The sequence below is a fragment of the Cygnus atratus genome, chromosome 8 (genome assembly GCF_013377495.2).
Source record: "Cygnus atratus isolate AKBS03 ecotype Queensland, Australia chromosome 8, CAtr_DNAZoo_HiC_assembly, whole genome shotgun sequence".
Lineage (NCBI taxonomy): Eukaryota > Metazoa > Chordata > Aves > Anseriformes > Anatidae > Cygnus > Cygnus atratus.
The window spans coordinates 4,347,475-4,635,832 of NC_066369.1; the positions used below are offsets into that span (position 1 = coordinate 4,347,475).

Consider the following 288,358-nt stretch of genomic DNA (forward strand, 5'->3'; position numbering starts at 1 on the left):
GCTACCATGACTAAACGTTCATGCACAATGGTGCATGCAGCCTGCTTCTGCAAGACCACCATAGCTAGGAAAGGTTTTCGGATTGCAGCTGTGGGGACAAATCAAGCGCATGAGTAAACAGGATAGTCTCAGTACAAAAATCTCATAACAACACAAGTTAAAATGAATTAAGCAATTAAAACACATGACTGAAAATAACATATAATAGATAAACAAAACTAAACCACTATGGAAAGCTTTGTTTCAGATAGAAAGGTTGTTATCGAAGTGTTAAAGCCAACACAGCCTTTGGGCCTTCTCAGTACTGCTGTGATTTCATTTTGCAGGCCTAGATCTGAAAAACAAAGCAGCTAGGTACACACCTCAGATACACTGCGTTTATGCTTGGCACACTGGAGAACAGAGGCAGTTTGTGCTAGGCTCCCTCATCCCAGAGCTGGCATATGAATGGACCAGTCCCAGGCACGCTACTGTGCAGTCACAGGGATCATACCTCATGCCAACCCTTAAGGAATCACTGAGAACATTATCTCCAGTGCTCTCTTGTTTTCCAGATGGTCTGGTCTTTCCCTAAGGCAACTGTAAAGGCACCCTCTGGTTCATGAAGGATGGACCTACATAGGTATCACTGCTGGGCGCGGACTTTCCCTGTTGTGGCTATCCACTGGAACAGTCTGAAGATCACTTGATAGATAGGACTTGCTAGAGTATGACAGGGCTTTTATGGTGCCATATACATGGCCCATTCCATTTGCCAGGATAGTCTTTGCAAGGTTCACAGTCCCAAAAACCCAGTGCCTCAAGCTAGAATACCTCATCAAGGTAAAGCACCTTTTCATGTATGAAAGATTTTAAAGAGCATACTTTAATAATAAATTTTAATTGAGTCAAATGCTCTGATTATTTGTGCTTTAATTATTATGCCTCTCCTCTCTTACTCTCCTGAATTGTGGCTATTTTATTTGCAATAAGGACTCTTTTGATGAAGCTGAATTAAAGCCTGGGATACTTAATTTTGCACAGAATGAAATATTTAGTGTGTTAGTTCGTATTCCGATGTGCTAGACCAGAAGTTCTCACATGTAACAAAAAGAAGACTCAGTCAATCAGCAAGAACCAACCAGGTCCAACACTGGCTGCAATGATCTATGATTTTGCTGGCATCTCTTTTACTGAGGAGAATCCTAGTAAATCTTAGGTTTCTTGGTGAAATCACTTTGCAATGTACCTTTGGGATAGGAGCTTCATCTGCTTCATGAGATGTATTTCTAAAGCACTTGTAGCTAAAACGTGGATGTTTTTGTGGGAGTTTTAAAGCCTACACAAAGAAAATGATTTGCTTGTGGGTTCTCTTGACAGTTAGTCCTGGGCCCTGGAAATGATTTTTTTTTTTGATTTTTTTTTTTTAAGTGGTGGGTCATCTCAGTTATCTCTGATGGAACTTGTTGTACCATTTGCAGCACTGCCTCTGAATACATTTTCTGTGTTTCCTTATTTCTCCTTTCCTAAAAGAACCCACTGTAGGAAAGCAGAAAAAATAAAATTTAGCTTGAAGAAACCTTTAATAAAATGAAGGAACACTATGGCAGAAGCAGCAGGTCATTCTGTAAGATTCATTTACTAATTTTTAATGTATGTCACAGCAGGATAGCATGAGTCTAATTTGATTTGAAAGCAGTGTGATTCTCCTGTAATAAAAGGCATATTTGCCAGGGCAGCTACAGGAAAAATTATTCCTACTGGGTCTTAGATTTAGGGGACAGCAGAATGAAAGAATGAATACACACAGTTCTAATAAATACCCTTCTATATGACTGGAATGCCACGCAACTTCAAATCACAGCTCCAAAAAAACCAGGATTAAGTTTAAGTTGTCTCCTACCAACAACCTCATATTGATAGAATACCTGGGGGGAAGCTTTAAGGGAGATTAGCAAAATAATCTTTTCATGCTTTCATGCATTTCTCCACTTAAATGGCCATTGGTAGCAACAAAAATGCCTGCAAAACTGACAGCAAAAGCAGATATCAATAGAATTCAGAATCTGAGTGTTTCCTGGAGTCAGCTTAAATTGTCTATTAATAGAGAGCTATCTCACACACACTTCCATCTTTCACAATATTTCAGTGAAAAAGTATGATCTATATTATATCAATATTTTTAATGAAGTCTCACCAACAAAGAAAACATCATATTAATTTTACCTGTTTTTTTTTTTTTGTCTTGTGAAAAATGATCTGATGGTTAGCATTAAAGTTCTTCATTTATTGCTTGTTTAATACCTTTTCGAAACATGCAAAGGAATTGTGCAAGCACTGTCTAAATCTTGTGAAGAACATAAAGGCTTTCTCACTACACTTAAAAAGCTGAACTTTCCTTCAGCCCCACCTGCAATGACAGATCAAGGAGATTTTTGTTGTTAAAAAAGACTGCCTCCAGATACATTTCCTTCTCTAACGGACAACGTATGGATAAGAGTTGAGCAGAACTGCTACGGTTAAGTATGCAAACAGAAATATTCAACCTGGCAACCCTGCTGAACAGAAATATGCATTTTGTTTAAAAGACACCATACACAAGTAGCTTCAAATGAAAAACACTGGCTTGACTTTTGTTTTTTTCTCTATTTTGTTATTCCTTCAGAATAATACAGGAATAACTCCATTTTCCTACCTGATCTTCCACCATTTTATTTCTGGTTTAGGATCCTACTTAGGGCACAAAGTCTCATGAATAAAGCAGATGATATTTGAGGTAGCCATAGGCAATATGGTTACCTCAAAACAAACAAACAAACAAACAAACAAAAACATATTTTTTATAATCCTTGCTATAAAATTAGCCACAGAGCAAAGAAGGCGAAACACTGCATCACCTAGGATGAGATGCAGCACCACTCTGGATGGACCTGAGTCTTTGTGGGAAGTAATATAAAAAGACCTTGGGGACCCTGAGAGTGTGCCAACAGTCCTGATGTGCTCTGGTGTACTGAGGCTTCATCAGGTGAAACTGAGGGAAGAAAATCTTGTCTCATTTCCTTCCTGTACAGGAGATTTTAATTCTAGGCTAAAGGGCTGCACCACAGAGTTTCTACTGCCAATGAGAAGAAAATACTACTTTGCCAGTTAAGTGTAAGTCTTGAGATGCCCACAAGAATACATTTTCCAAGTAAAAAATGATCGCTTGTTGGAAGTTTGTGCATTACTTTTGCACAGGTCCACTTCACTGTGTAAGATGCAACACAGTGGGAAAGCAGGCCAATTTCCTCTCTTTTTCAAATCAAAAGAGAGAGAGAAAAAAGAGCAGTAATAGCAGACCAGGGACCTGACTATGATCTAACTCTAATTCTGTATCCTGAGGTAAGTTACTTCACTGCAGCATACTTTCATTCAGGTCAATATACGAATGGAATCAGGCCAAATGGATTTGCATCAGTATAAGCCTTTGCAATTGCTATGAAAAACAGTCCCTGAGTTTCAAAGCAGTTAAACTCACACTTCATCATAGAGTTTGAGAAGGGAGGAAGATCCTGTCTCCTATGCCCTATATGATACAGGTAAATCAATTTGCAACTGTTTTTTCCCTCCATGATGGAGACTTGTACTTACTGAAAAAAGACCCTGATGAGCAACACCACCCATTTACAGATAAGGGAAATGAGGAATGTAGGTTCTGAGACCCAGATCCCCCAGAGTTATTCATATATATAATCGCCTAAATAAAAGTCTAGGCCTACGTTCAGAATGACACGAGACACTGGTGATGGCACTAGAAATTGCAGTCAGAGCACTGTGCTTTAACCCGACAGGCAGCTAAGCACCACACAGCTGTTTGCTCACGCCTCCCCCTCAAATGCAATGGGGGGAGAGAATCGGAAAAAAAAAAGGTAGAACTTGTGAGTTGAGATGATGACAGTTTAATAGGACAGAAAAAAAGATGGATTATTATTATTTGTTATTATTATTATATCATATAACGTATATATATTATCATATCTCACCATCTATATTATTATATCTCTGTAAGCACTACCCTGCAACTACTAAAACGTCAGTGTGCTATCAGCATTATTTTTCTCCTAAATCCAAAATACAGCACATACCAGCCTCTATGAAGGAAATTAATTATATCCCAGCTGAAACCATGACACAGATCTAGAAAGGTCCATGCAGTTTGCTTCTCACCTACAAGACAGTTTTTCATTTCCCCTGCATTTTCAATGATGACAGAAATTTTCTAGATAAGTATCGTGAAGATGTAAACTACCTTCTAAAAATATATGTAGCTGAAAAAATCCTACAAACACAAGTCTGTAAATTTCAGAATAACTAGTATTTTAGAACACAGGAGAGGATCAAGAGACTGATAGGAACATATTACAGTCAGAACCACACCAAAGGCACAAAATTGCTATGCTGAACTTCAGCACTGAAGATAATGAGACAATATTTCAATCCCACATACCAAGTGTGATTTTTCAATTATCTGCAAATAGAAAGTTGTACAGAAGCTTCCACAAAAAAAAAAAATATTCAGAGAAAAGTTTGATCTTATTTGCCTCTTATTTCAAAAATGTCCACTTGATGTGTTTCTATGAACATTTTGTAAAGAATAGATCTGTATAGAACACTTTGTTTTTGAAACGTATAAATTTAAGCAAAGAATCCTAATTTTTACAATTTGTACTAAGTCGTATTACTTATTTCTGCTACCATTTTCCTCCTAACATTACATAGTGATAAGAGATATTATCTAGTTTAAGCTTTCCACTGATTTAGCAATTTTACTGCTACAGTAGTTATTCACAATTAAAGTTGCATACCCTGGGAAATCGTGTTCTTTATATACAAAAAAAATGCTTTATCAAAGCATTTGCTGTACATAAGGTTCAAGGGACATCTTTGCCACCTAAGAAACACAGAATAGATTAGCGAGGAGATTCAGAAAGTTAAGAAAATGTAGGTGAAAATGTAGTACAGCATTAAAATGAGAGTCTTCAGACTCACACAGAAGATTAAGAGATTATCATAGAATCATAACGGTTGGAAAAGACCTCCAGGATGATCTGGTCCAAACATCCCCCTACCACCACCAACACCCACTAAACCATGCCCCTAAGCACCATGTCCAATCTTTCCTTCCCCGGGGACAGTGACTCCACCACCTCCCTGAACAAGACAGATTACTTCTATCTTGCAAGTGTTGGAAATGAAGGACCCAGGTAACCCAGACATCACTAACACTATTTAACTTTCTGACATATAACTATTCTAAATTTAAGTTATTAAGGGATTCTTCTATTAAAAGCCTTATTGTAACCAGTGTAATACTTGTTTTGACATTTTCTCTGCACACCTTATTAATATTGCCCTTCATGTTTCCCATTTTCTTAACAACACTTTCAGTAACATTAAATACCTAGAAGTTCAGCTAAACAGTTTGCTTAAACAATTTGTTGAATGAAGTAACAAACCAATAAGCACAACTCTGTAAAGCTACAGCTAAACAGACAGAAGACCACTTGTAAGTTTCTGTGTGTTGGTAAGGAAATATCCTGAAAAAGAATGTTTTTATCTATTTACTTCATGCCTTTCAAGGAAATAGTGTATCTACATCAACAGCAAAATGCTTTTATCAGCACACTTTACATCCACTATGTGTGCATTGGTAGCACAGCTGTATCAGTATGAACCTGTAGCGTAGACAACATTTACAGCCTAGTAACAGAGTTCAAATGCAGGCTGTAGCATCCATGTTATCTATCTCTTCCAGAATGTTAGCTAAAACCTCTTCAAAGCCAGGGAGTAAGGAAAGGGTAACAAAGAAACTGGGAAATAAATAAAGCCTTTAAAAGTGATTTTTGCATTTTGAAGATTTCAGAGACAGTTGACGACTTTAAAATAGAACAAAAACATGAAGTCACTGCACACATTGCATACAAGCTACAGAGCATCATCCAGTGTGGTACTGAGTGCCTTCAGCTGCAGAAGGAGGTGAGAGAGTGCAATACTGAGCAAGTGATATTTAATAGCTTGTTGGATTTGGGCTTTAAAAATTGACTCCCAGTTTTGGCTTGTCAAAGTAGATGATCTAGTTGTTTTTATTAAGCAAGGAAGTAGTTGTATAGAAGGCTTGAGGGTCAGTGAGATAACTTGCTTCTGCAAATTACATAAAGATGGGATGTGACCCTGAAAGCATCTGTAATTCAATTTCTGAGTAGTTTCACTAACAAGTATAGCAACATCTTCTCCATCTTTCCACTTTTCAAGGACTAGTAAAGCTTAAACATTTACTCTGAACTTCCAGGTCACCTAATTCAATTCTCATAAGAGAAGCATGAAGAGCAGCTAGGTATCATAAAGATGCCAATCACTAAAGTTGACTTGCATGTAAATGCTTCTTTTTTTTTTTTTTTTTCCCAGTATAAGGTAATAGGATTTGATTATCATAATGAGATTTACAAGGAATTGTTCCTGTCATAACATGGGGTGGAAAAGCTGTGAAGTCTTTTTAACCTAATTTTTCATCGTGCAGGTTCATATAATGCAATAGTCAAAACTAATTTTCTTGCAAAATGGAAGAGAAAGAAGACTCTACTTTGTTATATCTCACCCATTAAGGTAACAGGCATTCTAGAAATAGCTAGCACATTATTTCTTCCTACGTTAGTGTGAGAAATGGAAAGACTGAATGCATGCCACTGAGTATGTGCATATGCATCTGTTTTCCACTGAATACATGCCTGGTGGCTCATATTAAAAATGCTAAGATGCATAGTCAGAAAATGACCTTTTTTTTTTTTTTTCTTCTTCTTCAATAAGAAGAATCAATGAGTTCACCGAAGTTGCTTTATACTCATACGGACAAAATTGACCCTTATGCAAGTCTTCTTAATTCTGAAGTTCCCCCGGTAGGGAGAAACTAAATGCTAGTGATTTCCACTGATTTAAATTTCACTTAATTGGTCTGAAGGACAAAATCACAGTACTGCCTTCATACCTCACTATCTCTTCAAGTGCACCCTGAAAGTAACTTCAAAATACTTTTAATAGGCTGAGTTATGTGTTCTGCAGGACAATAATCTTCATCGATCAAAACTGGAAGAAAATACGGAATTATACCCTGCCATTGAAACTGTCTTGCTTCCAACTGCCAAAATACATACAGGGGGTTATCTCAAATGCCTCACTTAAAATGGCAGAGCATGACAATAGAGGCAGATCTGAAAGATCCAAGAAGAGACTGGAACAAGGAACCTACATTGAAAATGGAAACAGTACATAAAATCTAACACATGATAATATGCTCTGTGCCTACAATGCTGCTGAACTGAAAAGTGAAAATGAACTTTAAAAGATGCTCAGTGCAATTTAACTTGGAAACAACAAGCCATGGATAACTATTGTGAAGGACTCAGACAGAAAGGGCATGAGCTCTTTGGCAACTGAAGATGGAATAAGTGATTTTTGCTGCTCCCTGGACATCTAAAAGCAGGTGAATATCCACTAAGACACTTTGATTGTGAGCTTCATTAAGGAAATGGTATGCTGTTTGTTCAGACAGTCTTTCCATTAAAGGCACAAATAACTTATTCATTATATACCCAGTTGTTTTATTTCATAGCTATCACATGCCTGAATTCTTGTACATACATCTTATCAGTGAGCCAAAGAAAATCAGATTTTAACACTAGTGTTCAATGGTGTTTCATTGGAATCTTAAATAATAGGTATCCTTAACATCCTCAAAATATCATTTCCCATTAGCAGCAGGAAGTAGTGGTTCTGGAGTTATACCAAAGATCTGTCCCAGAGACATTTTCAGACAGGTAGCAAAATATTTGCTTTTTTAAATCCTTTCCAAGAAGTAGCAGAAAGTCAAGTACCATCAGGACTGTGGAGAACAACAGTGTGCTCTCACTGAAAATTTGTCAGGAATAAAATTATTTTCTTTTGATCTCTAGAACAAAATTTTAGGAACTTTTAGAATGTAGAAAGATGTATTTCCTAATTTTGACATTTTACATAAGCTCTTCAGCTACCATTACAATTTCTAGGAGTTAAAAATCCAAGTCTATTTTTCCCAGTAGCTAATCTAAGCTAACTGAATATCTTTTATTCAACTTTATTCAGAGAGGAACAGCTGAAATATTTATGTGGAAAAAATTAATGTATTAAAATATGATGTTTGTATAAATTCTTCTATAAAGTACTATAAAATGTCTCCGTTTCCTAGTCATATGGGTACCTGGTCTTTCCATTCATCTTAAGGATGAAAAAACTAAAATCTTTTCTCTTCTTCGTAGCGTCCATAACCCCCTTCATTGCAGTGAAACTTGTGCTCAATTAGTGTTGTGTCATAAACATTTATTACTAGATACAGTACGTTGTGGAAGATATTAGAGGGATTACTCTATGCCCTAAGCAGTATGTCTGGTAATACATATTACTGAATTTGCAAAATAAAACTATAGTTAGTATTCCTCAATGGAAATGATCACATATTCTTCACTGAAAGACTTTTCTTTTTTTGTGTGTGTAAGAAAGTTACTCACCTGAAACTGGCATCCCTTCAGGGCAGCAGCAGCATATTGTCACAGGTGATGCTACAGAAGTGCTAACTGCAGCAGCAGAAATGCTTCCTAGCCTGAGAGGCTCTTGCTCATTGCACTAATACAGATTCCTCAACAGCACAACTGAAACTAGAACTCTAAGCAAAAGGGAACTACAGGTGGTTCCCAACTCAAAAAAGAGTTGGATGCAGGATAAAAAATTTACCAAATTATTATTTTGATCTGGATGCTAGATTTCAGGTTTAATGTGTTTAAACGAAAAATGAAAGATTTTTTTTTTTAAATAAAAATATAATGACACAGTTCTTCCAGAATAGGAACCAAAATAATGCTAGGCAATACCAGCCTGACCTAATGCCCAAGGGCTGTGACAACGCATGAGGAGAAGCACTGATAACCCTCTCTGGTAAACATACATCTAACCCTGACGAAGTACCTTTAATAAGGAATTCACCCCCATGCTGAGGAAGACATTGCTTTCCAGATCTTAGTAAATTTATGTCCATTTGTTATCATATTTTTCAATACAGAGTTTAATACACCTAGAAAGCACTGACATGTGGCCAGACAGCATTTATTCTTTCACCATAAGGCACAGAACAATCTATATATACTGGGGGCAAGGTTGCAAGTTACTTTGGTAAAGGGTCTTTTGCCAAAAACAGTAGCTGCAGTTAATCAGAAAATATTAATAAACATGGCCTAACTTGACTAAATGACGACTGAAAATGTAGGCAATTTAATTCATAATACTAGTGTGGAGAATTTCCCCTTTTGTGCCATAACCCAGTGTATAAGATGTCTGTGCACTACAGGTTTTCTAGTGTACTAGGATTTCAGAAACCCCTTTGCCCCATTATGTAAAATTCAAAAAATTCACTAGATTTAAGTAAAAAAAAGAAAAGGCATGTCTGAGCCTCTTGGCAAGACAGTCAAAAATGGTTAAAAAAATAATCTGAAGAAAACCTAGAAGTTCATTAGAAGATTTATTCTTCCTTTCATATACAGATGACCCCCTAAATCTGTACTTCTTCCCTGTCTTACCTTGCAAAGTGATGTTAAGTGTTACAACAATTAAATCTGTATTCACCACCAGCAATACTGTAAAAAATTACTAGGGAAAAAAAAAAAAAGAAGAGAAAAGAGAAAAGGGAAAAGGGAAGAGGGAAAAGGGAAAAGAGAAAAGAGAGAAAAGAGACAGCATTGTGAACTTGGGTAGATCACTTATATGCTTTTATCAACTGTGGTGTTACTGTGATCCATCTTTCCAGCCTCCTAATTTATAAGTGCCATAACTTACTACCAAATATAAATCACCTCCACATTTCCTAGATCTGTTCTGTATTTCCTCTCTCTGTCTTGTAGTCACACATAAATATCTCCATATTCATAATAAGAGAGAGACAGTACTATTGCTACAGTTTTCAGTGTCTTTTTTCAAATAGGTTTCAAGTATCTCACACATAATGTTATCTGCTGAACTCAATAAAAGATGACTATACTAATATAAAATTGTCTTGGATAAGGTTTCAAAATCTGAATTTAAACACAAACCAACAAACAAGCACTATTCCACAATACACAGCTTCAGTGTATCAGGAGTAATTTCTCTTTTAATGGAGGATACTCAGAATCAAAAAGAACTTTTCTGTATTAAATACCTGTTTTATTTGAAAGGGTTGCATTTGTTCTGTGATTAGTATTGAATTGCAGAGCAGGAAAAAATAAAGAACAAAGGTAGATACATTTTCAGAAGCCATGACAGCTTTAATAGAAACTTCTCAAAATTGCCCACACACATCCTGGTCCTAACAACTGGGGCAGCAAGAGGTCTTGAGTTAAATTTCCCTTTAATGTAGCCTTGTAATACAGCTTCTTTCATTCAGTCCTGACTAGCTCCTGAATCACGTGTTCCTGAAAGGCCACAGGGGAAATGAAAGGAGGACAAAGGGGTCATTCCTCTCCTCCTTCCCAAACAGATAGTGGCAGGACCTTCTTAGGTGACAGAAATACCAGACACACAGATAATGCTGGGATGTTACACAAGTTAAGCAGAATGAGAAAAAAAAAAAAAAATCTGCTCTCCCTTTTAGCTAGAGTCATCTCAAGAGCTTCTTGTAACAAGAGAAGACACAACATTTTCAGATGGAAATGTGATTTTCAAGTTGACAGTGCAACTCTAATTAGATGGGAGTCCAAGGAAAGAACATATCACAGGGAAATAAATAGGCTATAAAAGAAGAAAACCACCAATGTGTATAACCATGGAAATTAAGGGAGAGAACAGGAAAGAGCAAAGGCCATATGAGACATCTATTACAAAACATCAAGGTCAACACTACAAGTGGAGGCACAGAGAGGTAAATTGATAGAGATTACAGAAATGATCAAGGAAGCAAAGATCAAACATGAAGGAAATTGGCATTCTTACTCATGTGCATTCTGCCCTGACCACAAAAATGGAATTTTTTGTGTGTTAAAAATATTGTATCTGAAAAAAATTACATTGAAATATATCATAGCATATAGTGAATGAATCAAAACTAAAATGAAGGCAGCTACAGAAAGCAATTTAAAAATATTTTAAATAAAGTTACAAACTCTGCTTCTTTTTTAAAAGCTAAGTCCTAGATTTGCATTAAGAAAATCATTTTAGAAACACCTAACCGTGAGCAAGCAATTCTCCAAGTACAACTCCATATCTGAATATTTCTGTCATCTTTGCACAAAAGCAAATTTCTGGAAAAAATATTTTGGAGCCATGCATCATGATGCAGCTGGAGTGAGAGATTCCGTGGCTGCCAGTGGGCACCTGGACACCCCATGCGGACAGGCTCGGGGACAGCCCAACAGGCAAACCAGCATTTACTGGCAGAGCTGCATTGCATGGTATTATCCCACAATAGCTTCTGACAAGATGCTCAGTGTAACTCTGTTATAGTTTTCTTTCATAATGGTAATGTTTCCATTACTTATCACAGTCACCCCTCCTCCCCCCGCCCCCATGCTACTTTTGTTTTGTTCTGATTGTTTAACTAACTTTTTTGTTGCATCTTATTTTCTGTTCATTTGACTTAACTAAGCCCAATGCAAGGAGCCTCCAGTCAGATCATGAATAAAGGACGTGTACAAAGGACATTTACTATTCTGAACAGCTTGTCCTTTGTGTCTCAGATAGGCAGGCATGTTTGTACACCATGTTCAATATATGTAACATTAACCTTCCACTTACTTAACTCAGCCATTATAACAACAGTTTAGTAGTAATAACACTAATTGTATAAATAAACACAGATACACAGATACACACATGCACACTTGAATAAGATATTTTTTGACTCACTGTTTGAATGATGTCTATGAATTTTTAGCATTTTTTTTTCCTCAATTTAAGACCTCTCTGTCTTTTTCTTTCTCTTTTCAGACTTCCAGCTTCTCCTTTTGGGTTTCAAATTGCAGTCACAGTTTTCCGGTTATTGTATTTAACCCTACGATTTAACAAGAGTTCCTCTTTGAGATAAAAATGGAACACACTAAAACTGATGACAAGTTCTGAGTCAGCCCATCTTTTTTTCCCCCTCTATCCTAAGGAGACAGTTTCATAAGAATAGCCACATCCCTATTTCTATGATTATAACAATCATTTTCTAAGGAGAATAATATTATCATATCTACAATTCACCATTTGTTGGAAACTTAAAATAAAGAAAAGGAAGTAAAAGTAATTAAAGAACATCTATTTTTAAGTCCAGACAAGTAAAAAGTCTATTCTTACAAGATTTCTATACTCAAGCTTCAGTTGCACTTGAATCCACATGTTAGATTCTGTAAGGTTTTAGAAACAGTGCTTCTGCCTATACCTGTGTGGTCAGGTAGGAAACACAAAGCCCACTGATTTGCAGGGAGGACCACTGCGTGCTCTGACCTCTAGGATTAATGACTAAAAGAGCAGAACAATTGTTACCTGCCTTGTCCACAAACATCAAAACTTAATTTGTTCACCAGTTCCACAAAAAGCTTCATAATTGTCAATTGCAGGCTTGAGGCACTAATTCTCTTTTTTGAGTAGAAACAACATCATGCCAGTTTCTTTAGTCCTCCCTACTCCCTACTCCCTACTGGCTACTCCCTTGTTGGAGTGCTGGTTGGAGGCATCCCTCCCTGAGCTGCCTGCCCGTGCGAGGGGTACCTCTCTCTGCCTCAGAGCCTGGCCAAGTTACAAGTCACCCAAACACTAGGCACTACAACAAGCAGCTTAAAACTTCGGTGGAACTAGCCCAAAGGTTGTCTTTCATCTCTCATTGTCTTTCGATGTATTTTTAATAACATCGTAATGCTTTTAATGTATTTATATTATTCTTACAGTTACACTGAGAATATTCCATTCACTGCCAGGCACCCGAAGACACTGCCAAACACAGCAGAAAAGGGAACCAGTGTGCTTGACTTTTGAGGAATATTTAGAAGAATAATACGTATTCACAGGAGATTAACTAAGCAGAAACTAAGTGGGACCATGACAACACCCTACAAATACTTGAAGGGAATAAACACTGCATTAGGAAAAGAACTATTTATTATGAATAGTATAGTAATGTGAACATTAAAATAATATCTGGACACTGAGTTCTATTAGCTTGTGGAGTCAGCTCCTGTATAAACAGTAAAGCATCAACAATAAAGCATAATTTTAGGAAGGTAGTCTGAGTGATTTTAACAGATAAACACTCAGACATTAAATAATTTTTGAGGTTTTGAATCAAGTGTCTTTGTGTCTTTTCCAAGACTAAGTTTATATTGGTCGAAGAAAAATATTTTCCATCATTTTTTTTTTCTTTTTCTATTTAAATGTGAAGAACCATATGGCCATTTTGAAATATGCTGGCCAATACTTTCTCATGCAATAAAAATGCTGTTCAGCTACAGCAAACAGTACATTACTTTTAGTGCCCTTGAACCTGTCTCACTTCACCAGGATGCATTCAGACAATGCCAGAATGGAGTGCAAGTATGGAGGCCTTTGCACAGAAGGGTCAGTGAACAGTAATAACAGAATAAGCCTTTCAAATTTGCTTGCAAAAATATTTTTTCTTACTGGCTTTGAAGGAGAACAGTGTCTGTTTTCTACACTACAGTGTCAGACATTCATACAAAATAAATCTACGCCCATTCCTACAGGGTAGCCAGAAGAGTGCAGTAAATCAGCACATCTCTTGCCTGGTGTGGTTAGGGCCTTTCCAGAGCAGCGTGCTCTGTGGAATATTCTTCCCAGCAGCATATCCCATGGCTGCTGTGAGATGGAGAACCGTGAGATCAACGCGAAACGGAGGACTAAGGAGAATCTCCATCCTTTACTGGATGCGAGGGGAAACCTAGTTACTAGGGATGAGGAAAAGGCTGAGGTGCTTAATGCCGCCTTTGCCTCAGTCTTTAGTGGCAATACCGGTTGTTCTCTGGATACCCAGTGCCCTGAGATGGCGGAAGGGGATGGGGAGCAGGATGTGGCCTTCGCTATTCATGAGGAAATGGTTGGCGACCTGCTAAGGAGCTTGGATGTGCGCAAGTCGATGGGGCCGGATGGGATGCACCCGAGGGTACTGAGAGAACTGGCGGAGGAGCTGGCCAAGCCGCTTTCCATCATTTATCGGCAGTCCTGGCTATCGGGGGAGGTCCCAGTTGACTGGCGGCTAGCCAATGTGACGCCCATCTATAAGAAGGGCCGGAGGGTAGACCCGGGGAACTATAGGCCTGTCAGTTTGACCTCAGTGCCAGGAAAGCTCATGGAGCAGATTATCTTGAGGGTCATCACGTGGCACTTGAAGGGCAACCAGGCGATCAGGCCCAGTCAGCATGGGTTTATGAAAGGCAGGTCCTGCTTGACTAACCTGATCTCCTTCTATGACAAAGTGACGCGCTTGGTGGATGAGGGAAGGGCTGTGGATGTGGTTTACCTTGACCTCAGTAAGGCTTTTGACACCGTTCCCCACAACATTCTCCTCAAGAAACTGGCTGCTCGGGGCTTGGACTGGCGTACGCTTCGCTGGGTTAGAAACTGGCTGGATAGCCGGGCCCAGAGAGTTGTGGTGAATGGAGTCAAATCTGGTTGGAGGCTGGTCACAAGTGGTGTCCCCCAGGGCTCGGTACTGGGGCCGGTCCTCTTTAATATCTTTATCGATGATCTGGATGAGGGCGTCCAGTGCACCCTCAGTAAGTTTGCAGATGACACCAAGCTAAGTGCGTGTGTCGATCTGCTCGAGGGCAGGAAGGCTCTGCAGGAGGATCTGGATAGGCTGGACCGATGGGCTGAGGCCAACTGTATGAAGTTCAACAAGGCCAAGTGCTGGGTCCTGCACCTGGGGCGCAACAACCCCAAGCAGAGCTACAGGCTGGGAGATGAGTGGTTGGAAAGCTGCCTGGCAGAGAAGGACCTGGGAGTATTGGTTGATAGTCGGCTGAACATGAGCCAGCAGTGTGCTCAGGTGGCCAAGAAGGCCAACAGCATCCTGGCCTGTATAAGAAGCAGTGTGGCCAGCAGGTCTAGGGAAGTGATTGTCCCCCTGTACTCGGCTCTGGTGAGGCCGCACCTCGAGTACTGTGTTCAGTTTTGGGCCCCTCGCTACAGGAAGGACATGGACGTGCTCGAGCGAGTCCAGAGAAGGGCGACCAAGCTGATGAGGGGTCTGGAGAACAAGTCTTACAAGGAGCGGCTGAGGGAGCTGGGCTTGTTCAGCCTGGAGAAGAGGAGGCTCAGGGGCGACCTTATCGCACTCTACAGTTACCTTAAAGGAGGCTGTAGTGAGGTGGGGGTTGGTCTATTCTCCCACGTGCCTGGTGACAGGACGAGGGGGAATGGGCGAAAGTTGCGACGGGAGGTTTAGGTTGGATGTTAGGAAGTACTTCTTTACCGAAAGGGTTATTAAGCATTGGAACGGGCTGCCCAGGGAGGTGGTGGAGTCACCATCCCTGGAGGTCTTTAAAAGACGTTTAGATGTAGAGCTTAGCGATATGGTTTAGTGGAGTACTTAGTGTTAGGTCGGAGGTTGGACTCGACGATCTTGAGGTCTCTTCCAACCTAGAAATCTGTGTCTGTGTGTCTGTGTCTGAGATAATCTACTCCTAACAAACTTTCCCATCCTCATGTTAAGGTTTGGTCCAGATCTATGATTAACATAATCTTTTGAGGGTATATTTACTATTATTTTTATGGTTTAGCCAGCTATTTTGAAATAGATGAGATAGCCAAAGTTATAAATGAGGTTGACAGAGCCACAAAACATCAAGGACCAAAATACGTTGCCAGTTAGAACTTTCACAAATCCTTTAAATCTGTGTTTACCAGCTTAGTTTTCCATACATTCTCTTCCTTATCTCCTGGAGTAACTAAAGAGCAAATTGTCTTTTTTTTCAAACCTAAAATTTCATGAATATTTTTTATTCATGAAATAAATTTGATATATACAAACCAAGTTTACATAACAATAAACTGAGTGTGGAAAAGATGCATATTCAGCATGCCCTTATATCAAATCACATTGTTTTATATGCAGCAAATGTTCTGATTTTATTGTGTTTAATATCTTAGTGTATCCAGCATGCTTAAGGGCTCTATAGCACAAAAAGAAAGTCCCTGTTGCAAAGAAACTGTCTTTTATTTGCAGGCATATTTGTATAAATACTGCAAATAAAAAGCGAATGTTACTTATTTTAAAGTTGTGTCTCAACATGCTTTTATTTTTTATTTTTTTAAATTAAAAAACAATTAAACTTGCTTCTTATATTTTCAGTATGGACCATGTGGCAATGACTGTATAAAATAACTGCAATTCAGCTTAAATTTATGTAAGATTTTTGGCTTGTTAATAGAATGCATATTTTGATTTTGTAAAATCTTAGAAAAAAGAATTATTATTCATCCTCTTTCTAATATTTTCTAATTGCTATAACTATTCTATGTAAATAAGACACATGAAAAAGCATGTTCTTTACAAGTATATAATCCTTTTCACTGTAAACAGAAAGCATAACAGTAACTGCAGTAACTACAGTACTTTATGGTGAACCTCACTTGTTTTTCCACTGAACCCCTTTTTAATGAATCCTGAAATGACAATGTCTGCCATATGAACTGAAAATACTCCACAGATCAAAAGCATAGAAAGTATTCCTTTTGCCTTATTATATCCTCTTAGTACAGCTTCAGGGTTGCAAATACGTCACAGATTGCCTTATCCAATGCAACAGATTTTACCTTCTGCTTTCCTTAAGGTATTTTATATTTTTTCCTTATTTTAACTCTGTTGTCTTTAGAAAGGATTTAAGAGTCTAACATTATCTTCCATTCCCTTTAATTAACATGTCAAATTATAAGTGAGGGTACCTCCTTAATCAGAAAATGTAGTACCTTCTAAATTTTGCTACTTGCTGCAAAGTTGCTCTATTTATAATAACGACCTGAGCTATTGACATAGTACAAAACATTTCCCACAGCCATAAATAGGGTCACTTCAACAAATTTCACACATGTGGAACTGCAATGAGTTCAATGATATTGTTCCAAGTTTACATGAGCATACAGGAAAGAAAACCAATGTCCAACAACACCACTTTCTAAAGCAATAGTAGAACAACTGTTGCTAACAGAAGTAGTTAAGCTGTTGGGGCGGGAGACCCAAAATGAGCAATTTTAAAAACAATTTGGGGGATTATTTTAGTAAATGTACAAAATTCACCTGCCTGGTGCTCAAATAAAAGTCCTGGCAGGAAATGGAAGCCTTGTCTTCAACCTACATCCAGTTGTATAATTCTCCTGTTAACTCTTGGTTAACATTATGGTGTCTTAGAAGATTAATACCAGCCCTTTACGATGTTCCCATGCTTTTTGTTTTACAGATGAGCCATTTGTCTTGTCCTTCTGCTTTTCTTTTCTCTTCATTTCTCTCATCTCCCTGCAATTTCTCTCACCATCTTGATCCTCTCTTCTTTATCAGATTCTGCCCACTAATCTTTCTCTCTCCTCTTTCATCCCTCCTTCCTCTTCCTTCCCTCAGCCTCCCCTTACTTCTTTATTCCATTTTCCCCTCCTTTGTTTTTCTGTCCGTGTCCAGTTATCACCAGTGTAATGAGGAGCTTTACATCCAGAGGCCACCCGTTGGGCATCCATAGCATTGCAATGGGAACGCAGGTGTTTGCAGGAACTGATGGAAGGGGAATACGAGCAATGACTGTCTTTAATATTAAAGCAAAATTACTGACTTTGTTTGTTTGTTTGTTTGTTTCCTCTTCTAGAACAGAAACACTGTCAATTATGAATACGAGAAGGGGTTCAGGACATCAGAGAAGATGGAGCAGGAGAAACAAAATCCATTTCAGAACTGAGTTGGAAGGAAAGGAAGGAAACAAATGTTGTGCCCTAATGAATGTGGCAAGCTATAAAAAATAAATACCGAACACAGACATGAGTCACTCCCTGAGCAGTAGCAAAGGGCCATATATTTTTTCACCATTTCATGGCTGAAAAGAATGCCATAATGACTGGACAGGATCTTCACTGAAACTAATAGCAAAGCCATTATAATGATTTCAGGATACCTAATACTTTGCATTCATTTCTTAAGTGCATGTAAGTCCTTTTTGGTCAGGAGTCACATACGGAGGACACAACCCATAAACTAAGTTTGTAAAAATGACTAATTGTGTAATTTTATGCATACAAAATAAAAGGAAATATTTCAACTGTCATCCGTTCCAACAGGGAAAAATGTGGAGCAAAAAGCTATTGAGAGGGAGAACAATTTATACAGAAACAAAGATAACATGTTTTTGCAGATTGGGACTCCCCATTATACACTTTCTGCGATTTTAGTTTGTTTCTTTAAGCAGTTTCATGGACTGTTACAAAACGTTGCTACTAATGCTGTCATGAAATGAGATGTCTCTTGTGCTTATATTGTTTGTGTGTGTGTTATTTTAAGCAGGCATTCATGAAGTAACTTGCATTAAATTACCCAAACATAATATTTTGCAAACAGCCAATGAAAATTATGATGAGTGTTCCTAATTAGCCGATCATCAAGCTATAATCATTTCAGGATAAATTAAGCTATGGATATTATAGAAAAGTAATGAAGTGTTACTGCCAGGGATTTTCTGTTGCTGGTTGCCTTTTTTTTTTTTTTTAATGTGGTGCAGTCAGACGAGAAGGGCAGAAGAGATTCGGTTTGCCCTTAACCTCTGCTCACTTATAAATACAAATATCCCAAAGCTCAGAACAAAAATTCTGGTTTAAACTGAACATTTCAGTTCTAAATAGGTTTCCCAGTAGTGAAGAATCATTTGTCTTTGTCAGCTTTGACCCCACTTGTCTTCATCAGGTTACTTTTTGAAAAAAGATTTCTATGATTACTTTCAACAAAAAAATGATGTACTGATTTAAATGGCCCTGAATGGCATTCTCAGAAGTTACACTGCTGTCCTGAAAAAAGACTAATGAAGCAAGACCATCTCCCCTTCCATGACACTTCAGTGACTGACAACATATTATTAAAATTCATATGATACTCTGTGATACAATTAAACTTAAGGTAGATTAATAGCCCTAACGGGGAAAAAAAAAAAAAAAAGATTCATAATTATCTATCCAAATACTGCCTCCTTGCATGCATAACTTAAATATATATATATATGTGTATACTGCAACAACCACTAGCCAATACAAAAGGAACTAAAAATGCAAAAATTAGAATGTATTGAAATCTTCACTATATTGGAGATCTTTAAATCTATTGTAAAAGGAGCAGTGCTCAAAAGCATAATAAAATGTGGATATTCTAATAATCCTTCTTGTGTATTGATACCTGGGGCAACCTAAGAAGACCTTGCTTATATGGATTCTACTTGTCTATGTTCTGCTTATACATGAACCGTGGCAATTTCAGTTTGTTTCACAGACGTCCCTCAAAGCCTTGCTTAAGATTTTAGCTCTAGAGTAATTATGCTTTATAACACATTTGGGCCCTCAAGTTTGAATGAGGTTGGTATGACAGATTAGTGCATGCTGGACTCATTTCACAAATGCATTGGACTTTTTCCACTCTGGCATAATGTGTAGAAAATTTCCAGTGAGGATCAGTTCAGAATTTTAAGAGACTGCAATTAATCTTTTGTCACTCTTTTCTTAAATGCGGATCTAACATATCTACCTTCCATCCTAATTACAAGACTGGCTTTAACAGTCTAATTTGTCATGTAAAACAGCTGTTTCTGGATCTTCTGTTACACCAAAGTAAAGAAACTGAGGTGGGTATGCATTTTGAGCCAGGAAATATTGACTTATAATAAATTGCAATCTAAGTGTGTTTTTTTTTTAATTATTTTATTTTAAATTTATTTTAATAGTATTTTATTATTTTATTTTAATATGGGTCTAAAGAGATGAAGCCAGAGTAGAAGAGTCATTGTAAAAGTTCTTTTACATACTACCCTTCCTGCCTCCTCTCTCTGGCTTTCTGAATACCGATGAATCTGCAGAGCCATATTACAATGACAGTGTCATATATGAAACTCAGCTTTACTTTGCTGTTCTCTTAGCTGCAGGTTCAAGTTTCTTCTGGCTAGTTTGAACAGATAACTTTGTTGCAATGTTAAATTTGTCCTATTAATTTACCTACTAATTTAAAAAGGTCTTGTAAGAAAGCTAAATAGAAACAGACCACTGATCATTTTAAAATATATATATAACATGTAGGATTACAGCAATAGTAAGAGACACATCATATATCAGAACTTTCACCAACTAACCCTCATTAAAATCCCTCTGAGAAACATGAATATTATCACCATTTCAGGCAGCAGTAAATCATCACCGAGTCCTTTTGGAACTCCACTGGACACATAATGATGGGAAGCAGGAGCATGAGAAGAGGAGCTGGGCCAGAAGCTGGACAGCATCCCTGCCTGAGTTTTGTAGAAGTCAGAGGGAAATGCTACAGGACACACCTTAAAGACTATGAGAATTCTGGTAGCTCAGCATACTTTGTTTTAGCTCTGACCAGCAACCAGGGAGAGCACGTCCATATCTAAATTTCACTCTAAGCTCCATTAGAAATAAACAAACAAACAAAAAACCCAAACAAATAAAATGCCTTCTTCAATGCTTGCTCTGCTTGTTAAAAGTAAACTGCCTATGGATGCACAGAACACTCAGCGATCCAGCATGTAAGCATCATTTTTTCTCAGGGGCAAGTTATCACAGATAACGTGTTTTCAGAAACCCAGTCTGAGCTATCTTGGACATTGTTTTGAGAAATATGAGGCAGCTGCAGCCTCTACTACTTCAAATAAAACTGTGACACTCAATGGCTCTAAAAATTCAGCTCCTCAGAGTTTCAAATAGGACAGCTAGAAAAAGAGGTTCCTAGCATTGTGTTACAATTCAGTGGTATGACTTTTTTAGTTTTTTATTTTTTTTTCCTTTTGGCTTCTATTGAGCTTTAATTATGATAAAATATTTAATATAAAAATCAGTAATTTCTACCTATAGATAAGAGTTTTAAATAAAATATGAAATGCTGAAATTAAATGAACTGTATGCACATAGACTAGTTTGTCATTTTTAAATGTTTTATTCATTTTACCATCAGTAGTCCCACTGCGTAGAAATCAAGTTTTTCAGCTGATATACTGATATGTTCTGTTGCCTACTGCACACCTCATCTGAAAACTGGAAAAATCCAACTAAGAATTAGCAATGGTCCAACCTCTATCAGCTTAACGCTGATAACTATCCAAAAGTATAAATCCTTATCCAAACCGACTAAATGTATCGGAAGCCTTAACACAGAAAACTCTACTCTTTGAAAGGCAGGACTTTTTTTTTTTTTTTTTTTTTTTTTTTAGCAGACTGATTTTCCTTACTGTCCTAGTTTGGTTTCAGTGAATGAGTCAAATGGTCCATCCTGGGCCCCAGACCTGGTTTAGTCATGTACAAACAGTGCAAAATACTTGAACACTGTAACATCAGAACAAAAGTGCTTTCTGGACATTTTATGCACATCTAATATGTCACAGATGCAAGGCAGAAAAGAGCTTCACTTCAAAAACAACTTCTTCATAGTGATTATACTGATGGAGAAGGATCTATTTTTTTATTTTTTTTCCATAGAAGGGTTTCCATAGGAGAAAAATAATTGATCTGAATTACTGTATTTGCAAAAACTTGGATGCTTAAGTCAACTGCATGTTTGAAATATTTTCTGCTCTTACAGGAGATTAAATTGATGTAATTTTTAATTAATTAATTACATTATTTATTGACAAAACAGCCTCCACATAAGGCATTTTCTGGAGAGATTCAACAATCTTAGTAGACAACAGATTTATCAAATCTTCAGGAATAATTCTGCTGGACTCTCTGAAAAATTTTCCTGTACTTGTGCAGCCTCTCAGATTATTTAATAACAATGACACTTCATTTAGCCCAGGTTAAGGTGCTAAAATTGAGATGCTCTAGTACTTAATATTAAGGTAGACAAGATCACAAAGATCACCCAAAATGACTTGGATCAGATCCTAATCTTATTAAATTAGCCAAAACTTGCATTTTATGACAACTTCACATTTTACACCAACTGCAAGGGGCAGAGGATGCATGACCTAGTACTATATTGACTGATGAAAAGTTAACAAATCAAATGTTTGTGTCATGTTGCTGAGACGCTGTATAAGGTAGTAGAAATCCTGAAACCACATGTACCGCATCACTGTCTATTACTGCATGTTAAATATAATTTCCTAGTTTGAGCTCTGGTGTTGAAATCGCACTACAAGGAATATTTTTACAGAAAGGAAGCAATCTTATGATTTAGTAAAACCCTTGCTGATCTATTTTTCTCTTTACATACTGAATTAACTATTTTCATTGCCCTAACAAAAATCAGCAAGAAAAAATATTGTTAGATTTTCTTAAATTAATCTCTGACAATTTCAGGAAGATTGGGTAGGAAATGGTGAACAGTGACAGTTTTAAAATGCCTGTAATCCATTCCTTCCTCTTCCCAAAGTTCAGCTGGACTTCTATTCGTTTAGTTACTTTTTATTCCAAAAGGTAGCCATTTATTTGAGATTTAATCTCCCATCTAACATGTAAAATCCTGAGCTGGTGCTGGCCACATATCATCCTGCCCTCCTGTTCCACTGCTTTCACACACAACTGATTGGGACTCCACAGCCTCTGACTCCACCTCACACACCATGAGCACTGAAGAGTTAACAAAATCAATAGGACTGAGTTAACCACTGTCATACTGGAAAAAGACTCCATGTTTCCACACTTGGCTTTATTTATTGGGTATTTTTCTTGGATAATATTTATATCCACTGCAACTGGCAGAGCTCAAACCTGTCAGAGCCTTGACTACACCTCAGACCTCTCCATGCAAGAAATCAATATAACGGATTCATGAAAAGCATTGTTCATCAAACCTAGCCCTCACACACATACAACACCACAACTGACAAAATAACTTTGTTGTCTTATCCATTAGCTAACTGCCTCTTGCGTTATTTGCCAGCACCCACCATTTTCATATGTTTTGACCTGTAACAAGATATTCTGAAGGGATCCATTTGAATGTCTTAGCTATAAAATCATTTTGTGCTATGAATATATAGCTTAATTCTGGCAAAGGACAAGGCTATAAACAATAGCTTCAACTATTTTTAGTGAACAATACAACATAAGTAAAAATTAAAATCTGATGAAAAGAAACAGTAGCATGCATGCACAAAGGTAATAAAAACCTAAAATAATTTCACATTCAGTTAGTTATATCAGTCTTTGACCATTAAAATGTTAACATGACGATAATCAATCTTAAATCAATTATTGTGCAATTGCTGAGTCAATAGGAGTATAGTTAAATATTGATAAGCACCTAAAAGCTCTATCAGGACATATTGACAACTTGAGAGATGAATGCAGGCCTGTGCAAAAGGAAAGCTTGACTTGCATTGCTTTGATGGAAAGCAGGACAAGGTTGAGTTTACATTCTTATTACCACTGTTAGACATGCCGATCGATACAGGCTGCCTCTGCCCTGTCAGCATGGAGCAGTGAAGACACGTAGGTGTTATTTCCACTCTTTTCATCTGTACAACTGTGTGGAGATGGCCAGCTAATACCCTGTGCAGCAAATGGCAAAGGACTTAAAAATCCAAAGATTTAAAAATAAATTAAATAAATAAAAATTATAAAATGATGGCAGGGAAAAATACTTATGGCCAGATGGGATACTGCTGTTTCTACTTAGCATTCTCCAGTGGTTGCAAAGGTAGTCACAGTAGCCTGCAGCCACACTCACTGGAGTGGCTACGCTTATAAATTATGAATTAAGAGTCCTTTTATTTTGATAGATGTGAGCAAAATAGCTCCAAGGTTTTACACCATCTCCACAATTACATAGAATCAAGCCACATTTTAATTATACCCAGCTTGGTTTTGTGATGATGCTTATCAAAGGAGTCACCAGTTTTGTTCCATGAAAGTGGAACAGTCACCCCTCTGCTGTTCTTCAACTTACAAAACTTAGTCTCTACAATACTGAGGTATTTGTGTTCCAGTTCACTTAATGAAGTCATTATGTTGAAGCAAATATCCTTTATTATTTCTTCTGTACCTACATACAGATGAATAATTGTTGTCTAGATACTAGTATTCTTTGAATGAAACATACGCAATTTTATCTGTAGCCAGCAGCAAAGTACACAGCCACAGACAACCAAACTATTTGTTGTTGGATTTGGGTCAGATAAGATACATTATTATAGTAAGCTCCAGGTAGCACTAGCTGTTAAGGTTATGTCAGGAATGTCATTGTAACTTCCAGTTTCTTTCATGCAGATAACTTTCTGAAACATTCTCACTCTCTGGTGATATTTTCCTACTTTGTGTCAGCCCACAGGCAAATTGTTTTTAGCAAGCTTCAGCCAAAACCATTCAGCCATTTCACCTAACAGGAAGATTAAGTTTCACCTTGTCATAACACCCCTAGTAAATATGAAGGCCCAGTTCTGTTCCTGCAGCACCTGCTGAATGGATCTTTCATGGCTGGCACTCACCGACACACACACACCGCAGGAGGACCGTCTTCCTCTGCCTGCAGCGGACAATGAAGTGCCCTCAAGGAGTCAGTCGTAGGCACAGAACTTGAAGAGCTGGTGAGTCACTTTGCAGAGCTCGGTTCAGGCGTTTCTGACAAGAAACCTCCTGTGACTCTGGTAGTATCTCCTTAATATTTTAAATATTTTAAACTGTGCTTCTGGAAACTTGCCCTGGAGTCCTGACCTGCCCTGTGGATCTTGCCAGCTGAGGAAGGGCCTTCCTAAATCCGGGTCCCTAGCAGCGCCCAGCCCTCACCAGGGCACCACGACTGCCCAAGACCAACTGCATTTCTGGGGCTCCAACTTCCCTTTTGCCTCGGAAGCCTCAGATGCTCCCACCCATTCACCTCAGAGGCATGCAACAGCACCGCTCATGGCTTTCCTTGGTGACATGTAACACCACCACCTAACAGCAGATAGAAGGATGAACAGCCCTCCTTGACCACAGCTCTTCAGCTCACTGAGGCTTACACAACCTTTGAGAAGATGTGCAACGAAGGAAAAAACTTAACTGAGAACACACTGCTGTGGAAAATGAAATCCAAAAGTATGCTGCTCACTGTTTAGCAAAATATGTCTTAATTTATAACCTGTTTATCTTGTTGAACTTGCTTCTGATGGGGGGGGGGGGGGGGGGGGAATAAATAAATAAATAAAAGCCCTTTTTTACAGTTCTATTTCCATCTTGTTTTTTTTTTTTTTTTTTTTTTTTTTTTGTTTTTTTTTTTTTTTTGTGGAAGCCTCAACAATGAGAAAGCCCAATTTTGTTTGGAAGGTTGGCATTTCTGGGACGGGAACAACAGACATCCTCAGTAGGAGGGAGTGACGAGCAGGCTGAGGCCAACAGGTAGCACACCATTTTAAAGATAGGGGAATTGCTTTTTGAGGCTCTTAGATTCATATGGCTACTTTGTTGCAACGCAAACTGAGAAGTGGCTACCTAATTTCAAGAATACAAATTGTAGATTGATGCAGACAGCGTGCTACAAATCTGACAGGCAGAGCAAGCAAACACTCATGACTGAGGAGTATCATTTTGGTTTATCTGTACAGAATGGTGAAAGACATACATATGCACAACTAAGACTCCCATATCTTATTTAGATTCAGGATACAAATGGGATTATTTTCTATCTGGGATAGGTTCTCTGTCTGCAACTGCTGCCACTAATGAAAAAGTCACTGTAATGGGGAAGAATGTTACAATTTCTAATGCACAGAATTTTTTTTTAAATGTCAAGGACTTTTTATAACTCCATTTAAAAACCTCAACCTGTGTTAGGATACAAATTCTTAGAAACTATGTTTGGACATCAGCATGTTATATGATAGTTTATTATGTTGTAAGAACCATTTAAGAGAGACACTCAAATAATAAATTATAAATTAATGTCTCTGCTAATGAAATCTCCAGTTTAAAGGAAGACAAACAAACAAACAAGCAATGAAAAGCTCTTTAGTAGATGAAACAGATAGGAAATCAATAGGCCCCAACGTTCCCACTTTTCATTCTATAACAACAAAGTTCGGGTGTCCAAGAAAGTAAAACCTAACCGTGCTGTCCTTACCTAGACAATCCAGTAATTAGTAAGTAAAGACATATTGTGTCTTTAAAATCAGGTTGAATTCAGCCTCTCACAGGGATAACGGTTATATTTACAGATCAAAAGAAAGGTTTAAGTGACCTTAAGTGTGAAGATCACAAATCATAAAGCCTGAGGGCAAGACATGGGGCAGGGGTGTCCTCTTCCCCACTGCAGTCTTTGTACTCTGGGCCTGATGGTGGCACATGGGATACAAGGGGATGAAACACCCATACTCAGTCAGGTCTCTTCCATGTCTGTAATTTTCCAGCTGACTTCTTACAACTGGAGCCAGAGTGCGAGCCCACACTGCATCAGAGTGGGGATGACAGGTTCAGGCTCAAGTCTCCAGCTGATGTGAGATTCCCAAAAGTAGGTGTCAATGTCACCCACCATAGCACATTTTTTCTTTTGAAGACCATGGGAAGATTATGATATCTCTGATGCATACCTTTTCAAAATGTAGGGATTAAACTGAAACATCAGCTGATGCTGCTTTATGTCTATCTAAACAGGGAGAATACCTGAGAAATTTTAATAGTGACAGATAACACATTAGAAACTCATAATATTGAAGCACCTGTGAAACAAAGTCTGACATCAAAATAACTTCCACTCCCAGCCTCTCATAAAATCAATTTGACAAAGAATTTTCAATGTTGGTTTCAAACAAAAAGTGTGAAGCACCCCACAGCCATATACTTTGACTAGGAAGGTTATGGATGCACATCTCAAAGGTAGTTGATACTTTCAAAAATCAAAAACAACAACAAACTACAGTACAGAGCTTCCGGCATTGTTTAAACAGCAAACTGATTAACTACCAGTAAAGCACTGTTTATTTCAGCCAGCATACTTAATGTGCATTTAAATAGAATATATCATAAATAGAATATATATTATATTTTATTATATATTTATATATTTTATTATATATTCTATAAATAGAATATATAATAAAAAAAATGACAACCAAAAAGGACATATGAAACTTCTAAGTTCAAAAATTCCTAACCACTGAGTAGATCACCTTCAAATCTGACTTTGTCTCTCACTCCTCATTACCATAAGCTTCACATATTGAACAAGAAAGTGTTTTTTTTAATGTAAGTTTTAATACATTTTTACTATTAAAATATGCCATATGTAATGTGGGATATGCAGCTTAGCCACATTACATTTAGAACAGCCTAACCTTCTAAAATATTCTGATTTTTGAGTGCTTGATATTACAGTGCTAGCACTGCATTAATGTAGCATTTTGAAGCCCATACTGTTTGTATTTATTATTAAATTTCTAGAAGCGGGTCTGTACTCCTTTAGAAGTGTGAAGAAGTATTCTATATATACCCCAATACTCCTGCTAGGCCTTTGCTTTTCAAAGACTGACTGCAAAACCAAAAGAGGCGTGATGCTTCTTTACAAGCCTGACAGGGAGTCTGTTCAATATTTATGACCTTCAGATGTAAAAATGCTCTTCATCAGCTCCTGTTTTGCATTCTATTCAGCTAAAGTCACACCACAGGTCAGCTAAAAAAGACTATCACTTGTGCTAGATAAATGAGCAGCTATCAGTATATAGGAAGGACTAAGTACCACAGCAGTCTAGGTGGATAAGGTATAGGATTTGATTTTACAGGAACAAAGTCTTTTGAAAATTACTAATATGAAGCGATTTCACTTATTTCGTTTTTCTTTGTTTGTACTGACAGTTCTTTGCACAAAATATCTACTATAGTACAGAAGAGACAATGTATTTCAGCTGTGTAATTTTTGATGACAATAATAGTTGTGAGTTTTAGTGTTGCATTCAAGACTACATCTTGGTCCATGCATCAGACACTTATGCTTCCTTTTGCTGGTGACCCTACTTCAGTAGGCCTCTGCATACATACCTCCAAAATTTGTGCATAACACTTTTTAGATGAAAACACCAAACCTGCTGTTGTCCCAGCTGCCCTGCTGCAGGATGGGAAGCATGGCACAGCTGGGGTAGACACTGGTAACAAAGGCCTGTGGACATGTTACCTTTTCGCAGGCATGGTGCTAAACCTCATGGGATCCACTTTCTGTTGGAGCAATCTTTAATGTACTACACTGGTCTGAATCCCTAGCAGGCAAAATCATAGAAAGGTCCACTCCTCAAGCAACCCAAGGTTTATGAAGATGACTTCTGGCTATTTTCCTTAATAGCACACTAATTATGTAGAAAGTGTTAACAAAGTTTTCTGCTGTTAATCAAGTAACACTTTAAGAAGCCTTTGCAAAATGGAATTTTTTGCCTGCCTATTTTGTTTGAAATTACCTTTGCAATCTGCCCAGAAAATTAATACACAAAAGATTGGCATCACTGGGTCAGCTTTCCAGTGGTATGAAAGCTGCCCAATGCTATTCCAGCTGCAAAGAGGCAGCGTAGAGTGGCTGAACACTTTAAAGCAGCTCTGGCAGAAGTGCAGAATCAGTCTCATGTTTTTTCAGCAACATTCTTAATTATATGAATGTCCAGACAAAGAAGTATAAAAAACAAAATGTGGAAATACTTTCCAGTCCATAAGAAGGCAGGAGATACTGGTCTCCACAGATTCTGCTCAGCAAGTTTGAAAAGGTGATCCTTCTATTTTCAGTTAAAGGGAACTATTTCCCACAGAGTTAGGAGATAAATTACTGTATGCATTAATTATAGAGTATGCTGCGGCCTCTCAAGAAATACATCCTTAAATATTGGGTCTGAGTGCTGGGTCTAAGTGGATGCTACCATCTTTTTTTTTTTTGCCACATATATATTATCTAATAGCACTCCTAAGGATTTCAGATCCATTCCTGAGTCTTCTCAAATCACAGGTCAAGTGAGTGGAATGATTTTACAGTTTAAGAGCCAGCCATAGGGAAATCAATGCAGCCCTTTTTCAGCACGGAACATTTGTCATAACTTTTTGCTAACAGTGAACAGCTCCAGTGTACATGTGCAGCTTCATACAGATAAAAAGAGAGGACAGCAGAGCTCAAAATGCAGTACTGTGCTAGGAAAGATTTTAAATGTCCCAGGAAAACCCTGGCTTAGCAAATCTCTCTGTTAATTGAAAATGAAAATTCAGATTATTACCTCATCATCACTCTAGTTATTTTTTTTAACAAGATAAATCTGCACCAGGTCTCAGCAGAAAATGAAGTATCTGTCATCTTTTTATTCATCACACATTTTTTCACAAGGCATATTCAATCATTTATTTCAAGCCTTAATCATTTAAGGCTATAAAATTGATTCAAAATAGAGGTCAGTGTACAGGTATATTCTGACTTCTCCCATGGAATGCTAATACATTTAGCTGTACAGAATTTTCCATGGTAGATTTTGACTTGACTTTGAGCAAAGGCTAAACACAGCATTCCTGACCAAGCTAATGCTAGGCATCCACAGGTAAATCACAGCCCCAATGTATAGCTGAGGTTTAAGCTCAGAAGCTTAAAGAAAAGTTCGCTTCAGGAGGTTTATTTAGTACCAGCCAGCATAAATAGCAGTTGTTGTTTAAAATCTGCCATGGCAGTATCAGCTTTGTAGACTGAAAAAGCCCTAAGCAAAAAAAAGGTTTCTAAAGGAGCCTCTGTTTATTTTCTTTAATAGCATGCTAATTATGCTGAAAATTGGTATGCTGAATGTCTTGGTGCACTCTATATTTCTCTCTCTAAAAAGCATTGTATTTCTTTCACTTCACACACACACATACACACAGTCAGCAGTACCTCAGACATGGCTGAGATACCCTGATCACAGAACCGGAGTGAAATCTCAGTGAGCGAATTATGGATGAACCTGCAAACTGGTCAACAGCTTTTCTGCATCCTGGTAGTCAGTGCTGCTGAACTTCAGCTTGGTGCTACTGCCCCAAGTTTTACCACTTGCTAGCACGAGAAAAGGAACTCTCAAAATGCCTGTTACTTTCCAATCATACAGGCATCTGGGCTATAGTACAATGATGACAAAAAGGGAAACATCTGGGGATGACAGACGAACACATCTACCTTAGTTTGTTTTGTTAGGAACTGTTGACTTGTTAGATTGCTTCTGATAAGCTTGGGGTAGTAATAAAACATATCTCATCTATGGTTAACCACCCTGCACCCGTTAAACTAGTTTGCTTGCATGTTAGACTAGGCAAATCCCATTTGGTATCATGCTAGCTCTTTCCCACGTATATATATACGTATATATATAATATTATTTCCCATATAATATATATATATATTGATATGCAAGTCAGGTGACTCTACAGTACATTAGCTCCTTCATTTAAATATAGATGTTAGAATTGCTTGTCCCTGCTTTGTCTCTTTTGTCCCTCAAGACTGCTTCAGCTAGTACCTTGGGAGTTCCACAACAAGTTTTCTTTTCTTTCTTGACCTTGATACCCGTGATTTCCCTTAAATTATCCTGTGACCTGTTCTTTCCTTACCTTGGAATATCCTCATAATCCTTTTTTGTTAGTTTTAATACTACTAAACATCTAGCTACACTAAAGCATTTTGGAAGTCAGCAGCAAAAGTGCATTAAACATTCAATATTTTCCATATCATCCATTATTTGCTGCCTCTTAAGTAACAGATATATATTTCCCCGAGTCTTTCCCCTGCTTCTAGTGAAATTATTCTCTTTGATTCATGGTCAATATATTACAGCTGAGAACATTTAGACAACAGCAATCCTGAAAGAACTGTACTTTCATCTTTGAAACTTTGCTTGATTAGCAAGCACTAGATAAGATTACCTAACATACTTTTACTTTAAGAGCAGACTAAAAAATGTAGACTAAACTGTAGAAGTCCGAATGGCTGAAGCTAAGATACCAGACCCCAGGACTACTCTCAAATCTTGTAAACAAGCAGTCATGTCCATGGAGTTGTGCGCAGTTGTGTAAACAATGATTTTACTTCAGTTTATCCTCTTACTACTCTAGGTTTTGGCTTTTCCCTGGGGACATCAGTTTGCTGTAACTGGACTTTGTATAGTAGTAAGCATGTTTTCAGTGTCATTATTCATTTTCCAGCACTGTATTGCTGTTCCCCTCTTCCTTTAGCAATGACCCATAACATTAGACAAACAAAGAAAATTTTACGTATGACAGTGACAAAAAGACTTTTCATCAAACCAGGCAACAGTAGTCAGAACAAGGACATGTATGCTATTGATGAAGGCCTTGACAAAAAGCGTAGAACCAGATTGTTTGCACTGACTTTTACCTGCTTACATTTTCAAGCTTTAGCATGGCAGTTATGTATGATATGTATACTAATGCATGGTCTTTGAGAAATAAAAGTGGTCAACAACACAACTGTATTTCCTTAAGTAAGCATGCTTGGTTATGATTTTTCCTCATACGCTTATTTTTGAAAGGTAATTTCTACCTGCTTTTACTACCTTTACACAAAGAAAATGAATGACATCATGAATGACTCTGATTTTCAATGCAGACAGAAATCACCTGCATCATTTTTAGTAGGTAACAACAGCAGCTGATAGAGAGAGGTGTTTTTGAAGCATATGCTTACACCTGGTTTATGTATTTTAATGTAGCAGTACTGGCCTGGGGAGAAGGAGAAAAGAAATTCAAACATACATACAGTAGAGATTGTTCAGAATTCTTCTTGTATACATATATGTACACACATGAGGAAAGATATATAGATATCTGCAATTAGCCATCATTGCTTTCATATTCAGTAGTACAGATACGTTAGCGATTATCCTAGGACAAATGGAAAGAGACTTTGGCTCCAGATTGCTAAAACACACAGAAAGGAAAAGAAAAAAAATGGCTATGCTTATTGCTTTTTTTAAAAAGTAACCTAACGGGATAGAAACCAGGAATTACAGTACTATGCTTGACTTACCTTTTTTAGTCTAACTAGTTTGTAATAAACATTTAGGCAAGACAGAAACAGTTCCCTTTGCCTCTCAGTTCACTTTGAACTCACTAGACTAGCTGTACACCACCACGCTAACACGAAAAGAGACGTCATCTGGTGCAAGTACACAGAGCACACACTTGTCAGTGTTTATGATTACAGAAGTTAAGTTGCTTTCAAGTCACATTCAAAAATGTTGAAAGTGTGCATCTTTTGATAGTCTGCCATTACTGTATAGATATATAACCAGTATGGCTACAGCACATCATAAAATTTTATTTCCTGTAGATTTGTCTGCCACAGAACATTCACTTGCTGTCAAAAAGGTAAAAAATATGCTAACAGCCCTGGGTTTCCTCTACACACACTGAAATTGCTGAAACCATCCCCATGGCTACTGTTTTTCCCTTCTTGCAAAATTTGATGTACACTGCTTTTGAGGTGTGGGGAAAAATCTATCTTTGGAACTGGATTATTTTCATATTGGTATCTGGGGAACAGCAACTTCTGGAGGTATGATTTAATTTGGGCTCCTCAGTGACACTCAGGCAAGAGCCCGCCACATGGCACTTCACGTCCTGATTTTATTGCAAAAAATCTTCACAGGAGTGACGTTTCTGCAGTTTGTTAGATCTGTGGATTGTTCCAGCAGATAGGAATGCAGAGTGGGACCACCGCCAGCTCAGTTGTTTCACTGCTGCCAAATGTACAGGTGCTAAAAAGTCTCTCTGGTGCTATCTCACATAGCAAGTGTTTTCCCTTCTGTGCCATTGTTGCAGGGCTCTTGGTACAACACCAGAACTCTGCAAAGAAGTGGGTGAGCAGCAGCTTCAGCTGCCAAGAGGTAAAGTTAGAGCCTGATCCTGTGCCACCAGTGCTTGTTTCAACAGGGAAAAAGCAGTTCCTGATGCCTGCAGGAGCTTCGATGAAGTTCCCCAGTATCATCAAGTTAGCTAAAGGCTTTTTATGGCCATTGTTAATAACAGACTCCCTCCTACATTTGGGTTTTCTCTCCTAACGTGAAAAAGCACAGGTATGATCCCATATCACCGTGGACAAGCTCAAGTCTGTTGATTTACTGCTTTTACTCTGACTGCGCCCTGGAGAAGATAAAACAACTCATTTTGCCCTCACCTTCAGGTGGCCAAACTCAGGCTTGTGGCTGGGCATGACCCCTGCACTCAGCACACGTTTAGCCAGCCTGTCAGCCTGGGGTAGGCTGGGGGCTTTCCAGCACCCAGGGCAGAGCCGCTCTTGCCTGACTCCAGGTGCTGTCAGGAGCCTGAGGAAATTCTTCCTAATGTTCACCAGCTCCACTGGGCACACACAAACCCAGACCCGAACCAACTGCTGAGTGCCAGGCTGAGTGGATGTGGCCCTGGGAGCTGCTGAGACCTCGTGCCCAGAAGGCCATGTCAGCCAAGTCACTTCAGTTTGACAATGTTCCCTTTTTCTGTCAATGTTTCACAGGCCCCAAACTCCTTTTCTTACATATTCCAGATAAATATAAATGTTCATTTTTAATATCTTGATTTCTAGGTATATTAAAAAGAAAAACAAACACACACACAAAATTCAACAGAGAAAGTTACTGTAGGATACATCCAGCCATATGCTGCCCACTTATAAGCTATCAGAAGGGTGACAGTGACATAACCTTGTCACCCTAAGAATGGAAGATGCCCACAGCTTTCCAAAGCATGGTCCTGAGGCTAAACGTTCTGACAGGAGAAGTCTCATCTGGAGCTCTATTTTAATCCACAAGTAAAAGACAGCAATTAATGGAGTTATCTGCATAAAGAAGAAACATTTTTAAATACTTACCGCTGTGTAAGTACAGCTGTAGTACAACAGACTCAGCACAGGTTTAGGAGAGTAGAGACATGGTGCTGTTCTGACCCATGCCATTGCCTTGCTGCGGGCTCCTGGGTGAGGCATCGCCCACTGGTGGTTTGTTTCCTCTCCCTCTCGCACTCCCAACCAAGCTGCAGTCTGTGTGGGGCACGATATACCTTCGGTACGATGTTGCACAATACCTAGGATGACTCCCCCCATAGGATCTCTAAGTGCATCTGTAAAAAATGCCTAAAATATCTTTCTCCCCCTCATCCTCTCTGGTATTTTTTCCCCATAGGAAAAGCATTTGCTCCATGTGAAGACACTAAGCTTGGTAAACATGCCTGTCTCTCAGAGCACCACTTCGGGACCTCTGCTCTCACCCACCTGCCTCGGCAGATTGCTGAACCTTTAACAGCAACAGCTTTCTTCCACTCTGTGTGGCATAAAATTCTTGGGAGAAGACCACCTCACAACATTTAGTGCCTGCCAGTGGGGGCCAAAATCTCAATGCTAAATTCTCGTTCTATCCCATACCACACAGTAAATGAGGCCTGACAGGAAAAGGTTTTGCTTCTCTAGATGTTGTCACACATACAGAGGAAATCCCCAGTTCCAAAAAGCCTGAACAGACTAAGATCTCAAAATACTTCCTAACTGAAAAATCAGGAATAACTGCTTGGAAAATTTATATGGATTTTGTTGATTGTTTCAAAATAGTGCTTAATATTCAGCATTTAAAATGTTAATAGTGCCATTAGTTTATATTTTTCAATGAAAGGTACTCTAAAATTAAACCTCTTCATACAGTTTCATTTAGAAAATAACAGAATTATATATATATATAAATGATTAAAAATAACTTCTTATAACAATTCCAAGTAGACTGTTATCTGAAGAAAAAGGATGAGTTTTAGTGAATTGGCAGCTTCTGGCATTTTTTTTTTTCTGACATATTCCAAAACAATTATAATCCAGTAATAGCAATAACAATTCTGAACTCCATTTGTGTGTCTTTGCTTTCTCCCACATCTGTGAATGCTCCCAAGATTATAGAAAGAACAGAAAGCCAATTTTCAGCATTTGAAAAAAAATGCGTGTTGTGGAGATAACAGTGCATTCTCGTGCGTACGCATACAAATACCCCCCCGCCACACACACTGTCTGAACACACAGGAACACAGTTGATTAAAAAAAATCATCCAACCAATAATTTTTAAATGAAAAATGAAGAGTCTGAAATACACATTACCACAAGACTTCCATTGGAAGAGTTTTCCCCAGTATGAATTAAAATGTTCATATCTCAGTCTTGTTAGTGCTTGGAACAACTCGATTCTACCTCAAAGCTTGTTGCATTTCCCACTAAACAACTATAAATACTAAGTGCTAATGGGGGCTGAGGGCCTGAGTCAGGCTCACTTTGGCAAAAATGTGAAAATCGAGTTATTTCACTTTTTTCTGAAGAGCCCAGGCATGTTTCCCCACAGAAGCTGGCAATGGCTTTCCAAGGAGCTCTCAATGCCTGCAGGCTTCAAACTGGAGCAGAGCTTGGGGCATAGCAGCTCTCTTTGGATTACTATTTCAGCAAAAAGCTGAGCTTTGCATCAGAATAATGTTGGTACAAACACAGCAGTGATTTGAGCCTTGTGTGTTATTTGTTGCATTATTTTATTTACAATAGCTTTAGATGTCTTCTATCAATACAGCACAATATTCACATTCAGTTTGGTGTTCTCCTCATTTTAAGTACAATAGTATGTACCTAATTCCTGCTATAACGTCTGGTTTAAACTCAGGCCTTGCAAAGCTGCATTTGAGCTGAAACCAATCTCTGTATCTGGGGGTTTGCTGCTAGTCAAAATATTTCTATTTTTACTGTCATTGTATCTTTTTACAAATTCCCAAGTACACACAGAATAAATACCTCTAACTCCCTGTAGAGGTTTTGAGTACAATAGACATTTATGACAAGTAAATTGCTGAGGAAACATTTACAATGCATATAATTTTCATGTTAAATCAGACCTTCAAAATAGATTTTTTTTTCTTTAAGAGTTTCACAATTTTTACAGCAAAAGCTTGAGGAAAGAGTGTTTCCCTTCTGAGAAATAAAGCAATAAGGTAATTGCAGGGCTGCAGTGAACCATTTGGCAAAAGCTGCTCACCATCATTGAGATTATCCCTATGGTAGATATTACTTTTTCTCATAAACCTTAAAGCAGCCATTAGATGAATAATAAGGAATAAGCCTGGAAAAATACCTGTATTTTGCCATGAAGCCAAAAGAATATTGGTATGTTACTGCTTTATTCTCAGGAGCTAATGGAAAGACAGAATAAGAGATTAACTGAAAAAGAAAATGATCAGATCATGTTCAGTGTGAATACATGATGAGTCTTAACCTGAACAGCAAAGAAGAACGGCAGACACTTTTAGGGAATCAATCTATTGCATTTTTTAATAATGTGATATCCTCTCATTTTTCTAGCTGGCAAGTTATGAGTCCAAAGAAAAGAAAAATTCAAAGATAGGAATAGCAGAATCATCTAACTGCATTGGTACTTCTCAAGTATTTCCCCCTGAGTTTTCATTTGATGCAAGACCAGATGGCTAGAAATCTGGATGACCATGGGCAACAGCGAGCAGGCAGAAGTACTGTCTAAATTATACAATAATGGGAGCTGCATTTCATGAACTAGGAAATTAAAAATAAACAAACAGTTATTAGCACTGGAAAGTGTGGATTTCACACTTTCCAGCAGCGTGTAACATGTGCTGCTAGCTCCAGGAATTTGTGAGATCATACTATATAAAGTAACTGGTTGCTCTTTCCAGGCCAAAGCAGGGCAGCGAAATTTATGAGCAGACAAGCCAGAAATGCTGTCAGCACCTGTTTTTAGCCACTCTGCTGTAATATGATAATCATAAATATTAAGATATGTATCAAATACAGATGCAAAATATTTAAGATGCCTATTCTACAGAGTTCAAATGTTTCACTGACATGTGTGTTGACACACCTGAAGGCTGGAGGTAGAGCTACAGAGACCATGAATATTTATGAACACCTGCTTTTTATTATGAGAAGTAAATCCCATCACATCTTTAATTTGGATTTGCAACCCCAGTGACATTTCTAAATATGACATTGAACACACTTTCCTAAGAAATCTTTTTATAAAATAAGACTTCTGAAATATTAATCAATATATAGCCACCCCAGCTAAGAAAGTAAGTATAGATCTAAAGCAGTCTTTAGTGTAATAAACTCATAACTGAATTTAGCTTTCTATGTGAAGTAGCAGCTCTGGTGTCACAAAGATTGAATGTTAACTCTGATCTTCACTGTAGGTTATGTGGCAAAATGGACTGACTTTTCAAAGCCTTTGAGCTGCAAGCAGTTCCATGAAACAGTTTACTCAATGCTGTGTGTTACTGAAGGCTCACCGATGAAAACACCAAAAGATTTCTCCTTCCCCATGTTCAATAGCCTGATCATAAACCACATTTCATAAATCACATTTCTGACATGCCAATGCAAGGAAATTTTTGGCTGGTTCAGACTGTAATTTGTGCAGTGCTGTAGGATTTCTTTGAATTACTTTGTGTGCATTTGAACCAACATATTTTAATCTCAGGATTTCATACAGCAGTTATGCCGGCTCTGTGACTGTTGCGAGCTCTCCACCAATTTTATAAATCCAGTAAATTATAGTCACATTTTGGGTTTCAGTCTAGGCTTGAAGACATATTATATGAAATGGGAATATGTTGTAAAGCAGGACATGGATTTACATGACACCTGGTATTAATCACAGATTATGGCAAGTATGGGCTACTGTGAGCTACAGTTACATTTCAGAGAGCTCTCAACAGTAGCTTTGTTAGTTAGCAATGTTTTGCACTTATTTCTTAAAATAACGTGCAAAAAAACAGTAGAAGGAAATAACTAGTGGGATTTCTAGTGGAACTGTAGAACACCAGCCTAGCCTGTGACTGCATTCACAACCTCATTAACCATTTCAAGTAGTCACATTGACAAGAAAATTGTATGCTTTTGCACTGAGTACATAATAGCAGACATGAGCAAAGGTGCCTCTGCACATCTTGTCTTATGTGAAAAAGAAATTACTGTTGAAGTTTGGGAAGCTATTTTCAAATAAAAATGAAATTCTGCTGCTGAGGAGTCCTGTAACGACTACGTTTGCATGGATAAATGACAATGTTTATACACTGTATTAATATGTAGAGCTTGACTCCCGTGGATCATCATAATAATGTGATGTTACTCTTCCTGAAGATGCCAGAAAACAGTATTTTCAAGAAAGTCAGAACAGCTAACATTCACTACCAGTCTAATCCAGAATTAATGTGCCATAACTGCGTATAATATACAGAAGAAAAGCAACAGAATATCATTATAATGCAACAAAAGCTAATTTATAGAGTCTGTACCTATATAAGTGCTAGGATACTGGCAAGGTTTAGATCCTTTTGAATTCAAGGTTGTTTAAAAGCATAAAGGCTTTTCTGACACACTATTATTTTATGCACCTGCATTGCTTATGTAATGTAGCAGTATGTTTGCAGTGTCACATTATGAGCAGCCTCATCACCTGCAGCTAAGAAACTTTTTCAGTTTGAAACTAATCCTGCTCAAGAGAAGAAACAGTGAGAACACTTTCTCGAACAGCTGCCCATCTCTTGGGCAGCAGAGGGCTGCTTCGAAGCACCATTTGCCCCTTGACCTACAAAGCTCCTTGCCCTGTTGACAGTTCAGCAAGCTTGAGAAGGGACTGTCCAGGTGGGGATCAGAATTGCTGTTGGATAACCTCTCTGCGCAGCACCCTGCCTGAGGGCAATAGCCCTGGGAAGGCGTGCTAATCGTGCCCATATTCCTGCTCTGCATCCAAGATATTCCCAAGGGCAAATCTAGCTCAAATTGCAGATAAAGTGTTTTCATTACATAATGGCTTTGCCATACCAGATAAAGATGTATCTTCAGCAAATATCCTACAAAGTCCGTCCCTGATAAACAGCCTGGCTCCTTGCTCATGTCTGGCATTTCCTTCTGGATCCTCAGTACTTGATGGTTTCAGAATCTATGCCTCTTTCTCTCATTGCAAATCACCAACACATGTGAAAAGGAAACAATAAAAAAGGAAATTACATAAAGTAAGCCTTTCAGACATGACTGCAAACTTCTGGATACTTTTTCTGTTATTTAGCTTCTCCTGAAGGTACGCAGTCTCCTACTTTCTGATTTACCATCGGCAAGTGGAACAAATAGAGCTCTAACAGCAAAGAGAGACAACTTTGAGTCCTCACTTCAAATTATACAAAATACTCTCTGATTTTGGTTCATAAAGACATTAATAGGAAGCTTGCATTGATTTCAAAGAGAATAAACTACAGTTAAGAATGAGGTTAAATTAGTAGCTTTGGCAGACAAAATCATTTTATCTAGGACCCACAAAAAGTGAAGAGAGTATACAAATACTCTGATACAAATATCCAGAAATGGAAAACGGTATAGGACTCAGACATGGACAAAAATGACACTTGATTCCTTCAAAAAACAGCAAGTAATGGTTCTGTGTATTTTCTTCAGAAAAATCATCAGTTATCTCTCAATTTGTCTGGAGATTTTAAACTGTAAACACAGAGGTTTCTGCCTATGTGTTGACTCAGATGACTCAGATTTCCTCCAGGATTTTCTGCAAGGGACAGACTCTCCCTAACAGTCTCTGCTTAGGTTAGCAAGAGACCATTGCATCAGTGAGAAAGGTGAAAAGGCTGTAGAGTGTGTACTTTGAGACTTTTAGAAAAAAATACCGAAAAATAGTAACAACAGTCATAAAATGAATGCAGACTAACCCATTATTTCTGTATATTATACGTCTTAATATATTCAAAGTAGATATCCAAGCCATATTGTTTGCACTCATCAGGTTAAAAAAAAAAAAAGTAGGATTTTTATCCTTTTTTAGATGGGATTTGTCTAACATTTCTGGATAAGCTCTGGGACAAACAGAAAGCAGAACTGTCATATTCTGATTACCATTCTTCCTTACATGCTTGGGGAGGGCGAAGACCACTATTTCCCATGACTACTGCAAAATTCTTAATGTACTTGAGATTTTAGAGCATATAAACAAGAATTAAAAATTCTATCTTTCTTAAAACACTGAACCTTTCTTTTATTAGTGCTTATTCCACAGATGGGCATGGTTTATTTTTGTGTTCTGAATTCTAGCTTGGTTTTCACAGTACAAAATTACAAATTCAGATCTGAATTTATAAATCTGCTTTGTTTTATCATCCCACTCCACTTTCAAAAATGGGAAAGCCCTTTCTTAAAATCCATATGCATGTTTTTTTTTACTTTCAGACAATCCTTTCTTTTTCTTTCCCTCCTTTTATTACAGTTCTTAAACCAGAAAATGTCCAAGTAATTAAACCTTTGCCAAAGATTGTCTCTGCTATCCATCTTCCAATTAAGTGCAAACTCATGTTTCAGGTGAGTACCCTTTTACAGTGTAACTCCCGTTACACACAGGGTCACTTATTCAGTGGAAAGTTGCTACAGGAGAATTGAGCTGGGTAGCCACAACACTTTTTTTCTCTCAGAAACCTGAGCAGCTCTCTCTGGTTATTATGATCTTCTTTGCTTGCCTGCTGCTTCCTAATCTTTCAGTCCCTGTGCTTGGACTCACTTACAATAAACCATTTTAATTAAAGCTCTCTATCTCAGTATTAGGTCAAAAAGAAAGATTCAAGAGGTGATGAAAGTTGGCTAAAAATACATTCATTTCATTATATTACTGGAATATGTGCTGTGAATCTATGCTAAATCCAGCTTTTACATGGCAACACTTAACTTGTCAATCCAAATCTCTTTTACACTGTAGTTAATTTTTTTTTGTAAAGAACAGCTTCTCCTGGTCCTACTTTGTATATTTATTTGTTTACTGTTATGCACTGAAGTATTGAAAAAATTAGTTTTTCAGAGAAAATAGTTCTGAATTCTTTAGAATATTTATCTCCTGTCTATTTGAAAGGTGTAATTCTGTAACTGTAACTTCCAGTTGTAACTTCAGATCTGATTCACTTCACATTAGCTTCACGTAATAGACTTATTTTAACTGTTCTGAGCAAAATTTTGAACACCAGGTATGCAACAAGACTCCACTACTTTAAATAATGGTCAGATACACAAAAACTGGGAGGAAAAATATCTGTCTTGTGTTAGGCCATCATGAGTATTAGAAAGCTTTACTACCTTATATCATTAGCAAATATCTGTGACAACTCTTCATAAAGGCGAGAAAGCCAATACTTTGTAATGTTTCAAGTAGACAATGACCTCTCAACCTATGTAGGCAAAGCAGTGACCATAATGCAGTTAGAAATAATCCAAGAATAATGTGGTTAGATTACAAAAAAAATGTTATTGGGGAGTGGAGTAGCTGGCAGTAGCATATCCAGCTGTAATCTCTGCATGAAGATGGCATCACTTTGCAGCCCAGTTGTCAAGGGCAGATGTTCTGATAAGCACATTTCAATTAATCAACATGATCTTCCAGTGAGCCCAAGCAAGAAAGCTTTTCTGGCTTATTTTTTTTAGTACAAAGAAGCATACTTCTGCACTAACAAGTATCGCCGAATTATTGTTATCTAGCTAGGAAAGGATTTGCTGTTAATAATCTGTGGAGAATGCTGAGGTGACTTGAAATAATGCAAGTCCTTTCAAATAAACACATTTCCAAAAGAAAAAAAAAAACTACTGACAGAAAAGACCTTGGATAGATTTTTTTTTTCTTAGATGGGGAAAGAAATAAATATTTTAATGAAGAAAAATATATATTAAAAGGCTTTGCAAGAGTGCGCAAAATGCATTTGAATAATCTGCAAAGGCTATTAATTGGACTGAAAAAAGTCTATTTCTAGATTTCCTCAGTGTCATGATAATTTGTAGCCAGGACGTAAACTAAAGGAAAGTACAGATGAATAAAGTCAGGAAATATGAAGCATGATGCTATACAGACAGATCGAGTGTGGTACCCACACTCTTTTTTGCAGCTCTGGCACAGAAGATGACGTACAAGGCTCTGAACATGTCAGGAAGAACAGTTCTCTTTCTAGATGAAAGCGATAAAATTTAGCTTTGCACAAAACCAGTAAGTCTTCCTGCTGAATCTCACTGATTCTCTACTTTGACCAGTGTTTTAGACAACACTGACTTTAAGAGCTACAAACTAGAAATTCTACAATTAAAAAAAACATACAACAACAAAAAAGTAATCTTTTTTTTTTTTTTTTTTTTTCCTGCCACCTCTCCTTAATGGGCACAGAAGGGCCCACTAATGTCCTTGCTTTTTCAGCCCAACTAGCACAGTCTGAGTAAACCCAGCCAGGAAGCAAACAAACAAACAAACAAAACCATTTCATTTAAGCGAAGAGTTACAATCTGAGCTCTATTCTTGTGTCAAACATCACATACCAAATATTCACAGCAATTTCTTGCTATCAAATGATAAATCATTAAATCCCTAAAGGCAGAAAAACAGTATACTAATGTCCAAGACTTTATTAATCAATTTACTTAAGGGGACACAGTACAGAGATAATCTGTATACCAGCTAAATCTGGAAATCTGTGCCAAACTCATAGGCATCTGGTACTGAAACACAAAGGATGAAAGATTGTTGCAGTTTTAGTTTGCTTACTACTGGTGTTCTTCCATTTGCTACAGAAATACAGAAACATCTCTTTGGGAAACTTCTTGTATCCACAGGAGAACTCATACACACACGACCTTGTAACATATCCAGACTGACTTCCACAGTTCAAAATTTTCAGTAGTTTTGAGTGAACATTTGGATGCTGAGTGTCTGTGAGCAAACGACCATTTCTTTTCAGGATACTTCATCAACATGAACAAATCTTTACTGGACTAAGTAACACATCTGAACCCAAAATTAATCTTCCTGAATGGCTCTTTATAGCAAGGTACAGGGATTAGACTTCCAAGGTTGCTGAGTACCATAGCTCCAGGTAAAGTCAGCACAAATTCTGGGTGCTCAATATAATTCTGAGAGGTAAAAAAAAAAAAAAAAAGCTCCGATTCAGCTACTTCGAATGGAAGGGACTGGTAGTTCAATCACTACGCTTACAGAAGGGGAACTGGTTTATGATCTGCACCATCCCTGCTGCCTTCACTGGGACTGCAACATTATGAATTATTCTGCTAGTGCATAGTTTTTATTGCATACCTAGTCCTGGCAGTGATCAGTATCGAGGTGATAATAATATAAAGGCTTTAAGTAAAGGCTTAAATCGTGAGTTTCAACTGAATCTGAATGGGATATGTTTAAAAGATTTTCACCTACAATAATCCTTTCATGGTGAAATTATGAGAGCAAAAGAGGTGATGAGACAAGATGGAAAGAAGCAGATGTTGAAAAGATGAACAGTCAATACTAAAGCAATCTTCCAGGATAAAACAGCTGATGGATACAGCCCATAGCTTGACAATGACGGCTTGGCTAACAGCACTGCTCTGTGAGAAAACCAGCTGATCTCTTTTCTTTATGACATTATTTACAGACCCTCTCAAGCTTTATTTCTTACTTTGAAGGAATTCTTGACAGAACACAATCAAAAGCTTATTTCTGACAAAGCTTCCATGAGAGTTTGTGCCTAGGCATACCAGGAGGCGCCTCCGCCTATTTATCTGCATGTTAGCCAACAGAATACTTTTCAAAACCTGGCTTTGTGTTACCAGTTGTCGGTACAGATTGAGTTTTGGAGAAAAAAACTACTGGGAGAGAGCAGGCAGACATTCAGAAAGCCAGCTTTTTTTTTTTTTTTCCTCCCATGATCTGGTTTCTTTGCACTGCCTGAACACTGTAAAGCAAACTGTCCACAACAGTCAGACAGAGGATTGTCCTAATGTGTGAAAGTACTGTACTCTACAAAGCTGTTAGATCTCTCTCCTACATGAGCAATGCTTCTTCTTTCTGCAGCAAAGGAAAAAAAAAAGGCAAAAAAACTTTTGGCACAGCAGCCAGATATGAGGCCTGCTTTGATACTAGAAAGTATACATGGCAGCAACACCACTGTGATCTTTGCAGCTCTGACTTTGTAATCTCTGCTCTTGTATTCTGCTTGGAAAAACAACGCTTTTTCAGACTGAGTCCATTTTGGCTGCATTGGAACAATAGTCTTAACCTCAATATGAATAGCACTGCTGCTTCAGAGTTTTTAGACATTCTTCTTCATCCCCAGAGCAGGACATGTTAGCTGTCATCTGCAATACTGTGCTCTTATTTCACTTAAACGTTTCCAAGAGCTGAATTTGTGACTTATGTAACTGTGATTGCTAAATCAGTGAAGTATTTCTTAACCTTCAGCTGATTCCCTCATGTTTATTTTAATAATGCTATTGTTTATCATTTAATCCCTATTCTTAATAAGGTGGAGTCTTCTCTTAGTCCTTTGGTAGGTCATTTTGTCTCTTAACATATTGGTAGTACTGAGATTTCATGTCCAACTTAATGACAAAGAATATTATGTTGTACCGTACTGCAGCATTACGGACTAGCAGGACGCCTTCTGATGTGTGAAGGATCAAATGCTTACTTTAAAAGGAGCTGGAGATGGCCATCTGCAGTCATAGATATTTCCATATGCTTAGGATACACATGTGTCCTGTGTTGCAGAGAATCAGGTGTTATTGTCTTTCTACCACTTGGCATTACAAAAAATGTATGTTTCTGTGAATGATGACTGACTACAACAATTCTGGCATTGACAGAAAATGCTGCTATTGTAAGATATGCAAAATACAGCTTCCAGCAGAGACCAGCACAGCATGGTTCTTAAAAGCCTGGCCAGAAAGACTCTCCAGTTTTTCAACAGAACCTCTCTTTACTGAGCACTGTGGTTTCAGCACAACTGCACAAACCCAGACTTTAATAAGTCACAAAGACAATACCAATTTGAAGATACTTCAACAGCTACATTTTCTTTCTTTGTTGTTGTGGTAGACCCACTGGGATCACTGAGAGCATTCAGAGTCTGAACTTTCACACATTCTGCACAAACACCAAAAAAGTATAAAACACAATCTGCCTTTTACAAATAGATCATAGCCACAAGATTGATACTGATAGTTGAATAAATTTCTCCAGTGCATGACTACAGGCAATCCTATAGAAATAGCATCTTCCTTGTTTTCAATGGTTCAAATAAGCACACTGCACATGGGAAATTGATCAATGATGCAGCCTGGTTTTGCTTCACTGAATTTAATAAGTTAAAATTGTAAAATTAATTCCTAAAAAACACCCTTTGTGTTTTGTAACCTCAATGTTCAATCACTTGCCAGATGATCATTGCCCATCTCCAGAAAACATCTCTGAGCCATTCATGTCTTGAACTTGATGACATGTTGAAGATGCCTGACCTCAGCAGAGGGATATTTCAGATAGCACTGTGTGTTAGTTTATTGAGTGAAAGAAGCAGATGAGAATCAATGATAAAAATGTCTCTGATAGCAAATGGACAAGAATCTGATCTGCTTCCCATTGAATTTAATGTCCTTTTTCAGTGATTTTAAATGGACAGCAACTTACACACACCAAAACCCCTGACAGTAAAAAGCAGGAGAGCCATCACATTTACCATTCACCAATGGCACACAGCTATACTCCTCTCAGAAAAACCACTGTGATTAATAAAATATACTGAGTGGAAAGATACTTTCCAATTTTCCTGGTCACCAACCAGCAGCGTTTAAAAAATACATATTTAAAACAATGATGTTTGGTATCATGCTCTACCAGCCCATCCCTTTTACACTTTTCTTTCATTGCTGGCATTAATTTAGGGTTGTATTTTCAGCTTCAAGTAATCCATTTGTGTGCATGCTCAACATCAGCCAGTCACCATTTTTTCTTTAATCTTTTACTGTTTGCATCTTGAATGATTTGGATGACTGGGTAGTTAATCCATATTTTTACTTCATGTATATCAGCTCTTCCTGCTTTAAAAATAGCTTTTTACACTACGTTAAAATGTGATACATTATTCTGATAAACCATTATGTTCTCAGCAATTCAGCTTTACAGAAATACTTTTGTCTTCCTTAATATCTTTGATATTGTAATTCCATTTCTGAGAAGCATAAGTGCATATAAAGATACCCTACTTTTTCAGCATAACATGCAGGGAATACATCTTTAATATCTCAACTAAGTCTCACAAGTTGCCTGCAAAATTCTCCATGTATCTCAGAGAGACATTCCCCTTCCTATCAGAATACAACATACTCACCCCTCAGATAAGACTGTTCTTTTGAAGCAGAAATGCCTCTTTTACATTTGACTTCTCTTTCTTTCAGGTTTACATGCCCCTTGGAGGCAAGCTAGCAAATTACACAGGAAAATTTATGTGATAAGTCAGTCATTTCTTATGCAAATATTATGTTCTGCTTCAGGGTGTATCTGTAAGCTGCATCGGATATTTACCTCAGTTTTTGAAAGTATTTCTTCTCCTAGAGCAAAATGCTGTGTCTCGTAGAAAGGAAATTATAGTGAAGTTTGTGATGAAACAATCTGCAGGCATTTTAAAAGGCATTATTGCTATAATTGGTGAAGAATACTCAATAAGATTTTGCTGCCTAGCAGTTGTCTACCTATTTACAATTCCTATTGGGTCACTGAAAATTACAAGGATGAAAGAAACCAAAGAAGTTTGCTGCTCAGATTACATTACTTCTACCTGGTGGCAATATATTTGTTTAACCCTTTCTGACTCTGTTCACATTTACTTTCCCATCAACAGTCTCTGGTCTTCATGGTGTGAAGCAGTAGGAATTAATTCACTATCTCCTATCACTATTTCTTACTACTGCTTTTATATTTCATCCAATTAGCAATTGGCATATTTCCTTGACTACATGTGACAACTTGAGAAACATATTCAAAATGACCTGATTATTTTAATTGATTGAATATACTCATAATTAATGCTGAGATGTCAATATTAGCTCTTACAAAATTAAAGTGGCCTGATTCTGAGTTCCTAAAGTTAAATGTTCTGACCCAATTTCAGATATACTGTGCTAAATCTGCCCCACAGAGCATTAAAAAGGTCTTGAGAGCACTGTTCTAAAGGGTGCAAAAGCAAGCCCTAGCTATATGGCTTTCTTCTTGGAAAAGTAACACATCTGAATTAAGTGGGGGATACAGAAGAAACTTTTTTAGATGTTTAAGTTCCATTATGCAGCTGTTCTGATGCAGCCATTACCATGACTGAAAATTCCAGGGATTTTTGGCTTCAAGGCAAAAATTCAAGGTTACTCTAACAGGTTTCTCTGTATTTGATAATACCTATTTTCTGCTAAGGACAAATTAGTTTAGAAATTCTTCTGCCTTGCACTGCAATTATTTTTTTCATCAGTTAGAGCAACTACCAATTTACCACACTTTGTGACCTGCATTAGCTTGGTTTAGAAGCCAATCTAACTGTAATAAGCCTTTCTGAGCAGGAAGAGCCTCAGCGTTCACTATTCAGGAGATGGAGAGAGACGATACCATCAACATTCCTTATCAGATATAAATGCACACTGTTCTGACTCAATTCGCTGAGAGCTATGAATGGATTAGTTCCCCATAACATTTCATCTGAAAATTCTGTAAAACAACTAATGTATCATCTCCATGAAAAAATATATATTCATTTTAGTTTCTAGTTTTCATCTGTTTTCATTATTGGTATTTCATTAAGTATGTCATATTTGACAATAACTGCACATAAATATATATATGACAGTGATGATGCCAATACTGTACATCTGAAGATAACACAAAAGCAAAGAAATGGTGAGCTACATACATAACTGCATTTGCAAAAGATAACCATTACTAACAGTTTCTTACAGAAGTCAAGAAATTAGAAATATTTATTAAGAAATAAAGGTTACCCCCCTCTTTCTGAGTAATATTGTTTACTGCATTATCTAATATAAAAATTAAATTTGACATTCCATGAAATGTTTTAGATGTACTGTCAGATTGCAAGCTAGAGTTCCCCCCCCCCTAAGGTTCATCAGTAAAATACCATGAATTTCATGGTTAAAACACTGAGAAGCCAAATGATGTATTTCTGTATCTACAGCAGTATTATTAGATTTTTACTAAAAAAATAAATTACAATTCTGCCTTTGTGAAAACTAGACAACACTTATTTGTCTGGAGATTGACTTTGGGATAAATATCCCTGGGAACCAAGAACTTAACACTTCTGCTACAAGTGCAAAACACACTAGCACAAATACAGATCTCACATGTAAAAAATAACAACAGAGAACCATACCAAAAGAAAATACTTCACTGCAAGTCTAAGAAGATTAAAAAAAAAAAAACACACAAAAAAACCAAACAAACACAAACTGTGATAGATTTGGTTACTTCATATACTAATGGGCGATACCCAGATCCTGAGGTAATAAACTCATTACAAAAATTCATACTGAACAGAATAGTCTAATTCACATGCGAAGCACTGTGCCCAAAGTGTGGTGTTCCCTGGAGGGATATAATGTAGTGGTGATGTGAGTAACTGAATAAAAGAAGAAAAAACATTTAAACTAATCATCCAGAAGTCAGAAAAACTGACACTTCACACTGGAAGAAGCTACAGACAAGGTGGTAGAAAAGACGCATTTTGGACAGCTGAAAGTATCAAAGAAGTTCAGTCTGAACCAGAATATCCCAGGGGAGTCAAGATATGTCATGAGGTATATTAAGATATATGTGAAGTATATCAAGGAATTGAGCAGTAAGGAAGAAATATCCTACATTTTCTTCAGATTATGAAAACAAGAGCACAATTTTGGAGATTGTGGATAGAACCTTATTTTTTTCCCAGGAGAGGGCCACTTCAGTTGTTGTTCACTTTTTTACGGGTCTATACGTGTCAAGAAAAATACACTCAAAGGTTAAAAGCATAGAAGATATGTTTTACAACCTACGCAATGTTTGGTAGGAAAGGTCCTGACAATGGTAGCTGCACTCAGATGCAAGGAGGCTCACCTAGCTGATGAGGTGATATGAGAAAGGCCTGTCACTGCATGGACACCTTGGTATTGAGGACCTAGTGTGTTTGCCTTGGCCATACCAGCTAAAGGTACGGACTGTACCTTCAAACGGCTGCAAAACCACAAGGTGAAAAGAGCAGCTGAGCAAAACCGTACCCTTTCGCCAGAATGTTAATAAAGAGCCATTATTCCAGGCTAGCCACATTTCTCCTGAGAAAATTAGCATACCAATACTTATCACATATATGAGAAATGCATACAAAAGCAGCATAGGTTATAATTAGTTTAGCTTTTGAAATAAAAAAGCCATAAATTAAAACATGGGAGCATTTTGACTGTTTTCCTCTATACTGTACCTACCTGTGTTTCTGTTTTCAACTGTGACAAAGAGCTATATTCAAACATCTCCTTTGAATGTGGGAAATACTGCAGGTTAGGGGAATGGGTCAAGGTGCCTATTTCCAGATCAGTCTTACCACCAAAAGACACTCATGTAGTTTTTTCATATACAGGCTACTACACAGGCTTCTATAAAAGATCCAGATCTTTAATTGAAAGAACAGTGCAGAAATAAAAGAACAAGAGTCATAAATTAAAGGCATAAAATAAACCTTCTTAATTTCAAGTATTTGAAAATTACAATGAGCTCAGATCCAGTTCTTATGGAATTGCTCATGCTAACACATTAAAGAAAATTATTGTGTAGCTAGTATCCTAGGTAAAAGCGATCTCACAGCCACACAAGCCTGACAATACAAAAGCTGCTGCATAAATTTGCATCTACCTGATTTCAGGATGGACCTTTTTGCTCTAAATGTGTTTCTATTTGGAAGCATAGTACCTGGAAGATTCAAAAAAAATTTTTTTTTGACTGATGAGACCAAGATGTACTCCTGTCAGAAACTCTCCTGTACACACCCAAGCAATAGCATCTACAAATAGCAGTTAATACATTTTTGGAAGGTTGAAGATTGAAAAGATGTCAACACATGCAAGAGTTCTCTCAACATTTACTTATATTTATTATAAGTCCCCCTAAAGTTCTCAACATGCACGGGCTGAAAGAAAAAGAACTAGCTAAAGTACCTTAAATAAATTTCTACAGGACATCTCACAGTTGTCTTGTTTTTGTAAGTGTCAAAGAAGTTATTCATTTGTGAGTAAAATGAAATATGCAGACATGGTCATATATCATTAGAAAGCAGCAAAAAACTGGTAGAGTTATATGACAAATAAAAAAAAAATACACAAACAATTCAAAGTGAAAAGGGGCCAATTTTCTTGAAAAAGAATTGTTATTTCATAAATCTAACACAGTAAACCATTCCTCTATCAAAGGGTTAATATCAATATTAATTTCAACACATTTACTAATATTCAAATATTTATATCTTCTTTGCTCCTAAGACTATATTTGCAATCAGATTTGACTGAAGAATATACAGAGTGGTGAGTCTATAAAGGACATTTCATTTCAGGTAAAGAACAAGTTAACATCAGGTGTTTCCAAGACATAATATCTTCAGTTACATTTGGATGGGTTTCATTTAAGTGGTTTATAAAAGAACCACCTCTTATCTGCTGAAAATTAAACTAACAGACAATGTTAATTTTTACAGAACTGAAGATTATAAAGAAATGAAGCACTTGGGGAAAACCATACAGAAGAAAGATACCTAATGGCTTCCTCAGGGAAAGTCTATTATTTTTGAATATATATATATATATAATTTTTTTTTTCAGCTCCTTCAAGCCACAGATACAGTGATACAAGCCTTTTACACAGCTGGAATTTCAGCATTAGACCATTAGAACTGATGAGATATTTTAACTACTGATCTGAAGACAACCCTTTTGGGCTTATACATAAAATTTTCACATCTTAGGATTCTTCCTAAACATGACAGACAGATAGTAATGAGAATTATCTGTTTTCATGTTAACTGATTTAGTCAAATAAATTAATGATGCCATAACATGCAAACAGTGAATCATCTGGAGAGATCCCTTTCTTAATTGTCTGTATAACAGTGAACAAAATGGAGCTTAACTTTTTACTAGCAAATGTTGGCATTCATTCTATTAATGATTCTATATGCATTTTAGGTTATTTACAACTGTGTGACAGCATAGATAAGGGAAAACACTTTTTTTTTTTTTAATTTAACTTTTTCATAGAATACTTTTTGAATTCTAAACTGTAACCACAGGCAGCTGCACAAGTTGCTACTGTTTTTGAAGCTAAAACTGTTTTCCTTACTTTTATCACAGGGAGGAATCTCCTGACTATCCAGAGCATTATCTTCAAATACCATCTTTCTGATATCTTTCAGGAATGGAGCATAAACTACTTCATAGCAATGATGAGACGAATGCTTAAAAGTGGGTGCTTAAGGCACCCAAACAAGAGGGAGAGCAATTGCTACTGATATTCAGAAAAAGATATGTACACAGATGACTAATGTTTCTTTCTATATGAATAGTTCCAGATTCTCACCATTATTTACAGATCCCTCTATTGCTAGAGCAGCAATATACCACAACTGACCCCCTTCTCCCTCCTCCTACCTGCTCTGTGCCTCACTGCCAGAACTGACAGCTCAATCAATCCACATCACTGGATGGCTCAGTCTTCATGTTTTACTCTTTACTTTTTCTTCTAATATCACACAAAGAAAGCGGGAAGTACGGTGATTTCACTTTTTTGTAACGTGGAAGCAAGTCCAGCAAAACCTAGCTTGAGACTGGAAATTTACCTTACAGCAGGCTATGCAGTGCAATTATGCTGTCTTTCAGGCACAGCACACTTAACTGAGGCTCACACACATTGAACTAGCCTAGCCTAAAGCTATAAAGCATTCATACACCGTTAAGTCTTTTTGGTTCTATCTATCAAAAACTTTTGATATCACTGAATTTCAATCAGTTCAGGGTAAGAATTGCTATTTGCAAAGCTACTGGTGATTGCTTTTCTTCATCACCACTGTATCTGAAATAATCATTTATAAAATAAAGCGAGAAAAAAAAAACATTTTCTTTCATAAATATATGAGGGTTACAAAAAACTGGTTTCCTCAAGGAGAAAAAAAAACACTGAAGGTTACAGCTCTGAAGGTTGTTTTACACTGCCTCTTCTTTTCAAATGTGATAATGTCCTTTTATAAGCACCCCAGTAAGAGTTTACAACCTTCTCCCAGGGATTGTAAATCCACTGCTTTTCTCCTCTAAATTTCTAACAGATACCATTGTTTCCTCAAATTGCACACAAGAGGGTTGAAAGAATCAAGATTATTCTCAAGTACATCAAATTCAGTTTCAAGGGCCTTTATGACACACAAAACTGTATCAAGGGATGCTTAATAGGCACAACAAATTCAATCCTGAAAGGTGAGAGAGCACTGCACTAGCAGATAAGCAATGTTAACCGCAACTACAATGGAAAACAACTGAAACAAAGATGTGTTGCCCAAGCAGTCACTGCTTAATAACCACTCATTAATATTAATGCAACAGATAATAGTTCTTTTTATTTAGGCCTCTTTAAGTAAAACATTGACTTGAGCTGAATGTCTTCTAGCAGCAGCAGAGCAGAGATGCTGTCTGACAGGACAGGCTGTTCGCTTGCTGACCCCTCTGCACAGACACCAGAACTGCAAAAGCTGTTCCATTCAGCAGAGGGAATGGGATGGATCTGGGAGTAGGAGAACCCCTTCTGGAATAAATCAAGAAGTGGGAAAACCTTGAAGAACCTCTACACCAGAACATTAAGCCTCGTACTGGAACCTATAAGAAGATAATTTTTGAAACAAATCCAGCTAGTCACTACTTAACAGCATCTTGACTTTCAACTACAATTTAAGAGTAAGATAGAGAATTACATTTAGGACTGTTTAATCTGGTCAGACACATATACTTTAATTGGATTTTAGAGTATTTCACACTGTCAAACGTTACTTGAGAACTAAAACTCAGCTAGAAACACTGGAATGTGAGGCCTTTTATGTAGCATATTTCTAGTTTTACACATAAAAATGTACATTCAGAGCAAATTTTCTTCCTCTTTAGAAAGAAAAATAATAATAAAAAAATTACTTGTTGCCCAGAAGAAAGCAGAAGAGAGCAGGCATCACTTTAGCATCTCATTGAAAGCAAACAGCAGGGAGATGTGCAAGAAGGCAAGTATTGTGCTGTATCTACTTAGGCACACTGTGTCAATAGCCCCATTGTGTGGATACTACAGTGTGCGTAGACAGAAAGAAAATCTGGTGCTAGTTCAATCAAAAGTGATAAAAACAACTCTTGTTAGTTTGATTAAAACCATCACCATCAACAACATAGTGGAATCATAATATCAGTACCTAGGAAATATAAAATAAACTTCACTACAACAAGACTAGGAAAGGACCTGTAACCTTTGACCTAATCTGCTATGCTGTTAGATACCACCACAGCTTCCTCTCCAATCCAGTCTGAATTCAGTTTTTCAGATTTCAACACAGTATTTCAGGTAAGAACTTAACAGTGCTTTGGACACTGACAGCATTGGTTCCATACATCCACTAGAAATGGATTGTCTGACAGAAAATAAAGTCACAGTGAGCTTATTCATGGTCTTGGCACACTGATAGCTCCAGTCATCTGTGACGCCTAGATATACATTCAGACAGTCTACCCATCAACAAATGATGAACCTCCAGTTTGTAGAACTCTTTGTTGTACAGTTGAAGAGCTTGATTAAACCTTAAATATCTTTTTTTTTTAAGAAGTGCTATTAAATTTCATTGTATTTCTATAATTTCACTAAACAAAATAATTTATTTTTTCATATGCAATGTCCTAATCAGGCATTTCAACTTGTTTTATTTATTTATCCCCTCCCTGGGAATTTCATCACCAAATATTATTATTTTTCACTTCTTTGGAGCACTACAACACAGATGCTTATGGAACTCCTCCAGTTTGCTAACTTCTATTCACCATATGCATCTTGTCATATGCTCTTGAAGCAGTTCTTCAGTTACATTATATTCCCCTGTCTGGTCCTCATTTCAGTCCATCCACTTTCCCAGGTGACAGCATATCAAAAGCTTCACTGAAGTACAGAAGTGTTTCTTTCAAGCTTTTGTTGCCTGAGTACATTCCAGGCTAGCAAAAAACTTTGCTACATAGAAGCTGCTCCTCAAAGATAGAGAAGGCACTGAAGATGAAGATGTGCTGTAAGGCACACACAACTTCAATCTTGTTTTCAATGAGAACTGAAAAATGAGAAGATAAAGATGTTTCCTACTTTTTCCTACACATTATTCTATATTCCTCATTACTTGTAATTAAAGATTAGACTGGGAGGAAATGGGCTCTGCACTAGTTTTGCACTAACTGTTGCATTTGCATTTATGTATGCAATAATAAGGAAGAACCAAGGGAAAACAATGGTTGGTTTTGAATGACTAAGGATCCTCATGGACCAAGGTAACTAGTACTATCATTACTGCTGCTTCATCCTGGCACTTCTTCCTACAACTTTTTGTAGCTTCAATTCTGTGTGGCTTCCTGCCACTTATGTCTGTCTTTTATTTCTTCTGGCATGTTTGTAACTGTAGAAAGTACACGTGGGAAACCGAAATTGTCTGGCAAAAGCTCTATCAATATTGTCTTATATTTCTGACTGAAGAACTGAATAAAAATAACCTGAAATAATTTTGTCTTCCTCCTGTAGGAACATTTGTACAGTGACTAAATGTATTTCTTTGTGGTTTAGCTACCTGAGTACAACCAACAACTCCAAATAGTATGCATATCCAAAAGCACTTCCTGTTACTATTCTGGAAAGGAATATTAGTGATCCTTGCACTGGTTACTTTCAACTGTTCTAAATCAGTAGGGATGAATATCATGGGTAAAAAAATTAGAATAAAAAATCTGTTAATCTGATATCATACTGTAAAATGAGGTCTGATTGTTTTCTGTCATAAGAAAGGATAAATCATTTAAAGCAGGAAGCCTTTTAAAATTCACTAACCAATCTTTGTGTTCAAATTCCAAGTAGTTGGCTTTTATTTGAGTGGTCAAATTGCATTATATAATTTTATTACCTTTCAAATGTACGTATCTATTTGTTCGCTAAACTCACCCAGCGTACTAGTTCCGGAAGTGTGTGTACTTCTCTCTCACACGTGAATCTACCTGGAGGATGATGAACAGCTGACTTCATACCAAGTGTGAAGATGCCACATGACCATGTAAGTCTAGTAAATCTCTACCTTTTATGCAAAAGATAACTTTTGTGCAAGAAAAGATGATTTTCACTGATGAGATTTAAAGCTTTAGAAACTACAAATAATTGACTGAAGATCTCACAGCTTATTTCTTGTTTTAAAGACTGCCAATGTGTTGGTTATGACACAATAGTGCCTGATACAAGGATTAAATGTATCCATCTTGAAGCAGTTTGGAAAGGATAGCAAAATATGAAATTGAGACTTCTAGAGTTCATAAGGAAGTACAAACAATGTACTAATAAGCATGAAGTCTGCCTCACCTCAGACATTACCTGCCTTTTTGTATCCTGGAAAAGAATTTAGATTTGTCACCTTATTTTCTTTAATAGAAAAAAATAAAATATAACTTACTTATAGAAGAAACAAAACATGAAGAAATAAATACATCAAGTTGTTAATATTCTTAAAACCAGGATGTTAATTACTTATAAAATCAATGGCACAGATTATGGAATTTTTACTGCTACTGTACTGCAACAGAGGACACAGCAGTTGGATGAATAAAGCTGTAAGTTTAAGCACTGCAAAAAATAACGTGACTATCCCAGCCCAAGTTCCAGCCTCTAAGACTATGCTGGTGGGTGTCTGCAGTTATGAATCAACATGGGTCAGTAAGGCTTGAAATGCTTTTGAAATCAGGCCAGTGGCTCTAGAGTTGGCATTTAAATTTAGATAATAAATTCTGGGTACCCTGGCTTGAAATTTTGGCAGTGCATTTTTTTCAGTCTGGTGGACTCTTAACACTGAGAAAACACATCTCACTCCTCCTCCTGTGCTCTCTAGTTCACAAACGCCTCTCTATTTGTATGTTCTCTCTCTCTCTCTCTTTTAGGTCTCTTCAATTCTTACCTCACTTATTATTCAGCTGCTCATTCTCATTTTTTCTTCTCTTTCGTCTCCTTAGTTCCTTATCCGCTTATTATTCAGTTGCTTATTTCAAAGCATTTTGCAGTCTCTGCTAGTCTGCTCACATTTTCTCAGTGTTGAGCAGTCACATCAGGAAACCTTTTCTCCTCATGGCTCAAACTTATCAAAATACTTGCTTAGTTTTCAAGCGTTTGACTTCTTCCAATTTATATTCCAACAATGAACAGAAAATTTTAGATTTCTTCCCTGGAGTATGATTTGTGGCACTATTTATATACTAGAAGAACTAAGATGTTGAAGCCAAAACTTCTGGCCTCTGTTTATGAGCCCATTGCCTGTCATTCAAAGTGCCAGTCTGCACAGTATAGCATAACATCGTAATGGTGTACAGTTGTAAACTGTAATAAACTGTTCTTTCGCCCCCTCCTGTTGTCTGAGAACGGAAATGGGATGGAACCTTGGTTAGCATCTGGCAAAGGACGTTCATTTCTGTTAATTCATCACCTGATATCAGCAGTTCCTAAACTGAGACATCCTCTTTAGAGGACAGCCTGAAAAACATGCTAGGTGTGGTGGATCCACTCCAAAAATATACCCGCATAAACCCTGTGGATAGAATGGGTGGTCTGTGAGCAAAAACATGCCCTGAGATTCTCAGATCACTTTCCAACTATTTTTGTTACCTGACAAACACACCCTTTTCAGCAGAGTGACAGGCCAGGTTGTGTGCGTGTCAGTACAGAACTGGAGCTGTTAGTGCACTCAGAAAATCAGGACACACCATGCATTATAAAGACGCACAGTAAAGTCAAGTCCATTTGAATCCACTACGCTAGGTTTTCCTTTATATTTACTGTCTTACCCCTGTGGCAAATTAACATGCATGGCTAGTACAGGTATGTTGTGCTTTGTAATACAGCTTATTACTGTGCAACGAAACTAAGCTAGTTTTATGGTAAATATGACTAATTAAAAATTAGCTTTGCCCTTTCAGAATATCTGTGAACATCCTTACTGTATAGATAAAACCTAATAATGTTTGTATCATACAGACTTCTGACCTAATTCAGGACAGATCTGTCTCCACAGTGTTATGTTATGTTGTCTATGTATACCCTCAGTCTCCCTATGGCTGGAAGAGCCAGTCTATGGAATAACATTTAGCAGTAACCTATTTCACATGGATAATGCATCAAAGATTGAATTATTCAGCATCAATGTAAAGCTCTGAGGTCTTAAAGAAATCTTTCCATACCACCAGAGTAGAGAAATTCAAAGAAAAGCACATAATGTAATTTTCTAAGCACACTCAGTTATGATGTCATTTTATAAGCCTATATAGCTTTCCATCTTTTGGAGAAAAGAGAGAAGTAATTTTCTCTGTGTATATAGATTCATTCTTTTTTAAACAAGAATAACACAATCTTAGATGTCATGTATCAGAAGCCAGTCAACTAAAGATATGGTGATTAGGATTATATAGTGCAAAGAACACACATTACATAGTACACCTCTATACCTCACATTCTCAAAAGGGATCATTTACACAGGTGGTCTTTGAGCTGAAATACTTAGGTATTGGATAAAGGAGATATACTCAGCCAGATATTCTGAAAGCATAAGCTAGCTAGCCATTCTTTCCAAGGCTATTATTAGATTTTCAGCACTTTCTGTAGCAGCCTGCTGCTTTACTACCAGCTGGTTATCAGTTTCAAAGCTCTCCCAAATTCTTTCTGGAGTTTCTTTGGACCTCCCTCCGGAACGATTCCATTTTCTTTGGAGTTAAGGGACATCAAAAGATCAGATTGCGTCAGATTTTTAAGAGCTAGCTTTATTCATCTCAGAGAAAAAGCAGAATAAAAAGCTTTGTCTGACCATTCCAGCCTTCTGAAAAACCTTTTCGAAAATGTTGCTAAAGAAATACTATCCAAGCCTGATCATGACCCTGTTCTATATTTATCTCCAAATGTATTTTGAAGACATACAGAAATCTGGAATTAGGATATGAATTCCCCAAATCAGAGAAATCAAACTGAGAGGAATTTCATTGTAGGGTAAGTAGTGACCCTATGTTGTGTGCTTTTAATTAACTCGGGGAAAAAAAAATTCTTTTTATCTGAACTAGTAGTTTCACTCCAACCTGATGTCTAACAGACTTATTACCTGTACTAGTGCTTATATAGAAACAACTTCTTTATGAACAGGTCTCATAAAGATGAAACAGGATGGAAAGTTCCCAAGCACAGAGCTGAACACTATGTAAATCTCTGGCTGGATGCAAAGTATTATAGCACAAGTAAATTGCAGCAGTGTAGACCAGTATGTTGAACACAGGTATAGGATTTGAGAGAGAGAGGTTCTTTGCTTTGCCATATGTCTGCTTGGGAATAACATTCTGTGTGGAATACTTGTTTTGGCTCTCCTCTAGGTGCAAGGCCAGAAGAATCACAGCAAGACAACAACAGCATGAAACAAGGCAGAGGATACCGGCACAGAGGCCCTGGAAAAAGACTGCTACAACAGTTTATTTCAAAGGTTACAGCACTGGGGAGTGGAAGGCATGTTACAGACTAGAAAGGAAGGCATGCTACAGACTAGAAAACAAGCGTAACAAAAGATAGGATTCTTTTCTTTCTTTCTTTCTTTTTTTTTTTTTTTTTTCCAGTTAGGTTTAACTGTTCTTTGTGTTCCTCATCACATCAAGCACTGCACTATGTTACTCATACATATTTAGGAGGTGATATGTTATAAATTTATTTGCCTAAAGTATAACCATGGACAAGATTTCTCTGGTTCCAATGGCTTGTATCAGACTTAAGGAGAAAGTAAAAGTGTTCCATTTAATTTACTCAGATAATTTTTGTACCTGTCCTTAAAATTTAGTAAGTACATAATAACCTAATTTGCATCAAGATAATTTCATTAGTTACTGGTGTCGTTTTCTTACATATTTAATATCATATTTACCAATATTTGGAATAACAACAGTAAAAATGGCTACATGTCATCACTTTTTTGAATCATGAGAGAACTATACCTTCAATTGCATTATTGGCTACGCCCCATAAACACCTAATGCAGCATTCTCACTTTAAATGTTCAGAGCTCTAAAGAGACATTTTTGCATTTCCACAGGTATAAAGAAGTCATTAGTTGTTCACACTCTATGAGATCCCCTCAGTGCAATGGATTTATTTGGGCATCCCCTGTTAATGCTAAGTGGCAGAATACACATAAATTGTGCATTAAAGAGAAAATAAAAATCCACAAATCCTTTCTATTTAAACATCTTAAGTATGCACAAGATTCAAAGCATGAATATATGCTTAATTTTAAATAACCATTATTTTACCTCCTCCAAGTTTCTCTGTTTCTAATTATAAATATGCATTTAAAAATACAGGTACAGGAACATCTGCAATTCCAAATTCTCTGTTCTTTGCATTGCCACCCCTTGATAACAATTTTTAGCATAAAGCAGTTTTTGTTTCAGAAAAAGTTTTGTTTTGTTACAGAAAGGGGGTTGACTTATAAATAGCTTATCTGATAAAAGCTCAAAAGTGAAAACTAAGCAATACAAATCCATCGTGATTCTTCTGAATGCCATGAATTCAGTGAGTGAGTAAGGTCACAATCTGGCCTCCACACTTGCATTTCATTAGTAACTCTTCAAATTAATGTTATGCATGTAAAACTGAATAAACAGAAAACACTAGTGAAGGGTGACATCCCTTATATCTCTCTTTAGCACAGTGATTTTGTCCAGTGTTGTCAATTTAACACTCCCCAGTTCACATGCTGCTGCTGAACAGAAAAGTACATAATAATTCCTGAAGAAGAGTTTAAATTTTTATAATCTGACATGATATGCAAATACAGTCAAGGAAGACAATCTATTCCCTAAGTCACTTTCCCTAGCAATAAATACTGAAGAAGAGAAAGCTGTGCTCCAATTAAATTTGTGAGAAACTGGGATTACTAATAATTACACTTTGACTCTGACACTAGCTGCTTTTTTTTTTTTTTTTTTTTTAACCTGGTGTAAGTCACCCAATGTCACTGCTCATTTCTTACTTGGAAAAAAAAAGGCATCAATTTTGGGTCATTATTTTATAAAAATTAACTGATATCTGCTCCTAGCTATCACAAATATATGCAGCATTCCCTCCTTAGTATTGAAATATACATTGCACAAGTTAACTAAATATATTAAAGAAAAGTTCTCAAAATTAGGTCAAAATTTGTCTAGATCAAACACCAAATAAACTCATTCCGTGAAGAAGAAGAGCTGCAAGTTGTAAAACCAACACCATACAGCTACCAATGCAGATTAGTACAGCATTCTTCTTTGTACCAAATTATAACTGGTTTATTCTACAATGTTGTGATTTGCTGCTAACACAGTTTTTCTAGCACTATTAAATACCATTTTTAGTACTCTTGCTGGTGACACACCTCAGTGGTATCCCACAGCTAAGTCTTCTTACAGTATTATCACATAACATCACACACAAATTTTTTAATGAAAAGGAGTAAAATTCATGATGATAAAATTCTAATTATTATGTGCAATGCACCAAAGAAAAAAAGTAATGTTACATGGTCCCAGAGTCCCCTAGCCTCTGACATTCTAATATCCTAATATCTTCATGACAACTATCAAGAACTTCCCAAACACCAGTCAGCTTGGAGGTGTTTTAAACAGTGACAGGAGACAGACTGGCAGAAAAAAGGCAGGCATAAACATTGCTCCTTGCCCTCAAGCGAATGGCCAAAGTGAACCTGCTCTCACACTTGCACAGATTTTACTACTAATAAATAACTACACCTCCTCCTGCCTCCTCAGGATCGTAAGAGCTTGCTATGTGAGATCAAAATGCAGAACTGCCATATGTGGCAAACCTGCTGCTCTGTTTCCAACAGTGGGCAGCAGCAGATTCCTACATAGGACTCAGATAAGAAGTGGGATTAGCGTGTACTTAAAGTGTAGACAGATGGTAATTCTATTTAGCACGACCATTTTAATGCAATCTGAAGAGATGTATGCCATCTTGTACTGTAACAATACAGAGAGGCTCACGCAGAACACTTCCTCATTCTACACACTCTGCAACTGAAAAGGATATTCGGTGTGCATGTAAAGGGTTCTCTCAGGAAAGGAAAAGCAACAACAAGTACAAACAGACATTTGAGAACCCATATCTGTCCCAGCAGGGTATGCTAATCTAATCTAGCCATAATTCTAAGAATAAGGTGATGTAAAAACACATTTCAATTTTGTCATGGACAAATTAAAAAATCTATTTTAAATCTTTCAACCCTTAAGTCCTTATCAAATCCACTTTCATGACAAAGAAGTCCTAGTCGTATTACATGAAAACAAAGGCGAGAAACTTAGGCTTCGTCAAACTTCAACATTTGAAAAAGTGAAAATGGAGCAATAAGGGATACATGCAAGAATGCTCAAGAAGCAGCTCACACCATCTGATTTAATTGGGTTATAGAATTAAGTCGTGCCAAGAAAGAATTTCAAGCTTTGCAGTCATTTTAACAGCTATGGATAGATAGTTTAAAGGCCATCAAAGTGGAAGCTCATGATAAAATGAGTCATAGAAGTGAAGCTGCCAAAAAATGTGAAGGGCATACATAATAAGCATCAGCTAAGACTGCTTGGCTATTTGGTACGTGCTGTATGATTGATAGTTGAATGCACCACTCTAAAAATGCAGAACAGAAAGGATAAATAAAGAAGTAGAATCCTCTCAAAAGCTTTTGTTCCACTGAAGCTAATTGTTACAAAAACGACATGATGCTCTGCTTTGTTCTCTCCATTACAGGTGGGGATTGTCTGATAGTTTATCCTATTTAATTGATTTTTTTTCTTATGTATCTTAGGATAATGTTTTAATTTGATGAGCTTGAAAGGGAAAGTGAGGTTAATGGCCTACCAAAATATAATGGAGACACTAATAAATATTTTAGATGGGGTTGGTTAAGGAACTAGTAACATAAAACATATGGCCTATATTTAGCACCTGTATGATGAAATATGTAACTGCAAAGGCTTCCCTCACTGACTCCAAAAACAGCATAACCTTGACTCACCATGAGAGAGTGCCACAGTGTAGGGATCCTTCTGTACAGCCTTGTGATACCTTCAAGGTGCAAAGTTTCTTTGCTTCATATTTTGTCCATGTTCATCTTTTTTTTTTTTTTTTGAAGAAAATATAGGAGTGAAGTGTATTTGGCTGTGATCAATGTGGGACTTTCAAACTCAGTGATATTTCTTCAGCTAGCCCCATGTCTGGCTCAGCTGACAGCAGTGGGGAAATGAAGGCTCTGGCTATAGCCAGTGCATGGTGGGCTTCATGATCAATCTCTTCTCACAGCTTACCAATAGTAAGCACACACACATGCAATATACAAATGAGAAATATTTGAAATAATATATTTATGCAATAGGTGGAATTTTAATCTGCTCAAGTTGCCTACAAAAATTTCTAGTGCAAGGACACTGCAAGAGACCTGGTTTAAAACCAATGCTGCGCAGAGTGCTGGAAACTTTAACCATCTGGGTTGGAAAATGCAGGCATCCAGCCCTGCCTCGGTTTTCCTCTCTTCTGGAAACAACCCAGAGTCCAAGGAGAAAATTATTTTTTCTTTGACCTTGCCATTTTCTTTAAATATATCAAAATGAGATCTCACTCTGCCAGACAGCAAAAACTGCAAAATTCTGTCTTTACACAATGTGCCTTTTGGTTCTCAAGAACAAATGGGGTTAACTGTTTTCAGGTTAAAACAGTGCTGGTAATACTTAATTGTAGCACAGTCAGTACAGTCAGTAACAGTTGTGAGGATGTATTTATTTAACTCATGAGGATAAGCTAACCTTGCTACCAAAAGGGGTGAGAAGGGAAAGCCGTGTTCAATAAAACTGCCCGGAGTGGTGCTCAGGGATTCACATGAGGAGATTCACAAGGAAACAGCTGTTTGCCATCATCCCACAGCACATGAGGGCAAAGGGAAAGGAAAGAGCAGCAATGAAATCATACGCAGTCACATCATCTAGCTGCAGAAGCGGATGTCAGGCAGCAGCCAGCACCAGACAGGAGATGGCCCAGGGGCTGACAGATGAGGTGTCAGTGCAGGAGCAGCAACGAGACCGCATTACTGATGGCTCGGTGACAGATAAGAGCGCTGGTGGGATGAGCACGATGACCAGCTTTGCTTGGACAGCTCTGATTTGCAGATATGAAGGCCAGAGCTACCAGGAAGCTGCCTTGCTAGAGGACTGGGCACTTGCAAGTCCTCAAGCTGGGACCTGTGCAAGCATGTTCAGCAGACTGCAGCTGCTGCTAGGGTCCTGGCCAGGAAAGAGCCACCACTGATTAAAACAGCATCTGCAGCCAGGGCCAGGCCTCACCCCAGAACATGGTCATGGGCAAGTGCTCCTCATGAGGCAGAGGCACTTATAGATGCACATGGCACAGAGATACATCAGTCCCCTGTGCACCCTAAATAGGTTTCCTCTTCTCCCTGCACACCAGCGCTTGCTGTAGCACCCGCAGCAACTTAGCATTCGTGATTTACAGATAGTTTGCACAACAGAGAAGCTGCTCCCTTAACCACCACTTCTTACTTGTCTATAAGTGAGGCAAGTTGCAAAGTCATTTTGGCCATCATTTCCCAGAACACCCAAGCACACCTTCAGCTTGGAAGGCATGAAGAACTCCAGTAAATCCAACCAGCTGCTCCAGCACTGTGCTGGCCACGCTCACAGTCTTTCAAGAAGGGTGCAACCAAAATGTAACATGCTCAGAGGGTCTAAAAGAGCACTGCACGTGGAGCACTGTATGGCTCAAGTGCTGCCATTTGTAATATTTTACTGCATGCCTCCTTTTGTGTAGTAAGGTACACAAGTAAAACCTTAGGGTTTGGAGGCATCACATGTAGACAATCAGGGAAAATTTCTCTATTATGTATAGGCAAAGAACACCACCCTGTTATGAACAACAGATTTCCAAATCACTGTAGCTCATATAATTTTATTTGAACTGTTAATGTAAATAAAGAGTGGAGGAAGAAAGGTATTTTGAAAAATAAAATGAATGGATCAACCACAAGGCCACAGCAACTGAGTTATTTCCCTTGATAGTTGGTGAGTTCAATGCAATTTAGATTATATTCAATAAGTAAAACTTTGGCTTGTGGTATTAATGGTCTCATAATAGCTTCCTGTGGGATATATTTTACTTCCACTCTTGTTAAAAGTTCCTTTGATAACTTATTCATCACTTTGCCTTTTAAGAGTTACAACGCATTTCTTAATACATTTAGTATGTAAGTCTTTCTGGAAAAAGGTTTTTGACCTTAGGTAATTTGAACTCTCATGATTTATTTTGCCAAAACTAGAGAGGGGTAACTTCAAGTGAACTGTTCAAAAAAATCTAGGAAAATACGATGGAAGAAATAAAAAGCCACCTCTGACAGAGACTATAATCTCAGAATAATTTGGCACTCACTGATAGAATATTCTAACTTAGCTACAAGTAGGGTATAAAAATAGAGTGTGTAGATAAAGAATGCCAATAATAAGAAGATACTGAAGTAATAGAAGTAAGATGAACGGAAACGACAACACTGCAATACTCAGCATTACTGAGCATTTTACAATCAGTTATATATTTGCTTTATATTTAGTAATTTTGACATACAATTCTTTTCAGGAAACGTATGGTTTAAAAAAAATTTGCTGTCACTTCTTGCAACATTACTCAGAGAAAATGAGGGCTAGTGGAAAAGACGTCAAGATTGATTATGAAAATAAGAAACAAGCTTAAATTTACACACCACTTAACACGTATTGTACCCTAATATATCAATTTTTAAAATGGTTATAATTTTATCTATGCCATGTCACTTTGAAAATGCCTCCAAGGTCATGTACATAAATAAAACAAAAGCTCTTTAAAAACCAGGAAGACAGAGAAGGAGAGACATCAAGACAACCTGAATCCCCAAAGCACAGAGGTTCATAGATAAGATTGTGTTTTGCATTTCACAAAATGAAGGAGTGAATAAAATCAGATACTTGATGGATAAGTAACTAAAATTTAATTTAAAGGAAAACAGAAAGAACATCCACTTTTGGGCTTCCTCTTTGAGGGATACTCATACAGAACAAACTTGAAGAAAGATGTTTGCTTCACAGCAACTAGCTGGGAACAACATCTTTCCTACATGAAACATGAGACAGCCTACGTCCCCTACCACTCAACATGTTATTTCATATGAAAGAAAACTGTTACTTATAACAGAAAAGCTGTTACAACAGAAATGTGAATAGTGACATAGGTTACCTAATCATAATTTTAGTGCACGTTTCAAAAAGTAACCCCCAGATATATCAAATCTCTTGAACAAGAGGAACAAAACCTTATCTAAAAAAAAAAAAGAAAAAAGAAAAAAGAAAAAAGGATAAGACCTATCCACTGTGTTACCATCATTTCTTTCTGCATGCCAAGATGATACTTTAAATCTTATTCACACTGCACACAACTAGTCATGGAGAGGGCAATACATAGCTGCATACCTAGGTTTTAGGAAAAAGCTCAGGGCAGCTTCTTGAAAGCACTGGCAACACCTCTGTCCTTAACACCTACCTTTCCCAGGGCTCTCTCTATGCGCTAAAATGGAGCAACAACATCCTGAACGAATAAAGCTTCTAGGAAGACCTCTGGATTTGAGTAACCTGGTCTAGTGAGAGGTGACCCTGTCCATGGCAGAGAGACTGGAATTAGATGATCTTTAAGGCCTGTTATAACCCAAACCACTCTATGGTTCCATGATAAGACAAATACATAGAGCAAGCCCCTTGGATATCCCAAATGAAACAAAATCCAAATGGATAAGATCACCATCAAACTCCTGCTGTTATCAGCAATCATTTTCCAAAAACATGTTTGAATCTGCAGACACACAGGTGACCTGGGCCCTAGGCAGGTAGGAGAAATACCCCCTGCTGCCTCTGCCGCAGAGGGCCTCGACATAGAAATTTACTCCTAATTCACAGATAAATCCTAATGGGGGGCTCCTGTATTTAACAGAAGTCTCTTTCTTGTGAACAAGAATCACCTGCTGTAAATAAACTTATTTTACTTCAGTTTTCAAACATAGCATACACTATTTTTTTTCTATGAAGCCAGATGATACATTTAAATTCAGATATGTTGAAATATAAATAAAATGAGTGTGCCACAGGAACCAATGCAGAACGCATCCGAAAGCTGACCTGGCAGTATCTGATGGTGCTATCATTGCTTTCCACAATTAAGTGTTAAAGTACAAGATGTCTGAGTCTTGCAGACAGTGCCATAAAACTGGAGGGGGAGGGTGGAGGGGGGAAGGAAGGCAGGCTTAAGCTCTGAAACTCTCCTTGAATGTATTATCTTCCATGGACATTTTCTCTTTCTCACTCATCGAAAAAATACAAGCCTGTAACATAGGTTAGCTTGTAATAGGATTGCAAACATTATCTGATTAAACATCCATAGGGCTTGATGTCTGCAGCTAGAATTCCACTGCTCTAAAAATTAAAATTTCAGAACTTTGTTGTTCAAAGCATGGAAGGAAAGGATGGAAGAAAAAAAGATCCATAACCTAAATGCTTCGTATGTTACAGAAATACAGGCTTTCAACATCGTTGAATTTATTGGTTCCACTGAAGAGCATTTCCATGCATTTTTGTCTCCATTCAATCCTGAAGGCAATGGACACCTTTAGGGATCTATACTTTGCAAATCTTTATCCCTGCTATAGTGCATAATCTGTTCATTTAATAGCTGAGAAAATCAATAATCTATTTTGCTCTACTGATCCATTAACAGCTTTGATATCTTACCAAAGACAACCACGTAATATGGCATTTCTAGCTTTTTGACTCATTCTGACAAATCTATCTAAAGATAGCCTATGAAAAATAACAGTTAATTACCAAACCTCATTCAATCTATGAGTTTGAGGCTGCATGAAATTACCATTTTGTGCATGGTTTATAGGAATGCTGTTATAGAACTGAACAGTGTGTGTCACAGGGCATTTCATGTGCTGTTTATAGGAAGGATTAAGTCTACTTTTCCATCACATTAGAACATTAGACATTACCTTAAAGGAGGCTATAGAGAGGTGGGGATCAGTCTCTTCTCCCAAGCACTAAGTGATAAGACAGGAGGAAATGGCCTTAAGTTGCACCAGGGGAGGTTTAGGTTGGATATTAGGAAAAATTTCTTCACTGAAAGCATTGTCAACTATTGGAACAGGCTGCCCAGGGAAGTAATTGAGTCACCATGCCTGGAGGTCTTCAAAAATCGTGTTGGTGTAGTGTTTAGTGAAATGGTTTAATGGTGGACTTGTCAGTGCTAGGTTAAAGGTTGGACCAGATGATCTTGGAGGGCTTTTCCAACATAAGTGATTCTATGATTAGAAAATATTGTTCGTATGACAGACAGACTTCTAAATCCCAGTAATTTATGTCACTGCATGAGTATCTGGAAACATACATTCCCAGCTCTGAACTCAGCATACATGGCTAAAAGGACTTTTTGGTACCATTCAGTGCAAACGCCTACTATAGCATATCATTTTATATAATCTCCCTCATAAGCACTGGTCTTTGCACTCCAGAAACTCTCAGATCTCTAGAAAGCATTTATTCATACCATGTGCGTGCTTATATACAATTATAAATATATACTTTTATATACGTAGAGATGTATAATGAGTTGAACTTGCAACAGTGCTGATTTTGCACCCTTTTTTTTTCCTGAAGTAATTTCTTCTCCCTGCACTTACTTGATTGCTAGACAGGGATCTACTCCTAGCTCTTACTTTGTTGGAATATTCCTAAAAGGATTCCACCAAAAGGCAGATATTGCACAGATATGGATGTGGAGGCTGAAGTTTCTCTCCTCTCCTTGGTGGCAAAATTCATATGGTGGGAAAAGGTGCAGTCTCTTAAACCCAGACCAAGCAGTAGCAGAACTACTCAGCACACTCCACACCACAATCCCAGCAATGGTGCTCCTGCCACAAGGTACTATGCTGTTACTTGAGCAAATCCTCAAGGGATGATTTTTAACCATTTCATCTCTTTCCTTTCCAGAGTCCAAAAGGGGTTGTCAAGACCCTCAGCTGCATCCATCTTAAAACATTTCTGCTTCAGGTATTCCAACATCTTTCAAATTGTTTAACTAGAGCAGTGCATGGTATTGCAGATGAGATTTGACTTTACCTCAGCTGAAAAGTTCAGCTGTGAAAAACAGCTGCATCTTGCAACTGGCCTCTAGCCAATATCTAACTAATTAATGCTGCAAGGCCCTTCTGCTCCTCTGCCCCCCTCAGCTGAAGAGTTTGTCTTATTGATGAAATTACTGGTTTTTGCTTTTTAAATGCAAAATGTTGCACTTTGTACATTATAGCTCATTTGTTGCATTCCAGGCCTAAGGAATTGTGTCATCAATATATTTTATAAGGACACCATCACTTCGTTTTGTTTAGACCAAGCTATACGTAGTTGCAAGACCAAGAGCATCTCCTATCACATTTTTTTTTGGTGGTAGATATATTTTTTTAATCTTTGCAAATATTACACAACTTCCTAAGTAGAGGGTATCATCCCAATTCAGCCACTGAAAGGAAAGTTATGCCCTGTCCTCTGAGACACTGACACACACTCCAACAGCCTTCAGCAACACATGACAGGGAGGAGAGATTTGATGTTTGAGTGTGCTTTTCCCTGACTCTGGAGGCCAAATGCAGAAAGATAATGCTACTGGATTCAGTCTCTCTCTCTTTTTTTTTTTTTTTATTTCACAAAGAGACACTGGCTCATAGTCTGGAAATGGAAGCTTCAGAATTTGTGAGGCGGGATTAATTCTCTTTGACCAAGAAAAAATATCGCACAACACTTCAATGTTGTTGTTCATGCAAAGTTAAAAGCCCTTGAAAATATGACTCTTCAACTGAATATGACTTTTCAACTGCTCCATACTGCTAATACTTAAACAGCACTCAACAAGTGTTAGAGTTTTTAACTCTTCTTCATAAGAGTGTGCAGATAATTTCACCATCTAAAAAAGATGCAGCAGACATTTTTCAACTGGCATTACAGTTTTTGTTTTTATACATTACAGATACTGGACCCCTTATGTTATAGCAGAACAAATGCATACCTAATTTATATGAGTATGAAGAAGTGTGCCCAGGAAGACTCTGGCAATGCAGCCTTGAGGGAAACTTCCTCCAGTTCCTTCCTTCCTCCGCTTGCTGTGTGCATGCTTATGAACAACAGGCACTGCACTTTCTTGATGTAATTACAACAGTGTTGCTACTGTATTAATTTGGTGATACTACATTAAATCACAAGGTGTAATCAAGGAGCAGAAAGGGGCCACTACGGGGCATAACAGGATTCAGCACGTACCAGCTTCCCACAGTCACTGTTAAACACAGTGTAGATATTGTTCATCTGAAATCTCTCTAAAGGAATGGAAATTTGGCACCCTAACTCCATTTTATTCTGATGACTGTCTGACTTTCTTGGAAATTGTTTTTTAACAAAAGAAGTTTTACTTATTCTCATTAAAATATTCACAAAAAAATGTATGTCCTGAGAAAAAGCTGCTCATGAGCTGTAGAGGTAAATTTGTTTCCCCTTTCACTGATCTCCCATCTTTGTCTTCTGGAACAACTAGAACAGCAACTAACAGTTCCTCAGGTCATTTCAAATCTGTTTTACTTTGTCTGTCTGCTCTTCTGCTCCTCTTCTCCCTATCATTCCAGGTAACTCTATAGTGGCTGTTACTTACTGGACTTTAAATTTACTTGTAATACCTCTAACACTTTTTTTTTTCCCAAAAACTTATCACTTTCATCATCTATGCCTGTCTTAAGAAGGTGGTAAAGGGAAAAAGCTTCTGATCCATTATTTACCTTAAGTGGGAACATGCACAGTATCTGGAAAGACTTCAAGATATCACACTAATAAAAGTGAAGATTGAAGAGTAAGGGCTGATCTGATGCCCACTGAAGCAAGGACACTCATTGTCCTCAGTGTACATTAGATCAAGTTTTACATGATTGACAATATTTTAGCAGTACTGAAGCTTAAATTCATTACCTTTGAATGAAAGTGTGTGGCTTCACAGTCACTTTATGCCATAAAACTCCGGGGACATTTTGAGTCTGGTCACAAAATCTTAAGAAGGACTGAGAATCCTAACACATTTTCTGACAGAACTTGTGTGTTGCAGCAAACATAGAAAGGTTTCTGAGACACCAAGGAACCTACACATTACTTATGACTGAATACTACACAGACCCAAAGTCCCTTATTAATCCTTTCAATAAAAAAAAAAAGCAAATATTTTAGTTTATAGCACCTGATTAGTGACCAGAACTCTAGCTTTATATTTAACAAAATATAAAATATATTTGGATTTTAATTCAGTAATTGTAGCACTGACCTGAAATTTGAAAGAAAGCTGCTGCTTGCTAATCAAAACCTACCTTTGTACACCTGTTTAGACATTCTTTTCTTCCGTAGCAACTTCCTACAGTATGAAAATGAAAATTAATTCTATTACAGACACATCTAAATGTAAAACTTTTTTCGTCCACTATTTTTTGTTCTGAAAAAACTTTTAGCCTTGCTCTTCCGGAATGAGAAGCTCAAAACCCACAGACAGTTAATTATCTACTGGGATTTTGTCTTGGTTGAGAGGAAAATCATCACCATTCTGAAAATTAGATTAAACCAGTTTCTCCACTTAAAGCTTATAACCTAATGCCATCTTAACTACAAAAGATTAATTCTTAAGTTACATACCAAAGTTTCCACACTTATACCATGAGATTGGTTTTACTGAAGTCTACCACAAATAGTATTCACATGAAGAAATCCTTGTCATTTGTCTGTAATTTAATGCTCTAAAAAGTTCAGGGTTTCTTTTATGTTTCTGGTAACCAGCCACTTATTTATTCAGAAGAATGTATAACCCAGTTGTATAAAGACAAAGACAAAAGTTATCTGGGAAGAGTGAAGATGAAGAATCAGAGCATTGTTGTTTTCCTGAATGCAGCAGGAATGAAAGCCTCCTTCTAAAGAGTTATTTTAATATAAGAACTCCTTTCTTTTACTTTAATCCCTTGATATACTGCCCTAAAAAATGCTACTCAGCCACAGATGCTTTAAGCAATGTACATTTCAGCATACTTAATCATTTATCAAAGCTGAGCGTAACGTATCAGGCGTATTGAACCAAAGGTCCTCTGCTTTGCTGCCAGACCTGTAGCTCTTTAGACAATACGTATAACAGCAACATCTGCTTTTCTTTCTCTCTCTCTTTTTTTTTTTTTTCCTCCATAACTATTCTGCTTTTTACAGAAAACAAGAATATCCTCCATTTACATGTGCCTGGTAAAGCAAAAATGAAATAAAAATCTAGCAATGTATCAAAACCAATGATGGCAAGTTCTTCCCATCATTTTCAGAACTCTCACAAGACTAAAGAGACAATAGAGCCTAACACTATGGCTAAAAGAGACACGTGTTTGTTTTTTTTCTGCAGATTTTGGAACTATTTAAGCATAGTACATAGCTAAACTAAATAACAGAACTAGCTGGACAAACTGAAAAATGATGGAATACTTGCAAGAAGTTCAGTTTTCAAAAGTTATTTGGAAACTCTTGGACCAAGCAAAATTTTGATGCAGTAACAAACACGTTTGTTGTCAGTTATTACATAGCAATATTTCCCTCAGCAATTTTATTTATGCAGATAGCGTCACTGGTATTTGATCAGTAGGACAACATAATCTAAAGCAATGTGACATTCTTAAGATCACACATAGGGCCTGTTACTGCATGACTTGAGTCTCCAGAGAGAATGGTGTAGAGATGCTAAAGCCAGGAAGGACAAACTCTGCCTTTTGAGCTGCACGTGTCTTCTTAGCCTATCGGTCGGGCATGGTTGCATGCAATGCACGGGATTTGTTGTCTAACAATGGGACTGAGCGAGCTACTGGAGAGCTACTGGAGAGCTACTCCTAATCCAAGTCCTTGGCTGCAGGACATTGAATCCAGTCCTCATACCCAGTGATTGTCTTTTCCCTGCCCTTCCCATGATGGACAAGCACTCCATCAGGAGAGACATTTCAGTACACAGCAGAACTGCAAGTCTTCCCCCACTTCAGTGCTCCAGCACATCTGCTGCACACCCAGCAGCTCTTAGCCATGTAATAATTTCAAAGGTCACAATTCAGGAATTGTGTACCCATGATACTTACACACTAACACACAAAGAATTGGAGATAAGTGACATGCGTAAGAGGTAAGCTAGCAAAATTCAGAAATTTGAGCAATCAGACATCTTTAGCTTAGCTAGGTGCTGGCAGCTGTGAAGAACTAGGTAGCAATGTTTGATTTGAAGCATGAATTTAGTTCTCATACTGCCATAAGATTTTTGTGATATCACAGAAGAGACCAGCATTCCACTCCAAGTGCTGAAATCCAATATTTGAATGCACTGATGTATTTATTTCAAAGAAATTACTATGAGAATGATACAGCCTAATTAAATTTGAAATGAAAGAGCCACGAGATCTTAAAAACTTATTGATGAGGATACTAAAGGATACTAAGGATACTAAACTGCTGACATATACTCTGTGATTCTCCTTCTTTTATTTGGAAAATTATTAGCATAAAAAAAGATCTTCAGCTTTTATTAATTCATCTGATCTACATTCTTATTCCTTACAGGAAATGAAAATTCTTTAATTAAGACATTATAATCATCTGGACTCAGATTATTTGGGCTAAGAATCAGTAGCACCAAGCAGAGAACTGGAAGGCTTAAGTATCAGGAGCTTCTGTGGAAGCGATGGAAGGAGGATAAAATCACATAATTAAAGATATGCCTGCAAAATAAGGAAACATCAAGCATTATCTATAAGGGAAATGTACATAAGTTTGCTGGGTGGCAAATCTTAATGAAGCTCCAGATGAGGCCCACCGTTTGCTAATGACCCTAAAGTGTCTGTTGTCATCTTAGTCCACATTAAAAGGCTCACAAGTGTCTAGCAGGATATTTCCTATTCAAAACTAGTAATGCATTTAAAATGTTTCATTCACTCTGTAATCTCCATTTTAGACAAAGTTTCTAAGAAAAAAGCCACTTTAAAGAAGTTATCATAAAGCATTTTGTCAGTGCAGAGACAATGTGGTAGGAACCAGTAGCAACGAGGAAGCTTCCCCACCTCACTCCTAATAAATTATTCAAAAAATAAGGAAGAAAAGCAAACTACCCAGCTTCTTTTTCCCTTCCCTTGAAATAACCACAGTGCTGTAACTAATTCTAAAGTAATAGGAGTGAAGACTTCAAAAAGCTCACTAATATAATTGTATCACATGAAATCTAACAATATTTTTAGCTTCGAATCAGCACATTCAATGTTTCACGGACTTTCTTAAATAAATATCCACAAATAACAGCTGAGATTTCTTTTTGTCTGTGTGAAAAACAAAACTATCAGTTGGCACATATTACTTAATGTTTTCTAATATTAATGCAGCCCTGCAAATTTGAGATTTTTTCTCATCTCCTGATGAAATTAATTTTATGTTTTTATTTCACAAAAAAAAAATGAAGTTACAATTAATGTCAATATTTGTTGGAAAGATTAATTTGACAGATCTAGCAAGCAGGTCGGTACTGCTAGTAATAGTCTAAAAATAATAATCATATGAACACTGCAGGTGATGAGGTTACAAGAAAGAGTTATATGCAAAGATACTCAACAACTCTGTGTTAGAGTTGTTTTGTTAACCATCAGCTTGCAGCTGCACAATTCACACAGCATATTCAAATATCGCCCAATATAAACACAGGGGAAATAACACAGGAAGTTATTCCCCTGTAAATTTCACCATCTCACATCCATCCCAAAGCTGAAGAACGGTTAAAAAAAATAAAAATAAAAAAATGCCAGCACCAATTGTGCCCCAAGGCAGGCTATTTCCCTGAGAAGGGTTACATTTGCCAGAAACCATTTTAGAAAAAGCTGACTGGAATAAGAGACCACATGAGACGGGTCCAGAGTGACTCCAAGCTTATAATGTGATAGCATGCTTAAGAAAGTCAAGTGATACATTTTCCCTTCACTGTTTTATGATCTAGGGTGGTGCATGCAGGAGGCGGAGACCATTGTTATGATTATATTGCACTTTAAGAAAGCTGAGCAGCCAATAAGTTAGTCTTCAGGCAACATGCCCAAACTTATTAATTTAGTGATAGGTACTGGGCATTCTTAGAAATTAATCACCACTAGTGTGATACGGTGCTTAGTCCTGAAATGCAATTTGAACAACATTCTAATTACAAACAGATGAAGGACATCTTCCTCTCTTCCCCTGATGTGTTATACTAAGAGGAATTGGGCTGGGGGCTCCTCCTTACCCTGCTGCCCTTGCAGGGGGTAACAAGGAGGGTGCCCCCCTCTCATCACAGGCACTCCAGGGCAAACTAGTGAGATCGGACCACCACAGGTTACATGCCTCCTACTCTGTTTTGTTTTTAGCATTAAATCTTCCATTGAATATATATATATAATTACTTTTTCCTGAGATGTGTTGAATAACATCTGCAGTCTTCTCCAAGTCATCTTCTTCACCTGCTTCCCCCCCCCACAGTTTTTTGTTTTCCCACTTCACATTCTAGGATCTTAACTACATTCTATTCCCTCCTAATACAGCTTATTTAGTTTTAAGAGTTTATGATATTGGTAAAATAGACCAACTCATTGGACTCCTTATAATGCTCTAAGCAGAATATTCAGATACCTTGAGGCATGTGTACTTTAAAAGTTAACTGCTAATCAACTAAAGCTCAGTAAAAACAGACTATGTAAGTCATAAAGCCTCCAAACCAGTCCTTTTTAGAGAACTTACTGAATGACAAATAACCTCTATTCGGTTATACTTGATACAGTTCACTTGAAGTTTCATGCTTTTGTTTCTCTCTCAAGTTGAGTTACTGAGTATCTTAGACCTTCTCATCATTATATCTCCAAGGCTCTTGAAATCATCATCAGATAAACTGTCAGCTTTCAATAACTGGATTACTGACTTGGGCAAGGACCTCTCAGAGCTTGGATTCTGCCTCAGTCAGCAAAAGTACAAGGCAGACATCTACACCATTCTCAAAAGCAATTTTTTCCCCTCCCAAGTAGAATTTGTTTTTCTTCTACACCTTAACTGTTATTTCAATGATCTCATAATTGGTTTTGATCCTTATGTGCATATTTACCACTCTGAAATAGTTTTATGACTGGCTACATATGAATTCTTCACAATTTCATGTTGTGGGCTTTTTATTGCTAATATGTTGTGGGAATAGGATCAGATGTAACTTTTAAATTTCCAGACCCCACGATAAAATAAATTCTAAAAATAGATGCCCTACCTCACTCCTTCCTCTACGACTGCTGAATAAACTCAAGGGGTGCATTTTGAAAGACTTTTGGTCACCTATAAATTCATATCTGGTCTGTCAGTGAGGAGTACCTGAGAAAATTAGCATCTGAAAGCAACTGTGATTTTCTTTATAATTTCTCAAGACTATAAAATGAGCAGATAATGTGTAAGTAGTTTCTATCCTCAGATGTTAATGCCTAACTTTATGCTTCTTCATGAGGATATAAAACACACATTAAAGCAAGAAACAAAGCACCAGTGTATATTGTCAGGAACCTGTCAGCCATTCTGCAATTTTCTGCGTGCTGCTGCTTCCAGCTTGGTTCCTCTGAGCCCTTTTTTTTTGTTTTCTCTGAAGGGTCTTTCTAATGCAATTTCTTGAAAGTAGAATAAGAAAAAGCCCTTATCTTTATAACACACCTATTTTAATCTCTTTGATGTGTGGTAATCCAATATGCATGTAACCTGGGGCTGCTTTCAAAAAAAGATCTGCAAATGATAAGAACCATGTAATTCAGCATGACAATTTTAAGAAGGCATTTGCAAGGCTAGTTACTAGAAGGCTGGAAACTATTCTTTCATCTTGGTATTGATAGGATGGATCAAGCCGATTAGATACAGATTGAGTAATTCTACTTTAGTGGATCAACAGTTTCACTGTAGCTACCTTTAATTTTTCATAGCCACGTTTGTGAGTGCTTAAAAAGGTAGGCAGTAATAATGTTACATCAATTCAGTGACTCTATTTCCATGCACAGGTATGCATGTGGTACATAATGTATGGCTACTAAAAATTCCCTTAGAGCATGAGATATCAAGAAGCCTGTTAATGGCAACAGCAGTGTTGCTTTTAAAGAAAAAATAACTATTTCAAAGAGTATCAAGGGAATTAAATGTCAACAAGAAGAGCATTAGAACAGTACTGCTCTCTCTGTATTGCTTCATTCTTAGTTACACACTGACTACTTTGCCATTGCATGAACAAGAGCACAAGTGCTAAACTAGCCTTGCTGCAAGAGCCAAACAGTTGCCATTCAAGCACGTGCTGTTCTATCACCAAAGAAGTGAGTGAAGAAACAGTTAAGTAATAACTGTATAAGACTTGAAATCTATACAAAGAGGAAGCAGACTGAGAAGTGCAGGACTTATCCCATTTGGGGAGAATCTTGAGAAGGTTTCAAAATCTGGCTTTGAAAAGATAAGTCATATCAATCACTATTAGAATTGTCGTATTGGTGATAAAACGAGGGGCGTTTCAAGATATCTGAGGATTTATGAGGAGATCAGAAGGAATCTTTTTCCCCACAGTACCGGCAGTCATGCACAACCAGGTACAGAGCTATTCTGTTGTTCACACAAAATGTGAAGCATTCATCAAAAGTGTGAGATGAGGCATTTGCAGTGATAAACAGAATTGGCCAGAAAGCAATTCTGAAATTTTGAAAGAAGGGTAATTCTGAAAGTGATCTCTTCAGGATATTTTGACTTTTTAATTACTTTTACAGAAATATGTGGTGATTCTTCCCAAGCAAGAGTGCAATGAAAACAGATGAAAGAAAGATTTGGGAGCTGAGAATTGGGAATTATAAGAATTAACAAAAACCTAAGTGAATCTAAAGCAGACAATGTCAGATTCCTTCACTGAACACCAAGCTGTCTTACTCCAGGTGTACGAAACAGCTGTAAAATGATAGATCATCTAGGGTGAGCTCAACCACCACTCCAGGTTTAACTAGGATAAATAAGCATAAAAACTTGGACTGCAAATGTTGAAGTTGCTTACATTTGAGAGGTTTTATTTATCTATCTATTTATTTATTTCTCAGTAGCTTTAAAAGTTAATACATTTTACCCTCACAAATGCTCAAACTTGGAGACAAACATTCATATTTTAGACCTTCTACAGGTGCTAAACAAGGGAAATCTGCCTCTAAGTAGTCTTGTGTGGTTAAACTGCAAGACTCCACTCCCCCTTTTAAAAAGGTTCTGTGAAGGTCTGACTGCAGAACAAAATCTCATTTTCAGCTCACAGTTTAACAACCAACCTCCCCAAGATAGATGTAATATTTCTATTTGGCTTTTCTACCTAATATCACTAAAATATCAGAAATTAACCATTTCCTTGCTTATCTAACTAGAGTGAGAAAAGGACACGTTTAAAATAAATTAGTACCTCAAACACATACTAGCGCAGATACCTACAAGGTTAAGAAAAATGTCAAAAAATCTATGCCATAATCCTTTGTTTAGTATGGGATTTGATGCTGTAGTTTTCATAGAAATATTTAAAAATACTACATTAAAAACCAAACAAAACACTTTATTTATTTTCCCTTCAGGTGCTACTGTAAAGGACTATCTTTCTTGGAAATTTAGTTACCATCTAATTCCTGAAGAAGCATTATGAGACTGGGGATGGAAAAATCTATGCCCCAACAGTGTGCAAAATAACAGACACAGCCGAAATAAAGTAATTTGTGTTTGCTTGCTTTCAGTCCTCACCTAGTGGCAAACCACTGTATGCTTAGCAATACTGATAGCTTGCACTGCTTGCAGGAGCCATAGTGGGACACTGCCTATTCATTACCTACAGTTTCCATACTTCAGTAGTATATAGCAAATAAGATCTTTTGTAAAGAACACAGTCTGGTCGGCAGGAATGACTGAGCAGCTTCCCCCCCAGACTTCAGTGTGGACATGCAGATGTTTCTTCTCCTCTTGGCTGAGAAGTAGAATAAGAAAAATTAGAGCATGGCAATAACTTAACAAGCGACCTGTCATTTGGACAAACAGTGGTATCAAAGCAAGTTAGGAGCAGGAGACAGTGGTTTAAAAAGAAACCATAGAGGAAGCACGTCCAAAACGGTAGAGAGGGAGCAACCTGACAGACTGAGCGTGACTGTCAGACATTGCAGCTGCCTTCGTATCTGTGCAGCCTTGCAAAGCATCCTGTGGAGCAATGGCAGGGACACAGGACTACTTGGCAGGGAGAACGACCAGGTGCTCCTTTTAGTCTTGTACTCTGTACTTCCCCATTTATTTTTCAGCAGGAAGATTAAGACACCCATATCTTGGTAGTCCTAACCCCCAACTGACTTGCAGTGTTCAGGCAGGCTCAAATAACAAGTGTTATTTCTGGACTGTAATTCTTAAAGACACTATAACTAGGGTAATGCAAGTTTTTTCTTTATCGTGAGCACAGTAAAATAAGTCTATTCCATTTGGCGAGGTGACTGGGATATAGGAGGGCTGACATTGCCAGCACTGGCTGCCACGTAGGCATGGTGTATTTGTGGGGTAGGGTACCACAACACTGCTCAGCAGACAACTCACAGCTTGTTGCCCTGTAGATAAGGTGGAGTTTTGCAGGGGCGATGAGATAAAGTAGCATGTTCAAATAAATTATTAAGCAAAGAAATGCGTTAAAAGAGATTTGAGGAAGGCAGGGGCTGTTCCAAGGACTCTTGGTGGGAGGAAAAATCAGAAGGGGGTAGAATATCTGCTGGTCCAGGTACTTCTCTCCAGATGGTGCTCCTTCCTGTTATGACCTTCTACCCCTGCCCCCCCCCCCCCCCCCCCCCGCCATTAGCTCAGGTGTTGTACATCCTTCATGGGTGTCCCCCATCCTCCCACCTCCTCACTGCCAGCTGCACACTGCCAAACAATGCTGGGCTAAACAGATCCTTTTCTGATCCAGCATGACCACCCTCCTCAAGCCCATCGCCCCCCCAGGCTGCCAGCAATACTTGTACTGCTTAACCTGAGCTAGCCCCACTGCTGAGCAGCAGGAACATCTGAAGGCAGCCAGAGGCATTCTTGATTTGGGGGCGGGGTTGAAAGGAGGACAAATCTAGACAGACTGTGCTTGGGCATGCTTTAGCCAGAGCAGCAGCCGTTGGAGAAAGAGAATGATAATGTGGTGCTTTAGAGGCCAGGGCAGGCTGCTCAGCTTCCCTCTTGGTTCCCTCCTGTATCACAACCATCCATAGCCCTGTGTCTTATGCATTGCTGTTCTCCTGTAGAGCGCCTGTGTTTTCTGAACACAATTTGAGTGTTAGACAGTTGAAAGAGGTGAGAAAGTTGTCACAGCTGCCAAGGCAGAGGGGAGGGAAAGGCAAAGGGCAAATCCCAGTGCTGAGTCCTGCTTTCTTTCTTCCTAAAGGAATAGCATTTCTGTCAGTTACAAGTATTTACAGTCTTGAACAGGGATTTAAATGACAAAACCATCAAAGTACAGAAGCATCAGCAAATCCTATAGCTCCCTGGACTCCAGAAAGCAGCTGGTTCAGACCTTCAACCATCAATTGCTTTTTGTTTTCCGCAAAGACACTGCATTTAAAACACTGTCTCTTCATGCTTTCACTTCTGAAGTCTGGTTACAGAAAGTTCACCACTGGTGAAGTATGTGCCAGGAAGAACCCACCTTGATCTTGATACTCTACGTTGATATTGAGACAGATTTTTGGGGTGGAGAGAAGGTTAAAAACACGAAGAATTCTTAAAAGTTTTTCACTAGTACCAAAAAGTGCTGTCTCCCTCTAAAGCACAGGTATGGCTTGTACAGCAGAATTACTTTAAGTTTAATGACACAGCAATGATCCAAGCTGTCTTTAATATCAGCCTACAATAGCAGCAATAGACAACATTTTGCAATAGATAGCATATATTTTCTCCTGTGCGCTATTAATCTTAGTGTCCTAACAAGAATAAAGAAAACATACTCAATAACCTCCTTGCACCAGGAGTAACACTAGAATTTAGAAGATGATTGCCTATGTTTGCGTATGGAAGGGATTCAAAGATTCTGACCCTGATGGTAATTTATTTTGAATTAAGTTAATTTTTCCCCAAGCAGAAATTTGAAGCTGTCATAAAAATAATACACTTCTGTAAGTACTATAAGTAGAAACAAAATCTAACTTTCCTTATTCATTTAGATGTAAAACAAAGGCCTAGCCATAGCTATACACGTGATTGAAATGCTTAAGGACAGTTACATGCTTATTTAACTGCAACCTGAAAGGGTGGCTTCAACTTCCAGCTCAGAAAAATGATATATTTTATTGCATTGCATACTTCTTCCTGCAAGGTTTTCCTGGGTGTTTGTACGATCAGAATGATTTTTGTAACAAGTGCTGGCTGATTTAAATAAAAAAGCAAAAAACAAAAAAACAAAACAACAGATGTACAGAATTTGATATTAACTGCAGTTTAGAGATTCAGCTAAAGAGATGAATGTGTGGTCTGGTTCAGAGTGGTCCCAGGCACATACTGTAACCCGTGCAATAAACAGGAATGAGCCCTTCACTTGTACAACTCTAGTTTCATTATTTTACTATTTTAATAATCAGGGACAGTTCTGGGGAAAGTTGGAGTAAGAAAGAGCAGATATAAACATTTTCAGACAACTTTAGGTTATGCCCAGGTATATACAAGAGAGGTATATATAAAATTGTAATGAAAATAGCATTAATTACTGAAGGAATAGCTGAATTACCAAGGGAGAATGAGCATGAAGAGCCTGTTTTCAGATGGTCTAGCTGGGGTAAATTACTCCCTAGAGAACTATATTGTAGTCGCAAAATCAGAACATTACCGATGTTAACATATGACAAAGGACAAATGAAGGTCTAGTTAACAATGTAATAGCTTCTTTTCAGAACAGCACAGATCAGACATTTAGTCAAATCCCCTTGTTGCTGAGAACCTTCATGAAGATTAAGTAAAAGAAGAAATAGTTCAAAACTGTTTCTATAATATATAATTATATACAGTATATATAATAATATACAGTATTAACTTAAATGATATTTTAAAAGTAACTCAATAACCACGGAGAATGAATAGGCAATATCTGTATTCTATCCTATCTATCTTTGCCAACTCAAGCAGTTGCATCATTGCTGTTGATTATGGGAAGAATCTGGTTTTTGTACTTGTGAAAACACACATCTGACAGAAGAAAAGGTTAGCACACAACCAAGACCTATGGTAAATACTAGTGTATCTGTATTAGAGAAGTGTTGACCTGACTCCTATGGCAATGAAAATTGTATGGCCGCACTGCCAGTTTCAGAGTTTTTAGCTCAATAACTGAGAAACTCTGCTGTTTAATTCCATCAAAATCCAATGGATACAGGGTGGGGAACAACACAATTCTCAAAGATAATCAAGTTCCTAAAAGTTTCATGAAAAATGGCGGCTAAACAGAAAAAAAATCACCCTCAAATTAGCACTCCAGTGGATGGGAAAGCTCCTTGTTGCAGCTACCAACAGACCAATCTACACCCTGGGAATGGCATATCTAGCACACAGTTAAGTCCAGACTAGCAATGCTAGATCCTTTTCCTAGGAGAAAACATGGTTATTTATAGGTATAAGAGTTTAAGAATAAAGGATAGGTATCAGACGGAAAACTAGTTTAATTATTGAACAGAAGAAAACTTGCCTGAAAACTATGTCCCTTGATTAGTGGTACGCTGTAGAATAATTGAGAATCCAATTCATACACTGTAAAACATAGCAAAAATACATGTTTTACATTTAAATAGTGGGGAAAACTAGCTGAAAGAATCATGAAACCCACAGCTTCATGTAAAAATGCATCGTAGACATACAGTATCCAAGCTCCCCGTTGCTGTGGCAAATCCTCCATGTAAAGATCATCCAATACTCCAGTCGCAGCCCATAAACAGCTTTTAGACCAAAACACTTTCTCTGCTATCGTTGCTAGAAATTTTACTTGTGCTGGTTCTGAATTAGTACTCTAAAAGCTAAATTGGATTTGATTTGTTCCGTACCTTGGGTATCTTTAGTTCCCTTCATCTCAGCAGGTTTCTAGACTCTCCCTATCCAAAACTTAGGTTCACTATTTTTCTGACACCACAGACTTCAATTTAGCAGCTACTCTCAGCCCCAGTCCAATTTCTATATTCTTTCTGCATTGAAACCTGTCAGCTACATCCTCCTTTTGTCTTGCCACTTCATACTGACAGCAGAAAAACAGGCTTCCCACTCTCAGATCAAGGCCAGCATGGCTGAAACCAGCTTAGTCTTGCAGTTGTTCAGAGAGTCATATTCAGTCCCTAGCTGCTGCATATCAGCCACGCACAGATCTTTAGCTGCAAAGCCTCAGCAAAGCTTGGTTGAGCAGAGAGGAACTGCAAAGCTTACCTTTGGCAAAACGTAGTGTTTGTTTGTTTGTTTGTTTTTGTACAGAAAAGGTCATAGATGCATCCTGACAAAACATACTCACCACCAACCTAAAGGGTAAGTACTCCAGAAGGAAACTACAACAACAACAACAAAAACTTTCATCAGAATCATCATTGTGAAAGAGCAGTTAAACACATCCTGGACTCAGTCTCCTTGTATTGTTCTCTAAGAGTTAGTTTTCCAAAATATTTCCTTTTACTATAAGCTCTGCAATACTCATGTTTGTGATCAGATTTGAAAGATTCTATCTGTAAAAGCATGTTTGTAAGACACCTGCGTTAGAGAAAGGTTTATCTCAGTGCTCAAATGGCATGTTTGCAAGAAGTTACGTGATCTCTTGTAGCTTCATGTCTGCACTGAACATGAAATTTCACAGACAAGAAGAAACATTTCAGGGAAGCCAAATATTTAAGACCCTTTTCATTTTTAAAGGAAACTTTTTGCAACAATGAAGGATCATCCCTTTTTGTCCAAAAATATGCTGCATAGGCTTAAATCTGAAAACCACTCCTTGGCTCCCTTTCAAAGGTGTACTGTTGGTGGAGACATGAGAAAGTCCAAGGCAGTATCGGATAGCTCCATTGGTAGAGTATACCGGCATAGAAACAGCTTCAAAAATACTGTGACGGTCAATTGTATAGATATCTCTTCATAACTATTGTAACAGAAACACCTTCTTTGCTTTCTGATGACCTGTTCTAAGTATGATAGAAAAAAAAATATTCTTTTCATATATATATATATTCATTGGGGGATATACAATTCTATACTCTTAAACATTACTATATTGTATGCTCAAAAAATGTCTAGGGAGGCCTATATATTTACTTGTGCGCTTGTATGCAATTTGGATACATCTGCCTTGGAAGAATGCTTCCCCCCTCCCCCCCCCCCCCTTTTTTTTTCCTCTATTAAAGTATTTATGGTAGAAATGGACCTTTCCAATGGCTTTTACGCTGTGAACACAGTTGCAGTCAGAATTGGGAATTAAGGCATCATGTTCTCATGACGCATTCAAGGTCACATTCTCTGTACCCCTGCCTGCTCTATGCAGTCAGAGCAATAAAACAAGTAATGCTTTCACAGTGAAGTGCAGATCTCATTTCTCCTGTGCATCAGGACAGTAAGAAACCTTGCATGGTATATAAATACCAAGATTTTGGCAATATAATTAACTTCAAGTTTTGCAATTTTATTTAGTTGTCATGGCTCAGCTGGGATACACTGTTGTTGAGTTCTGTGCAATTTGAGATGACAGAATACAAGGCAGACCGTGTTACTATTAGGCAAATGGAGATTTTAAGCAATGCAATCACTGATAACAAGTGGTTTACACAGGCACTAAATGCTGTAATACTAAACAGCAGACTATTTGAAGAATGACATAGCTTAACACAAAGAGAATAAACACTATTTATGGCCTAATATTTTTCATGCAAACTAGGACTGTTCTGCGAGATGCTATTTCCTAGAAAATAAAATGTTCATTCAAGGTCATGTATGCTCAGTTGTGTGTGTATGTGTACATAAATACAGAAGCATGACTGCATGTATCCAGACTAATGAAGCTACCTATGATTTCAAGTTACGTTTTGCTCCTTTAATGTAAGATTGCAATAAAAGACAGTGACAGATAAGGTGATGATGAGAGCTTCACAGACAGTAGTGATATGTTTCCTCTTTCCTCCGCCAAATAAAGCTATGTAGCATATTAGCTATTCTGAAGAAAACTATTCATGTCAGCATACAGTGGCAATTTTGGGAATGTCTTTAATAAGTACTGTCTTGTCATGCTGTATGTATATATACTCTGTCTCCAGGATCATTTTGTACTGGACTAGCTGCTATTTTTTCATTGTATCTTGAAATAAACTAGCACAAAACTAAGGTATACTTCTGGTAAAAAGAACAGTCTAACACTTTATAGTACAAAACTTAACTGCAAGACAGAGCCAAGACAAGTGCTAAAGTATTTATGCAATACAAAGAGTAAATATTAAAGACAGAGAAAACAGCTTGAGGAATAGATTGGAGGGTACTTTGTAGAGTATGCTGTCAGAAGGGGTTGCAGACAGTTTCTTTGAAGCTAATGTACTCAAATTTCCTGGGGATGGTGCAGCCTAAGGCTGGAGCATCATGTGAATGAGACATATTTCTGTCTAATCCTGCTGAAGACAGATAAGTCTGCCAATTGAACCTGTGCAGGCCTGACAGCCAACGGCACCAGCTTTGTAATAGCAAAAGACTGATGCTGAAACACCACAAATGGAACAGCACTCTTTGACAGCAAGAAACCAACATGTTTGACAAGAAATTGGAGGCAAAATCTTTTCCAGTCAAACAAGATGTCTGTTCATAGAAAGCATCAAATCTACCTTGCTAGAAAAGTTCAAGATTCATTTTATTACTGATGTTTTGTGCCTCTTCCTTTCAGAGGTATGTTAAAGTTTACAGAAACATAAGTGACACTTCTATATTCCTCAAGCTTCTCAATAAGGCAACGTCCTCTTTCATTTCTCCCTCAACAGGGAGCATTAAATACAAATCTGAGTTGTAGTTGACAAAAAAACCCTTTAATGTGTTTTATGATATTCAATATACTTACTGTTGTCAGAGTTATCTTTCATGCTTTTTTTTATTCATCAGTGTTTGGAATTAATTTAGATAGCTTCTGTTTTTCTTCACTTTTATACTCTTAATATATAATCACTCCTTTCCTACCTTTCCTCCAAAGCTCTACATTAATGGAGAGGTTTGAAATTCTAGGCTATCTGAGCAAAAGACAAAGCTCCTTTCAACTTCTGTCAATACTTCATTGCAAACAAAAGATAGGGTCACCAGTGGCCAGACAGTTTGAAGGGGGGCTTTGGATGTCAGGCCGAAGTTTACTTGAAGGCAAATGAATACATTTACTTGTAGATGATTGCTTGGTGGGATATATAAAAAAATAAATTGTCTTGAAAGCAGAGGAAGAGAAAAAAAGGAACGGAGTAAGGCTACTTTACAGAAGGAATGCTTAGTAATTAAAACTAACCAAGGTTTGTCACCAAAACTGAAGATGCCTGCATATCCAATGGCTTATAAAACAGATATGGCATGGCTAGCTACAACAGATTTTAATTAAGTACCCAAGAGGTCCTTCTAGTGCTATTCTAAGATTCTCAAAAGTAGCAAACTGACAGAAATCTATTAACTCTCAGAAATTTCACGTACCTCCGAAAAACATAAGTCATGAAATTGAGAAAAAAATCCACAAACTCAATAGGAATTAAAAATCAGCTGAACTACACTGAAAGAATTTAGAATTCATATATCCTGCTCTCTTTTGTTCCCAAGTTTCAGAACACTGTACTGAGTTCTGTTTTTTGAGGATCATTTCAGAAATTACCAGGAAACATCTATGTTCATATTCTTAGGACCATTCTACATGGATTTATATCCAATAATCCAAATAAGCAGCATCTCCTCATGATTGAGGAGTAGTCAGGAGTCACGTTATATGACGATAAAATCCCCCAAAGCAGCCAATTTTAATTTCAACCTATCTTAAATATACTGTATTGTTTGCTTCTTTGAAATATGCAAAATTGGACTACACTTTAAATAGTAATTGTATTCCAGAATTGTTTGACAGAAGAAGAAATATGATCCTGATCTAATACATTAAAAATAGGATGAGGGAAAGTCAGTAGAATGGAAATGTGTTAATAAACACAACTGTACCAGAAATAATTTGGTATTATCTTACTACTTCATACTTCAAGACTTATTTACAGAAGAACTTGAGAAATAAGCACTAAAAATTCAACTCTAAGCTGAATCTCACTATTTGCCACTAGCACTCATGTTTGCAGTTAGTAAAATCTATGATAGAGCTGGATCTCCAGAAAAAAACTATATTTTCAGAGGACCAAAAATGATAATGGAAATATGAGAACAGATTTATTTTTTCACACTTTCTGTAACATATGAAATATGTAAATTGCTGAAATATGGCTAATGTAATGCCTAATGCTCAAAACACTTCAGAACAGGACAATTCAAAGAAATGTTTCACTGAAAATATATTTTTGCAATCTTAGATATCCTATTAAATATTAGAGGTTGTTCAAATGCCATTTATTAGGAGTCCAACTAATAAAGGTTGGTATCCAGATCATGCCATCCCCAGCCCAAGTTCTGCTCTCTCGACTAACGCAAGAACTACAGCTGAGTTACATGCACAGAAAAAAAAAAAAAAAGGCAGTTGCCATTACAAACAGTATCAAATAATCCATCTAGTGCTGTGTACCATCTCCAACAGGGACCAGGGAGCTTTGCTTCATAAGACATATAATGCTTTTGTGGACAAACTTAACCAGTGACAGGTGACGTTTCTTCCTGACTACAGTCTTAAGTACTATGGGCCAACAGACAGATAAAATGCATCCAAAAAAATTCTGTTTTGAAAGACTTCATAATGTCCTTGCCCTTATTCACTCTTATTATAGGATAGGGGCTTACAATAACATTTAAAACCTTTGGGTATAATAAGGACCATGGATTGCATAGAAATATGGGAAAGCCAGCCTGATGTTGAAAATTACTATCAGGCAGGTTAGTTGCCTCCTTGCATAACATTTACCAAGGCAAATTGGATAGGCATTGTTCATAACATATACAGCCCAGAAATGAGAATTTACAATTTCCCCAAAGGCAATCACCTTTTGCTAAAGAAATAGCATACTTACATGGAATTTTCTGAGGACAACAAGCTATGGTATGTATACAAGGGAAAACGAAGTGAAAGTGACGGTAAGAGGAAGGCAGCAGGCCACACAGCACAGGTACTTTTCTGAGGACAAACTAGACAAAATAACATGATGGAACAGGTAGTAGGTACTAAAAAAATATGAATACAAAGGAAAAGAAATCAGAACACATTCACTTTGTATCACACTAATTAGTTTTGAAAGCAAAAAGCTCACCAAGAGTGCAATAAATTACAGTGCACAAGACCCTGGATTTAATTAGAATTACCTTGTATAGGTCACAGTTTTTTATTTAACGATTAAGTACTTCAATTTAATATCATTGTGCTGTTTACCAAGTCAAAAACCACTGAAGTGTGATTATACGAAGCTGTTTGTAATGTTGTTTAGTAGCAATTCTTATCTCTTTCTTCTCCCTGTAACAAATTCTTGGCTTTTAACTGGTTATAAAATACAATTACCTATTTGAATTAGAACTAGGGGGATTTATATTGCCATAGCCATTGACGTGATCTTTAATGAGCTACATTTTGTACTTTGCTAAGCAGTATTCTAGAAAAAAAAATGCTTGAATGACTGAACTGATCTTGTTTCCTATATTTTTAAAAGCCTTATTATGGCCAATGAAGTTTTCACATATAACCTCTCTAATATCTTCTGCTTACTGTTCTCAAATAATTCTGGTGAAGTTTGCATGGATTATTATGAAAAATTCATAGCTGTGAACACCAGTTTCTCATGGTAAGTTACAAACAAACAAAAATCCATATTTAAAGTTATGTATACAAAGTCAAGCTCATTCACATCTTAATTTGAAAAAAATATGGGGGCACATCACTTTTACACATACTCATGGTTATATTGTAGAGAGCATTCTCAGCATACTACAGCAGATAACTTCGCATTATAACTACTGTGCTACTGACTTTCAACAATAGTTCATCCTCTCTTGGTGGTGGATTTTTGTTTTTGTTTAAGAGGAGAATTAAAAGATTAAATACTGCAAGTCATAAGGAGAACAGTACCAGGCTAGTAATTCACTATCTTCACCTTTTGGCAGGATTGTACTGTACCTGAGGTTTCAGATAATTACCAGAGCTGTAGATAATAGCCTGCATTAAATCTGTTTTGACTAGAGACATACAAAGCCAACATTCCATTGGAATTTTCATCCACTGAATATAGTGTTTGATTTCACAATATGTGCTCAAAATACAAACAGTTATTGAGGACATGATACGAATGAGAAATGATGTGGTATGTTGTAACAATAAAATATAACTTTGTTGAATGAAATGCCACAAAATAAATTTGGAATACAAGTGGACAGTCTGCTTGTTAATGAAATGAAATCCATTTCCTAAGGACTGGTGTTGATTTTGCTGATCTCCTAAATATTGAGCACAGAGCCAGGCTTAGGGATGCATAATTAGGTGCATTTTATTATCTGCATTTCATAAAATAGTTCCGCAAAAACCCAAGTTGGGGTCTATAAGTCAGAAAAATGAAATAAGATCTGAAAAGAGAAATCAAAAGAGCACCCAAGATTGTCCTTACTGTTTTTTGAACACCAAGTGAATTTTTCTCCCTATCCATACCCTTTTTAAATTGAAAAAGGAAATATTTCATACGGTCACTTGTTTTAATATTTTCCACATTGATTCTCTTACTATGCATTTAATCTAAGATTCTTCTTTTATGTTTCTTCTTGCCTACTCTCTTAACTCTTTTTCCTTTGACTCCCTTTTCTAAAGGAAAATTATAAGAACAAAGTGATCAAACTCTTTCTGCAAGTGATTATGCTCTGTATTTCCACTGTTGTTTCCTTTTCTGTTTCCTTTTGTTTTATTCTTAATTCTACTTTGGTGTCTATTCTGTGAGAGAATCCTTCTATATTATTGCTTTTTCCTTACCAGTTCAAGTTTTTTAGCTTCTTACCACCACTGTTGCTTTATGTATGCAAACATTCAAGGTTTCTCTCCCCTACATGCCCCCCCAAAGGCAAGCCACAGAGATCCCTCACCCATTCCCCATGCTTCCCACCACCAGAGCTGAGGGTGACAACTGGGGGTCCAAGAGCTGTTCTATAAACTACTCCTGCACACAAAGGCAATAGCAGATGCTATTTTCTCCTCTCCAGAGGTTACTGTAACACAAACTACTGAGGAATACAGTTGTATTCCTCCTTTCCTTTGAAGAGAATTCATTATCAAGGAAAAGTCAGGTAGGAATGCCAAAGCTGGTCTTCCCACCCTCTAAATGAGAAAGCAAAGCACTTGTTAAGAGAGTAACTGTAAGGTGTCCAAATCTTCCACAATATGACTTCTACTTGTGCTGACTGGCTGGAAGAGGATTTTTGTACCTCTCTAGAAATGAATTCATTATTACAACAGAGGAAGAAACAACATTAGAATGAAGAACATTCCAAACATCTATCCTTCAAGAGCTACTGATTTCCTGAGCCAATTAAAAATAAAAAAATAAAAAAAAATAAAAAAATAAAAAAGGGAACTAGGTTTCTCCAAGAGCTACTTGCGAATTAACATTCTTTACAAGAATTAAACTGCAGTTGCAAAAATATCTCGCTGAAACAGCCCTCTGTTTTAGTTGAGCTTCTTCTGAAATATAAAGCTACAGAAAGAAGCCCTTCTAAAGTGATTTTTTTTTTAAATCAAAAATTATTATTTCTTTCATTAAGACAAAGAATCAGAGTAGGGGTTTGCCATGAAAAGTTTTTTTGTGGGTTTCGTGTTAAGTTATGATACAGCTGCTTAATGCAGAAGCACGTGTAGTAAGTACCCCAAGGTGCGCTCTGGAGACAGACTGCATCCCTGCAGTGAGAGACAAACTCTCAGCATAGGATTCCAGCCTGGGGACAAGCTGCCAGGCCTGCAGTGTCTAAAATATTTTCCAAATGTCTGATTAAATTTTCCTTACGTTCATCTGGAAAATCCAAGTCTGAAGGGTAATTCTCCTCCTCTAATTAAACACCCTCTTAGGAAACGTTTTAAAGGGAACAAAATATTCAATTCCACAGTTCAAGAACATGGAAAACTTTGCTTTAGATTAAGCTGCTGGGTTCTCCAAAAATATGCACAAGTATAGGACTTAAGGACAACGATACTAATAAGTTTGTCTGCAGAAACATGCAATTTGTCAAAATTATCTATATCCAGTTTGAGAAGAACTAATTAATATTTTTCATACACATCCCTTTGTCACAATACCATGTCTATTTTAAGAGTGAATTCACAAAGTTACATTTTTGTTTGGTGAATCCATCCAATTTATGCCAAGATGGTAAAATGCAAACTTAATTTTCCTTACAGGAAATGAAGGAAAACTGTTCAGCAAGGTGTTAACAAAATATCAAGTATCTAATGACTATAATCAAATAAAGAAAACCTGCAACTCTCTTGCATTCTCGCATTTCACCAGAATGAACTCAGTACCATTCTAAGTAGAGTTGATGCATGGAAGAAGGAAAGCGCCTGAGGCTTTCTCCTTGGGTATGAGATGCAGGTTTATTTCTATCCATCAGCAATTCTGTGGAGATTGATGGTTCAGAACTCTGTCCTTATCAAAATTAATATATAAATTTCTGCAACAAAGACTTTGTTTCAACAAATCAGCATTTCTGAGAAAAAAACATTGAACTTTAAGAAATTCTTCAGTAGCTTTATTAGTTCTGGTGACTGCCTTTTCCTTCCCAGTTGTAGCTATATGAACTTAAAAAACTACTAAATGCTAACTTTTGAATCATAATACAGAACAGAAGTGACTGGCCACACAGCAGCAGACAGCTGTTTTTCAGTGCTGTGTCAGAAGACATCTAGTAGCAGACGCTAAGGGAATGATTGTAAAATGTATAAAATGATCCCAGCCTAAAATACCTTTCTAGCTTCCAATAAGCAATGTAGGGCCTATAAAGTTGGAGGTTATAACTAGACCGTAGCATTATTAGCTACCCATCCTATAACCATTTGTCAAATTCTGTTTTTTAATCCATTTATACTTTTTTTTTTTTTTTTAACCTTTGCGACACAGGATTGGCTCCACCACTGGAGCCCTGACTTCCACAACAACAACGTGCCTTGGAAGACTGTCACAAACCACAGTGAAATAGCAAACATTAAGATCAGAAAATGTCTTTTGTTAGAAATACACAGTTCTGTCCACATTCCATCAAAAATACTAGAGAAAAGGTCAGTGACTCCTGTCTTTAAGAAGCAGCCAAGTTATTAAGTACTGAGAAAAATGTCCTTTGACGACACAGAATAGGGTCATCTGCACCCTATGCAATTATGAACTCTTCCCCTGCGTTCTGTTCCAGGCCTTTACCCTCAGCATAATAGGCACACCCATTTGAGAACACTCCCATTATTTAGTACTTGCATAGGAGAAAATCTGATAAAACACCACAGAGATACCCCACCTAAGCAGGGATACTTTTAAGAAACACAATTTACAAACCAATTTTCTAGAGTTATACTACTAGGTTACTTTGTATTCTTCGTAAAGATTAATATACTGAATATGGTTTTTGAACAGACTTTCTGTTCAAAGCCATGATTTATTTCATCTATTCTAATTTGAACCTTGACATTTAGGATCGGCCCCTACTTGCCTTGGTCTTCAAGGAAGAGAGCTCACTAGGTAACTTCGAAATCAATTTTGTAGCAAGCCTTACAAGAACTATCTGCTTTATTTCTGCATTTATATAATGCTATTTTAGTTATGCAGTCTGGTCCATCCTTTATCTTTAAGAGGCTTGGGAGAGCTGCATAGAAGGCTGTTAACTACCTGAATCCATATACCAGTACATGTAACATAACACTCTAAAAATATTCATCTGGACAACAGCCCTTTGACAATATTCTTTTAATCTTTTGAAGATTATTTTTGGTAAATAAAATAGTGGTATGGTAAAAAAAAAAAAAAAAAAAAAAAAAGGAGTAACGTATCAAGATTATATGAAACATGCAAGAGGTTCAAAACTATTGACCCCATCCTTTTCTTCTAGGGTGTGATTTATTTTTCCTTACTGTAATCAATGTCGGATCAATGCAGTTTTATCCCCAAGCTTACATCATCATTATAACTCATCTTTGTTTCAGTTCACATAAATGTCCTCCAAAGATCAGTGGGAAAAAAAAAAAAAAAAAAAAACTTTAATAAAAAGGAAACTGATATACTGCATCAACAGAAAAAAAAATGCAGAATACTGGGAAAATCAATAGGTTTATAGACAGATGGCAGAGAGGAAGGAAGAGAGCAAAAATAACCAATGCCATGCAAACCAGAAAAGATTTAATGATTTGTTTTGAATCATCTAAGCCATTCATATTGCATTGAAGAGAGAAAAAACAACAAATTTTTGTAGCATCATTTTTGAAATCAGTACTGGAATTTCAGTCTGAATTACATCCTTACGTAGAGGTAAATATGTGTATATGTTGCATATCTATGTGTAAGACAATGTACTGCTGAAGAAACTCAATACATGTAAAATTCAGATTATTTCATTCCCCTTCTCTAAAATTTATCCAATGGTGACAGGTTAGCAGGCTTCTAGGTAACATATCAGAACTATAAAGCATACCTTTTCACAACAGAAAGGGATCAGCTTCTTACTATGTTCTCTTCATTACAGACCCATTTACGATATTTGCAAGCACCCTTCATTGTAACAAAAGACCATGCTTACTGTGAGCAAATGACAGCAAGTTTCTCATTCTAAAACTCAAATGTGGCTTGATACAGTTTTCTTAGGAAAACAAACAAACAAACAACAGCAACAACAAAAAAGACACCTGCAGACAAATGAGAAAATATTGCATTGATTGAATCCTCTGATGAATGAGTCAAGAGCTAAGCCAAAAATATTTAGACTAAGATAAATTGTCCTACGTAACCCATTTCTCAGCTGAAGTTCTAGGCACTGTTTTTAGTCCTGCAGTTGTCCAACGACGACTGTTAATAATCCAGAACCACCATTACTATCTGCTTATCTTTCCCTGAAATACTTAGATATTCAAAATGGTTGATATAACTATAATACTATAACACCAAATATACACATTGGAATCTGTATTAGGATACAGCTTTTATTCCAGTATCATTAGAATTGCTATTACTTATCTATTATTTCAGGCTCCGTTGTACAGATTATTTATTTCTATCAAGATAATTGGGATATTACTTTGGTGTTTCATAGTGATTATTTCCTGATATGTTTTGTATATTCTCCAGTCTGTTCTAAACACTGAAACACTTTGAACGTTGTCAGTTGAACAAGAAAAAGAGGGTTGACACATTAAAGTTTCTCAGGTACCTAGTAGTAGCTATTGAAAGACAAGTGATTTCTCTTTTTTTAAGCATTTGACCAACTCAGCCTCCTATTTTCATTTGAGCTATTTGCAAACATTTATTTATTTATTTATTTATTTATTTTTGCAAGCACTTATAACAACTCCAGAAATTTGTTTCTGTCATGATTCTGACAAGTCACCTGAAAGTATACAAAAGCCATCCTTGCGTATCTGTAGAAGCAATACAAAATACAAACACATAAAGAGAGAGACTCTTTTTGGCTTTATTACCCCCTGAAAATCAGCTCAGCTAACGCAGCTGAATCATTCTCAAACACCATGGCTTGTGGCACACCATGGGGATCTGCAGAGTGCTATCATGCTGGCTTGCTTCACATCCACCTGCTAAGCAGCATTAATATACAGCTAGCTAAACAACCTCTTCTCCTAGAAGGTGTTAGAGGCTGGCATCATAAGTGTCTTTGATCTATAGGCAACCACAGACCTTGAAGTTGTCATGTAGTTAGTATGCTCATCATTCAGGCTAAATAAAAAGTCTGAAACAAAACAAGCTTCTTTATGAAGTGAGATAACAAAAATAATACACACTACCATTAAAGATACTGAGCTGCATGGCAACAACAGGGCAAGAACTAATGAGGAGAGAAAAGTAGCACTTCCCAAGCGATTAATTCTACACGCAGGAGTGGGCACACAGAGAGGTTGGAACTGAAAATATCAGGAGGAAAAACAGGAACCCAAGGAGAAAACTCCAAACATGTGAGAACAAATCAAAAGCATGAACCTGAAGAGAAACAAAATCCTGCCTGATGAGTGCTGTGTTGAATGGAAACTACACCAAGAAAGTTATCCACTGTATTCAAGAAGACAGAATTACGTACACATACTTGATAAAGAAACAAAATACCTGACAAATACTTTTTTTTTTTTCCCCCTAGTGGCATCCATTCATAGCTATGGTCAGATACTGGTTGTCTCAGAGATTCCCAAACCTGCTTTTCTCAAGTGCTGGCAATAGCCAGCCATGCGTGGTGCTGGGGCAAGAGGCGTAGGTGCTCACCATACGTCTGCTGGTGGTAGCTATAGGTACCAGCCCTATAACAGATGATGGGTATACAGATCAGGTATGCTTCTCTACTCCTTCCACCCATACATTCCAAACACACATCCTTACTCCCTCCCTAACAGAGGACCATTACCCAGCAACACCTGACTTTAACAATGTGACCCTCAAATGCTTTTTGTTGCATTTTCCTAGCATACGATTTACCTCCATCTCAGTGCTCCTACTTTGGGATCAATTCTAATCCAGGTGTGCACTGCCCTGGTTATGACGTACCTACAGGCCTTTGCTCTGTGCACAGCTTCTGATAGGAATGAGAAGCTAGCTCCTGATTGTCTGCAGTAGTCATGGCATACAAAAACAGAAAAGCACATTTCAACTTCCCTACCTGCTGCCTAAAAGTTATCAAATGCTAGCAGCATGAAAATTGTACCAGGTTTATTTCAAATTCCTTATATTTTTCAGCCAGTTGTGAATAACAAAGCATGCATACAATATTAGTTGCACATGAATCAGTATAAGGTCCTTTCCTCCTCATATTCAGGCACAGTGGCACTTTCAACACCACCTTCACTCAAGTACAGGTTGTTTATTCTGCATTAGTCATAATCAGATAAACTGCTTAGGTTTCCCTTTAATAGGCTTCTCATAGAAATCAATTTTCTAAATATCTTTTTCTGGCTGTGGGCTGCTCAGATGCAATTACAGTTTAGCCCCTAAATTTACTTCTGTGAATTTATTAAGGTTCTGATTTTGAAATGAATCTTATTTAGGGATTAGATAGCTTGATGATTTTGATATTTAAAGCCAAATTACATACTACTTATATATGCCTATGCTGAAGCTTTTCTTGCAACTTTCTGGAACCGAGCACTTCAACAGAAGTGAAGCACATCTAGCAGGTCTTCCACTCTGGAATTTGTTACTTACCAACTGAAAACCTGTATGACTTTATGATACTCAAGAAGAACGGCACTTGAGCAAGCGCAGCTAACTCACATTATTTCACTTCTTCAGCAAGGAAATGTATTGCAAAACAAAGAAGTTAAAACTCAACAGACAATACCACAGATCTGCAACCAGACTCATTTATAGCAAGAGTAACAGAAGTTCATTATAGTTTACTGACTCTTATATAAAAGCGGTATTCCAAAGTTTTATTCTAAGTGGCAGAATTCGAAGGCTTTCCATCATTGTGACTGCAGTATTTCAGTACTTTGTGAAATTTTCACAAAGACATCTACAGAGATTAATCCTGTTAGAACCCTTGAGGGATTTGTTTGTTTTAAACTCTTATTTTCAGGTATTCTACCACCCCCTTACCAAGGGAACAGAGAATATGGAATAGACAGTTTGGCTAATACCAGGATAGAACATAGGAGATGGTGGTCAATCAGTGAGGCTGTGAGTCAATCCTATTTCTCTGTAACAAAGTACCACCTGAAAAATAAAATATTGCAGTGTAAACTGGTAAGGAAAAAAGCAGCTTTTAAATTGCTTCCTACTTTCTCTAACTTATCATAACACTTGCTGAAAATGATTTGGATGGATATCAAAAAATAACAAAGAATTACAATAGGATCCAATCTGCCACAAAAGCCCTACTCCCACTAGCAATAACATAGTTATCATGCCTCTTGTAATAATCTTTACAAACACGGCTGCGTGTCAGTGGATCAAGTAGATTTATGTTTTCTTTAATTTTGTTCTTTCCTGTGAAATGGCCATTATGACAAGAGTAGCATTTGGATAAAAGAACTAAGCATCTTTATCCAAAGGCAGCAGAGGAATCTGAATAGACTATGGCATACTTGTATAAGTAATCACAAGTAAGTTACTAATATGTTTGCACATCTGAGGGTTGGTGAAGAAATACATGCTGAGGAAATGGTTTCTTACCAGCGTGTGTAAGCAACAAGATAGAACACAAATTTTTTGGACAGCTGAAAGATTTCAAAACATATATTATGAACCAACTTGAAAAAAAGCAACCTATAAAACTGGTGAAAAAGTCCTAACCTTGGTGCCATCACGTACTACATTGGATGTACATCCACTTTCTGGGGCAGTTAAGATTTTAATTGGATAGAAATAAACAAAATACAATATTTAGAATGATGGAAAGCAAAGAAATATATACATTTTGTACAATTGGAATATATCCTGCTGTTGACTAAATTAAAAAAGTAACTTGGAAAGATGGGAATGGCTTTATTGATTCATTTTTTTCTTATGGAGCAAAGAGAATGTATAAGAGAATTATAAAAATAATTGTTTTTCACATGACTTTTTGCTATACTTATGTTATTCCTGCTGTAGTTACATTATACCTAATACTTAAAATGCCCCTTGGGTTTAATCTAAGGCTTACTGAATGTTATTAGATCATCTCTCTTCAATTAATGTTTCTTTCCATACATTATACATAGCCTCAATTCTGTCAGCTGCCAAAGAGCTTAGTCATACAGGTTTCATTTGTGGAATCTATGAGCCAGAAAGCATTATATCTAAACTACAAAAACAAGTGCCCTGAGTTAATATGATACAAGGAGACCAGCTGTGTTATATCTCTAGGTTTTTGCCAAGTATAATTCAAAATCTTATGTGGTTTTAAGCAAGTGCTTTACCAATTATATGCAAACAGTGTATCTGACTACTATCTGTTTTGGCATACCCACAACTCAGTGGAATTTGAAGCTGAGAACAAGCTAGCAACCTAACCCCCAGTTGGGAGGCAGAATTCATTCTGAAGCCTGCGAATATTTGCTATGAGCTACAGCGAGTGACGTTAAACAATCTCCAATATACAAAGACTGAAGGAATGTATGAAAGGGACTTATGGAAGGCAGTCACCACAAATGTATTATTTGATAGTACTGGAGACATGTTCTCCATGATGTGACACGGACAAACTCACTGGTGCATGAGTCTGAGTTTCTTTACTATTTCCTAGATCTCTATCTATGCAGTGCAAGCATGAATGCAACAGAAACATTCAAGGCAGTGACCTCAAACGTTTGTGAGAGGAATGTCTTATTTCAGGACTGCCAGAACACCCTCACCCAAATCCGAGCATTTTCTTTGGTCTCTAATAAAGCGGCTGATAACTAATCAGCATTATTTCTGGAGAAAAAAATGCAATTTATGTTGAGGTTGATTATGAGCAGAAATGCTGCTGGATCGTTATCAGTGACCACACTGAAGAGTCAAAAGGCAGAATCATAGACTGTTAGAGCAAAGCAGGTAAGTCTGCACACATGAGAAAATAAGGGCACCTAAGCTTCAGCTGATGGAAGGAATTGCCAAACAAGGATTGCAGAAGATAAACTTGATATTGAGAGCTATGATCAAAGATCATCAGAGAATCATCATCAGTGAGAAAGCTGAAAAGAAATATTAGAAAAAAATCCTAAAAAAACTAACATTGAAAACTAAAAATCAAGATCAGCCAGAAGGTATAATGGCAAGCAAGACCAACCACGTAGGAACAAAACAAAAACACACTACAACAACAACAAAAAAAACAGCAACTAGAATTTGGGACAGGGTCACACAACAGAAATTCTGCTTGTTGGTACATACTACTCACAACTGTGCTATGCTTATGAATAAAATACTGACTACCACACAGTACCATTAAGCAGCATTACCACAAAGGACACCAAAACAACTTGGAGGGTACTTCAGACAGAGGTTGTTCCTTTATTATTCCTTCTTTCCTAGTTTCTTCAACATGCTGAGTTCCAGATTAGGTGAAGATTCCCATGTTGCTACTTCAGTGTTCTGCCATGCAACATGGACTTTAAGGCAAGAGGAACTGCCTTAAAGACAAGGCTGCATAAAGATACAAGATATAAGACCCTTAATCAGTAGCATTTCATTACAATCTCTGCAGGCCCCTCATCTGTATGTGATGCTGTTACCTCTGCTCGCTCTCTCTCTCACACACACACACACACACACACACACAAAATAAAAAAAATGGGACACTCATGAAGTAAATCATCTGCTCTCTCTGACGGTTACCCACCTGTGTCCTCCCACAGCAGCACACAGCTCAAACTCCACACTGAACAGGAAAGCACAGAAAGAGGAGGACAGGGGAATGTCAGGTTGTTGTTCTGACTAGAGAAGGACTGGTTAAGCAGCACAGTCTAAAATAACTAGATGAGATACAAAGGAAAACAATAGTAAGCAAGATAAGTGGGTCAGACAGAAAAATCAGGTTGAACAGTATGCCAGGGAGTAGTCCCATGCTACCATGGAAATGCAAGAGTGACCATCTAACCACCTGTGGCACCACCTGAAATTTTAATATTCTTTAAGAGACATTCACAAAACTAGTAGTAAAGACATACATTTTGTCACTTAGTTGCTGATGCTGAGCACATCTGCATTGTATTATTCTCTGCTGGTTTGTATTCAAACAGCCTATGTAAGTAGCTATGAATCCTACTTAAATATGCAAAGCAAATGAGGTACAGTGTAGATAGAAGTGAATGAATGCATGAGTGTATTTCTGAAATTTCAGAGTATGGCATATACTTGTTCTATGAAGTTATGTTGACCATTTTTATATGTGTGTGTACATATGTACACACACACACACAAGAGTTATATCCCACTTGATCTGCTTTTTCAACAGAAAACATTTTTATTCAGCCATTTAATGTATCTTAGTTAACAGTTTCAGCTATAGGACCTGCAAATATAAGTAATTCCTGGGAAGGCTAAATGTTAGTTTTGATAATCACATTTTTAATGCTTCCTCACATATTTCAGAAAGTATAGCAAAGGGATAGCATAGCGTGCCACCATCAATGAGTGTGCTGGCAAAAGGTTCCTTCCTCCCCCAGAAATTTTGTTTTCTCATGGAAAATTAAACAAGTCTCCTCCCATGCTCCGAAGCACCATCACAAATAGCAACCCTTTAGTCAGACTTCTTTGCTGAAAAATCTCAGAAGCATGTTTGTGTAAATGATGTATTTTATTCAATTAGTATTTCATAATTCTGCTAATAAAAAAGTAGTTAATTCCTTAATCATATTCTTGTTAGAGTTGCTTTTAAATGAACATTTTACACTTCTGAGTGTCACTAAACACTACGGCAGTTGTACAGGTACTAAACAATCAACCCTGTTCCATTGATCAAATTCAAATCAACATCACCTAACTGAGGAAGAGCATCAGACTTTGTCATAAGCAGATGCATTTCCCACTGGATTTTATGCATCAGAAAGAAACGGTAGAGAAGGTTTCCAAGTAGACACAGAGGCACAGTGAGCACTGTGCTGAAACAGTCTCCAGAAATCAACAGGAATTTCTGCAATTCTGCCATGAGTGATTGACAGATATCTTATTTAATTGTTCCTAAGAATCCATTTGGATTCTGGTTTCAAATAAAAATTCCTATATTCCAGTAAATAAGTTTAATATTAAATGTATTTTGATAGTTGATTCTTTCCCCTAAGAATGAGATCTTGTACAAGTGGTTTTAAGAGCAATAAAAGTAAGTTCGCTTTTGAGTTGCTTTGAACTTTCTGCTTTTAAATAATGAGGAGTCTGCTGCACTCCAACCCACTAACTTAGCTGTAATTATGCCACTGAAATTAAAGATTCCATTTACAAGCTTTTGATTATGCAAAGAGTCTTCCATTGTTCTGACGTCTGCACTTTCCTAGAGCACCTCTTGCAGTTGTGGCTTTGACAGTACACGTGACAGGCTGCTCTGCTCTACACTCCATAGCATGTGGAGTGTGATGGATGGTGCTATGCTTTCTGCATAGGTTAAACATGACAACAGATGGAACAAAGAACTGATGACCACTCTCAAGGAACCACAGGAAGCAGAACAAACTTTTGGCCTCTGAAAGGACAGTAACTACTAGTTGTGCAACAGTATTTTGGACCACTGTGATGTGTTGACAAACATTTAATTGGTTTCAGATATGTGTCACCTGGCTTATAAGATGTCATGGTTATCTTCAGACACTGCAGGCCGCGAGAGGATAGAAAGACAAGGTGAACCTGTGTTTGCCCTCTCATTATATTCTGCAAACCACTGTGCTTTAATTTGCTTTAGAGACTACTTAGACAATATTCACATCTTATATCTCTGTCCTCTTAGACTACATAGGAAAATGTTTTCCAACTACTTAAAAACCAAACCAAATTCTTTTTTAGAATGTTAATTTAAAGTTGTCAAAAACATGTTCAAAGCCATTCTTTTCCTCTCTGATCTATAAGAACTTGCTTGCTACTTGCTTCATTGGAAAACTAATTTCTAACAGTCATCTGTGCTGTCTGAAAATGTGGATACATTTGTTTAAATGCAGTATTAGTGAAGAATTAACACTGCAATACTGAGTTTATAAAGTGAAAGATGGTAAAGATTAGATAGGCAAAAGCAGACTCATTAAACTAAGTGCAACTAAAAAATAAATGCCCTGCCTTAATAAAAATTACAGGAATATCATTAGAACTTTTGAAGTTTTCTTTAAGTTTTCTTTGGACAAAACTTAATTTTCCACATGGTAGGTATTTCAACTAGATAATCAATAAGCTAATCTAAAATTTTGTACACATTGACTACCATTGAAATTAGTCAGCAAGCTGCAAGAGCTACATTATCTTTCAGCTTACAGTTTATTCCAATTAAGAATATATAAACCTCATTACGCTTCTGTTCAACAATTAAGTCATAAGAATTGTACTAAAAGAAACCCTGCCCATTTAATTTATTCATTATTTCATGTTCTTTTCTTATTGTTTTATCATCCTGAAAAATAATACATGTACCACAAATCAGTTCAGTGAAATGATATACATGCTATAGGTGTTGCTTTTGACAAAGATGATATTTGATTCTGGTGAAAGTAACGTTTTGCCACCTGTGCATGTTATATGAATTAGAATTGGAAGCCTTTTAACTGACGCTTACACCAAAGCAGGGCTTTATTTTTTTCCTTTTAAACTATAAATCTGAGAATTTGTTTTCATGAAGTGCTATTTTTCTTCACATGGTGCCGCACATACACACAGAAGAATCTTCTGCTGCAGTGTGGGCTGTCTATGGAAACCTTCCACTGAGCAAAATCACAGTTCTGCAAATTCTGCCCAGTACACTTTTATTCCAAATTACTTGATATGGCATTAACTAGTCTAAGAGCCCAAAAAATAATTTAACATGCTGAAGGAGAATAGCTGTAATATCAAATAGTATTTGCTACATGTACATCCATTTTCTTGGCAATATTTTGTTATATAAGTTATTGGGGAAAAAAAGTAATTTACAGTTCCACAGAACACTCTTGAAAAACTCTAAGAAGGATAAATACAGTCTGAAGAGGCATTCTGAAGTGTTAAACACTTCCAGTTTCTATGTTTTATAAAGAATGAGCTAAAATAGATTGCTTATTTCAAATAGTAATTTGGATGCTTACTACAAACTTTTGTTTCAATTTTTCTGACTCTTATTGTACTTAAAAATAATTTTAGTAACAGAAATGCTTTGCTCAAGGTAGTCCTTGCTTTTAACAACCATTAAAAAGAAAGCTTTAATCACATAAGGTCAATAACTACTGTAGAAACACTGTCTTAGGGGGCATAAGTCTTCTAGGTTTTAACTGTTTTCCACTATTTCCACAGCGTCACAGCAAAGCATACACCAAGAAAAATACAACTACAGAAACTGATGTTAAAAGTTTTTATACTACTAGACTATTAGTTGTGACCAATTTCTGCTCTTTTTTTTTTTTTTTTCTTTTTTAAATAGAAAGCATAGGCAAGAAAGAGATGGGAGAAAACAGACATGTCTGGGTGAACAGTCATATTAATTATAAAGAGTGACACACTGCAGGGACAGAGCGATCAATCGGTACACTACGGTTTAGGAGGACTTCAGGAATATGAAGATTTTCGCATCTCCTTGGAGACCATATACTTCAGAAGTCTAGGCACTATTTCCGGTGTATGATATACTGCATTTGATTTCAGGCAACTTTGCAGGAAGAACAGCAGAAATTCACATTTTTTGCAAAAATCGTTCTCGAAGTTCTGTCAAAGTGGAAGTTTAGACGCTCCTGCAATACACTCTGCTTCCTGCCTCTTTACAAGACAGCATGGACAGAGCTCATCCAGAGAGCTGGGTAATACTAGGTAATAAGTTTGTTGCAATAAGGAAGATGCAGACTGAAAAGTCTGCTATTTCCAAACACTGTTTTTATTCTTTGCCCTACTACTGCATAGGCACACATAGACATAAATAGACACAGTTCAGTCTCAAACTTCCTGTGAGCATTCATGTTGGAATGACTTTAAACAGATTAGGATCAGGTTAAAGGTAGCTCATTCAGGATCTATCTGCAATGCAAAACAAGTTCAGCTGAACCTATTTAGGTAGTTCTTTGATTTGCTTTCCCTAGTACATATCAACAAACACTGAGATGTCATTAATGCTGGCACATCTAACCATTATTTGTTACAGAGTCCCATTTCCCAACCAGACAGCTCTACATTTCCTGTGGTCACCTAATTAATGGGTATCTATTAGACCCATCTGCAAATCTTACCAGGTAATACTTTCACAAGACTAAATTGAGCTTGCCACAGCAGAAATGATGCAGTACCTTGGGGTACAATTAGCTATATAGAGACATACTTTATCCTAAGCCTTAGGCGCAATCAATAATGAGTTTCTTTTCTAAGATGTTATGGGGTTATAAGCACAAGATGATAGGCTTAAATTACTTAAGTTTTGATGACCTTTTTCTATTTGGATCCTAACTCTCAGCAAATATGGAGTTAGACCAAGTTTTATTATGCAATAAAATACCCTACCAATTCTAAAATTAAAAAGTTTAACAGCCTAAAACATAAAGCAGTATCTAGTCTGTGTAAAAATTTAATAGCTACAATACTAATAAAACAATGAGGACCAATGAATGTATTCTGTCCTTCATTTCCCTGTACACACAGGACAGCACATCCCAACTGGCTGACAAGACTTGGAGCTCCAGCTCCAGCCCAGCTGGCAGTGAAAGACTTTGCAAACCCACCGAAGGCACTGAGCCCTTTGTGCGACCTCACTACAGGTACCCAAGCAATGAAATTGCCACATACTCTACTTAAAAGTTAATTGTCACAACTCTTCCCACAGAGGATTTTTCTTCGTTACTTTAAGAGCTTTATATTGAAGGAAAGAAAAAAAAGCAACCTATTAGCATATTTTTATTTCATCAGCATTTCTCCCAAATGCTTTTAGGAATTCTCCCTAGACCAAAAATTTGTTTCTATAAATGCAATTCACTTCACCTATCTGTACCTACTTAAGTGTAAGCATGTAATATAGGCTAGCATTTTTGGCTCTCACAACAGCACATACACAGAAGAAAGCACATCCACAAACAACAGTTAACCTCACTCTGTCCTAGCAGCTAACACATTGGATGTCAATTGCCCACAGAAAGATTCTAGACAGCTCTCAGACTAAATAAGTGTAGTCATCTAAAAGTCAGCGGAATAGATAAGACAACAGATGCTACCTTCCAGGTCTCTCCCCCAGCTGCACTTTCCCACAACCCACAGGGTCATTTCCAACTCTCCAACTACCGTTTACTTTCCTAGAAACATGCATTCAAGTGGAGCATGGAAATTTTTAATAGAAGGGAATCTAACTGCACTGGTGTGCCAGCCAAACTGTTCTTCATCCTTTTAGCACTGAAGAGGTCACAAGCAAATTGTTCTTATATTTAAAACAATTTTGTTGCAACCATAAAGAAATAACATTGGAATATACAATTTATTACCCCAATACATTAGAAGCCAAACTATTTTAAGTAAAAGCCCAAAGGTGATTCTCTTGCAAGACTATAGCGAGGGGGAAAAAAAAGCCCACAAAGAAAACTAATTCCAAATCTAATTTCAAAATTTACAATGTATATGCCCTTTCCAAGGTTACACAGCCATACACATGAAATCAGGGAATACAGCCTAAAGCACCATAAGAAAAATGATTGGTATGTGCAGTAAGTAAATATGCTATGAAACCAATTAGCAAATGCGTGTTATGATGCATTAGGATGCATGCAGTGTAAGAAGCAGACAAAGCTGTTAGACCTCTACAGCTGTATCTGGCTGTATTACGGTGTTATTAGCCATGGCCTCCTAGCTGCAAGAGCTTGCTTACTGTGTTTCCACTATAAAGGAAAAAACCAAGGGCTCCAATGACAGGAGGAGTTAGGACCAACACAGACTTGAAAGAAATAGCAAATATGTTTGGAGCTGGGAGACAACTCCAAAGAGAGAATAACTTACACAACTATACAATTATATATACAATTATACATTTATATGTGATATGCAATTATATGTGATATACATAGCAGTGATATGTGATATACATGTGATATACAATTATATATTTAGTACTTCAGGAAATTTCATTCAGTTTTGTGAACCCTTATCTAGAGCTACAGACTGAGAAATATTTAGTATTGCAAATCCCTGGTCCACCCCTAAATGTGTAAATGTACGTTGGTTTACTTTTATATCCTCACTCACATTTTAGAGCATATTAAAGTGTTCCTCCACAGTCACAAATCATTTGAGTTTCAAATCTTTCATTTTTGTTATGTTGGGGTTGTATAGGGTAAACACAACTTTTTACTGGATACTTCAATTGTCAAAGTTGACACAGAAAAATTAATCTTGCCTTCTAATTCAAACAGACTCTAGTAAACCCCTAAGAATTTCCCCCAACAGAGAAGGATCCTGGGTAACATACAATACTGGTTTTACTACCTTTGCAGTTATGATTACCCTTCCATGGGCCCTAGAAAAATCCCCTTTCCAAGTGGACTCTTGAGAATACAGGCAGCTGAGCATAAATTTGACCAGCCTAGAGGTTCCTCTAATGAGGGTGAGGGATCCATCTTGACCACTCCTCTCCCCAGAATTAAAGGAACTTGATTCTGCTGCTGGCATATATTCAACTTCCCTTTGCCACTGCTAGGACTGAAGGCTACATGAGGTGGTTTTATAGAGCACTTTTTAGGTAGGCTCAGAACACTGCAGTATTTATTATCAACTGTAACGCAAACCTTATGAAGCAGAGTTGATTCAGTGATGGTCATAATTCAGATTTTTTTCTTCTCTGTTGTGGCATTGTTTTTTGTTTACTGAGATGTGCAGGGTAATTTCTTATACTTCCCCCACTAAACAGCAACGACACCACAGAACTTAGTCCTCAGAATATATGAGATTTTCATTAAATAGCATTTCAGCTGAAGTTATAAACAAAATTATTTCATATACATTGGAGGATGGAAGGATTCCATACTGAAGTTACTTTATTTTATTGGTGTGTGCTTCTTTCAATATGCAAAAGTTGTCTACATAGTCTCATTGTTCCCATTTCATTTTAAAGTCACCAAAACAATTTAATTTCAGTATCTTAGTAGGGAAGAAAAATATATGAACTTGAGATATGTTTTAGTATCTTGAACATTTCCGTAAATACTCTCTCTGATAATAGATTATGGGGTAAATTAAATATTCACAGTTTTACACAGACCAAAAACATTGTAAGAGCAGTTTATTCCCTTGGTTAATATCTAGGTGGCAGATACTAACTTAGGAGATGATCTTCAGGATTTATTTGCCAATCATAAAATCTAGCTTGTCAGTGTTAATATGGTTATGCTATGTGTACGCAGTACTTGGAAGAAAATTTATACCATTCATTACCTACAACACTATCCTTTTAAAGCTTAGTAGTTTGTAGAGTGCAGCAAAAAACACCAGCATTGTGGAAGCAAGAGATAAATGTGTATGGGCAAGGAAAAAAAGATGCTTTGAGACTAGTGTATAAGAATGAGAGCCGGGACACCTGGGTTCCCTTCCCAGGCTCCCTTTATCTTATGTGACCTTGAAAAAAGGAGGTCACCTCTTCAATTGTCAGAAGTTAAAAATGAGCCTAATTCACATTCAAGTGAAAATACCTCTGAGCCTCAGTCTGAAGAAACCTGAAGCGTCAGCAAGGTAGTTCTATTACACAGGTCCTGGTGCAACTTCAAGCCCTTACCAAAGAGCTCAGAGGTCTGTCCTTGCCTGAGGGCGCCTGACACCACTTCACATGCTCTTCCTGCAAGGCAGCTTCACTCTTCCTGCTGCTTTGCCAAGAAGTGGGACAAAACAGACTTGGATTAGCTGCAATCAGATGCACCAGCAAGAAAATCCCTTCAGTGGTGCTTTCTGCTGGGCAAGTTTGCACTTCCTTACACCATTAGAGTCATACAGAGGGTTTTGCACACGGACCTTCATTCTCACGTATGCCTAACATACCGAGCCACTTGCTCAGTTTGTGCAATGACAGTCATGAAAAGCCAGAGACACCCAGGAAACAACGCATGGTGACCGAGAACAGCTTCCATTACATGGAAGATTGAATCATCTGCGGTGTTTTAACACTTGGAAACTCAAAAGAAATAGTCTCTTCTGTATAGGACAAGCATTTAGACAAGGCCTAAGCACTCGCTTCCTGGGTTTATTTTAATAAGTCATGAATTATAAGATATGTTGTGCTTTTGACACCCAAAATTTATCAAGTGTTTAGGTACAAGTGTTGTAAACACTGTAAAGGCTTTGTAAACTTTGCCTGTCTTGACCGATATCTAATTGGAAAAATCAATAGGTCCAGAAATGTGTACAAATTAGCAGGTGGGGACAATCAGATACTCTTTCTGCCCATGTAGGGCAGTCAGAGAGATGTGGCTTCAAGTCTGGGGTCATTGCATCCAGCTGGCTTCCTGCAGGCAGAACCGGGGCGCAACGAGCTCAACAGAGTTGTTGCTTCAATCATCACATGGTGCTTGCTGAGAACAGTGGGGACCCACAGTGCAATGACTAATCCCTGTGAAAGGCTAAGCCTGGAGTGACTCAACCAGCTTTTGAGATTAACATTGGTATTCTTTAAAAAAAAAATGCTTCTGAATTTAGCTTTTTATTTAGTGAGGTCAGTCAACTTTTGCTTAGCTGAAGGAGAGCAAAAACTCTTATCTTTGATTTTAAATCAGACAGTTTCAGAGCATTGCAGTAGATCACATCTGTCAACATTTGAAAGCTACCGTACAGCGTACAGGGAAAAAAACAGGGATAGACCTTTCATTGAAATACTCCATTAAACTCTATTGAAATGCATTAGTCTAAGATCTTTTGTACTAGGAGAGCTTTCTGGGGCACAGAGCAGAAACATGGGTTTCTTTTTTTTTTTTTTTTTAATGCAACAAAAGCAAAATGCTTTCTAAAGAGAAGCAGTTGATGGATATAGTTAATATTTCTAATACTATGCTTTAACCAAGATAGTCCTTGTGAATAATCATTTACTCATCTTTATGATAAATTTGAAAGTAGCTTTGATACAATGCTTTTATAATTGGTAGATGTTACGCTTTTAAGGTCAGAATTGAAGAGCATAACCACCTAGTCTGATTACTTATATAACTGGCTAAAGATTTTCAGGCAGTGTTTTTCTTTACATGTAATGGAAATCTAATTAGCTTAATAATATCATTAATACCTTTAACAAGACAAAGACAACAATAGACTCCTATAACTATTTCCGGCCAAACATTTCATTTCAGTCTGCAACATTTCCTGAACATTTTACAGATGTTTGGCATCCAATAATAGCCGAGGTAGATGTAGTTCAAAAAGAAAGCAAAAACTCATTTGTAGCTTGCAATACACTTAGTACTTACCTCTCGGTATCCTAACATCCTAGGCATCTATTTATGTTCAGACAGATGAGCACATACAATTAAGAATACAACTTGGAAGGTGGTGCTGCTAAATTCAAATATGACCTGAGGACTTACCCGCTATCCAGATGTGGTATCTGGGTCTGGTATACACCCGTCTTTCAGCAACTGTTTAACACGGTGCTTCTCTACTGTCTGGTCATTCCATCCATCAAGAATCACTGCATGGACATTTATTGCTATTCCTATTTCTCATTTTTCACGTTGTCAGTTTACTACAAATGCCATTTCCAGCACTTTGTTGCCTCCAAGAGTCCCTTTTGGGTCACAGTAGGACAGAGAACCTAGTACCTGGGAGGAATCTTTACAACTTGAAAACAGCGAAAGAATGATCTAAATGTTTGTAAATATTAGCATATACTAACCAACAGACAAATTATCTAGGGACTGAGTTGAATCACTTTCCTAGGAGTCTCCCTCCAGAGTTTCACATTGTAAAGACTGGTGCAGCCTGTTGAGCAATGCAAATGGTGGCAGGCTCTAAAACAGAAAATGTCCTAAAGATTGAGGCTGTAGCAGACCTCACAGTGCAGAAAACACTGCTGGTGTTAAGCTACTATATCAGATGCAATCTTAAATGAGGGAAATTTCAAAGGAAGCTGGCACTTAAAAATAATGCTGTTCTTCACTGTTAACCAAATGCTCTCCCAGCAAAATGATATCAAAAGCTTCCTCCAGAAATGTAAAGGAGCAACAACTGAACTTACCCTATTCGCACACATTACTAGATATAAAGCTTGAAGGAAATGGCACTTGCAACACAAAGCGAACCCAACACTTAGGCTCTTAGGCTCATGGTAGCTGTATTTTTTGGGAAGGAAGGAGGTGGGGTGGGGGCCAACAAAGGAATAGCAAACATGCTAGCCGGCTGAAATTATTAGGAAGTAGGATGATGTGGTTACATTCTATAAGTGATTGCAAAAGAGCTCTGAATAAGTCTTCCAGGGGATTTATATATATATTATATATATATGTACACACATTCCTCAGCTTCCACAGCAGTTGGTATGATATCTTACCTTTTACGGCATTATGCCTGCTGTGGCTCAGCCTAAAAAGTATTCAAGCTTATCTTTTCTTCAAAGGTGATTTTGATACCATGGCTTAGAATCTTAAATAAAATGCTCTATTCACTTGAGACTTTGCATGCAAGTATACCTTCTGTGGAGGCTCTTGCATGCCATAGCTGACATTGAAACTTTTACATTTAGTCAGTGAGAAGTAAAACTTAATAAATATACACACACCTGATGGTGATATAACAAGGTTCCATGCTGCTCACTGCCCAAAAGAAACATTTCAGGCATATAAATAAGCTGATATTTAAAGCCACTTCCAAACAACATTAATGGCATGTTATTGAAAAACGTCCCAAAATGACATTGTCCTTCATGCAGTGTCCTTTTTGCAGCCCAGTAAAACAAAAAAAAAAACAACTGCCAGTAAAGCTTTTAACAACACATATGCTCAGACTGTGCTCGTTTGTTAGATTCGGCTATTGATGCGACAGGTCACAATGCAATTTAGAAGCAATTAAAAGGTAATGAATGTGCTGAACTGAAACCTCTGCCTGGGAGGCTTTTTCTGTGTACAGGGGAAAGCAGATAGATTTGTGTCCTTCAGTAATTTCTGCTGGTGAAACGACAAAGCAAAATGCTTCTGAAATGGGCCTCAGATGTCTGAAGGACAGCCTGCTTCTGCGAATGCAAGCATTGCTGAACTGCTGTGGTACACCAGCTTGAACTTCTATACAGAATCAAAGAAACTTCTTAAACTAGTAACTACCAAGTATTCTCTCCCCATAGAAAGTTTTTTTTGGGAAACAGAAACCCGGCACTATCCTTTGGATAGAGTAGGATTAGTTTCCTATTTAACAAGGTAGAAATTAGCTGTACAGTTAATGACAGTGTATGTCACACACTGATTAAAACAATTACATTTTATTTAGCCACAGGTCTTCAGAGTAGTTTATTCACATTTGAAATATTTACTTGAAATCACATTTCATGGTTATGCTTTCATTAAAATCATTAGGCCATGTTCCTCAGAGCACTTTGTTGATAAGCCATATTGGGCCAATTAAGTGCAGAAACAGTGTACTTGTCTCACTGAACCTTTTAATTTGGGCACGTACATTTCTTACTTGTTTAGTCTTTTGAACACTGTTACTGGAATTGATGGATTAGCTGGCTTTAAACCTATTCACGCCAAGCCAAGAGACGTAGGAAGAAGTCAGTGTTTTGAGTGTCAAAACTCAGTGAAAACTATATTCTTATTACTTTTAAATATATTAATACACATGAGCATGTACATTTTTAAAACTATAGCAGCTGTATATATTACTAAATTTAAAATAGCTATTTTCAAACTTATAAGTACTCTGTATACACAGAGAAATATCTATGTAGATAACGAGTCAGAAAAACTATGCTTGTGTTTAATACCACACACATTTGCATGTACATTTATTTTCACATACCTGAGTTTTCTGCCCCATCTCACGCTAATTCCTGCCTAGGAGCAACTAAAGAACATGAGAACCTGTGAAAGGGCACCTACTTTTACAGAACATACAAGCAGTTTATCCTCAGGTGAGCCAGAGACTATTGTAGCTATGTTTTGAATTATTGATATTTGAAAAAACTTTTGCATAGACCTAATCAGAACATTATGATATACACTATCATTTGCAAATGGTTCACAAACCCAGTCAGATTTCTTGCAGCATATTAAGCACTTGTAAAATAATTTAGGAAAAACAGCTTCAGACAGCTGAAGAGCTATGTTCATTTTGCTGTTTATAACACAAAATCTCAAAGACCAGGGTGCAGGTCCCAGGCTACAGGCATGACGGCAGCGGTACCACCAGTGCCAACAGTGCTAGGGTCTGCTGAAACCTTGCTGTGCCTCCCTGGCCTCAGTGGGGCTCAACCAAGGGAGGGGACGGGTGACCATACCTCTGGCATAAGCAGCTGCTACCAGTGACCAGCTCTTCTAGCCAGAAGTATCTTTGTGTATTAATAGTGACAATTCTGGACTAGGGTTTGTCAGAGACCAGTAACAAGCAATAAAGTTATGCTGAAATATACTCCATGCTTATACTTAAGATAAAAAGGCTCACAAATCAGCTATTTTATTTATGAACGCAGACATTTTTAAAATATTACAAGATGACAGCCTGCAAAGCTAATAATCGCTTACCTGTTTGGAGATAAAATTAAAAACTAACTGTTCTTACTTCAAATAGAATGTTAAATGACTAGAGTTCAAAGCCTATTGGTTTGGGGGAAAATGGGTGAAAAGATGGCATATTCTTCATGCAGGAATATTTTCTGTGCTTTCAAAGGTCAAGAATGCACAAAGATTCTTTCAGTTGCATGCATTTCGTCAATTTTAAGCTAAGATATAAAACATTTACATTTAATCTTCCATTGAATACAGTATTGACACTTCAATGAGACATTTATAAGAGAATATTTAATAGTCCATAATAAATTGAGACTTACTATGCTAGTTTTGTGTGCCCATAACATAGTCTTATCAATAAAATTAATTCTACTATTCAGTCCTGATATTTACTAAGGGATTCAGTTAAACTCCTTATCCAAAATATATTTTATACCACACACACAAAAAAAATTCTTTATGAGCCAAGAAACATTGAAGTACCCTCATAAAAAACAGCTTGAAAAGTAATTGACTGAAGCTTCTTCCAAGTTAACATATTTTTCTGATATTAATAAAGATGGCAGGATCAGGCTTAAAGACGAAAAAATCTGTACCAAACTATTGTCATTCAGGGCTATGGATTCTGTTTAAACTGCTATTTCCAGTATTTCCAAGGCTAGGATGAAAAAAACCAGAAATCTTAAAATGCCTGGGGGTGGCTTCCCAGCTTGCATTTTGTGAGACTGTGAATTATTTCACATGACAGAGGATAACTGCACATAACCCCATTTAATGTGATATGGCACTTTTTTTAAAAAAAAGCAATTTATTTCAGCTGCTCATAGAAACACAGTGAAATCCTATTAAAGAAAGTATATCGGCTACCTGTTGTAGATGGTTTACAAATATAGGTATCCTGGCTCCACAATAAAGGTTAGCTCTGTTACTGGGTAATACTGAACAGTCAGCACAGTAGCCACCAGCTCTCTAGGACAAATTTTTGTGAGAACACAGTCTGTCTCAAAGTAAATTGCTATTTTGACAGGATATACTGTTATGTTTACAACAGAAGAGAAAAACAGAGAAGCCGGGAATAAAAGAGAGTGACAGTGATCGACTTCAGAGATGCATTTCCTGAACATGCATCCTGAATATGATAGAGCAACCATATCGTACCTCAAACATGCATACAACAGCTACACAATCTGACCAGTGTCAAAAATCAAGCATGAACTTCATCCTTCCAGTGCAGCAATCAAGACACTACAATACTCTGCATTTGCCTGATGTGCTTAGAAAAGTACTCTGCCAGAAATGGAAACAAGCAAAGTAACTGGCTAAAAATGACTGAAAAGCCTCCAACAAACTTCTGCTCACAGGTTCTGCAGCAGTGACCTAACCTTGGCATAGGTTAAGTAGGTACTAGTAAGACTTTCCAAATATAAAATGAAACTGCTGAAGCAGCTCAAACTGGGGAGAGGGAACAAATGAGTCAGCTGAGCCTGGAGCTGGGAAGTCGGTCAGCATGGTCAAGCAAGCTGCCAAGTTCTGCTGCACAGTAGTGTCCATTCCTAACCTCACTAACTGACTAACAGCGTACATCTGCATCTTTGCACGCACCTCTTCTGAGTCCTGCTTTAAATCTTGAGTAAAAAAAATCTTTTTTTTTTTTTTTTTAATGAAAATTGAAAATACACCACTCAACAACTCTGGAAATCAACCTGCTGATTTCTGTGGCTGCACACTGATGCTGACACGCAGTTACAAGCCTCCCAGTTTGTCTGGGCCGGGCTGACCGAATTCCTGAACTGTGCAACTCCCCACTCCCTGCTCTGTGCCCACTGTTGCTTATCCCAAGCAACAAAGGGTACAGCCATGCAAATAATCCTAAAGGATATAAATACTTGAAGATTCCTAGGTTAGGCTATTTAGCTCCAATTTCTGTCTTGAAAAGTTTCCTTATCGTATTTGACAGAGAGTAACGATCTGGAAATGTCATTTAAGAAGTGTCACAAGTTTGGGGAGCAAACTTAACCACATCCAATTCTGTCATCCTGGCATGACACTTATTGTCAGAGCAGGCCCATTTCATATGCATTTCAATAACACATCTGTAGAATGAATCAGAATTAGTTCCTGAAAATGACCCTGGAGGCAACAGTAGTGGTAGCAATAAAAAGATGTAGACCTTTATAAATGGAAATAACAGAAGGAATAATTAGCATAGTGATCTTGTTAACTTCAGAGCACGCTAACCTCTTTCTTTAAGAGTGCAAAGAATAATTGGATTTTTACAAACCTATAGGTGCAATAAAAATAGCTCTAATTTACAAAAAGGCAAAAAGCTGGTTCTTGAAGTTTTATGAGACTCCAGTATTAAAGCTGCATAATGTGCCTCTCTTGCTGCAGACATTCAAAAGCAATCCCTTTTTCATCTGTGCCTCTGTGTATCTTACAGGTCTGATCTGAAAGCCACTGAAGTAATGAGTCTTTCCATGAGCTTCAGTAGGCTTTGAATCAGATCGCGTATTATCATTTCACAAAGCAAAATGGAGCAGTTATTCAGGACAAAGAGTAACAAATGAATGATCAAGCTACATGGAAGAGCCAAAGAGATAAATGTACAATTCTACAAACAAATATTCTATAATTTTGTGCTGCCAATGAAATCACATTGGGTGAATTCTCTCTCATGTGAAAGCATTCTGCATTTTTTTTATATTTTTTTATATTTTTTATTAGAAGACAGCCATGGCCCTACTTCTAAGCTGCATATAATTCAGAGATCCTACCTGAAGAGTTAAATGTAAGGGCTAAATTAAACATGGAGTTGTGCACTTTACCTCTGATTCAATAGGGTACTTAAAATGCACTTACTCTAAGTGCATTGACTTATGTTTGAAGTTAAGAGCATGTATAACATGCTGGATCAGCAGTTGGTAATCCATTTTAATGGTGCCTCACAGATACCTACTCCTCCCTCTGAAATGCCAGCCTCTCCTTGTACCATTCCCAAACCCTCATTTCGTCAACCTCCCTCTTCTCCCATGTCTGCAAATAGAGAAGTTAGAGATACGTGGATCTTTCTTCTCTCCTGGTCTCTCCTTCCCCATACACAGCTTTCACACTTTTTCCTGTACCCCTCTAGGGCCTCACCCTCCCCTTGCCTTGGTGTGCCTTGTTAGCCACATGCCTCTCACTGCCTGGGGACGAGTGTGTTTGATCAGAGTTCAGGAGCTCCGAATTTCTCCAGTTTCACACTGACAAGGAACATTGACCCAAATGTTATGGACTTGCCTCAGCAATTACTTCAGTCAATTTACTAGACCTGAAAGAGCATAAAACTTCTAAAAGATGAAAGCAAAGTCATTATCTGAACATAACCTGGAGTTACCCGAAGAAGATTCTGTATTTCCACTGGGTATGAAGAATGCTGAAATCACAAGCAATAAGCTTTTTCCCACAGCCCCACATCTAGCAAAGTCCAGGATACAAGTAACTGGTGAAGAAATAATATAAAAATCTGACGAGGCAAAAGACAATAGCATTTCAAGGTGTCTAGTCAAGCAAACCCTTGACATTAAGTTAATGCTTCCAAGAAAACCTGAGCAACTCAGAATGAAAAGGCAAAGACCAAACATTGTAATGAACAAAAACTGAGACCAAGAGAAAGAGCATTAGAGACAGGAAAGTGGTGATTAAATGTAGTGCAAACTAAGAAGAAAGATGAGTGTCATAAAAAGAGAAGGGGAAAGCTTCCACGGATAGGAGTGTAGTCAAAAGGGAACAGACTGAGTGAAGATGCCATAGGGAAGGTGTGACAGACTATCGGCTCCCTGATTAGCATTCTCATTGTGCTGTTGCCTTCTCCAATATTACATTAATACACCCTGATCAGCTCCCAGCAAGCATACCACTTATTTGTAAAGAACTGGAAAGAAAAATACCCCCCTCATCTTTCTTCTCAATAGTGCAATTTCAGTGAAGTAGCCTTTATCAGGAGGGGGAGGCTCCCTTTGAGTAGTGAATGTCTGAAAACAACGTATCGCAAGCAACTAGGGCTAGAAACAGCTGTTTGATAGCACTAAAAAGAAGTAAGTCTCTTCAAGACAGATGACCGGGTAACAAAATTCTACAACTGGTCAACATGCAAAGATACAAATAATGACTCCTTCAGTTTTAAATGTTTTTACCCTCAATTTAGCTGCCTTTCCTCACATAGCTGCATTTAAAGGCACAAGGTAGCATAGTTTTTCAGATAAAAATGTGCAAATCAGAAGTTAAGAAATGTTTGTTTCTTGTTATTTTTAAAACAGTGGCATTTCTGTGAAACACAGTGTTCAAAGTTATGCTGGTATACTTTAGTAGTACATTAATTGCCATATATTTAGGATGACCTGCATACCACTCCAGCAGCTTTACATAAGGAGTGAAATTTATTTTCTATGCTTGCCAAAATTCAGAAAAGCATTTTGGTCAAAGATCAAACTTAAGGACTTACTTAAAGGTAAAAATGTAAATGCTTCCTTGAACTGGGACCCCAATACCCTCAACATGCTGTATCCCTTTCATGACTCAACAGTTCACATCTCCTCTTCCGATTTATTGTAACAGCATTAACAACAACAAATGAAGTTTTTCTGTGCTTGAGATATAAGACCAAAAGCAGTTTCTGTGCTGATATTTGATCCCGCTTCCAAAATAAATCTATACAAGATAAACTTCTTTTTCAGGCTTTTTATCTGTTTAATAAGGGTCACCATTTCCTGCTTCAGCAGCGTACATCAAACTGCACAATTCTTCAGAGAGGATTATTTCTAGCACATTACTTCCTAGAGCATGACTACTCTGTAATATCCCTTAACAATCAATTAAGCCTGAAACAAAGTCTGATATACAGTTAAATGCTTCAAATCTTTCCTCAAATCCTTTGAGTGAACAAGTACCTTAAAACTAGTTTATAGGCTGAGGACATTTGAAAAGCCATGGAAATGGTAATACTAAAATAGTTTAAGAAAATCTTCAGGCTAATGCTAACTTAAGCAGCATTGCTCTTCTAGCATTCCTATTTTTGTTCATTAAATGAATTAATAAAAATCATAGAAGCATTCAATATAACTTATATTAAGCTATTCTTAAAGCATACCTTTCATGCAAGGCTCAAGAATAATAATAAAAAAAAGCACCAGAATTTTGCATCCTATTATATGACCCTAACATAAGGAGAAAAATTAAAAGTAGCAATGGATTGGAAAAGTCCGTAACAACCTAAGGCCTTGATGAAGACACTGAATACATGATTAGTTTTTTTTTTTTTATTTTCATGTAAACAGCCCTCTTGACTTCTAGAGGGACTTTTCAGGGTGTGAAGATTTTCACATACATATATTTTCAGATAGAAGCTTGAATTCTCAGTGCCTTTCAAAATACCTGCACCCACACACTATGCAAACAGAACAGGAATTTCACTACATACCCTGCAGCTGCATGCATTCCCCATGGACTTTAACAAGTATAAATTCTGAGAGTTCAAAAGAAAAACTCTGAAATACTGTGGATATACGTAGCAGACATTCCAACGATGTTTTGGTGCGCAGTAAAAATTCAAGACAAGGTGCATCACCTGCAGATGGCAGTATCTTATCACATTGTCCTAATGGGAAATTAATTCCCTGGGTTTTTATGCTTGATAGTAAAGAGATTTGGGGAGGGCCAGGGGAACCAAAAGCCTTATTTATAACACAGGAAAGCCAAAATTTAGAATCTTTCAAAGTTTGCTTGTTAGCAGAAAAATGTGCATTTTTTGTTGTTGTTTTTCATTTTAAAATTATATATATACACACACATACATGTCTAAATTTCTGCATTTCTATGTCATTATGTTGTTTAACCTGATTACTCATTCTTGCAACAGGGGCACCATACTTGGCTATTCTGCCTGCAAGCAACAGCAAGCATCATAAGCAAATTATTTGCCAGCAATATAAGTACTGTACACTTACTGTACACTTGGTTTTCCTTGAAAAAAATGTTCTGATGTTTAGGGGTGATAATAAAGCTGATTCCTAGAAGACAGAGATTCATGTTAGGACATGCTGAATGCACACAAAAATTTTGTACATCTGGTGAGCAGTATACTTTAACTCAATCTCCTTTGCAAGCGGGTTGAGATCCATAGATATAAGGTGCACACACTGAAGAGGGAAAGGTCAGAAATCTTAATTTTATATACAATTTTTAAGCACTTCCATAACTAAACACATAACAAGCTTCAGTTGCATTACACTTTAAGCTACACTCTGAAATTTGACCCGCTAGCAGTATGAACTCCTTCAAACTCAGTCTACCACAAATTCTGTCAAACTTGTTCATTTTGAAGCATTCAGGTGCTCCATTTCAAAGTATTTAACTGCTTTGCATAAATTATGAATTCAAGGGCAGGTACACAATCTGTTTGTATAAATAATATTAAAACATCCCACAAAATACTATAGGAAGAAGCCCTATAAAATAGTTTGTAATTGCAAAATTCTGCAATCAGCTGAATTGCAAGCAACATGAAAAAAGTCAATGTGCTGAACTACGATGAGAAGAAACACCTTTTCAAAAAGTGTTACCCCTTCAAGAGAGAAGCTCCTCCCTCAAATAAGTGAAGAATGATAGTTGTATAAAACAAGTCAAGAACTATCACAATACACTTGTCACACTGATGGAAAGAAAATGCATGTTAGAAGCAGCTCTAGTAATGCAAAACCTTCATAAAGAGAAAGCCAGGAACACAAAAGCTACTCAGAATTTTACACCTCCTTTCACCAGTAACACCTCCAGTTTGACACAGTTTGCACAACAAGGGAACATCAGAGCAATCTCTAACGAGAAAGACTTTTAGAAGAATCAGTAAGCATCTAGTTCTTTCACCACAAAATCAGAGAGCAGAAAATGAAATAAAGATGTAAGGTGTTTCCGTGAGCTCTCTAAAACAGGTGATCATGTTATGTGCAAAATGTACTGTTGAAGGAGATAGAAGCATATGCCTGCTATGAGAATTTGCAGAGTACCTTTGTAATTCTATTTCCATTATTTTTATAAAATGAGACACTAAGCCCACGTTAGATTCAGTAGCTCACTTTCAGTTCTTCACTTTCAACTCAAAGCCTTAAATTAGCCACTTTTACCCTATTTTTAAGGGTAATTCAGGATTTTTCTTTTGCCTCTTTCCACTATTACTTTCCAAGCTTCCTAATAAATATATTCAGTTAAATTACTCTGCCTTGGCAATTTCCTTTTTTTTTTTTTCTTTTCTTCAAGTAACACTTATTGCTATTAGATGATGGATACATTTGAGAAACTTCTTTTGCTCTCTCCTAATTTATCCTTAGGGCAGGCAGCTATGTCCCCTAATTTGCCTCCCTCTAGAACTGCCTATAGCTGCATTTTAAAGAGCAACACTGGACATTATAACATTTCTTACTTCAGATCTGGTAATGTTTGGGACATATCAGGTAGCTGGCAAGCAGATACAACTCTCATTTCAATCGTGACTTGTCTTCTAGGAAAAGATACCTCCTAAACTGAGTTAGCCAACTTGAAGAAAAATCCTTTGATAGAAAAGGTGGCATAGTTTTCACAAAATCAAGCTGTCAAAGGCAATGGTAAAAGCAGGAAGTTAACCTGACCAGCAGGTAGGATAAGTCAGTATTGTACAATGCAAGAAGATGTATTTTACAAGATCTCTGCCTTATCCAATGCAGTGCTTGAAATTCTTGTTAGAAAGGAGACAAGAGTATTGGAGGGCTGACTCACAACTGAACTATGTGAATGCAGTTATAGGTAAGAGCACCTCCATGGCTCAGACTATTCATTTTAGTCTGAGAAAGAAATACAGTGGGTATCTATGTTCAGCAGATACTTTTCCTCGTGTTTCTGCTGTCCATAGCGTAGTGCTAATGCTATCCGTTCATTTCACAGAGGTTGCATAAACGCAGAAAGATTTCTGAAACTTTCATGACTGCTATGCAGTAAAGAAGGTTGAGGGCACACAGTGTACAGTTAGTGTGAGAAAATGTCGAAGACTTGCTACCTCCAAGCATTTTTCAGTATCCCACTGAATAAGGCAGACATGCTGAAGATTAATGGCTAACTGCAGTTACAGACCATGCCACAGCACAACAACAAATGTGTCTGCAACTCATTCCTTATTCTTAAAATGCAAGCCTTAATTCTTGCATTTCCCAACTTTTGGTTGCTTGACTTCGCTATTTAAGTGTTTTTGTAACCATTTTGTTTATAAAGTCTATAAAGTCTCTGTTGTGTTACAATGGTATGCCATACTGTTAATTGTATAGTAAATAAAGCTGACCACGTTGCCATCTCTAAAAAGCCACCCACACCAGCCCTTTCTTTTGTTATTAAAAGGAAATAAGACCATTTACCAAAATGACACTGCATTAGTTACCTGCCTTAGGCTTTTCATTATAGTTGACTTAATAGAGTGCTTACCACTGCACCAACTCCTGTTACTGCACAACACACGCCACCGTAACACTAAATTACTGAGCTTTATCATTCAAAAGGAAACAACAAGGTCATCTGAGCACCCAATTTTGTGGATTTTCTCTTCTTCTTTGCTATAACCAGGACAACATTACATACCAGTCTTACTGGAACAGTTTGGAAGTATAATACACCTGTGCAGTCTATATGTGCATGTCTCCATCTAGTGGAGAGTCCCAGTGCATAACTGGTCTCCTAAAGGGCTTCACTTGAAGTGATACAGATAGATAGATACTTTAATGCTGCAAATCCCTGTTAATTCCTCCCGAGTCTCTGCTGTCCAGTGAACAGAGGCAAGAGCATGGGAAATGGACTCCTCTGCCATGTGGCAAGCACTGCTTGCAGTGGCACCAGCCTCCACCTGCAGCAGGGTTTTTCCTGCAGACCCACATCCATGCTCCCTGATGCATTTCATTACTCAGATTCCAGCTTGGCAGCTGGGGGCCTTGCTAGAAGGTAGCTGATGGTTGGGGAGAAGGTACCAGTGGAACCTGTACTAGCTATAGGTTGTGGGTCTTACAACAGCGAAAGTCTGGAGGCATGGCAAGAGTGCAGTATGTGTGCTACCTGAGCACAGGCAATCTGCAGGCACAGAAGTAGCTCTAAGGAGAACAGAGTAAATGACCTCTCCTCTGAAGCACACACCCATATATGTAATGATGCCTATAAGTATGCAGGTCTCTTGTTATTACATATTTTATATGTGAAGCATATGTGTATGTATAGATTTTATACATACATTAATTGTATAAATAGAATATATTTATCATACACCTAAACATACTTGGGAGAAAAAGCACTTTCCAAGAGATAAGCAAGATTTAAAAAAGTATGAGATTAGTTTTTAAGTTAAACCTGAAACATTGCCTAACACTGACCACCGTGGCCAAATTAATTTGAGCTTCTCCAAGCCCTTAATTTGTTACACTCATAGCTCAAATAGTTACTAGATTAGTTCCTTCTGTTTAGCCTGTTCATTCATGCACTTTCTAATTTAGCCCATTTCTAGATCTTCTTGTAATTATGAATAAACACACCATTACTGACCACCAAATAATGCTTCAATTTCTCTCCTTGTCTCTAACTGCAGTCCCATAAGTTGCCAATGAGCTCTTGAGAACTGCTAAATGATTGCCTCTAGGAGGAATTCGGTACCTTTTAAAGTGAAGTCCACTGCTTGCACTTATTATTACTTTTGCTGAGAATCTTGCACACATTTCCTAATACATGAGGATGTTTTGAAAGATTTCTTTATTGTTGTTCTTGAAAGTTACATGACTGGCACTTCTGTTCAACCAGTACAAGCTGTGCATCAGAATACATAGTACCTCACTTGTGCAATCACAGTTGCAGATAAATTACATTTAATGTAATAGTTTAGATTATGAAAAAAATCTCTCAACAGTAATTTGAAAAGAACCAGAATTGATTAAAAATGAATCTATACACAGAATATTTTTGTAAAGTCACATCCAGCTTAGTCAACTGCTGTGAATGAGTACACCAGCTACTTGGAAGTACTAATGGCAGGAGCATTTATTAAACCATGCCCCTCTCCAGGGCTAGTGTTAACAGCTTTGAGTTCTATCCTTGAATTTTAAGCTTCCATAGTTACTATTAGAAGAAAAATGTGTTAAGGAGGTGTGGGGGTTGGTGCGTGTGTGTGTGTGGGGGAGAGGTACCTCAGCTCACTGTTTTTCTAGGAATTTTGTACAAATAGAATTAATAACAACTGTTTAACTGGAAACCTCAACTTAAGATGGCCTGATGGCTCAGGTCTGCCTCCCTCTTCACTATGTACTCTAACATGCACTTTCTGCATCAACAACACTTTGCTTCACTATGAAACGGTTCACAGGTGTAAGTCACCTGTAAAAACACTCTCCCCCAAACACACTTTTTTAAAGGCTCAACTGCCTTCCAGTTTATCACCTTGAATTGTGCTTATTGTGGAACTACACAAGCATCTATACTAGCATAACTGAACCAGCCAGAGGACAGGAGTGGGACTGCTTTCTCAGTGGCTGGTAGCACCCTGATCTGTGGGCAGTCAGGTCCCTTTCCCAGTGGAGTCACCAAGTTAACACCCTTGAGGGCATTAGGGCCTGCCAAATACTCACAACTGTTGAAGCATCCCCTGGCTCTGGTATCATCTTGTCTCCACTGCCACAGCCATCTCACATGATTACACTAACTGATCATCCTCTGTTTTTAAAACCAATTTGGTTGGTTGCACCTACTGGAAAGCTGCTGGAGAACCTCTTAATTAAGTTACTTCTCAGCCAAACATTCCAGAACACCCATTTGTTTAAATTTAAATAGCTTTTTTCCTTCCCAGCACAGAAAAACAAAAGCTGAAAGAGCAATCATTTACTACAAGTACATCAGAGGTCTAACAGTTACACATTTATAATCTCTCTTCCATGACAAGACCCCATTCATAGTACTAGACCTTTTCTTTATCTGTTCCCATTTTAACTCATCTTCTGAAACAATTCTGGGTAAGTAGAATTGCAGACAGCCTTTTTGAGGAGAGTCACTACAGTACTTGGCACAATAGCATTAATATTTCCTTTTCTCAGTTGAGAAAAAAAGAAAAACAAAAACATCTTTTGATGCATCCTGAAGGATCACATTTATCTCTCTTATGGCTCTGTCTCATTAGTGCCTCAGAGTCATTTACAAAGTCCTCCCCTCCCTCAGTTGCTTCCAGATGATGAGCTTCACACTTAGAGCAGAAATCCCTATTGTTACTTTCAAAGGGCATGAATTTGCATTTTATACAACTGAATTACAATCTCATAGCTATTATTACAGTACTCAAGTTCATCTAGTTGTTCTTTTATAGTATTTTCATCCATCTTCGCACTGGGACACATCTACATAAGCAATACTCACCTCACTTTCCACTCAGGGGAAGGCGCTGATAACTAAATTGTTCAGTCTGCAGCTAGTCCAATAAATATTTAATTCCTTTATGAAAATGGAAGAATTAGAACAGTAGAGAGGCACAATCAGAATTTTAGGACTTGGATAGCCTTTTAAAAAAAGAAAAAAACACACAGCTAAACAAATAGTCCTATACAGAAATTACAAAGTGTTAATTAGTGTTCTTTTCTGAAATAAATGGAAAAATGTGACTTCAACTTTTAAAAGTTAACTTAAAATTAAGTGGTTGGTTGGTACGAAATTTTGCACAAATTTAGTTTTTCTACCTTCTGGACTTTAAAAGTTTGTTTTTAACAAAATGCAATGCAAGAACAACAACAACAGAATAGCTTGAAAGCTTTAAGTTTGTGTTTTGGCTTTAAAGAAATTTATGCCGCCGTTTCATTTTTCTAGGGAGACAGACCTCAAAAGTAAGCAGTACAACAGGAAATTTTTCTTCAACAGAACTAGGTATTAGAATATGTTTCACTGTTAATCCTATCATATATTTATATTTTATTTATATTTCCTATTTTCAAGCTGCGTGGATGAAGTTTAATATATCCTACCTGTCTCCAAGATTCAGTTTCTGAAGGTGTCAGAAATAACAGTTCCCAGCAGAAATAGGTGACTTGTTGATTGGGAAGAATTGTATCCAAGATTTTCTAGAGGGGAAACAAGGTGAATTGAGCCTATGGGTACCCCATCTTTTCTTAGCTACTTTATAACTTGGCTGAATTTTCATAGAATATAGGACTGGAAAAGACCCACTGCTTTACAGTTGAATCCTTTGCAATTGTGGATAATCCTGAAATAGGTGCCCATTTCAGAGGGCTCTGCAGAACACCTGGCCATGCGGGACACCCTATAGTCTGATAGTAATGCATCATGGACATGTGCTGCAGCACAACTGCCATGGTGAGTAGCCCCCCAGGCTATTGCTCTAATGTGGAGGGCTGTTCTTTGCCCTGGGGAGCCCTCTGACAGCAGAGAGGGCCAGGCAGCTTCCCCACAGGGGAACAGACTCAAGGGACAGAAAGGGACCATGCACCTAAAACACAGCAAAAAAGTACTGGAAAGGGTCCCTGTATTTTGGGCACCAGCAGAGGAAGCAAACACCCTACCAATTAATGATACAATTTCATTAGCAAGAGCACTCAATTTAAAGGGGTGGCAATGTTAGTATGATCCAATGCTAATATTTAAATAAAAATTGTTTCAGAAACTGAATTTAAGAAAGAAAGATCTCAGGGCCAACATTCAAAAGAAACAAAGGAACGCACCTCTGTTGTGGAGATAATGTAGGAATTAAGTGGGAAAGAAACTGAAAGGTCAGTGTGGTGGTAGAAAATGACGGCTGGAAAATTAGAACAAAGAATGATTCAGCAGAGAATAATGGTGGTAGGCATCAAGGACCTCCATGCACCAGCCAGCTCCAACGAGCCTAGCCTTCAACAGTACAGGCACTGGAGGTAAAGTAGCGGACTCCAATCTATTTTAAACTGAAGTGGAATATATTCAACCAGAAAACAGCACATTTCATCGAGATCTTCTGCACTTGTAATTAATAGCTACTAAATACATTGACACCAAAATATAAGTTTGTACCCTTTCTCAGGGACTGTGCTCTATTCCTGCCATGCCTCTAGCCACACCAGGCACAGCTGTTGAAAACAGTACCACCAGCTGAATCTTCTGATTTCAGCCTGTAACTCTTAATCTGAGTATTTCACTATCAAATACAGAACCAGCCTGGCTCTCTATTCAGCCATGCTGGGATAACACTACTTGCTACCAGTTCTCCGTTGCATCTTCCCTAAGGTGCAAAGAACACGTTAGAATTTGTCTTTCCTAACAGCATACCATGAGTTGCTGAGGGACTAACAGCCAGAAAGTGACTAGCTCTCAGAGGCCCTGTCAGAGCAGGCCATTTCTGTGCTGTAAGGCTGCCCTGCAGAAGTACAGCTACCCCGCAGAAGATCTGCTTTTAAAAAACATGAACATGTGCATATTGCTGTCATATATTAACAGCATAACAAGGAGGAATAATATCTACTTCAGATTTTTTAATATATTAAATAAATCCAGCTACTTCCTCTTCAGAGAGGAGAGCTTTGGCCTGTAGGCCTATTTAACACCTGGTTAAACACTGCTTAACCTCACTGCGCTGGCCAACTACTTCTCATATAAGCTGAATTTTGGCTAATAATGTCCCAATTAAACAGCAGTCATTGTCATTCACTATCATTAGGCTAAATTGGTTTCCTGGGAGATGTCCCAGTAAAGCGGCTATCCTGGTTAAACGCTTATCAGTTAAGATACACTACACAGAACAGGAGTTGTGAAAGAAGAAATCCAATCATGTCTAACCTACCTATGCAACTGTTTTCCAAGAAATCATAAGATCATACGCACCTCAGCACAGAAACTCTGGATATTAGTTTTCAAATATATATATATACTTGAAATATGTGTATACACACACTCTACCAGGCACTAATTAGCAGCCATGTAAATCCTCTTTCTTTCTAAACCCAATATAATATGTGACAAAAGTCTTACACAATGTATGGCTTGCGAGGGGGAAAAAAACATGCTGTAGGAACAAAAAATAAGAAGTAGGTCTAAAGTACTCTGTGGGAACAGGCTCAAAAGGCTAGTTTAGGATGGTGCATTTAATATTAACTACAGAGAAAAATGCTTTGAAGAGTACCTCATGGAAGTCCAAATCTTCATTTCCAAATCTAGCATTTAAAAAAGTACCTATCCAGAGCTGCCCTAAGTTGTGCACCTAGGGTGAGAGACCGATCATTTAAACTTTAGCCATATAAAAGTGAGAGGTTTAATCTAACCCAGTTGTTTTCTTTGTTGTCTATAAAGGCACTTCTGGTCTCAAATTCATTGTCTATGATAGGAAGAATAAACAAACTTCTTCTGTTAGTGATTTCTCTCTAATTCTCATAACGTGCCCATCCAAGTTAGGTAAAACACTCATTTCATACTATTAAACATCACCAAAGCTGCCCTGAAGGTCTGGCAAAACTGAATACATGCCTCTTGGACTGTAGTCGTCTGCTTTCAAAATAAAGAAATACCATTCTGAGATGGGCAAGTCCAATCGTCCACCTGTACTTAGCATGTGGTAAGGAACATAAGCTTATATGGAAGACCTACATATGTACCTCACAATATCTTGGACAGGAGAACAGGCTGGAAAGTAAAACATCTTCCACTTGATCATGTCAAATAGGTACAATATTGTAAGACACTGTCCTATCTCAGGATAGCATGAAGAGATACCCGAGCAAACCATAATTAATACCAGAAGATATAACTGTGTTAGACTGTTGTCTTGCTCACCCCCATTTCAAGTTAACATATTATGCTCTTGAAAGGCTGAGGAAAACCTAGCAGAATACGTGAGCCTTCGTAGGACAAGAGAACCATGCTATTGTCTGCTTTTCACTGGGTGCAGTTCTAGTCTACACCATGACTTGTGTTTCAAGTCAGAAACCAAATAGCCAGCTCAGTATGAACGCAATGTGAAACCCTAAGAACGTCAAACCATACATTCCTTGCATGCATCTCTTGGAGCAGCTCATTTAACTGAAGCAAAAACTAATACACATGCAGTTTCTCATTGCTGTAAAAATTCAGCTGAGCATAAGATATATCAATATCTCATTAATCTTATATTGATATCTTAACCAATATCAAGGGCTGGGTGGCCTGCAATCAGTCACACGAGGCAATTCAGACCCCCCTCAGCATCTTTTTTGTGTTCATGCTGCCTTAAAGACCCGAAAGGATTTCCCCTCTGCACAGTTAAGTGATATTTCTGAAGGTTTCTTCAACAACCAGGAATAACAAGACAGGTTTTTTTTGTTGTTGTTGTTGTTTTTGTTTTAATACTAAAGTAAAACTAAGATTTAAAAACAATTCAGTGTACCTAGTGGTTGGAGGTTGTCTGGTCTAAGCCTTGAATTGGCTTCAGGACAGCTTCCAAACCTTTCAGGGCTGCAAAAGCCTGCTCTTCTAATTAAACCTCTAATCAAGCTTACATAGTCATTTTTTCTTTAGTGACAAGAGTCAATGAGTAATGCTATGTTTTCAAGTGCTGACCGTGTGGAAATTAGGAAAAAAAGAAAAAACAATGCTCTGAAAGGAAAAATTAGGAGAAGCTGTGAGCTTTGTTTGAAAACCTCTGCCAAAGAGGAAAAGCATGATTTTTAAAGGCTGCTGCTGAAGTAAATGTGTGAATGCATGGTTGGCTTTCTCTCTTGAGATTATGTAAAAACATGGACAGTAATACACAGCAGGGACTCAAAAAACCTGAATGAACTGAGTTTAAGAAATCTGATGCTTCCATACAGCATAGCATTCACACCACTGCTTTACTCTGTTAGAAACAGAGTAAAGCCTGCTTGCAGATACAAAGACCAAAAAGATATGCTCAAGCATATAGGCTCAGCTGAACATTTCCACAACTGAATTGCCACTATAAGCTTTAATAAAATTACTTAGTATCTTCTTTTGTGCAAGAACACAACAGTCAGCAGTAGGTACATCAAGACTGTTAATTATAGTCCTCAGTTCCACAGTCTTAGAATCAACTTACAGTTCATGAAGTTGTGTCGCCCCCCCCCCCCCTCCCCCCCCAAAAACAAACAAAAACTTAAATCTTATCATTTGTCAATTGACAAAAAAGATTCCACTTTTGGGATGTATCCAGGTCCTACTTTCAAGGTGTACTCTGCTGTCAGGAATCTTAGGAACTTCTGTAAAAGGAAGTGGTTTATTTATTTATTTTTTTTCCACAGAAAGCACCAACTAGAACATTTTACAGCAAGCCCCTAATATTAGGACTCCTGTAAACATATTATATGCAGATTTAGCCAAGTGTGTTAAAATAACAATTTAACTGTTTACCTGTAGGTATTTGATAGGCTTTTCCAGAAAGTAGTTCTTGCACAAGGCTTGAAGTCTGCATCCTTAGTACTCTTCCCTGTCTGCAAGGCTCCATCTCTTCTATTTCAGGTGAGACTGTGACCCTTTGTATTTAAAGGCCACGCCAGAAAGTAACAAGTTACCCTCCAGAGAGCTGCCCTATTTGTTCCCTCCTAGTGAAGCAAGTGCATGGCCCAGCAACATTACTTTGATGGCTGCATCATTCTTTTGCCATCCTATAAAACACTAAGAGGCTGTTAATTTGCAGGTTTGAATGTGTGGCTGACGCTTCCTTTTGGCTGTGTCTTGGAGCAAACCAGTGCACAAGCAATACAAAAACGTGGGTGAGAAAAGCTATTTTAAGTTGCCATGTATCACTTGCATTTTCCATTTCCTTTGCTAAGATGCAAATCACCTTAGAGGCTTTCCTCCTAGCTATTTAAGCTCATCTTAAAAAACAGCACTGCTGGAGCTCCACCCTCCAAGCCACATTTTCTCACAGCTCCTTGGAAGCAGCTGGAGTGCTCATCTAAATACTTGCTGTCCTAGTCCAGGGCTCTAGAAGAGTGGCAAACTGGCCCAGTTTTTGTGGGTAGTCAGCTGGCCTTGTTCAGGAGAGGATCAGAGTAAGACCCTTTGTCAGAATATGTGAGAGCATGGACACAGCAGCTGGAGGCACGCTAGACAGGAAAAACCTCTTACTTAGTTTTGGCTGCTTTGAGTCCATCCACTTCTGGCTAAATTGGTAGTTCTTTCCTCTTCAAGCTACAAATGCTGGGGCTTGCTCAGTTGCTCAACAACATTTAGCAGCACTCTGGATTGGAGAGCAAACGGACTTACTCCGCTGTTCCAAATGTCCAGACACCAGCAGAAACAAAAGCATTTTCCTGGTTCAAGTCTAAATGCCAAATGGCATTTTCAAAAAAGTTCTTGTTGTTGATCGCAGGAGTAAAATACATCCAAAGAAATTATGGAGTCAGGCCACCTATTAGCCAATGTAAATCTTTTTTGATTCCATGAAGGAAGAGAAAGTGAAATGAAAATCATTTTTCTTATAAGACTCATGATAATTTCCCTTATTCTCATGGTTTATATTTCTACATATCTTTTGAAAGAGGGGGAATACTTGATGACCTTTTTATTCATATTCATGGCTAATTAATTTGGATTGAAGGCATCCCTTTTATCATTCTCACTGTTATCCGATCCCCTGAAGTGTATTAGGACTTGCTGTCCTTGCTTTGTTTCTCCTCCTTTTGCTCCCTGTGTTACGGTGTATTGTCTTTACCGTGCATGTCTCACTGCCCTCTGGACAAGCATTACAGACTGCTATCTTCACTCTGCTCCACACCTTTTGATGACCATATCTATTTATATTGTGGTGCAAGTAGCATGCTATATCCTGTCTGACCTTCAGAACAGTTAATACATGACGGCTATCCTGAGGTAAAAAAACCTCAACAAATATCTTCGAACCAATTGTGTAACCAAGATGTTATTTCTTGAGATGAGGAAAATTTGTCTTAAATATTTTAGCCAACTGATTGACAGCTCAAACTCTAGCACCAAAATCACTGAGTGCCCACATGCATATGATAAAACATACCAAATTATTTTCACCACCTAACCAAAGATTAAAATACAAAACGGCAAAGTCTACTTCCCTGAAAGCCTACCTGGAACTCCCATTTTTACCTTTCAGTTACTTTTAAGGAGCCTAATCCTCAGTTATTGGACACCACCAAGTGTATGGAAGTTTTGATAGTGAAAAAAATAATTATTCTGAAGAAAACTGCATTTGATATGTACTACATATTAGTAGAAGAAAAAATGCTAATGCTCCCACAATTTCTTGTTGCTCAACAACTCACCATCCCAGCCAGACATTTTCTGAAATACATCTCCAGAGAAAGGCATAGGTTACACAGTTATAAACAGTTGGAAAAAAAAAAAAAAGAAAAAAAAAGGTTTTCCTATTAAGTGGCTATATTCTTCTGTTGGATAAAATTTCCTTTTATACCAATCCCACATCCAGTTATTAACTATTCTTCCCACCCATAGGTTTGGAAAATTAAGTCACGCTACCATTGGGACTGTTACTGGTGAAAAACCTCTTTTAAGTGACAGAAGTTTATATTACTATTACCCCAAATTTATGAGCTTAAGCTGTAATATCCGTTGCCTGTATGCATGGCAATGGATAAGCTTGAGACCTACACCTGCAATGCATAACTAGAGTGCAGTTCAGCACAACTGTAACATGAAACGTAGTGCAAGATCAGGCCCAGTTTTTTAAATAGATGATTAAATCGTGGTTTTTGTTTGCTCTCTCCACCTTCCTGAAAGCTCCTGTTCCATTTTAGCCCTAGCTGTAAAAAAAGCATTCCATTTGCATTGCACATCTGGGGAAAGGGCACCAAAAACAAAAAACAAAAAACGAACAAACAAACAAACAAACAAAAAAAAAAAAACAAAAAAAAACCAGGATGTTACAGGGTGCTCTTAGTATAGATTACCTAAGAGAAAACAGAAGTTTCATTCTGCTGCAGCCCAGTAGCACCTCACAGTGCTTTCCCTTACCCAATCCTTCTATCTGTCTGAACATTATTATTTATGCCAGTGACATTGCTTAATTACTTGCTTCACAAAGATGTCTGTACTGAACAGTAATAGTATTGATCTGCAGAGGTTTATTTCAACAGTGCTATACATTAGAAGTGTATTAATGAGCACTGCTATCTCCCTATTTGTTACATTCTGTTGGTATCTGTCTAATAATTTGTGCACATTGAACATCCTATCAACATCAGAGAAGCACAGCAAACTGCTCATGCAAATTTATGTATGGACTTCTGTCTTATGTTTCATCAGCAATAACTGCATAATAGATAAATGTCTGAATTTTTAAACTCATTGGAATATTTTTAATGTGAAGTGACCTTTGGTATCGATTGAAGTTCCTTCTGGTGCTAGCTTTAAAAATAACTGAAAGGATTAATGAGTTCATGTAGATTTTATGCCAAGGTAGGTATTCCTGGTTGAATGGATCTTTTCAGGCCAACAATACAATTAAAACAAATTATGGTAATCCACAGAAAATAAAAGACTGGTTTAGGATTTTTTTTTCTTTTTCTGATATGGATATGTTTTATAAGGATAGCAAGGATAAGATAGATGTTGCAGGAAAAGACATCAGGTTAAGACAAACCAATATGCAAGTACCAAATCCACTACAGAAATTCAGGGCAATACCAATGTACAGAAGATAATCATAAATTCTATTCACTGTCTTAAGCAACTGCATATCTCAGCCTCATGTCACTGGGAATGAGCACTTCTTTTGTATTTTATTTTTTTTTAAAGAAAACACTGACAGCAATTTTGCTCTCATTGCACTTTTTAATTATCAAGTATTGCACTTGCACATGACAGAAGTGAGCATTTTAAACCTGTTTGCTGCTTAACGTTTGCACACACATTTAGAAAAAAGGGTCACATTCCCATTTTAGCACTGATACCTATTTTATAATTTCATTTCACTTTCACCACCTTTTCCTTTCCTCCTCCACCGAAAACAGATTGAACATTCTTATTCTACATTCCATGTGAAGTTAATACAGGCAGAATATGTGACACTTCCATGACATTTTACTACCTTTTTTCCTTAGGCAAAGTTCATCCCTGTGCAAAGGGTCAACATAAGGCTTGTTCAGCTGCTACTAATAAGAAACTTGAGTGTTCAGTCTTTATGACATTGCTCTGCACAAAAAGAACTTCAGACAAAGCAAATATTATATAGACAATTTAAATTACCTTGGCTCTAACAAGCTCAGATACATTATTATTTTACCTACGGCTTTATAGTATACACATCAGCTGAGTTGTGATAATTATCTAGGTGCACAGTTTAAATCCACAGCAAAAATAGGGCAATAAAAAGTTATCTTGAATTCATTCACCAGATAAACATTTAAGTTGCTGGTTTAAATATACAAAGCATCATGAACAAAATTTCATCAAATCTCAGGACAGCCATTTACCCCAGAGAAAGATGTTGCAATGGGCTTTTAAAACACAAATAAACATGGTGGCCCTGTGGAATCATTTAAGCAGATTTCTTGTTCTGTGTTTATTTCATTGGTGACACAGGTAAGCCAAAAAACACCCTTGAATAGATAGATTGCATTTAATTTCATTTAGGACACGCAGCAAAAAATGTTAGGACAAACAGTACAGGAATCTGGTAGGGAAGGTGTGATTTTCCAGCTTCATTACCTAAGTAAAAATGAGAGCTCTTAGGAAAGGATTCTTTGGAAGGGAAATGTGTGCAGTATTAACTTTTACAGCAGCAGCAGCCAGAGCTTGAAATAGACATTTTAGATGCTTTAAGTGTAGACAGCAATTTACAAATCATGATTAGTGTTTCACGTTAACTGGTATGGGAAGAAAAAAAATGGGAAAAAAGCTATGTTTCTTGGACAACGAGAAACTAAACACTCCCCCCTCACTCCACGTTAGTTTTTCGCAGCTTGGAATAACATGGAACATTTCTGAGTCCTAAACGCCCATTGTGAATGCTGACAACATACTTCTACACGCCCATTAAGATCCAAATTCATCCCAGATATAGTTGCAGAGTTGCGCCAGAGGTAAATGTGACCTATGCCCAATCACAAGAGTCCTGTAACAGGCATTACATTGAGAATAATAGGATTGTCACTGTTCACTTGTACTAAAGCAGCAAAAAGTCTCTGCAAGTCAAATAGATGTTAACATAGTAAAAACATTGTCTTGTGCTCAGTAAGAGCAAAGTGGCAGTGTATGCTATTAGACCTTAATGCTACATAATGTTCAAGAATTCCAGGGGGAAACATGAGGTTTACATCAGCGTAACATATCTTGCTAAAGAGAAGGTTTAACCAGCTAAAAGAAAGTAAAAGATGATCCTATTTCACACTAATAGGATGTGATTTTCATTTCCCATTGAGAGGGTCTAATACAATACTGAGCTCATATTGCATTAAGTAACATTTCACCTTATAGTACTCATAATACAAAAGCATTCTTTTCTCTCATCCCTTCAGCACATCTGAAGAGTACCCTGCATTATGCTTAGATTAAGAACATGTACTGTTGGCCATATTCTTCATGAATGCCTCATTTATGCTACCATTTGTCCCCCCCAAAACCATATCTGCAATATTAGACATATGCCAATTATACAGATAAATAGAACCACTTGAAACACAACGTTCTTCCACTCAGTGGTTCAAATATGAAACCATTTCTTCTTCTAGACCCATATGAAGAAGAAATCTGAGTTTAAAAACTATGTGTCTAAAAACTATGTGTTATTTGATACAGATTAGCTTCTCGTGGCCTAAGATGCTACCATTACATTCACTTTACTTCTATTGTGGCAGTAGTACAGGATCTTGATTAGGATCCTTCTTTCTGAAAAATCAACAAATATCCCTCAAACACTATCCTCCAGAAGGAGATGCCATGCAGAATATACAGATGCAATGAAGGGTGCGAAGCAACAACAGGGTACCAGATGGAGGTGTGACTGGAGCAATCTAAAGCCTTAGGGTACTTCTACACACGTTCAATCACACATGTTACTATTAGGCTCCTCAGACTGCAGCTGTTGAATAACACTGACTAATACCTGGGATTTCATGTACTGGAAAGTTGTGTCTGCAGAAATACAGGAATGCTCAACATTTTTGTTTTGTCTTTGTTTTTAAAGAACAAGACTTTGATCTTTTCCCTTGAAAATATCATTTTTTTGAGCTGTCATCCTTTTTACTTTCCTATACCATTTTTTCTTTAGCACATATAATAATCCCAAAGCTACTGATACATGCCAGAACACAACATCCATGTTCTCTTCTCAGAATACTGTTCATGCCAATGTAGACAGGGTCTGTGTTTATAGTAAATACAAGTAAGTATACTGTTATAAGAATTCCCCATTAAAATAGTCTCAAATTTTAGAATCAGATTTCTATCACAAATTTATTATGTGCTATGTATGTTCTCTGTCAGCATAAACCTGTTAAGAAAGCATTAAACCAGCCTAACCTCTGGCTACTTCAACAGAAGTATCCTCATGTTCAAATACCTCATTTGGATGAAATGGGTACTAACGGGTGATCCTGTGACAACAGACATGGAAGCACACCCTGTATTTCCAGTGCTTTCTAGTTCAATGGCATAGGGGATTTTAACATCAAAGTAGCATTCCCTTGCAAGATATTTTTTCATTTTTTACATTTGAGATTTTCTCAAAGGTATTTTTGATCTACCAGAATATTTTGCTTTGTTTTTCTATAGAACAGTGAAAGTAATTTAAAGCAAATGAGAGCTTAACAGTGCTTTGGCTAAACAAAGGTTTAAAACCGAAACATGAAAAGATTTTGACATTCATATCGTGATCTCCACCATTTAAAAGAAGCAGGTTCCAATGTAAACTAGCATGGGAGGCTTGCCAAAACGGAAGCAGCATTGGGAGCATCATCTGAAGATGTATGTAACATCTACGCAGAGCACAAACTACTTTGTCTTTCACACTTTGCAACTTAAATATGCCTTCACAATGAGAACTGAGGGTAGCAAATATGTACCTTGCTTCTCTATGCAGCAAGGTTAAAATGGCAACCTGCCCTTTGTCAATCTATTTACAGTCAATATCATTTTTCATCTTAGCTGCCAGGAAAGAAGCTAATTCTCACTTTTTTTTTCTTTTTCTTTTTTTTATTTTTAATTTTTCCCATAAATCAAAGTTCTTGCAAGAAAGAAAAAAAAAGTCCTGCTGTCCTGCTAAATACGAGGTAATATCACAGCAAGAACTAGCCAGAAAAAAAAAAAATGTAGTCACATTAGAAAAAATCAAATTAAGTTTACACTTCAGGATTTTAGTCTACATTAACCTTGTTTCTTCTTTTAGCACAATTATTCCAAAATGAAAACAGAAAGAAGATGCATCTGGGCAATAATTCATTTCAACAGTGTTTATTACAGCTTTTATAAAAATCAAAGGACTTTGTTCTCTCTTCAATAACAAACAATTAGGCTAACAGAATCACATTAACTGTGGAGCTTAATTAGGAACGTACCATCAACTACTGCATAAGCTATTTATGCAATTTGTTTTCCTGTTGTACTCTGTGCAAAAAAAAAAAAGTTTCTACTAGTACAAAACAAAAATACACATCCCTTGGGCTCCAGAAACTTGTTTATGCATCCTGGTAGCCCCGTGGTAGCCCAACTCAGATATGCTTACGATGACTAGTTTTAGTGGTAAAATGTTTCAAAAATGCTGCAAGCTTCAGAGAATAGTCATCTCTGTCCAGCCACTGGACAAGGGACAGAAGATAGTGTGAAAAAGGGAATACCTATTAATACAAATTATTCATCCCTCAACATTTTGTAAGGTGTCTGAACAATAACGTGGGAACAAGAAAAAAGAAAAAAAGCAAAGGAGGGCATTATAAAGAGAACAAAAGACTTCCACTCTTTTTTTTTTTTTTTTATACTTCAATTAAAGTGTGACCGAAAGTGTCTAAGTAGTAAATTCTCCACAGGCATTCCTATAAAACTGGCACAGGGTTCTTATGGTAGTCATTATTAGAGCACAAGACTATCCAATACACAAATACTATATGACACTTCCTGGTTTTCATCTTTTTTGCCTACAAGTATATTTTTTTCCAAGAATGCAAGATGACTACTATTAGATTTATTTTTCTTATGCAATATGGTGCTCTACCTAAAGTGCTGAATTGTACCTGACGAGCTGAATCAAGATGAATTATATACTTAGTGTTTCAATATTTGAAGTATTAAAATGTTGTTTAACAAATAAATCTTTGTCTAAATGTTACCATAGTTCCCTTTGCTGGCATCTCAGTGTGTCTGACATGCACAATAAAGCTAATGAGTTTAGCAGCATCCTTGAACAGAATCTATAAACACTCACCTGCCAAATAGTACAAAATAGAAGGGATAATCATTTCTCATAAGACACCATAAAATAGAAAAATGAATTCTAAGTCCAAGTGGATGCAACTCAACATTGGGATGATATTGCTTGTTCATGATGAGACCGGTCTTACTCTCATAAAGGTTTTCTTTCTGTTTGTTTATTTTTCTTAACGTACCTGATGTTGGAAGTAGAAAAGGCTGCCTATCAGGACTGACTTAACTGAGTTTTGAAGTGCTACTCTCAAGATAAGGTGTTTTCAGTACAGAACAGGTAGGAAAAAAGGTCTTGTGTCTGAGGATGCATTCAGACCTCTGCATGCTTGTATACTCACTGTTCAGCAACGCGTGAGTGAGACACCCAGAACAAGCAAATAAACCCCATCTCCTGACAATTTATTCCTTGATACTTGCTGTTAAAGAAAATACCCTTCCCTTGCAGGGCAACTGGATAGAAAATCCTTGACAAGAACATCAGAAGGTGTCCAACTAGCAGTGGGCAAACGGAGGGCGTCAGATGAGGGGCCAAGAGAGCAGTGCAAACAAAGGGGGAAGACACCCAGGAGGGACAGGCCAGGGACAGGGGGAGTCTCCCTGCTGCCACACTTGCTGCCCCATACACTCCTGGCCCACTCCCACGCTGCCAGGGCTTCCATGCTGGCAGGTAAAGCAGAGCCGCTCTCCTGTTGGGCTGCAGGTTTCTCATCCAAAGCACAGATTCTGCATTTTGGAGTAGAGCTGTGTGCCGACACCCTGTTAACATTCTTAGCCTGCCGTTAGTTCAAAGTGGTAACGCCTCAGATCAAACATATAAAACAGAGCGACACAAGTCTAGAGCTAAAACTATTTAAAGTAGTTTACCTGTAAAAGACATCTATACCTTCTGTATTTTGCTTTTATTTTTCTTCACATTACTCAGGAAAAAATGTCTGTTGAGAGCACCTTGGTGAATTTTACAGCTTTTTATTTATTTATTTCAACACTCTGTGTTGCCATCACAGGTCAAAAGGTAAAGTTTCCTTGCTGTAACTTATCTTTTTGTGAAATAAATCAGTACCTACGTGGATGTGAAAACTGGGAAATATGCTGCCAAAAGAGGCTAGAACAGCACATAGCTCTAGCTGGATGTGGAAGGAAATCTGTTAACAACTTCAGATTTCATCAGCCCATGAAAGAACACAAGTCTCACATGTGCGCATACAGTTACATACATAAACACACAATTGCAAACTTCTTCCTGGCAAATGTAAGACATTTAATGATAACACGATGAGGAGTTAGAATGCAGTTCTAGTGCTTAGAACCACAAAATGAAGTTCTAACCATGAGGTTTAATTAGATGAAAACCATACAAGGCAAGCTTGCATTTCTCGAGCTACCAACTGACTCCCTCAGCATTGTAAACATGAGCACTTGCCATGTGAAGTCTGTATGGCTGCACTGATAATTATGATCCATTTTGCTTCTTACACAATTTTTACCAGACACAGATTCCTACGTGATAATTATTTAAAATAACTCTAAGTAAGACACTGAGAAAGCTATATTATTAATGTTACAATAGTTTAGTAAACTCAGGTGACAAAAAAGCAATGAATATATGGATGACAACTTTGTGCATTTCAAGTGATGTTTTTACCAATAAAAAAAGAATCACTCTTCCTTTCTGTGCAGTTTAATTAAGAAAGACTTTTGAAATTAAGTCTAACACAAAAACAACTGAGCTACACATGTGTAGATGAACCAGCTGCCTATGGAATAAATGTGCATCTTTACTCCAGAAAAACTGGGTAATCCATTATAATAGCAAGGAGAAGCTAAGATGTTTTCTTTAAAGGAGGAAATGGAAGAGGTTCAAAATACTTTAAAACACAAGTATTTTGTTTTGTACGCATACAGAAATGTATACAAAGCAGTTTTTTGTTTCAAAAATGTATAGTCTCAGTAATATAAACAACTTGAAGAATGAATCAAATATTAGAATCACATTTAACAAGTACTGCACAGAAAAGCATGACTTAAGTTACCCACTTAGGAGTGCTCAAATAAGTCTGTCAATGCATTTTTATTTTTGTTAAAGCTGATGGCACATCGAAGCAAATTAAATATTGAGGGTTTGATAATCACGTTATCGTTTCCTAATCCAAGTATTTGATGGAAGTCACTACCTGAAATTTAATTAATAAAACCCTACTCCTTAATTAACCTAAGTTCTTAAACATTTAAAGAATTGCGTAAGCACCTTGTAAAAACTGGGACTGAATAATATAGAATATGTATGATTGACAACTGAAGAAAAAGCGGAGAAAAAAATAAGACCAACACAACACTGACTGAAACAAGCATATCACAGGATAGGAATAAGTAAATGAACAAACACACCAGGAAAACAGAGATACAGCAATTCTGTGAATAAGTATCCAGAGACTATAAAGGATCACAGCATGAACACTAGTCAACAATTTGCAAAAATGCATATATTTCAAGGGAGATACAGCAACAGGAATAGATTGCTTGTAAGAAGAAATGAGAAATCAATCTTTTGCTCCATTATGGCTATGAGCGTTGTGCTGCTTTCATGCTTAGGCCAGATGCACCCACCACACCTCCATCAGTCTGGACAGGTGCTGCTAGACACTCACGTGGCTGAAAGCAGCAGCACCACACAGGTACATCAATAAAGTTACACGGGGCATGGCAGTTGGACTAAATTCCTAGAAGGAATGTAGGGGGCTTTCTTAAGCCCTTGTGAGGTGCCATGACAACAGAAACAGCAGCAGCACCTGTCTTCATACTGAGGCAGCAGAGGAAGGTCGTACATGAAGTCAGAGGGACTCTTCACGCCTCTTCCAAAGAAATACCACATCTCATTTCTGGATAATCCCAGGTTACCTTAAATCTTGTCAACCGCTCTAAGCTTTATCTTCCACAAATCAGAAACCCTGCCACATATCTCCTTCCAGAACATGTAGGGAGAACTTACTAAGGCTAGTTAATTTTCTTAGCAGACAAGTATTGAGAACAGTTTTACCTAGAGGCTCTCTCATTTTTCTCAAAAGTGCTTCCCACAGCCCCTCAATTCCGTAGCAAGAAGCCAGCAACCTGCTTTGAGTGAATTTCCAAACTTGGTGACCTTCTGGAAAACTAAATGTTGTTTCCCATCTATTTAATATCCTTGCCATCTGAAACCTCCTTCTACTCCAACTCTTTTCTTTCCGTAAAATCTTCTTAGATTGTTATCTGTCTACACTTGAGAAGATAAAATACAGCTATAATAGCTTTTTTTTTTTCCTTTTGCAAACAGCCTACAAAAGCTAAAGAGCTATTTTGCCAGGTCCCCAGTAAAGAAAGCGATACTGCCAAAAAAAAAAAAAATCCTTTTTTGGCAGTATACCTGTACCTTGCCTAGGATTTCCGTTGGCCTAGAAAATTAACTAGGTATATAAGGAGGATTTTTTTAGCCTGACTGAAGCAGGTACACTGGGAAAGCTTTAAAGTACAGTACCCCAGCTGCACCATTTAATTAACATGAAGTGGCACAATAATGCTGTTAATTATGAGTTATATTGTCATCTGTTACAATGCTCAAAATATTTACCAACAGCATAATGTTGCTACCTCAGAAACTAAACCTCAAGTATTTCAGTATGAGCTATATTTGTTCCTTTATAAAGTCTGAATGTCAGATGGACTGAAACTGAATACCAGCAAGATTTCACCTCAGATTCCTTTTAGTCCACTCACAGGAAGATGACAGGTAAGGGCTCTGAATGAAGAGCCTACATATTCAGGTATCATACCTGGCACATTGCCAAGTAGAAAGGCAAAAGACAAGTTATCTAAGCTGCAATATCACTGTCACACACTCTTTGTTGCCGTGCCAGAGATGTTTTAAAGGGAGATTTGGCTTTTTGAACACCTTTAATAGGCTTCCTCGGAGTTTTAATTAGTAAGAGATCCAAGCAGTAGCTGACAGCTGGCAGAATCTCCTGTCGTGAGTTAAAGTCAACCTAATTAAGATTCTGGAAGGAAACATATTCCTTCCAACACCCTTAATCAGTCAGGCTTGGTTGGAAATGCAATATGGAACCTTTTGCCTTGACAACAGCATAACCTTGGAAGTATGGCACTTCCAAACAATAATAATGGAGTGATTTCCTCATATGGAAATTTACTAAATCTCCTACTATATCTTTGAAATGTATTCTCCCCCTTCCCCTTAACAAATGTTAATACAATTCTGGGTTATTTGTCATACTTAAGATTTAGCATTTTATGACTGAGACATTTTGTGCTACTGGGGTCATGGACAGTGACATATAAGTTGCTCTTAAGAGGTGACAACATTCCTCCCCACCTCTCCTTCACACTTACAAGGCTATCTAGCTACTTATGGTGCAAGGGGAAATGCAACAAGAACATTCAGGTTGAGCCAGCTATACATGGGCAAAGGGAGATCAGTCTTAAATACAAGAGGAAGGCTGTAAGCTCTGGTTTGGTTACCAGCATGAACCTCCAGGATTCTGTTGTCTCTGCGTTCTGCTCTACTGCCTGGAGAGAACTGGTTCTCAGAGCAGAAAAATTCTGCCAAACTTTGTCTCTGAAGCAGTATAGACGTAACTAGTTCAAACTTTGTCCTTCTGCAAGCTCAATCCAAACTTCTAGGCAACTACCAAATGACTATCTGCTGGTCTGAGACAGTCTTCCCTTTTTCTTTTTTCCTTTACTGTTGGCCATCTTTATTTATTTATACTCAAGATGCATTTTAGTTGTGAGCTCCAGCCTCAGTTTCTCCTTTACACTTACCTAAAATCATTACTGCTCACAACTGGTTCCCAAGATGACCTACTCCTGCCATGACAGACTGCAGACAACTGAAGATGTCTGCTGAATACTGTCTAGAAAAAAAAAAAACAAAACACACAAACAACAACAACAAAAAACAAACAGCACAGACAGAATCATAGAATCATCTAGATTGGAAGAGACCTCCAAGATCATCTAGTCCAACCTCCGACCTAACACTAACAAGTCCTCACCATTGCCTAAGTGTAACAGCTGCATTGAGTTTGGTGCATAGAGGATTGATTCAACTCCCAGCAAGCGTAAGCAGCACAGATGTGAAGATTGAGTTTTAATTCAAATCTATCAGAATTACACTTAAAGCCTCTGCTGCATTTTTTTCCCCTTCTACTGCTGTTTTCTACCATGTACTCACACCTCAACACTGACTTAACGCTTGTATTTACTTTCTACTCATTCTACATGTGGCCTGGTTCTCCACTGCAATATACAACATACAATCATTTATCTCTCTGCAAATGCAATAAGATTGCAGCCATTCTAGTGTCTTCACATTTTATAGTCCTTTTAGACAGTTGTAAATGATTGCAGAAGGTACATGGCAGTCAGGAATCAGGCCTACAGTACTTAGAGTGATTACAATGAATATTACAATAATCCCCCTCTTTGTAAAACAAAATCCTACAAAACGTGTATACACTGAGGTTAAAGCCTCTTGGAGCAGCTGTTAAGATGCTGCTTAGACTACTCAATTACACTATTAAACTGGCAGCAACCTCACAGGTGATTTGATTACCTGTACAGAAGTTGTGTAGTACAAAGAATAAGAAGAGAATGACTGTAATAGACCTAAGGCAGCCCAGCTGGTACAGGCTGCAACCACTCTGAAAGAACCTGCAGCAGAAAACTTGTTTTTACATGTAAATGACAAATATAATTGTAGTAGATAACACCCCAGAGCTACCAGGTAATTCATGAGAGACACAGGTAGCCCTTATAAAAAGTGCTGGGAGCAAGTGTTCCATATGTTGCCATTTAGTACTATGATGAAACCAGTGACAAAACTACCACTGAAATACACAACAGTATTATAAATATTACTACTTCAAATTGGTTCAATCTTATTTATCTTTAGATAAAGCTTTCATACCTCCCCTAGCAAAGACTAAGAACGAGCTGCATTGTATTGATGATATATTGCTCTTCAGGTACTCAGATGTCTGGCTACAGGGTCATGGCCAGGAAAGCTGCAGTTCCTTTAAGCTACCATATTCTATAGACAAGCAGTCTCCTTGTTTTTATACTTTCAGCATTACATGTCCCCTTTCTCAAGTCAGCTAATTTTACTTCTGCCTTTTTCACTTCAGCTGAATATCCAAGTTACAGTCCCAAATCCAATGCAGTTAACATCTTATTTTTTGCTTTTCCACCACTGCATTTTCCTCTGCAAATAAACACCACACAATTTATTTCCATTACCAGGACACCTTCCTTGACTTAAGTTGCTGTGGCATTCACACCGACTACATAGTTACAGCACTTCTACTTCCATTCCAGCCTCTCCACTGGAGGCAATGACTGTCCTCCCAGCTTCAGCCCCTTTCCTTCCCCTTCTGCCCACAGATTGCTCCAGTTTCCTCTGAGCAATATCATCTGCCAGTTTGAGCTTTCCACCACTGTTGTCCACTTGGTGTTCAAACACTTCATTTTTCAAGGACTTTTCCTGAACCTCTGCAAAATACCCTTACTAGTATATGCATCTTCTTTTAGAATTAACTAAAAGACCCAAACTTAAAAAGATGATTTAGCAAATACAAGAGGACATGTGTAAAAATGGAACAGTTATTGGACAGTTTCCTGATTAAAATCTATTTTTATACCTGTACAGCCTCATTGACTTAAACGTTATCCTTGACTTAAGAGCAAGTAAGCAAGGTCCACAGTACTAGTTAATATAACACCTCTTTTCTACAGGATACCACCTAAGGAAAAAAGAAAAACAAAACGGTTAGAGACTAACAAATGGAAAAAAATAGCTAAGCTTCTACCATACAGTTATATGAAGTGTTAGTTTTATCCATGAATTTAAGCATCTTAGCCCGGAAAGTCCAATTTTATATGAATTTGAGGTCCATAACATCACTGTAACCACATTCCATGTCTCCCAATTAACATATCCTGTTCATATATCTCTTCCATCTGCTCCAGACAGAGAAAAGCTACTCCTTTTCTCATCTTCCTCCAGACTCTCCTGAGATGCTAGCATCCAAAGCCCTGCAAACTAGCAGCCAACACGAACATTATGGTCAGAAGGCTTTTAGCTATTTTCAGAAGTCACCAAGTCACAAAATAAACTGCAATGATGCCAATATCCCCCTTGCGCAACCCAGGACCAGAGCTGCTCAGAGAAGCAGCTCCATCAACCCAAGTCCAAGCATCACCAACCTCTCCAACCCTTCTCCTCCCCAAGCAGCCCTAGTGTGGTCATTTGTGCAGCTACCCTGGCACTAAGCTAGGGGCTGGCTTGACTGAAAGAGGAACCCAGCTGAGGCAGGAGTGTTTTGTAACCCAGTTGATTTCCATGCCCAGCTCCCCAAAAAGCCACCTGTGCAGCTAAAGAGTTAAGGAAGGCACGGAGCAACTCCATACCAGTAGATGTTTTTGTCCAAATTTATGCCCTATCTTTGACTCATTCTTGGATAAAGTTCTGCAGAAAGAGGCACAAAATGAAGATACATGCGTATTCACTATCTGGGAAAAGAGCAATAGAAACAAAGCAATACATCAGAGCAATGAAGGACGGTGGATATCCACAGCCTGATGCAGGCAGACTCAGGAGGAACCACAAGGCAATTCAGAAAATGTCATTCCTCTGGACATCAACTTAATACAGACCAACAAAGTTCCACAAGGCAAAACAAATGCAAGCTTCTGCACCCATTCCCCCTCAGTGAGGTTGTTTCTCCACTAGCTTCAAGCCTCAAGTCACCTTTCAGTGAGGGAAATAAGGCAAAAGATAACATCATGAACACAAGACTTTTAAAGGGTTATTAAACCAGTCAGGGACCTGCTTACTGTGCAGGTTCACCACCCAGCCTCTGAGTTACCATGCGAGAGGCACCTGGGAGCTGGGCTGTGGCATGAGGAAGGGTGAGCAGACACCCTAGGTGGCACTGGCAGGGCAGGGACCTCACCAACGGGCCACAAACCATGTACCTGCAGGACTGGCAGTAGCAAGAGTCTCCCTTGAAGCTCAGCAGTCCTCACACTGGATCAGGTCCCAGAATAACCTTAGAAACTTGGAGGAAAGTCCAGGAAACGGCCCTAGAGAGAGGCCACCTGCAGCCCGACCAGGAAAAGTGAGAGGGCCCCAGCCTGAGGTGGGCCCGGGCAGGCCCTAACGACCTTGCCCAGGCCCACCTCGCCCTCACAAAACACAGCTTATTTCCTGAGGTACGGTTGCACCTGTTACAAACTGCAGCCCTTGATTTCAAGAATATTTCAAAGTACAAAATTTTGCATTAACCCCAACTCCCTAGCATTCTCAACCAAGGAGCTTGTTTTTACCTTGCAACTTTGTTTTTATTTATAGTTAAAAAAAAAAAAAGTCAGAACTTGGGTACCCTTTAAAGTAAACCCTAATCTAAGTCCAAATTCTCACTGAACACCTTACTTACAAATTGCATGTTCTGAATTAACTTTCTGTACCACTACGGCTGAAGCAGCTTTGCTGTGGTGGGGTAAGCAGGCCTCCCCTCTGCCCTGCTGAGCACAACAGGGATGCTAATGGGAACAGAAGCATACATGGATGAGTTTAACTTTGGTTCACGAACAAGTCAGCAGCCTGCTCAAAAGTACCCAGAGTTTTTCCATCATGTGAATCAAGAAACAAAAGAATACAGTAATTAAGAGCAAGATGTTAAGGCGATGTAAAGTACTTTAGCTCAACTTCAGTGGTGTGATGCCAGTTTGGATTAGCCATGATTTAGCTCAGTGAATATTTGGTTGATGTCAACAGTTTTACATTCATATTTATATTAACTAGAAGATTGGACTTGCAATATTTAGGAATGTGATGTGAAACAAATCAAAGACAAATACGAGTCTAAAGTAAACCATTTTCTAATTTAAACTGCTCTAGTGTAGAAAATATTTCTCTCACACCCCAAATTGCCATTTTTTGAACAGTACCAAAATTTTTCTCTCCTCTGTAGGTTCTGGTATGCTGAACTACAATATAATTTACTCTAAATAACTTGGTATCCTGCCAGAAAAGGTGGACAAAAACCATTGCATTAGAGGTCTCTCTGCCCTGTTACATCTGTTCTGTTTCCCTGAAACAGAATGAAAGGTGAATATATGGAGTTAAATTTTTCCTCAACCGTGAGGCAATCAGTGTATTCCTTGGAGTATGAAATTTGATTACACTTATTATCTTAGCTTGCATAAACCTCTGACTGTCCTTTGTGCATATAAAATATTTCAATCTTGTTAGAGATCCTGTGCAGCATTTGACTCAATAGCTTTCTCGGGCAGGAATCCTACAGGTTGGTCGTGCTACCTGAAAGTCCAGTGACCTGAATGGCAAAACATCAGATTTCATCAAGAAGAGTTTACACCACAGGTCAAGGTGGAAGCACATGATAACGGGACAGCCAGGGCAAGCTTCAACTGTCATTGATAATGCAGCACCTGTTCTAGAAGTAAAATACATTTATACTCTATCCTCAGTGGCTGTCAATGCCAGTTCTTTCAGCGACACTAATTTTAACCTCAGAAGTTGACAAATGATTTTATACTTGGCAGGAAGAGTGAAACAGTTAATGGAACCTAACTGAATAAGAAATCACAAAATACCTGGGATGAAGAACAAGTTTTTAATTGCTTACTTCTCTCCCACCCTAGTGTCTTGTCTGTGACAGATGATGTGACAGAAGAATCCTCTCTAAATTCTAAATAAATTAGGATTAGCAGAAGTGCCACTACATTTATCTTTTTCAGTAATAGTTCTTTGTTTCTTTTTGGTGTCATCCTTTGGTTTTCTAGTTTATGGCATTATTCAGTTCAAGGGCTGAGATAAAATGGCTAGAAGATTAATAGATTGGAAGGAAGGAGTGAAGGCCAAGTGCTCTGAAAACATGCAGATTAAATACATTAAGCAGACATATTATCATCAAAATATGTCTTCTCAAAACCAAAATTTGCTAAATTAGCCAGTGCAAAAAGATAGTGTTTCTGAACATAGCATAGTTTGCTTTCATGTAACTGACATTGGAACATGCAATAATAAGGATTTTTTTTTATTTTTTTCCCACAAAGAGCCTTAGTTTCTCATTAAAAAGGTGAGTGATAACAAAGTAAATCATTTAAGCAGTAGCGAAGGGAACCATACCTGCTTAATACTTTTGAAAAATGATAGATATGCTATTTGCTTTTGCAAGGTGTTCCTGCAAAATAAAACCTTAGTGTTATGACAGCAGTTGGCCTGCAATATATAAATGCCATACATAAAACTATAGGCCAGACTTACCTGAGTAGTACTGGTAAATACTCTCTAGGACAAAACACAATGTACTGAGTCACTGAACCATGTATTACAGGAAGGTTTCATTGTTCACTACCCAATTAAGCCATGTTCACCATGTTTGAGAATACAGCACTGACTCAGATGGCATTGTAATTGTAAGCTCATTTATTCGGCAAATACATTGAACACTTTAACTTTTATTTGCTGTAGCACTACAAGAACACCTCAAATATAGGAATAATTATTTATCAAAAAGCATGCTGCCAAGGTTGAGAGAAATTAATTTGGAAACAAGTGGCATATTAATGAGTATGTTTCCTTTTCTATTTGTATGCCTTCAACACAATCTCAATAAGTACTTTCGATGAAATAATTGACTTGGTCATTCAATCTGAACATGTATTTCAAAGTTATTAAACTCGGACACATGTCCACAGAATTTTTATATTGAAAGCTCAATTAAAACTGAAATACAAAATCAGTCTTCTAGTCATAATAGGTCATGCTGGCTCATGATAGTAAGAACATAACAATGTGCATATCAGATGCTGAAAAACTCACCTTGTTATTCTTAAATTTTTCTTTCTCGTTTGAATAATTGCCATTTCAGCTATCCATTTTTTTTGGTCAATTTCTGAACACCTGCTGTATTAGCAACAGTAATTTCATAAAAGCTGCAAACCTCTGTGTATGCGTATACATATGTGTATGAACATATTAAAAATAAACACACAGGTGACTCGAAACATGCCAGTAAATTGGTAAGTAGCTGCAGGTAGTTTTGGTTACCTCTTTTTTTTTTGCTTACCCCTATCTTTCCTGCAATCTTTGAGAACCCTAATCAAGGTTTCTTGGAAAAATTGTGCTCAGTACTTTGGCCTAGCAACAGATTTGAAGACAAAAGATCTGAAGACTGAAGCACTACAAAAAAAGCTCTGAACACACTCATACATATACATGTTAATATAAATAATGGATGTTAATTGTGCCAATTTGTAAATTCACACAAGGCCTTGATTATATCTAAATATCAGACAATGTAGATTCTAAATTCAAGCTAAAATACTTTAAGTTTCAGCTATTTTTTTTAACATTAAGTCTAATCTTGCATGTGTCTCCTAGAGCATATGAATTTGACAACATACTACTGATGAATCTTTTTTAGTTCACTTGTCATAGGTTCTAGGCTACAACATTTGAATGTGGGATATTGAGAGTGGTTCATTTGGTTCAAAACTCTATAAATATTCTTTTAAAATTGTTGTGAAAAACAAGCTAATACTGACAAGGTGGCTTCAACAGCTGAAGGATTATGAAATCAGAAGATGATTTTAACATCTAAACCAGAATCAAATGCTGTATGATTTCTCTTCATCAATTTATGTTTGCTACAAAAGAAAGAAATTTTCTCATGGACTTTGAGAAAACCTGAATAATTTTAATAAACTTCCTGAGGAGAAAAATAAACATAAAAAAAAATAAAAATCCCCCTCTATTTTGCAGATGCAAAGCCCTTGATTTCATTTACATAAAATCCTATAAGATATGGTGAATTTTTATGAATATAAAAGATCCACAGAAATAAAATATATTGTCATGGTGACCAAGATCTATAACTCAAGTTTATAATCCCTGAAATATTTATGGTCTAGTTAGATAGATGAGGATTCATGGCAGTAAATGTAACTTGTCATAGCTGAAGAAGTGATAAATTTTCAGAACTAACAGATAAAGCAAAATACTTCAGGTCCTATTAATTCTCGGATTTCATTTTAAGCATCAATAATTTCCACGTCTAAAGCATAAATGCAATTAATTAAACCATAATTAACTAATGTTCTCTCTGATCACTCAAGATCAGCTCACCTCAGGCAGATTGTGTTCTACCCCTAATTCTAAACTGTAAAGAAAAGAATGGGAACTTTCAAACTGGGTGGCTCTGGACATGCAGTGCTCTTTGGAGCAGACATCCTTTTAAGTGGGTCAATAGAGAGATGGAATTTGGAGTACAGTGAATAGGCCTATTTGAGTCACTCTTCATCAGCACTGCTGATTTACCTAGTGGTTGCAACTGCCTGTTTTCACAGCCCAGTCCTGTAGCTACATTTCACTTAACATCTAAAAAAAAACTAATTTCACTGAGACCTTTGGCCTCATATATGGAGATTATATTCATTCTACAATAGGGAAATTCTTTTACTATATCCACCAACTGAAAGACAAAACCTCTGAAATATTGAACAAGGAACAGAAATAATCCAAACCTATTAAGTAGTTCAAACAATTGGATTATTATTCTCCACTGCTTTCCTCTCTGTGTAGCCACCCAGCAGTGGATTATCCAAACAAAACAATTTAACAGTTTTCCCCATGCTATTGTGGGTTTAAAAATATCAAAATAATCCTGGTAAACAAGGCTATGGTAAATAAACATGTGTTCCACTTTATTTTTAAGCATTCATGTTCCGTTCTACTGTGTGATAAATTCTAATAAAGAAATACATAAATTAGGTGGAAAATGCAAAGTTACTCTAAAATGAGTTGTTTTGTGCTAGTTTTAAGATTATGTTAAGGGTGTACTGATGATATTTTCTAATATAGATGTAGGAGTTTACATGTTAATCTTGGAATTCTCAGAAGTAGCCAGCTGTTCTGGGAACATATTTTTCCTTGCAATTTGTTTTCCTTTGCCAATTTGTATAGTTGTACATAGATACTCATATAACTTGAAAATATACGGTTTCTCTCTTTTGTATAATTTGAGTGGAAAACATGTTTCTTTTGGATTTATATTATTCATTTTCAACAGAAGTAACCCTTATCTGAAAAGATGTCTGACTGGGCATCACCTGCCCAGGGATACCACTGCTTTCTACTGCTAATACAGAAGAAAGCAGAAGCTTAGTTTAGGAAAACAGTGAGCTCCAGTGATGAGGTCTGTAATGGCAGTGACCCCAAGAAACAGGTCTTGACTCCAAACAAGATCCTGCAGACATGTTTGAAGACAAGCAGTTACTGTGATTGCTAGGCAGGGGGAATTCAGGATCTGTGGCAGGATTTGGGGTATGTTGTTTGCAGATATTGTTGAGTAGCCTGCTTATTTTTAAATCCATATTTAAATTTTATTTTAAATATTACTATTACAATGAACATTTAACACCATGGAGTAATATTCATAAATTTACATACTGAAAAAAGTGTATATTCAGAGGTATCTTTTCCCAACTAGTTTTTAAATTGTGTTCATTACAGAAACGTTCTGTAACAATCTCTGTGAATTGCAAACTTGTTAATATAACAATTTTTCTGACTCACTATAAGGCCAGTGTTACAAACCAATTTTTGTATGTGACAGCAAATTGGATTTTTTTTTGGAAAATTCAAAGCAATAATATTCACATTACACACATGCACATATTTTTCCCCTTATTTTATCTCTGCCAGGAAGATCTTATCTATTCAGGATCAAATCTCTTTCCTATTTGATACAAACACAGTAATTCGAACTTTACTCTTGAAAAATGTGAAAAAATAGGCACTAAAGTGGTCATTCAATTGTGTAACTTTTAATCAGGGATCTGGTATCAGTTCAATACAGTCAAATGCAGTAAAATTGCTTTTCCTTCCATCAACTCTGAATTTGGCTATTTGACTTCAAAGGGACTTTTTATAAAAGTTAAGGTGTCACTGGCACATGGGGCTGGAGGCACCAATCAGAAATATTACCATAGAGTAAAAAAAGGCTGAAATGGTTGAGGCCTGGAGTGGAGGAGATATAGGATACATTCCTATCTCTGACACTAATTTACTTTCAGGCACTGGGCACATCACTTAAGGTCTCATGTTTCAGTCGTCATCGATGAAAAGAAAGTGAAACTTTCTTTCTACCCTTACAGATCAGATGGCCATCTCTCACCTTCAAGTACAATTTCTTACCTTATGAATTTACGTTTGCATGTGTACATACACAAGGGTAGACACGTGGTCTGATTTTTTGTGTGGTCCTTTGGGGACTCAGGAGTTGGACTCAATGATCCTTGTGGGTCCATTCCAACTCGGTTATTCTATGATTCCTTATAAAATGCATATATAAATGCTTATCTAGACATGTAAACATATAGGTAATCTCCACATGAAATGCCACCTGTGGCGTGGATTCTAAGCCCTAACATTTTACAAAACAGACAATAAATAATCACAGAATTTAACTATCCCTGTGCAGGACCAAAGGGATATGGAAACAGGAGTCTGGCAGAGTGTATGGGAAAACACCTGCACTTGCATGGGTATCTATTTTTGTATGCCTACACATACCTATGATTAATCTGAATTCCAGGGAAAAAGGTAATGAAACAAAACCTGACAACACATGGATAGCTTAACACTTCTGATTTTGAAAAGGGCAGGTGAACAAATCTCTTTCACTGTTGGTGTTTCAATACAAAGACATGCAACGTATGAGGCAACATAATTTACTTTGACACACCATCATTATTTGTTAAGATAAATTAATAAACAGCACCTTTGGGTGCAGCCAATTCATTCAGTTCCTGTCGCAGTTGATTACAATATCTGAGCTGTAATAAAACTGAGAGTGCATTAATCTATGATAGTTTCCTTTGTTTACCTAATGCAGAACAATTACTGCTTATTCATTCCACCAATCACAATTTTCTCATAAACAGTGAGCATTTCTACCTCTTGCTTACAGTGTTGAAATGAAAAGGGTCATTACTCACATTTTATTATTGCCCAGAGCTCTTAGTTACTGTGAAATAGAGGAGTTGTGGTGATTTAAATATGTAACATATAGTCTAACTAATCACATTTGTTGAAAGATCTATGATTAGCAATATTAAAACAAAATCACAATGTCTGAACATTCTATAAATTTAATCTTAGAATGTTCTACCCTCCAAAGTAATGATATTCCAATAACATATGTATACAGCAGACAACTTCTCATCAGTTTGAGTATTATAAATAAGAGTAGCATTTGTGAGTCATCAGTATTCCACTCCAGTAGCATTGCCCTTTGCAAAATGTGCTCAGGTCATCCTAATTTAATTTCTCACTTTTTGTGTGCTGTGAAAATAAAAATACTTCAAGTTGATCTTTTAAACTGTCTTTGATTACCATCCTCCAGTGGGATATTTCAGATTTCTTTTCCAATTGCTACTGTACATGATTACCCAGTATCCCTCCTTTTCTCTCATTTTACTGCTACTACATTTTGGTTTTGGTGCAGGAATACTCTCCTGTAGTAGACATATAATTACGTTAACCAGCACCTTCCACAGGGACTGACATTGTCTTTCCTTTATCCTATCTAATCTTCATTACAGGGGCACGATTCTCTTTTCTGTGGTTACTTCACATCATTTTAGCAACTTCAAGAATAGACTGTTTTTATACTTTGCCACCATTATTTGCTGTGAAAGAGATGCAAATGCTTACTGCATATGGAAATCAAGTCCATAGGGTTAATTTAAGCCCCAGCAGAATTAAGCATCAATATAACCATTGACTTCAATCAAACAAAAATTTCATTTTCTCTCCATTATTTATGCTTAAGATCTTTATTATGTCTGCTGAACTTTTCCCTGCTTACACAGTCTTCACTATAGTAGAGATCAGTGGTGTGAACGCAAGATTGGCTGGCAGGAATCCCTTAGTTCTATTACTGGTACTGATGTTCCGACTGTGTCTTTTGATAAGTTAATGAAGTTTAATTTAGTAGGAGCTGTGGGTGCTAAACATACTGCAAATCCAACCATTTTTCATAGGGAGCCCAATTATGGTTTAAATCACCTAACGTCAGGTGGTTACATCCCCTGCACCACTTAGAAATTCCAAGTAGTAGGCTCACAGTTGTACTATCAGGATTAATCTGTTAATGCAAAACAATTTGGTAAGCATCACTATCCTACAGAACCACTTACACATAAACCTTATCTCAGACCTTCTGTGGAGCCTCTGAAGCCATAATAGGTGACAAGAACAAAGATTTTTGATCAGGCAGGCAGTTGCCTTCTCTACACTTTTGAGTCTGATTATGAATAAACCATAATAAAAAAAATAAAATAAAAATAAGAATAAAAAATAAATTATTTTGATTAATATTTATTGGAAGCATACCAAATCATTTCAACTATCTAAACACTCTTATGGCTTTTAATTGCACAATAAGAATGTCTTGTACTCATTAATAGATTTTATCTGCAGATTACCTCTGTGATTCTTCTCTGAAGCCAAAAAGGCAAGGAACTAGGTTTGGGAAGATAAAACAATCTTGTAGCTGTTGCCCAGGCAGCTTTCAGCACATGATGAAGAGGGAGCCAGTGATTCCCTTATGAGCAGCTCTCCTGCGTGTCACACACCTAGGCCAGCTCAAAAGCCTTGCATGCTCACCCTCGGTAAAAAAGACAGCATGTACTTTTGATGTGCTAGTGTGCTACAATACCACTGGTGGGAGCCTCAGATATAATGAAGGATTGAACAGATGTTCCTTTTATGTATCTTTGCTAGAAAGTCAATATTTCATGGCACTGGTACTCAGACCACTTCTCTTACATTTAATTAAGAAATGCTGAAACGTGGGGAGTGATAGAAAGGTCCCGGTCCCAAGCCCAGTGAAGTCAATGGAATGACACCCAGTAAGATGGGCTTTGCATTAGGTGCTAAGTGCCACATGGCATATAGACTGTCTACACAATAATTTCAGAAAATAACAGACACTTTGAAGACTACAGAGCTTCCTGTGTTTAAAATGAAGAAAAAAAAAAAAAAAAAAAGAAATTTTGCTTCTAAGTCTGTTTAAGCTTCTTAACTGTATCAAAAGGAAGGAAAATGAAACTCAGAAGAGAAAAAAAGAGGCAGTCAAAAGATTTTTGAAAGAATTAAAGAATTTTGAAAGAATTAGTAAGGGATGATATGAAGGAGTGCAATAAAGCTACAAAGGTTGAAGTTTTACCTGCTCTCTGCCATTAGGTGCAATGATTATTTCCTGCTATCTGACATTGGGAAGAGATGCTTTGAGGGAAGAAAAGGCATTTTTGTAATCCTAACCATAACTCTTATTGTTATTATTAAACCCTCGCACAAGGGAAATCCGATTAGGTCTTTGAAAAGCAAAGGCTATATTAAAGAGGGATTTCACTTTGCAAAAGTACAGCCTGTAAACATGAGTGACAAAAGGTAAGTAATAGAGTAAAATACAAATCAACACTGAAAAAAATATGTCATTATTCTAATTATTGCTCTCCTGGATGTAAATTGCAAGCAACTTTTAGAAGTTTTGTATGAATGTCCCAAACACACTGTCCAGTCCCAAACACACTGTTGTCAAAATCTGCAGATGGGGCTGGGCCAAGGCTGTTAAGTCTATTAACAAACTCTCTCCTAATATTCAGGTAGTTAAATGTTATCTGTGAATAAACATATAAGAAATACATACAGGAAATATATTCCTATGAATCTTTTGTAGAAACAACAATAAAAGAAGGAATGCTTCTCACCAAACATAAAATGCTGGTGTCATGCCAAAGGAAGAGGAGAGGAACAGAGGCCAAACAGAAACACACAGGTCAAGATTTGGCAGGTGCGAATTGTATGGGGCAAATTTTTCAAGCTACCTTAAGTTTCATACCAAGAGGAGCTAGATTTTCAGTATTTGTCTTGACAAAAAAATTAATCTTATAATTGAGCTACAGTAAAATCTTTATTATGAAATATGATCATTCAACTATCATTAGCAGGTAAATTTATAGATTAAGTATCATTGACGTTTGAAATGGTTCTGCTAATGTTTGAACTACAAAGTACCTCAAAATAACTGTATGCAATAACTGTTAGTATTCAGAGTTTCAAAAGAAATCTCCACATGATTATGGCTAGTATTTTACTGGGAACAATTGTAAAACCAGTAATTGTATATATTTTGTATCAATCATTGTTCTCTCCAGTACTGCTGAGAAACTGTCAGTTCCGTGTTCCCTAGAATGTAATCTTGATCAAAAGATACAATAATAACATTGATTTCAAATCCAGTTGTTAGTTTTCCAATGAACTCCTAACACAGCAGCTGCTAATTTTCCTCCATGAAGCATATTTTGACCATGATCTTTTTTTTTTTTTTTTTTTTTTTGTGGCTGCATCTTATGGTTATTTTTTTATTATTATTAGAAAGAACACATCTTACAGCTTCTTTCCTTCTTGTTTTCATCTAATATTTTGTATCTATTGACCTTAATAGCAGCCTTTTCCCCTTCATTTATTTAATGCTGCATTTATTTAACCTTAGCTTGAGAGAAAGAAATGCTTTTACAGTCCAGACAAGAAGTCTGAATAAATTGGTACAGCAAGTGTAAAGTCCACAGGGTAATCTGTAAGTGTAGATTATGCTTTCTATTATAAAATACAACTATGAAGTACTTACATGTAAAACCTGTACTAAATTTTAACAGCACTACACAGTTGCAAATCTATATTTTAAAGTGCTGGGATGTTTTTTGCTACCAAATAAATTTTTATCTGTGAAATAGAAATACTGCTTTAGAAGCCTATAAATATGGGCTTTCCTTGCCTTGGAAGGTTATGAGATTTATCTTAATATGAATTGTAGGTTAGCAGCAATGACATACTGTAACTTACCACGATTAGGTGAAGTTTGCAATATGCCAAAGAACTGCTTCCTTGTATTACATGAGTCCTCTTTGTGGAAAGATAATAATAATATACATATACATATTATATATAACATATCAGAAAAAAAGAAACCTACAACATTCTAATTTTTTCCAGCACTTCAAAATAAATATACCCCATTCCATATTTCAGGGTGGTCCATACTATTTATGGGAAGGGGTATATGTAGTAAATGTTATTTAAACTATTATTCACAGAGAATTCACAGGAACTTCATTTTTTTCATACTTATTTCACTCTTCTATCATTGTTAAAAATGGTCTGTACACTCAATAACATTTCTCATCCAGCAACCTCTATATGTATGTTGTAAAGATGAATGGTTGAGGTGCTTAGAGTTAATGATCTGTATCATATTGCACCCATTTAGCTAAAGATATATAATCCTACACAGTTTTGTTTATATTGACTCTTACTCAATAACTACATCTTCAAAAGGCCATCATGCTATCCTGACAGGTTAGAAGATGAAAATAAATAAGACAATAAACTCAACTTTCTGTTTTTTAGATAAACTCTAGAGAATATTTGATAGTGTTACTTCTTACATTTTATAGTGATTATAGAGTTATGTATTGCCAAATTACAGTCACATTGCCTTTCATCATTTCAACTTTATTTCTGCTTTGGAAACATTTGTAGTTCATATGTTTTTGCTAGCATAAACATATATTCTGTATCTGAGTGTGCACGCATATGTATATTCTGAATAAACACATCTTATTTCAATTACTTCTATGCATTCCTATAAACTGCAACCTTTCTTGTCCATGGAATGAGAATCACCTCAAAGCAACGGCTATCACTGACAGATGAAGTAATTTTAAATAAAATAATTATAAAAAGTCTTAGATAGTATTAGGCATAGCCTTTGGACCATGAATGAGTTAACATGTTTCCTGAGCTCAGTGGTGTTCTCTGTTCTTGCTTATTGCTAGTTTTTGGGATTATCCTGTTATGTCTGAAATCAACTGAGGAAAAGTTACTGATAACTCAAGTTCCTTAATTTTTCAACTAGGCTGGATCAACAAAACTTGACTGGATATACTACATTTAGATCAAATTAAAAATAATGCTAGAAAGTGGGGAGTGATTTTCATTTTCTGACTTGCCTACTTTTTGATTTATCTTTATCATCTGCAAAATAATCTCTAATCTCTACTTCACTAATCTTAATTAGATATTTTAAGGGCAGAGATACCTTTCTAGTGTAATCAATGTCAGGTTTAAATATAAGCTATCTTTTAAAACTAATGGACCTGTTCTCCGCAATCTATGGTAAAATACTTAAATTTCTCACATAACAACTTTCAGGTGCTGAGCATGTGAACACCAACATACCTCAAGGCAGTGTAGAATAAACTGACAGCAGAATCCTAAATATACATTTATGGCTCAGCTGTGCTCTCAGTAGCATCAATACCAGCACCCTTAGTGTAATGACAGGCAGAAATTTTACTAAAATGTTGAGTTAGAAGATGCCTTGATATATATGATACAATGCAGAAGAGATGGTATTTATGTATTTTTTTTTTTAGTGAAAAATTGTATTATACCAGTGAATTACAATTTTTTTAGGGAATCCACAAGCATGTGAAGGAAAAACTTGTTGATCTAATCTAAAGGGATTTTGAAAAGCTGTTTTATCAATGTTGACCACTGAAGATTTAAGAGCAAGTAAATTCTAGGGTGAGAGGAGAAATCCACAAATTAATATCTAAGTGATAACAAAAGATCACTTTCCATACCATGTGGGAGGGTGTTAGCAAGGGATATCTACAAATATGTTTAAGAGAATCGGTTTCCTTCAACATATTTATTAATGATTCAGGAAGGGCCTAAGCAGTGGAACGATAAAGTTTTCTGATAGGAAACTTTATTGAGGGTACTAAAGACAATATGTGTAAAGAGCTACAAAGCATCTTATATAATAGAGTGACTGAAAGATAAAGTGGCAGATAAAATTCAGCTTTCATAAATCCAAAGATACATCCAAAGCCAAAACATTCATTGGTCACAGTCAACACAGGTTCATGAGGGGAAAGTCCTGTTTAATGTAATTAATTTCCTTTATGACAAGGTTACCCACCTGGTTGACCAAGGGAAGCCATTTGATATAATCTTTACGGATTCAGCAAAGCTTTTGATACTGTTTCTCACAGTATCATGCTGGACAAGATGTCTGGTACACAGATAGATTAAATACAGTGGGTGAACAACTGGCTGATGGGTTGAACTCAAAGGGTTATTATAAATGGGGTTACATCATGCTGGCAGCAAGTCATTAGTGAGGTTCCCAGGACTCCATGTTAGGGCCAGTTCTCTTTAATATTTTTACAAATGATTTGCATGTAGGACTTAAATGTACACTAAATAAGTTTTCAAACATCACTAAATCAGAAGGAGCTGTTGACTCCCTGGAGGATACAGAGGCCTTCCTTGCAGAGAGATCTGGACAGATTGGAGTGCTGGGCAATCACCAACCACATAAAAATTAACAAAAGCAAGTGCTGGATTCTGCTTCTGGGACAGGCCAACCCTGGATGTATGTACAGGCTGGGGGACGAGAGGCTGGAGAGCAGCCTCACAGAAAGGGATCTGGGGGTTCTGGCCAATGGCAGGTTGAACATGAGCCAGCAGTGTGCCCTGGCAGCCGGGAGGGCCAACTGTATCCTGGGATGCATCAATCATGGCACTGCTAGACAGTCAAGGGAAGTGACTGTCCTGCTCTGCTCTGCTGCGGCCTCACCTTGAGTATTGTGTGCAGTTCTGGAAACCACAATATAAGAAGGACATAAAACTATTAGAGAGGGTCCAAAAGAGGGTAACAAAATGGTGAAAGGTCCAGAGGGGTGGCTGAGGTCACTTGGATTGTTCAGCTTAGAGAAGACTGAGGGGAGGCCCCACGGCAGCCTGCAGCATCCTCATGAGGGGAGCAGAGGGCAGAGATCTCTTCTTTCTATGAGATAAGACCTAAGGGAATGGCATGGCGCTGCATCAGGGAAGGTTCAGGCTGGATATTAGGAAAAGGTTTTTCACTGAGCGGGTGGTTAGGGACTGGAACAAGCTCCCCAAGAAATGGTCACAGCCCCCAAACCTTCTGGAATTCAAGAAGCATTTGCACAATGCTATCAGACAGATGTTTTGATTTTGGGGTGGTTCTGTGTGGAGCTAGGAGTTGGACTCCTTGATCCTTGTGGATCCCTTCAAACTTGGGATATCCTATGACTCTATGATTCTAAAAAATGTACATAGAGGAAAAAGAATTTTAATCATATGCGTAGACTGATGTCTTCTAAATTAGCCAGTACTCAGAAAAGAAATCTCAATGTTATCGTGAGTAGCTAATGAAAGGGTTAGCTCAAAAAGGGCAAGATGACAAGAATTGCTAGAAAAGAAAAAAAGTTTTTTGCTGAAAGAGTTTGGAAATGAAAAGAACACAGAACACTTCCAATGTGTATTTTGATAGAAGACAACCTGAGAAGGATATACCAATCCCTGAAACAAACAAAAGCCTTTGGACTGAAAGAAGTTTGCTCTGCTAGTGATAGGACCCACCTTACTGGCAAAGGAGACTTAGAAAAGGCAGCAGATAAAAGAGTGGCAAGGTCATTGAAAAGAGGGAATATGCACCTCTGCATGTAGTAGATCATGATTCAGCAGACTGTCAGCAGTCAACGAGTCTCATTATGGAGCCTTACTGCCAGATTACTAAGTGAAAGAATTGATACTGCCTTCTTTAAGCCCATATAGAAATGGTGGAGTGGAATCAACCCTAGGTGCTGAGAGTAATGGTTTGCCTCTACTTTCTCTTCTCTTCTACTTAAACAACAAATACAAATTTTGAATCTAAGTTAACAAATGAGCCTCCATGAGTCAAAATACTGTGCATTCTGCTATGCAACTTTCCCATGGAAGATTCTCTCTGTGTCATGCTTTCTGCTTGGCAATCTTTTTTCTTTTCTTTCCTACTCACAATTGCACAACTGTGCAAAACTCCTGTTCCTGATATTCACTTTCTTTTCTATTTTCACCAATTTCCACCTTCTTTCTGTTTTCTCATCTCCCACTTTTTCGTGCATTGGTGAAGAACCTGAGTCATCAGAAGTATCAGAGGCTATAGATATTCTGCACAAAACAGCATTACTTACTTGTTTGAATATTATGAGACTCACATGCATTGGTAAAGTTGAGCTATGTCAGAAAAGGAAACACCTGGGCCCACAAAAAAAGGATAGAAAGAGAAGAGTGAAAACAACAGTGAAGGAGCAGATTGCCAGCAATACTTATCTTTTCCCTGCAAAGAGGCTCTAGCATGAAACATCAGGTGCTTTTTATAATAGAAGTGGAAGCTTTGTGGAATGTTAACTCAAAAACAAAGCAAATTTCACTGTGCATAGGCTCCTTATCATCCCTTTTTGCACCGAAATGGTAGACTTTCAAGAAAGAATTATCAGTTTGATTTCCCTTTCATTCGTGCTTCAGTCCAGCAATGCATGCAAGCTCTATATCATAGAATGGCTTATATTGGAAGGAACCTTAAAGATCATCTAGTTCCAACCCACCCTGCCATGGGCAGGGACACCTCCCACCAGACCAGGTTGCCCAAAGCCCCGTCCAACCTGGCCTTGAACGCTACCAGGGATGGGGAATCCACAGCTTCTCTGGGAAGCCTGTTACAGTGCCTATATACAGTTTTAGACAGCTGACAATTCCACCCCCCCCACCCCCCCTTTTTTTTTTGTTAACAGGAATTAAGCATTTACAAATTTTATGTGTACTTTCCTTCATGAGAATGATATTTCATTTGTCTGGTTCCATTCTGAAGACAAGTCAGCTATCTGGAACTGAAATGCAAAATCACCATCCTTAAAAGGAAAATGGGGATACTGTAACCTTTTGGCTTTTGTCAGTTCTTTAAATCCTTTTTTTTCAATGATGCTTTATGATTTTGATCACAAATTTTGCTGTGTTTAGTGATGGACTGCATCATGTTAGACATTATGCTTTAGGCTTTTATTACATAACAGTTGTTCCACCCAAAGAGCAGCACAATTCTTGAGCAATGCTACACCAAAATATTTATGCTACAGCAGAATAAATTCTGCTCGGTTATATATTCTGCTAAAAAATAATGTGTGTCATGTTCAATTATGTTTATGTCATTTTAAAAATATTTCATGCATTTTTTTGATTTGATACTTTTTTTTTTTTTGGCTGGACTTTAGAGTTTGATTTAAATCCCAGCGAGTGAATGTAGGGCAACAAAGACATAAGGAGAGGGAGAGGCTTGCGCTGTCAGGAGCTTGGACTGTGACTTTGTTTTCTAGTAATTAGCCCTGGAGCAGTGGCTGAATATTACGTTAGAACTTCTATCTGTTCACAGTGATATCAATCTAGAAAACAGCTGACAAGCAGCAAAGAGGAAAAACAGCTAAAATGAGAAAAATCTATATGCTGATTTCTGAGCTTATACACATAGAGCCATTAGCAATTCATACTGAAAATTTTATCATGCACAGACATTCTTAATATTACTTACATATGTTACAGATGAAGAAGAAAGAAATTTAATTTGCCCACAGCAGAAGGAGATGTCAGAAGCATAAATATATAAATATATATATATATTTTTTTTACTTAAAATTTTGGTATAAAATGAAATGAAATATTTATGTCTGTATATCTATGTTACCTCTACTTTTTTTGAATAAATATTATGCCAAGGAATATATCAATATTGCAGATTCTAGTTTATACCAGTCTATCGCTACAACTGCTGGCTAATTTTATTTGAATGCTACCGTATCATCAGACTACGGCTCAATTACAGTTATATACATAAATATAGCTGTTGCCTGGCATTTAGTATACTCTCGCCTTATGTTCATCGACTTTTTGCTGTCAACTACTACTCTATGTCCTTGCAGCTCCCCCCCGAATTATTATAGTCAACATCACCAATGGCTTTCTGCTGCTTCTATTTCTAATTTTAGCTTCAACTTTAACATTTTGTTGCTTTTCACTCTTCTACATAGACTGAATAGAAGTCATGAGGTTTCTTCCTGCAAAGTCCTCTGGAATTAACCTTCCTACCCTCCACAAACTAACATAAACACCCCTTCTCCTCTCAAAACAGAATCATTGTTATCTCCTCATTTGTGGTCATGACATCTGCAACCTCCCTTTAAAGCCTACTCTAAACACTATTCTGAAGATCATAATCTTGCTTGCTTATTGAACTAGATAACACAGTTTATATCCTCTTCAATCTTTGTTTACCACTGCATGAAATAAATGTTTCTGGTCCTTATTACAATGCCTCTCAAAGCTGATTTCCTTGCAGCTTATTGTGTTTTTTTCTAGAGAATTCTGAATGTAGTGATACTAAAGATGTATGATCTGTGGTTTTCATCTTCTCTAAGAAATATCTTCAATATTCTGTTGTGCCTAATAGTTAATAGCTTTACAAAGGAGGAGTCTTTATTCACTTCATCTTTTTTTTTTTTTTTTTAATGTCACTTCACAAAACTTACCTCTTCCGTAATACCAACAGAAATCTGATTCACCAATGAGAGAATTATGACTGCTGCTACTGGATAGCCAAGAACTGAACACATTCAGTTTCCACCATTAATATGTCTTTCTATCCCAGCCGGCTTCTCATCTGTCTCAGCAGATTTTATGCCAGATTTTAGCTTGCAAATCAATGCAGAGATGTCATTTATAATGTATGTATACAGCACATAACACTACCTGGTATGCGCCCTGGCTGGCTTTCAGTTATAGTGTAACTATCTATATTGTTGGTAGGATTTTGTTTTGCTTTTTCATAGCCTAGATAGATGAGAGCTTTGTATATGAAAAAAAATGTTATTTTTATATTTTTAAATTTCATAAGTACTTCTTATCATTTAGCTAGTAATTATTATCGACATAAATAACTACAGAAAACATTTTTTTTCATTTACTACAGTTCCCTAGCAATTTTCCTTTTAGACAGACACCAAGGACAGAGGACCAAGCCCACTCACAGGTGTTATGGTATAAATCTAGAAATACTTTTTATTTTTGTCTTGCTAACCAGAGATACCATCCCCATAAAATATAAAGAGGACATGAGGAAAAGAAACAAACAAACAAAAAAAAAAAAAAAGGCAGAATAGAATGTAAAAGTATTGAACAAACACATACTGATGATGGAATTAGAGGCAAGAATTACCTCTTGATCTGCCATACTGAGAAGTCTCTGATGGATGGGTAAAGATGTTCTTTTCCATTGAATCCCAGAGAAAGACAGAAGTTTGTCTACTGGCTAAATACAGAAGGCTAAGTGCAGGGCTAGGAAGCTAATTCAAAACCTAAGACTAATTTAGATTTCCTGAAATAACCATTATGATCAGAGCAGCACTCTCATTTTATATATTTGCCTAAATAACAGTTATAAGAAAGTTAGCAATAATTTTAAAACTTTTCTTGTTAGGAGGGGATATTATGCTTGATCCTGGGGAATGGTACTTGAATGCCAAAGAGAGGGGTATCATTACAAAAAGCTAAATAGATGGATTGATAAAGAAAAGCTGAATAAGCAAAAAAGAAAATGCCTTAAAGATTAGGAGAGTGCTCTAGAGGAAAAATTTGAAAACAATTAAAGAAGATTAAAAATTACAGAAGGAAACAGCCAGGAGGAAAACATAACTGCTATAAAAGATTGACTAAAAGACATGAAAGAGGAAGGGAAAAGAAATCAGAGAAAAAGAAAAATACATATAGAAACAATGAGCTTGTTATAGCTCTCTTGTTTTATGGAAGGTTTAGCTTTATTCCACAGTTTTCCATCTCTCATTTTTATGTTGGATTTAGCCAATTTCAATAAAACATGAGACTGTTTTTCTGGCCCCTGACCAGAGGCAGCTGTGGCATTGGTACTTGTGCCCCTGCAAACGGAAAGTGCTGATATATTGAGGTTGTGAGCACTGCTCCTTTCTAGGTACCAAGATTTCCCTGCCTATAGAGGTGACTGCTGGGAGGCTTCACCATTTTAACCATCAGCTCTTAGGTAGAAACCTGTAATTGTGGAAATTGCCATGCTCTCTTTGATTTACAGCAATTTTCCCATTTTTTTTTTCTTTTATGTTCCCCCCTCCCTCTCCCCACACACACTAAACAGGGAGAGTGAACAGGTACTGCTGGAGTTACCTCAACAAAAGAGGAAGGTGCAAACATGCTGATTCTTAATTATGCTAAACTTTTTCATAGCCTCCTAAAACATGTGCCTACTCCTGTCAGGGTGGCGCAAAAGAAGCTTATACCTGTCAACGTTTTCCAGGATCTTCTGTCAGTCACAGAAGGTATAATGGGCTTCCCCAGGAAGTAAATGGATATACTCAGGCTTCGTTTCCTCACTTTAGAAGTAGACAGTAAAGGAAACATGTAATTTCAGAAATCTCTAAAACATGTTCTAATTTTTTATATTGGCAGCTACGTTGCTTTGGAGAAAATAACTTCTATCAGAACCGCTTGGTTCTGATAGAAAACTTTTACCTGTAAATGAGTTTATACCTGACTTCACTATTTTTAAATGTATATGCCTCTAAGGTAGAAGACGTAAAATCTTAAATTATTATTAAAACCTGTAGCCAAAGGGAAAAAAAAATTAGAATTGGACTTCAGCACTTGGACTTTAACCTATCAGAATTACATCAGGCTCAGGTTTTCACACTGGCAAGTGACATGCTACAGCATGCTGAATGGAATTCTTTATCTAACAGTGACACCTGAGAGTGATAAATTACAAAATAATTTTCAAGTCCAACTACTGAAAAAAACTGTCTCCACTTGGGTTAGTCACAGTTCACAAGTAGGAGCAATTTTGCAATTTTAAACTTTCAGTGACACCCTCTTTTAATTTATTTTTTTTTAACCTGTCTCCTAGAGTTTTTTGTACTATGTTGTTGCTAGAAGACTTACACTTTAAATGTCAAAGTCTATCAGGAATGAAAATGTTCCTGTGGGAAGGTGAATCAACTCATGTATTAATCACTAAAGAAAGTATGACATAAGGAAAACCTTCATATTTAAAGAAAACTAAATCTATGGCTATCGATAAAATAAATGCTGAGTTCCAATGTTTACTTTAAGTTGTAGCAGTACATAACAGGATTGATCATACAAGCAAAGACAAGAGCAGGAAGAAAATATTTAGATGGGCTATTAAAAGCAAACAACAAGGTTAATAACGCAGGCTGACTTTAAATAATGACAACAAAAAATAGTGATAATTAATAAACCAACCAAGTATCATCATACAGGGTGAAATTAAGATTTTTTTAAATATAAGGAATATTGTTCTTACAACTTCCATTGCTTGTTTGTTGTTTAAACGGTTTAATATGCTAAAAAGACACTCACTGTTTCTCTTTCTCAAGGATGGATGTAGCTATGAAGAGAGGCTTTTAAGGAAGAATATTCAAGTTAAAAGGTACAATGTCACTGAAGTATTGTGGTAGTACTAGAGTACTGAGTATAGTTTCTAGAATTGATTAAAATTTGTTCTCCCATCATTATCCAAAATTTACTGTTCTTTAGTTCAGCACAAACTGAAGCAGACCAATAACTATTCACACAGTTTTCACAAATGGCTAGTTTCACTTTTTTTTTTCTCTTTTTTTTTTTTTTTCTCCAGAATGATGCATGATAAAGCCTGTTTTCCATAAAATTCAAACTGATTTCACATAATTTTCCCCTTGTCCTAATTTCTTTACAGGTTAATTCCCCCTTCTAGCAGTCATAACACATAATATCTAGATGGCTATGTATTGACATGACTCATTGTAAGCACTGCACAGCACCAGTAGTTTCAGTTGTTAGTGCCCTCAACTATCTGATTTACTTTTGCTGAAGGTCCCACCACTCAAAAAAAATATCCCCGCCCTTTAGCCACCAATGCTTACACCTTTAGTTTATTAGCTTAAAAGCACAACTAAAAAAGTTTTGCAATAATGTTTAGGGCCGCACTGCAGCAGCTAGCATGGAAACAAGTATTTATTTCTGCCGGTTTTGCTACAGGGGATACAAGAGGACAAGGACAGACTGGTGAAGGCTGTACTTTTTCTATCTGCTCCAACCAGATATACCAGAGCTTGTTTGCTAGAGCCATTAGTTATATGAGTGACCTCCTTATCCTGATTCATTTTATTCCAGTAATTCATCCCTTCTTCCATATTCTATGTGTTCTGCATCCTTTGCACATGTTATAATACATTGGTGGACCAACTGTACAATACACCTTAGGATGGAAACAAAGTATCACCACTTCTTCGTTTGTTATCTCATTTTTACCTAGTCTTTTAAAAAAAAAAATGTTATCTGAAAAGAAGGGAAGGAAAGCACTCTTTGGAGAATATCCTGTATGTGACAATGCTTAAGCCAAGTACTGCAGATTTGCCGTCAAAAACAATTACATGTTGTAACAGAGTAAATGAGGTCAGAAATCTGGCTGCATCCTTCAGTGCCTAGATAATCCCTTCATGGAAAACTAGCCATGAAACACATTGACACACATTATTTGGGATAAATACTATGTTTTGCAATCACACGGACAAGCACAAGGATTTGCAGTCTCAGATGCACGTAACAGCATCAGAGAAGTCATTTCTGTATAAAACTTACAAGCATGCTGTAAGGCATCTGATAGCTTCTCTCCTTAACATTACAGAGGCTTAAAAGGCTGGTATACATTTTACATCCTTGCAGCACAGAAAGCAGAAGCATTCTGACTTTTAGGACTTGTAAAATATTGCAGACTGTAGCACTGTAGAACCAGTCATTGGGTTCACAACGAGTTCAAGCTTTCAACCTTCAAGAGTTTTGGCCCAACATATTGTACGGGGCTGGTTACACACCTTCTGTTGATCTAACAGAAACACACAGTTAAGTGTTGGCTTTAAAATAAAGAGCAAAAATAAATAAATTTCTGGTTGATACAAGGTTTAGATGTGACCCTGACCTCAAAAACCCCTTCCAAGCTGATTAAACATCAATTAATTCAGTGTTTGCTAAAATATTGTACTTATGGCAGGTATGAAAGTACGTAACTGGACTATTCCCAAGGCTTATATATTATGCAAGCAGCACACAACAATGATTATAAATCTCCTCTAGATGCAACATCTAAAGATCCTCCTGGCCGTCCATTATTTGGAGGAAAGAGAAGGAAGAAAGGAAATTTTAGTCAGCAAACTTAGCTGTGGCCTGACAAATTACCTCATCCATTGCCGCTAATGTAGGCTAACCAAGCTGAATTAATTTCTTTGCCACCATGATCTCTTTTTCTAGTCCAGAGATCAAGGTCATATTACATCAGCAGAACACTGACCAGATGTGTATTACTCTTCATGAAACAACCTAATTTTTATTCTTGAGGCAGTAGCCACTAGTGGCCTATTAGCAATTATATACCATAAGGTCTTTCATACATTTCTGTTATTCACAGCTCCTACAAACTGCCTTTGCACAATGCAGTAATACGTACAGCTTAAGCAACTGACCTCTAAAGAATATTAAATAGCTGTGTGGCAGCTAAAAAGCAATCATCTCTGTGACTATTTAGATATACCTAAGTAATTTTTTACCATTTATGGTGCTGTTAATGATCCCTCTTGTTGCTTTGATATACCAAATCACGGTTAATCTATGCTCACTGCTCTGTGTTACAAATGCAAGTGTGTTTGTGTTGATATAAATACTAGACAAAATGAAATTAATACCTTATTATTTTCAAGCTTATACATGCAAAGCTACTTGGAGCTGGCATTTTCTTTTCTATTATCTAATTACAAAGCCTTGAGGGATATGACAAGTGAGCTAAGTATTTGAGAAAATGGGATATACATGCTCTTAGGTTAGTCATGATTTTACCTGGCTGCAACAGCAAAGCTCACCAAGCCTACAACACTCGGGTTAACAATCACTAGAGAGCACAGCAAGAACAATAAACATCTAACTACAAATGGAAAAACGACCCAGGAGACCACTGTAAATGCCATGTAACTGAACCTGTGTAGGAAACAAGGTTATTTTATGCATGTTAACAGAATAACCATGAAAGTGAAATCAGTGTGCCACCACTGCACTCCCTTTGCTGTCTCCATACCCAGCAGGACCTAACTTTGCTACCACACTGACAGAAGTGGGAAAATGAGTCCTGCTTCTTAAGAACCCTCCTGTCCTTAATGTTAACATGCAATTTCTGTGATACTTTACTGGAAGTTAGTGGATCTCATTTTCTTTAAAAAATTTTAAGCATGCCTCAGGACAAAATTCCATCCAAGTAATAAAGATAATCCCATGTAGTATGAAGGTGAGAAGGACAAAAAGGAATGATGGCATTTCATATGATCAGCTATCAAAGGTAGGATCATAGAAAAGGATGTGCGTATTTAGTTTACAAAATTTTACCCAGGTTAAGAATGGCGAAATGCAGCAAATATGTAGTTTTGCTGTAATTCTGTTACTAATGATTCCTCCCAGCTTATTGATTGCAGCCCAAAACTTCCCTGAATTTAGATAAAAAGGAATAAAATTGTTCAGTGTTCTGCATTCCAATATACATATATTTACCTAACTTACCAGGCAAATATTTCAACAACCTGTGCAGTACGTAGAGCTATGTATGATTCTATTTCAATTTCTTCCAAACTTCAGAAATTAGCACTAAAACTTTCTAGCTCCTAAGCAAGTTACTTCCACAATAATAGAACTTTAAAACCCTGTGGAAGGATACGTTCGAAATTGCCTGTTCAAAGAAATTTATGATTTTATTATAGCTGCATATTGACTATTCCTACAATAACCAGAAGGCAGAACCAAACAGTTTATTTATTCAAACTGCAAATGAAATTGGGCAAGAAAAGTAATTAGCAAGCAACAAAAAATAATGGAAAAGCACCATAAAAGCAGTTGTGAATTTATGTGGGTTGTCAGATAGTTAGAAAAATAACAGCTTACATTTAAAAAGATCAACTTTTAACATACAGCACACAGTATATACCATGAAGTTGATTTTCAAAAAGCCCAGAAACTCTGCATGTAGCCCAGCCTCTTTTCCTGCTTGTGAATGGTAATGTTAACTCAGGAATAAAAGGTGCTCCTACAGTGACACATGGGGGATAGACTCAGCACAGATGTTATTTTTTCTAAAAGAAACTAATTTTCAGAAATAAGGATTCTGCAGAAGGTCCTTCCCTATATCTGTTTTATATTGATAGGCTCCATTTCTTGTCAATGAAAAAGGCAGCTACTTGGAGCTATGCTGTATTCTGTGGGCTAGGATCTGCTCCATTTTTCTCACCTCTCTTCTCTCCTCTTATGACTAACCCGTAGTTGCAACCCTGTGCTACCTTGGGCACAGTCATGTGTTGTAACCAGGAAGTTCAGTTGATTCCCATTTACTTTCTTAACTTTCAGGTCCTGCATCATTTCCTAACTTCTAATATCCCAGGAAGAACTTCAATCTCCTAACTAGAAAACAAAAAGTCTGAGTTCCTGTCCTGGTTTCAGGTAGGACAGAGTTAATTTTCCTCCTAGTAGCTGGCAGGGTGCTGTGTTTTGGATTAGGATGAGAAGGGCGCTGATAACATGCTGATGTTTTAATTGTTGTAGAGCAGTGCTTACACCAAGCCAAGGACTTTTCAGCTTCTCGCTCTGTCCTGCTAGCGAGCAGGCTAGGGATGCAGCAGGAGCTGGGAGGGGACAGACCCAGGACAGCTGACCCAAACTGGCCAAAGGGGTATTCCATACCATCTGACGTCATGCTGAACAATATATAGGGGTGGCTAGCCGGGGTGTGGGGGGCCGGCTGCTTGGGGATAGGCTGGGCATTGGTCAACGGGTGGTGAGCAATTGCATTGTGCATCACTTATTTCGTACACATTATTACTATTAATACTATTATTATTATTATTATTATTATTATTATTATTATTGTTATTATTTTTCCTGTCTTAATAAACTGTCTTTATCTCAACTCACAGACTTCACTTTCCCGTTTCTCTCCCCCATCCCAGAGAGGGAGGGGGGAGGGTGAGCAAACGGCTATGTGGTGTTTGGCTGCCAGCCGGGCTAAACCACAACAGTTCCATTTCACATTGTAATGTTGCTTCTATTCCACACCCATTTAATCCAATACGCTTCCTACTGTCAATCCTCTACCTCAACTGTTCAACCCTTTTATTCTAGTTTTTAAATCTGACCATTGCAGTTAGCAATTCACATGTGTTTGACATATCTAATTTCCATCTCCTTTTGCCCCATGCAATGTTGCATTCAACAACTTGCCATAGTCAAAAGAAAACACTATGTATATATGGAACCAAGAATTTACTGTTAATCCAATCTTTTTTATTTCTCTCTGTTTGTTTGTTTCATTTTAACAGCCTAAGAGTCAAAACTATTTAACTAATATGGAAAACTCTCATTCATAAAACAGATAAAACAGCTTTATGAAATCTTCCTAGTATCTACACCCTCCTCTGGTGCTACGCTTGCCCCCCAGTGTCCCCTGGGTCCTGCAGGAGGCCAGCCTGCCGGGGCAGAGGTGGGGATGGGCCTTCACCCACGTAGCTGCACAGGGCCCTGCCTGCTCCCTTCTGCTGGGGCCCAGGGCTGTGCATGGTGGCTCCCAGCCATGGGCTGCGATGCCCCTACCCCTAGGGCCACCAGCCCTTTCCCATGCCTGGCAGTCACCGAGCTGAAGCTGCATCTGGGGAGCCCACAGGCACGAGGCTGCTGGACATGGGGAAACCAGGCCCAGGCAGTGCAGGCCCGCACCAGCACAGCCAGCTCCCAGGCCCCTGCTCTGCCAGAGTAAAAGAAGGCCCGGTATTCACCATCAGTGGTGAAAATCACATTTCTGAACCATGCTAGGACCTTCTCAAATGACATTCTGCTTTATTAGGGCTGTTTCATTTTCCCTGGCCTCACAAAGTTACTCATTTATGGCTTTACCCATGCTTCTCTCTATCCCCCAAGAAACAATCACATCTTTCTAAATATTTTCCAACTCTTTAATGTAGCTATGAATTCTGCAATGTTGAAGGTAAAAGCAGAAAGAAACAGCTGGATTATCACTTTGGCAGTTCCTTTTTGCACAGTCACTTTGCTCTCACTGTGCAAAGAGAGTAAGTGATGGCTATTACTATTTTAATGAATAAGCCCCCAGTGAGCATATAATCACTATTCCAAAAATAAAAGGGTAAATTCTTATGCTTATTTTGGATATTTATATTCTTTTTAACTGAATGCTCTTTTATATTCTACCATATTTTACTAGAAGGGCACATATTTATTTTTTAAAAACTGAAGCAGAATGTTCCCTAATAACATAAAATCCAAACCACAAACCCTATGCTTTTATAAATTGTAAAGTTGGACTTGTGGATCTTTCTGTCTTTGATTGTCATAAACTATACTATAGCAACCAGATGTGAATCAATGCTCACCCCTTGAAAATTTGTAATCAAGAAAAGAGAATGGAAAGAAAGATCAAAAAACATTTGATATTATTGTATGACATCAGTAGTTGCAGTTCAGTGACTTGTCATCTGTCCATACTACCCTCTCTCCCGGAAAAAAAATGGGAGGAATCAACCTAAATATTTTACCTCAATAAGCTATTTCCATTAAAACAAAAACAAACAAACAAACAAATGAAAAAAAAAAAAAAGACAAAGCCGGAAGCAGAGCAAAAGTAACACATAGTGTATAGAAAAAGTAACATTCTTCCTGAGGGAAAAATAGCAGTAGCTCTTTTAAGCACATGCTTTTGCATCACAAAGTGCTCTTAGAGGAAGCAGAAAGGAAATGAATCACTGCCTTTCACTCGAAACTAAGCCAGAAGATGTGGACCAGAGAACATTTGATTCTCCCCAAACACTGATCAGCATTCAAATTACAGGACAGCACTAGATGGAGTCTGACATAATCTTCCTTGAAACAGGTACAGTATGGAAACTAGTTTCACTGTGCAGATACTGGTCCAAGTTACTCGCAGATGTAGACAAAATCAGTAATGTTCTTGCTCCCTGCCTGCATAGTTTGGGAATTTTCTTTCTATGTTTTAGGAAATTATTCAATTTATTTTGGACAGTGATACAAAAAAGTTTTTATCTGTAATGTTTTATTTAGAATCAAGTTTAATATGGGCATGCCAGTAAAGACAAGTGTAACTCTCAAGAAACCAGCCCCAAATTCTCTGCAATTCAATTATTTCCTAAGATAATAACCCATGGATTGAAAAAGTGCATCAAAAACCAATAGCAAGCAGGCTCATGGCGTATGGTTACAGGTGGCTGTGTGTAGCCTCTGAATGTTTGTCCTGGCCTCACCTCCTCCCAACAGACAGTCAGTTGCTTATTTCTGTCCTTTGCAGGGAAAGCTCAAAGGTCCTGGCCCTGGCGCTTTTGCTACTGGGTGAGATTCAGTTCCTGCTTAAGTGAATGCTAAAATTCTTATCAATGTCAATACAGACATGATTTCACCCAACAATTTCATCATAATACTTCAGCTAGCAATTCTGAAAAAGGACCGTATGCTGGTGCTGCAGCTCCATTAGTGAATTACAGCCATCAAAATTGTTTGTAAAAACTATTATTAAAATTATTAAAGCGATTTATTAAAACTATGTTGCTATGTTTCTTAGAATACTGATTTAGAGAGGCAATACTCCTAACAAGAAGGTGAAACAAGATTGGGGTACATCGAGACATATCTGCTCTGGATGCATTGAGTCTCAAAACACCCACAGCCCTGACAGAGCATCTCTGTGCATAGAAATGATTTACCTTTGACAGACTTTAATCAAGAATAATACCCAAGCTCTAGCAAGAAAAGCAGGCAGGTAACAGATTACCCTCTAATTAAACAGATGAGGTCAAATACTTAAAATTAATTAATACCTTAAACCCTTGGGTTTAATCTCCAGACAGGGACTCTATAAGGGAATCACTAGATACATAAATTAACTTTCAAAAGAACAACATCAGTGTATAGCAGTTCATTTGCTTTACAACATTACTTCCAGAAATTCGTATTTAGCACCCATATACATATTGGCACACATTACACTGATTTGTAATTAAAAGATGATTATTAAGGTTACAGTGCTAAACTGTGAGAAATTAGGCACATTAAAACTGAGAATGAGACCTTGCTCAGCTTCATTGCACAAACATATTATGAATCAGTTTTCAGCAACAAGAACAGGGCAAACCTGCCACTTGTAACATCCAGTTGCAATCTCCCCTTCACTGTTGACTTACAGTCTTCACTTTCTCCTTTTCCCCAGCTCCCCATTCCTTGCCAATCCAATATTGCAGTCTGCTCTCTGGGCAAATGTAATCCCACTCTATCCTACAGCTCTCCTTCTCACAGACATCAAGCCTTGTTTCCACAGTAATTGTATCATACAAGTTCTTCCTCTGGTATCTGGAAACTGACACCACCATCATACGGTACCGAGGAAAGTAAATCCCTGTGTTCACAGATCTGGAGGTTCAGACCTCCATAAGTAAAGGGTCTAATGGGAAGGAAAATACTTCTCAAAGCTGGAACATGCTCAATGCAGAGAATATTCAAGGAACTCAGTTTCCAAATCTGATTATTCCTCCTAGTCTTAGAGTACTCACATATTTTCAAACACTCCAAGCCTGGCAAAATTCAGATATTCTTTTAGAGAAATGGTGAAAGGCACATATCACAGGCACATAGGATGAATTTTAAGTCTCCATATTTAGGACTCATCAAAGAATACTTCGCCAAAATGCCTTAAGAAGGTTAATGTGATAGCTTTACTTGTTTCATTAAAAATAAATAAATAAATAAATCAGTCTACCAGCAAATGTCCCTACAAATAACAACAGTTTGGCATACTGTGCTGTCTCAGAGAATGGCTCCATTCTGACATCTTAATAAGACACAGAACTGCTATCCCACCTATATTACACTTAGGAATTTTTTCTTAAATTACATGATTTACTATCTGTTTTACATTTCCACAGAACCTCAATGGGTTGCAATACAGCTTATTACCAACATTCTGTTCAGTTTAGTAACAGAAACAGTAATATCTGCCAAAGAGACTCATGCAAAGACTCAGCAGAGTGCAGCAAAAGCATCCTCTTTCAAAATGAATGCAAGCAAATTAACCACCCTTTCCTGTTTAACTCTACTTGAGTTCAACTGGGGAGAAATAAATGCATGAGAACACATTAAATGAAGTTACCACTGAGGTAATTTCACTACTAGATTTTTCTTTTATAAGCAGAGAAGAAAAAACTCAGCAGAGGAATGAGATCAATAATGCTGGGGACACCTTCTGCCCAAGCACTTAACTTTAAAGGTACCTTGTTTGTGTGTATAGATGTATATGTATATAAATATATATATATTGTTATTATTTTGCAATATTAGTGTTTCCTATTCACAGATGAAATTTATTCATTTTCTAAGGTATAGGAATTTATGTGCTTCACTCATGAAAATAAACACTATCAGCATGCACGTCCTTATCAGTTCAAAAAGTAAATGGATATTTATCTAGCAGTACAGAGATGCTCTGATTGGAAGAACAGCAAGAACTTTTCAGTCAGCTTTTTTTCATCCACAGTAAAGCGTTTATTTTCATTGTCCTTTGTATGACCACCAGAAGGCATTTACTGCTGATTTTCTGTTACTTAATAACAGTTAATTTTAAATTCTGCTTTTTTTTTTTTTTTTTTTTCTTATGGGCCAATACCTGAAGTGGTCAGTCAAGAGGTAGGTGCTGCCTCTGGCTGAGTATGCAGGGCAGTAAAGACATTCATAGTCAAACCAACCTGAGATGACTTGAGAACAAACTTACTTTAAATAAACTAGCTTCAGATTAGTTTATTTTAATTGTAATGAATAAGCTTGTCTAGTTTTGCTGACACTCAAGAGAGGACTTATGTTCAGAAATATTTAAAATACGAAAACATTAACCTGCAGCCTGAGTTAGGAGTAAATTCCAGCATCAGTACTCTGATTTAGCATTCTGAATCAGGCTGATAAAAACATTAAGGAGGCTCCAACTGGTAATAACGAATGCAATCAAGCTATCTCAGAGAATTATGTTTCTGAATAAATGCCAATTACATGATTAGAACATCATGGTGAACTTACTTATTTAATGTCAATGTCACTACTTTATTATGAATACAACTAAGTTTTCATTACTTTTTATGTAACTGCTACACATACTTTACAGACAGTATGCCACTATCAAATTAAGAATCAAATAATTGCCTCGGGATAAGATACTTAAATTATGACACCTCATTTTGCTTAAAAAACTTTATATATTTGAACGGTATTTTAAATATTTCGTAATGTGCAGTCTCAATAGAATATAATTTGCAAATACTGCAGTGCTTGCTTTGTTAGGCAATTAGAAACGATTTCTAAGGGCTTCAGTTTGCTACTGCTGAGCTTGTGTGGCTTTTAAATGCAGACTGGTGGCATTGTATCCAATCAATCAATGCATCCTGACACAGTGGCCTAATAGTTTGTTTTGTTGGCAACCAGAGCTCTCAATCTGAAATCACTAATATTCAAGTGCATTTGACTGCAACAAGCTATCACAGGTATAACTTCATAATGTTTCTAAACGTGCAGTATTTTGGCATTGTCCTGTTCAGGTTTTCTCTTGCATAACTCTCAAAATACACTACAAAAGAGATTAGCCTCCTAGGAAAAAAAAAAAGTGGATGTTCTACTGTATTTTATTTTATTCACATTGATAAAAAAAATAATGCTCAAGAAAGCTACTGGAAATTTTTTAAACTTCCTCTGAATGAAAGAGTCAGCTAAAGAGAAATGGAATGATTAAATAGAAAGCATTTATCTAAAAACAGGGGATAGAACTATTTCAGCTCCTCCCTAAAAATAACAAAATTCCTTTATTAGAAAAAAATGAGACAACTCTTTAAAAAGTCTACAGTTTAAATGTCAGCAGCCACCAGGGATGCCTTCAGAGAGCATGGTGCCTGAAGCAGTCTAGACAGCAATGACCCATGGGTCAGCAAATGGTAAGTATTTTAAGCAGGGATATTTGTTAAATTCAAAGCATTTGAATTTTACTTCACTTCCAAGTAAAAATGGTAATAGAAATACATCCTTTCATGTCACTTAGGTAGGAAATATATCTAGACATCTCTCTTTTATTTAATCAGGGGAATCCATAGGCTCAGGACTCTGCCACCTGCTGTCTGAAAAGAAGTCAGAAGCAGGATCTAGAGAGACAGAACTGAGCAAAATTTTGGAGATAAGACCAAACAAAACTTTCCATTATTTCATGTTTGACTAGCTCCTGCAGAAAAATCTACCTGTGCCAAATGGGACAAAAACATTTTGAAGCTGTGGAGTCCTTACCTGAGGGAATCATCATAGGAGAACACAATTTCAAATAATATGATATTGCCTGTGCAAGCTGAGACGCAAATATTAAAACTATTTCTCCAAATAACATACAATGGGGACTTTAAGGTTTGAAGGCTTTTTAAAGAAAGCTTGTATTATGATTATTATCTGATTATTAGGCCATCCAAGTTGGAACAATATCAACAACAGAGCATAAAGGAACAATATTATGCCATGGGAGCAGTGTGAATGAATGACTGACTGCATAATATTCCCTTAAAACAGTTCTTTATAGCTAGTTCTCTACCGTACAGACAAAAACAGTACAAAATTAAACAAACAAGAAACTACCATTTGTCATGACTGACAGGAGTTTGGAGTACCCAGATGCTAAAACAAACCATTACTGGATAAAAGATGCTGGCTACATTTCAATGTTCCAGTATTCTGGAGAGTACTTAAACAAATATATATGTTAAATGCCTACCTATTCTTAAAAGTATTTACCTAAAGTGCTCCTAGGACTAAACTAACCCATGGCAAATTAAGACAAAAATACCATTAAGCACGCATTTGTTGAAATAAATTAAGAAGAGCACATTTTGATACTGTTTCCTCAACCCATTCACAAACACAATCCCAAATATGCTTTATTTTTCTTGAAGTTTAGTGGAACAATTGTCATTACTTTCTTAGAACACACATCATTGGAAACAACCAAGTTGTTTTCTTATACTGAGATTTTTTGTCTTGCAAATAGAAGTATTGCTCCATATTCCTACCAATAAATTCACTGGGGGCAAATTCCTCATTGAACCCTCATTCGCTAAGAGAAAATGCACTGAAATGCTTTTGTTTTCTATCACTGCAACAAAGAGAAAGAATCATCACAATCTTTTGAAATATGTTGTTGTTATGAAATGTTGTAAGAAACGGTGCTTGACTCAGTTTAAACAGACTAATTTGCACTTTTAAGAACCTGACAAAATAGAGTGTAATGTATAAAGAGGACAAAAGGGAAGCCCCTGTCCATTTATTTGTCTCATGGTAAGAAACAACTTATCTTAGGAAGTTCTGAAACATAGTACGCCACATGAACCAGTGGAGAATAAAGATGAATACTATCTGCAAGATGACTTAACATTTATTAAAAGACCTGTCTTTTTATTTTTTATATACTCTTAGTTATTAGTGCACGATGTGTCAGAGAGTAACATCATCCCTTCAAGCAGTAGATAATCAGGTAAAATAATGAGTTCATTTTCAGATTCTATAGGAAACCTTCCTAGAATGTATGTCTAATAATTTTCTGGCATACCAGAACTCTAGGGAATAGATAGACTTTATTGCTTGCCTGTGGTCATTTCACCTGGTCAGGATTATCGAATTTAATACCTTGTCACGTGGCAGGGTTGACCTTCAGTGGTTACTCAGTCACAATTAAGGCTGCCTTTGCTCACAAATACATTAAAGTGAAATGCAAAATGCAGCACCTGTTATTTGCATTTAAACTCTTTTGGGAAGTAAGAAGAAACCTCTAACAAAAAATATTCCTGGATGCTAATGTGTTTATACAGTTAGGAGTTCATACAGTTATAAACAAACACAGCATACTTGTTAAAAAAAAAAGTCAAGTTTAAAGGTATGAAGATATTGAACAGTGAGAAAATATTAAAATATATTGAAATAATTTTCAGAGAGAAAAAGAAAGTCATTAAGGTAGAATTAAAATCAGTGGGTAAAGAATAGCCTGAATAAAATAGATTTAATCATAAGGTTGATTGAGATGTCCATGAAAGTTGATAATGAGTGGCAATAAGATTTATAAGTAAATTAGGTTATCATAAAAAGGTGTTAATTTTTAATGAGATGAGCTCTCATTAGAGACTGAAAAGAAATCCAGACTTTTAAAGTTTTACATTTCATTTATGAAGGTTTCAGAATTTGGTCTGTACCTGTGTCACTTTTATAAAACCTTTTTTTTTTTTTTTTTTTTTTGTAATTTCAAGGAGGTCTGCAGGCTCTGTAAGTTTGCAAAATAGTCAACAAAAGGTAAGACATTCCCTCTTGACTTCTGTTAATCACTGATGCCTGCATGAAGAGAATTTTACTTCTTAAAGACGTAGATACTTATTTCTGTATAATTTATTTGGACAGTAAAAGTTTTCAGACATCTACAACAATGCCGCTATTTTGCTGACCCAGATCCCCAAGGAATTTGAGCATTTTAAAAAGGAAACAACCAAAAACAGTGTTCACTGCTCCGTGTCTGAAAGGCATCTCTTTCAAGAGGGTATTCAATGTTGAGAAATGCAAATCTACTGTATACACCTTCCTGATGCCTAGACTCAGGCCTCTGAGTCTGTGAGGAATAGGAATTTAAGCACAATCTTGTTGGCACCGTTTCTTTATTACAGAAGAGTGTCCTATGCCAGGCAATGGTCTGCAAGCCGCTTCAAAAATGCTGCATGATCCATCACAGAGCTGGAAACTGTCATTTCCAGTACTATTAACCTACCACCACAGTCAGTGCTCGTACCTACCAAAAGAGTCTGAATCTCTCCTCTGCATCCAGAACTATGGCAAATAAGAGTACACATGTTCAATAAAGTTGCTATAGCTGAAGAAGTTAAGATGGAGCTGAGCTTCAGTAAACAACTGTAAGCACGTTTTCCTGTTCCCAGCTTTTTTTACTTAATCCTTCAATTCTTAATGCACACATACAGTCAGTTATTGTGGCTCAGCCAAAGTGACGTAACTGGATGTGGATGAGAAACGGTAACTCCTCCTAGTCATTTTTTTAGGAAATATGTCAAATATGAAAACAAAAAGAAGCTATAGCTTCCCATTCTGGAAGCTGAAGACCTCATCAACAAAACATTAGCTCCCATTATGCATCCTCCAACAAACAAGTAAGAAATATACAAGAAAATCAGAAGCAGAACAAACAAACACAACCCAAGGAATAAAAGAGATTATTGAAAAAAAAAAAAAAAAAAATCCTGCTACATACTCTCAAATTTAGACAAGGCAATAACCATTATTATAGTGAGAAAGGAGCAAGAACATAAAATCTTGGTGGTCAGAATATGACTGTGCTGAAAGTGGGTGGCCAAAGACTAGCACTATGCATAGAAGGTGTCATAACACAACATTCATCTGCCTCCCCCCCGACCCTAGAGCTGGACAGGCAAACAGCAGTTATCAGTGTATATCAGTACTCACAGCAGTGCAGAATGATACATGAGAAATTATGCCTTTGGAATCCATTTGTAGCTCACCTCCTCAGTAGGGATGGAGAAGGGCCTGGACAGAGCTTTCTTCACATATTGCAGTAGGAAATAGACTGCAGGAGGGAAAAACAGAAAACATTACGTTAACATTCTGAAGAGAGATGCATAATGGGATTTACAATGTAGGTAATTCATGTAACATGTAATATATATATGTAAATATACATGCTAAATCAGATAGAAAAATAACATTTGCCAATTAACTTGGGCCTATTCCTGCAACATCTGTAGTACTGTTACGGACTTGGCTTTGAAGTCACAGCATAGGTAGTGAGAATATCAATAGATCTCAGCACTCTGCACAATGGTATATCCAGCTTATTTTTCTACAAAGATAAAAGATATTGTAAAGCAGTAAAAAAAAACTAGAAAAGTTTTAAAGAGACATATTGTGAAAACACTTGATTATTATTATTCAGTAAAAATCTTCACCATTTAAATTGGATTTAAGAAACAAATGACTGTCTTTACCAAACTGCTGACTCTCTTTACCATATCCTGGTCTTATCATGCACATTAGCTATTTTCTGATATTAACATGCTATGCTGTTTCACTACCTATTGCAGTGCCAATACCAGTGTCTGTATTCTGGTGTTAAATGAAGACATTTCCTCCAAAAAGCAGTATCTGTGGTTATTATTATTACCAGATTAACCTAAAGCATTGCACAATTGGTTTACAGGCCTAGTTACTATTATTAGTAGACTTAAAGGTATCCTGTTCAAATGTTCCACCAAACTCTACTAAAACTACTTGTTAAATTACATGCAAATGTGCATGCAGGTTTGCGTGGCTGAAGATAACATGTCTGTCTTGAAGCATGCAGGTATCAGGTTTTTCCTTAAGCATATGGCCAACTGGGTGCATCAGAAACAGTAGTCAAAACAGAAATACCTGGATATATGTAGCATATTAAATATATTAAATCTTTGTAATGTGTCTGTATTAATTAAGTGTAACACTAGCCATAGATATATTGTATTCTCTGGTAGTCCTTCACAGAGGAACCACTGAAACATAATCTCCCATATCCAATAGATTTCATATCAATTTTCTTTCTTTATTTCCTTTTTTTTTTTCCCTGATTTTTCTATACACTAAGGCATACATCAACCTCAAACAGAAAAAAATTATATTCTTAGAGTCAACCAAAGTAAAGCACAACAAACACAGTTTTATTTTTAGATGTAGAAGGGAGGTTGATATAGAGTGCGCAGAAAAATATTTTCATTTTATGAATACAATCTATGAAGGTAAATTTTACATTTTAAAACTAAGCCATCTGACTCTTAGTCTGCACGAGGCACAAATGTGCACTAGGACTATGATGAGAACAAACGCCGAACAGCAAAGGTGACCTTTATCACAGACCTTCAAAATTCCATCACAGAAACTAGATCAAAGAGCAAAATCTAAGTCATGCCAAGTATGGCTGTTCTATTTTCTCTTGTACTTCTACAGTAAATAGTATTGGCCTCTATATATTCATCTTATTGATCTTTTAATGATATGCACAGAAAAGTAATTCCCAAATGTTCACTCTGTCACTGTGACTAATCATTTTCTTCCTTCTCTAGATTTTACACCTTGAGGAAACAGTTACATCAATGATGCTTTCCATTAAACTGCACCACAGATGTCGAGGTACACATTAATGGCTGGATAAACTTTATAAGTAGTAATAATTCCATTTAAATAGTAAATAAAAGCAATAATCAATAAGAATCTAGAAATAGAGTATAAATTTACCTATTTTAAGTAATCTCCTGCAGCCATATAAATTGCAATACTGACTTCTCAGTCTCATTTTTTTTCCTAAGTTCTTGAATGATTTTTTTTTATGCCTTCATTCTTATGGGTCATTTTAATGATCATACAAATGTAGCTGTAAAACTGGATCTATAAGGAAAGTGTCAGATTTTCACAATATGAAAAGCTGTAGCTTTTTTTGGATGTTGTGCTTCAGTAAAAAGTTAGCTGAAATGAAATTTGAAGTATGGTGTACTTCCTTAAAAGCAAACTATGTGGGAGGCTGTCTGAAAAGTAGCATGTTTCCAGATTACTGGAATATGTTCAGTTTTATTCTAGGATACTGAAAGAATTGGCCAAAGCAATTTCTGAGTTGTTTATAGTTATCTCTGAGGACTTGCAAAGTTGCCAGAAGATGGAAAGTGGGTGAACAAAGCATCTGTATTAAAAAAGACAGAGAAGGAGAAAGAAAAAAAAAAAAGAAAGAGAAATTATGGGCCAGAAAGCTAACTTCAGTTCTCCTAAAATTTCTGCAAAATATTATCCACCTATTTGTAACCATTTAGAAAATAGCACAAAAAAAAAAAAAAAAAAAAAAAAAGACATACATATAGGTCTGTAAACACCTAAGAATTCAAACCAAATTTAATTTCCTTCTGCAACATGGTAGTGGAGCTTCTACATTTAAAAGATAGGAAATGAACCTTCTTACATCCTGATTTTATGAAAGTTTTGACAGCATCTCACTTGACATTAGCATAAAAACTTTATGAGCACACTGGTAAAACAGGTAAAACAGCAAAAAATCAGGTACAAAAATTGGCTGAATAACCATACTCTGAAACGAGTTTTTCATAGTTTGTTAACCAAAGACAAAGGAGGCTGACCTGGCAGAAATTCACCTGGCTTTGGATTTGTCCAGCATTTTCATTAATAATAATAATGACTTAGACAAGAGTGTTCTTGCCAAAGCTGAGGATGGCATGAAATTGGGAAGGATTGCAGGTATGCAGCAGAATTCCAAATTATCTTTACAAACTGAAGATTTGTGTAAATTTGGGGGGGAAAAAAAATAGAATAAGTGTGAAATATAATATATGAAGAGGAACATCAGCTGCACTAACCCAAGATGAGGAGTGACTATTTAGACCACTTCTCCTAAAAAAAAAAAAAAAAAAAAAAAAAAAAGGAGAGGAATTGGAATTGATCACATGCTGATATGAATGAAAAAAAAAAGCCATAAAAGTGCTTTTCTGGTCTCAAAAACATCTCTCAGTCTAGTATGAGCACAGCCCTTCAAGAAAGAAGCCTAGGCAGAAAGATGAGAATACAAATGACTGAAGAAGTAGAAAACACAACATATAAATAATAGTAAAAGAAGTAGGAACCCTGAAAGTTAAGGGTGGGAGAGGGAATGGCAATCCCAAGCCTTAGAACTTTTTTTCCCTTCCTATGTACTGTCTTTTGCACTGGAGCTCAATCGTGGGTTTCCTGTGCATCTAGGTCAGTCTCCAGGCAGGTCAGCCTCTCCTGAATATCATGGAATGATCCTGATGGATCATTCTTGTGTTTGGCAGAGCTTGTCCTTAAAGACCTGCCTGCTTTCATAAGCTCCTTAACCTTTCAGAGGTGCCTCTCATGAGATCCCACTTACTAATTCCCTGAGTAAGCAAGCCAAAGCCTGCCTGCCTGAAGTGCAGGGTCTGTACTAAGGATCTTGAGCTCCACTATTTCATGACAACTGTAACCAAGGTCACAACCAATTATTACATCCAGTTCTCCCTAGAATAGCTATAACTGACCCTGCCTCAGAACGAAGTGAAGAATCAGGTGACCTGTCATATTTTCTGAGTTTCTGTGAGTCGGGAGTGGAGTACATGAATACATCAGGAGTATTTGAAGGCTCTTCCTATGATCACAGAAGCCTTGATCGTGGCATGTAGGCATGAACAACAGATTTATGTTGGCATTCTGTGAGGGAGCATTCTACCTGAATGACAGTGTTGTTTGCATGATCTCAACCCTGCAACATCTGTATGCTGCTGTTCTATTTTGAGTTATGAAGCTCAAACACTAAGAGCAACTTGCTAACCTCTGTTGCCAAGTATGGAGAGCTCAGCTTAGGTATCTGTAAGATATTCATCTTTTCCCTTTTTTTAAAGGGAACCGTGAGGTTCTACTTTAATCACATGTAGGCTAACAAAGAAGCGAGAAAGTTCTTGTTTCTGGTATGCCTTATAACGTCTGTACCTAGCCCAAAGAAGTACCTGATGTAACTTAGTAGCTGTATCTTAAATAAATAAAAAGTAAATGTTCTCCTTACTGTTATAAATCACTGTACAGGAGTCCTTAAAGTGTTTGTAAGGAGAAACAAGGACAGCAATGGTGAGTACTCATGAAATTCTCATTCACACTTTCAAGACCTAATAGCATATGCTAAAATCTTAGCTAAAAATGTAAGCTAAGCATATGCTAAAATCTAGGAGATAGGTATAGAGTACTTTAATACTTTTGTAACTGATAATTTGATATTTTCTGGATTATATTATTCACGACTCTTTTGTAAAAATAAATAAATAAATTACAGACAATCTTCTGTTCTCTGTCAGTCACTGCCAAATTAAAAGCTTGTTCATATAGAAACTACTTTGATCTACAGTGGCACCCAAAATATAATGAACGACATTCCTCAAACTTCAAAGATAAAATTACAGAGGTAGATAAAATATAGAAAAGAGCATCTGAACATAGAGATGCATTATGATCACTTATTGAGAGAACACACGTATTTTCCAGCAGAATACTGATAGTACTCAAAGAACAGCAATCATATTAATTCTAGAAATAATTTCTGAAGCAAACTGAGGAAAAAAAAAAAAAAAGCATGTCAATAATTGGAATATTGTATTCACTGGGTAGAATTTTCACCAGTCATGACAAGGCTATTACAACTATGACCTTGCTGGGTAAGTGGCATGGTACACTTTGCATACACCAATTATGAGAAACAACTTGATCAGAGATATTTAGAAACTGACACTAATGCAAATAATTATGAGAAAGTAATCAACTTTATTCTCTAAGATCTGGAATTTTTATTTTATTTGCAGAGCTACTGAAAGTGTAGCATGTAATTGGATTGTCCAATGGTGATTTCCTGAATGTACTAAGACATAGATACCCCTATTCTACGTAGTACTTATTTTTGTAACTTCTGACAGTTTATTGTTAGATGCAACATGGTCCCCAATTAAATTTAACTCCAGGCTTGAATATGGACCCATGGCATTGTGTTCATGCCTATATTGTCAACATATTTTCTCCAGTATGCAAATAGAAGGGTAAACTTGCAGCAGCACAGGACAACTGTACTCCATAGTTTTCACAGCACAGCGCTTCCATCTCTACCATCATGCGAGTGCCTTTTCAGTCAAGTTTTTAATTAATGCATTTTTATTCTTCAACACTACTTGGCAGGGCAAGTGCTCAAGTCCCGTGAATGAGATTACCACAAGCAACTACTTTTGAGCTTGTAAGAAAGGCCTAGTCTTTAAGACTGCTCCAACATGCCTAGTACATTTAACCGCCAGTCACTTAATGTTCTCATTGCAAGTATTACTACTTACTATAAAAGATCTAGCACATTTTAGGGAGTCAAAATGTGTCACATATTTATGTTTGTGCTCTCAGGTCTAGTTAAGCTACAGTAATACAAATGATAATAATTAAAATGACATTAAATGCTTTAAAGGCTGCTCTTATTTAACAAATAACTAACGTCATTTAAGTTTCGCTGTCTACAATCCCAAGACCAGATTCAGTGTAGAATTCTGAAAAATGTGTCACTGGCTTCTCTGTGTAGACAGAAACCTAGTGGCAACTGAAATACATAATAAAAGGTAGTATCAGTTCTGTTTCAGGAGAAAAAATCATATCTGGAAAGAAAAATAACACCAGGGTTTGATGGTAGGAGTGTGATATAAAGGTATTGAAACACCATTCTAGTTCTTATTCATCAGGGCTTTTAGACTTCACAGTCTACAAATAACTAATATTCCCATCAGCAATCTTCCTGGGGTTAGTACCTTAAGAACTACAATAGAGTTATGTTTTTCAGTGAGAATTTGACACCAGAAATTGTAAAACTAAGGACAAAAGGTACCAAGAGGTATAAATGACCTTTTATCCCTGATTAGAAAGCTTAAAGAAAACTTTTCAGGTCCTAGAAGATGTTTCCTTTAGCCCCATGTATTTTTTTCTGTAGTTTTAATTGGCTAGTTTCCTTGTGTACACACCACTGTGGTTCACTCATTAACTGGTTCACTAAAATTAACTAAAGACTAATAGAATATTTAAAAATATCCTGTCATTACCCTGCACCCACATATTGAAGTTGAATAGCAAAAAGCATTTGGCTTCTTGCAGGGTCATTTAAAGACCTCCAGAAAAGGATGTTATTTTAACCTACGTTATTCCCTACTTTAATGTGGCCTTCCAGTCCACGTTCCATAGTTAAAATATACCACTAATCAAATAACTTATCCATGCTAAAAATAATTACAAGATCTATTTATATATAACAAAACTGAGCTTCTCTTCTTTTTAGTTTGAGAACTATAACATGGAAAATGCTTAGTTTTTATTTAAAATAAAGTAAATAAAGGTGCGTGTGCACACAAATCCCTGTTTCTTAAAATCTTTACCTCAAGGATATGACAATTATCAAAGAATAACATGGGAACAGGGTCCCTGTTATTTGAATAGCTTTGCATTTCTAATCTTTCCATTTTTTAATTTTACCTTTATTTATTTATTTATTTTTATGTAACATTGGCTTAGACACCAAAAGGAGGACTAAGGAGAATCTCCATCCTTTACTGGATGCGGGGGGAAACTTAGTTACAAGGGATGAGGAAAAAGCTGAGGTGCTTAATGCCTTCTTTGCCTCAGTCTTTAGCGGCAAAACCAGTTGTTCTCTGGATACCCTGAGCTGTTCTCTATTCTCAGGATACCCTGAGCTGGTGGAAGGGGATGGGGAGCAGGATGCGGCCCTCACTATCCACGAGGAAATGGTTGGCGACCTGCTACAGCACTTGGATGTACGCAAGTCGATGGGGCCGGATGGGATCCACCTGAGGGTACTGAGAGAACTGGTGGAGGAGCTGGCCAAGCCGCTTTCCATCATTTATTGGCAGTCCTGGCTATCAGGGGAGGTCCCAGTCGACTGGCTGCTAGCAAATGTGACGCCCATCTACAAGAAGGGCCGGAGGGTAGACCCGGGGAACTATAGGCCTGTTAGTTTGATCTCAGTGCCAGGGAAGCTCATGGAGCAGATTATCTTGAATGTCATCACGCGGCACTTGAAGGGCAACCAGGCGATCAGGCCCAGTCAGCATGGGTTTATGAAGGGCAGGTCCTGCTTGACGAACCTGATCTCCTTCTGTGACCAAGTGACACGCTTAGTGGATGACGGGAAGGCTGTGGATGTGGTCTACCTTGACTTCAGTAAGGCTTTTGACACCGTTTCCCACAACATTCTCCTCAAAAAACTGGCTGCTCGTGGCTTGGACTGGCGTACGCTTTGTTGGGTTAAAAACTGGCTGGATGGCCGGGCCCAAAGAATTGTGGTGAATGGAGTCAAATCCAGTTGGAGGCCAGTCACTAGTGGAGTCCCCCAGGGCTCGGTACTGGGGCCAGTCCTCTTTAATATCTTTATCGATGACCTGGATGAGGGGATTGAGTGCACCCTCAGTAAGTTTGCAGACGACACCAAGTTAGGTGTGTGTGTCGATCTGCTCGAGGGCAGGAAGGCTCTGCAGGAGGATCTGGATAGGCTGGACCGATGGGCTGAGGTCAACTGTATGAAGTTCAACAAGGCCAAGTGCTGGGTCCTGCACCTGGGGCGCAACAACCCCAAGCAGCGCTACAGGCTGGGAGATGAGTGGTTGGAAAGCTGCCTGGCCGAGAAGAACCTGGGAATACTGGTTGATAGTCAGCTGAATATGAGCCAGCAGTGTGCTCAGGTGGCCAAGAAGGCCAACAGCATCCTGGCTTGCATAAGAAGCAGCTTTGCCAGCAGGTCTAGGGAAGTGATTGTGCCCCTGTACTCGGCTCTGGTGAGGCCGCACCTCGAGTACTGTGTTCAGTTTTGGGCCCCTCGCTACAAGAAGGACATGGAGGTGCTCGAGAGAGTCCAGAGAAGGGCGACGAGGCTGGTGTGGGGTCTGGAGAACAAGTCTTACAAGGAGCGGCTGAGGGAGCTGGGATTGTTTAGCCTGGAGAAGAGGAGGCTCAGGGGAGACCTCATCGCTCTCTACAGGTACCTTAAAGGAGGCTGTAGCGAGGTGGGGGTTGGTCTGTTCTCCCACGTGCCTGGTGGCAGGACGAGGGGGAATGGGCTCAAGTTGCACCAGGGGAGGTTTAGGTTGGATATTAGGAAGAACTTCTTTACTGAAAGGGTTGTTAGGCATTGGAATGGGCTGCCCAGGGAAGCGGTTGAGTCACCATCCCTGGAGGTCTTTAAGAGACGTTTAGATGTAGAGCTTAGTGATATGGTTTAGTGGAGGACTTGTTAGTGTTAGGTCAGAGGTTGGACTCGGTGATCTTGGAGGTCTCTTCCAACCTAGACAATTCTGTGATTCTGTGATAAGTCAGCCTGAAAAAAGCATTTTTCTAAGCAAACAATGGAAGCCACATGAAAGTAGGGCATGATTTTTTTATGAATCAGACTGAATGATACTAATGTAACTGTGCAACTGTTCTTCACTCTTCCAGATGCTGTGTTTTTACTTCAGTGTTTTGGCCTCCTTTTTCACCATGTGAAACAAATGCAAGAATTATTTCCCTGATGGATGGTATCATGCATAGATTCAAAGTAACTGCCACTGACATTTTTTAAGTTCAGTCTGGAAAAACGTGGTACTGACTCCAGAAGGAATGCAATAGAAAAATCCTCTACTAGTGCCCTACGCTGAAATTCATCATAATCCTGGAAGCACCCAGCCCAAGGAAAGGTAGATGTAATGCACCAGCACATCTAAATAGCAATGTTTTATACCCAGTTTTCCTTTTTATAAAATAATCGCATATTGTGCGGGACATCAGTTGCATCACTCACCATGAGCTGATCAGGCCTACAGAAATCACACAATGGTGAAGACTGTAGTTTGACATAGGATTTTGTTAACAGTATATCCCCTAAACATATGCTCCAAAGCAATGAGAACTCGGTAATTTATTTTTTAAATTTCCCAATGTCCTGTTAATTTTTTCATTCTGTTCAATAATAGATAAACAGTGGAAACTATGAAAGCAGACCGTGTCTTTAAGTCCTGCCTGCTGATTCACTATGTTTAGAAATCACAGGAAATTGTATTTATCTCTTCCCTATGAGCCATTATTCCCGATGTCGAAGCTATTTGCTGCAAGTACAAGACTAACATGTGTATCTGTCAACAAAATGGGTCACCTCTATACTCTTCTATATTTTCTTTAGTTGAAATCAATAAAGAAGAAATCAGAAACATTGGACACTGGAGGGCAGGAATGATGAAGTGCTTAACATTGCTCCCTGATGTCTGTATCCCTAGACACATGGCAGGTTCACAACTATCTTATCACTTTTCACATTTTACCTGCTTGTGCATCCAATAGCCCTTCTAACTATTTTTCATGCTAAGACTTTTTTATCTTAGTCATGAGGTTATGAACAATAATGCTAAAACAGATTATTAATTTAATTTTTAATGCTTTGCATAACCTTAATATGCAAATATCATAGCTTCTGATTACACCTCCCTGGACATATCAAACACAGAAATTACACTGCAAGGAAAAAAAAAAAAAACTGTAAGCAAAGCAGTGTTAATGCTATTGTAACTAATGTGCACCATTTTCATTAACAGATAAATGAAGGATGGATTATAATTACTTCACTGTGAAAATAAGGATTGTAAATATTTTCTGTTTTTCTAATCATGTAAGAGACAATCCTTTATGACCTAGAAGAACAGCCAAGTTTTGTCTTCCAGCATCAACATCATATAACATATAGGGGAATGAAATATAAATCAGTAGGAATGCAAAGTAGACAAAGCAGTAGTAAAATCACAAAAACAGTAAAGGAGGCAAATTTTCCCCTGCCAGAATGCATCTCCTGAATATGCCTTGACTGCAAGGTCATCAACTTCAGATATAACCTTGAAGTAATATTCATTGGCATTGATGTCACTAGAGATGATTAACCTGCTAACTGATTATGACACCTAGTAAGGCATAGAGGTAAATTTCAAATTTACTAGGTGACTAAAATAGAATATTTATGGATGCTGTTCAAAAACACAGTAGAAAACAGTACACATCAGGATGCTTCACTAAAATGAGAACAGTAGAATGTATATAGAGAGCACTTTCTGGCTTACTATTAATTTTGTCCTATTTTTACCATAGTAGAAAACCCTCAAGAAAGTAACAGGATAGTCCTGGCAGAGAGGTACATTCAAATTATATGCAAATTTGATATCTCTCAGGGCTCAGGATCAAAATCTCACGTTCAATCAATAACTCCAAAATCTGGACCTGGATTTCAAAGTAGTCAAAATATCAGAGGGGTTTTTAGCAGTATGCATTTTGACTTAGAGTCATCTCAGTGCAGATTGAAAACCCGGGGAACAAAACATGATGTTTAAAGTGTGTGGTCTGGTGCATACAGAGCTGTGAGGTGTTGTGACTTGCTGTACACAACTTACAACACCTGGTCGTATTTTGAAATGGCCATCAGTACGGCAGTGTCCATGTATACAGGATCATAACTCAAGGCAGGATTAGGTGTCAAAGTCAAAAAAAATCATGGTAATTTCAAAAGAGCTATAAGACATTCTACAAATTTCTGACAAAGTCGAAGGACAGCGAAATGAGTATGTGTATTCTTGCTACTGTTGTGAGGCAAGTTCAACCCCCCTTTAGTGAATGTGACAACAATCATCAAACACAATTAGCATTACATAATTATGTAAATAGCAAATAAACTTCTTAAAAGCAGGAAACAACACAAAGCTGTTACAATGGCAGCACTGTTTAAAACACAATAACAAAAGCAGAAGGTGTCACAGCAGCAATTGATCACATTGGACTCTGGCTCTGTAACATAGGGCCACCTACATAGGACCTATGCACAGATTTCTAGATATTTTTCTCTACGAGTGAAAGAAAACAAAATCAACCACAAAAAAAGAAAGTCACAAATGTATACGTAAAATGTCTTTTTCTTAATCTCTTTTTACCATGAAAGCTAGGTACTGGCACTACTACATCGGGAGTGACGGTCACTACCACATTGTAGTTTCTCCTCCTCAGAAGAAAGATTTTCATTGTTGTTTGAAAGGGACAGATTTTAAAATATTCCATGCAATGCACATGCAGCTTAGTGAACTCCCCTGCTCATGTTCTTTTCTTGAGAGAAGGGGGTATAATCAAGGAGCTAAAAAGACATAAATAACAACTGACAAGTCTCAAATTTTCAGTACAAAAAAAGTCAGAATGATGGTGACTGTCAAGCCACTGCTTGCCTTCTGATGGCCCCCATCCATCTTCCTGAAGAATCTGAGAAAAACCAAAACTCCTTCTATTGATGTCTTCAAATTGGACAATATAATAAACTCTACCTGAACAGACTGTGCTATGAACCTTCTAGAGCATATTTGGGTGGATTCTTATGCAAATTCTGACTTAGCTTTTTAGATATTTGTAAAATCTTGGCAAAAGAGTATAATCATCATCTCATGGAGGTCCAGTGTTCTTTGTTTGTATAAGAAATCTCTAAAGTAGAGTGTAAAATTTACCTGGTTCCCAATGATTTATAACGAAGGGTTGAGGTCCTAATTTCATACTGTTATTAATAGCTTAGCTGAAGGAGGAAGATTTAAATAGCACCAAAGGAAGATTTTTGGCAAATACTTTAAGGAATGTCTGCTATTTGCTAATAGGCATTAAAACAATTAAATTAATGGTGGTAAATTACTCATTCCATGCAATTTAAGGTCGGTCTGTGATATATTTGTTTAAATTTAAATTTAACAAATTTCATAGTGAGGTGTTTGATAACCCATGCCTGTGAACATTCAAGAGGCATTTAGATAATGCCCTCAATAACATGCTTTAAATTTTGGTTAGCCCTGAAGTAGTCAGGCAGTCGGACTCAATCTTTGTAGGTCTCTTCCAATTGAACTAATCTATTTTATTCTATTCTAAACTCTGTGCTTGTAGTTCTACATGACAGAATCTTAACCTTTTACAGGCTTCAGGCAGTCCTTAAAAAGATGATTTAACCAAAAGTATTGAGCAATTACTTCTTTCATTAGGCACTGGTAATTGCATTTTCTTACTTTCATATATACTTGCTGTACATGAATTCTCCTGTTTTATATCCTAAGCCGTTTACAGGAAGTTAAAAATGGTATTTTGTGCAGCTTACATTTTCTTTAACTTTGTACGCTTTTTTCATTTTTCTTGGTATCTGGTGAGGTGTCCGGAAACAAAATGTTTCAAGTTCGATGTTCATATAATTAGTAGATCATGTACATCATTGTTGCTAGTCTCAAAAGTAGAGATGCACTTGAGAGTTGTGATAAGTTTGGGTTGGTGTTGTTTTGCTTCCCTAACAAAACAGTGAAAATACGTCTTACCACTACGGTCATTGCAGTGTATACATTATTACAGAAAACTTGATATGATGAACTTTCAAATTCTTTTTTGGGGTAAAGACTGTTGGAACTTTCAGTTAAAGATTTTGACCCACTTACATGCCCCCACCTAACCTTATTCTCCAGCTCACTAATTACCATGGGAAAAGCATTCACAACATCCATCAACCCTTCTCCATAATAATAACAATAATAACAACAATAATTATTATTATTTATAAAGAAGTATTGCTTAAGTTGGTTTCTTAGCAATAGCTATACCTACACAGCATGGTGGAGCACAGGACAGCACTGTTGGTCTCCCTCTGGACATGCTACTCTGACTCACATTATGGTGTGAAAGAGCCCAGATACATAGCCATAGCTTTGAATCTGAGCTCTCAGTCCCATTTCTCTTACTTTTTTGAGGTGGCTTGCAAAGTGTTTTTTGAGTGTTTTTATACTTCCCATTTAGCTTCATTGAAAAAATAATATTCTCATTAAATTTTCATATATAAGTTGGCATTATTGGAGAGATGTACCAGAAAAAAAAATGTGAAAAAAATCGATGGCAATGGTAGGGTTACATTTTGAAAGATTCTTTAACATATCCTTATTGGTAGTATTCAACACCAGTTGCCAGGGGGACTAAATAGAAATAAATGCTTCTGAACCATAGAGAGAACAAAGGGTAGACTTTTAAGAGTATTGAATACTTTAAAATTGTATTTAGTCTAGTGGGATTTTTCAACACTGAAACATATAATTCCCAGTTGTCCAAATGTATTTGAAAATCCTTCCACAGGTCCAGAACTAAATACTTGGACGGCTTTAATAGCTCAGTCTCAAAACTACAAACTTCAGCATACTGGAAGAAAAAAATGATTAGAAACATTGTGGTGCACTTTTCATCTGACAAGAAAAGTGGTTAAAATATCTCAGAAAGATGCAGATGTCAAACATTAATCATAACCAATACATACTGCTATGGTCCAGTAACTGTTGGTACTTAATTTCAACAAAATCACAATCCTCTCTCAACCTTTTCTACGTGGCTGTGTAAACATGACGGCAACTTTAAATCTTGTTGACAGTGACTTCCATACCTGTCAGTGGGCAGTCAGCTGCAGTTCAAACAGTGCTGCAGAGAAAAGCACTTCCTAATTCCCACCCTGAGCAAAAAACTCAACAATGTACTTTGGGACACAGTTGAATGCTAAGTCAAAAACGTCACTTCTTTACAAGCAATTAATCAATTAAAAGTTATGGCTATGAAGCAGTGAACAAAGGTTAATTAGAACAAGAAAATCAACTGCATTTTGAAGCGGGACAGAGTACTTTTTCAGCTACCTTCAAAGATAATTAAATCAAATGTAAAAATCACAAGTTTAAGCAAGGAATATCTTCAGCAGTATACCCAGATTATCACAACAGTTAGAAATATAATAGACAAAGAAGTACTTGCATATATGTTATCCATACCTGCCTACATACATAAAAATTATTACCTCAAAGCCCTGTTAACAAACTGAATTTCAACCATGATTTTCATCGTCATTACACTAGGCAGATTAATCTGAGAAGTCTGAGAAGAGTCAAAAAAAGTAGAAATAAATGCTGCATAGATTCATCAGTCATCCTATCAAGTTCTGTTTCGTGAATTATTTTGAATACCTTACGTTATTTCACTGAGTACAATCACAGTTTTATTATTTCTTAGATTTTGTATTTTCCCTTTAATAAAATTCTGTTGATTCTAGTCATTCCAAATAACAACACACACAATGGGTATGAACGGAAGGACTAGAAGGACTTCTGTATTTCAAAAAAAACAGAACTTTCCCTGTAGGCAGAGAAGATTTTGTGATATAAGATTTCATTAAAATTTTTGACTGTCTTTTAAGCTGCTGTAAACAATACATTTCTTTTTTAAGCCTGAATTCTCTTTCCAAATGCTTTGTTTTATTTTTATATTTTTAATATTTATCCATGTGAATAATAAGATAGATCAAACTGAAGTTGTACTGGGTCTGTTTGTCTTTTACTATCTCAACTCTGCTGCATTTTAATATTTGTCCATCCCCACAGATCAATTTTAGCCACTGCAAGCATAAATGCCTACAGGCTTCTCTTTTAGAGAAGTTCTGTTGAAAAATTTGGCATATTTCTAATTATATTTCAATCCTATGGAGAGAATCCCTGTATTGTAACTGCAGACTGGCATTACTGTCTGGGGCTTCTTGAACTAAATAAAGAAAGCATTAGCAATTTGATTAGTAGAACCTGATTGCTTTCCCTGAATATTACAGTATGTTAAATGAGAAGCTGCATAAAACAAATAAATGAAGCAGGTGCATGTCAGATTCTCATTTGGAAGACTGCCAGCTGATCAACTCCACCAAGGTTTTATTATCTAACCAGAAACACATTTTGTTGATGCTTAGATTTTTCCCTCAAGAATAACTTCTGCCAACACTGGCAACAGCTCAATGAACAAAAGCTTTAACTATTGAAGATTCAGGTGAATGCTCTGTAGCAAACATTGTACCAACAGGCTCTTACCCCTCTGTATGTGCATATAGACACACACAGACTAGTATGCAAATATATCGCAATCTTTATGCCAACTTGAAAGCCACAAAAAATGACAGATGTCAAAAAGAGGGACCATGTTTTTCCATGGCCTTTGTGATACACATTAAAACAATGATTGAACAGACAATCTTATACTCAGTAATTTGGTAAGCATATTTTCCAACTGCATAGCTTCCTTTGGACCCTAGTAAACAGCTGGAGGGGATGCATAAAGTATTTGGTAATATTTTCTACTTGGCTTTTCTTCTCCTTTCAACAAACTTCTAAATGGCTTGCAATGGTGTACCATGACTGTAATCTCTCATATTTATACCCAGTGAGTCATTTGCAAGAATGTCAGACAAACTGACCTTCCACACAATCATTCCATGACAAGAATGTTAACATTTGTAATTGCCATTTTAATACTGTCTCTAGTTCTTGTAGAGCATATGTTGCAATATTGCCTAAGTCTACACTCGCACTGAATTTCAGCCCTTGAGCAGTGCTATGTCCCCCCCATCCGTTATATGTGAAGATGCAGATCATGCTGCTAACTCAGATGTTCAAGAATTTGCTGTCTTAACAGTTGCTGTGGATTTACAGGGGCATATTTTGTAAGCACCAAAGTTCCTAGCTTCGAGAATACTTAAGTCAGTTCAAATGCTAATGCATTCCTTCCACTTGCTTTATAAAACTTTTAAACATGTTTATTGATCTTCATCCAACTCATAGTTAGCACTTGTAACACCTACAAGTACCAATCCCTTGTGGAAAGATTCTATGAATACCGCTTAAACATATTAACTTTGCACAGTTTTTAATATATATCATTAAGAGGAGAATTCCCAAAAACCCATTCATGGCAGAAGCCTAAACTGTGCTGTGATTCAACAAGGTACATGCACTTTTGCAAACTATACATCAAACCTGATAGTTGAACCCATGTGTTTGTTGTTGTTGTTTGTTTTTGTTTTGTTTTGAAGATTGCCTAAAAAGTTTATAAAAGGAAATCCATATGTTTTCAGAGAAATGAAAAATGTTTAGCCCTAAGCATTTTTTTATTGTAGGTGTAATAGCCATGGAAAATAATAGAAAACGTAGTTGAAAGAGACTTCAAGCAGTCCTCTACTCTCAGACTCTATCACAAGAAAGGATTAAAAATATCTAACCTGTTTTTGAAAGATGATTGTATATCTTGTTCATAAAAGCTCCCAGTGATGGAGATTTTGCTGAATTCTATGCAACTTATACTAGACAGTATCTCTCACTGTCCTCACCTTTGGGAAGTTTTTATTAAATGCTTTATATAAACCTCACATTCTACAACAGAAGTACAACTGTCCTTGGGGTGGGTAGAAGTTTCTTGCCTTTATCTTCACAGCTTCTTTTAAGCTTTGAAGACCTATCATGTCTCAAAGTCCTCCCTTCTCTATTCTTAACACTCACAATAATCTTCAATTTTTTTTTTTCTCAAGTTATATTTTCCAGATTTTGGATCCTTCCTTCTGTATGTCACTTGATTCTCTGCAGTTGGTGCCTACATTTCTTGAAGTATATGTCCAAAAGTGGCAAAAGAACTCCAACAGAGGCCTTATTAGTGCTGAGTGGAGCAGAAGGATTATTTCCTATTTCTGAATAAACTACTGCTTTCTTATCAGGACGAGGACGCCTGTTTGCACAAAGCCAGAACATAACTGATTCATGTTCAGTTTGTGACTCACAAAGGGGAATTTATAAACCTCCAGATTTATGACAGCAATACTGCTACCTAGCAGGTCATTCTCTTTTATACATTATTTTTTTTCCCCTGAGAGTAATACTTTGAATTGTCCTTAATCAACTGTAGCTTTTCATATTAGAGCATTTCTTCAATTTGTCAAGAATGCTTTGCATTGTAATCCTGTCCTACAAAGTGCTTGGGTTCCCCTGCCATTCTGGTACTGTCTGAAAATTCAGTAAGCAATTCTCTATGCCTTCAAAGATGTTAATAATAATATCGAGCACTTAAAATATCTGTGTGATGCAAATTCTTTATATTTATATATATATATATATTTTTTTTTTTTTCCCCACAAAGACAGGCTATATTTGAAAGGAAGAGCTCTGATCAAATTCAGTCAGGTTTAAGAAGATACTTCACATATTCAATAAGAATGACTTACTTCCAGGGTGGTAATAAAAATGATGAGACAAGTTCATCCTAAACTCTAAATTTGTGTGATGGTATTTTGATGTTTCCTTATTGGTGCAATTATTATGTGAGAAAAAATCTAAAGGTATGGCAAATCACATAGTACTGTTTGAAAATGCCATCACAGTGAGCTATGTAAGACCTAATTCAGGTTCTGGTTCATCCATCTGAGAATAAATGTCTTCTATCGTGCACCATATTACTTCCTCCAACTTTTATTACGTAAACTGCCTTAGACACAGTGCTAATCCCAAATCCCACCTATAACAGTAGATTATGGAATTACACAGCCAATTAGCTCCTATATACAGCATGATCTGATTCTTCCTCTATGCAATTAACTAATACAGTCCATTACAAAGATACATTAACATTATTCAGGAATTTTAAAAAAGTCATCATAAGCTACTCTGATTAAAATTCTTAAAAACATTTTCAAAGGCTTGGAAATGAATACAGTATTCTATCTGTATATAATAATAGCTTTTAAACACAAAAACCTACTTGTGAGGAGCTCTTCAAAGATAATATTCCAAAAAGGTCCACAATCTTACTGACAGCATATGGAATGAAATGAAATGAAATAAAATAAGAACATAAGACCAGCTGTGCTGGGTCAGAACAAAGCTCCATATAGTCTATATTCTTTTTCTGACAGTAGCCAAAAATGGATTATCAGGACAGGAAAGTACGTAGTGATATTTTGTTCAAATTATTTAATCCTTTAGCAATACAGTTCTCAGGAAAATCTTGAGGCAGAGGTGGTCTCTTTTTGTCTCTCAATAGATTTTCCTCTATGAACTTGACTATCACCATCTCTTTTTATAATGATACTCTAAAGAACAAAATACAAATACACTCACATTTAAGTATTTATTCTGCCTCACATTCCAATTGTATCTCAAGCTGAACCATTTCCTACATCCTTTGGATTCTAGTCACGAGAATAGAAAGATGGAAAGACAAAAAAAGTAAATGAATTAGATTCCCAGAAATATCTTTCTTCACTTTTATGTCACCTCTATCTAGCAAAATAAAAGACGCACTATCTTAAAAATCTGACAACAGAAGTTCCAAAGGGTGTTAGACAAAATCCATGTCTTAGAGATGGTATACTCTTACTCCTTAGGCCAGGCCCTTTTCTGAGTATGCATGTAAGGGCCAGCTGCATTATTTTCTTCACTGAGATCTGATTGTATACTCTGTAAGAAAGAAACACTGTGAATTCCATCCGGATGAAACTGATATTAGCAATGGAAGAGTGGGTCTTTTTCTCTATCACCTAGCTCCATAGAACTGGTCTTTTCCATACAGCGTGTCCTCCTGTCATTTGCCACTACAGTCTTAACTGATGGGACAACTCAAACATCTGCAAACAGTGACAGGAGAACATAACCTATTTTAACATAACCTTACCAGAAGGTGCTTTTTTTTTCTTTTTTTTTTTCTTTTTTTTTTTTCTGGTTTGCAGAATTCCATTTTCACATTTGTGTACTGATGATCCTCACTGTCCGCTATGTCACAGCTCTACAAGCAGTCTGTTTAAATCAAGAGTCACCATCAGAAATGCAAGCAACGGTGGCATACCAAAGACATCCCTGAGAAGGGACACTTACTTGTGAGCTTGTTTATATGAGGTTTACTCTGGGCTGAGGGAAGAAATCCTATCACTTTCTCACTTCTAAAGCACTAAATTAATAAGAGAAGCTGTTACAGAGACAATATCCTGGGACGTCCCTCTGAAAGCTGCCCTAGAAAACTAATCCCAGCAGCCTGAACTGCTGAAACAGCAGAGTCAGATAGCAGAGACATGACTTTATCACGTCATTTGCTATCTGGCAGTCTTTTATAAAAATACAAGAAATGCAGTCAATACTGGCTGCTAAAATTTTCACAAGGTAACAGTGCTGTAGCACCTTTACATAGAAAGTATTTGCCCTGCATCATCTTACCCCTCTACGCGTGTTGAAACAAGTCACCTGAACATTCTGCACTTGAGACCAAGCAAGATGCTTTCATTTTACAATGAAGCCTAATTTAAAGAATAGGATGGCACAAATTATACCTTCAAAAAGAAGGGATAGAGAGGTAGACGCATGCAGCAAGTATATAACTCAAGGTGAGCCTCACCTGGTGTATGCTTCCTAGTAGAAAACAGTGAAATAAAAGCCCAGTATTTTTTTCAAGTTACAGATTCATCAGTTATTGGAGTTGTGGCTCTAACCAGGTTCAGCACACAACACACAGACAGGTCTCCCCTCAAAAAAAACAGACAGCACGCTCTTGCCGTTCAAGAGCTCCTCGTGGATGCAGGTACTACATCTGTAAACCAGTGGTCTGCCAGCATTTTTATATATTTTTTTTTTTCATCAGACGAAAGATAAGATGAGGCAGGACACAGAGAGAGAACTCATGAGGAAGTTAGGAAAAGATCTGTAACAAAGGATAACTAGTTGTGGGTCTCGGATTTCCCTGTTATAATCTTCATATGACTTCAGGGCCGTGACCACACCTGAGAATTACATTCCTCATTTTTCTGCACTCAGAAGAGGGAAAGAAAACATAGGGAACGAAAATCTCTACTATACATTAGAATTATTATAAAATGACTTTAAAAAGCTTAACACTACATCAGGACAGATAATTGCTAAGAGGTTTTCTGAAACCAGACTTCTCAAACTGCTGGGAAGAAAAATCCTACTGAGAGCTAATTTCATTTGGCTTAAGAAAAACAGGTTGGTAGTTCTGGAACAGAAGATTTCATTTTTTTCCCCACAGTCTCCAACCACCATACACCAATTACATTTTGCAGTATTGGTTTTGATGCTACTCAGCACAGGAACACTGTTTTTCTAGGAAAGTCCTGAGCATAAGATACTCAAAGAATCAGAAGCACAAACATTGAGGACCCTGAGGAGTGACTCCCTACCTAATTTTGATTTGAAGAGAAGGTATGTAAGGTTCAACTCAGTTTGTTTAAAATAACTCTTTTGGGTCAAGACAAAAACTAGCAAATCTCATGCTCTAAAATAGTTGAATAGAAAGGGGTCTTTAAAAAAACACACAAACAAACAATAAATAAATATTTTTACTTGGTGGAATATGCAGAAGCATTTAGAAAAAAAAATTAAAATCTCCTACCAGTACAGTATACCGAATTGACTCAAGCTGTCTGAAGAACATTAATGGTGAGTGCAGCTCCCTACTGACCCAGGACATTAGCACACCCTCCGCTCAATGGAGATGTATTTGGGCAAAGCCTAGTAGACCTACGAGGTATTATATAGATGAGATATTCTAAACTCCTGAATAATGAAATATGTTACAATGAAATACAGTTGATGTCACACGAGCTGTACCCATTTGTCCAAATGACACACCATTTCTTTTCCTGATGTTACAACTGACTGAATAAGCAAACTGCCAACATAAAATAGTAAAACATTCAGTAGGATATCTAAACTAAAGGGAGGTCTGTATCACATGCTATTGCATTTTACGCATTCAAAGAGAATACACAAAAAAAAGGTCAACTCATTATACAAGCAAGATACTGTTACTGAGTAACATCTGTGTGCTGCCACAAATTTGACTGCTTCCAAATGCTTAAGGCAATGGAAGTGAACAGTAAGGGTGACTACAAACCATATGATGCATCACAGTAAACTACTATGGAATGACATGCTATTGCAATCAGAGTAGCAGGCAATGTGGATATGAAGTGCATACTGAAACACAAGTCACATGCTTTTGATGTGACTCCTGACAGGCCAGGCTAAGCAAAACCAATTTATAATTACTGACCTTCCTGAAATCTGAAGGATCCATGATTCATTTCCAACAAAAACCATTACTGTTTGGCTTAAGGACACACAAACTTTTACATGCACAAAATTAAAAGAATAATTTAAAGGATAAAAACTCAAAGAGCTAAGAGACAAAAGTGGAAAAAAAATACAAAAATGAGATAAACTCTAATTATCTATTACAAAAATACAGTAATGATTAAAAAAAGTCTTTTCACTGACATTTTCCTTTAATATTCTGCCTAACAGTTTCCTGATTATGGCTCTACATTAGTATGTTAATACATTGCTTGCAACTTTGTAATGGCTGTTGTACTTTATCTGTGTTTCAGTGTTATTTCAAACATTTTTTATGCAAATGCAAAGTAAACATTTTCCACGTGGCTCTGAGGGACAATGAAATCAAGCCAGCCCTGATACGCACCACAAGTCATTGACTGCAAGCAGGCTTGAGTCTTCAGAAGTTGGCCTGGTTTTCAGATGCCGAACTAGAATTAGGCACAATCTCCTCACTGCGCCCCCCCCCCCCCAATTCACTCCCTCCCATCCTCCCAAAACAGAAGAAAGCATAACCTGCATTTTTCAGTTGTTCCATGTGGTGTACATCACATTGACTTTGTCACCTGAAACATCGGATTCTGTTAGAACATTGGGTTTGTGCTGTCTCTTAAAGGATACTTCTGTCTGCTGAATTAAAATATATATATTTGCCTACATGAAGAAGAGCGAGTCAGACAGCCCAGCATCTCCTCTTACCTTTTTTATTTGCAATAGTGACCATAAAGACAAAAACTATTTTGCATAACCAAACTCATTATGCTTAGGAAGGAAGGAACCAGGTAGGCTCTGTTTCATTTAAAGATTTCAAATTCAGGCACTTAGAAAGGGTGTTTTCCAAATATGTCTTATTGCCTTATTTCCACAGTGCATTCATGATGCATGGTTTCATTCGGGATTTTAACCAGAGCCTGAGAAGAGTAGGCAAAAGTGTGTTGTAGTGAGCTAAGCCAAGAGATCTATTGAAGGCAACCTTTAAGCATACATTTATTAGGTAATAAAAATTTCAGTGGAGGAGAAAAAAATCTTTATATAGATTACAAGAAAATCCATTACCCAGGAAACAAACAGGTTTATGAAGATGAGGAGGACTACTATGATAATCATGGGAGAAGAGCTTGCCAATAAAGATTACTGGCAAACAGGACAGAGTGGTTATGTTCTTACATGAATTGAACAGGAAAGATGTTCCTAAGCTTTATAGATCAGCTGAAGTAGATTGGAAATGGGATAAAATTCTAAACATAGGGCTGCCTACTCTTTATCTTGCAAAGTAGATATATTAACCCATGAATCCAAGGAGAGCAATACAAATCTCTGACTGCTCTGTAGTTCTCATTTTCTGTGAGATGCTAAGATATTTTCACATATGAGGGAGTTGCATATAAAAACTGTGAGCACCATAAATGTAAGAGCCTGGCCCGGTTGCAGGCTTGGTTTATTTAATCCATGAGCAGAGAAGTGACAAGCCACGCTCTCCTCCTCCTTTAGCTGGACCATAGGCAAGGCAGAATGAAAGTAACCAGGTGCACAACTGAGAAAATGAAAAGGTAATAGGGCATTCACTGTATTAGAGACAGACATCCCTATCCTAAAAAATTAAAATCTGATATACATTTTAACATCAAACTGAAATCTCCCAAGTCACTCCTGTCCCAGTTCTCACTTATGCTACATCATGTAAGCTATTTCATAAGCTTCTGTAAGCTTTTCTTAAAATAGAGAACTCTGCCATGTTTGTTTATCTAGATGTTAAAACTTCTAAGTTACATAAATCCTGCAATGATTACTTATTTGCCCTGTGCAATCTTGGGAATGAGAGATGCTAATTGCAGTGACTGAGACAAGCAGTGCAGCTATTTTAAAAACTACATTCCACCGACTGGGCTGTGCCACAGAAAATTGCTTGATGATAAAAGAACTGGATAAATATATATACAAACATATTATCATGATTCCAGCCTAAAATTTTGGAAACTCGAGTTAGTGGCTTTCCAACAAATATCCGCTTACTTAGAATAGATTCCCTTCTACAGTTTGGAGAGAGGTAGCTTGTGAGGTCCAAAGGGTTGGGAAATGCCAGTGACTATGAACGTACAGACATCTTTTAAACATTCCCCAAATATTCCTTTTCTGTGTATTCAAACATAAAACTCTCCATCTCAGGAATGTCAATACTTAGAAGACTAGACTTGAAGTACAGACAAGAACTCTGGCCTATGATATGGGCAAAACTGCTGCTTTTATGTTGCTATGAATGCCCTGGGTGCACTTGGACCAGAGCATCCAATTCTGCATTGAAAGAAAATCCTCCAGCCTCGGGATGAATCCTGCCAGCATCTTCAGAAGAAAATCTCTGGTACATCTCGTGGTTTCAAATGTTTTTCAGGACACACTGTTCACAGGTGATTGGTCTCTGACCTTCAGTTGGCCCATCTATTTTTTACAGATTACGCTACACTGGTAAAAGCCATCTCTGCAGTGTCACCAGGTCATTCAGAGACTGGTCAAACCATCATATGGATAATTCGTGGAAGATCCTGGGAACATTCTTGAACTCAAGACCTATTAGGACTCTGAATGATCCCGGTATCATTCTAGAAAGTGTAGGCATATCACTGAATAGCCAGGATTTGCACAGTGAACATGAGGGTCCCTCACCATGCTGACTGTATGGGAAAATCAGAAGTCTAACCTCTCTCAAGAAAAATGGCTTTTCTTAATAGGTGGAAAAACACATTATGCTACAGATATCATGACAAAGTCCCTTCAGATAATTTATACAGGCACATTCTATGTACTTTCTTGACACAGATTCAATGTATTGTTTCATATGGTTCCAGATACAAGCAACTATGCACAGATACTTACTATCTCAGAGACAAATACGTTCTCATCTTTAGACATATGATACCTGCATTACTTCATGATCTTCTCATTCCAAATTCATGCTACTATACTGAAATATTTCCTTTCAGGATTTCAGTAAGGTACTCATAGTAGCCATTATCTGTTTCATCACAAGACACACCCCAGAATATTTCAGCCTACTATTTTCTGGTGTACCCACAACAAATTATAAAAGTGACAACTAAAATTCTAGAAATATTAAATATATGTCTGTTTCTGTGGTTCAGACCTAAATTTGTCTCTAATAATATTGACACGTAATCAGTGAATTACTAAGACTGCTACCTTTACACTAATAAGCAGCTCTGAAGACTGCAGCTGAAGAACTCACATGCTGAAAATTAAACTCAGTACAAATGAAGTTTGTCCCAAAATTTGAGTGAGAGTAACCAGAAGATCTTTAAAGTATGACAAACTACATGCAAAATTAACATTTCATATTGTATCAGCTTTCCATAACCTATTGATTTATTTGAAACTTTTAAGTCTAAGACAATAACAATACCAGGTCAACTGCTAGAATGAAAACCAGGGACCAGGGTACAGCAGAACAAGATTAACATACCCACAAATGAATAACAGGGGAAGGCTCTTGGCAAAGCTATTCATGCAAAATGTTTCAGGCTCCATGACCAAAGTTTTCTCATTAGAAAAAAAGGAAATAAAGAGTGTCGTAAGAATTAATTGGCCCTACCAGAATCCCATAGTTCATCCTCTTCTTGTGTTCCTTGCTTCACTTGTGCACAGATGACTCCATGCTCTGGCTGAGAACCAAGCAAAAGAGGCACATTCCCTTCTTCAATTTTCACTCATTGTACCACACTCACATTGACGTACGCTTGAAGGAGGATCTGAATAGCCAAATGCAATAGGATCTAACTTTCTGACACTGAACCTTATCCATGTTGTGCATCCATCCCTAACAAAGAAGCCAAGAAAATATCCTTAATTTCCAAAGAGAACTGGCTTTTGTAAATATATTTTCCTTGTGATGTCTAGCGTGCATGTTTATGACCAAATACGTGTTACTATTAATTTCCATATTTAAGTTGTTCCCCATCTTCTTATAAAAGAGTATGCTTTTGTTGCTTAGAGCAAAAAACCATAAAAATATATAATGCTCTTTTAAGGGAAGAGTGGTAGTGGCACACTGCAAATCAATTACCAGATACAAACCATCCAGGAAGCAGACACTAGGCAGAATGTACAATTATAGAAGTAACGAGGTCAACAACTTTTCCTGAAAAGGAATGTGCAACCCCAAGCATTTTGAAATCATTCTGAAGCAATAATATCATTTAACAATTGAGACAAACTCACCCAGCCCAACCAGACTGGGTTGATAACGTCAACCTGACAGTGATAACGTCAACAATGAAAAGAAGCAAATTCGGAGCTGCTACACCAAGAATTCAAAACCTTTAGTCTTTTCTACCAATACTATCAGCAAGTCTATGAATATTAGATAAAAAATTCTATTTTGCAAAAATAAATTGACCCTTCCTAAGCATGAACTTACTACAAACAACATACCCAAATGTAAAGAAAGAATAACATAAATAAACACATCGTTTGCATTTTTATATAACTTCATATAGCAATAAAAAGGAAAAAGCACATCATCTACTGAAACTGAACGTCCACCTTCCATCTATTCATATTGGTTCTTATTCTCCATTGTGAGAACTCTATCATGTTTTATAAAGAGGCATCATACCTCTGGAGTTTTTATGATTAGTAATGGGTTTGCTTATAGGAGGCAGGACAGAGAAATGAAAAGCAAGGAGCAGGGACTAAATCTGTGTTAGAAGATCTGCTCCTCTGTGAGACATTCTTTTCTTAGGCTTTGGTCAGTACAGATATGGTAGTTTGTTGCCAAAACCCTGAGCATATTATGAGTGCTTCTTTCCAGACTTTTGTTACAGCGTGGTTCTGCCAAGCATGCAAAATAAAAACACAACAGCAACAACAAAAACCTATAAGAACAATACAAATCAGACAATACCCTCTAGGTATGTAGGTATCTATGTCTACCCTCTAGGTATCTAGGTTTCTTTTTGTTTCTATGCATAACAAGAAACTTTTGGTTTCTGAGAATATATGGAATTCTCTCTTTTTCTTTTTCTTTTTCTTTTTTCTACCTAACATATTTATACAGAAATGTATTCATCGTAACACCAGAAAACTGATGTACTTTTACAATCATGTTCTAGCATTCAAAAACATCTAAATTCAGCAACATTAGTGAGAACAGGAAACTTGCAAACACCTTCACACCTGGAAGTTTTGATTAAAATCACTGTCCCTCCAGAAGGTACAGAAGGTTTAGCTGACTCAATTAATAGTTTATTCAAATGGGAAAAAAGTGAGTCAAAGAACAAGTCTGACAAGGTTGTTTTTTCTAATTTCTAATCATTCAATTGAAAAAAAAATAGGTACAGAGGATCAGATCTGCTAGCCCAGACATGAACAATTCAGCATTTTAACTGTGTAATATAACTCCTGCACAGCAAATCAGTCTTGGCAGAAATTTGTTAAGTTTTATTATATTTAATTCTATGTATGTATGTATGTATCTAAACTTTTGTAACTAATGAAACAAAGCACAAAGTAATTCCTTAAGTCCATCTTAATTTTCTTTCACATTCCAGTAAAAAGGTAATTACAGAGACTTTCACCAACAGCAAACTGCAGAACTGCAGAAAATTACAACACATACATAAAGGCAGAATTGCTTAAGGAGATGAAAACAGAAGTAGTGCAGTCTTTTATGCAAGGAAAAAAAAGGCAAAAAAAAAAAAAAGCTGTGTCATTTAAATATAACAATCAATTGTAAATTTATGTATTTGGGAGGTTTTAACCAATGAAAACCAAAAATTGCTACAGAAAAGGAATAGTTCAAGACAAAGGTCAAACACACTGTTAAAAATCAAACAAATACAACATTACTGCTGTAAAACATGATTGGATTTGTTGATTTGAACAAGTCCTCCTTAAACAGCTTTACATATAAAGCTGCTTTTAATAGACAATTAGCAGACAATTGTGCACTCAAAAATTAATACAAGCTTCTGTATATAAGAAAAGACAAATGCGTGAATGCTGTAACACAATATTTAAACTTTAATTCCCCAAAGCAAGACAATGACGTGAAGACTGAATGCATTATGTTGAAAGTACTGATGCATACAACAGAGATTTATAATACTCTTGAACTGTATGAAAACAGTTATTTCCTCGAAGAGCAGAACTAACCCTTTATTTTCTTTCAAGTGAAAATCCCACCTTATAAAATCAGGGCATCTTCAACTCCATAGACAGAATATTTGAGCTCATGGATACACTCTCATACCACTTAGCAGCAATTTATTTTTAATCTTTGCTATAAAGACAATTTTTAAAACAAAAATTAGTGCCTTAATTTAGACTACTAGATGAAGCCAAACATAGCAATAGCCAGATTTTTAAGGTGCTGAGTACTCAAAAGAAGAGATTAAGATGAAAGAAGCTGGGCTGACCTGCACAGGTCAGACATCTGCATGCTCATACTACTTTGTCACAGAGCCCTCTCACCATGAGAGCAGTCCACACACATACAGAGGCACATCGCAGTTTGATAATGACAGAAGAAGCGTTAAGCAGCATCTCCTGTGCTGCTTTGTGCGGTGACTCTTAATTCATCACCCACTTGCTTCAGCAGCTGTAGAGCAAGGTGAGCTCAGCTGTTGGAAACCAGCAAGCACCACAGCATCAGCGGCTGCTTGCGGTGCCGGCAGGTGTCACTCACACCGAAAGGCTGCGGTGCGGCAGGGGGAGAGCCCGCTGCCCCCGGTAGCAGCCCCTGCACTGGGGAAGGATTTAGCCCTGACCCTCTTCGCACCTTCACTGACCTTACACACACCGATGACAACAATCAGCAGATTAAAACTGTCAGACGCTCTGCTTCTATCTTCCAAAGATACTCGGTCTAAGTATAATTCATGGTCAATGCTTATACAAGAAGCATTGACAAATCTCAGTAATTATTAGATCAGTAGCTAGACATAGGATATAAAGGATTCTATGCATTTAAACAGTGCCCTGACATCACAGCAATTAGGTCAGCGATTCATGTCAGTTTAGACTTTTAGAAAATTCCCACAACACATCAGAAGTGAGGGGGTGTTGTTTTTTGTTTCTTTAATTTAAAATAAAATCTTTTCATGTAAAAATGCTTTTAGCTACTAGAATTGCTGCTGGATTTTATCTTTTTTTTTTTTTTTTTGGTTGAAGACTGAACATGTGCTGTACACTGTGCAGAACAAAACTTTGAGTTTAATCAAGAAAACGTTAATATTTTGAAGATATTATTTAATTCTGTGAATTTTTTGAATTTCTAGTACGACAGCAGAACCAAGCAATACTCATTCTTTCCATGAACCTCTAAGAAAAAAACAAAACAAACAAACAAAAACAAACAAAAAAACACACTATATCCATTGTTTCTGATGATTTTAGCAAGCCAAAAGTGGCTTAAGGCTTGATTCTCTTTTTCAAATAAGTGGGTGTATGTTGCTGAACATCTTGTAAAAACAGCTACTAACCATGAACACAATGTAATTATGCCCACAAACAATTTTAAAAGACAGATAAGAAAGCACATTCAAAGGCCCACTAGACAAACTCCACCATTTTGCAATTCACTACAAGAACTCAAGAAACCTTCCAACTCTGATGATAAAGATAACCCAAACTGATATATATTTGCATTTAAATTTAACAAAGTTGTTTGCTAGGCATGTGGCTATCATGTAGACACCATTCATTTCAGCCCCAAGCTCATGCAAGACAGACTGACAAAGCTCAGAAGACTGCCAAATTTTGTGCGGATTGTGAACACTATCACCAGAATTGACGGTTTTAATTAGAATACTACAAAATACAACCACTATTAAAAAGTTGAAATCACCGAAATCAATTTTCTAAAGATTTTTAGGGTATTCAACAGGATCATAGAATGGTTTGGGTTGGAAGTGGCCTTAAAGCCCATCTAATTCCAACCCCCTGCCATGGACCCCTCCCACCAACCCCTCCAACCCCTCCCACCAGACCAGGTTGCTCACAGCCCCGTCCAACCTGGCCTTGAACACTTCCAGGGATGGGACATTAACAGCTTCTCTGGGCAGCCTGTGCCAGCGTCTAACCATTCATACCTGATATTGCCTGGCTTTTGTATCCCTATACACAAAGATGGCACAAGCTCCATCTGTATGTTCTGCCCAAGTTTCCTGCTCCTAAAGCACTTTAACTCCCCAAACAGATTTAAGACAGTGTAAAGCAGGAAACCACACGGTAGGTGCCTCTGGTTGTGCTCTGAGCTGCAATGCAGTAGCTCCTTGCAAACACACAGGAGGGCGTATACCAACCCTTTGGAGCAAGTCTGCCAGGTCAGGTCATAAAGCTTGTTTTGGAGAGGTAGCAATAGAGTCAGTTTTCACTTGTATTCAGACAGCAGGCAGCACCAAGCAGCAAGCCAAGATCTTTCCATAATTTTCCACTCAAAGAAAGGCTCGGAAGAGTTTATTCTTTGTCTCCCTCTCTCTGCTTCCCTAAGAGATCCATTCCCTGTTGAGGACCCTCTCCTTCACTCTGTGTGCAACAGCTTCCCTTTGGGCAAAGAGGCAGCATGAGGTGTTCTGCAGCAACGCTTTCACCTCATGCTGCCTAAATGCAATGATGTGAGAACTATGCTGGTCTAACAGCAACCCGTCAATTAAAAGGGCTGTATCATTCTCCTTTCTTCTATCTCCTGCTCCTGGCTGTGTATTCCTGCCCCCTTCCCTGTGCTGACACTCATTTTACCTCTCTTTGCGTCAGTGAGCACGCAGAAAACCACTTGACAGGTTAGTGAACTAAATGGACTCAACAAGAGGCCTGATGTGCGCCAGAAATGGTGCAAAGAAGAGGATGCGTATGGGAGGAGGGGATACACCCTGAGGCTGAAAGCCTCTCTGGTTAGTCAAGCACCCAACAGGGACTAGTGCTATTTAAAATCCATTGAGGTTATGCATTAAAGTGCAAAGATTTAAATCTAAATGGTATTGCTTTGAATCACATACTCATTTCAGAGCTAACAGAACCTGCTTTTGGTTTATTTTTGCACTCGTTTATGACTTCAGGTTAGGCTGCAGACTTGCTTCTCACTTTACCCAGCTTTCCATTTCTTTTACACAGAATTACTTGGAGTAACTGAGAGCTACTTCTGATCTGTCCCTGCAAAAGCCACAGAAGAACAGGATGCCTTGAGTGCTTCATGGCAGTAACTATGCTTCACAAATGGGTTTAAATACAATCAATATAAAGAACTGCAGATCCTCACTGGAGCTTTTCCTTAGCTCTACAGAATTTGTACTTTACAAACAATAATTGAACTAGAAAAATTATATAAGTTTAATATAGACTGCTTCTCCACTGACTAATTTTGTGAAGTAATTTATGCCTGCTCCAAATGGGTTCAGAATACTACCGTCCTCATGGGGTACTGATTTATGAAGCATTAGCACACAGGTGAATATATGTACTGCAAGAAGTTGCAGATTTAGACCCTTTCTTTCCCTTTGCTACTATTCAATTATGAGTGAAGTGGAGGCAAAGAGTTTAAATAAACCTAGTCAAGTATACATTGCCAAAGAGCACTAGGGAATTCAAGAACTTAGTAAAACTTTCCCTGTACTTGGGCTTTGTTACTTTTTAAATTTGAGTACATCCCAAATCATGTAACCTTGTAGACAGTCATTTTAACTCTACTCTTTTCATTATTAGATCATTTCCTTTCAATATTGTAATTTTGCCTTTTTTTTTTTTCTTCCTACGAAGGAAATGCTTGCTAACACCCTTCTGAAGCCAGGTTCACAGTGTAGGATTATGCAGTCTCCCTTAGTGTAAGCAATATTTCCCTTTCTTGTTTTTCACCCTTGAATGGATAACATAGCTTAGAATAGAATTCGGTAAGAAATAAAGCTGTTAAACAGACTAAAGACAACTTTTGGATTGCCTAGTTACTGTTAGTCTCCAAATTAATGAAACTGCTGCCTTATCCTTTTGAAATAATAGGATATGCACCAGTGCTCTGCTATGCTAATAAGCAAATTTTACAGTCATTTGTCCTATAAATAACCAGTAATGGATATCTCAAACTTTCAGTGAGATCTTCATATATATCAAAATAATCCAATGTGAAAACCTTTAAAAGAGAACGTTTTTTAATAAAAAATAAATAAAAAATTGAACATGACAAACAACACAGGCAATATAATTGCATGCTTTATTCTTGCAAGATAAAAGGTTTGCAATTTAGATGATTTGTCTTTAAAATGTTATGGTGAAAAATAAACCTAAATCACATTTTCTTTTAAAGGAATAAATTAATTGTTACCATCAGTATAAAAAATTGTATCAATCAATCCAGATTCTCTATTCCATGGCATTATCTAGGATATAAAGCTGTTTTCATGTTAGCCTGTGATTTTATATTCCAACAAATGCTATTTGGGAAATAAGATTGAAAGATGAAGCATGGAAGAAAATGACATTTTGTGTACCATCTAATTACTAATTATCTGCCAGTGGAACTAATCAAATTGAATAAATTTAGACTGCAGATTCATCAGCCAATTACCTTAGTGAACATTCTATGCCCCTCATCAGTGATTCAACCAACAGTCCAAGTATTAAACAACTTACTATGGATATTACAGGTTTCTATTTTATTCAGGCAAATACATCCCTAAGCACAATAATTAAAAGCTGCTGTAAATTATAATATTACTAAAATATTACTATTGTTGTAAACTTATTTTAAAAAGTCTCCAGTATTAACCTTGTTACTTAAGCTACATAAGAGGAGCGATTTACAATACTGAATTAAAGCAAATTGAAATTGATATACTATATTCTACAAAATCACACTTTTCATAACCTATGCTTATTATGCAGTTGTGCATCAAGTGATGAAATACAACTATAAACTGGCTTCTAAGTAACTATTCAGGCATTCATTTAGGTACTTAATTTAGATTAAGAGGAAATGATTTGGAAATCCAGTATATTGGCTCTTATCTGTGCCTTATTTTTTCTTATATATGAAAAGTCTTGATTAAAGGTAATTACATTTTCACACAACGAAAACTTTAACTAACTCTGCAGAAATTCACTTGAAGAAAAAAAATGTTAGCAAATGTCCTTCAGAAATACATCTTAAAAGAAGAAAATTAATGCATTTTCTTTCTATTCATAAAACTACTCAATTATATAAATATATGCAATATATACAATACAATACTTCTTTTGCTGAAAAAGCCACTAACTGAATTACACGTGGATAACTCACAAATTTCTTATTTGATAGGGTATCAGGTAGTATACTAAAAGATATATTGGCTTGTGTTTAGTCTTTATTTTAAACAATTTTTTATGTGCCCAGAATTCATTTGAAGATTACTGCTTCCTTAACAGCTTGTTACACGCAAACTATTTGCTACAAGCATCTTAATCAGGCAGTGGTCATCCAGTTCCCAAATGCACCTGGAAATAACAGTATCTCCAGTAAGCAAGAAAACCTCTATTAAAGCTTAGTCTAATTTTCCCAAAATAAGGAATACAACAACCAAGGTATCATATTTAAAAAAAAAAAAAAAAAAAGTTTTTCCATGGGAAGGCTCACATCAATAACTAACTTTTTCTTTCTTCTTTTATGAAAAAAATGTGCATTGCTTCTGGTAACAAGTGGTTACCAGAAGCGGTTGTAGATGTGCCTGCCTAGCACACAGTATTGCTCCTGAACAGAAGGTTGCAGACAACCTCTGTTTTCCATACAGCTTAGAGAGAAGGCTTGGTGCTGCTAAGACATCAGACAAAATTAACTTGTCTTTCTCTTTACCCGAAAGAAGAACAGAGCTATGGGGCCTGCAGTCTGAATGAGAATGGCATACACATTAAAAGTGAGCTTAGGGAATTCCTTTTCTATTATTACCATGAACATAATATCTCCACATCTCTCTTCTGACAATATTGTCAGTAATAGTTTGTCTAACTATAATTCCCCCTTTGGGAGCCAAGTACACAAAGAAGACGGCTTTACAATTTAATTAAAGGCAACAACAGAGAAAATATAATAAAGTGAGTTTAAGATTTCACGAGAGTCAGACACAAAGGTAGAGATTATTGAGCATCTCATTGATAATGCACTGAAACAATTTTATACATTTTGGACACAAAATACTCTAGAGCAGCATTGCCAGAGGTTCATGCTGAAATGCTAAGCTTGGAGGCCATGTGGGTGTCTTCACACTTTTGTACTGTATATATAGAGGAAAAGGAGACAAACATAATGCCTTTACATCTCAAAAGGTGCATAACATTCGTTCTGTTGGTAGATAAGCATTAGTGATATGACAAAAATATATAAGAAGTTTCGAGAACTTATATCTGCTGAGGATTTTTGAATTTTGGCTGCAATGCCAGCCAAAAGACAAAATTTTTGGTGATAACAAGAGGTGCTTGGTCTTTAACATTTATATGCTTTCTGCTTAACTACAGCTGAGAGACACAAGCATATGCCTACTGTTCTTTTAAAAATAACTCAGGAAACCATTTCTCTGAGACAGGTCCAATCTCTAAGTGCAAGGCTCAGCAACAATACACAAAAAGAGAGAACAGACTTTAAGGATAATCGACAATTTAGGCTAAGGCATTTTACAGGTGAAGGTAGCTCTGTCCTGAAACACAGTTATCACAGTAAAGGCATTTTAAATAAAACAAATGAGTGCAGGGTAGAGGAGGAGGCTGTACTGTGGGCTTTCTGAAAGGTAAGCAGGTGGTGTGCTCATTTCCCAGGCAGTTACCTTTCCTAGTTCCTTGTTCACACAGGTGCAGACCCAACAGCCACAACTTGATTGAGAACTCTAGCACAATAAATTTAATCTGTAAAGGGTTGGCTGATTTTCAGTTATTCCTCTTCTATCTCCTGATGATCTATTGCTACCTTTGAGCCAAATCTTTATATAAATCTGTTGGTCTTGGAGACAAAAATAAATTGTAACAACAACAAACAAACACAAAAGCAAAGCAAAACAAAAAAAAACTCTTTTTTTTTTTTTCTCCTTTTAGAGGGAAGAAGTTCAAAGTCTCCTTCCAATCTGGATGATCTTACTATACAGCTCTTCCCGACAGGTGAGTGAAGACTCAGAGTGGGGCCCTCCACTTCCTGTGGTTAAGAACCAGTTCCCTGGGCTGCTGGAGGCTTGTTTCTGCCCTACTGTTTACCAGATGCTTTTGTGAGAAGCCCCTCTGACACACTTGCTGCCATTGCTGAGCTACGTGGTGCTGCATGGGAGGTAGCAAACAGGACACAGGACTGCCCAGTCCCAAACTCCGACAGGAAACCCAGTCCTAAACTTGACTGTGTGGATTTGGAGGCACACATCCATGGGATTTGCAGAGCCAAGATTTGGAGACAAGACATCCATTTCAAGACTGAGCATTTCTACAACAGCTATGTTTTACACTGTTAATAGTAAGATGACAAACAAAGCTATTGTATTTCCCTGCCTTTTATTTCTCATTACAGGTTGCTGCCTTTTTTCTGTATAAGATGCACTCTCACACCAAAAAGTTCATCAGACATTACCTCAATCACTACCACTATGCCACTGATCACCATGATAACAACATTAGAGGAAAGCAGCTTCAGGATATAAATTGTGCCTTCCTTTCTGATTTATTTTTTTTTTATAATCTGTGGGAATTGTCTGAGATTCCATAAATACAGTAATTAATTAAAAATTATATGATTATATAATTAAAATAAGTATTTGCCAAATTCAGAATTTTTCACACACCTGTTCTCTTCCAGCTGTGAGATGCAGCAGTTGGCAGCAAATGAAAGTAGAGAAAGGCAAAAAGCCCTCCTGAGTAATAGGAAGAATGTCCATTAGATAAAGGGAAAAAACAAGATGACAAAGGGGAAATAACAGACTAGAAAGTTCAAGAATCCAAATTAGTGTTAACGGTTCAATTTATCTTGCATAATATTACAGTAATTGGATTGTGTCTATCATGCTGCTGTTGTGACACAGTTGGTTTGCTCTCTTTGTTCCTGACAGTTTCCCACAGAGACCACTGTTAGATGGAGATCACTTTTTCAAACTCCAGCATCTCTCTTCTGCTTGCTACCATAGCTGAAACACATACAGGAGGCTACACTCGCAACAACATTCAGAAGTCATATATATCTGTGTGACTTGGATTGCTGCTCTTCACAACAAGACAGCAACATTATGTATACAAGATGAAGACATTCTCATATACTAATACTTTAAGACTAACTTAATGTGGCTTTTAAGAATATCAATGCAAATTTCCTTTCTTCGTCATTCAGTCACCAGTATTGAAAGGTAAAGGAGTAATTTTCGTCAGCCACAGAAGACTGAATATAGGTCATGGTGAGTTCAAAGACAAATAATTTAAGAATCCGAGCCTCAGTGGAATGCACCAGAGGTAACACCAAGTAAATCACTGTGTCAGTATGACTGATTAAATATTAGCAAAGAATGTGAATTGATCTTAAAAGAGAAAAAAATAAGCTTTGTATTTTATTATGCTATAAATGTATTTCCTGCCGTGCTACCATTACATTTTCCTTTTTATTGTATTGACCTATGATAAAACTAAAATGTTTGCCTCAATAAGGTTAAGCAAATTTTAATTTAAAATCCATAAAGGTGAATCTCAAGTAGAAACAATGCACACCTAGCCAACACTGTGTAATACTAATTCAAAACACTATAGTCTTTTCACATAAATGGAACAGAATAAACCCTGCAATACATCCTAAATACCAAAAATAAGCACTGAATTTCATGTGATTTATGTTCAGGCAAAATGGTCATATTTCAAGTGTAACACTGAAATCTCGCTCTATCTCATTGTCTCGATATTATGGTTCAATGAAACAAAAAAGTTATTAAGGACAAACTGGATATAGCAACTAGGAAATGTTGATAAACAATTAAAAAAAAATCTTCCCTGAACACAGATGATGCATAAAAATGCAGTTGATATTTCTGGGTTGTTGTATATTTTTCAAAATTATAAGAAGTCCCTTATGGGTTTTAAACCTCAGTAAGGAGGGTCTTTTAATGTTCCTACTTCAAATTGGAAGCATATTTGGTTTTATTAGTAACATCATCTTCTGATAGTGGGGGAAAAGAGAAAGCATTCCAAGTTATAACTAAAAGAACATGACGAGTCACTGAAGAAACTGATTAAAGGGAGAAACTGCAATGACAAATATTCAAAACTTCTTTCAGAATTTCTTCTGATATTGTAAAATAAGATTTTTTTAAACACTGCAGTTGCATGTAAAAGATGTAGATAACTTCTATATTTTCAGAAATTTAAAGGCATATCTTAGATGATTAGGGTTGAAAGCCCAGACCTGCAGTTAGTATGGGGCCTAAAGGGGGCTAAGGATGGTCCCCACTGAGCAATGTTTGGTCTAGGAAAGAGCAGTGGTGCCTTGCCTAAAACTCTTGCCTAAAACTCAGACTGGGGTTTGAGCAAAGCCAGTGCCAGCACTGCAGTGAGTCTCCATTTCAGAGTCTCCAGATTTCTTACCATGTATATGCAGTACCCATCCTGGAACGGACTTGTTCAAACCAATAACTGTATGTTAGGATACTGCAAACATTACTTCAAAAGAAGTAGCAGAAAAAGGAAGGCAACACAGCTGCAAAGCATCAAAGTCTGTGGAGAATATTCCAGAAATGATGTCAGATATGTTTCAGACATACTGGGAATGTCATTGCAGAAGAGAGGGCAAGAGTAAGAAAAAGAATGGTGGACAAACAAACAAACAAACACAACAGCAAACAATGAATGGGACTAATTGACATGTCTGTACAAATAAAAGGACGTCTGCACCACTAGAGAGCAGAGTGGTTTGCACTCATATCAGAGATGTGAAGGAAGGGAGAGAGGAAAAGTAGTGAGAGTAGTAAATGGAGATAGGACTGTTATCAACAAGGTAAAAGAAGAGCAATTCCAGAAGATATTACTGGGACACATTCAGACAATTATTACAGTGATTCAGAGTAGAATGCTTTCCCTCATCTTGCACAACTGATCACAGTAAAAATCCCCCCTCCCCCCTTTTTTTTTTCTTGAAAGAAGAGACAGGTTGGCTATTTATAAATGATGAGCTGTCCCCTATAAACAAATTGCTTTTTCTTATACAAGCATCTTCATTACCTAGCTAAACAAATAAGTCAAGAGAGATATTATCAGAAAACACCCTTTGTGAATTTCAATAGCTTAGAAAATAAGATATTTAGACAGGCTCTTCCTACAAAAGAGATACTTAAAGATCCAGAAATAGCAACCAGCTATAGAAAGGAGCATCTTTATTGTCCAAATAAGCATAAACAAGGACTCCTTTCATTCAGCAGCACTGGAGCTGGTAAAGGCATCAAAATTCCTCTCACTCTATGGCCATCTCATGAGGTTTCGCCAGCCTCAGGGCTGCAGAAACTAACTCTGTGCCTGAAGGTGGTGGTGCACATTAAAAACATGAGATGAACAGTAAGAGAAATGGAAAGCTTACCTAAGCTGCTATTAAAACTATTCTGTAACTCTGCAACTCTGTTATTGGTTTATTTATACGAGCTGACCTGACTGGTTACAGCAAGTCAAATACCCTCTGGACATTCATCAATATGCTCAAGCTGAACTATTAACCTGAGTTATTTGACAATCTCTTGACAAACCAAACTTCTAAAGTTTGTCCAATATACAGTGTTATAGTAATAATTGATCCACAAATTTCACTAAAACTTCACTCAGCGTCAACATACATCCACACTGTGAACACTTGTGGAAACAAGATTACTGCAATGCTAGCTTTTATATTTTCCAATGATTGTACAACACGTCGCTATCTGAGATAAATCTGAGTGACATTTAGAATCAGATATACAATCAAATTTGACTTTCATGTAAATTATGTTTACCTTTCTCAGTATGTGGTACTTAAAGAAGTAGTTCTAATAAGTACTGAGGTACTTCTAAGTAGCATTTTTCACATACTGCTGACTTAGGTCACATACAAAGACCATGTAGTCCTTGAAATATTTATATTACACTTAAATAAATCATATAACACTGACCTTGGAATGGTATAAAACTCATGTAATCTTTTCTATCAAGTAAAAGATACATTTAGCGATAATATTTGCATAGCGATTATTTCTTCTTGAATAACTACATATCCTGAGATCTAGGTTTAATTGTACACATTATTTAACTAGCTCCCATAAATGGTATGCAGATATCCTTCTATTTATACTCTTATGTTTATTTTCCTCTGTGCTGTGCTTAATCTCTGCTTCATGTTTTCCTTCTAACTATCCTTTAAAACATAGCAATGCCTGATAGCTTTGTGTCCTGGCAAAAAATAAAACAAAACCAGACAAACAAAAGCCCAAACCACACATGTACACACACACACCAATCCTAAATGTATACAAAGAAATATTTTTATTTAACCGTAAAATGATGCCAGAAGCCCAACAGGGACTGAACACCATGTTGGAACAAAAATAGTCCAGAGATACACTTTCAAAGTTGAGCACCTGCTGTAAAATAACCATCTGTGTTTAACTGTAATTTAATTATAGGTTCATTCCTTTTGTGTACACTGGAAGAATCTCATAGGTCTTCCCCAGTTGGTCTGCAATCAACTTCTGGCATTTTGCAAAAGCAACAGACATGTTCTCTTAATAACACCTGCTAACTTGTTTCATTCCTGTTTCAGTAAAGGGCTTTGGGGATTTTACAATGGTGTTGTGAGGCAAAATAAAAATTACTATTAAATCTGAGCTTTAAAAAAGCATTAATTAATCACCTGCCCTAGGAAGCCAATATTATTGGTTATCAAATATACCATTTCCCTCTCCACAAAAGTAACTGAAGAACCACACAGCCGAAGATCTTTTATTATTATTTTTGAAGGGAAAAAAAGAATCTGTATTCTCCAAAGATCTCCAAGCTACCACAGCAAAGGCAATCTGTATTAATTGAAAACTGTAGAGTTCTGAACGATACCTCAAAGCAAACTGAAGTGCATAGACATTAACACTTGCTGAAACTAATCCTCTCTACTAGAGTTTTATTAGAATTAGATTTAAAAAAAAAAAAAAAAGACTGACTTCTCATGGGCAGAGACCCCAAATTTAATTTTGGGGTGATTACTGTTTAACTGTGACCAAGTCATTAGGCCAAATTATGCAAATATTAATGCCCAAAGTTAACTACCTAATAGAAGAAGCTTGATTTCAGAAGATTTTTTTTTTAAGTCTACTTAATTGACTTTTAAATAATTAATTATAAGATAATGGATTGAAATGTTTTCAGTTTTCAGTGTATCCCTATATATCATGTAAAACACAAATAAATTGTTACCTAAGTCCCATTGATGAAACTTGGTGGTAAGCAGTGCTGAAGCCCCTTAGAAGTCTTGTAATAGCCTAGTATTACAAAGCAGTAACCTCAGGGACGTGTGGAATCACACCTGTGTTCTTGGACTCATACATGGCCAAGTCACAGTATTTAAACAAGTTTCCCTGAAAGTTCAGCCACTAGCTGCCCCATTACCAAGCAGTTACATCGATAGAGAATGGGATAGGACTAATGGTGCAGGTTCACATTTTCTGTGAACAATAGCTCACATATCAGGATTAGCATGGTACAGAAAACTCTATTCTGCCTAAGAGGTATTCTATAAACACACAAGCAATAGAGATCAGTGAGCCTGGAGCTGGGAATGCCATTTTTGTAATTTTTATGTTTATGCATTGTATGATGTGTCAACATGTCTGCTGGTGCAAGGTGGTGAGTGATTGCCTTTGCTTGGTTTTGGTGGTGTTTTTTTTTTTTTTTTTTTCCCCTTCACTTATGAGCTTGTCTTTACCTTGTCCATATTCACCCTACTGATCCTCCCTCCTACCCTTCTGGGGGGTGGAGGTCAGTGAGTGACAGGGAGGGGGCTTAGCTGTTGGCTGGGGTCAAACCACCACAGAGCTTCTGTATTTGTACCTTGCAGTTGTCCAAGTGATTGCCAGCTCAGTGCAACAAAGCATTTTTCTATACATCTCCTGGAAGAGGAATATTTTGAAGAGAAACTTAGAAAAGAGAATGCTGTCTTGGCAAAACTTAAGAACAGTTTTGATGTATGCAGCAGCATCTAAGACAAGCCTAAGGCAAGTGCAAGAGAGCAGTGCACAAAGACAAAAGGAACAGGAGTACAATTTGCCAAAGCTCAAAACAAAAAATGTTGGAGTGAAAAACAGCAGCTCTAAAGCAGATGAAGGGAAGGGTACTTAGAGGACCAGCAGCATTGTCATCTCTTTTGTGCCTGATTTTTATGCATCTGTCTGAAGAGACCAAAATACTTACCACTTTGAGAAAGAGTACTGACAACCAGACCGTGGCATGTGCCTTTCAACAAACTCTCTCTGAATATGGAGGCTGACTTGCAACTGCGCTGCAGTACCAAAGCTTCCCTCATGTTCTGTGGTATCTCTACCACAGATTAGGACAAGTTCTTAAATCCAGGACATAGAGTTTAAAAACAGAAAAAGAAAATTATTTCAAATGTTCAAGAAGTGATGCTGCCCATAGAAAGAAGGGTCTGGTCCCTCCTGTTGAGAACCAGAAGCTATGGCATTTGAGACACTCACGCTCTGAAAGTACTGAGAGGACAAAGACTCATTAAACAGGGAGAGGAGAGGCAGCTTCAAGGGCTGCCATACGTGCTTGCCAGTTCTGCTAACAGATGTAGGACTACAAGAACCAAAGAGCTGCAATTCTAGAAATGGTTGCAGGTTGTGTGGTCAGGGTCAAGGGAGGACAAGCTTAGGTGGTGGAAGAAAGAAGAAAACACTGAAGTGGGGTAGATATGGGTACAGGGTCACTGACTCCATTCATGTAGGGAGGAGCAATGTAGTAGAGAAAGGGAGGATTCGGTTTTTGGTCATCTGAAATGTGGTTTCTGGGTTGGCTAGTCTTTGCACAGACTCTAATTTAACCGGTCTGTATTTTATCTTCTAAGTTGTTAGTTCAGTATTCAGAATGTACTAAACTGAAATCAGAATCCCACCCACAGAGAAAACACAGGAAATGAAAGGGATCTCTTGGATCATCAATTTCATTCCCATGTTATCACAGGCAGCTGCTTTCATCACTCCACAAAAGAGCCATTTCATTTTTGCTGCATGTGTTAATAGCATGTACAGCAAGCCTAGCAAGCAGAATCACAGGGTGGGAAAAGTCTGGACATTCAAGAACTGTCATATTAGACATTTTACAGGTTGGAACATGAGTAAAATATATCTGACAGCCTTGCTGGCTGCTGATGACACCTCTGGCATTTACTACTTTCTGCAAGGCTATAAACTCCCAAGGGACCATTAGAATAAAAAGAAAATCTTTTTTTGAAAGAACCCTGAAGACACAGAGGAGGAGTTTGAAGGTTTGTTGTTGTTGTTTTTAAACTTCTAACCACACTTTTCTTCCCCCCTCTGGATCGTCTGACAACATAATTAGGGGGTTTTGTTTGTTTCCCCCTCATTGCCCTCCTAAAATGTATCATCCAAAAATGGACTGCAGCAAAGACTATGAATATAACTGAACTACCTGAAAATTATAGAAGGTGTTCACAGCTCCAAATTTCATTTATTTCTCCCGTTATTTTGTTCATCCAACTCCTTGACTTAAAGATGTCTGTGGCGAGTTCTGCCTTTTCCATTAGCATAATTGACAAATACAGATCTACTTGAAATATTTTTTAAAACAGTCTGATCTCTTGCTCTGGTAACAAAGCTTCTTTAGCACCAAATAACAGCAAGGAACTGGCAAGAGAAAAAGAAATGATTACATTGCTCTGAGAAGTAGTAAGCACCCCACCAAAAGCCTGCTGCAGTCTCTGAGCCCATGAAAGATGTGTCAATACATTATAGACAATAAAGGATTGGCCCTGAGCTGTGTTGGAATACTAGTCTAAGTGTATTAACACTCTTGTCACATTTCTATTCATTATTGTGCCATTATTGTGTTTACACTTTCTACTTCTTTTTGCAGAAAGGAAAACCAAAATGTCACTAGAACTTCTGAAAAGTCATGTCAGCATTATGATAAGAGGAATTGGGTACTAAAAATGTGCAAAGTACAGTCTTCAAAATTATTTAGGGAGACATCTACCAGATATTTGTAAGGTGTAGTCAAGATGAAGGAATTACTGAGAACCCCAAACCCACCACTCTTAAATCAAGTGAGCAAGGTTCTATCATGTAGCAATGAAGGATTACTTCACTTTGGCCAGTTCTTTGCCTATAAGCATATACTCACAAATATAACCAAGGTAAGAGCATTATTATCAATTCTATTTGCTCTATTTCAGATCACCTTTCTCTCTTCAGAAGAAAGGAAGAGTCCAATGTAATAATTGTTCCAGCAGAGTAGATAAATAGATATCCTAGCTTGTCATTTCTAGGTGGAATCCCACTCAAAACTGTGTTGTCAGTAACAGGCCCTACTGATATTTTAGGTTACAGTCAAATTCTGCCATATGACATGCTACAAGTTCCCACCGAAAAAGGGAACCTAGAATGCCACATGGAGGGTTTCAATTCTGGTCTGTTTAAAACAGACTTGCAAAAGCCAGTATCCAGACTGAATACATACAAAAGCTCGTGGGGGAAAGTACATTATGTTATATACTGTTCAAAAGTTTATACCACTCAGAAAATCTGCATTTTTTTTCTAATACTATTGATACCTAAAAATAATTTGGGGAACTCTGTGAGTGCCTGTTGTGGTTTAGCCCGGCTGACAGCCAAACACCACACAGCCGTTCGGTCACCCTCCCCCCTCCCTCTCCGGGATGGGGGAGAGAAACGGGAAAGTGAAGCCTGTGAGTTGAGATAAAGACAGTTTATTAAGACAGGAAAAAATAATAACAATAATAATAATAATAATAATAATAATAATAATAATAATAATAATAATAGTATTAATAGTAATAATGTGTACGAAATAAGTGATGCACAATGCAATTGCTCACCACCCGCTGACCGATGCCCCGCCTATCCCCGAGCAGCCGGCCCCCCACACCCCGGCTAGCCACCCCTATATCTTGTTCAGCATGACGTCAGATGGTATGGAATACCCCTTTGGCCAGTTTGGGTCAGCTGTCCTGGGTCTGTCCCCTCCCAGCTCCTGCTGCATCCCTAGCCTGCTCGCTAGCAGGACAGAGCGAGAAGCTGAAAAGTCCTTGGCTTGGTGTAAGCACTGCTCTACAACAATTAAAACATCAGCATGTTATCAGCGCTCTTCTCATCCTAATCCAAAACACAGCACCCTGCCAGCTACTAGGAGGAAAATTAACTCTGTCCTAACTGAAACCAGGACAGATATCCACCCCTTATTCCACACCATTTATGTCATGCTCAGGTTACACTCTTTCCAATACCTTCTAATTAATCACCATTTTCATCTATGATATATAGCAATCATGGTAGTGATGACATACAGTGTTATATGATAATTAACATACTACAATTCAACTCATGGGCTATTCTCACCCAGTATTAGGTCCCCTTGAGGTACACACTGGACCTCCCCATTCTTTTGCATTACCCACCAAGTGCATCCTGGTCCCTGAGCAAAAGCAATCCCACGAATGGGTTTGCCTTTTCCTGAGGCAGGAGTAGCCCAGACTGTCTTACCCAGCATGTTTCTTCCGTGCACTACAGGAACTTTATCCCCTTCTACAGTGCGTAACAGGTTTGATTGGGCAGGTCCAGCTCGGTTGGCAGATCCTCTAGTATTGACTAACCAGGTGGTCTTTGCCAAATGTGTATCCCAATTTTTGAATGTCCCAGCACCCATTGCTTTCAGTGTAGTCTTTAACAGTCCACTGTATCGTTCAACTTTCCCGGAGGCTGGTGCATGATAGAGGATGTGATACACCCACTCAATACCATGTTCTTTGGCCCAAGTGTCTATAAGGTTGTTTCGGAAATGAGTCCCATTGTCTGACTCAATTCTTTCTGGGGTGCCATGTCGCCATAGGACTTGCTTTTCAAGGCCCAGGATAGTGTTCCGGGCGGTGGCATGGGGCACAGGATATGTTTCCAGCCATCTGGTGGTTGCTTCCACCATTGTAAGTACGTGGCGCTTGCCGTTGCGGGTTTGGGGGAGCGTGATGTAATCAATCTGCCAGGCCTCTCCATATTTGTATTTCAGCCATCGTCCTCCATACCAAAGAGGCTTTGACCGTTTGGCTTGCTTAATTGCAGCACGTTTCACAATCATGAATAACCTGTGCTATAGTGTCCATGGTCAGGTCCACCCCTCGGTCACGAGCCCATCTGTATGTTGCATCTCTACCTTGATGGCCTGAGGTGTCATGGGCCCATCGGGCTATAAATAATTCACCTTTATGTTGCCAGTCCAGGTCCACCTGAGCCACTTCAATCTTAGCAGCCTGATCCACCTGCTGGTTGTTTTGATGTTCTTCAGTAGCCCGATTCTTGGGCACATGAGCATCTACATGGCGTACCTTTACAACCAGGTTCTCTACCCGGGCAGCAATATCTTGCCACAATGCAGCAGCCCAGATGGGTTTGCCCCTGCGTTCCCAGTTGTTCTGCTTCCATTGCTGTAACCACCCCCACAGGGCATTTGCTACCATCCATGAATCAGTATAGAGATAGAGAACTGGCCACTTTTCTCGTTCAGCAATATCTAAGGCCAGCTGAATGGCTTTCACTTCTGCAAACTGACTCGATTCACCTTCTCCCTCAGCAGCTTCTGCAACTCATCGTGTAGGACTCCATACAGCAGCTTTCCATCTCCGATGCTTTCCCACCATACGACAGGACCCATCAGTGAACAGGGCATATTTCTTCTCATTTTCTGGTAGCTTGTTGTACAGTGGGGCTTCTTCAGCACGGACCACCTCCTCCTCTGATGATATCCCAAAGTACTTGCCTTCTGGCCAGTCCATAATCACTTCCAGGATTCCTGGGCGCCTGGGGTTTCCTATTCGAGCCCGCTGAGTAATCAGTGCAACCCACTTGCTCCATGTAGCATCAGTTGCATGATGTGTAGAGGGGACCCTTCCTTTGAACATCCAACCCAGTACCAGCAGTCGGGGTGCCAGGAGGAGCTGCGCTTCAGTACCGACCATTTCCGAAGCAGATCAAACTCCTTCATATGCTGCCAATATCTCCTTTTCAGTTGGAGTATAGCGGGCCTCAGATCTTCTGTATCCCCGACTCCAAAACCCCAGGGGTCGACCTCGAGTTTCCCCAGGTTCTTTCTGCCAGAGGCTCCAGATGGGACCATTCTCCCCAGCGGCGGTGTAGAGCACATTCTTTACATCTGGTCCTGTTCAGACTGGCCCAAGGGCTACTGCATGAACTATTTCCTGCTTAATTTGTTCAAAGGCTTGTCGTTGCTCAGGGCCCCATTCAAAAGCATTCTTCTTACGGGTTACTTGGTAGAGCGGGTTTACAATCAGACTGTAATTTGGAATATGCATTCTCCAAAACTCCACGACACCTAGGAAAGTTTGTGTTTCCTTTTTGCTAGTTGGTGGAGACATAGCTGTTATTTTGTTGATCACATCCATTGGGATTTGACGACGTCCATCTTGCCATTTTATTCCTAAAAACTGGATCTCTCGTGCAGGTCCTTTAACTTTATTTTGTTTTATGGCAAAACCGGCCTTCAGAAGGATTTGGACTATTTTCTTCCCTTTCTCAAAAACTTCCTCTGCAGTGTCACCCCACACAATGATGTCATCGATGTACTGCAGGTGTTCAGGAGCCTCCCCCTGCTCCAGCGCAGACTGGATCAGTCCATGGCAAATGGTAGGGCTATGTTTCCACCCCTGGGGCAGCCGATTCCAAGTATATTGGACTCCCCTCCAAGTGAAAGCAAACTGTGGCCTGCACTCTGCTGCTAGAGGGATGGAGAAAAATGCATTAGCAATATCAGTTGTGGCATACCACTTGGCTGCCTTTGATTCCAGTTCGTACTGGAGTTCTAGCATGTCCGGCACTGCAGCACTCAGTGGTGGTGTGACTTCGTTCAGGCCACGATAGTCCACTGTTAGTCTCCACTCACCATTAGACTTTCGCACTGGCCATATGGGACTATTAAAAGGTGAATGGGTCTTGCTGATCACTCCTTGGCTCTCCAGTTGACGAATTAGCTCATGGATGGGAATCAGGGAGTCTCGGTTGGTGCGATATTGCCACCGGTGCACAGTTGTGGTAGCGATTGGCACTTGCTGTTCTTCAACCCTCAGCAACCCCACAACAGAAGGGTCCTCTGAGAGACCGGGCAAGGTAGACAACTGTTTAATGTCCTCTGTCTCTAAGGCAGCTATGCCAAAAGCCCAGCGGAACCCTTTTGGGTCCTTGAAATATCCTCTTCTAAGATAGTCTATGCCAAGGATGCACGGAGCATCCAGGCCAGTCACAATACGGTGCTTTTGCCACTCATTTCCAGTTAGACTCACTTCAGCCTCCAATACAGTTAACTGCTGGGATCCCCCTGTCACGCCATAAATACAGATGGGCTCTGGCCCTTTACAGCTTGATGGCATTAGAGTACATTGTGCACCGGTGTCTACTAAAGCCTTATACTTCTGTGCGTCAGACGTGCCAGGCCATCGAATCCACACAGTCCAATAAACTCGGTTGTCCCTTTCCTCCCCCTGGCTGGAGGCAGGGCCCCTCTAGTCCTGGTCAGAATCTTCGTTTCTGTGTTTAAAAGACTGCCTGCTGGAAGTTGGAGCAGCAAACTTTTCAGAGAACCCCTTTCTCCCGATTGTTTTCTTTTGCAACTCATGTACCCGTGCCTCTAGGGTCTAAGTAGATTTTCCACCCCATTTTCTCATGTCCTCTCCATGGTCACGTAGGTAAAACCACAGGGTGGCGCGGGGTGTGTACCCACCATATTGTCTTCTTTGCACGGATGCACGTTTACCCCTAATAGCCGAGACGCTGGTTTGTACAGGTGGGGAAGAAAATACACTCTCTTTAAGTTGGTGGACCTCTTCAAAAAGTTTCTCCAAAGTATTCTCTTTCAGTTGGTGGCCACTGGTTCGTTCAGGTGGGGGGGAAGATAAATTCTCTTTAAGTTGGTGGAACTCTTCAGAGAGTTTCTCCACAGCCGAGACGCAGGCCTGTAGGGAAGAGGAGAGATTTCCTTCGTACTCCCGGAGTTGTTTAGCCATTTCACCCACTGTGGGATCTTCACCGTCTTTCCAGGTTATTATTGTCAATGAGCTGGCCCATGATGATGGTGCATTCCGTACAAACTTCCGCCACATGGGTCGAGTACACTGGACTTCATCTGGATCTGTGGATATTTGTGCATCGTCCATGTCCTTATAAATTACTTCCCGTACGGCTAATTCCCTCAGGTACTTAATTCCCTTCTCCATGGTGGTCCACTTGACTGGTAGACATACAAGTTCTTCCTTGAAGGGATACCTCTCCTTCACAGCTAACAGGAGACGCCTCCAGAGGCTGTGAGATCGTGCTTCATCTCCAATTGCTTTGTCAATGCTTGCATCTCTAGCAAGGGATCCCAACCGCCTGGCTTCCCTGCCCTCTAATTCCACACCATTGGCTCCAGTGTCCCAGCACCGGAGCAGCCAGGTGACAAGCTGTTCACCTATACAGAGACCAAAATCTTTTCGCACATCTCGTAGCTCACGCTGGTATAGGGTTTGGGTAGTTACTGTTGATTTTTCGACATCCTCATCCTCATCTTCATCCTCCTGCACATTTGATGGCCCAGCCCCGTCTTCTCCATACCCAGACTTAGCAGAAGACTGTCTGCGTTCTAAACGACCTGAGTTTCTATACCATTTTTTCACCTTTTCTACAGGGGCAACTTGCACTGCTACAGTTTGTTTCTCCGACCCAGCCACAGGGTCTGCCACAGGGGTTGGAATACCCTCTGCAGGGACAACTTGCACTGCTACAGTTCGTTTCTCTGACCCAGCCACAGGAGTGGGAGCGGCTGCAGGAGCTGGAGCAGCTGCAGGGGCTGGAACGGCTGCGGGAGCTGGAACTGGAACGGCTGTGGGAGCTGGAACTGGAACGGCTGCGGGAGTTGGAGCTGGAACGGCTGCAGGAGCTGGAGCTGGAACGGCTGCGGAAGCTGGAGCTGGAACGGCTGCGGGAGCTGGAGCTGGAATGGCTGCAGGAGCCGGGACTGGAACGGCCGCAGGGTCTGTCACTAGGTTGATAGTAGCATCAATTGCAGTTCGATAAGCACAAGCCAGACCCCAGCACGCCACAGTGATTTGTGTCACTTTGGAACTGCCAGAGTCATGACACCTTTTTTTTCAAGCATTCTACCAGTTTTTTAGGATTTTGCAGTTGTTCAGGGGTGAATGTCCAAAACACTGGAGGTGCCCACTGCTCTAGAAACCTGCCCATATCCTCCCACACTCCCTGCCACTCGCAACTATCCTGCCTCAAGACAGATCTCCGGATGAGATTCCTAAGTAGTTGTTTAACCTTAAACAAAACCTGAAGCGCATTCAGGAGACATAACAACAAGAACATGCTGGTCTGAGTATCCCAAGGATATTCAACATCTTGGAGAGCTACCGTAACTAGCTTGGGGGATAAGAGGGTGGTGAAGGAGGAAGGGAGAGTGAACAGGTAGGAAAAAATATCTTCCCCTGTCCCCTCCACAGATTTACTCCCTGATGAAAAAAGGCAATAGGTGTAATTGCTAATAGTTTCTGAGATATGGTTTCCGAAGTATAGAGTCGACGACAGTGCTGAGTACAAATACCAGGTTAGAGTCATGACCAGAAATCTCATCATTTCATAAGCCATCGTTACACCACACAGTACCATAACAATCTTAAACCAGGGCCCGGAAAGGATAAACAGCACAACAGGGAGCACATACAGAAAGTAACGTGCTATAAAACTCAATTTGGGAAAAAGGCACAGCAGACTTGAGATTAAGGCAATCAACATTGTGACTAGCAACTATTAAGCAGGTCGAATACTTATACCAATTTTAGTTTAACACACTCTGGTCAAATCTGTTGATATCTCAACCCTGCGTGCCCCACGTTGGGCGCCAAATGGACTGTTGTGGTTTAGCCTGGCTGGCAGCTAAACACCACACAGCCGTTCGGTCACCCTCCCCCCTCCCTCTCCGGGATGGGGGAGAGAAACGGGAAAGTGAAGTCTGTGAGTTGAGATAAAGACAGCTTATTAAGACAGGAAAAATAATAATAATAATAATAATAATAATAATAGTATTAATAGTAATAATGTGTACGAAATAAGTGATGCACAATGCAATTGCTCACCACCCGTTGACCGATGCCCAGCCTATCCCCGAGCGGCCGGCCCCCCCACCCCGGCTAGCCACCCCTATATATTGTTCAGCATGACGTCAGATGGTATGGAATACCCCTTTGGCCAGTTTGGGTCAGCTGTCCTGGGTCTGTCCCCTCCCAGCTCCTGCTGCATCCCTAGCCTGCTCGCTAGCAGGACAGAGCGAGAAGCTGAAAAGTCCTTGGCTTGGTGTAAGCACTGCTCTACAACAATTAAAACATCAGCATGTTATCAGCGCTCTTCTCATCCTAATCCAAAACATAGCACCCTGCCAGCTGCTAGGAGGAAAATTAACTCTGTCCTACCTGAAACCAGGACAGTGCCTCAGAAATACTGCTAGGAAACTGATTACACTTCTTTCTGTAATGTGTAGAGAGATGTGAAATAAGAATTAATGTTTGGAGCAATGGATTTTTCAGATATATGTGACTAATGGTGATGTACGTAGTAGTACTTTGTCAGAGAAAAAAAGAAATGAGCTCGAATTAATGTTAAGCTTATCGGTGAAAAAAGGTACCAGTGTTAAAACATAAATTATGTGATAAAACTGAGTGTAAAATTACAGAATGTGATAACAGTACACAAGAATTTCTTGAGTACTTCAGAATAGTATAAAAATATTGCATATGGATTTGTGATAATTGTGAGGTATGCATGAAAGAATAAAGATTTATTGCTGCTTAGGAAGGCATTACAAATCCCTCAGCCAAACATTTCAGTTACCTGGCAGTAGTTTACATATTTTCATTTTAAATTATAAAATATATACAGAGAAAGGCATCAGAAATTTGGCTTCTGATTGGCTTTGCATTTGACTGGCACATTTATATGGGCCACATACAAAATGAAGTTGAGTTGTGGGAGAACTCCACTCTTCTTGTGGAAGAACCACAACTCAACAGTGGGGAAAAGGAAAACGAAAACAAAAATTTCTCTGACTGTAATAGATGTGCTCTTTTCTGATAACTTATTTCTTCTCTAAACTTCAACTCCATTTAAATCCATCCATTTAAATTTATTGTTAACCATCATCATTTACCATCTTTTACCATTTTACTTGCTGGAATGTCTTGAAGTTTTAATTTAATTCAAAACCCAATATATGCATGTAGTGGCTTTGCCACTTGCAGTAACCACCATCTGAGCCAAGACTGGGATATAGCAGAGAAGAAAAAGCCAAAACCTGCACTAAAGCATTAAATACAACACCATGTAGCTGTAGCTGATTGGCACTGAAGGGGATATGAACACACAACAATTTGCAACACCCATCTGTGCAGAGGCCTGAGGAGGATCTCAATTCCCTCCATTCTTTATTTTAAAAACCTGTTCATATGCAAGAGCCATCACTAATGTGCCATGGCATCCTCTCACTCCCAGAAAAGCGTGCACACAGGGAACAGGTTGGTAGAAGCGACACTTGAAGTCATGATTTCAGCCTCCCAGCGTATGGCTCAAACCGGCAGAATCCTGTGTGTCCCCTATAGGTCTAAGCAGCACTTCTAGAGGCAACATAACTGGGTACGGCTTTTACTCTGGGTGATTTCAGAAGTGCCAATTGAAAACTGAATGTTTATTGTTTATATTATACCAACATTCATTATACTGGTGTTCTCACAGGGTTTTCCTGCTACAGGGTTTTCCCCAGAATGTCTACTGGCAGAGATCTCTGATCTGTCATTTTCCCTCTAGACAGGGAATAGTCTAAAGTTGCCTGCGGGAAAGCAATTTTACTTATTATATACCTATAGAAGTTCAATCTTATATGTAATCATCAGGTATTCAAATTTCACAATGAATTTCCCCACTGTAAACAATATTAATCCCTGTTTTAATGCTAGTTCCTGTTTAATTATGTGTGGCTTAAAATAACTTCTGAAACCACTTTCTGTTTATAAAAACATAGTGTTGCATACCACTACACTCCAAGCGGAACACTTGCATCAGTTTTCACTAATTATTCATGGCTTGCTTACCCAATGACTCCCAGCAGATACTTCAAGAACAGCTACAGAAAATCATTGAATCAAATCACTGGATGAAACTGCATATAATTGTTACATGCTCTGTCTGTCCTAACAGTTCCTAATCTGCTCTTCATCACAGATCAGAAAGGATACGAGAAGGATGAGGTATCATATCTAGGTTCTTCACAATATGAAGAACAGGAGATTTTAAATAGATTACAAAGCTTAGCTGCTAAAGAATGAAAGAATACTCCAAATGCATAGATCTGTCCTTTGACTGTCTTTCACTTTTATATCATTTCATTCTAAATTATAAATTCATTATAATCTTAAGATACATTTTTTCTCATTCATGACTGCAGCACCTCCTGCTTCTTCACTTGCCGAGGCGATCGGCTCCGGGGCAGACGCGTTCTGCAGCGGAGCGGGGGATTGGGACAGGCAGGGCTTTTTTTTTCTGACATCGAGGCCGCTTGAGGGAGCCGCCAGGACCCGGCAGCCCTCGCGAGGGAGGCTGATGAGGCGTAGGTGGAGCCAGCAGCGCACCCTCCCCGGCTGTTCAAAAGCAGCCCCTAGGGAGCGCGAGCGACCAGGAGCGCGGCGACCAGGGCGGGCAAAGAGGGCGTGGCGCGTCAGAAGGGCGTGGCGCGGCAGTTCCTGCAGGGAGGACAGAGAGGGCAGAGTTTCTCTGCCGCCCATACGAACAACTCCTCTAACGGCTGTCGACTGCTAGCTAGGCTGCAATGGTCTACACCAGGCAGAGTGCTCTCTCTAGAAAGTCTGTAACCACCCAGACTGACTGCCCGCTCAAAAATGCGGCAGGTCAGGTCTCTGGGTGCAGGGAGTGTCTGAGCCTGTTGCTGCCATCTGAGGGAGGCAGAGGGACTGTGTGTATAAGGTGTGAGCAGGTGGATGACCTGGTCCGCTTGGTGGCAGAACTCAAGGAGGAGGTGGAGAGGTCGAGGGCTATCAGGGAGTGTGAGCGGGAGATAGACTGGTGGAGCGACTCCCTGCAGGGCCTGAAGGAGAGGTACCAGAGCGAGACACCCCAAATGGGGGTGGACCCCCTGCCCTGTCACTGTCGGGCAGAGGGAGGGGACCTAGGAGTTGAGGAGGAATGGAGACAGGTCCCTGCTCGACCTCGCAGGCAACGCACCCCCCCCACCAGCCCCTACTTCCCAGGTGCCCTTACATAACAGATTTGAGGCCCTGGAGCTTGAGAGGCCGGTGGGTGAAGACGAGGTAGAAAGTCTACCCAGGAGGATGCCTAGGGCGAGGAAGCCAACTCCATGCCTCAAGACAGCCTCCACCAAGAAAGACAGAAGGGTGATCGTTGTAGGTGACTCCCTTCTCAGGGGAACAGAGGGCCCTATTTGTCGGCCTGGCCCTACCCGTAGGGAAGTCTGCTGCCTCCCTGGGGCCAGGGTCAGGGATGTTGCCAGAAAGCTTCCCAACCTGGTTTGCCCCTCTGACTACTACCCTCTTTTGACAGTCCAGGCTGGCAGTGATGATATTGAAGAGAGAAGCCTGAAGGCTATCAAATGGGACTTTAGGGGACTGGGACGGTTAGTGGATGGAGCGGGAGTACAGGTGGTGTTTTCGTCCATCCCTGCAGTGGCAGGGAGGGGTACCGAGAGGACACGGAAAGCCCACCTGATTAACACGTGGCTCAGAGGCTGGTGCCAACACAGAAGTTTTGGGTTTTTTGACCATGGGGCGCTTTACTCGGCACCCGGCCTGATGGCCGCAGACAGGTCCCTATCTCTAAGGGGAAAACGGATCCTAGCCCAGGAGCTAGCAGGGCTCGTTGAGAGGGCTTTAAACTAGGAAAGAAGGGGGATGGGGCTGAAAGGCCTGTTGGAGCTGTGCCGGGGGAACAATGGCAGAGCCGGGGAAGATGGCAATGGCCCAGCTGAAGTGCATCTACACTAATGCACGCAGCATGGGCAACAAACAGGACGAGCTGGAAGCCATCGTGCAGCGGGAAGGCTATGACTTGGTTGCCATCACGGAAACGTGGTGGGACCGCTCTCATGACTGGAGTGCTGCAATGCCTGGCTATAGGCTCTTCAGAAGGGACAGGCAGCACAGAAGGGGTGGTGGTGTGGCTCTCAATATTAGAGAGTGTTTTGATGTTGAGGAACTTGAGGCTGGGAATGATAAGGTTGAGTCCCTATGGGTTAGGATCAGAGGGAAGGCCAACAAGGCAAGCATCCTGGTGGGGGTCTGTTATAGACCGCCGAACCAGGATGAGGAGACGGATGAGGAGTTCTACAGGCAGCTGGCAGAAGCCGCGAAATCGTCAGCGCTTGTTCTCGTGGGGGACTTCAACTTCCCAGACATATCCTGGAAGCACAACACAGCCCAGAGAAAGCAGTCTAGGAGGTTTCTGGAGGGCATGGAAGATAGCTTCCTGATGCAGCTCATTAGAGAGCCTAACAGGGGAGGTGCCCTGCTAGACCTTCTGTTCACAAACAGTGACGGACTGGTGGGAGATGTGGTGGTCGAGAGCTGTCTTGGGCAGAGTGACCACAAAATGGTTCAGTTCTCTATTCTTGGTGAAGTCAGGAAGGGGACCAGTAAAATTCCTGTCTTGGACTTCCGGAGGGCTGACTTTGAGCTGTTCAGGACACTGGTTGGCAGAGTCCCTTGGGAGGAGGTTCTGAAGGGCAGAGGAGTCCAGGAAGGCTGGGCACTCTTCAAGAAGGAAATCTTAATGGCTCAGGAGCGGTCTGTCCCCACGTGCCCAAAGACGAGCCGGCGCGGAACTAGACCGGCCTGGCTGAACAGAGAGTTGTGGCTCGAGCTTAGGAGAAAAAAGAGGGTTTATAATCTTTGGAAAAGAGGGCGGGCTACTCAAGAGGACTATAAGGATGTTGCGAGGCTGTGCAGGGATAAAATTAGAAAGGCCAAAGCTCATCTGGAGCTCAATCTGGCTACTGCCGTTAAAGATATCAAAAAAAGTTTTTACAAATACATCAACACAAAAAGGAGGACTAAGGAGAATCTCCATCCTTTACTGGGTGCGGGGGGAAACTTAGTTACAAAAGATGAGGAAAAGGCTGAGGTACTCAATGCCTTCTTTGCCTCAGTCTTTAGCAGCAAGACCAGTTGTTCTCTGGATACCCGGTACCCTGAGCTGGTGGAAGGGGATGGGGAGCAGGATGCGGCCCTCGCTATCCACGAGGAAATGGTTGGCGACGTGCTACAGCACTTGGATGTACGCAAGTCGATGGGGCCGGATGGGATCCACCTGAGGGTACTGAGAGAACTGGTGGAGGAGCTGGCCAAGCCCCTTTCCATCATTTATTGGCAGTCCTGGCTATCAGGGAGGCCCCAGTCGACTGGCTGCTAGCAAATGTGACGCCCATCTACAAGAAGGGCCAGAGGGTAGACCCGGGGAACTATAGGCCTGTTAGTTTGACCTCAGTGCCAGGGAAGCTCATGGAGCAGATTATCTTGAGTGTCATCACGCGGCACTTGAAGGGCAAGCAGGCGATCAGGCCCAGTCAGCATGGATTCATGAAAGGCAAGCCCTGCTTGACAAACCTGATCTCCTTCTATGACCAAGTGACACACTTAGTGGATGAGGGAAAGGCTGTGGATGTGGTCTACCTTGACTTCAGTAAGGCTTTTGATACCATTTCCCACAGCATTCTCCTCACGAAACTGGCTGCTTGTGGCTTGGACTGGTGTATGCTTTGTTGGGTTAAAAACTGGCTGGGTAGCTGGGCCCAAAGAGTTGTGGTGAATGGAGCCAAATCCAGTTGGAGGCTGGTCACTAGTGGAGTCCCCCAGGGCTCAGTACTGGGGCCAGTCCTCTTTAATATCTTTATCGATGATCTGGATGAGGGGATCGAGTGCACCCTCAGTAAATTTGCAGACGACACCAAGTTAGGTGCGTGTGTCGATCTGCTCGAGGGTAGGAAGGCTTTGCAGGAGGATCTGGATAGGCTGGACCGATGGGCTGAGGCCAGCTGTATGAAGTTCAACAAGGCCAAGTGCTGGGTCCTGCACCTGGGGCGCAACAACCCCAAGCAGCGCTACAGGCTGGGAGATGAGTGGTTGGAAAGCTGCCTGGCAGAGAAGGACCTGGGAGTACTGGTTGATAGTCAGCTGAATATGAGCCAGCAGTGTGCTCAGCTGGCCAAGAAGGCCAACAGCATCCTGGCTTGTATAAGAAGTAGCGTGGCCAGCAGGTCTAGGGAAGTGATTGTCCCCCTGTACTCGGCTCTGGTGAGGCCGCACCTTGAGTACTGTGTTCAGTTTTGGGCCCCTCGCTACAAGAAGGACATGGAGGTGCTCGAGAGAGTCCAGAGAAGGGCGACGAGGCTGGTGTGGGGTCTGGAGAACAAGTCTTACAAGGAGCGGCTGAGGGAGCTGGGATTGTTTAGCCTGGAGAAGAGGAGGCTCAGGGGAGACCTCATCGCTCTCTACAGGTACCTTAAAGGAGGCTGTAGCGAGGTGGGGGTTGGTCTATTCTCCCACGTGCCTGGTGGCAGGACGAGGGGGAATGGGCTCAAGTTGCGCCAGGGGAGGTTTAGGTTGGATATTAGGAAGAACTTCTTTACTGAAAGGGTTGTTAGGCATTGGAATGGGCTGCCCAGGCAAGTGGTTGAGTCACCATCCCTGGAGGTCTTTAAGAGATGTTTAGATGTAGTCCTTAGTGATATGGTTTAGTGGAGGTCTTGTTAGTGTTAGGACAGAGGTTGGACTAGATGATCTTGGAGGTCTCTTCCAACCTAGACGATTCTGTGATTCTGTGATTCTGTGAAATAGCCCAGGGAAGTTAGGTATGGACAGAGGAGATGTGGAGGAAGTAAGTGTAGGTGAAAGAAAGGTAGTTGTGGTCCATGTGTGTTAGGTTAATCTTATTCTCATGAGAAAGTCCAAGTAAGAGAAAGAAATCATTAAGTACTACCTTCTTAAAGGCACCCCAGCATAAGTTGAGTCATTACTGCAGGGTTTTGATCCTGCTCCCATCTATGTTGTCACAGAAAAAGGTTCAAGTGCACTTTAATCCTTTTCTCTGGCCTCTCTTTTCTACTGGAGAAATAATGTTACCAATCAAGTCTTGTTTCCTTAACAGTTGTTGTTGTATCAGATAACTATCGCAAAGAATAGAAATGAATTGTTTTGCATATTGTAGGCTGTTAACGTCCTTTGCTTGTCAAATTCTACAATACTACAGACAGGGCTGTCACTCCATATTATTAATTTACCCCTCAGCAAAACAAAGGTACATGCTGTACTAAGTGTAAAGCTAAAGTGACAGAGTCCTTTATGCAGCTATAATAAATGTATCCCTGTCACTTTGAAATCAGCTGTGTTCTTTGGCATTATTTTACCGGTACTAGTGGAGGTTAAAGGAGAAGTGAGAGAGAGAACTCATTGACTTTCCTTGCATATATCCGTATCTATACTGATTTTAACCTTACCCATAAAAGGTCAAGCTTAAAATTATTTCCGCAGAGCAGCTGTCTTCAGAGGTTTGAATTAACATAGATGGAGAGTGCCATAGGAAAATAAAGTTCATTTTTACCCTAATTGGATTAAGGTAAGTCTTGTGCATACTGCAAGGGTGAGGTTTTGCTAGAGTACAGACTGCTGGGTTGACAGAAAAGGATTAATTTATGTGCCTCTTGTCAGGTTGTTGACTAATAACGTATTGATCGTATCTGTAAGATATGCAGAGTGTCTGTCAGAAACGAAGACACTCTGGAATTGAAAATTGCTAGCATATCTGACATGATCAAAGCCCGATTAATGGTATTAAGCAGCAGTAAGTAGGCTGCAGCATATATCAGATGCAGAGTTTTATGTCACATGTCCTGGAGCAGGCATCATAACCTGGCATAATATCCAGCCTCAGCAATGAGTGACTGATTTGTGTAGTTCCTGGATTTTTTTTTTCTGCTTTTCTTTTATGTATTCCTGCAGACATATTGAACTACCACAGTTTAATCCCAGAGGAGCCTGCAGGTGGTATTGTCCTTGCATTGAGGAGTTATTAAATTCTTAAGGTCACCATAAAAAAGGTTCCATTAAATTGAGTTAATAAAAACATTGGGCAAAGGTTTGCTAAGAGTGCAGGTGTCAAAACCTTGGGAATTAGACTGTCTTTCATGACATCAAGCTAAAAGAATATTTTACAACACATCACAATATGAAGATGTTAGAAATGCAGTTTCTGTGAAGTTTTGGCTTGGGTGGGATAGAGGCACCTGTGCTTTGCAGGAAATGTCCTATTTAATATTCAAATATTTTCAGAAGGCAATTTTAATTGATGAAAGCTTTAAACTTTCTACAAAGAAATACAAACTTTTCTTTTGTTGTTGCCTTCATGTGTATGCATAGAGAGACACAAAGATAAATAGGTGTACATAAAAATGTAGATTAGGTATATAGATCCATGGGTGATCTGTTGCTAACCCCTGTTTTGTACTTAACAAGGACAACTGAGCCTGCTGTTTTTCCAATGCTACTAACGCACACTGAATGTTCTTTACTTAGGGAAGCTCCTGAAGAAGAGCAAGATTTAAAATCATTTAAGCCAATTTTATTTTATTTTATTTTTTTAACTGGAATCTGTGATGAGGCCTCTGATGAGAAAAAATAGTCATGAATTTGACTTCTCCTTTTAATATCTTATGACTGATGTCTTTTTTCGTTAACTGTTAGCATGAGATTGCAGCTCCACCAAGGTGAATAGCAAACTTTCCATTTACTTTGGTACAATCTAGATTTCACCCACTATGAGCATAAGAAAATGCATGTAGTTTTGCTGAAATATTTCATTGTGACTCTAAATGAATAATTGATGCTATATTCAATTCCAAAATATTAAGATATGATCAATTAAAAACTTTGTTTGCCACATTCATTGAGCAGCAAATTAAAAATAAATTGCTATATTAGCTATTACTTTTGAACTAATTTCTCTAAGACTTTAGTTTTTGATGACGGCACATGTAATAAATTACATATTTAATTAAATAAAACTATACATTTCTTTCATGTGCTGGATATGACTTGCATAGAATAGTTTTTAGTCTTCAGCTACTTTCCTAATGACCATGATAGATTTCCATTTATTTGCAACATATTGACTTTTTTTTTTTTATTGAAGCATTTTAACATATATAAAATGTGATTTTTTTTAAAGGTCTAGTTTGTAAATTGTATTTCTCCATTTGCTTGCTAGAGCTTGAGATTTTAAACATCAATATAAAATTAGTAGAGATTCTGCTTACTAAAGGAACAAATTTCATTCACTATATAATGTATTGCATTATATATTATATATAATATCATATATATATCATATATATTATATAATGTATAGGGACATGAAGCTGACAAGCATAGCAAACTACTATTTAATGAATTAATACTGCGGGACTTGAAAAATGTTAATAATGAAAATGGCTATAAACAAACTAATGTTATAAAGAAAATTAAAATACGCAGAAATGCATTATAGGTGGAGTTCAACTTAGACTTTACGTGGCACTCCCAGTGACTGCTAAACTCAGAGTAATTTCCCTAATTTTTCATATACATTTTTAAAGGGATGATTTTTCATCTGGTGTCTTCTTTTTTATGGAAATGTGTCAATTTAAGGCCTTGTCCTTAGGTATTAACTCAGACTGCTTAAGACTGAGAGAACATTTTGACATTCTTTCCACCTTTCCAGTCACAAGTGCATGTATCTCAGAAGCTTCTTCAAGTTGGTAAATTCTCTTACTGTATTCAGAAGGCAAGAGTAGCAATTATTAAAGAGAACATATGGCAGGTGCCTTAAAACTCCAGGGTGACACTGGAGCATATGACTTCAGCTCATTATAAGTATTTCCTAGGTTCTTCTTAATTGCTCTAGTAATTAAAATTTACCAAAAATTGTGAAAATGCCAAACAATTCAATAATACATTCATAATGTGTTACAATATTACACATAATAAAAATATGTATTTTTAAAATCTTGACATACATTACTTAGTCATCTGTGTGGTTACAGAGATTTATTTATTTTCCTTCTATTTTGTCAGCTTTTAAAATCTGTTTTTCAATGTAAAAATAAGTTTGAGCATTCAGGTGAAATGTAAATAAAACTAATTAAACTAAGGCTGTCATTGGAAGTGAGAGTAATGTGCAATAAGTGACAGAGTATATCTATGGAAGGTATGTGAATAGTTGACATTAATGAGAATTCCATCTGTAGTTAGTGAAGAGCCTGAAAAAAATCTGTTGAAATAGCTTAAGAATAATCTTAAAAAAAAAAAAAAAAGACTTTGGGAGGTCAGATTCATGCTTATTCAATATGATAGTTTTATCAAAGCCACTGATGAAATAACTTCAGGATCAGAGAGTTAGGAATATATGTAATAGGCAGAGTTTCAGCAGTTTTGACTGAAATTTAAAGGCTGGTTTGTAATAAACAGAGTTATTTTTTATATGAAATTGGATTCTTAAATGCAAACCTTTAAATGTTTAGTGGTGTTAGAGGTTAGGTAATACCCTTGAGGAAACAGTTATTTTAAAATATAATCCAAAATGCATGGCAGCATAGCCATTGCAAATTGCCTTTTGAGAGAAGGTTTAGTTATAATGTGTTTAATCAATCCTGGCTGTACGGAAATCAAGGGAATATTGTAAGCAGCAGAAAACAAAGTTCTTTCTTAAAGGCAAAAAGAGAGAATTACAAATGACTGAATATTTAAGAGGTTTACAAAGAAATTTCCTTTAAGGGAGTTGATAGGGAAGGAGGAGGAAGTGATTACAAGCAATATTTTATTACAGCTAAAGAGACCTCTAGCACTTCAATTGACAGAAAAATTAAAAATTACATTATGAAGTTCAGTGCTGCATCTAGAATGACTGTACATGTAACCCAGGTAGCGTTTGCTGGGCATCCAGAAATTGAGGAGACAGTAATTAGTAATTAGCTAGGGAAAATGGTTGTAAGTATCATCTCTGCTATGTAAAATTGTGTAATTATGTTTTCCAGGTCTCTACTGAGGTGCTGTAAGCCTGAGAGTATAATTTCACTTTCGTATTTTCTGTGTAATTTTTGAAGATGTGAATGCATTTTCGCCTGCACCTTATCTCGGCCCTATTTGAGATCTTTTTCTCTCTGCTGAGAAAAAATCCTCCTGAGGAGGAACCTAAGGAGTAGGGAAGAAAAATGATTTTTAGACACCTCCGAGGAACAATGGGTGTTTTCCTGGCTCTTTTTTTGATGTTCTCTGGATTTGTTACTCCTGTGGAATTGTTCCCTACTGTCATTTGGACACTGATTTTATGCTTTTCCCTTAACCTGTAGTAGCAGACCTTTAACTGATCTTTCACCATATTCTGTAATAGAGAGAGGCTTGTAATATCTTCAGAACAAATTTAGCCTGCTGTAAGATATGACCTGAGTCACAGTGTGAAATACACACCATGTCTGTGGAAAATAAGGTATGGAATTGTATAATTTAGAGACTGGATGGGAAAGTGTGTGCAATCGGACACAAAGGAAGACTGCAGGGGCAGCCATTGGTGTGGCGTTTCCTAAAGTGTGAGTACCCAATTTTGTAAGTTTGTGGCTCTTTCTGCAAGCGCCACCTTGGACCAGCAGCAGGTTTCAGACCTGCGGATCCATAGCTCAGTCCTGCATTGCTCAGCTGGGAGAAAATAATAATAATAATAATAATAAAATTAAAATAAAATAAAAAAATTGGTACTAATACAGTAAAACTGTGAAGAGTTGCACATCATTTTTCCTGGTTTGCAGATAATGTTGCTGCAATTACACCTTTCATAAACTCTTGCAAGGTTTTTTTTTTTCAGGTTTTCTTTTTTTAGAAATGGTGATTATTCAGAGAAGAATGCTAAGGTGAAAGCATGTTAAATCTTTAATTATGCTTTAAAACTTCTTTACTAGATCATTCAGTCAGGCTTACCCACAATAAAACACCTGTTTTCTACTTAGTTTAGCAGCTGGACTAAATGTATCATACATACGGCAGCTTATGAGTATGGAATTGCTACCAAACAACTCTGGAGCTGTTTGTTCACATCTGTTGGAGGGCAAAAAAAAAAAAAGGGGGAAATAAAAAGGGAGAAATGTCCTTATGCAATGTCGCATTCATCTGCTTGTTTCCTTGTTGTTGTTGTTTGTCTGTTAGTTATTTTCTTTGTTTGTCTTGTAAAGTGCAGGAGTCTTAGTCAAGGTGCTTGTTCCTTTCATTTGGGTCTTATCCCCATTTACCTTGCCTGGCACACTCCCCATGCCTGCTACCATTCAAGGAGGAACCTCTCTAGCTGTAGGTGGGATTGCACATATGACATGTGAATCACATTTCTTAAGGAGTTTATGGGTTCTTCTCTGCACAATTTAGATATGAGTAAATTTTAGTTGGTATTGACTCTTGACTTTACAACTGGGAGAATGTACGGAAAAGCCCTGACTAATGTAACAGAAAATGAGTAGCAAAGACTAAGATGAGAAAAACAAATGTTTCATGTGACACAAAGAATAGTGAATCACAGAATCACAGAACCGTCTGGGTTGGAAGAGACCTCCAAGATCATCTAGTCCAACCTCTGTCCTAACACTAACAAGACCTCCACTAAACCATATCACTAAGGACTACATCTAAACGTCTCTTAAAGACCTCCAGGGATGGTGACTCAACCACTTCCCTGGGCAGCCCATTCCAATGCCTAACAACCCTTTCAGTAAAGAAGTTCTTCCTAATATCCAACCTAAACCTCCCCTGGCGCAACTTGAGCCCATTCCCCCTCGTCCTGCCACCAGGCACGTGGGAGAATAGACCAACCCCCACCTCGCTACAGCCTCCTTTAAGGTACCTGTAGAGAGCGATGAGGTCTCCCCTGAGCCTCCTCTTCTCCAGGCTAAACAATCCCAGCTCCCTTGGCCGCTCCTTGTAAGACTTGTTCTCCAGACCCCACACCAGCCTCGTCGCCCTTCTCTGGACTCTCTCGAGCACCTCCATGTCCTTCTTGTAGCGAGGGGCCCAAAACTGAACACAGTACTCGAGGTGTGGCCTCACCAGAGCCGAGTACAGGGGGACAATCACTTCCCTAGACCTGCTGGCCACGCTACTTCTTATACAAGCCAGGATGCTGTTGGCCTTCTTGGCCAGCTGAGCACACTGCTGGCTCATGTTCAGCTGACTATCAACCATTTCCACGTAGCTAAACCCCAGTCTATCCTCTGCCTAGACAGAGGAAGGAGGGCACCTAGAAGATGGTTGCACCTAGAGCATTGCGCTCTTGTTGCAGGGATCCTCTACTGCTCACTCAACTCCAGCTCTTGACTGAAGCCAGGAACAGGAAGACAGAAGAATGACTGCTGCAAACCGCAGCAACAGCCTTCTCCAGGGAATGCCTGTGGATATTCGGTTTGGGCCACTTTTCTTTATTGTACCATTGCACAGCTAAATGAAACTGAGAGCCTTGGCTTTGCACAGTTCCAGACCGCTCCCAGCTGTGTGCAGTACTGCTTGTGTAGGTGCTGTGATGAGGAGCAGACGTGTAACCAGGCTGCCCTGTATGCTCTGGCCCTGTGCAGATTAGGGGGGGGTATTCATACAAAAGGCTACTGTATGATAATGTTACCTAATAGCTAAGGAAATAAGACCTGAAAGTTTTAATATGTGAAGTACAACCAGTATTAGCTTTTTTTGCAGTCTGGATTGTGTACGTACATTATCCTAGGAATGGATAGAAGACCCGCACCTAAAAAAATAAAAATAAATAAGGTCTGAAATCTTTACAAGGCAAAGAAGATAAAGAAGATGAAGCAAAGATAGTATTTCTACATCTAGGAAGTTGATGACTTTTAACATCATTTATGAGGCACTGCAATAGATACTATAATCATCTTAAAATTAGTCCAACAGATTTCTGAACTGCAACTTTTAGCCTTAGTCACATGGAATTTTAGGATCTAAGCCTTACTTAAACCTTCAGCCATTTTATTCAGACTAAAACTTTAATCCTCATGTTTGTTCCACTTTGTTTACTTATTTAGTCATTGCTATCTGAAACAAGCAGCTACATTAAATCAGGAAATCCTTATTTTCCAGCATAATAAGAAAGGATCTAAGAATTTTCTCAAAGTCTCAAAAGTAAAAATCTCAACTCTGAAAAAGACTGAGGAAATAAGTCAGTAAGCTGAAAGTTTAAATATTTCTGAGGAGTTACGGATGCACAACATATATTACTTATGTGCCATCACAGTATCTTAGTAGATGCAGTTCCAAACCTTTAAAACCTGTCATAGCATGCTTGTGCTGTGAGAGGATAAGTATAGACATTCTGGGTTTGAGCAGAATATTTCTTCAGCTAGTAAGTATTTAGCCTTTCTTCATTAAAGGTATATCAACAAGCATAACTATGTCAAATGCTGTCTCAAAGCACCTTCTCAAAATGAAGGTGTGTCAAATTCAGTTCTCAAAATCTACGTGGAAATGACTAACATCCCGCTGGCACTAAGTGTCACACCATGAAGGACAGGAAGAACAGAAGAGATGAGATGAAAAGACATCTCTTTAAAGAAACATTTCCTAAAGGTAAAATTTTCTCTCTCTTTTTACTGTACTTCTCCCCAGTCCCAATAAACTTTTTGTTAAGTTGCTCTCAAATATATATATATATATATATAAGAAAAAAGGCAAGTTTATTGTCAAAATATAATTCTAATTATGCTCAATGCTAAAAAGTTTGGCCATATACAGAAAAGGTATAAGTTATAAGAAGCAAGATTATTGTTTGAGGATGTCGTAGACTGCTTTAAAGGTGAAAAAAGGCAGCCTAACCAAAAGCTTGAATCAGAACTGAACAGCAGAAACGAGTCATTTGACTCCCTGTTTAAATGCCCAAACATTTTTCACAAATACTTTCCAATGAGCACACTATAACCAGCATATAGAAGTTTGTGTTTCATTTCAAAAATTCTTTGCACTGTAATAGAAAACTTAATCATACTCTATCCTCCTCCAAACAGGGTGCACATTCAGAGTCAAATTTTTGAATGCAGAGTCAATTTTTTAAATGTGTTGTTTCACATTTATGTGAGACCAGTTTAAATATTCCCCTCTTATATTAAGTATAACCCTTCTGACCTGTCTTGTAGGTGGCTGAGATTCTCCTCCTTCCCAAGACAACTTCCTTCCATTGTCATATGCAAGCTTTGTGAATGGATGGGATGTCTGAGTCAATCTGCCCAGTGATAAATTCTGGAGAAAAAAAATATATATATATACAATTTTTATTTCTTTGTGGTGCACTCATAGGAAGAAATGGTTAATTTAGAGGCAGTGTTTATCCTTTCTGAAAACTGAAGAAGTCCCTGTTGCTTTCCATTCAGCCCAATCACCACATTCATTACCTTTTTTCCTTCTGCTGCAACACACAGCAAAGGAGTAGCACTTTCCTGAGATGAGAGATTGCCATGCAGTGCCCTTAGTAAGAGGAGAACTGGCACGTCTTCAGGTAACTGAGGCACCTGAGAGATCCAACAGTGGTTGGGTTTCAACTGGACACTTATGGAGGCTAGATATTGACAACTACATTAAGGTTCCTAATTCATCTGAACTGAACTGCTGTAGCTTCTAAAGAACACACGAACATCAGCACAAGATATGGAAACTAAAACAAGCTCATTCTCCTGAAGCTGCCATATCTGAAGTGAGAGATTCTATTTTTACAACTTTTCAGGGGGTAGACGGTATGAACCCTGAAGGTAGCAGAAGAAGGCACTTAATGAGTAAAACATTGGCATAAGACTCTTCTTATTATTGCAGTAGTTTCCCGTTTATTGTATGAAGAAAGGCCTTGACTGTAATTCTTTATTACGTTCATGTGACAGAGGAACTTAATTTCTCAGCACCAAAATACTGTGCTGTTTCACAGCAGGAAACTCACTGAAATATTTGTTCCAGTGTCAAAGAAAAGTGGTGGTTTTTTTTGTTTTTGTTTTTGTTTTTGTTTTTCTCTATAAGATATCTTCCTCTTTCTATCATTTAGTGTTCCTCTGCCTAGGTTTGAGAGTGTTTTTTAACTGGCATTTGACACTTTGAGAAATACTATCATGCACTGAGAATCTCAAGTATTTTAACATCAAGAGAAAGTTTCAATAACATATAAACTAAAATACCCTGCAAATGAATTGTACCAATCATAGAGGATTAAATACATTGGTGGCAAACAGTAGTCATTAAATATATTTCAGATACTGGCTATTTCTGAACTAATAAATGGAATGACAAGGGAGACCTTTTGGTAATACATCACTAAATGTATTGCAGCAAATAGTTTCATAGTTGTGTTTTTTAAAACACTATTTACAATGGTAGAATTATTGCATTTCTTAAAGATTTCAGCAGTCTTAGGTGTCACACAAGGGTACTTTTTCTATATTTTATTTGAAAAGCTTAGGCATTCCAAATCTTAGAAAAGGACAGGCCATGGTTACTCTTTTACACTTGAGAGCTACTAAATGCATCTCTTTACAGAGGAAAAAGAAGTAAAGCAGAACCATGTCTACATCTCCTTGGAGATAGCCTGGCACAATAGACCAGGTCTCAGAAAGGGCAGGTAACATGTTATTGCAGTCTTCAAAACAGAACAATGATTTATTTATTTATTTATTTGTAATGTTATAAACCTTGTCTTAGGTTTTCATCAAGAATAAAAAACAATTAAAAACTTAACCTTTTTTCCCTAATGACATCTTGAACTTTTACTGGAAATTTCTGATTTTGCATTGTGCCCAGTTAAAAAGAGAAACATGAAGAAATATGTTTAACATTTTATTTCATTTCTGTTCGAAGCTTCTATAAGAAGGTTACTGGAAGAAGCATTCTAAGCCTATGCCTCTGACATACAATAATGAAGTATTTTGTTTGTATGCTACTTGAACCTGAGAAACTATAGAAGAAAAATCACAGTTCAGACAACACATCTCTCCTTTCTTATTTGTAGCTTAGTCTGATTAAATGTTCATGAAACTTCTGACTCCTCCAGTAGATAGGCACCAGATAGGTGTCAAGATTAGGTAAATTTTCCTAAGATCAGCATGCTGACTTTTACAGAGACTGATAAACATGTTCAAGAGGGATGACAGTCTTAATTCCTCTTCTCTTTTACCCCATTGCAAAGAAGCACTGTTTGAGCCGTTCTCCTTTATCCTCTTTGCTTCCGTTCTTTAAAAGTAGACTAATAGAAAAAATATATTAAAGAAGAAAGTAAACCAAAAAATTGTAAAGGAGGGGGAGGGATAGGAAAAAAAATTAACAACCACTGGGCCCAATAAAAATGAATTATTTAACGTGGAAAAGCTTAGTTCATTTCTTAACACCTACCTTTAAAAATAAATTGTTATTGCCCATCAGTCTTCTAGCCTACTTTGAAAAGGCTGACTATTGTGAGTAAAACATTCCAAACTTATTTCACCACCAAGTAACTCTATTAATAATCAAAAATACTTGCACCAGTGAACTTATAGTTGCAATAGACTTAGGAGTCTACAAAGTGAAAATATGCAATTTATTGGTTAATAATAAATATATTTTATCAGGCCATTTTTGTTTATACAATTTCAGTTACCCAGCCAAGGGATAAACAAAAACACGCTGGTTTGCAAAGCTCACCAGAGCCCATTGGTCACACTGAAAGCAACACTCAGACACCAGATAGTGTGCTCCTTCACATTGTATAAAGAACAAAAAAGCCCCAAACCTGCATGCTGATATCTGTCCCTCTTTCGCAGTTTAACTAAATAAAATATTAAGAAATAAGTAAGTAAAACCTGGAAGCTTTGAAGAAAAAAATAAACAATATCAAGTAATTTAGCAACAAGCAATTAAAGCACCTTTCAGTCTTATTAAAAACCCTAAAGGTTTTCCCTACCATACTCAGTACTGGTATTAAAAAATCTTCAGGGAAAGAAAAAAAAAAAAAAAAAAAGGAGCAAGAACAATCTTTTCCTTTCGGGATTTATAACTGAGAGCATACTCTGTACATTACTTCACAATGCACCTGCCAGGTGTCAGAGCCCTAGAAAGGTGATGGGGTCTTGCCTTTCTCAACTTTGAAGTTTTTCTCTAACAAGTCTCAACAAAGGCTCTGGATGCAGCCATGTCACTGAAAGAGAGCTCCCTCTCTTTCATTCTGTTTTCAAAAGCTATTCCCCCTTTAAAATGATAACCTGAAACATGCTTGGTACATTAGAAATTGCTAGGCTTTGTGCTAGAATATTCTGTAACAAAAAACAGTTTGGTGTTGGTACACTGAGGCAGAGCTTGCATCACAGGACTATTCACATACAGAGACAAGAAACAGTTCTGTAATGACTCAGGACTCTCATAAATGAATCTGAGCCTGTGAACTGTTGTGGTCCACTTGGGATCTAGTTTTGACCCCAAGCCAAAACTTTAAAATACCTCTTGCTCAGTGTGGGTTCAAGTTTCTGCTTATGAATGAGCACTGTCTTAGTCCCTGTCTGTAAAGGGCAGACAAAATGCTGTCCGTATTCACCCAGAGTAGGGTAGAAAATAATCACTGAATATTATGAGTTGTTATACAGGAGTCTATGAGTGTTGAAAGCCCGAACTGGGTTTGAAGGATGGAGGGCTCTACCTCACCTAACTTCTGAGAGCTGTGCTGACCACTTACTAACAGTTGACAGGAAAACTATCTACCTGACCTCTGGTAGAACTCTAACTCTGAATAACATGAATCATCTGTGGGGGAAAATAAAGCAAAATTTGTTGGGTTGTATGAACCCTACCTTGCTCACCTAAATACAGCTGAGATTTTGGGACCACAGCACTTAGGTACATCAAGACAGTAATGTACAGTTTGAACAGAGGATTCCTCCCACCCCAACCCAGGAATCTGTAACTCTGAATCCCATAGTTATCAGGATTCTTAAAAATGAAAATCAAGTGACAAACTAACAATAAATATTGTAAATTTAAGCCAAAAACAAACAAACAAACCACTTGGTAGACACTCATTGTAAATAAGTGAAAGAAGATTTAGAATGAGCCAGAATGGGGGATGAAGAAAGAAGCAGCACTGGTCTTCTCAATCTGTACTGAGAGTGTAAGCTCCAAAGGGGCATAAAACTGGTAAGATCGAATCATTTTTCTCTTTCCCTTGCACTCATTCTTTCCTTTCTAGTGCAGAGGTTTATACTTTATCCTCTACTGAGGCTAACAAAATTTCAATTTCTGGGTACTTCTAATGAATTTAACATGACATCATCACACCAGAACTCCAGTATTTTCTGCTGTGGTATGCACTTTTCCCAGGAGGTATTCTCAAGGATAGGTCAAAAACACAAGATTTCATCAAGTTCTCTCAGCAGAAATGTCAGCATATTATTACTGACCAAGAAAATTTATAGCTAAATAAATATCTCAAGGGTAATTTTTTGTTCTATTAACCAAGAGAATATTATTTCCAACAAGAAGGCTGATATGACAGAATATAGTTACAGAATTACAAAGTGAATGATATGAAGACTGAAAGATGTTCAAAAAAGTGACCCAACTATCAGTATTCTTGACATGCCAGAGAAAACTCCAGAGCTAGCCTATGATACATAAACATGTTTAAAAAAACATATTTCATATGGTTCATATTCTTATGTACAACGGTAAGCCAATTAGCATTGAATAAAATGAGGAATACGTTTATTACTTTCATCTATCCCTTCCTAGGAAGGATATCATATTTTCAATGAAAAAGGAAGAAATCTACCCAGTTTAGAGCATTCTGCAACAAGCTGCGAACAGGAAGATGTCTCTTAGGAAAGAAAAGTAAGAAATATTTTATGATAGTAGTCATATAATATGTAAGCTTATATTGCTTCTTTACACGTGTACAACATGCTAATATACATCTTTCAGAAAAACAGTTGAATATTGTTATACTTATATGACAAGCTTATCATAAAGTTTTCCCACACTGTTTTACATACCCCATTGATACACAAGAAAACTAGTATTCCTTTGATCATGTTACTTGTCATCTGTCTCTTTAACTGAGACCTGTGCAATGACAGCTCGAACATGACAACCCAATTTCTCAGATGCTTCTACAAAGACTGCAGCAAAGGAGCAACACAAGAAAAGAGGAATCATTGTGCAAAAATCTGAACCCAGATTTTAGGCTTCAAATGAGTGGAGAAGCTGGAAGGCACATCTGAAGGACTGCTGAAAGTAGCTTCTAAGTGTGATCAGGTTGCTCAAGGCCTTGCCCAGGCAAATTTTGCAAATCTCCAAGGATGGAGATTCCACATTCTCTCTGGGCAAGCTGTTCCAGTGTGTGAAATAATTGGTTTATTGTCTCATACTTCAAAAAAGTGTTATAATTTCCAACTATTTTCCTTCATTTATAATTATGTATTTGATTTTTTTTCCAGCACTAATGAAAAAAGGAAATGAAAGAGATACTGATAACTGTAATCATGACACTATAGATGTGTAAAACTCTTAAGAATAAAGCAGACATCAGAAAACCTGAGTTTATTAAGTTAATTTCAACATCCTGTTACTGCAGTGCCCTATATCATTCTTTACCATGCTATTTACTTGTTGTAGATGTCAGATATTATGCTGAATAGAATACAGTTAATGGTTTGACAGATGCTGGAAAGAAACAGATAGCTGACTGCAAAGATTAAAAACAATAACGACAACAACAAACTACCATTATCTGAAATTTTATCTGATAAAGAGTTCAGCATCATAATAATTTATCTGACATTGACCTAATAACATGTACAAGTCTACTAGGAGATACTAATCACAAGAATATGGTCAGCACACAACTTTAAATGTTCCATCTATAATCACATGCCCAGTATGCTGAATCAGTTTCTATTTTATACTTGGGGTTTTCTTAGAACCTACTTTCCCTCAGTGCATTCTTGTTTTCAACTCAGAAAACATAAGGACACTAAAGAAATGGGACAGTGTTTTAAGACCCTAGAAAAGGGGCAGTGCCAAAGGCAGGAGGCTGACAGTGATGCAGTTACTTCGGAAATACAGCAAGTCCCTCATCTCCTGCAGAGCAAAGTATCTTTAAGAGGATGCAGCTATATTTATCTGCTGGTTGCTACAGAGAAGTATAAGAAAATGGCCTTGTCTTATTCCCCTTAGGAGACACTTGCATAGGAAAATCAGTAACACAGTAGCCCTTAAAATTAAAGGGAGACAGCTAAGTATCATTCTTCATTTTCTGAAAGTGAGAAAATATCTAATTTTTTTTCCTGAGTTGTCCAAAACTATTCACAATGTCCTATACTTTCTTTAGGTTTTGCTTCATTTGCTTTTGGTTTCATTTTATTTTTGAAATGGTAGGTTTTTCAATGAATGTGTAGAAGGTAAAATAATGCCACCCTTGATCAGACTAGCAAAGCATCTATCCTAATAGCAAATACTTCAGAATGTATGTTCCGATATCCTGCTCCTTTAAGCAATTCCAGATTACATCTTTACGCCATCAGATGCTGCAACGTAACAGCTTCCTGATATCCCCTACACTGGAGATGTTCACCTTTGCTCTTTTCACAGCCATCTCTCATGCTTAGCTGTGTAACTCTCTCTCACCATCATGTCATAGGTTTTTTTTTTGTTTGTTTGTTTGTTTTTTTAACAAGTTCACCTTTACTTAGCTTTTAACAGCTTCTGTGTTGAGATTTGTAATGCTATTTGACAGCCAAAAACTGCATAAAGATTCTCAGTATTTTCCCTTGTCTCTTCCTCAACAATTTAATATTTGTACTTTATATATTTGTATTTTAATATTTGTAGTAGGCTTTAGATAATACTTTGACAATAACTCTTTCACATTTGGCCATGGGTCACAAACATTTGCACAGAACTGCTTTTAAACCAGAAAGGGCTTTCCAGAATGGAGGAATGGCTGTAGGGTTGGATTTCCTGGTTTTCTGGAAAAGTTCTATGTTTGGAGTGTTGCAAACCAGTTGTTTCTCCCTCTCTTTGCCCTCCTCCATGCCTAAGATGAAACAAGAGTACACATCTTCATTCTCTAGTCATTGTAGCAGAATTGTTGTTTCCATGTTTGTTAAATGGTTCAGTGCTGTAGCTTTCTTTGGACAGTAAATGAGCAATTATACCTTTAAAGCTAGTAGATACATAAAATGTACCTTGATTTTTCTTACTATAAAACATCAGGTGTAGAATTACCCAAGGGGAGAGTGGCTAAGAAACTGTTGCTTTCTTCCCTTCTCCCTTCTGTGTTAGCTTGCACAGATTAAAAGCCAAGTAACCACACTGTATGTCTGGAAACTGAAATAATGTGCAGGTCTGCTTCTAGCCTCCACAATTACTGTTGAATTTTCAGTCAAGAACCATGACTGATTTTGTAACTCAAACATCATTTTATTTTCTTTAGTTATTATTAAACTGTGGTTATTTTTTTTTTTTTTTTGCTATTTGCAAGCCATTTTTTCAGTAAAATCAAAAGAACAAACTAAACATATTGCAGGTAATCCAGTGCAAAAAGCACAACATCAATTTAATGAGAACTCTGTTATTCATTTGGCAAATGAGACAGTGGAGTGGCACTGACATATGTAGAACAGGGACTAGTTGGAGATTAAAATACATTGATTCACGAGTGGCAAAGAGCAGCTTAATGCAACTCGCTGATAAAACTGTCACTGATCTTGCTCTCTATCTGGGATTCCAAGAGAAAATGATGGGAAAGCCATTCTGTGCCATTAATGACAACTGAGTAAAATGTGCCAATGAGAGCTAATAATACACCTGCTTGACACAGGCCATTAAGCAGCCAGTTACAACAGTCTCGAATAACACAAACAAATGAAAATGACATTTATGGTCAAACCCTTGTCTTATTAAGCTGTTAAATGCTTTTCAAAATAATTAATATGACCTGGAACTGATCATTCAAAAATTTAAACAACTGCCCTGTCTGCTTTCTCCTAGTTAATAATTATTTCAGCCAGCACTGACAAGATGTGAAACAATGAGAAGCAGAACAGTATGGAAGGAAATGCTTTCTGCAGTAATTCAGAAAATCTGAAAGTCTGCAGAAACAAACAGAAAGGACTTCCACCACCATGAAAAGCCGCTGCCAGAACACTCTTCTAGGTATGTAAATAAAGTATGTTTTGATGTTAAAAGCAAAAATGAATAGCACCAGAAACTATAGGAATGAGAAATATAAGCAGCATCCTATTTATCCTTTCGTTTCCAACTGCACAGGAAAGGTGCAAGAATATTTTCTGATCTCCTGAATGTGATTTTAAAAAAAATTTTATTGGAAATAACAAATATGTCATAGCTGTTCCTTCTGCATATGAGGAGCTGTTGCAAGACCTTGCTAAAAGGATTTGGAGATACCACTCCCATGGTACTGGTCATCTTTCCTGTACCTTTACGAGGAACTGCACTGCATTCAGCTTCAGATCACAAGGAAGAAAAAGACAACGCATTCTCGAACAACTCCTTGAAGGCATGTGAAGACTACTTATATATGCAAAACCAAATGAGAGCTGTTTGCACTGAATGTATTATGTCCTCACATATTATGTCTTCTAAAACCTCTCAGACGGAGAGTGTTGACAGGACCACAGACGGACAGCAAACCCTCCTTGAGGTTATGGTCCTCCTTCTGTCTCCTGAAGGCTGCACTGTCAGTATCCTTGGGCCCATGCAAAGGAGGACACTGTTCTTATTCCTCTAGGAAGTGAAAGATTATCTGCTCCTGCTGCTCTCGTTCCAGAGTTGGGAAAATCAGGTTAATTACTCTAGCTAGCTAAATATCAGAATCAAGATGCCTGGAGATCAGCATCCAGAGAAAAGAAGGTAATGCACAGCTGACACCACCATGATGTGGATCTAATAATACTTGGACCCAGGGTGGGGGTGAGGGGCTGTTGTGGTTTAGCCCGGCTGGCAGCCAAACACCACACAGCCGTTCGCTCACCCTCCCCCCTCCCTCTCCGGGATGGGGGAGAGAAACGGGAAAGTGAAGTCTGTGAGTTGAGATAACGACAGTTTATTAAGACAGGAAAAATAATAACAATAATAATAATAATAATAATAATAGTATTAATAGTAATAATGTGTACGAAATAAGTGATGCACAATGCAATTGCTCACCACCCGTTGACCGATGCCCAGCCTATCCCCGAGCAGCCGGCCCCCCACCCCGGCTAGCCACCCCTATATATTGTTCAGCATGACGTCAGATGGTATGGAATACCCCTTTGGCCAGTTTGGGTCAGCTGTCCTGGGTCTGTCCCCTCCCAGCTCCTGCTGCATCCCTAGCCTGCTCGCTAGCAGGACAGAGCAAGAAGCTGAAAAGTCCTTGGCTTGGTGTAAGCACTGCTCTACAACAATTAAAACATCAGCATGTTATCAGCGCTCTTCTCATCCTAATCCAAAACATAGCTCCCTGCCAGCTACTAGGAGGAAAATTAACTCTGTCCTACCTGAAACCAGGACAGGGGCTCACAGAGGGTCACAAACAATTATCGAGAACCAAAGCTAATCAATACTTTCAAAAAAGGCAAACCCTTGATTGAAATAAATTATATTCTCTCGAGCATCTTAAAGATCACTGCAATTACTATGTTTAATCTCTCCCAAAATATGTTTTAGGTTTCTTTTTGCATAACTCTGTTCATACCAATTAATATTCAGAATCTTCTTCCAGCAAACAAGATTTATACATAAATCTTATACATACATAAATATATGGGTAACTAAATGCCCAATTTAAATAGTTCCAACATGGCAATTTAGTACCATAGTTTTTCAAACATTGTGTTAAAAACATTTCTTAGTCATCTTTGTTGTGAGAAATAATGATAAAATGCTTTTATTAGAGAAGCCTAGACTTTATTTCAAGCCAAATCAGTTCAGACACTGTAATGAAATCTTATTCCACTAAGTAAAAGGATAAATTTATGAGCGTTTAAAATGCACTTTACTGGTTACTTTTTCATTAGGAAAAAAAGTGTTAAAATCATAACTACAGATTTCTGCATTAATTTCCAAATAACAGTCTTATTTTTCATTGAAACCGTCTAGGTTGGTGAATATCTTGATTCTAAGACAGAGTCCAGACATTTTGGCTATAGTGGTGCAAATAAAGTGTAACTCCACTCATTTGAAAGAAGCTGTACTACAATGAAGCAAGCAAGTAGAGGACAAAGCTTGTGCACATTCCTAAAAACAAGGAGATACAATTCAAATCTATTTTACTGTGCAGATTGCTACACAACATAATCTACTAGCTTCCCACTTTTCCCATTTACAAGCCTATTAAAGTAATTTGTTAAGTGAGGTGCTTTAATTGACTTTTCTTGTTTTCTTCTATTGCAATGTCATCTACTTGGTTTAGTTCAAGTGCATCTTTATCATTCCACTCAAATTCAGTTACCTTCCTTTTTCCCTTGGCTTATATCATTTTTTTTTTCCTTTTTTTCTTTTTTAGCCTTTGTCAGTCTGGTTGTACAGTCTCTTGGGCAAAGACCAGCTGTTAATATGCACAGCATCTCCCTCTCTGTAATCAGTAGTTCTGAAAGGTTTTTACTGATGTTCTCAGAGGACTACTACAAATCATGAATAAGTAGGAAGCCTCCACCATCTCAGGAAAGCTCTGCAGCTTGGATATTAGAACACCTCTTTTTATTTTCTGCTCTTTGCACATCAATTCATACACTAGTGACAAAATTATACCTTGGTCGTGTATTTGCCATTTAACCCAAAATGATGATGTTGAACTGTCCTCCCATTTGACTCAAATGGGCCTGCCCTTTTTCTTAATGTTGTGCCCAAATCACTACATTCTGCAACAAAAAGTAAAACCATCTCACTTACCTACTTGTTCCCTTCAGGGACACATCTCATTAAAAACCCTTCTGGTGCAATATACTCTTTCACAATCCCTCCAAGCAGATGTAAAAACAATCTGATACCGTAGCTTTTGCACTGTCTCAGAAATCAGTACCAGGATTCCTAATATTATTTAAAGCATATCTTCATGGGAGCAAATCCCTTTAATGTGCCAAGTATTTTATGAATTATTAATTAGCCCATTATACTTTTGTCTGCAATGGGAACATAAAACAAGAAAAAAGTACAGTGAAATGTGAAACTTCAAGTAGTTCTGCCTGGCAAGCCAAAAGTTAAGAACTGCATTTGTTTTTTACAATAAAATCTCTCAATTAACCAACATATTTAGTTATAGTTTTACCTGAATCATTAAAGAGTATATGAGTATACACGTACATACATACATCTATGGGGGTTCAAAAGTTTATGGTACGACAGCAATGTGTAGACCAGAGAGTGGACTCAAATGGGAAGAAAACAAAGATGATAGACACATTTGGATAAAGCACAACCATAGTGTCTAAAAATCTCTGCACAATGTTATGAATGGCTTACCGCACAGATCTATTAAATCTGTGTTGTCTAATGAAATATAGCACTTATCTGAACATTTTATCATAAGCTTGTATTGGTTAAAAGGGTTTGGCTAAATGTCTAATATTGCTGATGGTATTCCCACAACATATTTCACTTTACAGATTTGCAGAGATAATAGTGTGGATAAATTTTAGGTATTTCAGACTTTGGAAAGCACACATTGAGAAGGAAAAGACAGATTATTAAACAGAAAAGGCCAGGAGGGTAACTCAGTTTATAATAGAAATAGTGAGAGTAGGAAATAATTGTGCCATAATTAAAGAAAATAAAACATGTCATCATATTTCTAGGTGAAAAGAGCTGGAAACCAATCACATTTGGCATTAATAGTTCCAGTGCTCTTGTGCAGTATAAATCTAACAAACTAGAAATAAAGGCTATACTTTTAGAAGGAAAACATTTAGATGTTCACACTGAGACTTTGCAAGTCTTTACGTTGCTTCAACCTTCTCATCAGTTTTTAAAATTTAAATAGAGTTTTAATACTCATAAAAATGCATTTATAAGCAGTTCAGTGTTCACCGGATTATATTTGTTTATAAGGTCTACTCATTATGTTTCTATACAACTGAGAAAAATCATCATCCATGTCCTTGGTGGCAATGAATAAAATGTACTGTAAGAACAGAATATATTTTGTACACTTAATAACCTGTCATTATCAGTGAACTGTTCAACCAATTAAAAAGGTCTTTTAAAAACTGTCAGCAACAACAAACACTTGTTCAACCAGCTATATTCTGGTTCCACTGGAATTCTAAACACAGTTTGAATTGCAAATGTATCAAGAAGGCCAAGACCAAAATCACATTTGACTAAATCTAAACACATTGCGAAGCGGATGTTCTTCATGTGACCAGGTTCTTGGCTTATCTGTTCTGCATCTTGAGACTCTTATTCAGGTTTATTTTGGACAAAACTTCAGCTAGCATCAGTGAAATATTAGGAAATGCTAGATTAGCCTAGTATTTGGTCCCTCTCAGAATGCAAAAAAAGTAAGCAATTCAGAAAAAAACATTGAGGACAGCATACTTATCAATGGCAGATTACAATTTTAGAAATGGTATTGTTGTCTAAATGCTACTGAAATGTGTGGTCTTAATGAGTTTATATAAAGATGTTTTTATACTCATATGCACTGCTATTTAAATATTTCTAAAAGACCCAGAGCAGAAAAGTGATTGATAGCAATGTAATCATGGTAAACTATACTTTAGTGTTATTATTTCCTATACTAATTTATTAGTTACACTAGGACTGATTCAATTTGATTTGAGGCCTAACAGTTGAACAGTTAATGAACATTGCCTTATGTCTTTAGCCTGGTGTCAGCTTTGGCATGAAAAAGCACATTAAAATGTGCTTTTCACTTTTTTTTTTTTTTTTGCATATAGTAAATATAAATAATTCACTCTCTGTGTCACATAGCTCAGTCTGTATTATATGGATGCCCATAACTGCATCAAAATGAGTTGTTACATATTTTTATAAGAACTACTAGAAATTTCATCTGCTTATCTCATGCAGTGTAATAGCCTATTTCAACTTTTCCAACTAATTCCAAACTGAAGAAAAAAACCCACACATTTAAACTCTGATGTCTCTCACTTTTAGTTACCTATAGAACCACAAGTGCATTTTTCTTGTCCAAGCTCACACAGATGCAAAGCTTCTGTAACAGAGTAAGAGGGCACCTTGTGTCTTCAAAAACAAGGCAGCAAAAATGTTAAGTACAAATGAAAGATGACCTCATAATTAAAAATTTGGAACAAAAATGGAATCATTCTTCTGTGCTGAGCTTGGCCACAAATCTCCACTATAATTCTAAAACAATCAATTAAGGTCAAAATTTTATCATTGTCCATTAAAACGTTACCTCACCCCTTGTGCAGCAATACTTGAGCCTTAAATAAAAGACTTCTGTAGGTGAAAATGCAAAAGAGTGCAATTTGCTCTCTCTTCAACTCAGATTGGAATAGAATCATTACCTGAATAACAGGCTTGCCTGTCTCACCCATTTAGATGATGATAGGGTAATCTATTAATATTTGCATGTGTGAAACTCACTACAACAAAATTCCAATCTCTGGTGAAAGAATGCACAGCCTCTTGCAATAGATATCAAAATAATAGTAAGGGTTTGTGGTGAAAAAATTTCAAATACAGAAAATACAACATATAAACCTACACAAACAATTCCTAGCCATCCTGCCTAAACATAACATTTCCACTTCTAATCAACTCTATTTCCCAGCCCAAGTACAGGATATATAGAGTTTCGAATCAGTGTAAATCAATGATTATATTCAGTAGTTTTCATACAGAAATGTACTTGTTAACAAAGACAATATTATTTGTAAAATATTAGGTTGGACTAATTTTACCCAGACCCCAGTGATCACCATTTCCTGGACATAGGTGTACAGGGAACATTTAGGATCTTCTTTATTTGCAGCAGGAAATGAGTACTGAAAACCTTTGACTTTCTAGTGCGACTTTTTACTTAAGCAAACCGAGAGCCTCTTTCCTAGAAAGGAGAGATATTTGCTCATATGTACAAATATGTTTACTTCTTTAAAGTACTCCCCAAATATTAAGCATTACTCTTAATTTGCAAAATTAAAAGCTGGGTACATGGCAATATTTCCCAAGCAGATGGTACAGCACTTGGAGATTCATTTCCCCCTATACAGTAAAATGCACGTACCAGTATGATAAGAGTCAATACATCTCAAAAAATAATATGAAGGGTACCATTACCTGAAAATGTCCAATTGTGCCATAACTTGAAGAAGTATTTTGTTACAAATCTCTTCCTGACTCATAAGCTCTCATCGAGCTGATCACCTGTTGCATGGGAAATCTCCATGCATTTGAGCTATTGCCTCGAGCTACCCCCTTTCTCATCTCATGACTTTCTCGTTCTCATTTCTCATGACTTTCTGAAAGTGCCTAGAAATTGTCCAACACAGTACTCAGTTACATGAGCTACTTTGATTCTGTAATTCCAGTTATGCCATAGCCTAGCCTACCCACAGTCCCATGTATGCTGTCCATGTAAACCTCATCTTATCTGCAGGTTTTGGTCTCCAAACTCCTAATTTAAAGCACTCACTAATCAATTGTAGTTTTGCTGCTAACTAAATTTCACAGTAGTTTTTTATTCCTTTAGCATATGAAAGTGATGTGATCCCAAAGTAACAGTTATCTCTGCATGCTTCTCAAAGCTGGTGAAGCAGTGGTTGTTGTTTTCCAAAAGACAGCATCAGAAGCATGCAAACCTGGCTCAGCAAATTTGTTTTTTCATTTGCACATGAAATGTGCTCAGAAATATTCTGTTTTTCTTAGTTCCGCATCAGTAGTTTTCTTTACAGAGCGTGCTTGACAGTTATTTTACTTCGGGAATTCTGGTACTTTTAGTGTCTGCATAATTACTTACAGATAAAATTCAACATTATTATTTTCATATTAATATTTGTTTTTGATATTCCAACAATAAAGCATAGCATTTAACTTTAATCTTCATTGAATAGACAGCCAGGCTGGATAGGTTTGAATAGGAACTTTTTCCTGTTCGACCAACACCCCCCTGCTCTTTCCCCTACCTCCTCTAGCACTAAGATATTTTTCTGATGAGGAATTTTAAAACCTTTAGTCTGAAGTCAAAAGAAGGTCATCATGCTTAAAACACTAAGGAGGAAATTTCTGATATTATTAGTTTCCAAGAAGCCCATAATAGAGAACTAAACAGCTTGCACAGAATGATACGCTGTAAGGATGACATAACCTAGGCCAAGTTAAATATAGAAGCAAGTTATTTCTTCTCTTAAGCACCAAACAAGGGAAAATCACCACTTAATCATTGGCTATTTACCTTAAAATCACGGCTCAGCAGGGAGAGTCACAACTTTTCTACTATAAATGTAACTTTGGAACAGAATAGGCATGAGTTGTCTCCTCCTCTCCCTATAATGTTGGAATAAATAAAAGCTTAACGAATTTTTATAAATTTACCAAAAAATAAATAAATTCCTCAAGGAAATAGACTAAATAAAACAAAAACAAAACAAAGATTTTTGAGCAATTTGGTAAAAAGATTTCCTTTACATTTCTCATGAAATAGATCTCACAGCTGAAAAAAAAAAAAAAAAAAAACTTTTGCCATCTAGTCCACTTGCTCTATCCCATGCATTAAAGAAATTCTGTATATCTCTATCCTTACTTGAGGACTACATAGCTATTACTTACATATTTTGTATGTATTTGTACTTATTAGGTCAACATATACCTTATACTTAGCAATTTTCGTCATTCTAAAACCATAATCACATGCTGCTGTCAAGTGCAGCTTATGATCTGTTTTCTCACTACGCAGCCTTTGCACACACACATAGGTCACAGAACATTAGAGACTGCTCCTGCTTGGCAGGGTCGGGGAGAGAGCATGCAACAAATGCAGAAGAGTCCTAAGCAGGTGACAGCAGGCGTGGTTACATTCACATAGATTTTCAAATAGCTCTGTAAAAATGAAGTAAATGGAGTTTAAAACATTCCCAGCTGCTTCTGTGTAGGTGTGGCAGCATTTCTTATTTCAAAACAAGGGTTCAACATTTTTTGCTGTTGTTTTTTTAATGAGGCACCAGATTTTCAAAAGAAGTGAGAATGCCAAAATGTTATAGTCAAAACCCCAAAAGATTTCAACTTATAAATCCTGCCACAACACATCAACATTGATGCCCTGATTGTGTTCATATTCCCCTAGTGGGGGAATCCAGTACTTTTTAAAGGATGCAACCAACTAAGATGAAGCTACGAAGTGACTGTGAAACAGGAACAAATAAAATTAAATACACTGCTTTTCAGATCAGTTTTTGAGCTTTTTTACAGGAACGTATTAGAAATTAATCAACCAGAGCTAATTCCAGGTTTGTGTTAAGATAAAGATTTTCACTTGTGTTCAGAGCACATATGCTCAGCCGCAACCATAAAAATCCTCTGAGATCCATAGCTCTGTTCCTCTACATACACGTGGGCAGAATCAGTCTGCTAAAGAGAAGTTAGGAATTCAAAAAGTCCTCAAACCACTTTGCTATCCACCAGCCTTTTTATACAAGAAGTACTAAGATGCAATGTCATCAACAACCTACCTTCTATTTCATGTACTGAGAATAATATCATCTTTAATTTGCTATCACTTGAATTCTAAGATCTTTATTCCATGGAATTCAATGAGAATTGCTTTAACATGATCTATTACGGATGAAGGCTTATGTAATAACCCAAACAATTGCTGATAAGCAATTACGCATTAGAAAAAACTGTCTTTATCTACTCCAGTGCCCCAAAACATAATAAAAATTTCATTTTAAAACAACTAATCAAGAGCTGAGACTGAGAATGGACTATTAGGTCCTGAGTAGAAAAGACAGAAAAGGAAGTCCATGAGTCACAGCAGTAATTCCTAAAAAGAAGTAAACAAGAAAACTGTCATATTTTTTTTTCTTTTCGTTAATTTTGATATTTATTGACTTGAAAAGCTACAAAGACTGGTGAAACTGAGCACATAAATACCTTAATGCCTGCATCTCCATCTCCCACCGGAGCACTGCCTTGAAACACTATTGTTTTTCCCCAAGTCAAGAGCAGACACTGCGAATTATGACTATACAGAAATTTTGCTTTGATGATTAGATCAAGACCAAAATAAGACTAAGAATTATTATGAGAATTCACAAAAAGAAAAAATGAACAAAATATCCTGGTATTTCAACATAGGGCCTTATTTTTCCAGACAATTATCTATCCTATAGGGCTTAATAAACTAGGATTTAATTAGCATAAGTAACTTGAGCATAGTTTAAAGTGATGACAACATATTAAATGATATTTTATATTTCTGTAAAATTTCCCTTTATGAATTCAAGATCCAGGCATATTTTCATGAAGCAGTTTTAGACCTCCAGATTGTTCATCACACATTATCCACCATGAAACTCTCTTTTCTAGTTAATGAAAATGTGTCAGCTTATTGGCTTTCAAGGATAATACGAAGATCATGTATATATAACTGAAATGTGTGGGTGAAATACGTAGCTTAGTTTAGTTGGAAACTGCTCGTTGGGTCCTAACTTGATTTTAAGAACCTAACAGTACCCAAAGTTTGCAAAAATCTACAATATAAATCTATGAAAAATCAAACCAAATTTCTCAAGTAGAACTTTTATGAGAATATTATGACTACACTTTCAATGACATAAATAACTCCACCTTCATTGCTCCTTCCATTACTTCAGAATTTAAATCTGCATTTAGAATTTTAAAGTGGATGGAGATGCACACAGTATAGAAACCTATACTTGATGACTGAGCCAAACTCTAAGGAGAATTTGAATTCTCAGAGTACCAAAAAAATTATTTATTTATTTAGGATAATAAAATATATCAGTTAGAAATAACAATGTAATTAGTGTAGAAGGGGAAAAAAGCTGAATACTATAGGAACTGTATTGAATAGTATTATAATTTATGGAACTGATGGATGAAATCATACTTATTTTTAAAACTAAACCAGAGAGCAGTAAGAATTACAAAACAGAGTAAGTTAAATTCATTCAGCTTTCTAAAGAACCCTAAAACCTCGTTTCCTTTTTCTTTTCTTCTTAAGAAAAGCTGTGCAAACAAAAAGTTACATTGAAAGTCTGCAGTTTGGTCTTTCCAAGTTTTGAAATCTTGCATAGAGATTAAAAATCACTTTTGTTCTGAAGGACTTACAAAACTTCTTTTCATCAGAGTAATCAGCCCATAGCACAGTTGTAACTTTTAGTATCTCTGCTTCTGTAGCTTTGAAATGATCTAGAGACAGATCATAAAAGGACTGTTGAATACCATTCAAGAACTGTTAAAAGCAAGGCTTCTCATCTTTCAGAGAAAACAAGCACTTGGAAAAAATATCATGGATATAACCAAGTATTAGGCAACCTTCACACTTTATTGCTTATCAGTTGGAAGTCATCACCTCTCACAAATATATATAGTAACTCTTAGTCTAATGCTAATAAGATATGAAATGTGCCAAATTAAAATTCTTTAGAACATTTTTTCCAAAGCACATCTGCATATCTCAGATGACTATGTCTCAAATGACTATCAGAAAAATCTTGGAGTGAGCTAACCTCACTTTTCTCTATATCCAACCAGGTATTCAACAGACATTGTACAGGTCTTTGAAGATAGTACAGGAAATCAGATTATAAAACAAGAAAAGCTTCCAATGTTCTACTTATTTTCTATATACCCTCATTAAAAAAGAAAAAAAAAATTCTCAGGAACACCAGAAAAAAAAAGGATAAAAAAGTATCAGACGGCTGCAAATAAATTTTGTTGAATACAAAACAGTCATTGACAATAATAAATGTCTTCCCTGAAAACAAACAGTGGCCAGAAGTGTACAGAGAATGTTCAATTAATTCGCCCATTCATGGAAGGCTAGAATATGCTAAATGAACATCTATTTGAGAATGATATAGCAATAAGCTGCGTTGAAAAAAAAAAAAAAAAAGTATTTCTATTCCTGTGGCACTTTTTCTTCAAAAACCGTATATGATTTGTTTCTCCTTTTTCAGTTTACAGACAGATGTCAAATATTTTTAACTTTTATTGATCTTCATCCAAAATGACTGAGTTTAAATAAAGGTCAACTAAAAAAAAAAATCAATGAAATGAAACAAGCATTGGCACCCAAGGAATAACATAGAGAAACACTGACTGATGAAATTTGAAAAATTAGCATCTCACTAGATTTATTTTGATTTCTAATCAATTTACCAACAATACCAAGGAATTTTAATATAATTTACAGAGAAACATTATTCAGTGTAGGTTTCAGAGAGATAACTAGAATGATTTTACAAAACCATCTTTCCAATAGAAATGAAAAATATTCCTAACTTGCACTTTAAAACCACTATTTGCACGGACCTTTAATAATCCTTCATGAAACACAAATGACATTTTTATGTAAGGATAAGAGAGCATATTTTTAAAATTAATTTCTAAAGTTACCATAGGATACTATTATAAAAGTAAATTTAATATGCTTGAGTACTTGGAGAGAAAAACAACATTTGGGTTTTAGACTGTTAACAAGCCTCTTGCTCCATCAGCTCTTATTTGCAAGTCTTACATGAGTCAAAACAATCAGATTTCCAAAAAAGTGATTGGATCACACTTCCTGAAACTTGACTTACTGTTCTGAGCATCTCCTACACCTTTGATAAACTCTGGAAAGAGCTTTTACAAATTGATAATTTCAATTTAATGCCAGCCTGAGAACTGTCACACTAAATTTACATTACATTTGTGGGCATGCTGTTGCAGCTGTAGCATACCAAACACCAATGTTGCAAACACTGCAGGATCAAGTTCCTTCAGGACTATTTCAGTCAGAAAATACTATGCCTCTCCAAATCCATCACATTTGCAAGCATAGTTTTCTTATCTATCTGTTTGAACCAGACTTAAAGTTGACACCAACACACCTTTTCAAAATCAATACTACTAGTTCTAATTGTGCTGCCACAGGATCAGCCTCAGATTACTATTTCTAAGAAGTGTCCATCTTACCGCTATACAACATCTAATACATATATGCTCTATAGTACAAATTTATTCTTTTTGTACCGTAGGTACAGGTAGGACAGAGTTGATAAGCACCAGATATAATAAAAGATTCTGATAAAACAAGGGATTAAATTTCCATATGTAGCTAGAATCCAGGCCCCTGAACATGATGCCAAGGCTCCCAGTGGAGACTGATGGAAGAGTATGGCAGAATTCACTTTCGACTGCTGAGCTACCTTACCATTGTGTATGGTTGGGTAACCATCAGATAAAGACGGGGTGAGCTGAACCATCATTTATCAGCAGTCCTGGCTATCAGGGAGGCCCCAGTCGACTGGCTGCTAGCAAATGTGACGCCCATCTACAAGAAGGGCCGGAGGGTAGACCCGGGGAACTATAGGCCTGTCAGTTTGACCTCAGTGCCAGGGAAGCTCATGGAGCAGATTATCTTGAGTGTCATCACGCGGCACTTGAAGGGCAACCAGGCGATCAGGCCCAGTCAGCATGGATTTATGAAAGGCAGGCCCTGCTTGACAAACCTGATCTCCTTCTATGACAAAGTGACATGCTTAGTGGATGAGGGAAAGGCTGTGGATGTGGTCTACCTTGACTTCAGTAAGGCTTTTGATACCATTTCCCACAGCATTCTCCTCACGAAACTGGCTGCTTGTGGCTTGGACTGGTGTATGCTTTCTTGTGTTAAAAACTGGCTGGGTAGCTGGGCCCGAAGAGTTGTGGTGAATGGAGTCAAATCGAGTTGGAGGCTGGTCACTAGTGGAGTCCCCCAGGGCTCAGTACTGGGGCCAGTCCTCTTTAACTGTATGAATATTTGACTGTATGAAGTTCAACAAGGCCAAGTGCCGGGTCCTGCATCTGGGGCGCAACAACCCCAAGCAGCGCTACAGGCTGGGAGATGAGTGGTTGGAAAGCTGCCTGGCAGAGAAGGACCTGGGAGTACTGGTTGATAGGCAGCTGAATATGAGCCAGCAGTGTGCTCAGGTGGCCAAGAAGGCCAACAGCATCCTGGCTTGTATAAGAAGTAGCGTGGCCAGCAGGGCTAGGGAGGTGACTGTCCCCCTGTACTCGGCTCTGGTGAGGCCGCACCTCGAGTACTGTGTTCAGTTTTGGGCCCCTCGCTACAAGAAGGACATGGAGGTGCTCGAGAGAGTCCAGAGAAGGGCGACAAAGCTGGTGAGGGGTCTGGAGAACAAGTCTTATGAGGAGCGGCTGAGGGAGCTGGGATTGTTCAGCCTGGAGAAGAGGAGGCTCAGGGGAGACCTCATCGCTCTCTACAGGTACCTTAAAGGAGGCTGTAGCGAGGTGGGGGTTGGTCTATTCTCCCACGTGCCTGGTGGCAGGACGAGGGGGAATGGGCTAAAGTTGCACCAGGGGAGGTTTAGGTTGGATATTAGGAAGAACTTCTTTACTGAAAGGGTTGTTAGGCATTGGAATGGGCTGCCCAGGGAAGCGGTTGAGTCACCATCCCTGGAGGTCTTTAAGAGACGTTTAGATGTAGAGCTTAGTGATATGGTTTAGTGGAGGTCTTGTTAGTGTTAGGTCAGAGGTTGGACTCGGTGATCTTGGAGGTCTCTTCCAAGCTAGACGATTCTGTGATTCTGTGAACCATCCCACCTCTGAAGTATGAGGTAATGCCTCTCAACATTAGCTCTGCAAGCCTATGTTTCCTTAAAAAAAAAATGTTCCTTTTGAAAGATGGAAGGAAGAACCATTTCAGGTGACAGTATAACTATTTAGTTAAAACACCCATAGAGGAAATAGCAGAACCAGGAATCACTTCCTCTGTTTTTCTAAGATACAAAAGCAAATATTCTCCCATTTTCTAGTATATTTGCATGAGTGTGACTCAAAGTTATTCTGCTGAACCCAAAACCAAGATGACAAGTCAATATAAAATCACATTCATATACTGAAATACATTCAATTTGACATGCAGGGTTAGTTTGTTCTTGCAGTTTTGCTTAGGTGATTATAGAAAAATAGAAGAAAGACTCAATACATGTATGCCTTTTTTCTCCACAAATCCTCTGCCATAGCAATTGTGAAAAATATCTATTGAATCTCTCCTGCATTAGCCACAAAACATATTGAATCTCCTTTGCAGGTGAGTGGTCCTAAAGGACCACATCCAAATAGAGCATGTTATAGTCAGTTCCTTAATATTGCATCAGAGTTAAGCCTGGTTTTAAGGGATGCTAGTTTTGGTTTCTCGCTGGCACAGGTTCTCACACTCAGACTGTTAGACTGGACAATTTCTCTGTCATTATCAACGTGTCCTCCCTAAAGCCAACGTCAACCTTTCTCTTCAACCCAGTACAAGACTGGTGTGGCCCAGTAGGTATGACTTTTTCCTGTTGCCAGTGGAAGGCCATAGGTTTGCTTTGCCCTTGCAGAGCAGGGCCCCAGGAGCTCTCTGGGCTGGCGTTGGCTGGAGGTGCTCGGTGCTGGTTCTGTGGTTTCACCTGGCACAGCTCAGCTGGCCACGGTGCAACCATGCTGCTGGCACCTGCAGGAGCTGTCCTGGCAGCCACATTAAAGCTGTTTACATAGCTGGCAATTGCGAACTGCATTGCTAACCAAGTATTTGGGAATATGGAATTAAATTGTCACTCGAATGATTGACCTATGATTTTACCTTTAACTGAATACACCCTAATTTCCTTCATGTGAACTTAAAATACAGCTTACTTCCAAATGACTCAAAAGCCCTGTTCTGTTAATTAAGAGCTACAGACCAACACGATCTATTAACTGAGGACTGGACAATTAGCTTTACATTATTATAGGAATGGAACTGTGTTAAATGAGCAAGAAGAGCATGTACTTTGTGGTGCCTTGACACACCAATCTATTTCAGCGATCCTGGTGTAATATTGCTTGCAGAGAATTTACTGTAGATTTATGTTGGTGTTAATTAAGATCAGAATTTGGACTTTCAGGTTTAATCTACCTTGTTTTGTATACATATTTCATTATAACTGAGCAAAAAACTATTATTCAAATATTTCTACTATATAGCAGTGATTAAAATGCTTGGTGTTTAGTTACAGATTTTAGTATGTTGCATTCCGCTGAAAATATTAAATGATGATTTTATATTTTATTCATGCTCACACTTGAGAAAAACTGTATGTCCAAAAAAGAGAAGGAACGTTTAGAGAGGGGCAATTTCTCACTCTAATTTAGCCTGGGTACTTGATTTCATTTCCCTGAGCCTGATCCTATGCCTACTAACACAAACTGATCATCCTTGAAAGTAGAACTAATGAGATCTTTTCTATGTTTAAAAATGTTACACAAATATTTCACTTTTTTTTTTCCTTCCCCTTGGAAGCTAAAAATCAAATTGTTGTCATGACTGCTAAGTGAATTGAAGCTTAGATAACAAAATAAAGTTTTAGCTACCTAAGATTTAGTGTTTTAAAAGCAATTTTGGTGCATTAGAATTTGAATTAGTGAAATGCAATATCTAGTTTTTAAAATCATATCTTATTAATGTTGTTGTAGATTTTTTCTGCTACCGCTAAGAGAAAGATCTTTCTGGTATAGGATAAATTCAAATTCACTTTCCAGCTACGGTCCATCAATCTGAAAAAGCCAGGATATTTATGAAAGTGGCTCATCATCTGAGAAAGCATAGGCATGGCATGTTTCATTTCAAACTACTGCAAGGTTCTATCAAGTATTCCTGACTTAAAATATAGTGGCTTAAATAAAGATAAGGATAGCATAAACAATTCTTCTATCCATTTGCAGCCTCTAAGAAATGTAGTTGTTACTTCCTGGACAGATCTTTAGCTGGTTTTGATCGTAACTACTGACTACATCACAAAAATCAGGACCTTGGTCCTGCCTACATCTAATATCACAGTCTGGGGAGACTGCTCAGAGGTGCACAGTGGCAGCACTGCAACTCAGTATTCCTAGCAGGTACCAGCTCCCAGATTCTCAGTTGTCGACAAAGAAAGAAGAAAGGACAACCAGTACCCAAGATTAAACTAAACATCACTATTGGCAACACACACAAACCAGCAGATCTTGAAAAATTATGAGATCCAGCATCTTCAAGCCCTATCTTTCTTAAAGATGAATTGCTGCCTTGAATGTGCACTTACTATTGTCTCTTCCCACAATATCGCCTTAGTACAGAGCACTTCTCTGGGCCCATTGCCTCTGCTGGCGGTGCCCTGCCATGCACTGCCAAACAGCAGGAGTTTCTTCCCAGCTGGGGGGTGACTGAGGGAATTGTTAGTGCTTAGGAAAGGTTATGCTTCCAATTCTTTTGGTCCGTACTCTGTTCTCTTCAGCGCTTTCTCAGACTATTCTATACCATGAAATGCTGAGCAGCATAAAAAGTATCCTAAACAGTACATAATCATTCTTGCAGTGTTGTATTGCTGAACTGAGCAGAGTCCAAACAGTCTGTGCACATTAGTCAAGCAATGTTGCTGAAACTGGAAAAAAGGGATTTTATTTCTTCTTAGAAAAATATGTGTGGACAGCTCAGAAAGTTAACACGCAGTACAGATACAGCTAGAAATGACACCACCACAAGTATTCACATTTGCCTGTACAGGGAAAAGGCTTAGACTAAACTCATTCAGTTGTAAACGTGGAAACTCTCTTTTCTGTCAGGATACTAGTAGAGCCAAGTATATGTTATTTCCAAAAGCTCCAAGCACAAATAAGGTCCCTTGACTTAGAATGATCCTTTTTTACACGATGTGGCAGACAAAGGTCCTGCCTCTTTTGCAAGTCACACCCTTGCAGGTATTGTAGTGAACAGTCATTGCCCATTCATCACCTGGTCATTAGCATGACCCATCAGAAAGACTTGGTACCTGTGAATCATCTCTTAATCTTAATTAAGAATCATTTCTTCATTTTCTTTAATGTATCTCTTGCAGTCAGCAATCAGCCCCAAAACAGACACCTTCTCGCAATCCTGTTTTCCAACATGACAGTGTTGCTGTTAATTCCCCATTTCTCTCTCAATCTGCCTTCTAGAACTCCCTGCTGCTTTCCCTCATAAGCACATACATTTTTTCATCAACAGCTGACTCGCATGCTTGTTTTCTCAGTCTCTGGACCACACAGGTCAGCCTCTGTTCAACTCTGACACCTTCTGTTCTGGACAAAACTCATTAGAGTTCTCAGCCAACTTTGACATAAGTGCGCATATCCTTGCACACCCAATAGCAAATGAAAAGGATCAAAATGCCCCTCCTCATTCCTAACAATACAATGGTCAATGTATTTCCCAATCTTCTAATTAGTGCTACTGAGGTTTCAGAAACATGTAGCAGCACAGACAGTCCAAGGAGTCATTTGTTGTTTGTCATCCCTGCCACAGGACACTATTTCTTTGTGCCAGTCCAATGGTTTGTGCTCCACGCTGCAAAACTGGAGACTTAAAGGGTTTTCAAAAGCCCCTTTTTTCTGTCCAGTGTTTTTTGTGTGGTTGGTTGGTTGTTGTTTAATTTCAAAACCATAGCTGTTCCTTGCCCCTCTTCTCAGTATGGTTCCACAGCCGATGGGGTATCAGAGATGCGAACAAGCAGAGAGAAACAGGGGAGGGACAGAAAGGAAGATGCTCAGTTCCGTGTTGCTGCCCAATGTTTCCAGCTACAGCCCAGAGCATGAGCAGCATGCAGCCAACCTTGACTATAGGAACAAGACATTATACTTCACGCACAGAAGATTAAAAAAAGCCATCTAGATATTGGCTTATACATTTTAGGGTACTTCTGATGTTTTAAAGTATACCAGGTGGTGAAAGGCCTACCAAGGTCAAGCCTGCAGAACAGCAACTTCCCACCACACATCCCTAACACACAGTTACGGTCCTCCCTCACCAGCTGAGGACTTCCACACCCTAGGAAACTCTTGGGACAATGGATCAGTTTTGAGACCCTACTCATGCATTAACAGACAAGGTTACATAGCAGAATATGAAATTAAACTCCATCTGCACATCTCTATCAAAGCCAAGAGGACTCCTGTGTCACATGTGATTATTTAAATGCCTCAACTCTAACAGGTGAAGCACTGTGAACGTGATTTCCCCTTTAAAATCAGGCTTGTTTTGCATATTAACTGAAGTAGTAAAAATCAAATAGAAAACCAAAAACTAACAAAATAATAATGGACTCAAAACTTAAAACTATTGTAAATAAATGGGGGGTGGGGTGGGGGGGTGTTTTTTTGCTTTATTTTGTTTTTCCCAAGGAGATGAAAAGGAAAATTAGATCTAGGCAAATGTGACCAGCTTCCAACAACAACAAAAATATATTGTTCCCTCTTCTGTTACTGTGTATTAAGGATATGTATGACTTTATGGAATTACTCCAGCAAGCTGTGAATGATGATGCATGAAATGAAAAATCTCAGTCCAGTGCACAGAAAGAATACAGAGAACAGTAGGCTGTCAACAATACACCTTGTAGAGCTGGATGGTTATACACCACATCTTTGATGAATGCAACTATTTTGAATTCAGTGACAAGGCACATGTAAATAGAGGAGCACCTCCAGGTACCTCCCGGACAAATAGATTCCAATTCTGCAAGACAGCACTGAATAATTAATTCAAAACTTTTTTTTTTTTTTGGTAATCTAATTGAGTAATATTTTCTGTTTCAGTTGCAGGCAGTTGTACATACAGTCAATTGGAAGCTTTCCAAAATGATGTATGACATTTTTCCATTATAATATTGATCAGAACAAAATATCTATTTATCACCTATATTCCACACGTCTCTATTTCACTCATCTATTTGATTGGAAGAACAGGCAAATTCCAGATGGAGACAAATGAATCAACTCTCTTTGCAAACCTCCAGCCACTGACTACAGTCTCTTACATGATACAAAGACCGATATTGTACAAAAATTCAGTTCATAAAGAAGATTAAAATAGAACATGTTACAGACAAATTAAAAATAAATAAATAAATCTTTGGATGAACTGTGGGAACAGAAGCTTCAAATCCCAAGAAGCTACCACACATTCACTCCTGCAAGCCAAATTTTCAAGAAAATTATATATGACTAAACACTTGCAAAAAACAAGACAGGTTGTTTTGTACACGTTCAATTAAACCAAAAAGACAAACAAAGAGAAATCCACCAATGCCTACAGAAGATGACAGACTGCAAAGCAAAGACACCAAACAAGGCACAACAGATTTGTCTTCCCTTTGACTTCTTTGATGTATAATGTATTCTAGAGTTACAGCTGATTCCCTGCTACCACGGGAATTCAGGCCTTCTGTACAGCTGATCTTTATGTAAGCTACTGAGAAGGGTAACATGAAGACTCTGTATATCCATGCTATAGGTACATCTGAGAGTGCTGGAGTTTGAATCTCCATGTGTTTACATGCAGGTTTACAGGAACCTTTTCCTACACACAGGAAAGCTCAGACTACACACTGTTTCCCTTTAGAATGAAAATCATCTCTCTTGCATGCGAGCATTCAGAAATATGACAGCCTTCCGTAAGTCTTGAAACAATATAAGCTAAGTACAATCATAGACACTATGAAGGTGCAATGCACACAAATGTTACTACAGATCCAGCTATCTTGCATACAGGAGCATAAAGCTAATCAGTAGCACATTCAGCAGACAAACCTCTGCTGGTAACATGTAACAAGGCACAGATGAATAGCACTGCTTGAAATGCCAGGCAGATCATTTTCACTAAAACAAATGTTTCCCATTATTTCCATTCAGTATGCAAAAAAAAATTTGAAGTAGTTTCATAAATAAATAAATAGAATTCTTAGCCTACATTAGAAGAAGAGCACAGATAAGAGTAATGAAAAAGGGGTCTTCTAAAATTGTTTGTTTCTTTATTATGTATAATAAACACTTTTTGAAATTGCCACACCATTTTTGTTGTGCTTGCAGATCAGATAAGTATCATCACTCAGGTAATTTGCTAGCAAAGTTCAAAGACACAAGACTCAGTTTCTACTAGTCTGGTTTGAACTTTGTGCAATGAAGAAAAAAACTGAAACAAATGAACAACAAAAAACCCAAACATCTAGTTATCAGTTACAGGTCCCATTTAAGACAAAACCCAGATGAAAAACAAGCCCAAAGTCATTGAAAAGCCACATATTTAATCAAACAAGTTCTGGGCTGGAATCTAAGAATATTGTTAAGCAGAATTTTTGTTACCTAAAATGCATCAGTATGTTACTCGTAAATAAATCTTGCTATATCAAATCTGATCCCATTAAAAATATTTATATAGTATTTTAATAATGCCCCTTTCTTTCTTGGTTAAGATTGATGAGGAAGTACTGTATGATGGTTATGAATATTACTCTGCATCTCCCTTCAGGCTGCTTTGATATTATCCACTAGTCTGTTTTGACAGACCTGTTGAAGATGCTAGAATAGGACCTGAAGTTGAAACACCTGACGCTTTTTTTTTTCCTTCAAAAAGCTGCAACAGAGGCAGCTTTTGCTAAAAGTCTTACCAAAAGAGAGAAATGGATACCGCCTACGAATTTCTCTAGTCACTTAGATTTCAATTAAGTATCATATTACTAAACACATACAAGATAAGCACAGGAGAGAAATACATGGTTTCCTACTCTCCCATTCACTCTACTGGGACTTAAAGAGACCTATCTAGGGCCAAAGTGAACAAGACTTGGAGTACATGCTTAAAACATTTTGTGCACTTGGTAGAATGACCTTTTATAAAAATGTAGAAATACAAGTGACAACAGTCTACTGCTCCTTCCACCAACTCCTCCACCCTTGAGAGAGGATTATGTTTGATTTCAGCTTAGCATTGAGAAAGTAAAAGGGCAAGTCTTGGATACCCATTCAATGTGTAATTAGTATTAGAAAATTTAATTGAAGCGGGGTAACTGAAGCATTAAAAAACTGCTAGCAAAGATTTATTATTTTTTTAATCACTTCACCAAAAGTAACTGTAATTCATAATTTAGGCCTTAGTTGATACTTATTTCTGCATAAAGATTCAAATGTGTTCTCTGAAAGTACTCTCTCTGAAGAAGTTATACTTAATTGCTTTCTTTCCCAAACTAGCATTGCCTGGTGCCACTGACACAGACTGGGCTAGACTGATCATTTATCCAAGCCATGTAGCAGAGAAAGTAAAGCTACAAAGTATAACCAAGCTGAACGGCCAATCCTGCCTACAATTTTATTAAAACATCATGAGGAAAGTTGCAGGAATTCCCTCCCTTCAATATTGAGAAGTCTTATGTTCAGCAAAGACATGCAATTCTCCTGAGTAAAGTTTACAGAAAAAAAAGCAAATGTGGTACATGGAGGCTAGGATTTTCCTCTAGCTTGCTGTAGTCCGGCAAAAAATCAATCCAGAGCTTCAACTTTGATCTGTTTTTGTTGAATCTTCCAACTTTCTAATCCATCACAGAAAAGTATTATTTGTGGCGTTTTGTTTTGTTTTCAGTTTAATGTGGTTCATATTATATAAGTTTTCACTAGTGAGCTTTTAGAGAGTTTTAGTGTTAGTACCTTTAATTGTAATTTGTGAAATTTCAGAGTTACTGACAGAAAGCCATTTTTCACCTTAACAGAATCCTCAGGATTTTGGTTAATTTTTTTATCAATCAATATAGCTTTTTAGTATTTTATATTCAACATATAAAATTGAAAAAAAAATAAATAAAATAATACTGTTCCAACAGTCTTGCAAGAGAATACAATTTTAGTAAACCTAAACATTAAAATGGAAAATGGTGTGAGAGAGTAAAATTTTACAATTTTCATAGCTATTTATTTTTCAAGAAGGAAAAGGTACCAACTAGAAAGTTTAGAAATACCATATATGAAAAGTTTTAATTTAATACTTTTAACTAATACAGCATTTATACTGCAATAGAAGTGTGCCACCAAAAAAAAAAAAAAAAAAAGACTTCAATGAACAAATAAATATAGGTAAAATATGTCTAGCAATGAGAAATCAGCAAGTCTGATTTCAAGTACTCTCCCAGATTAAGATGTTAGCCAAATACCAAATTGAATGGTGTGCTACCTTTCATAATGCTCCTCCTGACATAGCCTGGCATGTATAAACGTTTTTTTCTAAGAAGTTTCGTTTCTAAAAGATGCATGGATAGCTGAGATTTCTGACATTTTGACATTGTTAATACATAGGTAATCACTATGATAAAGCCCTAAAGACATCAAAGAATTTAGAGCAGCATAACTTGAAGACCTAGCAGGCTTGCGTTTCCAAAGAGAAATCCTGGGCATGGTAAAGTCAGCATGACAAGCATCCAGAAGATCTGAATTTCATCCTTACTGCTTGAAAGTTTTGCAATACTGAGCATCCAAAGCATGATATTTTTTATTTTCAAAATTAAATCAGTCACTACAATCAATTTAAGAAAAACAGGTTTTTTTGTTGTTGTTGTTGTTTGTTTGGATTTTTTTTTTTCAGAACACTTATCTTCGGACTTTTTCCAGACTTTTACTGAGACACCAGTCTTTCCACTGTCTTGTTACAGTTGTGGATCAAGTCTTCTGAGACTTAAGTATTATTGTAGTGCAACTAAAACGCATGACCTATGAATACCATAATATCACCAAAATATGTAGGAACTGTTTAGAATAACTCTGCAATACCTAACAAGTGATACAAATTCATTTTCAGCATAAAAGAATTCAGAACACAACTGCAGCTCTCAGAAGTTAAGATGTTAAACAGAAGTGGAGTGCAGAAAATATTCAGGAAATATTTATCACTATCTCTAAGGTAAAGAGAATAGGACAGTGAAATTAAGTCATAAGAACAGGTCACAGCCAATAGATTGAGAAGAATTCTACAAGAGGGAGTCAAATGGAAAGATCAAGCTGTCATCTAGTAAACACAGAATAACCAACAAGGGAAATATATTAAATTTGAAATGTCACCATTTTCAGTGTCTGAATCACCGCCCAATCCCACAAATACAATCTCCTCAAAAAGGCTAAATAAATTAGAAATCTGAACTAATAAAATCTTCTATGGTATATTGATGTATTCATTTATTTTTACCTAACTGAAAATTTTGAACCACAGTTTACCACAGATAAACTGAATGATGCTGAACATCACAGAATATTCAGAGATGATTATTCAAGTTCCTAAGGGATGCTTTTTAATTTCTAAGGTAGATTCCATATAGATCTCTTAAATTGTAGACAGGTTAGAAGCGTACCAACTGAGCATATTTCCCAGACCACTACAAATTTCATACTTGAACTATATGTAACTAGCATCAATATAAAGTCTTATTTTGTATTATTGACATTTGGTGTGCATAAGCATCAAGAAAATGCCCAGTTTAACATAGTTTCCTTTTTAGATATTTATTCCTCCACGTCTCAGCAAGCTGTATATCCACTGTTGGCTCTCTTATAGCAGTGGCTGGATTACACCCTGCAGGTTTATCATCTCCATCTATCATTTGTTCTCCCAGGAAACAAAATACTATATTGTCGTACTGATACAAGAAAGAATCATACCTCCGTGTCAGTTTACAACTTGTCTTTGAAGGCAACACCACATTAACAAGTCAACAACACTCAGCACATGTACAACTGTAAATGAGAAAAACAACTGTTAGCATGCAGCCTTTTTCCAACAGAAAGGGATCTTTCAGCTTTTAACTTCCCACTCAGCAGAGATAATAAGACCTGAAAATAACTCTACTAAAGCTATCTACAAAAGCAGTTCCTTACCAGCTTCAGGAGTCATTTTAATACAAGAAAGGATAAATTATTTGAAAGAGAACTAGTCTGCCTCATTCCGAAACAATGCACAAGAAATAACAAGTTGTCATTATGGGTGTATATACACTGAAACGCATAAATTTCTCTATAAGTTCCCCTTTGCCCAATTTGAACTTTCATACGTTACACAAAAAGATTGACAAATATATAATGAAAATAAAAAACACAAGTTGCTTATTTTGGAAATAAAGTTTGAATAAGAAGAAAATCTTGCACCAAACCTCAGTAGATGAGATGAGTAGCCTCAGGTGAGATGGCTATCTGTTATTAGTAATTAACCTAACAGTGTATATTATTGCATAACATAACGTACACACACACACAGAATGATTAATCTCTATGCACATCCCTATATATTTTAACTTTAAACCCAACATTTCATTAAGCATAGAAGACAGTGAGAATGATCATTCCAAAGTCTTAGAAAAACAAAGGCAAAGGTTGTCCAAACACTATCACTGAACTGTCAGTCCCAGGCTTGGATATGTCCACATATCTCACTGAGGAGCTGGTCAGCTACACACTCCACTACCATGCACAGAAGAGAGCAAAGCAGCACAGAATTTACCTTGTTCTCATCCAGACGAGAAACATTTGATAACTGATGGAAAAATTACACACGATCAACCACAACTTAGTAGTTTTACAGTCAGAAGGGCAGGTTTATGCTGTATTCATAAAAGGTCCGGCATGCCCTGGGTCCAGCTCAAGTTATGCAAATCCCAGAAGATGGATCTGCAGAGGTTTTGTGCAAATTTCACTGGAGTTCAAGTTTGTGTAATTCCAAGCTTTGCTCACTGAGCTCTGCTTTCTGCTTGTTGGAACTGGCTGAGTGGTTCATAGCAAAGAATTTCTTCACAGGCATGGTTACTTAATTTCCTTGGGTACTTGGAATTTATACATAAATTTATACCATAGGCACACATGTTTACTTATATACCACATGCATGCATGCAAAGGCAAAACTGTGAGCATTTAACATTGTCAATATTTACAGGAACCCAGGCAATTCACAGGAAACTAGTTTTTTTTTTTTGCTACTGATGACATGCCAAAGTTTGTGCTCCAAGCATTGATCTTCTTAGAATTACTGCCATGAACACTTGCATACAGGAATTTAAAATACCAGAATTCTCTCAACCATGCGACTGAAAAAATAGATTTCCATCAACAGTTGAACTTAATTTTTATATTGATTTCAGCGACATAACATGACATAATCTTCACATTGCTTTAGCTAACATATCTGTTCACACTTGTGGTCAATCCAATGAGACTGTCAGTCCACACAAACCAGCTGTGACTGAGCTGCACCATGTCCAAAACCTTCCCAACCTACTGGCAATGGGGTAACTTGTAAATCGCAAGCCCAAGAGCCCTTGCAACAGGTGGCAAAATTCGCTCTCTTGGTAGCCTGATGTGCTAATTCCAATTTCAGACAAGTCTGGGGAGAAAATCACTGAGTAGCATCCATGTTGAAAGTATTCCCTCCAGCAAGAAGTTGGTGTTACCGTCTGTGATGAAAACACAGGTGAAGCCATAGGGATGAGTAAAGTTGAGAACAAAGAGTAGACAGAAAAGTTTTTGGTTTTGGTTTTCTGGTTTTGCTTTCTGTGTTTAAACAGGACTATTAACTCTAGTATGTCTGATGCTTCGATCTTCCTTTTGCTCTTCCCTTAACAAACAATAAAAATGCACTTCCTTAGAAGAACGTGCTCTCACTGGAGCTAGAGTATATTTTGTCCCTTTTGGGCCTTGGCTGAGGAGCAGAAGTTTGTGAGCTGACATCTTAACAGTGCAACTCCACACTAAATAAGCTACTTGTCAAAAGAATGCTGAAAATTAATGCAGCAAGTAACCAACAAACTTGGGAAATGCTTCAGCTGGAGATTAAATATGCCAGTTGCAACTCCCTGTGAGCCACTGGCAGAATATTTGAGCCCTGTGAAGTTTTGAAGTCAGCAGGAAACAGGAATCCACCTAGCACATACACAGCACATTACCCTGACTATTAGCACAACAGCAGGGATAAAAAGAACAACAAAACACTCAAAATCTGCCTTAGTGTCCCTCCAGCAGGTTGACTACTACATTAGGTTACTACCCATTTTGGGGTAGTGCTTATACAAAAGAGACTTGCTCTGTAGCTCCCAGGGCCACAGAAACGTATTTGTTTTGAAGCAATGGCTGAAAATAAAGATCCTTAGAATCTTACTTTGATAGTTCTAGTGTCTGCTCTTTTTGCTGTTGTAGTATTTCCAGCCCCCCCACCTTCCAGGGCATTTTAGAGTGGTTGTGTTCCTGCAAAATTTTTGAGATTTGCAAAGTGTTAGGGAAAAAAAAAACTTCAACTTGCACAATATTTTTAGTTCCATAACAATAGTTCCAACGATAATATGGAACTATATGTTCGATAACATGTTTGAGTATAGCAACTTAATTAAGAAACTAATCTTGCTTCAGTCATTCAGATATGTACTAAAACTGGAGTGACAAATCATCTAACCAGGAATGAATAGCTGGAGAAAAAAAAAAAAAAAAGAGAGACATTTTACATATAAAAGACATCCCAAGCAACAGGGGCAATTCTCTGTAGAACATTGTGACTGTTGGCAATTTCACCTAGAATGGTTCTTTGAACATCAGTCCACAATGTGATTGTAATATAGGATTTTCTAGTTAATATGTTTCATTTTTTCCTCCTTAATTCTTCCGTAGGTATGTTTCCAACTGACTTTTAGATAGAATCTGACTGCCTCAAGGGAGAGTTTTCTCACTTACACATCTCTTCATTTCTGCCCTATTTTTAGCTTTTCTGTAAAGATTATGTCTGCAAATATCATGTCCTTTATACTGCACACTGAACAACTTCTGAAAGGAAAACGGTGAAACGGAAATATATTTCATACAGATCCAAATTTAACAAGGTATTTTAGGGAAAGAAGTCTTTATTTATTTATTTATTAAGGAATACTCAATTTACAATTTTTCTTCGGGAATACAGGGAAAACAGCAAAAGGCTATCCTGGCAAACACTTCAAATTACATCATAGTTAGGGCAAGAAGAGTTCTTCAAGAATCCAGGAACGTTCCCTACCCTTTGATTACGAAACCTCATTATGCTATAGTAGAAGAATGAATTTATATTAGGAGGCTGTAATAGTCTGAGAGCCATGGAATTTAGTTCAGTTAATGATGGCCTTTATAAAGACAGAAAACCAAGTTCCACTAAATAAAGAGTCCGGAATTGTGATCCAAGGTGAAAACAATATGGTCTTACAACAAGATTTGCATGTAAGTCTCATTATAAAACCCACTAGTATTAATTAACTTTGTTGTTGTTGTTGTTAATTTTATTTTCCTTTTTAACATAAATACTGCAAAGTTTTCAAAAATTAACTGCAGTCAAGATAGGCAGCATTTTTCACTTGTAAAGATTCTCAGCTATTAATTCTGTTCACTTTTATTTGTTTGCATAGAAATGCTGCCTCAAACTGATTTTAACAGAGTTTAAGTTAAAACGTATTAGAAAAAAAAAAAAAGACTACAGAAAATTTGTGTATTTGCCTATATAAAAAAGTATTATGTTTTATCATTGTTTTGAATCAACATTAATGACAGGCAGGATATTTGGTGGAGAAATTCTACTTTATTATAAACACTGCTCCAAATTTTTAACAACTCTTTGCAGATCTTGGTAGCTATATGCACTGTATATTTTGTTTCCAATGGACCAGTATTTGCGTTTCATTGACATAGCTGAAAAGGTCTTTCCTTTATTTCCCTTTAAACTGTCAATGTAGTCCACACACTTGATCTGAAAAAAGTCTCTATTTTACCCTGAGCAAGATGCTGCTGGGACAGAATACGTAGACAGGAAGGCAGGAAGTTTTGAAAAGGTTTTCCTTTTCAAAGGAAAACTATCAAACACATACTGAAATGACATTTCACCAAAAGACACTAAAAATTGTTTTCAACTAGTATCAATTTGTTTAAACACATCACCAGAATGCAGGTTTAAAGTTACATTTATGTAGTACAAGTGATCACAAGAAACATTTTCAATTCCTTGTGTTTCTGGCTAAGTTACACATCACATCCATTTACAAAACGTAAGTCTTCCATCTTGTCACACAAAGCAGGACAGAATGACCTTTTAAAATCAGCTTTCCCAAAACAAAAAGAACATAGCAGTGACCTTGCATTATTTAACCTATTTTGCCATTCACTGGATAAAAATTAGCACTCCAGGGTATCAATTCTGAGAGTCTAAAGTGCTAATGCTTGCCATTGCCAATTGAGAAAAAGGAACTCCTTATAGTCTACCTTCATTAAGAAATGCTAACAGATCTTCTGTTTCTGAAATAAGACACATTAATTCCTGCAGAGGTACATACAGTATTTCACAAAATAGCCTCACAAGGATGCATAGTACTTAATACAAAGAAGGTCCATCAACTTAAAACAAAATTCATTCACAGTAAATTTTTGTGTGTCTGATCACTAGGGAGTGCGCATTTTTTTTCCTTTTGCTACATAAAAGGATGAGGGAACTTTGACCTGCTGCTATTCAAATCATTCCATGTTTCCTAAAGCATCCAGACATCACAGCAAGAGTAAAGAAATTTCATACAGTATCCCAAGATTAAGCATGAGAGGGATTTTCAAAACCAAAGCTTTCTAATGCATGTTCTGTTTTCCAGTTTCACAACTGTGAGCCTGTGCAGCTGAAAAGAGCAAAACTGGCGCACTACATCACAAAAAGGCACCCTGCTCTCCAACAGCCACTGAAAACACAAACGTTACACATTCCTTGAAAGAGACTACCTGCTAGATGTGGGAGAGGGGAGGGAAAAAAAGAGTTTTAGTAAATATGTAACAATTTCACATCTTTGAGATTTCAATTATTCCCTTCAGGTTGAATGAAATCATTGAACAGATCCAGAAATTATCAGGAAGCAACAGAGACATGCACCGCATCACAACTGCAATCCCCTACTCTCCCTCAGAAACAAAGCCAAAACCCAATATGCAAAGCTTATCCTACTCAGAGCTTTCTAAACAAAAGGAAGTGCATCAGAGAGACCATAGGGTTCAGTACGGGCCCACAGCCATTTTCATACGCATGTGGCTCGGCAGCTGTGCTTACTGCTATGTGACCATCACCCTGTGATATTCTAGTTGCAGGCATACATTTAATGACCGCTACTAATACAGTATACAACAGTACTACCTTTAAATGGCCTTTTTTTTTTCCACTGTAACAAAATGACTCCGCTCTTTCTCATGACACTATCAATTAATACATTTCAAGTGAAATTACACATTTTAATGTATCATTGATTTAATACAAGCTGAAATACAATCCACATCTCATGTATCAAAAAATGACATATAAGAAGAGCAACAGTGACATACAATAAGCAATGAATGGATATTAACTATTTTCAGCTGAGAACAGACTCAACCTTCCTCTAAAAGAATACTAGGAGGTGCTCCTTCCAGTTAATAAACTATATATTAACTGAACAATACTAGTAGCTAAGTAATTCATGTTACCAACTTGATGGCAACCCTTAAAGCAGACAAACTAATATTCCAACTACCTCTAAGCACAGCAGTACCAATCAACAGTAGTAACACCAGCTATTCAGGTTTCCACAGTGTTTGTATCACTGAGGAGTATTATCACCTTTTCCCATTATTCTTGGGAATAGCAACTATTAGGACCAAACTCCAAAACAGATTAATATGCTAAGATATTAACCAACAGCAGTAAGAGTGTAAATCATGTCAACTTCCTGCTTAATTGAAAAAGTTTTTAAAAATTTCTTACATAAGATATCTATGTATGAATGGTGAAAGCAAGAAAATGTAGAAACTCAAAGGAAAATGAAGAGTAAGGTAATTAAACATAAAAGGAAAAGCAATTGCCATGCTTACTTTTAAAAGTGCTTGTTTTTTTTACTTTTTTTCCCCTTATACCTTAGAAAAGTATTCTAAAATGCCTGAATTAAATCAAAAAAAACCATTATATTTCAATAAATTTGAGGATTGGGGATTTAAAATTCATTAGTTTAAATAACGAATTGGAAAGATATTTTTTTTCTTACCACTGACATAAATGTCATGGCATAAACACTGACATCCATTCTTATCATGCCATAAATTCATGCTGTCCTCATATAAGAATAAGGCTACATTTATAATTCCATTTTCTGTTGGGGCTTTTTATTTATTTTTTAATCCATTTTTAACTGAGTGGTACCTGTTTCTATTCTAGAAAGTCCATAAGACTTTGGGTTGGTTCAAGACAATAAAGAAACACAGCAGTTGGCATTATTTTAATTAAACTTTAAGATGTGGATTTAGGTCAGGAAATTAATGTTTCAGTTAATCTTAGAGTGATACCAATTAAGTTTGCTGGTATTCTACCTTTTCAGTGTGATTAATCCACACTATATCAGGTGGCAGAGTAAGTTGCAATAAAAGCAATGTCAGAATTAAAAGTACAAATTGAAATGCTTCTTGCTAATCTATTTACTTGAATACAAAATCAAATAATCTCTATGAACATCAGAAAAAAATGCACATACAACAGTAACTACATCTCCAGTTTTAATGATGTCACTTCTTTCTTCTAACTCAAAAAAAAAAAATTAATTGGCTTAAATACAAGCATCTCTAAATGAATTAAAAACCTCACAGCAGTCAAAATTTTGTAAAATTTTTCAAAAGTCCATGGAACAAAAAGTTAAATAGAATACTAAGTAGGATAAGATGTAATGAAGCCTGTTGATTTTTTTGAGCTGGAGCACATTGCATTGTTCTTTCACTGAATATGTAGATTCCCTAAGGAACTGAGTGTCTGGTCAAAGCGAATGATTTGATCAACTACTATAGAAAACCATGAGCTGCACTCACAGTTGTTTCACTTCCCAAATTCCATCTCATGGAACACATAACTTATATTTTAATGGAACACTTGGCAGAAATCTTCCAAGAGTATGCCATAATAGAATCATAGAATATCCCAAGTTGGAAGGGACCCACGAGGATCACCAAGTCCAAAACCTGGCTCCACACTGGACCACCCAAAATATCAGACCATGTGCCTGACAGCACTGTCCAAATGCTTCTTGAATTCCATCAGGCTTGGAGCCATGACCTCCCCTGGGGAGCCTGTTCCAGTGCCCAAACACCCTCTTGGTGAAGAAACTTTTCCTGATATCCAGTCTGAACTTACCGTGATACAGCTTCATGCCATTCCCTTAGGTGCTGCAGAGACTGGTGTTCTTTTTTTGCATCTCTGAAATACCTATTCAGCAGCGCTGTAAAATACTAAACAGCAAATGGGTTTCCTTTTAGAGTAAATGGTCATTCAGAGTTTACTCTAGTCTTTTACATACGTGGACTTCAGAGTTCCCTTGAACTGCAGAACAGAGAAGAAAAAACTTATCAGTGGTGGGGTGCTTTCACGCTAAGATGATGCCCCTGATCCTATAAGCAAGAACATCCACTCCCCACTTACCTCATTGCATGAGAAGAGATAATTTTTCTAGAAAGTTAACGAATATGAATAAAATCCACTTTCCATCCATTAATACCATTCACAGCTGCCTTGCATTACTAAATTAATGTTTACACAGAATCAAAATCTGTTGTGATTAAATACCCTTGGCATTCATGCTCTACTTTAAGCTAGAAATATTTCCATTGGATAACAAACGCACTGGCACAGTGTGTAAAGAAAACTGAAATGGGGGCAGGATGGGGGAATTGGGAACAAACAAACTTCAAGTAATAATTTCAACATCATCTTTTAACAGAATGGATTTTGAAATTAAAGGGTGACTTTTAGGTTGTCCTAGTGTTACTGTGAGTACTTTCACAATATCAGGTGGACGCTTTCTAGGGATGCAGAAAAACCTCCTTGACCTTTAGCAAAATTTTAAATTCGCCAGACATGCTCACTCTGTAGTGTTCTATGGCTCACATGATACTTAAGCAGATATAACTGAAAAGGCATAATTTTATCTGCTGAATTTAATTTGAGCCTCTAGTACTATAAACAGGAAAAAATCCTGATCCAGTATTATTTAATATGAGTAAATCTCAGGTTTATTTAGACATACTTAGGAGGCTTAGCATTGTTATTAGTAGTCTAAAAACTAATTTCCAATACCAATTTACTTTAACACCCAGGAGCCTTGCAGTCTGCAGTGCATTTATTCCTGCAGCTAACTCTCATTAAGGTTACTGCCCCTTTGAAAGCACACACTCAAAGAGAGTTAAAAATGCACACACACATGATCCCCCTCACAATATATCATCTTCAACAGATTGAAAAACTCTGGAACAAGTTTTGCAAGAAAAAAGAATTAAAAACTGGTTGAAACTGGAAAACAAGATCTAACACAGCATGATTTTGCCAGATATGGATCACACTTGTCTAACCTGATAGCTTTTCTTCAATAGATTTTCAATATAACATAAGTGAAGTACAAAGAAAAGCTTATCTAACAGGATTTCAGATCAGCATTACAGATGGTGTCACATTAGAGGTAGTAGTAAAGACAGAAAATGAGGATTAGCAGCAGAATTTAAAACATGTAAGAAATTAAGGACTATAAAAGAGAGAGAAAATGACAGCAGTGAAAGGGAACACACCGAGTAAGAGACAGGGATTTCAGAACTCTTCGAGGATTATTCTTGTGAAGTATTTTATTTAGTACTCTCATCAATGATGCGGACATAAATAGGAGCAAGCAAATGACACAGTACCTTTAATAAAGAGAAAGATGAAGTTATCAGTCAGAGAGATGGAAATCTTTAAGACAGCAGTAGAAGCAGCAAAATTCAGTAGTATAAAAGGCAGGTCATTTATCTGACTAACTTGGAATTCACATATGGAAAGTATCTGAAGAAATGATGTAGAGGAAAGAAAAGTTGATATTGAAAGACTGTGACCTATCAAAGTGGTATAGCTGCAAGAGAACCTAATATGACCTTAAGATATCTCAAGCAAGAAAAATGAAATAATTGTAAAAGGCATTCTCTGGATCCATGTTCATCATGTTCATTAACTGTCTTGAGGAAAGAGTTATTTAAACCAGAATTGGTAAAGAAAAGGACTGAGAGATTGAACAGGAAAACAAAAGAGCTGACAAGGTTTTGTTTTGTTTTCCTTGTGGGGATGGAGAGGGTAAGCAGGGGGACAGGATGTTTTTTAAACCAATCTAGAAGTACTACAACTAGAGCCAAAGGATACACTATTCTAAAGAGTTTTGATGTTAAAGGTCTGTGTTGACAAAATAAATAAACAAACACACAGGTATGAGCTGCCTATGAGTAAATTTAGGCTAGAAATAAGAAAAATCCTAACCATTAGAACAAAGATGTCTTCCACATTTTTCCTGACTGCTTTGAACATAAAGCTCATTAAATTAATGAAAGGAATTACGTGAGGTGGAATTTGCAGGATTAGGGGACTAAGCTTGATGACGTAAAAGGTTCCTTCCAGTTCCATATATCCATCACCTTATAACACATCAGGTGAAACTAACAACTCCTTTTTACTCCTAGAAACCAGAAGCAGCATATATAACGGATTTACATTTAAAACCTGTCTTCTGGAATAGAGGTCAATCATTCTGAGATCCAAAACAGTGACCTCAGGGGAAAAACTTGCAATGACACATATGTAAAACACTGTTCAGACACAACCCTTTTGAATCAGTTGCATATTTTCAGCGTATCAGTTCCTCATTATTTTGAGACTATTTGTAGACAACTATGTCAAGAAATAGTCATGGCAAATGCAAAATATAACTTTTCCTGATGAGTGGCTGACCTAAAACTACATTGTCTTTAACATACTGAGCATTCCTTGTTCACAACTCATTATCTACAATATATTCCAAAATGTCAAGTAAATGCAGTAAAACAATGAATTAGTGGTATCGCCCTACACAAAGGAAGATGCTGGAGATAGATTAGCAACACTGTGTATAAATATTACCACTTAGCAGTAATCCCTGGAGTATAAATTAATGCTTTTAAAATGGATATGTCACCTGTTTATTTAAGGGAAAAATAGATACCAAAAAGAAATTCTCTTCTCCCATCCTTGTTTCCTACCACTATTTCATTCTTTAACTCTTAGCCTTCTCTTCTGCTATTTACACCTCCTGTTTTTTATAGCTCTCTTTCTTCTATTCCACTTTGCTTTTACGCATGCAGTGTTGGACAGCATGAGGAAGCCCTTAGCCCCCTGAAAGCTCTTCCCCTTCTACTGGTACTTATCTAGACCCACTGTAGTGTTACTTCTGCTGTTACTATATACGCAAACACATATATACGTCACTTCAGTCACTAATAAGTTGCCCTCTCTTGGTTTTGTGACGATTGCAGACCTTGCAGCTCTCTGCAATGTAACAGTCTCCATCAGAATTTCTAAAAACATTATAGGCAGGCCCACCTTCTCTCACCATCATGAAACCCCAGTTCTTTCTTAACAAACATTTGACTTTTCAGCTGATGGACTTCAGGGATACATTGTGATGCTTATGTCTATGACAACTTTTCTTTAAAAATGTAGAGGGAGAAAGTGTCAACAACCTCTTAATGATCAGCATAGCCACTTACCCTTTGTATTGAATGAAATAGGATGGAAAGGGAAAGAGAATTTGAGAAAGTCCGCACTTACTTCCATGGCCTCATTCTTTGTATCATTGCCAGGAAAAAAGCCAGGGGTTTTCTCTCTCTTACTCTATTCTGGATCAAGTCACAAAGCTCCTCATTTACCCAAGTCACCTATTCTGAAGTGTTACCACAGATCTTTGCCTTCCAACTCTTCTGAGGCCCTTTGAAGAATCCCTCTCTGCAATACAGAGTTCTCCTAAAGTATGTGTGGCTGGTAAGGCCTGCTTTACATAGGAGATAAAATGAATTAAAATTCTGAGGGCTGCTATGCCACTTGCATTTGTTTCAGCCTGTGCTCATTCTATGCTCCAAAGAAACTGATAAAAGCAAAAGAGCAGGTACATTCTGTACCATTATTCTGTCAAAACTGCATTAGAGATGAGAAATAAATCTCAAGGTGCATTAGCTTGTTAAGCATGAAAAGAAAATCATCTCTTTCCAAAGTCCAGTTACTCTCTCGTTTCTAAAGCTGTCTTATATTGTAGAATTGCCCAATTTTTAAGTCATCAGTGCAAGAAACTTTAGTTTTGAGTTGGAAAGAGATTTTTTTTTTTGTACCCCCCCACCCCCACCCCGATGAGCATTACACACAGTGCACACAGTGTAGTATCCCATGACTTGCCGGAGATTTGGATTTTAGGAGTTTATGAAATCTGACCAGCAGTCTGTTAAAACATATCAACAAAACAAAACAACAATCAAGAAAAAGAAAACACAACAACACTCTTATTCCATATAAGAAGAATGAGCCAACTACAGGAAGGCTCATTTGGAAGTATGTCAGGGAATCCTCGTACTACCTCTGTTCTTCAGAACAAAACAGCTAGAAAGTAGCAAGCAAATGACAGGCAGACCATGAAGACGCAGTCAACCAAGGATCTGGCATTTTTCAGAAGCACAGTAAAAATTATACTATTAGTATTTTCTGACTCTTTTCTGTCAGTTTAAAATACATTATCAACATACTGCTAGTGAACAGTACACCACTTTAGCAAGGAAGAACACTTACTTAGAGATCAAGAAGCCACCTCTTTAATGCAGATCTGTACATTGCATTCATCAGATGAAACCAATGTGCCTTGTAGAGGGCAAAGAACCACCACCACCACCTTTGTTTTGTTGTAAATAGCTTGTATACAAAACGCACCCCAAGCTATGTATTTCAGAGGAGTGAAAGAGAGGCAGAAGTGCCTTTTCACTCCCCCTGCCCCCCCCCCCCCCCCCCCCCCCCCGCATTTTCACTTCTCTTGGTCTCACATGTTTTCTAACATCTCTTGCATCCTACCAATTTCACCCACACATCCATTGGTATTACTGTGTTACAGGACTACACATTTCAATTGTGGTCAATGACATCAGTATAAGATCAGCATAACGAAGATTATGCTTTGTTACCTCAGCAGTTCCTGGCAGGCTCTGTTCCTAACTTCAGCTAGTACAAAAGCACAGGGATCTTATTTCAGAAACATCAGTGGCAGGAATACCAGTGGCAGCATATGATAGAGAGAGGAAAAGCACAAAATCCATCTATGCAGCTTTACATTTCAGCCCTCATTGATGCTCATGTTTCAGATACACATCAAAATCCTAACTGATTTTAAGCAGTATCTTAACTACTAAAACTGATTTAGTAAACAAAAAAACTTAAAATCATTTACTGTGATTTAAATTGCTAAAATGACTTCTATTGGCTTTCTGAGAGCATTTGATATAAAAGCTCCCTGAGAAATGAAAAGTGCTGAGACTTTAATTTGGAAATTTTGCTTCTCTTGGGCTGCCAGGCACTACCCTCAATTTCAGCTGCTGGCAATAAACAACCTCAATGTGAGGGCTATTAAGAGACAATCATTCAGAATAAGTCTCATGGGTGACAGAGACTTTGTTGCCAAGATTCACTTTATAACTGAACAGACATATATGGAAAAAATACAATTCAGCCACATG

General features: G+C 37.7%; 1 long non-coding RNA gene across 1 annotated transcript in view; it reads right to left on the reverse strand.

Annotated features, from left to right (window-relative positions):
• The window catches only part of LOC118243634 (uncharacterized), a 49,177-nt gene extending 37,204 nt beyond the window's left edge, over nucleotides 1-11,973 (reverse strand). The window contains exon 1 of the long non-coding RNA XR_004777296.2: nucleotides 11,917-11,973. This is a non-coding gene — a long non-coding RNA (uncharacterized LOC118243634). The remainder of the gene's footprint in view (nucleotides 1-11,916) is intronic.
• Between the last annotated feature and the right edge of the window lie 276,385 nt (nucleotides 11,974-288,358).